Raw genomic sequence first — 238,170 nt, forward strand, 5'->3', positions numbered from 1 at the left:
GGGCAGTCCTGGTGTGCAATCCCCAACCACACAGCCCCATCCCTCTTTATAGACTGCCTTTAAAGAGCTGCAGGCTGCAGCTAACTCTTTTAACACAAGCCATTTCCTTTTAGCTTCTCAGAGCAACAAAAACATGTTTACAGCAAGTCCCAAACATCTCTTCTTCCAGAATCACTTTCATTACCAGGACAGAGGAGGATGGGTAGGAAAACAGAAGTCCATCATTCAGGGAATGTAGAGGTGGGAGAAAATGGAAATTCACTGACACAGGATTATATAAAATAAAAAAAAATTCCAGATTAATGGGACAAATTAAGTGCACCTACTCTTATACTCCCTATCCCGCTTGTTAGTTTAATGTTTGTATCTTTCTGTTGCTATAGAATTAAAACCTGACATGGTTTTAATATCCAGTGCAGGTCAGATGTCAGTAACACACTAGATCCTGTTACTTGTAATGCAAAATCTAGTGTTTTAGAAACAAGTCCTTTCTATGGAAGGACTCCTTTAGAAATTTCACATACTGCAGAGCAGTGAACTTGTCCTTCCTGATCACTGGTCACAGACCTATGGAAAATTATTCCTGGGGGATAACAGGTGCAGGATAAAAATGAGTACTCTAGAGGACTGGGATTAAACAATCTGGGTTAACATGATGGGAGTTAGATATTTGAATGCTTTTGGAATTCTTAGCATCAGCCATCAGCTGGAGTGAGAACATGAACAGAGACAGCTGCTGCAGAGTAGTGAGAGTGGGGTGTTTCCATCCTTGCCTGACTTGTGGCTTTTCTGTGCCTTTGCTCTGTTCATGAAATGGGAATTTATAGAACAGGGTTTTTTTTCATCCTCACTTGCAATGCAAGAATTTCGGCAGCAAGGCTTTTATTCTATTCAAAAAAAAAGGTAGATATTCCTTTTCTTCTAATCTCAGACCCAATTTCTTGCTCCAAAGTACAGTGTAAAATCTATACACCTGCATCCTACAGTAGCTGTATGAACAGTGCCATGACCCGGAGATGTTCTGTCTTTTCAGTGAAAAGCAAAGGCAGGTCGGTAATTCCTCCAGCTGGAGCACTTGGCTTTCCCTTGATGGCTGAATTAGTCCCTTTAGTTAGGTTGGCCAGGTAGAAACACGATGGTTCAGACACTGTAGGTTCAGACATTAGCACATTAAAGACAGAGTTTTGTGGCTTTGTATGGGGCTCACTTTCTATCTAGAATGAATTTCTTCTTGGCAGTTAGCCTGGCTAAGCCAGATAAAAGATACACATTTTCTTGAGCTCTGTCTTGCTTTTTTCATTCCTTAGCCATGCTGTCACATGAGTGAAGTACAACTAACCTGCTATTTAAACCTGCCTTCCTTGGAGATGTAGGCTGTTGGGTAGGTGAGGGGTCCTGCCTGGAGGCCATTTGCAGAACAAGCAGCATCCACAAAGACCCAAAGTCATCAAGACCCAATAACCACATCAGCCATGTCCTTGGGTGGTCATCTTGTGTTATCAGACTGCCAACCTGGCTGGGCTGACAACTTCTTCAGCCTCTCCTCTACCCCTCAGCCACTCTCCTGGCTGACAATAGGGCTCCAGGGCCAAGGATTTGCAGAAGCTGCACAAGAGCCCACTTGCACTCTTTCTTTTTTCTGCATTAACCCCCCAGCAACTATTAACTACTGAGTATTGAGGCAAGTCAGTCAGTTTTACAAGCCCAAGCTTCATCCACTCCTGTGAAGGTAGTGCTCAAAAAGGCTAAACCAGGGCTCCCCTCCCCACTGCCAAATGGAGAGCTTCACTGGGATAAGGACAGTAACTTATCCCCACAAGTTCTCCCTCTATTTCCTTAGAGATCTCCTAGCTGGGCTCTGTGCAGGTATTCAGCACAGATGTTAATCTTCAATTCTGCTAGAGACTTAAATAAATGACAGAAAAAAATCCCATTTTGGGCATGAGCCTTTCAGACTGCTTTGGTTTTAACAGCATAGTTTTATTTCTGGGCTGCTGGTATTGCACTAGGCAGCACTGCAGAGGGTGGACGAGAAATAGAGCAGATTGGTGGCAGATATTGAAGGGAGGTGGCCTTGGGCCAGGAGAGACATAAAGATTAAAATCTCAAGTTTTTGTATTGGTTGTTTTGTCTTTTTTACTTCATAGTCGCATTAAATTGTTGCCATTGTATAGTCTGTGCTGTCCTGGCAAGTGCCCTGTTTTCACTGCTGTCCAGAAGGCTGATTTGAGTCTATGGTTAATTTGGGGATAAGTACTTGTGAAATAAAAAGACAAAACAGAGCATAAAAATATTGAGTCTGTTTGAGAAGAAAAAAGCAACTAAATCCATCCTGTAAAGATAAGGTGCAGGAATACCAGATGGCAGATTTACCCCTGTATGCTGGTGCTGAGTATTGCCTCCAAAAAAGGTCTGGAGTACAGACTCAGAAAAGGTCTGGAGGAGGAGTTGGTGTTTTTACGTTACAGTAGTGAACAGAATGCATCTTGTAATGAAAAAATCCATCAGGAGACACAAAAAGTTCCAATTAAACATTCTCTTTATTGGGGCCTTGCTCCAAAATGGCACAAGTGATAAACGCTTAGAGTGCTCATCAGTGCTGCTAATGAAAAGACCCAGAGTCACACGTTACACTTTTATTTGGATTTAGATCAACACCACAGATAAGATACTTTGGTCAAACACAAGAACAGATTGCTATGCTGCTCCTTCCTGGCTGCAATAAGTACAGTAATGTGTAAAAAAAAAAAATAATGCTGGTTCTCCTGGAACACCAAATGTAAATCTTGGACTGGCACATACATCTAATAAATATGCTGTTTGCACTTAGCACTTTGAAATGTAATTGCACATGCAAGATGTAACCAGGCTACTGATCACCTTCATCATTGTCCCTGTCCTATTTTTACTTTTTAAGTTCTTTGCTTGCCTTTTTCCCAGCAAGAAAAAAGAATATAATTTGCTGCGCTACTCAGTATTTTTCAGCGATTAATCTGCTGATTTTGACGTTTAGCAGAGGTCACATTGAGGCCTTCCTGATAGAATTGATATCTCCTCTACAGCTTGGCTTGAAACACTATGATGCAGGTAGCAATGGAAGTCCACTGAAGTGAGGTGAGGGGTGTGCCCAGAAGCTGAGAGGAGAGGTTAACACAAGCAAAGATACAGTAGAGGGACAGGCGTGAATGCAGTTCTTACAATATCAAGAGTCAATACTACTACCACACAAATAATGACATATCAATAATATATTGTACAAGCTTATACAGCAACACATGTTGATTTGCAACATTGTACAGTTTAAATCTAAAGTGCACAGCCTCAATCTGAGGTGACAAAACAGTACTATCAATATAATAAAGGCAACACAATTACAGACACTATTTATTTCCTCTTACTTCATGTCCTCATATTACATTGAATCAATACTCCATATATCTATTTTAGATTAAATTAAACCCACATTGCACTTCATTTTTGTCTTCAAGTATTTTAGAGACAGCAAAACCATATTGCTTTACAAACACAAGTTGGCCATTCAGGCAAAGTTAAAACCAAAACTTTAGTAGGGTTATAAATAGACAGATCTAAGCTGCAGAACTCTTACCAACACTTCCAGATGTTGCAGGGGAAAAGGATAAATTTAAGTTTCCATGCCAGAGACACTTCTAAAGCTAAGGAATGATACAGCAATTAATTTCTGCAAGAGCTGTGCCCATGTTTCTAAAAAGGTTTTGAGGCTCTATAGGGGTTGTTCTTTGGCAGATGTAGCCATATCTTGACTTCACTGTAGACAAGGATGGAGTCCAGCACTGTGAGAATCCTTTGACAGAACAGTTTGTACTTAGACCCCATCCCTGTCACTCAGATTACAGTCACATTGAATTTAGGTCTTGTCTTGCAGACCTGTACATCTGTAAGAAGTCTTCACCTTCTTAATGTGGCTGTGAGGTTTTCAGTGTAGCTTGGGACTGCTCACAGCAGAAATAGTTTCGAGATAAGAATTTACTCAGACGTGACCTTTTTTAATAGGCTTTTTAAAACACATAAACCATCCAGATACAACCTTATTTCAGTCTTGGTTAGCACTGTATATTGATTGTGCGTCTGCTCAGGCCACGTGGGAAACATAATTAGGAATAATAGCATCCTATTGTTGTACTGTAATTGATTTTATTAAGTGGTTGTAAGAGCTGCAGTCCTCTTGAGGTTTTTCAGTAACCAACCCTGGAGATGTACAATCCATATGACATGGAGAAAGAATGTATTACATGGGCTTGTCTTTTAAAATAAGCAGTAATAAATATTCGAGGCACCTCCATCAAAAAAAAAGAATCCCAGTTAATTTTCAGCTTCTGTACTTGCAGTTTTATAACCCATATAAAATAAAAATATATAGTTTACAAAATAGGATTTTTATATATATATATATATTTCCTTTTGTAAAACTATACTTATTTAAATACATTTGAAATGTTGCTATAGGTAAATTAGAAATTCTGTTCTAACACTACGAAAAAGGCAAAATCCTTTCACTTTTAAACATACAGCATGTATAGTCTGCATCTCACCACCCCCTCCCACTTCCCCCCAATCTGATTTTGTCATAATTTTGGGCAACTTTGGTATCATTCAGTCTGATTGCTGTTAATTTAAAGTAATTACTGTGTTAAAATCTGGGGTAAAATTTTAAGTATCTTCTGGTCTTCCTTATTTGTTTCAATGAAGCTTTTTTGTGCAGCTAATTATTAAGGAGGCATTCTAAAACTCAGGAAAGGACTTTAAAGGAGCCATGTTTCTTGATTTTAAACTGTACTCTACTCCAACGCCACAATATAGAAATAGATTTACTTTGGAACAAACTACAAATACATTCGCACAGTTTGTGACAACTTAATTGTCTATTTAGAGGTCCAGGAACAGACTTGCAAACCCAGTTATTATAAATCTTGTCCCAGGCGTTCTATTTCATCAATCAGGAAATCAATGTCTTGGTGAGTGGCTGCAGGGTTGGAGATGACCATCCGGAAGAAGTTCACTTTGTCTCCCAGGGGCTGATAGCTCACCATGGTAGTGCCATACTCCATCATCCTGGCTTTTATCACTGGTGCCACCTGCAGAGCAACAAAAAGTGGGGGATGATGATGAGGACTATTATTATTGTTATTATTATAATTATTTTCATTATTATCATCACCCTCATTATTATTAAAACAGAATATACTTCCTTTTTTTTTTGTACAGGATGGAGAGCTACAAGCAGCTGAAATGAAATTACATCTAATATTAATAAAAACATTCATCTCCAGTAAGGAATAAGTGTCACATTGAAAAGGCATTCAATTTATCCCTTTTCTTTGTCCTGCTCTTTAAATGACTGGGGAAATTTCCCTCTGCTACTTCCCCAATACTGCTGGCAGGGACCCAGTAACTCTTTTTTGTATTGTTCATAACTTGTCTACAATTGTTCTCCTATGCCAGGGTGCTGTAGTATTGTTGAGCTTTCCTGCCCTTGCTGGGTTTAGTCACTGCAGTTCACAGTAGCCTCAGTACATAAACACAGAGCAAATACTGCTCTGGAGATCAGGCAAAGCCAGGGAATACCACACCTGGCAGCCAGAACAAGGTGCTGCCAGACTGACCGGCAGCAAAAGCACCATGGAGGTGTCATTTGCCAGAAGCTCAGCTTGCCCTGTGCCCTGGGAGATCACTCTGGGGATTGCCTGCCTGCAAGGGTTTCACTGCTCACCTTCATCAGGCGGCTCGTTCTCTCTTCGCCGTCCTCCATTCCACGCAAGCTGGGAGGGATGTACCAGAAGCAGACGTTTGTGTGCTGAGGCTAAGCACAGAATAATAATAGCTTATGTTGTAAGAAATGCTCATAATAGCTCAATTGCAATTAAGTTCATGCCTTCTCTCCCTCTCATACATTATCTTGTGACAGCAGTCAATGGTTTTCATTATTGTGGTCCACGGAGAGTCATCATCGTTATTAATGCAGAAAAGATAATTCTAAGCAATTTATTCCCAGGGTGTCAGAGGCAGAAACACATCATCCAGCTGGGCAAATATATTTATGCCTTTCTGAAAGGCATCTGGATTTTGCAGCTCCTGTCCCCTCCAGGGGCTGAAGGGATCGTGTGGCTAAGGCAAGAGTCTATTAGAGATAATTTAGAGGTGAGGACCGTGTCATTTACTTTTATTACATGACAGAATAAGACAGAATCTGATTCTGTAAACAGGAGCCACAGGTGGTGCATAAGACAGTCTAAGATTTTCTTACATTTAATGAAATTTATTACTTCTCAATTTGATTCAGCTAGCTGCTGGATTAATATGCATGCACCACAGCATCTTAGCTCATTTAACATCTATGGAAGCACTAAGCAGAAAGGCATAAAGTAAGAACTAGTTGGCATTTTGTGCATTTTTCCCGTCTCCCAACAGTTGCCTGCCTTGCTATGTTCCCCTTTGCCGGATGCTAAATGTGTTTTAAAACAACTCCTTCTGCTGCCAGTTCCTTTATTCATCATCAGACCCAGTGGACAAAATCCAGTGATGACGTGAGAGGTGGGGAAAATAATTTCCATAGTGGTGTGTGGATATTAATCTCTGAAGAAACATAGTGATGTTCATCTTCGTTCTCTTTTACAGACAGAACACCAGCTAACTTCGTAACAGAGGTTTCTCCCAGGCCTGTCCCAGCCCTCACAGCTGGAGAGCTTGCCCACACAGCAATGGTGAGCACAGCAGAGGTACAGCCACCCAACCAGGCTGCACTGCCTTGCCCTGGGCACTGTGCTCCAGCCAAGCTCCTGGTATCCAGGGCTCCCATCTCAGCTGGAATTTCTCCACAAAACCTGCCTGGTGATATCTGCACCTCAGACAGTGGTGCTACCTCTGTTCCATGAGCCAGCTGAGCTCCCAGGCAACACTAGCCCCTGCCCTGCTGACTGCACCCCATCACAGCAGGGACCTCAGTGCAGATGATGCACCCCAGTTCCCCTGTGACTGCCCACCAAAGAATGCTGATAAAACTGCTCTGCACTATTGTCCTTTCAGAGCTGTGTGGGGTACTGTAGCCCCACTCCTAACAGGCCCCGCTATTAGGAAACTGCAACTTGTTTTTATAACATAAGAGCTGGTTCTCATTGTGCCTCTGTGTGTTGTGTTAGGCTGAGATACTGGTGTTTTATTTCAGCAGAGTTAAACTGAGCAAACTGAACACTTATGCACAGCTGCCTCATTGCTCTTGTCCCTGCATTCCTTGAGGAAGAGAGGAACTGGCACAACAACAGGTTTTGTTACAAGGGTTCCTGCTTTCTGTCTCATGCTGTTTGATTTGACCTGTTGGTAGAATTCCAATAGGTAATGTAGCAAACACTGTTGACCAACGGAGAAAAATAAGTTGCAGTACATACCTTTCCATCAAACACCATTTCATACCCTTCTCTGTTCTTTATTTTATTGTATAGGTATTCAGCAAGTTCCAAGCACTTATCAATTTGTGCTTCAAATCCTGTGGTTCCCTTTACAGAGAGATGAAGAAAAGATGTTATGTAAATATCTGCTCCATGAATTAAAAGGGCAGAAGGACCATGCAATACTTGCCTACACATCAGCACCAGTCACCTCTCAGAAGTCTCTGAAGGATCTGATTCCATGTGATAAAGGGCACTTTGATAAGCAGAGATAATTTGTCTCTAGCTCATGCCACTGACACCTCTATAGCCAATTCTGCAAAATAAGCATCAGGCACTTGCTTGGTTCTCAGGAATATTCTGCTGAAAACCTGAATAGAACCTCAAAGGGTGACTCTGGTAGATTTTCCAGAGAGGCTGAGGATGGTTTTGGACAGCTTGGACCATCACAGAGGGGGTCTTCAGGAGGTGTTGAGTTGCAGACATGGGGAGTCTTCTGCTGCTTTCAGGATAGGGGATTTTAATTCAGGAATTATATGATGGGGGCTTTCCAAGAATAATTTTTTCCATTTTAGTTAAGCACAGAATGGATAGATACACTTTTAGAGCCCAGTCTGATGCCTGTAAAATGCACACTTTGTTTAGATACTACTCTGCCTCTGTAGTGCTCTTCTCTCTTCTTTTCTAACAGATACTATACTAACTCAGAAGCTGTGTTTTTAAGAGCTGCAGAAAAGTCTGCTTTTTCTTCTCTGGCCGAAGGCATAATCCTCTCTGTGACATCATAATTGTTCCTGCAATCACCAACTGGGATGCCTCAAACAAAGCACACAGCTTCAAGAGGGAGGAAGGGGAATAAACAGCTGGAATAGATAAAACTCTTTAAGAAACACACATCCTATTTTGTAATATTAATATTACAAGCAGAGTGTGAGAAGAGAAAAAGCAGCACAAGGTGTATTGAAAAAATAGGCTTTAGGAGAAATGTCTCTGAGTAATGGATGCAAGTCTCTGCTAAATCTGTTCTGGCAGTGCAGAACTGACTTGAAAGCCCATGTCATTATGCCTCTGTGTACAGAGATTTCAAAACAGAGTAGAGGTAGCCCTGGGAGAAAGGCTTGGAGTAAAAGAGACATGTGGCTAAAATTGCCTGCCACTCTGCAGACCCCAGTTAGCATAAGAGCTATTGCATATTCCTTTGCAGACTCCCACACCTCCTCAGAGGTTTAATGAGAATCTTTAAGGCTTTCTGGAAATGAAAACAGTGATATCATCTCCTCTGAACCAACCGTAGGCAACCTGACATAAATAAATACATGCAATAACTTATTTAGCAATATAAAGAAAGTAATCATTAGAGCTGGTGTTTACAGATTTCCCAGTGAAGAGTTTTTGATGAGTTTTCCTCTACTCCTTCAAAAAATTACTTCATATATACTGCATGAAACTAGGTATTCCAGTCTTGATTTACCATGTATAATTTCTGAATATAATTAAAACATCTTTTTTATTTCTAGAAATCTAACAACATTCCTAGTTATATGATTTATGCTGTCAGACTCCTACAGTACAAAAGGCAAATGCTATGCAAAGCCATACAGTTCAAGTTTCAAAATCATGTGTGCTGCTTTGAAGCTCAGTTGTTAAAAGTATAAAACCCCCAGAAAATAATAATGTTCTTTCTTTCATGTTATATATGTGAAACTCAGGTCAGGTATTTTCTGAAATTATGATTACAGAAAGAAAAACCCCTCAAGTGTATCTGGTGTGCATTATTTTAATACAAACAAATGTGTAGCAGGCAGTCCTACCTTTGCCCTCCACATCAGCCATAGCTTGAAGACATCAACGTGCCGCCCGCACTGCAAAGCCTTGTCTCCCGTGTCGTAGGACAGGTCGTAGTGCTTGTCTTGTTGAAAGAGGTAGGAAGCATGCATTTGATTGCAGCTCTGCATCAATCCCTTATGGACACAAAGACACAAGCACAGGCATGTTGGCACAGATTTGGCTACTGCTTTGAGGGTTGCTTCGGGTGAAAAATTACCAACACCCACATTCGGTCGAATATATGTCCAAGTGCAAAAGGAAGATAGAAAAAAAGCACAAAACCTAGGTTAGCAGTGCCCAAGATGCCTTGGTACTTAATCCAGCTATGTGTAATCCACTCCCAGATCCAAATAAATATTTTAAAAAGCTGGACATTGTGCTTCCCAGCATTCTTATGTTTCACTTCGTTTTTGGATCTTGCCTTTTATTCTTTGTTCTGGTTCCTTTTCCTCCTTTCCTTTGAAGTCTTCTTTTCTTAGTCAGACCAAGACAATTGGTGACTAATCTAAAGAATATCACAGCACTTTTCAGTTGCTTTGATCTCTAAAATTCTGAGTTTTATTGTTTTCTTTCTTTGTAGGAACAGTTCTTTCCTGCAAAGTCCTCAGCTGTAGATTGGATGCTTAAGTAGTATAGAAAGCTTTGAACAGACAGAAGAGCATATGGCCATTAAAAACCCAGCTAGAGCTATTTCTGGGCTGCAATACACCATTCTAAGAGGTAACTTTGTGGGAGGGACAGAAGCCAACAAGGTGAGGAAACCTGGCTCATGGAAGCATGAGGGTTCCTTTTTAGCTTTTTAAGTAAAATGCAGAGAGACACTTTCTGGCTCTAGTTAAGATCTCAGCCAAGTTTATGGTACACCTTAGGGCTATTGCCTAAAATGGCAAATTCCAGTCCAAGAAGAATCATAACATGGCTGTTTATCATCAAGTCTAATCTTTATGTGTAACTTAAAACTGAGATAACAAAATGAGATGGGGGGGAAAAAATTGACTTTCTCCTAATCTGAACCATCTGTTCTCACGAGAAGTCGAGGATGGTACTGACTTCAGCTGGGCAGGCTTTGTCTTGGGGAACTCACCCAGAGGGCAAAGAGAAGCTAGTTCCTCTCTTCCTAAGTGCAATCACTTTGTATACAATCTGTTGTACAGCTGTTAGCAAAACAGCAACCAGCTTTCTGATATCTGGTCTATTAGTGGTGGCTGTACAGCAGCTCCCAGGAACTGATGGTTATATGAAAATGACAGGCTTGAAGGATAATTCAAATCCTAGCACTAAATAAAATGACTACTTTTTATTCCAAGTACACTTACTGTTCCATTTTTACTTCCATGTGCCCCCAAGTGGATATATAGATCAAAGCTGGGTAGGAATATTGTAAAAGTCTAGAAAGTGTAATGATGCCTCAATTCTAGACCAAATGGTGTGCTGCATGCAAACCATGACTTTCGCCCCAAGAGGACCAGAGTTTGCCTGCAGTTACATCTTATGCTACACAGCAACTAGTGGTGTTACACAGTTATGCAGCCACAACCAAACCATGAACGTTTAGAATGGAAAGTCACAAAACTCTGCACACATATCGCCATTGATTGGCTCATTTTTGCTGGGTATCTGCTTTAATTCCTTTTGCAGTCATGGCTGAAGCATGTAAATAGAGGTCCTTTCTCAGTTCCTGTTATAATCCTGCAAATACTAGCTATGGCACCATTATGAAGAAAATATCCAGGATTTTCAGACGTAAAATACCAGAAAGAAGCAGAGAAGCACGTATATTTTGACATACCTCTTCTCTTACTAGCAGGGCTGAACACTGCAGTGGGACACCCATCATCTTGTGAGGGTTCCAGGTTACTGAGTTAGCCCTGGGATAGAAAACCAGATGAAACTCAGATATTGTACATGTGATGAAACCCCAGAGGCATTTAGAAATAATTAGAATAATACCAAACATGTAGCAATACTCACTTTTTTCTTTTTCTGAGCAAGCAAAGCTGAAAATAATCATGGCTGATGTTAGGAAAGCAATGCCTTCACAAGGGACCTAATCCACTCCAGTTGGCTTTTGGATGACAATCCTGGCAATTTACCACAGGATAATTGCTCTATCCACTAAATTTAATCAGTATTAAACTTTCGGGGGAGTCATCTATACTTTACAAACATAGGGCAAACTTCCTAAAAACACACACTTGACTGATGAACTTCCTAAAATTACACAGTCAATTAAAGACAGAGATAGGAAGCTGGCAGCCTAGCAGATTTCCCTCCCTCTGATTCCAATTTCAGCAGGAGTTTAGTAATTAGCTCACACAGGCATTCAAAAAAATTCCTTGAAATACTTCTGGGTATCACTAAGTCTCTGAGTAACCTGGAAAACCTAGCCCAAAGTAATTTTTCTTGTTGCTCTGATGATGGCAAATTTTCATAGCTCCTTAATTTTTGCTTGGCTACAGCAATTCACACAACTACAGTAATAAGCACGGAACTGACCCATCCTGCCTGAAAAGTCTGATCCTGTCGCCCTTCAGGACACATGTGCTGGAAAAACTGCTGTCAGCCTAAGTTTTGGGAACAAACAGAGAGCTGACACAATATAGTCTAGAGAAAGGGCATTTGGGACTGTGGTGAGGGCTGAATGGAAGATTATCCAGTTGTTTATCATTTTAATTTTGTGTTATGCTTGACTGGCTATTTTGTAATTACTATTGTTACATATGATGGATTAGCTGGCAAATGTATATATATATATATATTTGCATCCTATTTGGCAAGCTGTCAAGGACACCTAGTGCATGTGATTTTATCTAGTGCAGTGATTTGTATTTTGATGGTATAAATCAGTCAACTGAGGCACGTGAAAACTTAAAGGACCCAGGACACACTCGCAGGTAACACTGATGGGAACAGAGGTGAACATGTTAGAATCTAGCAGTGTTTTCCTTTGCAGGACTTGGAGACAGTGCTACAGGTTTATGCACCTCCTGCCAAATTCCCTCCACTCCTTCAAAGCAAGCAATTTCAAAATTCACACCGACAGCAGGCAGTACTTCTGTGCTTTATTCTTTGCGACTTAAATGGAACTGTGCAAGTGCCTGATGCAAAATCTGTAGGGAACAGTCTTCTACAGTCAACATCTGGCCACTTGGCTTGGCTTTTTGAGTATTTGGCAGCTCTTAAGCAGCTCAGTCAGTCATCTGATTACAACACCAAAGCTAATGGTTCTGAACATCCACTCAGATCTGTGAATTTCCCTTGACATGATGTTTTTTAATTTTATTTGTGCCTTTGCAAAATCAGACAGAAATTCTTTAAGAGACCTCTAAGTAATGATAGTGGTATGCATTTTCTCAAGCAAAAGGGTTACTTACTGACAACAGCCAGATGTGAATTATCTGTTTAAAGCATTTAATTTACCCTATGGTCACTTATTTACCTAATTACATACCAATTGCACACAGAAAAAGAATTAACTATGTAAAATAAAAATCTACCATTTTTCATTTGTTATCAGTTATTTTTGGGCTTGTGTCATCAGTTTGTGTTTGAAGAAATTGCTGACCAAGACAAACAGTGAAGTAAAAAAAAATCTATAGGAATCCACAGATGTTTTCCAAAAGCATCTCATGTTTGCCCAAGTAACTGAGCACCAAGAACCTATATGATTTTTTGGCCGTGGGTCAAAGATAGAAAAATATAAATGTTTTTCCTTTACAGATTTCAAATGGATGACAGGAGAGATTCATGACTGGCAGAATCTGGTCCTGAGCCATCATTAAATACAGATTGATGCAATCACTGACCAGCCACGGCCCTGGGAAGCCGTGACCCTCTAAGGGAGCACTCACTCACTGCACATGTGCTTTTCTCATGTAGTTTGCCACTCCCTGCCTGAGCCTCTGGACAGGGGACACCAGGCTGGAACTCCTGATGTTGGCCAGACCCATCTGCTCCACACACTGGGGCTCATGCTTCCTTCAGGGCATCTTCCAGCACCTTGAAATCTGCCATGGGGAGACTGGAGGGCATGGTAGGGACAGTCCTGCAACTCCTGTGACAGGAGAATTTCTGCTGGACTGTTAGCAGAAGGATGTGAACGCTCAGAGCACAGTGTGCTGCAGCAAATGTTCCATCTCCTAACAAACATGACTAACAGCTTCAGCTCTCTCCTACTCAGACCTGTGATGACTCCATTATCTACCATGAAAATAAAAAGGTCCATAAAAGGTCTGCTCTAAAGGTTCCCACACGTGAGATCTGGACAAACTGAAATGTGTCCAGCAAGCAGAGGAACAGCATTCAAAATAACAAATTTCCTTAATCAGTGCCAAACATATTGAGATGGTGCTTATCGAAGCACTTAATAAAATCCAGTGGAGTTCTGGATCTAAAGCATATTATGTGGAAAATGCTCCAAAGTAGATTTAACCTGAACTTCTCATTCCAGCACAATTTGGACAGCAATTTGGGAGGCAAACCCTTAGTTCCATACTCTGCCCTCACAGACAACAAGGTGGATTTTTACTTACTAGATATTTGGATATATGTCCTTTTAATGCATGATATATACATCTGGAGTGCTGTAGGCAATCTTAACTAAATGAAACTCATAGAATCATTGGCTGCTTTTCAAATTTTGCATGAGAAAAGAACTGAATCATCAAGGTATCCTCCTAATCTCCAGGATCAGGATGAGGAAGTTGTTTGTAATTTTAATTGGCAAGGAACAGCAATTTGATTTAGTGATAAAGAAGGAGGAAGGGAGTAATAATTTAGTCTAAAACATCATGGGCTTCAGTAAGTACAGAAATACAAGTGACTCCATCTAGCCCAGTATACTGTCTCTAAGTCCCTAAAGTGGACTAAATAGGTGACTGGGAAGAATACAAAACCTATGAATTTTCTCAAAATACTCTCTGAGCTTCCACTCATTTGTGGCTCACAAAAATCCTGAATGGTTTTTGCATTTCCTTGAATGTAGATAAATCTCAACATGCTAGAAAAAGGATTTCCACAGCTTAACTAAATGTTTCTGAGTAAGCAGCTGTTTTTAAGTTTAAGCTCAGCCCTTCCAGCCTGGACTAGCATCATTTATGGTCATCTGCATTATCTGCAATATGTATGAGCTCATGACTACAGCTGTGTATATATCCAGGCACAGATTTACTGAAGACATCAATAACACAGTCTGGAGAGGGCTATTCTCTCCAGAAGTGACAGAGCAGGGGACATCTGCCCTAGCTGCAGGTTTTAAAGTTTTATACTTCAGTATAAAGACCTACAGGATTCACTTCTTAGAGAAATGAAATTCCTAACTCATGTTGGATGTTGAATCAGAGAATTCTGCAGAAACTACTCTGGACGTGTGAATGTGTGTTGGGTGAACAGAGAAACAAGCATGGAATGTCTGCTGTTTATACTTCAAAACAAATTCCCGCACTACTGTGGCACAAAGGCACTCCACATTGCTGCTTATGATTTCTCCCAGATATATCTCAGAGATAACATTGACACTTAATTTTTATAGGCACTGCTATGGTAATCACAAGTATGTTAAAATGCATTTAATAAATGTCTTTTATTGATACTAATAAATCATACCTTTCGATGCCATTTAACTTCCATTTGTGCTTCCTTGACATCAGGAGCCCACCACCCCACGCTCCCTGGAAGGCAAGACACATCATCTTAATGAGAGCCCTGCTTTCCTCCGTGTGACATCTGTGTGCTCCCATCACTTCGGGACCCTTTTTATCTCGCTGATGTGGCACATTCCAAAATGACCAGGCAGATGGGGCCTGAGGCATGAGCTGTGCTAACAATTTTCTTCCAGTAGCTTGGAAGCATCAGTTAATAGCCCCTAATGCAGGCACTCACCCTCATCATCTGCAAACCCTTCCCTCAGCCCCTGTGACACTGGCACATGGGGCTGCCCCATGCTGTAATTAGCGACTTGCAGAGCTGCTTCTGGGTCAGCTGCCTTTCCCCTTATAGCCACTAAGCTACAATAACAAACTAGGCTGGGATCTCAGCTGCTCGGGGGGATTTCCGTCATATTTTGGACTCACTACTGCTTGCCCTCTACTCACTGGCTTTCCTCACAGAGATCTGGGACAAGCAGGCATTTCATGTGACTGAGAAATACTTTAGGTAAATACAAATTCGTCCTTTGAATGGTTTGATTTTGGCTCACACAGTAATACAAAATCAAGACTCCCAAACCTATAGGAAGTCAATTACCAAGCTTTTTTGGAGAAAGGATTTGCAAAAATGACATAGAAGATATTCTAGGGCTGAAAGATGATCCTTCAAAAGATTTCTTGGCAAGAGTCTGGATAAAGGTAAGTAGCCAATCTGATAAATTTCCCTAGCACTTGCATTAACCTGATCAGCAATTTGCAGTACTTTATTCCAGACAAATGTATCCTTTTCCTTATGTATTTATTTTGCAGCTGCTGCAGAAGCTGAGCCAGTGCTCAGTATGCTTCTTACGTGTTTCTTTACTAATGGCATTTAAAGATAAAGCTGAAATCCAAAAGCACTCAAACTAGGTCAGCTTAAGTGTCCCAGTTGCTACAAGCACAACTACAGTCACAGCTCCTAAAATATTCCCCTGACCTGAGCCTTTCAGAGGAGTGGGAAGTCAGTGCTTGGATGTTAGACTTAATTACAGGAACTAAATACAATGGATTTTGTACAAGATGACACTCTCCAAAATGAAAAAATTAATGTTAATACACCTTTTAATCCAGCCCTTCACATACGATGGTACTTACATCCACGTGCATCCAGATTTTGTATTTCTTGCAGATGTCTGCAATAGCTATGAGAGGATCAAATGCCCCATATACTGTTGTCCCAGCTGTGGCACTCACCAGAAAAGGAACAAATCCCTGCAAGAAAGCAGAGGGATGTTATGCATGGTCCGAGTGGTGCAGCCGCCTCATCCCACAGCAGCCCCAGCTCCCCTTGTGCTGCCCCCACAGTGACCCCACAAGTGTGTCCCAGAGGACACCCCTGCTGTGTTGCTCTGGCTTTCTCCACGTTTAGATGCCAGCGGTATTACAGTTTCTACCTTAAGGTGGCAGCAAATTTCCAAACCAGTATCCTCCAGTTATTAGGATGCATGAGACAGGTAAGGGCTCAACAGAACAATTCTGCTTCACACCACCTGCCTGAAACAAAAAAGTCTGCACTGCAGGATGTCACATAAACAAACCTCAAGCGGGCACCACAGTGAGAGAAGCATTGCTGGTGGCCGTGTCCTGGCTGCGCTGCAATCAGCCCAGTGAGGGTCTGGCCATGTGGTGCCCCAGTTTTGTCAGTGGGAACTGTGTCTTAGGGTGTCTCCTGGGGCAGGGGAGGTGTGGGGCTCGCCTCCAGCCCCATCCCCATCCCTCCCAGCTCTTCACAGGTAAAGGCAGCCTCCACAGACGCCAGGGACTATCTCTTGGATTCCCTCTGCTAAATGATGTGCCTCACAGCAGAGCACTCACCAGCCATCACTCTGCACTATGAGATCAAGGGTCTACTCCAATCTATACCAGCGTTTAATTTTAATTTCATTTTTAGTTACGTTGATTTCATAAGGAGTACTTAGAGGTCAAGAATTGGGCTTCAAACCATCAAAAAAGTCCAAACATCCTTCTGCAATAGTCAGTAGGTTTGAGTGGCACTCTACTGTCATCTTGCTTTATTTTTTTATCCACTTTGTTTATTTTCTTGGAAAAAAGTGCTTTTAATGAAGATTTTTGCTATTAATCAGCTTTGGCTGCTGTGTGTCTAGTGAATATAAATGCTGAAAGCACAGGGCTGAGTTCATTGCATACTTCAATCTAATGCTTTAATTCTAGCCTCTCTTAGTGAACAAATACAAAAGTGTGAGTATTTTTAGAGATATGTGGACTTTAGTTTACCTTCCATTGATTTGGTGAATCTATGAAAAATATGTTCAATCCCAATTTTCAATTAAGATAAAACAAATTCCCCAAAATGATTACTCTGGTTTTGACAATATTCAGCTGAGAAGCTGCATCATAGGCTGATAATATAAAAGCGGAGGATGTTATGCAAAACACCATATAAAAAGAAAGCCAAATAGCTCATGGATATTATAAAGTAGCTCTAAACTTATTTTCTCAGCAACTCTTGCCTCATTAATTGGTAGGCTATATTTCTAAGAAATAAAACTTAATGGGCAAGACTTGTTGTTTTATCAAGGAAAGCAAATAACCAGCTTTACCATTCTTCATGGTTTTTTCTTCTTTGGAAGCAGAAAAGCTGCTGAACTTACTTTTTGTTTGGCTTCAACAATTCTTCTTTCAAGGTCTGATGGGATCATTTTCCCTCTGGAGCAAGAGAGAGTTATATCAGTAACTTGATCTTGAAATCAACTTTTGCTGTTACTTCTTCACTAAATAGGAAACCCAAAGAAGGAGCAAAGGCACTTTTTTGCCCAAGAATTATGTTGCATTGAAGAGCACGGAAAGACTGTGTCCATTAGTCTGAGTTTTTACTAAATTAGTTTTTTGACTAATTATTTAGTCAATATATTTGCATCAATATGATGATAGTAACAGAGAAAGTGGCCACTCCATTGAAGACTGATGCTGCTCCTTAGAGCCTCTTGATCCTGTCTGAAGTTACAGTCCTGGGAATAAGCTTCAGCCTCCCAGGGAGAGGCTCAGCCCAGCATCCCAAGAAGTTCATTGGGTGCCAAATCCCTTGGTCCTCTCTCTGCAGGCAGAGAAAATGCCAGCTGAGCTGCAGGGTCTTGAGCAGTGCAGCTCAGCTGTGCTGTCAGCAGTTGTCTCTGTGCTCCCAGGGATGACTTCTCCCCTGTTTAGTGAATTACATGTTTGCATTTGCTGGATGTGAGAAGCTGCCAGTTTAGACTCACTAAATGCACTGCCAGGCTCTTGCAACACCTGCTGCATGAACCATCTACTTCAGGGTCAGACTCAGTCGTGTAAGGCTTGAAGACTAATTCAGGAAATCCTGTAAATTAAACTAGGTACAAGATAAAACAGTGCTGATACTGAATATTAAGGCTATGGTTTTCTTTGCTTTAGACACAAGCAAGTCTATAAAGGAAGAGGCAGTATGAATACCAGCAATACAAACATGATAGATTCCAATGTTGCAGAAATAAAGTCTTCACTGACTTTCAATGTTGTACATTTAGATTGATAAAAATTTTTAAAGACTTTTTCAGATTTCTTCTTTCAGTAGGCCCTCATTTCCCGTTGCTACAAAAAAAGAACCTTAATTAAAGCTCAAAATGAAGTTACATGGAAACTAATAAACCCATTAGTTTGTAGTTTCATTTTGCATGAAAACCTTTGAACTGTTTTCATTGCATTTGGATGTATGTCCTTTTGTAAAAAAATTATTAGTTTATTGTAATAAAATGCTATTGGTTTGTATGTTTTCATCCTTATATAGCTTACAATAAGACAGTATTTATTTCTGTAGAAATGGCTTTGCACTGCTGATTTTTTTTGCAAAATCTCTCCTGCACATTTTAAACACTAAAATACTGAAAGAATAAATAAAAATAAAAAGCTCCAAAAATCCAAATATTAATCCAGATTTTTCTTGCAGAAGGGCAAGGAAGGTCTAAAGAGTATTCAGCTCCTTGTGAGTTCCCTCCAGATATATGCACATGTTCACAGAAAAGTAATAATACTCTTATCCTCAAAAATGTTCCTGGGATCATTAGAGGAATAAAAAAAAATAAAACGAAGTCAAAGAAGGGCAATGAGTTCCTCCTCAAACCATAATTTAGATGTTGATCTTTAATAGTTTCTGATTTAGTGAGCTTGTGCACAGAAACATACACAGAACTGGGCAGATGCTTCCACTGCCCAAAATTTTTTACCAAAGCAAGCGATTATCCAGCCCCATGTCACATCAAGTAGATGCAGGAATTCATGGCCAGGAGAGTGCAATACCCAAGCAATGCCAAGGTTTACCAGCTAAACAAGGCAAACTTGGCAGGTGTGGATCAGAATGGGAAAGAGCCACCAGGATGTTTGGTCATACTGAAAACATCAAAAATATATCAGCGTGCTCCTTCACCCTTCCACAGGCCACATCTTCACAGAGGGTCTTCTCAACCACAGCAGCCCACATCCTGTGCAAACAATCTGCTGTGCCCCTGTGGTGTCTGCTGTGACAATCAGCAATCCTGCTGTTTCCTTCAGCGTGGGCAGGACAACCATTGTGGTCTTCACAGAAAACCATCTCGCTGAATTTGCACAAGAAGAAAAGGAAGACGTGGCTTCATTGATCCACATCCATCTCCAGTGAATAGAAACAACTGGGGATTTATTTTGATGTGTGTTGGTTGTTCTGACGTAATTAAATGCTCTTCAAGGTGTGTTCAGTCTTTTGTTAATAAAGAGATAATAGGACCATAAGTCAATATCCAGGCACTGTGATTAGCACTGTAAATTGCTTACTTGATGCTTGTTTTTTAATGTGGGAGCAGATTATTTTGATAGCAGCAAAGCCTTCCATTTCTGTTAGAGACATAATTAATTCAATACCTTATAACAATGAGGGACTCAAATCGCATTTTCTATTGGAAAGACTCTCAACAGAATCAATAAGAATTGTTCTATTAATTTTTTTGTCTGACATAAAGTGTTTTGCCCAAATCAGAAAAATTTTATCAGAACATGCTGATTTTGTTAATATACTTTTTTTTTCCTCAAAGTGATTTTTCACAGAGAATTGTAACCTTTCAGTAGGGTGAGTTAAGCCAGAAGTTATCTACCACCCTTTTTCAGAGCCTGTGTGAGCTGCAGATTTGTTGCCTCCTGTGCTGTTGGCTTCCAGGGACCACCATCCTCCTCAGCCTATGCTTCCCACAGTGCTGCCAAGATCCTTCTCTTCTCATCCTATCACAACATGTCCCTGTCAAGGGCACTGAGGGAAATGCAATCCAGCTGAGAAAGATGGTGGGGGCATGAAGGAATTGAATTATTATTATTATTATTAGCAAAAGCTCCTAAATAGTTTATTCCTATAAAAGGCCCACTTCAGCCCTTTTTAATGGATCAAAATGTGAGAGTCTGATTTGACCAAAACAAGCTTCCTCCTAGTTTCTTAGCACAAAATGTAAATTATATTCATTTGATATCTTGTTTCACATCACAATGAAAGAAAAAAAAATCAGAAACCTCTGAGGAAAGGAACTTTTAAGATTTTTTCTGAACTCCAAAAATAGACCCATAAAGAAACTACTAACAGAGCCAGTTCCTCAAGTGGGATGAAGCAGTGCAAAGCTGCTGAAGATGACAGTGCTGTGACAAATTATACCAACTGCTGACCACATCCTACATACTGTCTCTGAGATGAGCACCTGATGATCCTGTTATGCACCACAAAAAGAGCCATATTTGACATCTTCACTTACCTTTCATCACATCTAATCAAAATCACACTATCTGTACCAATACCCAAGGCCGCAGCTCCCTTCTTCACAGAAAAGTGACTCTGAAAAAATACATTTATTATTATTTACTGGTTTCATTATTTATTATCTAATTCAATATAAAACACTACTCTCTTGCAAACCCTTCAGCAATAAGTCCCACATTGTCAGTAATTACATTCAGAGCCCTTGTGGAAACTGATCACTGTAATTTGAGGCTTCAAAGCAGGTCACTACCATCAGCTGGAGAAACAGCAATCACTCTAATCTGGGTTTACTCCTGGAATATTACATACACAATTGGTGGATGCTGGACCTTGATGCATGCCTGCAGCTTTTGTTGCTTGTACAGATTCAGCTATGAGCTTGATTTACTGAAAAAAAAATGGTCTTCTCTAGAGAATCCATTTAGTTTGTGATATCCAGAGTCGTGCTACAATGTATCTTCTGCCCAAATAATACACTGCGAGAAATTAATATAGGAAGTGCCTAATTGTGATCTCATGCCAGTGAAAGCCAGTAATAACTCCTACTAATAAACAGAGGTACTGAAGTTTTAAATCAGAATAGGGCTATTATTATTATTGTAAGAAAATTAGTTAATCCGTATGTACAAAATAAAATGTGGAAGTTACATACTGCAGTGCATGTCAGCCTAATTTTCTCTCACTCATAGGACTTAACTCCTGAGTCAGTGTTGGCGTATAAATCTAAATTTAATCCTAGTGATTATGATAATGTAACAGGTTTGTATCAAATTATAGCCCCAAGAATCTGATTTTGTATCAAACCCATCTGTTAACAATATTTCCGAAGTAATTTTAACTACAGATTATTAAACATAAAAAAAAAAAAGGGAATTCATTAGATACTACAGTTTAGTTTAGTTTTAGTTTAGGATGTAACACTGTAAGAAAGATCCAGAAGATAAAAACCTAACAAGGCTTTTTAAGCGTCCAGAGTGTTAGAGAAGAAAGGAAGACCTAGTTTGCAGATGACAAAGGAAAGAGGTAATCACTGCTGCTTTGTCAAGGGAGTATTTGCAAGCAGCAGAGAGCTGCAGGGAAAGAGACTGGCACAATGGCTACATGTGTGGACTTCACTTAAAGGCCATAAGGACACAGATTCACTGCATGCTAAAGGGCTCTAAACATAATGAATACTTTGAAAATTACAGCAATTCTAAACCAACTTAACGAAAGAGGAAGAAGAGTAGAACAACATGCAACACGCACATCCAACTTCAGAAGTAAAAAACCTCTCTGTTTTAAAAATTGCTCAGGGAGCAGTTTTCATTGAGTCTTTACTGCTGTGGTTAAGATTGCTCTGGTTAAGAGTTTACAGCACAAATTCCCTTTTTACATGCTGTATTCTCACCATTTTGGCTGAAATTCTTAACGTTTTTCATGATGTCTCCTGACTTTTTCAATATCCAGAGATTCTGAAGAAATCATGTTATGTTTCACTGATGATATATGGACAACTTGAAAACGCTTCCTCAGGTAAATATTTTTAATATTACATTTATTTCTTAATTGCACTGGGCTGGTACAGCTTTTCCCCATGGGATATGGCTGCAGTGTAAGAACAATGTGTATTAAGCAGCCACTGAACACATTGCCTAGATGTAAAATCAGTTTTTGAAGTCCTAGTACAGCAAACTACCCCAGTCCCTGAACTAAGCACACTCTGAAATGCAAACATGCACACATTGGACTGACTCTCATAAACTGATGATACATGAAACACATACTCATCACTTGGATGAGCCACAGGGGATTTGTGCCTGCAGTGAAGGGTCCTGCTGTCCTAGCAGAACCTGTCAGTTCCTTGCAGGTAGCCTAACCAAGCTGACATCTCCAAGCAGGCTTCCTCTGCATGCTGGGGGAAACAGGCACCTCCAGGCAAAGATTCATCCAGCCTGAGGGTGGCTGGTTTGGAGTGGGTGCAGAATGACATCAGGTGAAGAAGTTTCTACCCCTTCTCTCTGAACAAAGTCCTGTGATATCTGCTGTGAGAATGGGAATTGTACAGCATCTGCAGCCACCAGCACTCCAGACACTGCGTGTGTTTAACACCCAGACATCGACCAGCCTAATAAAGCCACTGGTCACTGGTATGTTCGTCTTAGAGAGGGGGTTTGTTGTTTTTCTAGCTGGGAGTCACAAGGTGCTAGGAAATATTTATACACTGAACATCACAGCTCAGCCATCACACTGACATTTTTCATGGCATGTTATTTACTTCACAAAACTGAGTTTTTGAACAAATGCATTTCCATGAGTTTCATCAGCTTCACTAAATTCAGTGGACTTTTTCCCAGCACAAATGCACTGTAGATTGGCTTGGATGGTGACCTATCCATAAACCTCTAAACATCAAAGATACAAAAGTCTGTTCTTAGCCCTGTGGGCCTCCCTGAGCCCTATGGGGCAGCAGTGCAACTTTGTGAGAGTGGGGAGGAGAAGAGGCCATGAAATGGCTATTGGCAGGAGGAGGCTCATAAAAAATTCCCAAGTTTAGGAAAGTATCTTGGGACTTTGCAAAAATTGAAAACAGAGCAAAAATATTGCCAGCATAATGACAGTTCACTGATATGCTATATGAAGATAGAATTGAATTCATATACTTGAAAAAATTTAATGTTTTTTATTCATATATTACACAAACTGATATGCACATACTGGGTGGTGTGAATATATAAATGCAGGTACAGATTTAGGAGTGAAGAATCAAAGATATATTTCACTGGGGTTTGAGTCGATGACATTACATTCATTAATTTTGCTCCTTGTTCCACACTAGTTAAAAAAAGATTTACTGTTGCAATTTGTTTTTCTACTAGAAAACAGAACTATTCAAAGTGCCTTAAAAAAGAAGAAACAGATTTAAATGGTCTACTACAAGGAAGGAAATTAAGCCCATGTGCTCAAAGGCATCTACTGGAATATGGCCAAGTTCAGCTGCCTTGCTAAGAAGTCTCATGGCACTGCTAAAAGAGCACTGGGGAAAAAAAAATGAATGTAGTGCTGATAGCTCAGTTGCCTGAAGGCTTTTTACAGACTGAAGGGAATTCAGTGGTCAGGAACCAAAACTGGTTTACAGATAAATTGGGAAGAAATACAGAAGTCTGTGCACAGAAGGGCAAATGCTATTACAATTTCTAAGCAAACTCTGAATATGAAATGGCTCAATCTGTGTATACAGTCACAGATATATGACTGCTATTATGTTTTCCTGTTCTAGGGCAACACCACAGGAATTACTCCAAGTGCTTGAGAGGCTCTGAAAGATCAAGGATGAGAGCAAAATAGAAAAAATATAGTTTTAGGAGCAAAGAAAACTTTCACAGTGATTATTAATAAACTTTGGTTTAATATTCCTGTGAGGATGCTGAAAGTTTGGTTGCCTGTGTAATATAATGGTAAACACAAAAAACTATAAAGGTCAAAGAGATGGAAAGGCTTGCAGAAATAGACTTGATCAGACAGAACTGTTCACAGGTGATTTAACTGGGCTAACAAGGAAGGACATTAAATGTGACCCCTTTGCAAATACCAGGGCTACAGACTGAAGGAAGGTTCAGGAAGGGAGCCTGAACACCATCTTTCACAACACAGCTGTGCAAGAGTTACACAGATCTGAAGCCTTATGGTGGGACAACCAGGGAACAAAGGCAGGACAGGTGCCAGTCGTGAAAGAAAAGCCAGGCTTGGAGATGCTGAAAGGTCTGGAGTTTCACCACTGTCCTGGGCTTGCAGACAGAAGAGGACACAGAGGTGGCAATGGGCTGTCACTTTGGCTTCCTGGCTTCCTCCTTCCCTCTCTTCCTGCACTGCAAAGGGTGCATGGAAGACTGCAAATACATCCCCAATAGAGAGGAACCTAATTTCTGTATGGAAAAAATGTGGTAAAATTCAGTGGTGAAGGAGACAGTATGGATATTAGTTACTCAGAGCATACTGATGGTCAGAAAAAAAATTGGTGATCCTGAGCCAGTGGAATTTTCCCTTTATCTAAAATTTCAAATGCTGTTAGGTATAGGTTTGTTCTCCAGATAGCCATTTTTACATGGTTAGCTTTGTAAGGTAGAGACAGTGTAAATGTATTACACATGCAATAACAAATAGGCCCCCTGAAAAACTGAAGAATTAGAATAATTAAAAATGCTATGCTGCTGAAAAGTATGGCATTGTCATCTAAAGTGCTTCAATATGCAGATGCTTCTATTTTTACAGCTCATCACTGGCATGGTTGAAGCTGTCACGAAGAACTGTCCTAATGCCATGAGCCCCACAGGGCATGGCTATTTTTTCAAATTGCTGGTTTTCCTCGCTTACATAAAACCAGAGTGGAATGGGCTTTGTGGAGGTGGCTGGAGGTGGCTAGCAGTAGCCAGTTCTCAAATGCTGAGTAAGTTAAGCCATCCTGCAGCTGGAACTGCCCTGAGGTCAGCCACTGGCAGCCTGGTGCCCAGGCGATCTGAACCCCCAGCCTCACCCCATCATCTGTTCACCAGCAAAGAAGGTGAACACACTTTCCTCTTCACCTCTCCTGGGCTTTAAGCATAGTGCAATTCCTGGATGTGTAGGCTGGGATATTTGTCTCTTAATAATCTAAAAATGTCTGGCTAGTCCAGGGTTGCTGTTTGGGCTCCCACAAAAGTGGAGAAGAAAGGTACCTCCAGAAGGCACTGATCTCTAAGACTTTGGCATCTGTTTTAGACTTAAGATGAGCTGTTTTCTGCAGATCTTACTCTTTTTTATCGGCCATAAAAAGTGTATAGACTAACTCAGATTAAATGTTTACACTTTAGGTGATTAACGTTAAGCAACATGAATCCTATCTTTATCATCTAATTTCAAGCTATAGCTTCTCCTTCAATTACCTACAAAAAGAGCAATACTGTGTCCTATCAAAATTTTAAATACACTGTAATGAGAGATACATTTGCTATGGTTTCATTTACCTACTGCTATTCAGTTTTTAAAGTTACTTATTATACATGGAGAGAAATGAGGATATTAATGTTTCTGAACATTCCAGTATGTACATCTTTGGCATTTTTGCCACAACTTCATACTGCTTTTCTAATCAGAAAGACTAATTCGTTTTTTTTTCTGGTGTAGATAGTTTTGTGCATTGTATGTGATAAGAAATGTTGCACTGAGTTCAGGAGGATACTGTGGCAGTGTAAAAGCCACAAGGTATTGATCAGATGAAGGATTAAACCCAAATTATTATTTTCTTCTTTAGGACAGACTGCACTAGAGCACTACTTTTCTAGAAAATTATTTTACTTTGATTTGAATGGTGCTACCTGAATTAAGTTGTTCTTCAAATAGGACCAAGTTTTCACTGTTTCCCCCTGGCTTCAAATGCCATAAAAAATAATTTTCTAGTTATTATGCAGTAAAGTAATGCAAAGAAAAAAATGTGTGGACCCATCAGTTTGATTTTAAGTTTCCTTAGGTGGAAACAAATCTAATTCCTAATTACTCTGTATGCCCAGAGTGTAATTTACAGCTCTGTAATCTATGCTACCAAACAGAACACCGGACCTCTAAGCTCCTCAAATCCTTCTCTGGAAGCAGCACCTCACACAACACCCCTTGGACTGCTTCTGGCAGGTGGCAGCTCTGCAAAGTGTCTCCTAAGTTGCAGGGACAACACTATGTATCATGGAAGGGGTAAGCTAGAGATCGGATTTTCATTTATTCTACACAGAAACCAACCCAAAATCTTCCATAGCCTGTGTGAAATGGTCTATCAAGCTACAGACACAGAAGTAACTTTTTATGTGCTACTGTATCAGCACCAAGAAGCTTCACAGTAGGCTTCTGAAACCTTCTGAAACTGCTCAGGTAAAAACTTCCCAAAGCCACTCTTATCCCACAGATACTAGAATAGTTTGACACGTTCCCTGCAACTAATGGGGCTTATTCATAAAGAGAAAGCAGCATGCACGAAGCTGAAGAGGTGATTTATTGCTAACTCTGATCTAGCTGCTGTGTGGATGCTGAGTGCACTGTTGCTGGGAGGGGGCTCCCCCACCACCCCAGACCAGTCACCCCTCCCAGTGCTCACCCAGAGGATGGGGCTCCTCCAGGTGTCCCCAGGTGTCCACAGATGCCTGGAGAGCCAACAGACCCCTCTCAGTCAGTACTTGCCAAAGCTGCACTCCTCGTGAGTCTTCAGCAGCAGCCACTTCAACACAAGAGCAGAGCAGATGGAGAGATGCCAGAGGCAAGGACAGCCTCTTCTGTGTCCTCTGTGGTCTTTAACTGGGTGAAGAGGTCCCTTATTGTTAGATCAGACTCAATCACCTGCCAGTTCTTAACTCTGCATTTTGTTTTCTAAAACTGTGATAAGGAATAGTGTTGCTATTCCCTCACTGAGCACCTGACAAGATGTTCCTTCTTAGGGGGCTTCTAGATCAGCGGGAAAGTAAGAAAGCTGTTGTGAACTGCATGAGAACAGTCTTGTTGAACAAAGAAGATGAAAACAATCTGTTTTTCCAATTATGATTTTTTTCATTCTCTGAACTGTGGATTAAGCCCACACAGTCACTAACTAATTAAGTCCACGGAAATTCTTTAAGCTATTTTCCTACTATCAGTAAAAAGGGCCAAAGGCTGTTTTGTGATTTTAACCCACCTAGTCCTCTACAGCTAAACTTTCCCTTTTGTGCACTTTTCCTCCTAAGGGAGCATGACTGTCCTTTTGCCTGCTAGGTGCAATTCCTGCTCCATACTATCTCCAGCTACTATTGGATAATCTAAGACAGTGCTGGTTAGGCAGGTCAAAATCACAATAGGGAATGGGTTAAAATTTAACAGGTCTTGCCTTGTACACAAATGGAACAACTAAAATATTCTGAGAAGGCAGCTAGCCCTTTCAGTTTTGTCCATGCTGAAAAAGGGATGGACTCCTCTGAATAGTTACAGCAGCCTAATGCTGATATGCTGGAACACAGGAGGATGTCTTCACTTTAGATTTTTCATTGTGTTTTAAATGATAGACTGAAATAGCTTTTTACAACTGGTATCCATCACTTTTTCCCCTCTGAGTCAAGGTTTCTTGCATCATGTGTAGTCTAGAACAGCTGCCCTGAAGGACATCACTGCTCCTGCATCAGTGCCAATGAAAGAAGACTGATGATGTCCTGATGAATACAGGAGACTGAATTAAATCCTGAGTGCAAGTGCGTCTCAGTGAAATTAAACCTGAGGAAGACCGATCCAAGTAGTTGCAGGGTATTTCACTATCACTGGTGAAACAGAAACAGACAGAAGCAGAGTGTGCTAAATTGTGGCTTGGGGAAGATTTGCTGTCTGGGAACGTGCACAGTTGGAATAATCACATAACCTATTTTAGGCATCAAATGTAGGTTGCATATATGAGAAGGCTCTTTATGGTCAGTGCACAGAAGTAGGTGAAGCCCTCCCAAAGGTGATTTAGAACATCTAAATTAAAGAATATTTAGGTTCCTAATTTGGATTCTCTGAGTTTCTCTCCAGAGGTGCTTCTCTTCGCTGGTTGTGCAGAGAGTGAGGCTCCTAATTTTGGAACATGATGCACTCCTAAATTAGGGAGGTAATTACTTAAAAGCTGTGAATTACTCCTTCCTACCCTTCTCCCCCACTATCATGGCATCAGACTGAGCCAGATTCTGATTACAGTAGTAGTGGTGGCAACTGTGACACAACTTCATTCATTTATAGTACAGGAAGATCTAGACTGGTAGTAATGAAAATAGAGTCGCATCTGGGATGCTGAAATTCTTTGCTGAGAATTGCTGATACTGAAATTTTTGCATCTGACTGAAAATTTCAAAACCAAAATCTGAGTTTCTAAACCCTTTTACTAAAATACAGCAAATACAGTTACTTTAAGCTTTGTTTAATATCACACCATGCATGCAGAGCATGGGGAAATGGTACTATGGATCTGCTGCTCCAGCTTGATCCCTACAAATCTATTGGGCCTGAATTCTCAAAGAGCTGGCTGAAGTCATCCAAAGCCTCTCACTGTTTTTTGAGTGGTCTTGGGAATCTGGAGAGGTCCCAGCTGTCTGGGAGCTCAGGAACTTCATCCCAATTTCCAAGGAGGGCAAGAAGGAGGGCCCTGGAAACTACAGGCCTGTTAGTTTCACTTCAGTAGCTGGTAAATTCATTGAAAAGATTATTCTGGGAAGCACTGAAACACAGCACCTGGAGGACAATGCAGTCATTGGTCAGAGCCAGCACTGCTTCATGAGGGAAAGCCCTGCTTGTCAAACCCAATTTCCTTCTACTACAGGTTTACCCACCGAGCTGATCTAGGAAAGCCAGCAGCTGTAACCATTTTGAACTTCAGCAAAGCTTTTGATTCTGTCTCCCACAGCATCCTTCTGAACAAAGCATCCAGCTCACAGCTGGATAACCCTGTTACAGGATGGGTGAGCAACTGGATCATGGGTTGGGCACAAAGGGTTACAGTGGATGGGGACCTGTCACCTCTGGGGTTCCACAGGACTCTGTCCTCACCCCTGTGCTCTTTAACACTTTCATTAATGACTTGGACACAGGACTGGAAGGGATACCAGGTATGTTTTCTGATGACACTAAACTAGGGAGAGCTATTGATTCCCTCAAGGGCAGAGAGGGCCCACAGAGAGACCTTGATAAATTAAGAGGATTGAGCAATCACCAACCATATAAAGTTCAACAAGGATAAGTGCCAGATTCTGCACCTGGGATGAGGCAACCCTGGTTGTGTGTAGAGACTGGGCAATGAGAGGCTGGAGAGCAGTGCCACAGAAAGGGACCTGGGGGTGCTGGTCCATGGCAAGTTGGACAGGAGCCAGCAGTGCCCTGGCAGCCAGGAGGACCAACCCTGTCATGGGGGGCATCAGGCACAGCTGGGCAAGGGAGGGGATTGTCCCGCTCTGCACTGCTCTGGGGCAGCCTCCCCTTGGATATTATCTGCAGTTTTGGCTGCCACAATATAAAAAAGACATTGAGCTGTTAGAGGATGTCCAAGGAGAGCCCCTGAGGATGGTGAAGGGTCTGGAGGCAAAGCTGCATGAGGAGTGGCTGAGGTCCCTTGGTCTGTTCAGCCTGGAGGAGACTGAGGGGAGACCTCATTGTGGTGTTCAATATCCTCATCAGGGGAAGCAGAGGGGCAGGTACCAATCTCTTCACTCTTGTGACCAGTGACAGGCCACTAGGGAGGCATGAAGCTGAGTCAAGTGAGGCTCAATATCTGGAAAAGGTTCCTTACCCAGAAAGTGGTTGAGCACTGTTACAGGCTCTCCAGTGAGGTGGTCACCAGTACCAAGCCTGACAGAGTTCAAGAAGCTTTTGGACAATGCTGTCAGGCACATGGTGTGATTCTTGGGGTGTCCTGCACAGAGCCAGCAACTGGACTTGATGATCCTGATGAGTCCCTACCAAATCAGGGTGTTCTATGGTTCTACAGTCTGCTTGTTCCATGGCCATTGTCTTTCAAAAGCATCCAACCATGGCAGAGAGAAACCTCAGTCAGGCCAAGGAGTCTAAAAGTAGATAGATTATCAGCATGATGTGATAAATGAGACAAGTGACATTTGCATATCTTAAGTGTCTGTCCAGGTCCTGCATGACGCTTCCTATCTTAAAAATACTGTACTTCTAGGCCTTTGTAATTTCTGTAACAGCTTCTGTTTTGAGGGTTAAACCAATATCCTTCAGGCAATTAAGGGTTAAAGGGTTCTGTCTTCACATAGTGCTGCAGTTTCTTAACTTCTCTAGAAAATGAGAATATACTTTTTATAAAGCTTGATTGAGGAAGGGACAAAACTGCAATTTCAAGGTATTTTTAAAATGTAATGGATTTTAGATGCTGTCCTATGAGTTCTCTAGTATATTTGACTTTTGAATATTTAATTTGCTAAGGGAGCTGCTTCTTCCCTGGCATGAAAACACAATTATTAAAGCTCATTTCATTATTTTGAGACTCATAGCACAATTTGGGTCATTGTTTAACACTCCATTGCTATTAAAACAATGAAATTCTCTAATGATTAATAGGATTTGTTACTTTAAATAATCATGCTGAACCTTATTTGCACGACTTAGACTTGTTACTTCCATAGGAATAATGTATCTCTAGCTGTACATCCAGCTTTGGAAAGTTGCTACTCATCTGTATGCTGTCCCCTTTAACTGCTGTGGGGACAATAATTTTGCAAAGTGGAGCTCACAGCTGTGTACTCTATCTCATCTCATCCTACTGCTATGAAAGGCATCCTTGGAGAGATTTCCTCCCGCACTTTTGTGATTAATTTTTAGAGTATTTTGTTATTTACACTTGTACAGAATGGAAGCTATGGTAAGTCAAAATAGGCACCTAACATGGACAGTGTCCTGCTGAGCCACAAATGAGTCCTTTCTGGCTGAGCCCACACAATTGGAGAGAAGTTTAGAAGTGGACAAAGAAGCCTGAAAAGAGCTCACAGCCCTTCCTGGGGATAACCCCTCCTCTTTCCTTTCCTCCTGCACTCACATTCTCCACTCTAAGTTGCGAAGAGTTTTAAATGGTCATAAAGCCAAAACCAATCCCCCCAACAGAGGCTTCTGTATGGCTGCACAAAGAGCAAAGAACTCTCTCTCGAGGACTGCTCCTGTTTCTCTTGTGCCCACCTCCCCTCTCCTCTGGCACTGCCAGGTCCCAGTGGTGCCTGTGATGAGCCCCTGTGTGCTGAAGTTTTGCTCACAGGCAGAAATTCACAGCAAAGCCCAACAAAAAGCTGCTGCCCAAAAAATGGTGCAGCTGCTCTTCTGTACACACACACAGCATTGCCATAGGACTGTCTTCATGTATGTTATCACCTTCTCATTAAATAACAGCAGGAGTGGTTTCAGATGGAAAGATCTTGACTCAAAAGGATTTTCTGTTGCCCCAGAGTGACCCGAACAGATGACATTCCTGGCAGAAAGTGCTGAAGCCCAATGATGAGCTCTCCTTGTTTGATGTGGTCCTTACCACTCACATCAACATTTATGTGATTCACACAAGTGAGAGGTTTGTAGAGACTGTTCTGCCTGGATTTCAGTCACAGAGAAGTGCAGAGACCATCCCTCTATAGATCAAAAAGCCAGCCTCTTCCCATGTTTTTATTCCCAGTGAAGGAATAACAGAAATGAAGACAGTTGCCAACAAATTCCTGTTCAGCTATTTTCTTCATCATAAATTCATACAAGCAGATGTAACAGATAGGAAAAAAACCAGAAACACATACATGTTCTGATGTGAAGGCAACCAGTCTGGGAATAGCTGCCATTCCTTTTTCTTTAACTTCTGGGAACATCTTGAAACGTGCAATCAACATAGCATACATGTTAGATATGGCACCACCTGGAGTCCACAGTAACATACTGTTACTTTTTCTATTCATTGTAATATCATTTCAGAACAAACAAGTCTTGCTATAGTTTTTCTAACTGTAATGCTAATGTCTCTGTCTCGTGGCAGAAACACAGATTCTTCTTCCTGATGCTCCTCACAGCTGGGCTGTGTAATAAGAGGATCTACTACCCACAAATAACAACTTATGCAAAAAGTACCACTGCAAAAATTGACTGGCACTTCCTTTCTCCCTCATTCTAATTACCATCTCTCCTTCAGTCCCCAGTCTTAGCTTTCCATCAACACATAATCCCCACACTATTCCATCTCCTAAGCAGATGCCCTCATAAGGCAACTTCCTAAGGGATTTCCAAGTGCCACTTAATCTGTGCTCTCCCCTCCTAAACTAGGGTGGTGTTTCATGCCCCAGCTTTGAGCAAACCCACCCACTGAGACCCAACAGCCACTATCTTCTGGATAACTGGAGTGGGAAGAGGGAAGAGAAAGGAAAAAGGATCATTCTAACGAACATTTTTCATTTTAATTATCCTCTGATGAGAACAAAGGGGAAAAGTTAAATGTCCCTAACACCTGTCTTAAAATCACTGGCATACATTCACTTAAAATAGCCATTTCAAGATGGGTATTTAACCCACTTCAAGATGGGTATCAGATCTACAGCTCTTCAGTAGTCTCTTTTTCCTTTTTGAGATTTTTTTACAAACTGAGTCTCTGTGTCTACAGTGGAGCAATGTTTGGCTTTGCATTAATGCTGCATGAGCACTATGGGAATATAATGCAGTACCTGAGGCAGAAGCTGAGAACTTTTACATTTGTATGCACACAAACAGAAACAGACAGACATATACATGAAATCCATCAGGTTTATCCTGTATATATGTATATATATAATATATATATACACACACAGAGATTGGTTATATATCCATGTTTCTGCACATATGTTTATATAAAGCAAAGGTTTTAAATGAACAAGTTGAAATGCCAGTGAGGTACAGTAGTTGACTATTGCAACATTCATCCATCTAAAAATGGAGTGGAGAGCACAAGATGTGCACCTCCAGAGGATGGTTCAGCTCATCCTATGGCAGCTGTCTGTGGCAGGTGGAACTTGTCCTGCAGACACATTCCCACTTTCCCTCGAATCCATGGGAGCTGCTGTAACTAGCCCAGGGCAGACACCCAGTGCTTGGATAGCCAAAGTGAGATAAGATACAATCCACTCTTTGAGCAGATGAAGGAAGCACTGGTGGGTATCTATGCTGGCAAATTTAACATTGTTTTGACTTTCTTAAGATTTGTTTTAATCTCACTGGAGATATATTCTGTTCCACAGCCCACACAAGCTGTGCCCTTCACTTCTAATCAGTATCCTAGCTCTGCTCTTGCCCTGCTGTGGGCTCTCCCTGACCTCACTGGCCCTCCTGTGAATCCAAGGGAAAATGCCAGAGAAGAATGGCATTGCTGCTGGCATATGGGTCAGTACAGGTCGAGGGTTTTCTTCCCCTTTCAATTATCTTGAGAGATATGAATGTATTTCAACACCCCTCTTCAGATATGGCAAAACAAGAAATGGAGAGATTAAGAGGAAATGCTCAGGTACCTGTACCTAAAAAATGCAGATGTCATGGCAAGAGCTGCTATTGATGATTTAGGTGACTGAACTAAGTTGAAGTAATTTGGCCTATCTTGTCCAAAGTAATTGGCTCAGTGTCAAAAGAATCAAGACTGAAATGTTAAGTTTCTTCAGAACCAGGGTTTCCTATTAGTACTCATTATTCAGTCATTTAACCTTAAGTTTATTCATAAGCCTGCATTCTGCTTTTAATTTTGTTGTTGTGTTCACATCGAACTAACAAAACACACCTACAAAGTTTGGAGAAAATAGTCAGGCTTTTATGCTTCACATGTATTGATACTGTATATTTAATTCCAGAGAATACAGAGAAAGAACCTTTTCTTTGCAACAGTAAGGTCTTCAGCTAAAGCCATGAAGTGAGAAAACAGCACAGAAATTATTTTGATTATTGCCTAAAAAAGCAGAACTTGCACACTGAATATTGCTGCCTTAAGAGAGAAAATTAGAAAGATGCACTTTGCACAAACCAGAAATTGCAGAGAAAGAAAGAATGAGAGGGGGCAGCCCTGCAAATGCCAATGCAGGTACATGCTTGACAGAGAGACTGTCCCCACACAGGTTTCAGCTCCATGAAGTGAGCTCTGACACACCAGCAGGTGTGGGCCAGCAGTTCCTCCTGAGGCACACACCTTTCCTGACTCACACCATCTCTACCTGAGTTTGCCAGACTCGGGCAGGTCTGGCACATCACTTGTGCGTTTTCCCCAGCCTGCTGCCATGCCCAGCTCTGCCCTCCACAGCTGGCTGGGAAGCATTGCTATTGCTCTTCTCTCACCCTGCAGGTCCCTGACCAGCCCAGTGGGAAATGAGGAACTAAGGGCAGCTGTACTGACTCAGGTCAGGGCTGGTAACCAACCACTGCTCAGTTTCCAAAAGCTTTCACTTTGGTCCTGGGCTCCTGATACACACTTAGATGCCCGGTGTGATGGAGGCCAAGGTTTTCAGGGGGATCTGTAAGCACCACAATAAAAGCTGTCAGAGCTTTTGCTCTCAGGCTTTTTAAGTAAGACCTCATGAAAAAGCAATGGCAATTCTTCTCACCTACTCCTCTACATCTGTGGAAAGGGCCAGAATAAAACTCCCACACCACTTCCCACATGTGCATCCAGATGTGAGAAGCTGAAGATGAGTCTTGCCTGACCTTCATGGCCTCGGAGAGCTGAATGCCCCAGGCTGTTATCAGTGAGGCCTTTCCTCTACTCAGGAGTGCACTCTTCCTCTCTCCATTAGGTCAACTAACTTCCCTTCCAGAAAGGCTCCTGCCACAACAGCTAACAGTCTGTTCTCTTTTGACAAGCCAAGCTATAATATCCAGTGTAAATGCTTTGCAATTATGTAAGATAGACAGGCCAAAATTTTTGAGCAATGAAATTACATAGTTGGAGAAGAGGTGACAAAGAGTATAAATCAAAAGACTAAGTGGAATGATTAAAAAAATAAAGAAGTCTTAACAATGTTTGTCAATGATTTCTCTACGCTAACTTTTTTGTCTGATTGACTTGCCCTGAAGGAACCAGGTTTCTAAGCCTTTAAGCACTCATTAACTAGCCACCCAAGTACCCCACTGAGAAAAACAGATCAGCTTCACATGGAAAGCTAACATCATGCTGTAAATGCTGGCAGGGTCTTACTGGCTCTACTAAAACTGCTGGGAGGCATGCTACGTCTTCCCCTGTTTGCTCCAATTTCCCCTGCAGTGATGGAGGGCTTTGTTGTGCTTCTTCCCTCTGTTACTAATACAACAGTCTTTCTATTTCATGGAATCCATAAAAAGTGGGGGCAAAGCAAAACTGCAAGGCAAATGTCTCTTCTCATTATGTTTCCCATGTGCCATTACAGCTGCTCATCATGCAGTGCAATTTGCTCAAACAGACCCTCATAATCACATCCCTGAAATTCATAAACATGCAATATTTTATCTCAAAGAGGCCACTGGTGTTTACTAGCAAGTGTCCTCTCAAACATGCATATTTAATTATGTTTACTCTTTAGCTACAGGGGATGTCATATACCACAGTCTGAAAATACAGAGAAAGCTTGAAATGTCATGTACCAGGTGAAAATATCCCATCGCCACAGCCCCCTGGCCAGCCAACCATCTCTCTCATTTTCCTTAGTGTGACATATTCCAAAAGTACAAACACTGGAGCAATTTCATAGGTGAACCTGAAATGTAGTAATGTCCATATTTAATGCTTTCATCTACAACACTAACACATCTTTTTCCAATATTACATTACATTATAGCCACAATATACTCTATCTTATACTGGGTATAGTTCTATTTCACAGTATTTTCCACAGTCTTCCTTCTGATTTGACATCAAATGTCTAGAAGGAGAAATGCAGGGAGCACCTGAAAATCCATTCCACCCACTTCAGTGAATAAAATCTTGCCCACCTCTTCCAGGTTCAAGGCTTTGCCCTTTATCCAAGAGATGCTGGGCAGAGCCCCTTTGCCTTGCACACACCCGTGTGCGTGTCCAGAGGCACATGTCAGCAGTCCTACTCATAATGGCCAGACAGTGCGTGAAGCTAAGCAAGCACACAAAAACGCTTCCTAATCCCAAAGTGAAAAAACCCCCACACCTTAAATTCTGCATTTCTTTCTTACAGAAAGCAATAGCTTTGCCTGCTCCGGGTATGGATCGTACATAACCCCTCTACATGAATGTAACTGCTCACTCAGCACCCCCTTTATTTTACATATTTATGCATGCAAAATGATAATCTGTATATATTTTTTGTGTGCTATTGGGAGGTAGCACCACTAATATCATATCATGATGATGAAATTTTATAAATGACAGACTACAGGACAACGTTGAAAGTCTTCCTGTAAATAACTGTTGTAACCATTTAAAAAGCAGATAATTTTTTCCCCAGCAATTTTAACATAAAATTAATATTTCACTCAGATACAGCAACTAGTATTTTAGAGTATAACTGTGAAATTATAATAAATATCTATATATTAAATAAAAAATCTTCTACTTACATATTAGTATTTGCTGCTGATGTCAGCCAGTCTGCCGCCAATCCAACCATGTCCAATCCAGTTGAAAGTTGATTAAAATATCTAGGATGCCCTGCATAAGATGGAAAATGTTATCAAAAGGCTGATGACTCTGAATGAAACTATTCAGTGCTGAACAGTATATTTACCTTCATATTTCTATAGGGAAGGAAGCTCTTTCAAGGTATGAAACAAAGCAAATGGCAGTAAATACATTTCTTGAAAAAGGCAGGATAATTTCTCTTCTTTCTCATTCCAAAGTCAGTAAAATCAGAGTAATTACACTCAACGCAAAATAATGAATTCCAACATTCCCTATTATCCTTTCAATATGCCTTGAAAATTAGCACATTGCTGCCTCACAAAAATAGCTGTTTGCTCCCGTTAGTGTGTCACATGTTGTCACTGGATATGGTTTTGCCTGACTAGGTTTGAAAGGCACACACGAGACACCATCTGAAAAGCTTGCCAGGACATATAACATCAGTGATGAATGGCTAATGATTGTAATAGACAGGGCGAAATGAGAAAATGGAGTATTTTGGTGACTGTTTTGCACATGACTCAATGGCTGATGATTGTACAAAGATGGCAGGCAAGGTGGTGGTCCTTGTAATTTCTTCACTGTCAGAGTGCAATTACAGATAGCCTGGCTACTTGCAATTGTGATTTTAATCAAATGCCATGAAAACCAGCACTGCTGCCCCAGCAGAATGACGCACAGGACTACATTCAGTGAGCTGATAGTCTCTTTACTTTGTTAATCTAATAGGCTCCTGTTTTTTTTCTAAAATCCTCCTAGAGATTTTCCTTAAAAATGTGCCTAGAGCCATTAAACACAGGAAGCATTAAAATTCCATTTTCACTAGTTGCTTTCCGCAAGCCCCTGATAAGTGGCATAATTACTGGTAAAAATTATGGATGGTACACAATTACTTAAATGCCATCCAACTCAAAGGAAGGCAGTCTGCTTGGAAAACACCTGTCCTGACCCTTAGACGATGTACTGTTATTGCCATCAGAGAAAACAAAAGATAGAGCAAGATGATTGAGGAAATGCAGACCCAGCACTGAGAGAAAACTTATCTTTGGTCTCCTGTGGCCTCTTATCAGGCATGGACACATGGCTGGCAGAGCAGCACAGGGAATTGCTCCCCAGCTCCCACCCTGCAGCACACAAAGGCAGAGTAATCATGCTGAGCAGGCAGACCAGAGCTGAGGATATGGGGCAGGGGACACACGTGCAAATTCCACTTGCTGTGTCCTTAACCTGAGACCAGCCCTGTGCTATTGCCATCCAGCCTGATTGCATTTTGCACAGAACTCCCTCGTCTCACTGACAAGAACCACCACCTTTTCCTGGTCTGGGCTGCCAAAGACAGGCAGCAAAAGCCCCTGAGCACCAAGGAATGATGCTCAGATCCAGCAGAATGAACTGGATCTTGCCCCCTGCTCTTCACACTCTTGAATGGGGTTGGTGGACCTGAGATACATACACACCCCATCACCATCACCACAGCCTCAGCCATCCTGTTCAAGGGTATCTGCCTTCAGAGAACTGCACCTCCCCTGACAGAGATATTTTGAAGATTTCCATATTGATACCTTAGGTTCCATATCGCAGCTGGATGCCAAATTTCACCTGAAGGCAACAGAAAATTAGCAGCTAAAAGCCTTTAGTGGATCAGGGCTACAAGTTGACTCAAAGGAGGTTACAAAAATTCCTGTTTTGGAAATAAATCCATACTGAAAAGCTGGGCAACAGCAGAATTCGTATCTGCAGCTGCAGTGTCTCAGCAGTTCTCTGTCAGCCCCACACTCAGCCCCAGGCGACAGCCCTGTTGTCACTGCTTGTTTCTCCAAGCAAACCTCCCAGCACACCACCTGCTTTGGGAGCCGCCGTAGGAACAGGGCCGGGCACACGAAGGGGTCTGGCAGCCTGGAGCCAGCGAGGTGGAGGGAGCAGAGCTGCATCGAGAGATGTCAGGACACGGAGAGCAGCGGCTGCTGCTGCTGGGAGAGCCCCCAGCACCCACACCTGAGACACAGCCCCCTCCCTTCCCTTCTGCAGCACGGCTGTAACAGGGAAAAGCAGGGAATGCACCGCCCCGGCCTGACCCCTGCCCCAGCTGCAGGGGTTTGTCTGTCCGTGTGACACCTCAATACGTGAGCGAGCTCTCTTCCCTCGGCTAGATGGCCGTGGAAAACTGAGGCTTTACTTAGAATACAGGCTCCACTGGCCAGGTAAGGAGAGTCTGTGAGACAACGGTCAAAAATCTCTACCAGAGTGCCTCTGCCTGAAATACACACCCTTTGTTGAAGTTGTTCCTTAACAAAGAGGTACCGGAAAAGAGACTGTGACAGGATGAAGAATTGGTCGAGAGGTGAAAATAGGAGATTATTACTTAATGGTTTGTTTAGCAATATACAATGTATTCACAGGTATCCCAGAGTAAATCGGGAGATGATGGCCAAGGACAGGGACACCCGAGACCTGGCTTTCCCATTGAGGGTGTGCCTCTGCCCCACACACCCTATCACACACACTCGCAGTCTGAGGCACGGGCATGCCCAGCGTGAACACTCGGCCTCCACAGCCCCCACACGGACGCGACGAGAAGGGTGGGCACGGGCAGACAGCACGGATAAAGGCTCGGATAAAGGCACGGCTGGCAGCACTGGGTCTGCCTGTGCTTGCAGCCTCACTGCGTGCATGGCCGGCACCGGGACTGCCAGGGAGCAAGGCTGGGCCAGAACCGGCTCCTCGCACCGCTCCTGGAGTTTCCAAGCCATTTTTAAACGCTCATTTTTAAATTCCGCTGTCCCTTTTCAATCGTACTGCGCACAGTACTGAATTTCACACCCATCTTTCCCTGCATGCGCAGTCCCTGCCTTTTACATCCTCACAGCAAGAATTCCGTCTCTGCTGGTAAGGGGGCATGAAGTGTAGCTTCCCCAGTGAGCCGTGGCATGCGGGTAACACCTGGGAGCAACCACACCTGCCCCTCGGCCGAAAAATCAGCCATCTGCCTCGCCGAATCCCCGGACCAGCTGTGAGGCTAATCTATGCAATACAATTTATTTTTCAATCAGCCTGCCGGGCCCCTGCAGCCAAACGCCGCCTGGGAGGGGCCGTGTCCGAGGGGCTTCTGCGGCAGGAGTGGAGGCAGACGCTACCGCCAGAAACCTCACCATACTGTCCTTCCTCTGAGGATAATTCCAGTGTTCTACTCCGAAGCACATGCCGAAGGGCTCCAGGTGTACACCCCGCGCATTTCGTGAACCCCTTGCCAGGCTGGGGCTGTCGCCCCAGGGTGCTGAGGAGCAGCAGCAGCCAAGCGAGGCGGCTCTGCATCTCCTGGGCTGCACCCCGCCATGCCACCACACTTCACAAAACCGCCCAGCACCCGTTTTCACACTTCAGAAGCATTGCTTTCATTGAAACAAATTAGAAAATGCCAAGATGGGAAAGCCTCCGATATTTATAGAGAGGAAGAGAAATGGTAACATTGTTTTCAAGGGTCTTTTTTAGATGCACAAAATTAAATTAGGTCTGTTTCGTGAATACAGACTATAACAAGAAACGATTACTGAAAATCACCTAAGAAAGACTATTTTTTGATTTCCCAGAATCACAGACCTCACCTTCTACATCATTCTGTGCAGACACGTTTCCTATGCCCTATCCAGACACATCACATAGATCACTGCACTGATCGACTTTGTTCCTCTGGATATCATTTACCTAACTATTAAATCCAATATTTTACAAACATCTTGACAACACCCGAACCACTTATCAAAACAGGCGGATGGTCATTCCACCCCTAAATGAGGATTACACAAATCCCTCACAGTCTTTACCAGGATCGGTCTGTTCTGTTCTCTTCTCAAAACCCGAGATTTTTTTTTTGTTTTCCACTCAACCTCTAGTCACAAATCAGCCTTTTGTCTCTTTCAGTAATTGCTTCGCATTTATTTTTAAGCAATTTCTCAGTAATTCAAACTCCCACTAAGAGCTCCCCGGACTCCCTATTATTTCCCAATGACAGCCGTAATTGCGGCTCCGCTTTCTGCCTGCTCCACCGCAGTTTATTTAAGGTGGCCCCGGTGCGGAGTCGGGCGCTTCCCCACGCCCGGGCGAGCCCCAGCCATGCTGCCTTCCCTCCACGAACCCCACAGGGGGGCACGACTAACGGGGGATCCCAGGCAGGCAGGAGCCAATCCATCCCTGCTTTCCCCAGTGAAAAACAACAAATGGCTGCTAAAACAAATCGCACTTTGGTTTTATTGCTTGGGCCTAAATTTGATACAAAATCCTCGATATTTCTGTGTAAGGTTCTGCTAAATTCTCTTTTTTATTTTGTGTCCTGCACGCGAAGTGAGAGACACGGCAAATGGCCGTCAGAGATCGAATTTACAGGCCGTTTACTGCGATTTCGGCTCTAAGATGGGCTGGTCCCTGCTGCCCCCGTACCGGGACTCCCCTCTGCCCCGAGCTCCGCAGGGAGCTAGAGGCCATGGCCGGGCACCACACGTGAAATGGATGGAAAGGAAAGGCAGAAAGGGGTGAAGGTGGCGCAAAGTCTGCTCTGTGGCACACTCGGCAACTCCGACGCAGAGACGCATTAATTTTAAATCGGAGAGGGTGTGCGAGGCTGCACTGACAGCTACAGAGATGGAGCTGCTGGAGTGTTTTATCATTTTGGAAAACGATTTCTGTCTCTGCTAGAAATTGCTTGGAGCTGACAAAATACAGTTGCTGTTTCAATCTCTAACGTTTCAAGCTGAATTGAAATGACACCTATAATCAATGGATGAGACCATACAGGGTAGAAAACGAGCATTGCTATTACCTGTTTTAATTGCATACTTCAGAGTTGTTCTGCAGTTCAATAAAATTTCTTCCAAGGTCTGTGGCTGGTCTGCCAGTTCCCAGTTATATTCTTGGAGCAGCTCATTTGGGTAATGGAAATCAATAACTTTTGTTGATCTATCAAAACTTTTCACCACATACTGAAGTAAAATGTCCACAACATCTTGTAGGAAAGACATAGTAGTTATTTCTCCATTGCATGTCGGCAGAAGATCTGGGAATGGAGAAATTTAAAAGTTCACTTCGTTTTATGACTACATCCATAGATTTTGAACAAAGCCTTCTCCTATTTATGTTTACAAAATCTTTACACAGTAGTCAATAAAAACACGTTTTGTTTTCATTTTAATAAGCAAATTAACAAGGTTGTATTTCAAGGAACCTTCTGAGAGATAAGATTTAATATCTTATCTAAATTGGCCAATTTTGTCCACAGTATATTTCAGACCAATTATTAAGACAGTGAGAGCAAAGAAACAAGAAGAAAGAGAAAACGAATCTCGCAGGAAATAAAGATTGACCAACAAATGCTACACGCAGAACCCTAAAAACTGTCATTTGCCTGCAATAAAATACCTTCGTGGTGACTCTCCTATGTGAGTGACTTGTTGATAATTTAATGCCTTTTTCTGAGGCAATGCTGCACGGACTCTCGGTGTACACAAAGCTTTTGTTTAAGAGCGATGGCTCAGTCAAAGCCAGACTGTAGTGGAAGCCTCTAATTTGGGGTCCCGGGCTGCCGAGCAAACAGGAGAGTTCCTGGCCAGCGAATGTCGGCGGGGATCTGGGACCTACTCACTGGCGGAGACGCTACTTCCAAGGTCAGAAAAAAATGAAGTACAAAAATATCTCGAATTAAAGCAAATGAGTAGGAGAGCGCTCTATCTCCCGCCTCCCCTCCAACCTTCATCACATCGCAGGGTCTTCAATGAGAAGGTCGATACTATCAGTGTTGCTTAGAAAGAAAAAGCCGCGGGCTCCAGTACGCGGGATTTTACTGTTTTGGGTTTTCCTTTCCGGGATTTTTTGTTGTTTGAGTGATTTTTCGCAGATTCGAGAAATGCCCGGCGGGGGCCAGGGCTGAGGGCGCAGAGCTCCGCCACGCACCGCCGGACCCCCCACGCGTCCGCGCAAGGCGAGCGGAGGCAATTTCCCGACCGAACCGCTGTTTTTTTCTTGTTAGTTTTAGAGAAGCAGCGTGCCCCGAGAGCGCCGTTACCTGTTGAGTGCAGAAAGGCGTAATTCACGTCCGCTTTTTGGCAACCGCAGGGTTTTTTGTCGCAGGTGCAGGTCGGCCTCGGCTCCGCTACCCCCGGGGCTGCCGCCCTGGCGCCGGTTTCCACGGGCTTCTCGGCATCTCCGTAGAGCAGGGCTTGACAGCGACACGGACACACGGCCTCATTACCGGGGCATCGACCCTCATCCCCCGCCCCCCCGGCCCGGGGCAGGTCCCGCGGCGCTCCGCGGGCGCGCAGCCGCGCCCCCGCCGCGGGCTACCGGGGCCTCCCTGCCCTTACCGCAGAGTTTGTTTCCGATCCCTCCCGTGAACTTCTGGGCAACCTGGCACCAAGCTCTGGCTGAAAGAGAAAATCGAGCGGAGGGTCCGTGGAGGGGGCGCGGGCTGGGGGCGTCTCGCCGGACCCCCGCCCCGCTCCCCAGGATCCCCCTGCCCCGCAGAGCCCCGCGGCGCTGGCCCGGGTTCGATCGCCGTCGGTCCCCGCCGCTTCGTCCCGCCGGTCGAGCTGTCACAAAGGGGGCTTTGGCCACCGGGCAGCGCGGTCACGGCGGCTCCGTCGGGCCGATCCCGCCCGGCCGCTCGGCGTCCCCCTACCTGTGCCGGGGGTCTCGGCGGCTGCGGAGCCCTCCTCGGCTCCGAAGGGCCAGAAGCCGGAGCCGGGGCTTGCCATGGCGGAGGCGAACCGGCGGGGCGGGCGAGGAGCGGCGATCTGAGCCCAGGCGGCCTGAGCGAGTGTGCGTGAGTGTGAGTGTGCGGGTGTGTAAGTGCGCGGCTGCGCCAGGCGGCGGCAGGCGGAGGGGCGGGAGCGCCCCGGGCACGCGTGGGTGGGAGCGTGTCCCGTGGGCGCCCCCGGGGTGCGCTCGCCGAGCTGCCGCGGCCGCGCCCCGCAGGCGCTGCTGCCCGGGACGGGGCGGGCGGCTCCACGGGAAGAGGCGCCGGCTGTTCTAAGGGGTGTCCGCACCCTGCATCGGCGGAGCGAGGGGCGGCGGGGGGAGGACGATAGCGCTCGGGGCAGACCCGAGGCGTTGGTTGAACTGGGTCTGAGGCTGCCTTGGGGAGCGCAGGCGAGAGAGAGTACGTGCGCTGTCTTCACCGACGGTCCATGCGGGCGGAGAGGGCTGAGCCGCCCGGTGCCGCTGAGAGGAGTGGAATGGTAGTTTTCCAAGTGTTGGCGTAGGCGGCCGCGATGGTCCAGCCTGGTACCTCGAGGGGAAGGTTGGGACTACGGGGAAATGTCCTCAGTCCTTTAAGATGCAGAGCGAAGGGAAATCCCCCCACCACACCTCCCACTTTTGCACCGGGGCATCTCCATAGGCGCAAGCAGGGCACTCCTGGGCGGCAGTGCCGAGGCCGGCGCAGCCCGTGCCCCCGGCGGTCCCGGGATGGGGAAGAGACAGCCCCGAGCCCTCGCTGTCCCATCGGCCGGCCCACAGCCCCGCCGGGCGCCCCGTCGGGCCGGGCCGCCGCGGAGAGGGCGCTGGTGGAGGGGCCCGCTCGGGGCTGGGCTCCCGCTTTCCCTCTTGCTCCCGGGCAGGCAGGAGCGTCCTGGCTCGTAAGGACGGGCTGGGGAAGTCTTGCGCGACGGCGCGGTTGTCCCCGCGTGTCCCTGGAGCCCCGCGGCGCTCCCGGGGGCTTCCCGCAACATTCCGAGTCGGGGACCGTGGTGGAACCGCCATCCTCGCTGCAGCCCCGAGGAGGCAGAGGGCCCAGCAGTCAGACGGGAAGAGCAGGAGAACAACTGTTCCCATTCTTTTCATTACGTCTCTGAAGGAAACCAAACCTCCCTTTTCCACCCAGCCCGGTCCCCGCGGGAGCCTTTCCCTTCCGCGGCTGCTTCTCCTCTGGCACAGGGATTCCAAGCCCTGGCTTTGGAAGGAGACAGGCGGGACCACACCAGGTCAGGATGTGGCTCTGCCGAGACCGCTGGTCACGAAGGGCTCCCACGCTGGTCGCAGCCAGGCCCTGTGTTCAGCCCGGGGCATCTCTGCTTTCTGCAGGCACCCACATGGTTATGGGGAGGAGTGTCCCCCCATGAGACCTCACAGAAATGTCTCAATGCTTTAAAACACTGCTGTGGCGGGAAAGCAGAAGAAAACCAGTCCAGCCATCATTCTGTGTGAAATTACAGTCTGTTCCGGTTGCCGCATCACACTGACTTGCACGTAGACAATAACTCCAGCTTTCCATGGCCAGAGGCTGCTGTGAGCCCTTCCCTGCCTTGCTCACTCATGCCCCAACCCACATTTTTGTTTTGCCGGTTCTGAGTGTAATTCAGACACAACCAACCGTATCACTGCTTCGTACATTTTTATTTACTTCACTGTTTTAATAATACATGACAAAACAACTTTAAAACAGATTTCAAAATTTTAACAATTTATTGCAAATTTTACATTGCATTTACATTTAATCCGGTGCACATCCTTGTAACTAGTCACAGATCAGGAAATCGTGGTTATCTGTGTCTGGGGAAAAGGCCAAATGTGCGTGGGGAACGGACAAAACCCAGCCCCTGTGGCTGACTGCTGCCGCCAATTGTCACATTTAGGAGAGCTGAGGAACCGAGTAGGATCAGGCCTTTATGCTCTCATCATGAAATCTGCCTTCTCTTGCTTTGCAGCTGGGAACGTGCAATTATGAATCCTGAAAGGAAGTGCAGCAATTATCTATGTGGTTTCTGTGAAATAAAGTCTTTTGAATAAGGAATCAGGGGGAAATTTGAACACTGTGGCTATTGCTTTTATTTTCATTTAATTTCTAGTGGAACTGATTAAGAATGATCATTACATTTCAGCAGCAATCAACCAGAGAGTGTATTTCTATTCCGTTCTTGGTACCCCAGAGATTAAGATTCCTAAAAATCTAATGCAAATGAGAACAAAGCAAACATGATTTAAAAGTTCATCACTTAGACACAAAGCTCAGAGGCAGAGGAGAGGGCTGGATATACTTCCCATAAATGGACATCTCCAACATAAAGATTATACACACAATATTGACCTTTAAAACTGGCTACTAGCTTTATAGTAACGTCAATAATGAAATAAACTGCCATAGTATGCTATCCAATTAATGGTATACATTAATTTTCATTAGAGGGACACTTGCCACAAACAGGTCATCCCAAAATTTAGGCAATGTAAACTAAAATAAGCAGAAATTCCTCCGTGGTGCTCTTGTAATTCTTTTTTTCCTGTAAAACAATTTATTAGAAACAATAACTAAGGTTTTCTGAAGGTGCACATGGAAATTTGAAAGCTTAACTAGGGAACTATAAAGTAAATTATTATTTTGATTGGATGAGACTGATGAAATGGAAAAAAAGAAATGTGCACTGAGGAAAGTAAACTAGTTTTAAGCTGTTTAATAATTTTAGGGTGTAGCAATGGCGCACGAAAAAACCCGGATTTTTATATTAGAAAAGAATATGGTATGTGACTGACAGTGTCCCTTTGCAATGGTGTTGGGCTATAAACCACAGTAATTCATATTCACATGAACGCTATAAACTTGAAACATTGAAGATTTAAAAAAAAAAAAAAAAAGGAAACACATGGTATAAAATGATAAAAAAAATTATGCTAATAAAAGCCAAATGGCAGCAGGAACAGCAGCAGCAGCTAGAACTGCTGGATAAGGCGCCGGCGCTGTGAGGTCTTCCGCAGCAGTCGTCTGTAGTCATAGGGATTATCTTCGGCTTTGCTCTCTTCCAGGGGTCTTTCTGCAACCCTCGACCTAGGGATTAAGCACAGAAGTGTTTTAGAAATTAAAGTCAAAACATTTACCTTGGCAAACACTCCTAATCGACTGCTTAACCTCCACCCTTGTGGGGGAAAAACAAAAGGAGAAAGAAAAAAAGCCAGCTGACTTTGCTAGGCCTCTTCCTGTGCTGCACAAAACAGGCACCTCGGAACAAACACATTATATGCTAGAAGCAGATGAACACAGAAGAACAACATGTTCTTCTATGAAGGGGACATAATGAAAGGACATAAAAACCTTGTGAGCATGGGGGAGCTTTGCAGTAGCATTTGCCTGATGGTTACTGCACCAGATTTTCAGTTGGCATAAATTTGTTTGCTCTCTATTTAACCTGCCCGTGGAGTTCACTATAAGTGTCCACCTCATTTTTTTTCAGATGGCAAGATGCATTTTGGATGCCACCTCTGACAGGCTGGAATAATGATGTGGCATCAGCTGTTACCATGGAGCAATATTAAAAATAAAATACAGTTATTTAAAAAGTAAATTACTCTGAAATAATTACAAAAATGTGTAGTGCTTTACACTTAAGGTGCCCCCACCACTGGTCCTATACCAATGTCAAAGGTAAACTGCTAAATAATAAATAAATAAATAAAAATTTCAAAAGTACTCAAGACTTCACTTCTGTAGATTGAAATGACTGTACAGTCTTTATATCCTGTCGACTCTATTCAAGAGATACGGAAGTGCAGAAATATTTATTAATTGCATTCATCTGCCCTCTGAGGTAACTGTAAATTTGGAAGTTATACATATTTTGTTTCACTATGGCTATTTAGGCTGCAATAGAGCAGCAAACAGTAAGGGGTAAGAAATTCCTTTTGGTAAACTCAGTAGCAAAATTTTCGCTCACCTAAACCAGACCCCAGGGTTACAGATTTGGTATAATTAACCACTTTAGAAATGCAACATTTTCTAATGGTTGTAAACTATATGGTAATTCCCTGATATTATTACTTTTAATTACACGGCTTCACTTTCCTGAACCTAATTTAGATCCTACATTAAAAAAAAGGCTGGATATGAATTACATAAGGCACACAAAACATTCTACATACTAAATATTCTAAAAACATTTCCTCTATTACTACAGAAACATTTTCAAATTCACCGCTCATCCCAGCTTAGTGTTTCCCTTAAGATTTTGACTTGGATAGTTTTCCAAATTTTTCTTACATTTAGGAACATGCAAGAAGATACATTTATATTAAGATATATAGATGTGTGTTTGAATGGGCAGTGTGTGTGAGTGCAGTGGAAAGAGTGAGAATATGAATTTCCTTAGCCTGGCAGTGGTCACCCTCTATGAAGTCTATGTGAAAAGAGAATCCTCCCTTTGGGGTTTTTCTCCTGGCTCTCCACCTTGGTGAGGTGCATGCAGGCTACAGATACCTGTGCTGCTACAGGACAACAGGAGAAGGAGGCAGTTAAGCTGGAGTCTTACCTGCAGAAAACATGTAGAAAGTCTGGCATATGTCCACTCTATTTAAAACCTAACTAATGAGAAATATAGTTTTTTGGTTCTGCTTCAGTTTAATTTCATTTTAGATCAGAGATGCAGAATGTCTGTCCATCTGGCCCTTGGGATACCAAAAACTGGCAGGTAGGCTGAACACCAATCACACTGGCATTTATCCCTCTTGCATAGGGAATATTCCCATTTTGAGATGGGAAATGTTAGCTCTATGTTTTGCAAGATAATTGGCAAAATTTCATGTCTAAAACAATAGATTTATGTGTAATTTGAAAACGCATTTATTTTCTTTTGATTAATATTTTGATTATGTCAACAAGGATAATATTTATTTTTTTTCCTATTACTATTTTGTATGAATTACCGCTCAGTAGCTCGTAAAATGGAAGTCCTGCGCTCAATTGGGTACCTCTTCCTTCTTGTGGTAGTACTGCTGTCCTTGGAGCTGGAGTCAGTAGATGAAATTTCTTGGTAGTAGATATCTATATCTAGTACTTTGCTCAGACTGTCAATAAATAAGAACACTAAGTTAACAGTTTAACTTTTCCGTATTATTTTCAACATACAAATCCAAGGCAGCCAAATATCATTACTAGTTCTGTTTATGCGTTGAGGATCTAAGCAGAAATATATATAGGCACAAAAAATCAGTCTCTGAAATATGACTGCTGTAAAATGTAGATACTGAGAATTTTGAAATGCTAAATACTTTTATATATTCATAAAGGAGACACAGATTACTGAAATTGCTTGGGTTTGCCATTAGACGTGGAGAGGCATTTTTATGGTATAATTCATCGGGTTTATTTTAGATATCTCTTTGAGCAAGAGATTAATAATTTTCCTAAAGATGATTATTTTTTTCTCTGAGTACAAGAAGAGAGTCTAAAGCAACTAGTTCAGGTATGAGTATCAATAATGTAGACATCTCTTGTTTTGTTAGGTGAATGCTGTTCAGGGTACTGTACATACAGAAAAAATCAATCCCGACATTCATTTTAGTATGGCTAAGGAAATAAATAATATCCTAAAAAAGAATCTGAATAGAGAAGTTCAGAATTCAATTCTCACATTGTTAGAAACCAGAAGTAATTAATTGATTTCACTTGCTATGTGAGACATACAGAGTCAGCACATGAAAGAAGATGCAGTCAGGAAGCTGGTTAACTTGATTTAAGATGAGTGAAACCTAACTGAGGCCAATGAGGGAAAACACTAGATTTTGGTGTGTTAGTTATTTTTTCCTCCTAGACTGGAGTCAATAGGTGGGAAATTTTTTTTAGGATCCAAATGACATGAGAGAAAAAGCTGAAAGAGACCAAACATGGGGGACATGGACGTTAGGTCAATCCTTTAAGCTGTGGCATAATCAAGTGCAATTTAAATTGTGGTTCAATGAAGCTCAATGCTGCGAGCACATTTTCTATAGATGTAATGTCATGCAACATCCTCTAAGATACATATTTTAGCCACAGAGTTTGTATTCCTCAGCCGAGGACCGTGCAGAGAGCCCATTAATCTGGCAGCTATGAGCAGGCTGCCATCACACACATGATGCCACAGCAGTGCCACTGAGAGGGCAGCAGAAAAGCCTCAGTACAGAAACACAAATAAAATAAAGCTGTGATGTACGTCAGGAGCTGTGAACCAGACCTGCAGTACACATAAGGATCTAAGATACAGAAGGACAGAATACATCTATTGCTTCCTTCTTTTCAGCAGAGATCCATCAAAATAGGTTAGTTACACCGGGAAGAAAACACTTCTGGTTCAAATTTCAAGGGCTACTCTTCTTTAGCTGTTATTCATAGATATTGTTTTAATTTTTTATTATCTATTTCTAGACATTCATATATTTTTAGGAGAAAATTTTGACAGTCTTTGTATTTTTGCCGACAAAAAAGAACTGGTTGCCCATTTGCTTTGACTAGAATTTTAAGTGCCTTCAATTATTTTCTGTGTCAGAACTATCTTTGATGTGGACCTTATCTTATTATAACTGCCTGTGTTACCATGGTAAAGGACTATGTTTTAGGAAAACTGAATGGCTGAATTCTAGAATGGATTTTAGTCAATGAAAATTGCATTTTAACTTTGTATATATGTCCCCCTGTGAATTACCAAATTACCATTATTTTTTTAAATGCTTTATTCTCCTGGTTGAAGTACAGCTAAAGACTATTCTAGAGTACTGGAGTGACAATAGTGAGATAATGAAAAATTACCTTTCTTTTCTTGGTTTCCGTTTTTCATCTTGTATTGATTTCTAGGAAAATAAAAAGTAATTAAAAATGCTAAAAGGAAAGCTTATGCAAACGTAAAATTCATCAGTGTTAGGCAGGAGATATTTTTCAGTAAAAGAAATGATAGAAAATAAGCAAATATCCCAGAAAAAACTCTTTTAAGAACCTTTGAGACTGAGAATGAGATCAGCATTGTTGCTCCCAAATTCCTTGCCATACTTTGAAAAAAAGGCCAAAGTATTGATGATCAGAACATAAAAAGGAGATCTAAAACTTTGAAATAGCTGTAACTGTTTTAATGATGTTGACAACACTATCTCACTGAGGCAAATTTACTGTGATGCCATGAGTATTTCCATGAATAGAAGCAATGCAGTGGGAAGAGGCATAATTCTATTCTCATTAATGCCAGCATAGTCTTCACACAGGTTTAGTAGAATAAAATGGACAAAGGCCCCATTTAAAAACAGTATAATACGTGACAAAAGAACCTTTAGGATATATAAGATTTCTAAAAATGCAGAGCAGAGAAGATTCGTAGGGAATGTGAATAATTTCTTATCTCTAATAGAGTTCCATCCCTACAGCCAAAACAATGCTATGTTTCAGCACCTAACACATCATACTTCAAAGGCAGTATTTTTTAGTGTGGACTGTGGTCGTAATTGTGTTTCTTGCAGATGAGTGAAAATGTATTAGAACTTGGGACTGTAAAGTCACTGAGAATCAGAAATCCTGATGGGCTTCAGTATGCAGGAAAATGAACATGACATATAATTTCAAAATGATAGGCTGATTTAAAAAAAAATATACTCCAAAATAAAATTCTCATGCCTTATATGAACAATGGGCTATTGTCAGCCTTCATTTATACCTGTATACCCCTTCAGGTCATCTGATATGCAAGGAGATGTGTGAGAATGTGAGGTGTCTAATTAATGTCTGTAACATGATGTGAGAGAAATACCTGATTTTGCAAAAGATAGAGAATTTTTTTTTAAAGATGCACTCATATTGTGTTTCTTCACTTTCAGATGATCTGGGATTGATAATAATCTGTGAATGCCTGAAGGTCACAGAGATTTTTAATAAAGTAGAAAATCTGTAATAGCTGGGAAAGCTGACTGCCCTCTAAAGCTGACTACCATCTAAAGTTGGACCTTAATGACTTACCCAAAGTCTCAGAATTTAACAACTAGTAGGTCTCCTTTCTAAGCCTCAGTGTATAGATATTTATGTTGAACCTTTCCCTGACCAGGGAACTTCATGTCAGGAAGACAGGTTTCTCTTTTCCACACCTTCTTGAAAATACAACTCATTGAAGGTAATACTGATTAATATCTTGAAAAGCTGCTGCTAAAAAATTGATTAAAAATCTCCTGGCACTACTGCAGTTTTTGTTTGCATGGATGCTGTGGCTGGTTTTCTGGTATGGAGCTGGCCATGTAACAAATCAGCTCTCAGAAAATACTATGTTCCTGATCCTATAGTCTTAATTTCCTAAATAGGCATTTACTTCAGAATTACCCGTCTCAGAAATTTCTGAATACAGATTCTGTGTCATGCCTTTCATTTCAGTACTTTATCTCACCAATCTTGCTTTCACAAAACGAATTTTATCCTTACAAGAAAATTTATTCTTAAGAATTAAATTTCTTTTCAGAATATCACTGTTCCAAAGCTGTGTTATTTCAAAGCTCCAGAATAAAGCATATCTGTATTTGTCTTTTTTTGGTATGCCAGACACAACCATCCCTACAGGCCCTGGTGACACCTTCTGTTGAAAGGAGAAGCAATTGCTACGGTTAGTTTATTAGCTGGGATCTCACCGGCTGTTAAAATAGGTCACTAAGATACAGGCACCTCGAGCAAATCAGTTTAATTGCTTTTTTTTGTTGGAAGAGCTTTCTGAGCTGCTTTTACATTTTCACTCTCTCTGCTTACTTTCTTGCCTTTTTTCCTATATTTAAGGGCACTGAAGTCAAGAGGGGAAAGCAGCACTCGGTATCTGAACTTGGACCAAAGGCTATATATAGCGACACTCAAATCCATTAGTCTCCTGAGCTGTTGGTATTTGCCAATGCCTTCATAATCACAATCTGACACATTTGTAAAGGAAGTTACAGTGTGCATACTAATACAACTTATTTTAATATTTGCTCTCTCTGCAAGATCAAGCACTAATTTAGATGCTCAAAATAGCTCCAAACAAACCTGTGCCTCCCCTGGTTCTCTCCTGTGACTTACAAAGAAACTATGGAGAGAGGGCACTTGATTTGGGTATTGAAAATAAAAATGTACTTATCCTTATGTACTTAATGAAAATATGTATGCTTAGGTACAGAAGTAAACATGGTCTGACATAACTCCCCAGTCTGGGTAATGCTGTATTTCTATTTCAAGTCTTGTTTGAAATGTGGAGTTTGTGGCCTGCCTCCTTTCAGCAGGACACAGGATTTATGCTGCATTAGAAAAGAATAATGGGAATTGGGCAATTAGAAAGATAGTTTAGGTGAGCATTATCTGACAGTTTTAGCCCAGAAAACTTCTTAAACTCACATGTATTAGAGTGTAGTAGGTGGAGTCTTCTGGATTATTTAATGTCTTGGGCTTCCGTGGCCTTCTGGGGGGTCTCTGCATTGGGCGAGAGTCTTCTACTTTGGCCACAGCTGTAAAAAAGCAGAGGACAGCACTGCTTAATTCTTCACAGAACTGGAGGCCTTTGGAAAAAAACAGGGGAGAATTTTGCTAAAGAGAGAAAAAAATCCACATAGCCACTTTTACTGCTTGCAGTAATTCAAGTAAGCAACTGGTTTGGACATTTTCATCAGCAGAGAATGGGGTTATCCACTTGAGTCCTGACTGCCCATAGGGACAAATGTCACATAATGAATGCCAGGCTGGAACAGCCTGGAGGTCTGCCTGGCACAGGCCTCTCCTTCTAAAGGGGCTGATGTTCCACATTCAGAAAAGGGCTCTGAAGGGTAATGGCTACTGGGAGGCCATTGCCTCATAACAGGGACCTGTGTGACGGGTGATTTTTTTTTCAGACTCAAGTCAATCTTTAAGCTGCTGAATGAGGAAACTAGCATTAGACCTCTGTTTCAGAGGTTGCCCTCTACCTTATCACAGTGAAGATTTTCCTCCAGGTGTCCTGCTGAGGCTTTTCATTTCAAGCCAAATCATGTGCCACTGGGAACACAGCATGACCATGCCCATCACATCCAATGTAGTCTATATTAGAGTACTCAAATTCTGGTCTTTATTTCTACAAAACCTTTCTGCACATGTGTGAAAAATGTCTTCACTCCAATAGAAATGAAGTAAAGATTTTAACACAAAATGGAACTACTGTCCCCTGGCAGTCTCCCAATTCAGAATTAGATTCTGACTTTCAGATTACCTTGGCTGGCACATAGAGAACTAGAAAAATATCTTGGTTATTTGCTTGTTGAAAATCTGTATGCAATTCTGATAGTGCTAAGATACAGGGCTGCTTGGGTTCATAGGTCGTTTGTCACAGAGACAACACTGAGTGTAGGGTTCCTAATGCCTAGGAAGACCACAGAACTGGCCCTGGAGAGACAAGAAATCACAAATGTACAGCCTGGTGAGCCTGGTCTCCTTCCCTTCAGCTATAGGAAAAGTTAACAGTGACAGCAATTCCTTGATGATGAAGGAGAAGGGGGTTGCACAGCAGCAGAGCACCAATGGCAGAGATGGGTTATAGAGACACATACAAGGTGGTGAATGAAGCCACAGCACAGTGATCCGAGTGTCTAAGGTACCTTGCATTATCCAGTGAGGTTTGATCTTGCCCTTGTCTCATCACAGATATACTAAGGACAGTCCATGAGAAAAAAACCAAACATCTCCTTATTCATAAATGAATACACTGTGAGGTTGGAATGGGGATCTAGATCTCAGTGAATTACTAAAGTTTGTTTTGCTGATATAATCCACTTCCACGTGAAGTGACTAACACCATTTTGTTCCCCTATGACCATCAGAAAGCCTTTTAAGTGATAAAAATAAAAACTCTCCTATGTACAGCAGAAATCTTTTTAATTAAGCAGGTAGCACAATAATTTAAAATGAAAAACAATCAGTAATACATCAGTGTTGACTCCTGCAAAATTAGCTGTTTAAGTTTTTTGTTATGTGTGATAAATAAAGGCTTGTAAAGGTCATGGGTATACAGAGGAGGCAGAATGAATAATGTTAATTTAAATTGTATTTGGATAATGATTACATTTACTGTTTTAGTTTCTTATCTGAAATGTAGACTGCTTCTTCTGTAATGAATGAACAAGAATCTTTTTAACATTTTGTACCTAAGAGAACAATGTTTTTTTTCTAAACCAGGTTACAGATAATTCGTGTTAAACAATGAATTTAAGATGCAATAAATTCATTTCAGTAACCTGTATTAAATATAAGTGAGATTCATAGACTTCAGTAGGTACAGCAGGCTTGACTAGGCTCTTAATGTGGACTGTTGCTACCTTGCTGCATTTCAAATGGACCACCTGGAGTTATCTGACTTTCCATTTGTTTGAGAGAAGAGGCATATCTTCCCTATTTTATTTTTAAACACAACAGGAGTCCGAAGTGGAAACACTACCTTAAAATTCAGTACTGTTGAATAGAAATACCTTAAGCCCTGTCTGTAGAACATTCAAAAATTTTGTCAGCATGAAAATCTGAAAAAATAAATGAAGCCAATTTGGCTTCCCCAATTTGGGGGTTCTAGAAAAATTCCAATGAAAAGGCTTTCTTTATGCCTGAAGATTTTTTTACTGTCCCCTAGGAATTCATCACTGTGTATGCTGTTACATTATTTAATTCATCAATGTCAAACAGAAAAAGCATTATTGTATTCTAGATTACAATTATTCCAAATGAAATTACTTGTATACTTCTTGTGTGTGTGCTCTGCAAAGAAGACTGCTTTACACATTCAAGAAATACCATTTTGACAATGATAAAGGTTTCAGTAAAAACAAAATGCGTTCCATCTCAGCTCTTGTGTTGTACACCTGTGTAAACTATGCCAAAGAATTCAGGGGAAAGAAATACCATGTTGGGGCAGGCAGCCTTCTAAGCTTGGACCTCCATAATTCCTTTTTAAAACCGAATATACGGCTGCAAATGCACTTCTGAGTTTTGCCTCCAAATTACACAGTAAGGTATGTGTATCCTGAACACCACCAAAAACTACAGGAACTGAGGAGAGCTGCAATGTGCTTGAAACGTCGAAGGGTGAGCAAGAAATGTTTGAATAAAGATGAGTCAGTATCAACAGCCCTTTAGGTTGAACTGTCTGTACGTTCTGACATACAATGATAAGCTTGGGAGACAGCAATCTCAAGGAATCAACATCCATGGAGGTTAATGTAAATTAACAGATTTTATACTGAACACTGGAGAAATAGTGTGGTTACAGCTGTGATAAATATCTAAGGGACCAAAGGTCTCTATTAAGCCACCTGGAGAAACAGACAAAGCCATTTTCGGGTCTTTTAAGTGAAATATTACATGCTTGATTTAGAGCTGTTCCACATCTTATGGAGACAGAAGTAGAAAGCCAGGCTCAGAATTATGCAGGAAGGAAAACAAGAGGAAAAGCAGTAATTGTATAGGTTTTGTAGAGGGAGTTGAAAGTCAGTAAAAATGGAAATACAGCAACTGGAATTCCAGGACTTGATAATGAGGAGCTAACAGGTATTACTGCTTACAACATTTATGTGCATACCTTTTTACTGTTCTAACTGTACACAGCATGAGGATGTAACTCAAGTTTGGAATTTGCACTGAGAAAAGTACAGCTCTTCAACATCCTGGTCAATAACTTTTAGGTATTTCTAATTCATGTGATGTTTAACACAGCCAGATTTGGAAATTATGGCTGATGGCTGCAAATTCTTAGCAATTTGGAAAAAAACAGAGAGATTACTCTGGCACAGATCCAGAAGTAGAAACTTCAAGAGACCAAGAACTTTCAGATTGTGTACAGTAGAGGCTGACAGTGTTTGATCTCTCACACCTAAGTCTCACAGCCCCAATGAGGGAAGCAGTTTCAATCTCTGGCTGACACTAATACAGAATCACAGATTAATAAACATTGGAAAAGACCATCAGGTCCAGACTTGACCACCTTGCCAGGTAGGCCATGGCATGAAGTGCCATGTCCAGCTGTTTCTTAAACACCTCCAAGGATAGTGACTCCACCACGTGCCTGGGAAATCCATCCCAATGTGTAACTACCCTTTAGGTGAAGAAATTCCCATTGATGTCCAGCCTGAACCTCCCCTGGTGCAGCCTGAGGCCATATCCTCTTGTTCTGTCACTGACTGCCTGGGAGAAGAGGCCAACTCCCACCTGGCTGCACCTCCTGTCAGGCAGTTGTAGAGTGGTAAGGTCTCTCCTGAGCCTTCTTTTCTTCAGACTAAACTCCCCCAGCTCCCTCAGCTGCTCCTCATTGGACTTGTGCTCCAGACCCTTCAGCAGTTTTGTTGCCCTTCCCTGGACTCTGGTGCCCAGCATCTCTCATTTCTGGTGACCTGGGATTACTGCTTTTAAGGAAAATGGCTGTATTCCACTTCCACAACCTCCCAGATCTTATGCTCTGCCACGGATCTGAGCAATTCCCAACATAGATCTACATCCTGGCTGTGGGGTGCCCAAAGGACCGCTCCTGTAGCCAAAAACCACCAGCCAGTAGCACTTGCCTACCTTTTTTTTCTCCAGTCCCACGCTTCAGTGCTCCCTGGCTGACTATTCACTTGCAAAGCAGAAAGTCTGCCTGGTGAATCCTGCTCTGCTCACCCAGTGCTACACAGGCTCCCTTTTCCTTCCAAAGCCTGCCCATTAAATTCCCGTAAACAGTGCTTTGACAGGCTACAGCAGGAGGAATCCTGGATGAAAACCCTGCTTGTCTCATTGCCTCATTTAGTTGAAAATGTCCTCAGCTGCATCGGGGTTCCTTATACTACATAAATTTCATTCTAAATATAGAAAATTGTCTTCCTGGGATTTTGTACTTGAACTGTCATTTAACGAGTAGAGGGATAAGCACTATGAATCATCTAGTAAAAAAATTTTTTAAAAATCCTCCCATAATGATCAAATTCCCCTCACTTCAGGCTTTGATCTCCAAAAACTTGACAGCAGCCATTTGTGCATCTGGTCTCATGCACAGCATCCCAAGGCTCACTAGCAGTCCAAGGGTGCAGTTCTGGGGTGCAGACATTACATTTGGTTGAAAGCATGTAAGAAGCAAATATAACCTACTTAGAGATTCTAGCCACAGGGAACTTTGTTTATTCCAGGAACCTTGTGCAGCTTGCTTTATGCATTTTATAAATATGAAGAAACTCATTTAGGAACAACTTAACCTTGTGGATTTAAGATTAAATTAACCTTTTACTCAAATGTTCTTTGAACTGCAAGCTTTGCATTTTTATTAAAAACAAACAAACAAGAAAAACATTTCAAATATCTGAACATTTGTCACAGTATGCCATCAGCTGTCCCTCAGTTCCTCCCCTTCTGTGGGTAGCAAATGTAATAAAATATTTTATCAGAGGAAGTAGTACATTGTATGATTGAACAATGGCCACCTACCCACAGACAAAAGCAGCCAAACTCTCCTATGTAGCTATAAAACAAAATTCATGTGCTATAGCTGTAAAACAACATATAAAACTAGTGAAGCTGATGAAAAAGTGTAAATAAATGTAAATGACCAATGTAATTACAAATAGGTAAATACCACATGATTTAAAGAATACCTAAAGCTCAACAGTCCCTGCCTTCATAAGAGTAGGATAAGAAAAGCAGCCATAGAGGGAAAGCTGCAGTAAAAGCACTATCCTTCTGTAAATGAGCGTGCATAAATCCTACTATAACACATAATGTAGGCAGGTAGATGGGAAAGTTCCTCCCTGTCAATAAGGCAGTGGATCACCTCATCTACCTGCTTCACTTTAGCATGACCATCTGCAGGACCTTATCTCAAATCTTTGGGGGTTTTGTAGACATTTTACTATATTGTATAGAGGAAGAAAATACAGTATCTAGAATGTTGGTAACTCCTGTGTTTTAGACAGTAGAACTTAAATGAACTGAACACAGGCATATTGTTACTTAAATATTCTCTGCATCTAGTTAGATCATGTTTGCTATAATAAACATCTGCTTAAGCCAATGCAGCTTTGTGATAAAGCCAGTTTCCAAAAAGGCAAACTGTTGAATTACTGCAGTGTATTGTCTTCGCTATTTTGTGCATTGGTCATAGCTGGAAAAGAAACAGTTTTCCTGTCATGTGAATTACGTCCAAATGTAGAAAAAGAAAGTTCACATTCCACACCAAGAAAGGTTTTTCAGTGGACAGGTTAGCACACTTTACCACTGGAAAACTTCTGCACTGTGACACTGCAGGAGTGCAACATTTTCAGAGATAAAGGGAAGTGGCTGACTGGTCACCCCTTTAGGCAGGGTTGGATGCACAGCCGACAAACTCTGGCAAGCTTTTGTCTGCTGTAAAGCTACTTAATAGCAGTGTGAAGGGTAGACTTCACTGCATTTTGCACATGGCAGGAACACACTGGTACATTTTCACCTGGTTCACTCGTGCAAGTGATGAGATCTTTAACTGATAAAATGGGGACTTGTATATTCCCTTTTGCTCTTTCTACCTCTTTTCTCTAACTTCTGTTGGAAAACCAAGAGGTATTTTCCAAAATATAAATTTTTAATTTTTCACGTTTATCTCATAAAAAAATCTGCAGTATTTAGTAGAGAACACAATTTGTGATTTGAACTCAATTTCTCAATTTGACAATCAAAAACCTTGCTCTGTCTTTAATGAAAGGTCATAGCACTTAGTTTCCCATTTCCCATTTCTTTTCTCTTGCAGACTTTGGTTTTGGAAACAGGCTGAACTACATAGATTACCTACCAGCATCCAGTTTACACTTAGAAGTGTAAACACCAAATCCTTGTTTTAGCAGCTTGCCCATTTGAGAGGACTCCAAAGCAGGATTGAAGTACTTTTAAGATCTTTTCAATGTAGTCATGGGAACAGAAAGAAGTTCCATCACACATGACAACTGAATCCACAATGTTATAATGAAAATAGCACAACTAGCTCTGGGCAGTGAGAGACAGTCCTAGATCTTATCCCAGCTCTTCCCCAGAGGCAGTGCAATGAGCTCACACAAGCCCTGCCACATAAATGGAGACACAGCCAGTTATCTGCCACATCTGCCCTCATCTTCCTCCACATCTGCAGCCCAGGACATGAGCTGAGAAAGCTCCCTGTTACCTCTATTCAACCAGAAGATGTCTGAGCAGCTCAATCAGTTCTTTGGGATCTTTTTGGTGGAGCACAGGTCTTAATGATCTGCAGGCTCAGAATCCCATGTCCTCTTTATTGTCCCAGTACTCTTCCCCCCTGCCACCCAAGCTGCTCCAAGCATGTTTGCATTTTGGGAAACTTCACTGCCTATGTTAAATGGAATATAAATAACTCCAGAGTGCATTTCTAGAGATCACACCCTCTTAAGTACATGAATTAAATGGATGCTGAATATCAATAAGACTTTACATGCAATTTTAAGGACATACCTACCAATATGAGTAGGAGTTACAAGTTTTGAATCATTTCAGTTGCATCAGTGGATAGCTAAAAATTTACTTAGAATATATGTCATAAACTTTAGTAAATTGTTTGACGTATTACTTTAAAAAGTTTTGTTTTAAAAGCATAGTCCCTTATTGTACCAATAACACACACAGTTGAGTGACACCCGAGTTAACAAAAGCCAATATAGAATTTTTACCAAATAAAAGTATTCCTAAAGATTGTGTGTCTAGGTCTCACAAAGATTCATTCAGCAATCCTAAGCAGCACTGAAACAAAATACCAAGAAAAATGGTAAATACATAAATCCCAATCATGTTTGGGTGTTTCTTTGGAAACTGTGTTCCAGACATGTACTGATATGGAGCTCAGTACAAAAATATACAGGCAGAGTAACATGAGCAGCTGGAATTAGCTCATCTACTCATTCTCTGACATGACCAGGAGTAGTTTCTTGTCGGTCCTGTTTAAAAATGAAAAATCTGACAACAGTAAAGTTAAACATTACCTGACTGGCAAACATGAGAAGAAAGCCGGCCATTAGCTTGCTTATCTTTGGACATCATCACGGGTCTCAGCTGATGGGACAATATCATTTCATTCAGTTTTTGCTGCAATGCTAAGTAATCTTCAGATAATTTTGATATCTGAAAAACATATTTTTACATTATTATAGAAATAAGTATATACGTTCCAAGGTAATCAAAGGTAAAATAGTGGACTAGAGAATTAATTTAAAAGGTATTGCTTCAGTGATTGCAGTGCACACACCTACCACATTTACCTCCCCATGTCTTGAAAAAAATGAAGATGGGAGAAAAAAAGACACACAGGAAACTCAACACTGCAGTCCAGTCCTACAGCTACTTCTTATTGGTTCACACACATGGGCAGATGGAGCCTTGCTGATGCAAGATTGCTTCTACAGCTGTAGGCATACTTCCCTGCACATGTGCAAGTCTCTGATACTGGCACAGCAACTTTAGTTTCATCTACAGTTCACAAGTGTAATGAATTAGGGGCCTTGATGGGTAAACAAACATTTGAAAGGCAAAGCTTCTGCATTTAACTTAAATCAGATTAACATTATTTTTGCCATTACTCTTTGACTTTTCCTCCTTCCTGAAAAGCCTATTTTCTCTTGCAAATCAAAATACTCATTTTTATAGAACATACATTACAAAATCTTTGTCTTAGAGACAAAGTTAGTTAGCAAAACCCTGGTGCCATAGAAGTCAATAAAATAACTTGGCCATTCTGTCACTGCTCAGGATATTATGCTCCACATACATTTCTGACAAGCTTCTTACCTGTCGTGAAAAGGCTGCCAAATCACAAGCCTCTTTCTCTGAGTCTCCCTTCAGTGTCTTAGAGTCTTCAGCCTCTGTACTGGTGCTTTCCCTACCTTTTGTTGTTTGGGGATTGTTATTTTGAACACGTATTGCTTCTTTTGGCTCCTTTATTGTTTTCTCTTGACTTTTGCACGGTAGTTTCCCTTCTTTTCTGAGTTGTCCCCTCCTTCTGTAACCCCGGTAATTGCTCTGAATTACCACTGCTGCCTTCTCTTTGTCTTCTGAACCTTGTTTTTCTGCCTCAGCTTGCTTCCATGAGCCTCTTCTTATTGACTCTTTTCTTGTGATTCCTTTACTTCCTGTAGGCATCACTGCTTCACGGTTTAAGTGGTTTCTTTCCACATCCCTGTCATTTCTGTGCTGGACCACAGGAGATTCTTGATTTTGCCAGTCTACACTGCCTGTGTCTTGATTATCTTGCTCTTGCTGGGGTCTAGGTTCAGCTGAGGTTCTGACAGAAGATTTGCTGGGTAACTCTTCCAAAGAGTCCTGTTCTTCACCTTCACTAACCTCTTCTACTGCCAGGTTCTGTTTCATAGATGCTGCCTCTCCTTCAGCAGATGTTTGCTGTCGCTTCTCGACATTCCCCATGTCTCTGTACCCAGAGCTGTCTGTGACAGCATCAGCATCATCTTGAGTCTCCTCGCTTGCCACTTCTTCCAGTATATCATTTTGAGCTGGCTGCAGTTGTGCTTCAAGGAATTCCACAGCAGATAATTCCTCCTCTGCTATGGCAGCTGCTGCTTCTTCTTCTGTTCTAGGGAGGGCACTCTCCTCTTCAGGATCTTGAAGTTCTTCATCATTTTCCTTCTTGCTAATGGTCACAGCATTTTCAGTTTCTTGCTTCCTAAGTGATTCCCTGAATGGAACAGAGTTTTGGACAAAAATTACAGCTGAAGGAGATAAAGAATAGAGACAACTTTCCAACTACCTTTGGTGGTCTTTGTGTACTAACTAGCAATTTGATATATTGCAACATGGGAAAGATTTAGTGCATATAGCTGGAATTAAAGATAGCAATTTATGTTGTTGTTGTTATTATTATTATTATTGTTATTATTATTATTATCTCTTAAAGTGAAAAGAGATTATATTATTATCATCAACATAATCATCTCTTAAGTTCAAAGGGACAACCCTGTTAAATTTCACAGAAAACTTCCAGGAAGACAATCTAGGTTGTGTGAGAGCTGATAAAACAGTAAGGAATTAATTTAAATGTTAACAAAAAACATAAGGCATAAACCTTTTAGCGTCTCAAGAATATATAAATACATACAATCCTAAAAGTATTCTGTGTTTCCTCTGTCATCACCTTTGCTTATCTCGAACAGTGACTTACAATGAGAACAGTTCCTTGCAGATATCTATCTCACTTTTATCTGAACATTTTTTATTATGAGCTAATTCCCATTATTATGAGCTATATTCATCTATAGATTACATTAACATTACAGGTAGGTACAGTATTGTTGACCTTTCTCCTAAATATGCTTTTATTCCTTGGGCTTGAAAAGATGAGAAAATTGGCTACTGCCATTAAAAACCTTCACATTACTTCTGCATACATATCTAGAATAATCCTAATTTGCTTCCCTCTTATCTTATAATGTTGTTATTCAGTATTGTAATTACTGGAAAGGGACACATTTGAGTGACATAAGAGAAAGTAACACTACCTCTTGCTTTTGAAGACCTTCCTCTCCTTATATCCCCTGTAGTGAGACTGGATTGTTATTGCTGCTTTGTTTCTTGTTTCAGTTAGTTCTTTTCTCTTCTTCCTGAGTAAGTATCCTCTGGCAACTGATACAAATTATAATGCAAAACAACCTTAGGCAAGAAGCAATGGGTGTCACACACATTTCAGACAGTCAAATTCTAACAGCATTAAACAAAAGCTAATAAGGAAATACAGACCAGGGTGCCTATTAGGATTATGTTTCATCTGAAATGATTCCCATAAAACCTTTTTGAGATTTCACAAAGCTGTATCCATTCTACATGAGGATACAAACAGCTCTTTCTTCATATTTTGTTGGACTAGAGAAAATACAGGAGGAAGCAGAATAAAACAGAAGCACAGAGCTATAGAAGTGCCTCCTGAACACAGTACTCTGAGCTTAATGTACCTGCTTTGTCTGATTCAGGCAACTGATTTGACTCTGTCTTTCATTTCCATAGGAAATGATTATCAGCCTTTAGAGATTACCAGGCTGTCAACTGGCACAGGCTTGGAATTAGCTGAACATTCAATAGATCAGAGAGAAACTGAGAATTTTATAGCTCAGCAGTTACAGAAGACTTAGCTCACGCTCCTTCTGCAAAGACTGATTATTCAAAATTAAAAGGCTCAGCATGAAAGATGTGCTAAGCTCCACAGTAACCAGGTGCACTGTGGCAGAGAAACTCCCCACTTGTAATTTGTGGGAGGAACAAGGTTAATTCTCTGGTCTGAATTAGAAATAAGGACTCAAACATGGGCCTTCCCTGAGCCATGTAGGTGCTGATAGGCCTTGATGCAGTTGCCAGCATGTTGGTATCTGGTGCCATCTGAAGTGCTCCAGGATAGCACGGCATCCACATGGAGCTGGCGGAAAGAGCAGGACAGATGGGACTTTCTGGACAGGAAAAGTTGAGTATACCAGGTGAAAGAAAGCTGGAGGCCAGACAAGATAACCAGGGCACCTCGAATGACACTAGATACCAAGTATGAGGGCAAATGAGCTGAACATTTGCTGATTTTGAATAAAATCATTCAAACCCTAGGCTCTACTGACTATAACAGCAGTTTAGACACCTAGATCACTGTAGATTTAGACATCTACACTGAAGTGTCCTAATCAGAAACTGAATTGCATTCAGAATATTGCTTCAAAATGTTTCGAACTTGCAAATTATTTCCTAATGGGAACTGGCACAGTCTCCACAGTGCTGTGATTGGGACAAATCTGCAGTTCCAGGGATTTAGCACAAATCTGCTAATCCCTGGCAAAATAAAAAGAACACAGTGTTTTGTCAAAATATTTCTGTTGAAATCTAATTCCAAATGCAGAACCAAGAGTATGGGGATAGTAGATTCAGGTGATTTAAATACCCTGTCGACATGGTATATATGGGAATCTTTCTTCAACTTTGCTGAGAGCGTTTTGCATCACAGTGAAAAGGTCAAGCTCACTTGAAAGTAAGAAGGGAGCACTAGCAGGGTGTTCCAACACTTTCATATAACTTAGTGCTAAGTTTTATGTGCTTTAGCATTTCTCACTCATAACTTAGACCAGCTTGGGCTCCACTAGGTGCAGTCAATCAACCTAAGAAGCACCATATAAAATGGGCATAAGTTACACCTGGATAATCATATATAGGATATAGGATAAAGAAACACAAACACGTATTGAAAGTAGCACAATTGGATTTTATATTTCAGTCTGACAGGGTCTTAAAAAATGGAAATTGAAAAGCACTTGGAATACTTCTTGAGCTTCTTGGACTTCTGAGACAATTATCTTTCCATTTTTATATAAAAGCAACTCATCAAGAGTAGTATTGAAACAAATCAAGTTATCAATGGACATGCCAATATGAGCTGCATCTGGTCTTTTTTGACTATTCTGGTTCATGTTTGAGTTTTCTGAGAAGTTTGGTATGAGATAGTTACAGTCTAAGCTTTGTTTTCAAACTGGAAGAGGAGTTTTATATTGCTTTAGAAATTAATGGGGGGAAAAATGGAGAGAGCTAAGTAAAAATGGACTTCATTTTAGTTTTGGCTTCTTGTGCACTGAAAAAGCTGAAATGAAACTGCAGACATGACGGAGAAGGTGGACATAAAGAAACATTCAGGACAACAGAGTTAAGTAAGTTTATACTTTTGCATTTGCTAAATATCCTAATATAATTGACAGTGTTCAGATGTGAAATAATTTTTGGCACATTACTGGATTTTATGCTGGTTTTAGATTGTTTTCTACACTGATGAAGCTATCAACTGCAGTGAAGTGATCTTCAGTACACACTGGCACAGTGCAATTAACAGACATCTGACAATGATTAAAACCAACAATGGTGGTGGTATATACTCATGAAGGCATATCCGAGGTTGTTTAAACCTAGATAGCCTGGGTACTGGCAACACTAGCTTATATTTGGGTTGCCACCTTTGAAATTACTCAAAATGCTGTGCATATTTGTGCCAGCTGTTTTTATAGAATCATAAAATCATAGAATAGTTTGGGTTGGAAGGGATCCTAAAGATCATCTAGTTCCAACCCCACTTCCATGGGCAGGGCCAGCTTCCACTAGACCAGGTTGCTCAGAGCCACATCCAACCTGGCCTTCAGTCCCGTGTCTCTCCAGCTCTGCTGCTCCTGATTTCAGAGCTGCCTAGACTGTGTCTAGCTTGGGGATGTCTCTGCAGGGACAGGGGTGCAGAGAGGAAAAGGGGATGTCCCATAGCAACACCTGGGCCCAGGGTCATTATGGCTGCAAATGAAAAACAAAGCGATGGTGAAAAAGAGACATGAGTGAATTTACAGCCTGAAGTCTTCCCATATGTAACCACTACTGACACATAACAAACCCCACTCCAAACTGAGAAGCACCCACACACTCACACGTGCAGACAGTGTCATGTGGGTTTCAACAACACCCATACCTGGGCAGCAGTAGCACTTCAGTATCTCAGACAAGGTGACAAGGTTTGCTATGGCATTTGAGCATCTCACTTCAAAGCAGTCAAAAATGCCTGAACCACTCTGAGGTACAGGCAACAGAATACACTGACCCATTTCAGCCACTGTATATGGATGTATTAAAGATAAGTCATACCTCAGAACATACAAATGAGCACAGTTAATCAGTGTAATGACAATCTCGGTCAACATATTGTGTGTGTATGAATAGCACATTAAAAGCCAAGAAAGCAAACAATTCTTACTTGCTTGAAATTTGGTAATATATTCTTCCACTTTTTTATTATGTTTTGCATTTTTGTATTCTTTGCGAGCAACAAACCCCCTGTAAGCTGAAAAGAGATGTTAAAAAACAGGTAATCTACTAGGTAAAAGAATAAAAACATTCTGAAATTACAGACCACTATTAAAATATTCATAAATATTTTGTAGGCTTTATCTTTCAAAAAACATGGCAATCAAGCACGAATAGTAAATCTAAATAAAAATACATTTTCTGGTGAATAAAGTTATTATGAAATTAATGAATATAAAACACAAGATAATCAGAATGTAAAATAAGATCATGTTTGAAAGTATTAAGGAAATCAGTTGATGCCTCCATCAACAGGGTAATTGGCCTTATTATCTACGACAGCTAATATATTTTATTTTCATTATTACATTATACGACCTTGTCAGTGCATGCCGGAATATTATTAATAAGAGTATTATCTGTGCAATCACACCCTTTCATTCTTAAAATTGCCTTTTAAATGTAATGTACACTGATAAATGTAATTTCAGTAAAGAGATTGTCATAACTTCGTTAAAAGAAATTTTTCTTCATAAGAACAGATATGACCAAGTATAAGATATTTTATCAAATGTAACAACAGGAAAAGAGCAAAATCCACATCCAGTACACACATTCATCTGTCAACTGTATACATGCACTAGCTTTAAGCAAAATGTTAAATGTTTTAAAACTATTACCTGACTGTATTTTAATAGCACTTTGTTCCCTTTGTTCCTTTATCTTTTTGTATCTCCTCGAACCCAGCCACCCTCTGACATAAGCTTGAATCAAAATAATCATGTCAACTGTCTCCTTCCGCATTAAATTGAGCTGCTCCACATGATAGTATTTGAGGAATACCTTAAAAAGAGAAACAAACAAAAGTTTTAGTTATCTTCCCAGCCCTTTATTCACTCAATCTGTTTAACATCAACAAGAGTTTCAAGCTGGTTTCAAATGATGAACAGACCCTTCAGCTGTAGTACCTAAAGGATCATTTTTAGATGTAGCATTTTCATTGCTTGGGATATTAGTTTACCTTACTCTTCTCTTCAGCATCTTTAGTCAGTTCCTGCGTATTATTTTTTTTTATGGCAAGATTTTTTAAAGTTCCAGTGCAAACCTTCAGTCTGTAACTGTAAATCTGTTTTCAAAACTACAGGACTGACAGTTTTGTTTAGCTCACAAATCTAAAGTACGTTACATAAATGTGATCCAAATCTGGAACCTTCAATTTCTCTGTTTCCTAATTTTAATCCTAAAACACTGTTTATTTACTAAATTGATTTTATCAAGCATGGAACTCACATAGGTCCTGAAAAATGAGTCCAGCACAAGGATTGCCAACACATTCCTGGTGTATAGTAAGACTTTGCTTTTTAAAAAGAGTACAGACCAAGAGCTACTCCAAATGGGTGAGAAAACAAATTGTTTAATGTGTTAACAGTGGCATACTAGAATGATGAAGATATAGTATATTAGAAAATTACTTTAGTTTTTCCAAGAACCCAGTTGTCAAGGTGGGCTTTTTCCAAGATGGCAGCACAGGTCTCCGGGCTGACTGGAGGATCATCATTTGTTTTGTAACAGATGAGGTAATACCTAAAGACAAATGAATGATTCTTTATTTGATTAATGGAGGGTAATACATGCAAATACATTTGAACCATTCTTTTAAGTAATAAAAACAATTGCATGAAAGAAAACGCAGCACTGAAAAAACCAAAACAGCATATGAAAGAAAGTGCAGTTATTTATACACAGTACTAAGAAACTCAATCAAAAGTGGATGAGTGACATATTGCACACTCTGGAGGGTTTTTAAATTCTATACCAGAAGGTTTTTAAAAAGAATTCAACTCAAATAGTGCACCATTTCTTTCCTGCTCACTACATCCTGTGAAAGTGGTTTCAGTGGCAATATAAAAATAAAAATATTTTAAAAGCTTTTCTGCCTAAATTAAATTATTTCATATTTAGAAATGCCACAAAAATTTCCTATCTTAGCTCATGGTGCTAGACCATCTACCTTTGAGATACTTAATATGATCTGAGATGCATCCCAGCCCTTGCTAGCTCCTTGGAATCAGTTTTGCAGATCCTTTAGGAACATGTAAGTGCCATTGTGATACATCATCTGTAAGCATTTAATCTGGCAAACTCATTACTCAGAATTAATTCTGACTAGGAAAAGAGGCCATGATGATCACTTATAAAAATTACCTGTGATACACCAGCTCAGCTGTTGGGTAGAAAATACTGGTTTGTTCCAGGACTTTCCAAAATGCTCTATAACAAAATGAACCATATCTGTCTTGGGTCTTTTGAATTTAAGAAAATTACATGAATTATGTGTGTTTCCTGACAGTACATTCTGCTTTCTTTCTTTCTTGCTATTCAGCCTTTAAAGACAAAGCCTGGGTTTGCCAGCTTTAAATAATGGTAACAGTTTGCTCATGGAATAATAAAAAAAGAGATAATGTTGATTTTTTCATTATCACCTACAGTTCTCTTTTTTTTTCTTTTTGTAAAACACAGTTAATTGGCTTATTTTCATTATAACCAAATAATGGTGCCATTATCTCAGGTCTACCTGTAACTCTGAACTACTAAAAAGATCCAACCCCAAAATAAGACATAAATTTAATAAAAATCTTTTCTCCTTTCAGGGTCACGTCCTCAGTGCCAGAGATCTGCACAGCCTCACTGTAATCAGGGGCATGCTCTCTAGAGAGCTACCCCATTATGTTTACTGCTTTAATTATTTTACCTGAACAGTTAAGTTTGGTTTGTTTTTTTATTTTTTTTCATAAAAGGCTGTCACCAAAAGCTACAGCACATCTTATAGTGATAACTATCTTTTCCTGTGCTGCACTCTTCCAAAAGCTGTTTTCTTCCAAAACAGCAACAGTTTCAGGATTTTTTTTCCAAGAAACAGGGCTATAAAAACATCCCTTTGATGTTCTCCTCTCATTTCATGCACCTGCAGCACTCTGCTGTTAGCTCTCTGTTTCTAGTGCACTATTATTTAAGTGTTTCTGTCTGAATAGGTGGTGCTTGGTTCTTCCCAGTTTTGATCTCCATTTCACACACCTCTGTTCTGATTGAGGCAAATACTCAGGGCCTTTATTTGTCAGAGAGAAGTGGGATGGAGGAGGAAGGTAGTTAAAGGAATAATAAAACCACAATGAGTTCATTACTCTGCTTCTTAACAAGTGACTAATACCTAGGAATTTTGTTTTAAACAACACTATGCACTCAATGAACTTTTCAGCCCTAGACTAGGAATCCCAGATAATCATCTACCCTGCACAAGCAGATGCTACACAGTGCTGAAGGGTGGGAGCTAGAGGAACTGTGGTGTTCCTTGGATGCTGTGGCTGAAAATTCTTGGCTTTAATTTGAAGTAATACATTTCTAAAACTCAAGTCCTTGAAGAAACTTGCAGAGTATAAGCAAGTAAATTTTTGACCAAATGCTCAGAGAGCCTGAAAAATCATTTTGAGATTCATCATCTTTCCCCACCCATTGTAAACAGGTCACTAATTTTGTGCCTGAACTACTCTTGGCCATCTAGTCTATAACCTTTTTTGTCATAAGAAATGTCTTTGTATTTTTTTTCAAAGACTGCTGGTGCTTAACAAGCACTGGATGGCAATTGTAGGAGAGAAAAGAGCTTATTCAGGTCGATGTTACCGTTTTATGAAGTTAGCGAAGAGTATACGATGTGAATAACCCTGTCTCCGAATGCGTGCTGTCTCCAGAATTCCCGTGTAACGCAGCTGAACCAACACTTTTTCTTTGTCAAACTTGTTTGCCTGTCGGTCGTTGTTTGGCTTGATGCACCTGACAAAATGAGGCTGGCCAACGACCATTTTGGATAACAAATCCATCAGAGAATACTGCAAAAAAGTAATGAGATCTGTCACCAGGATACTTATGAAACTTGTATGTAGGTCCACGTGTAGTAAAAATTTTATTTCACGTGATCTGAATCATGTCCAAAACCATTTACATTTCATTAAGCTGGTACTTTAGGAGTAGGTGAAGTAAATGACCCAAAAACAATTCTAGCTTTTCTAAGCTATTAGTGTATACTACTTTGATTCCAAATAAATGTACCAAATTTCATCCAAGACATTCTCACAGATTTCTATAATGTCCAACATATGACAGAATACTTACACTCCTTATATTTACTTACTTATCTTGGAGCTTTGTTAGGTAATTACAGCCATTTTTCTTTTTATTGTTGTCACCTATTTGAAGACCCTTGTTAACCCAGAGAGCAAATCATCCATCTATGCATGGGAAGTGGAACAGCAACAAGCCAGTAAATATTTCAATTCCTTCATTAGACTGGAGGAAACTAAGGCTACCCCAGAAGAAGGGCTGGTTGAACCTCTCTGACCTTGGTGTGTCCTGTTCATTATACAGACTGATGGTGATACCATATCTGCCCTGCCAAGAGGCAGCTTCCAAGGAGGGCAAAGCTAGAAGATCACAATTCCATAGCTGCATTTTTCCCACCTCACCAGAGTACTAGACTAGCAGAGGGGATGCAGCCTGTAGCTCCTCATGCCAGCTGAGGGGAATCTGACTGTAAACAACCTTGATTGGTGTTTTGAAAAATTGCTTCATAGGAGAATCTTATTAAAACACAAATGAAGAGGCTCATTCCTCAAGATTCAACCTGACTCAACAGAAAGAGGCAGCCAGGAGGTAATGCAGCTCAGCAGTAGGTTGGTTCCATGAAACCAGTGTAGGACGTCAAGAGCCATATGTTTCCTATTAAAATGTGCAATTCCATTCTGGACAGAAGCTGCACCATGCAGCAAAGTGCTTAATTAGTTCCATCACCAGTGTGCCAACTGAACATGAACAAGTAGGACACACTAATGGATATCTTTTTTTCCATGCAGTCTGAGGTGGCATATGCTTTTCTCAGTCACCCATGGATTTCTGTGTATGAGTAAACCACTGGGGCTGAAGGTGCATTTTCATTTAAGAGCATTAGCTATCATGATCTGAGCAAGGATTTCCACTACAGAAATAGTATCAGAAAAGTGTAAACATAATTAACTAATTTGCAGCCTCTGATGCTAGAAGTGCTGATAATGCACTGAACTAGAGACATTAATTTGAATGAGATTCAATATTTTTTTCATTTAGAATATTCAAACAGTATATAGCTTTGGACCACCATGATACCTAAACTGAAATTATCCTTCACAGTCCACAAAGCTGTACAACTGTATCTAAAAAAGAGAGATCTGGCTCCTCATTGTTCTGGCAGAGATGTAAATGAACTCTTACAGGTCATAAAATCATAGAATATAGTGACTTGGAAGGAACTCATCAGGATCATGAAGTCCAACTCCCGGCCCTGTGCAGGACACCCCAAGAATCACACCATGTGCCTCAGAGTATTGCCCAAATGCTCCTGGTACTCTGTCAGGCTTAGGGCTGTGACCATTTCCCTGGAGACCCAATTCCAGGGCCCAGCCACCCTCTGGGTGAAGAACCTTTTCCTGATATGCAACATAAACCTCCCCTGACTCAGCTTTGTGCCCTTCCCTTATGTCCTGTCACTGGTCATGAGGGTGAAGAGATCAGTGTCTGCCACTCCTGTTCCTATTGTGAGGTTGTTGAAGGTCACCATGAGGTCTCCCCTCAGTCTCCTCTTCTCCAGGCTGGACAGACCAAGTGACTGCAGCTGCTTCTCACACAGCTCCCCTCCAGACCCTTCACCATCCTCATGACCCTCCTTTGGATGCTCTTCTGCAGTTCAAGGTCTTTCTTACACTGTGGCACCCAGAACTGCCCCCAGCACTGGAGGTGAGGCTGCCCCAGAGCAGAGCAGAGCAGGACAATCCCCTCCCTTGCCCAGCTGTGCCTGATGTCCCCAGGACAGGGTTGACCCTCCTGGCTGCCAGGGCACTGCTGGCTCATGTTCAATTTGGTCATGGACCAGGATCCCCAGGTCCCTTTCTGTAGCACTGCTCTCCAGCCTCTCATTGCCCAGTCTCTACAAACAACCAGGGTTGCCCCATCCCAGGTGCAGAATTTGCCACTTGTCTTTCTGAAATGTCATATGGTTGGTGATTGTCGGCCTTCTGATTTGTTGAGGTCTCTCTGCAGAGCCTCTCTGCTCTCAAGAGAGTTGAAAGCTCCTCCCAATTTAGTGTCATCAGCAAACTTGGTATTCCTTAGAGCTGTGTGCTCAATTCATCATGAACATCCCCTCTGCCACTTTATGGTTTGCTGGGAGAGATGACTAAACAAGAGCTGGAAATTCAGAGCAGAACCAACTCTATGACTCTATGTGCCACTTCAGAGGAAAGGATGCTCTTCACTGCTCTTTGCTATTTTAGGACCAGCAGCACAGCCAATGCTTGCGAAGGTCCAGAGCACTGCTGAAGGAGCCATGAGGATGAATTCTGGGCCTCTGTGAAGTGACCATCAAGAACTTTCTCTGGAGCTCCTGCTTCCAATTAACTTTCCCCTCCTTCTTAAACTCTTAAAGAAATGCTACACCACTAATGTCCAATCTCCCTTTATCTTCTTTGGTGGAAAAACAAGCAAGTGAAAGATTAATATTGATCATCATACATCATCATGACAGCAACGTGGCTGGGTAATCAAGTACAGTTAAAGAAGAAACACAATCACAGTCTCCTTGAGATATTTGTACTGCACAGACTGCTGCACCATATATGCAGTTCACAAGCTCTAAATAGATCACTACTGACTCTAACTCAATAGGTGCATTTCAAAAAGTAAAAGAATACACATTTGTTGTACTCTAGAAATATTAAAAGATCTGATATCTTACTCTAAAATAAGAAGCAACTGTCTGTGTTTTCATGCTGGTTGTCTCTCTTGGATGATGTCCAGTATCTCCTGCTTCATTCTATAAAGATGAATAAAAAAAAATTACACTTTTTATCTCTAGTTAGCCTGTAGTGCCCTTTCCATTGCCCCAAGAAAGCACCCCTCAGAGAACATAAATAATTTTTAAAGTATTCTAAACAGCAAAAGTCACAGCATGATCACTAGCACAAACCAGTTACACCAATACTTTGCTACACAATACACAAATATTCACACAAAGGGCACAAGTTGGTAACAGAGCATCTAGTAACAGCCACAAATAACCAGACAATGTCTGAGGTCCTGTCTGTTATTTCATCATCACTGCTAATTGGATAGTTCTCTAAGGAACATGGCTATATTTCACACCAATATTTTAATTTCTGTTTTTGCTACAATATAGCTGGGAAATAGTATTTTTTCCCCTGAAGTTGTTATAAAACTATAGCCAGAAAGAAGGGAAATGTTAGGTTTTTACCTCACGGAAGGAATATGAATTGCACAACACAAAGATATCCAGCTAAACAGAAAAGAAAATAGGAGAGGGAGAAAAACCAAGGAAGGGGTTACTTGCTTACTTTCAATACCAAAACAACTACTGCCTTTCTAGTTTAAGTTAGGCTTCAACGCAGAATCAAAAAATCAGTTTTCCTACCTTTGTATGACTGATTGATTTTTGGGAGGTCCACATTTGGTAACTGATTGTAGTTTTGCTTTTGGTGTGTGCCAGGTTACCTATGGGAAGATGAAAGAAAGTAACTTACATCTCATCTAAACTAAGAACAATGCTGAACCACCTTATTTATGCCCCCAGTGCAACTACATGATTATAAAGGTCATTGGCTTTTTTAGAGTGTGTCTTCATTTCCCCTTTTAACCCTTGGGAGCTCTGAAGAAGTTGCATGACCACAGAACATGATGATTTTTTTCTCCTTCAGCTCATACATCATCTACTAGAGAAAAAAAATTAACAGACTGCTGTGGAAGGTAAGATAGATACATCTTAGAGCATCCACGTGGTTTTACCCTAAGAATGTTATTGCACTATACTAGTTCTAATGCTACATATTCGTTAAACAGAAATATCCTCTGGCCCTGAGGAAAAGTGACATGGCATGACTCAAGATTATACACCTAAACTCTACTCTTCACTACTCTTTCAATGCCCTGGTAAAAATAAGTTTGTATCTTCCACAGAGCTTGCTGGAAACCATCACTGGCCTGTCCTTTCCCTGAAGTGTGGCTGGGTATTCCTGGGAGGCTACTAGCTGATATGGACCAAAACTGTCCCAGGGAAGCATTCTAACCATTAATCAGAATGAGCAGCCCTGTAGGAATGTTTTAGATACTGTTGACTGGCTCTGTTTGGTTTACTAGCACAGACAACATTTTAAGGCTCTAACTCTGGAATTCTAAGTCAAGAAATACCTTCATTATGATGACTTTGAAGGACTGGGTGCATTGGCATGCTTTACATAGGTCTTTTGAAGGAAAAATGAAAATTCTGCTGAGCTTTCCATCATGTCTCTCTGTGTTGATAAACTCTAACCATTGCTGCGTGCTGTCACTGCTTCTGCTAATTACATAGCACCTCTGGGATCTCCCTGTCCACTGGGAGAGCCTATCTCTCTGTGCTCAGCTACTATCAGGAAGAGGTGGATAAGAGTTGGAATAACAGCTGAAAATACGTATCATGATCATGCAGCTGGTATTATGTGATGATATCAAGGCCTAAACCTCTCTGAGGCTCAGCTGAATATCACAGGGTGGGAAGGAAAAAGAGAAGATTACACACAGCTAACTTTAGCTATCTGAAAGTGAGGTGTCTACAGGATCCCTGCTGTATTCAGTGGAGAGAGACACCTTCAGAGGAGATTTTTCCCATCCCAAGAGAAACACCTGGGACAGGCAAGATGGGTTGGACTTTGAGTAAACCTCTACAATCAGAGTAAACCTCTGATTCTAGATAAATAACACAGATCAGAAACCTAACTTTTAGTTGGCTATAGCTGGATGGTTTGAGTCAGCTTTGAAATGCTGCATGCAGTGCTTCACAATATTTAACACGAAGACTAAAACAGCCTTCAGAGTTATCTTGCAAAACATTAAGACTTAGGATCAGTTCTTGGAACCATTTGGATGCTTACTTGGACTCTATGGAAATTACAGTTTAGTATATTAGCAGATATCATCAAGTCAAAAAGGTCAGGCAAGTGCATTGAGCTCTGTGCTTTCCCAGGAAGACTCACTTAAAATAAAATTCCAAGACCAAATTTTGCATTCTATTAGCAAAGCTCCCTTTGTGAAGAATAAAAGCTTTGCCAAAACCTCAGCTTCTGTAAGTTATGATAACATTTTCATTTCCATTAGGCTCTTCCAATTTAGCTTTTCTGTTCTGTTAGAAATATGTCTCCCACACAGTTGTACGAGAAAGTAATGTTGTAAAGTACTTACTGTATGGTATCAATGCCATCACACAGGGAGTACTACAACACAATAACAAACTGGTTGTAAGGAGACTTACCCATCATCCTGCAGTGGAAGGTAGGACACTTTGCAAGGACATAGTTCAAATAAGGAGCAATTTAGGAGTAATTTCTGCAGAGACAGTTTTATTCTTCTGCCTCTACTTATGAATTTCTTGAGGAAGAGCTTACTACAAGGACTCCATCAGTTATCTATTGTAAAGAACTCTACGATTAAATATCTTTGCAGCAGATGTTAGGAGCCCCAACCTTTGTTCTCTACCACTTAGAGATAAATTGCTTGAGGCAATTTATATATGTCCTGTCTGAAACAGGCCAGTGACTTACCTGATCATTCCTGTTCAGTCCTCAAATGAAGAGATGCACTCCACTCCCTGTCTTGATCCCCTGCCCTGAAGATAGAACCCTGAAAAAAGTCTCTACCACTTCCTTGGCACCTGACCAGACCAATCCTTCCCCTGAAGCTTGATATAGCTGTGGCTCCATTCAGCATAGATTCCATGATTGGAAAGTGAAGCCACAAATTGTATAATGTCATCAATAAGTGGTCATATGAAACCTAGGAGTGGTCATCACAAAGGCTGGAGAAAATTAAGAAGATCCCCACAACAGCAATACCTGTTTTTGTGAGAGGGTGAGTTACCAGCTGTCGTGTCAGGTTGTTTTCAGATGATCGCAGTAGCAGCACAATATCAGCTGGTAGAGTATCTCTATTTTTGGCTAGGAATCCACTTGCATTATATAGTACCTGTTTAAAAAGTGCATTTATGCATCTGCTTGGGTTTTGAAAAGTAATTGTAAATTTAAGCTTTCTGGAAAAGAGCTTTTACTGTATCAAGATACACAAATAGTTTTTCAGCCATCAGGCTCACTCTCACTTCTAGTCTTTTTTTAAAAATCATTGAACATTCCACCTTTTCAATACTGAGATATGATGCAAATCACTAAAAGAAAATATATCATTCCAAAGTAACTTGAGACATTTATTTTTCCCAATACAAGTAGTAGTTTTAACCTGTATGGATCTATGACCAGGACAAGTGCATTGCTGTCCTCCTTTACACCTGTACATGTGCTAATGCACAATTAACAATGCACTTGATTTCAACCACATCACACAGGATTACCCATATAAGTGTACAATCTTTCTCTGCTATTCATATTATGCTGTACTAGACCCAGGATTTACCACTCTTCCTAGGGATCTCTATTTTAATTGTAGAGGAAGTTTGCAGAATCACAAACTGCATATTGGCAACTGAAATCTCTCTAAAAATTCCAAGAATGGTGTACCTAATACAAAATGTAACTTCAGGGTTCTATCTCAATGGTCTAAGAAAACTTGACCTGTCAAAAAGGGTAGAAGATACTGGGACACATAATTTAGAAAAACATATCACAACACAACTCAGCAACAGTCTTAAATGATGAAAAAGACTTGTAAAGAAAGAGGAAATAAATAGTTCTCCAGTTCCACAGTAAACTGGACAAGGGGTAATTAATTTACATGGCAGAATGGAGATATAAGTTAGACAGCAGAATAAACGTCCTAATGAAAGAATTTGTTGAACACTGATGGGGCACTGGTGTAATTTCCCATCTGCAGTGGCTGTTAACAGGAATGATAGACGAAGACCTGGCTTTCCACTCCTTGCAGTGAGTTATGTGATGCTGCTGAAGTGCATCTCAGCTGAAGATGAGGTTCAGAGGAGTAACAAGAGGCTCTTTGTAGCAGGCTGTCTTACATAAGGGGTAAGGTATTTCCCATCAGCTGATGGGCAGTATTTGTCCCTTCACAGGCCAGCTGCTCCAGCACTGCACAGACCCAACATGATTTCCCATGTGAGACATCAGTGCTCACTCTGTACCCTTTAAAAGAGCCCAGAAGGAGGTGGGAGCTCCTGCTTTTCCAAGACAAGGTTCAGCTGACCAGTGTCATCCTGCTGCAGCATAACAGCAGCTCCTCCTGTGTTTGCACAGCACGTGCAGCCAGCCACACTGTATGGAAAGAAAGGATGCTGCTCACTGAAGGAGGAAGCAGGGCCTGCACTCTCTGTCTGGCTGATGACAAAGTACAGAACTAAGAGAGGCTGATGGTGTGTAGGAGGAGAAACAATGGAGCTGTGTCCTGGTTAGAAAAAGTGGGAACAGGCATGGTGCAGGACTTTGAGGAACTGAGGGGAAGAGCACTGAGTTGCATTACATACCAGTTATGTTTTGGGTCTTCTATAATACAGTCAGTTAATTTACCTGGGGACATTTAAGAAAAATACACTCTTGCTATTGTTTTTTTTTTTTTTAATGAGGGATAATAACTTTTCAATTTACTTTTGATGTGTAAGGCACTACCAACACTCCCATGTCTGGTCTGAAGAGATGACTGTTGAGAACCAACCCAGATGACCTTTTCTAGTTCCTTCCAGCCCTACCATTCCACAATCCCCAACTAACATCATCAGGTGTCTTACCTTTCCTGCATAATGGTAAATTCCAAAGGTTAGATCTACTCTTTTGGGTCTCCAAAAATATTTTGATTTCAAATTATCTTCAAATTTTTCTGAAAGGAAACACATAGCTTATCTTACTGGAGTTACTGTATAATCATTCTTTTCTGAAGCTGTATCCCTCCAAGGGTATTTCCTGACTTTTCAGCCAATGTAGAGGCACAAAACAGACACTGATGTTTTCAAGGACAGAGATACCATAATGGTCTTGTTACAAAAGACACTGGATAGAGAATACTGGAGCTCTTGGACAAGTTACTTATTTTGTTCCAATTTTTTAATGTGTGACCTCAGAAAATCATGGAATCATGGAATCATTAAGGTGGGAAAAGATATCTAGGATGATTGAGTCCCCTTAACCCAGCATGACTCTGTTCACCACTAAGCCATGTCCCCAGGTGCCACATCCACATGTATTTTGAACACTTCCAGGACTTGCCTTCCCAAGATTTTGATCTAAAAATATGAAACAATGCAGAAATCTTTCCTGAGGGTTCCTTGAGGAGTTGTGAGGAAACATTTGCTGATTTATTGAATGCTTCCATACTGTAGACTACAAAGCATGAGGATAAAAGGACAACAAGCTCATATAATTGCTTTAACATGGGCATTGTAACTGGATATTATTAGGTTTTCTGATTAGATGTTGGTTAAAACTCTAATCTGACACTTCGCACATACAAAAATGAATAAAACCAGGATTTATCTGCACAGAAATACCACTGAAATAATGAAGTCAATGGTAATTGCAGCTACTCAACAGCACTGAAATATTCAGGATCTGAATTACAATGATGTTAGGTATTTTAATTTGTGAATAGAAAAACACCCAGAAAGCATAATTTGTTAAAAGCACTGAAGCATGTTTGCAGTCATTACTCTTAAAGAGTATTAAACTTCTTGCTCAGATACTGCTCATAAAAAAACTCAGAGCTGAACATGACAAAACTTGGTGAAGTGTTCTTGGTCTATGAACCTAGAGTTTTAACTCAGTTTGATCTTTACTTTTCATGCTCTGCAGCAGAAAATTCCTGAAGGCGGAAGAACTTGAAACTTGGATCAGCAGCTTAGGTTCATTTGTAGTCTTGATGTTTCTCTGGGAACTTCAAAGACACAACCATCCCAGCATGCATGTCTCCCTCAAACACACTGTGACACTGAAATAGAGGCTCACTAAAAGCATAACTAGCATGTAGCCTGAACTTTACATGCCAAACAGAAATGGAACAGAAGACAAGCTGTAAAACTGTGAAATAACCATATACTTACCTACAAGTGTCTGATCTGTTGCTTGTGGAAATCGACTTTCCTCATCCAGGAGAGACAATAAACCCATTGGTTTCTGCAGGAACATATCTAGGAGGGGCCTGTTATCCTCATATTCTATAACTCTTGCATCAACACCTTCGTAAAGGTATTCATTCTGCAGCAAGAAACAGAAGGCATGCGTTGTCTGTGTATACAGAACCACTTCAGGAAATAATTCACAAACTGTCAACTGTAGCAAATTAAAACTACATTGAGAAAATATGCCTCAGGGCTAAAGACATCAAAGTTTGCAGAAACAAATGTCAGCTGGGATTTTGGTTTTGAATATGTAAGTTCAATACTCCTATGGTATATTTGGTAAAGTAAAATACTTTACAGGAATAGCAAGAATTAAAGAAACAGAGTTGAAGAAGATAAAGTATATTGTTTGCAAATAGAGACCTAAGGGTCTATTTATTTCCCTGGTCTGAAATGTAGAAAATTTCTTAACCATTCAGAGATATACTTACATTCCCAATTCATTGCTCAGATCTAAGTTATTGCTAAGATTTACATATGTGACTACAGGTTCCAGTGGCTTTACTTGTTTGATCACCCTCCTCAAACACCTGGAAAAATTCTTATGTGGAGAAGAAAGGTGCACATACTTTCTAAGAATTAAAGCATTGCGTACATACTTCCTAGGAATTAAATAAATTGCCTCAGATTTGTCTCTAACACATTTTCACTCCTTCTAAGGAACTATGGAAAGGTATTTCCCAAGATTTAAAAACATCAGAAAAGCTGTTTGCTTTCAAACAGTTTGCTTTTTTTGTTTGGTTTAGTCTGGCTGGTTTTCTCCTGAAGACTTCAAATATCTCTGGATTCCTCCCAGACTAAGAAAAAACAAATAACAAATGTGTCTACAGTGTGTTGCGATGGTTTTGTCTTGAATATAATTTAAATTATAGCCAGAGAACACAAGAATGACCTTCCTTAATCCTTCAGCAAGGCAGAGAACAGTTGTAGATTTACCAAGAGAAGGTTGCTCTAGGGACTGCCACTCCCCATTATTTTTGCTTGCATTAGGTAAAGCAATAGCAATTATCTCCTACACAATGCTCCTGTTTGTGCCAGGGCTGCCTTCAGTCCTGTGCAGGCTGTACTGTGAAACACAAGAGTTTTTGATCTACTTTAAAAATCAACCCCATGCCAAAGGATAGGACTTTATAAGTGTTGTATTCATGTATGGTCTTAACACCACAGTTTTGTCATCCGAATTCATTGTGAGAAGAGTGTCACAAAAATGAATGATGGCTAACGTTAATGAGTTCACAGACCTCTGACCTTGGAAGACCTCTCCTTATGTGTCATTCACTTGAGTCTGAATGAGTGAAGGCAACACACTGAGCATTTAAAAAAGAAGTTCATTTTCATATACACAGAAAAGCACCTGTTTTATACCTCTTAATCTCAGAGAAACAGCAAAAGGCATAAAATCAATAAGACTGGTAAGGCACAAATAAAAATCTGCTGATCCATTTGAAAGAAGACACGAAATATACACCTAAACCCTTCCAGTATCTAGACTGACGTAATTTCCCAGGACATTCTTCACACTAAGGATAGGTTATAATTCAGTTTATATGCTATACTAGGGTGTAATCAGTAAGAATCTCGCCTACAGCCCCAAGAGGGCTCCTCATTTGAGACAAGTAACATTAACCTCATTCGTGTCTCCCCTGAAGCAGTGGACAGGTGGAGTTTTGCTTTTTATTTTAATCAATGACCTGAGTAGCAGGACAAGACAGGAGAGTAATAAATGTATCACTGATATAGGTGAGAAGTTAATTATATACCTGTAGGAGCTGGTGGCAGAAAGGAAAAAAGCCAGTGTTATCTCCCAGAGATAACATGGGAGTAAGGGCAGTTTAACTGAGGGCTACAGCTGCACTGACACACAGGTGTTCATGGAACCAGCTGTTACTGCTTAGGATTATCTACAGCACTCTTATCAAGGGGGAAAGGGGAAGGAAGGATGGATCTATCAGAGGAGTGTTTCTGTGACACTTGGACATCCTCAAACAAGCCCTCACAACCAACCCGTCTGATCATAAACTTTTTCCAACTTCAAATGCTTGTGACAGAGGCGGGTTTAGAGAGCTGATAGAAGTGCTCTCCTTGAAAAAGAAAGGAACTCTTAGCCGCAGTACAACTATGCTGCAAGAGCAACATCTGCTCCCCTCCCTGCCCAGGCAGCACCCAGGGCCTGACCTCCAAGCTGCCGTGTATGTGACCACTCCGTTTGTGTCCTTTGTGTCTCGACAGCTGAACGAGTGTCAGCCCTGCAGTTTTGGCAATGCTGCCATTCCCCCAGCAGGATATGAAGGAATTCACTCCATCACTTCCCACGGGCTCCTGAAGGACAGCTGATGACCAAGCCAGGCACCAGTGTGACAGATGACTCAGAAATGATACTGTACTACATTTTCTGATGCAGTGCTGGTTTCAATCGCATATTAGGATACAAGCAGCAAGTATAAAAGCTTTAATGATGGACATCATAAAACTGTAATGAAATAGGTCTTATTTGAATTAATAAGATGAATCAGCTACAGGATTTTGTAGTCCCCTGTGATGTTTTATGACAAGAAAGCTCTGCAAAAAAGCTACTTCTTGAAATTCTAAAGCATAATCCATTAGAAAGTATTCCTGTGGATGGGATGTCAAAAGGAATAATTGAGTTACATTATTAACTGGGCTCCCATCTCATTTTAGTATTACGTGCTATCTTGCCTATGATCAAAACTATGTAACATTAGCTTGTACCACCTGGTTTCAGTAGTAACAAAACAATTACTAAATGCATAAGGAAATGGTCTTCACATTTAATAAAGTAATGCCATTTTGCTGAGTACATTTTATGATGACACTTTGGTTTAAATGGGGACACCAGAAACTTATTCAGAAGGAACCAGCTGAAACTAGAAAATTAAATTGTCACGAGAATGTAAAATAAACATTGCATACATTTAATGCAAAAGTATCATCCTCCCAACTGACAGCAAACTTGCTACTTCCCAAAAGCTATCTGCCATTACACCTTTTACTTCTTATGGGGGAATGACAAATGAGAAAGGAATGGGAAGGCTGTCTTGCTGGACAATATGACCTGCGGATCACGGAGCTGACAGAAATTAACTTACCTCAGTATCTAATATGTAAGAGGAAAACCTTGAAGGACAGGACTGAAGGTCCAAAAGTTCTGCTTTGCTTTATATTAACCAAAAAACTCCCTTGTGATAGCAAAAATAAAAGCAGTGACTAAGTTGAGAGGCTACATTGTCTCCCCAGTCAGTAGAGATAGGGATATATCTATTTGTCTCCACTGACTACTGGCAATCTACTATCTTTATCTTAAACTATATACTCACTTCAGTCTTTCTGTTAAATTAGTGAAAGGATATTGCATTCAGGCCTAAAAACATTTATTCTTAAATGCAAACATTAAGTCAACAATAAAGAATAAGTTCTCCTAATTTTGACTGGAGTTCTCCATGTTGGCTCACAGACACTCTACTCTAGCTGGCTCCCTGAGCCTCAGGTTGTGATAATACCACTCTTCCTTTTTTCTACCTGTGTCACTACTGTGGCCTTTATTTTTTTTTTTTTTTTTTTGTAGGCCACACTTCCAAGGAAAGCAAAACTGTGAACACTTTTCAGATTCAGATACAAAAAGGAGACCACTGACAATGATAAAACAATGTCACCTGCAACACTGAAAGTACAATTCAACCTTATGAGCGTATTTACTACTTGGCTTCATTGGTCAAGTTGCCAAAATATGATTCACCTTCTCTGAAGACATAATCACTACATACTAGGTGAACATGGGTTAATGACAAACTAAAGTATTATCAACTGATTTAGGCCTCAACTTCCCACTAGATATGCCAAATTTCATCAAATTGCATGTGATATGTGTACATAAACAGGGATAAAAAGGCAATGTATCTGTACATTTTACATCTCTTGAGGGAAGTGTAAAAGAATTTAAATTCTTCAGTCTTCCTTGGGTAGATCTACAGGGTTCAATGCAGTGTTGTGTTATGGATTTCTGAGGTAGCACAGGGCAATCTGAGATGCCTGTCTGGCACTGCACAGGGCTGTGAAGGGACACCAGCCTGGGTCCCCAGTGACAGGATAGCTCCAGCAGCACAACAGTCAGGGCTAATGGAAACTCAGCACAAAGGTCTTGGTGACTTCTGCCATCAGCCTTCTTGTAAGCATAACTTCTGTCTTTTAGAGCCTAAGACACAAACCCTTGCATATAAAGTCAGTTGTAAACTCAGGCAGCTACACCAGCAAAGGGCAGAAGTCATCCTAATGGGTTTTTTTTACATCAGTGACTCTTTTTATTTTAATTTACAATTAAAGTACATTACTGGTGTCAACACAGGAGAGTCCTTACAGTGAACATAAAAGATTCTGAAGCCACCTGCTTTCTCAAAGGCTGTTTTTGTGATGTAAAACTGTGACAACCACGTAATAAATAAGTGAAAAGTGATGTCTTATAATGACTATGAATCATACCACAAATCATTCTGTGCCATTGGGTTGTAATGCAGAATAACACATTTCTCATTTCCCATCTCTGTAAGGGGGAGATTCACACCCACACTAACAAGAACTTAATCCATATAACTCCTTCTGCACTGCTATAGTAATATCTTTGGAGACTGCTACAAGATAATATAATGAAGTTTGATATAATCTGATGTAGTGGTTTGATGTAAATTAAGGTAGACAGTCACTTGGTTGGTATTTCAGGCTGGATGTGGACACTTGTAACAGAAATATTAGGACTGGTATAAATGAAATGTAAATGGGAATGGGCATATAAGCACCAGAAAAAAATAGTCTTAAAAGAATAGCTGTGTGATAGCCTGTGATTTGAATGAAGAACATTTGCTCATAGCAAAAAAACTGAGGAAGGAGTTTCTTATGTGAGATTATAGAACATCACATACAATTTTCTACGAGCCCACCAAGGAAATGGACTCTAGGAATAAAAAATGTATATATTCTAAACAAGTAAAACCATATAGTGACCTTGCCTAAAGATTACAGATGCTGAAGTAAATAAGGGTTTGAGGCAAAGAACGATTGCTAAAGGCTGTAAAATATATGTCCAAAAGCTGTTTCAGCAAGAAGAACCTAACAGACATGATGAAGACTCGCCAGCTGGTGTCCATTATTCTATAAATCACTCACAAATTTTCTTGGCCAGACCATTTGAACACCCCCTCCCCCCCACACATATGCCATGGTGCATTCTATGTATCTGTGAGTCAATGAAATCTATGAGAGAGAGAATGGAAATTGGTTTAAACTGATGTACCTAGCGATTCTGTAAATAAAGATTACCTTCCCCTTCCATAGAGTCTGTAGTTGTACTAATTTCCTACAGGGAGAAACGAGCAAACTGTATATTGTCAAAATAAGAAGTTACTTTTTCCCCTCATGTGCTCAGTAGCAGAATAATCACCCTCACCATGGTGCAGGAAGGCACAAGTAAAAGAGAGAACTGTTCCTACTACATGGTGACACCACAAACCTCTGCATTAATATAGGTCTGGCCAAAAAGTTCTGTAACAGGATACCTAGAAACAAGCACAGGCAGATTACAATGAACTTGACTCTAATTAAAAAAGAGAAGGAACATTAAGACAATATTTGGGTGTACAGGAACAGGGCTAGGAAAGCCAAGGCTGGTCCCTCAGCAACAAAAGGCAGCTAGGGAGAATGTGATCCTGCTGCTGAACAAGTTTGTGGATGACTTGGAAAAGGCTGAGATATTCAATGCCTTCTTTGCATCGGTCCTGACTGGTAACCCCAGGTCCCTGAGACCAGGGGAAAAGTCTGGAGCATGAAAGACTTAAACTTAGCATGGGAGGATCAAGTCAGTGAACGCTTAAGCAAACATATACAAGCCCACAAGACCTGGTCAGTGCCTGGGTTTGAGAGGAATAAATATTGTTGCTACAGTCTGTGCTATTTCCATCTCCCAACTGTTAGAAAAAGCAATAGCCAAGTGCCATTCTTTTGTGAACTTGTGTACTTTGGAAAGAAGATGCCTAAGTAATTACAGTAGTTCTAGTTAAATTTTGTCTAGCTTTTAGACGATATTAAAACCAAGGAAACACTTGTGTCAATAATCTTGCACATAAATTTATAAAAACAACTACAAGATACAGAACTGCAAGATACAGAACTGCAAGACAACATTTCCTGAAATAACTGGGAAGAGGATAAAACATTGAGCCATTAAAAAAAAAAGTCATATTACACATAAATATATACACCTCTAGACTGACATATGCATGTACATGCATGTACACATCTGCATACATGGACACATTCCAAACTTGTATGTGTCTCACCCTTAAAACAAACAGTGATTAACACTGACAAAATGCTCTGTTTCTATTGACAATTGTAAAAATTACAATTCAGGAGAATTTTTATCCATATATCATAAACAGCAATAATTTCAGCAAAACAGAAAAAGTATAATTTCACCTATGGTTTGAATTCTCACTGGTCTGCCATAGAGAATTCTGATACATTTCAATTTTCAGCAAGACCCTTTTTTTTCTCTGAACGGGTTATTTCTTCAAATAATAATATTGAATAATGATTTCAAGGTGGTTAATTTAATTATCCTGGAATTATTTACAAAGTTGAGATGATTTTTTTGGAGGCTTTTCCCCTCTCTTCAAAATCATAAACTTTTATATTTACAATGCTATTCCTTTTCTCTGCTTTAAAATAAATTATTCAGATTTAATCCATCATTATTTAGCTTAGATGATCTAGTTTCTCAAGAAGAACAAAATAATTGTCAGATTTGCAGTTTTTAATAATGGAATTTCAGTGTTCATTAAGCTTATTAGTAAACTATTATGAACACTTCACTTTCAAAATTTTGTTACCACTCATTTACTTTTTTACTAGAGAACCATACATTACAAAACTCATTATTCCTCAAGAAAACAACATTGCATTTGCATCAATTATCACAGATTATCACAGTGTTATGTTGCTTAGTTACTGTAAATTTCAAGTTTAATGCATTTTATGTTGGCATTTTACTTGCAAATAGCAAGCACTGCTTCATGGAAAACATTCTTAAAAATCTTGTTTATAATCTGCTATTTACAAGCTATTATGGAGAAGGAACAATGCAGTTTCTTGAGACAAAGTTTTATATGTTCAGTAATACTAAATCTTCATCAAAATAACCAACAAATACCTGCTCCCAGGCAAAGACATGTTGATTGAAGTAGAACTGAATTTGTTCATTGGCGATGTTGATACACAGTTGTTCAAAAGAATTTTTTTTGAAATTCTCAAAGCCAAAGATGTCAAGAATTCCAATATTCAAGCCATCATCATTTTCACTGCAAAGATGAAATATACTTTTCATTATTGTATCTTTATTTTACATTAGCTATCTTCATTACTGTTTCACAAAAGGAAATCATGGGCCAAATCTGTACACCAGTTACACAGGATAAGTTTTGCTAAACCAGAGATACCTTAAAATGACAATAATTGTTTGTTTGAAATACATAAATGCAGATCAATTCAAAGATTACTGCAATGCAGACCATATATACTGGATCACACAACAAACAAGTCAACTGATAGGTGAATAGGGGATTTACAATTTTATTCTTACACTCATATTTGTAAGTAATTATTCTAAGAAGCTGACTACAGTACAGAAAGAACAGATTTACTTGTTTCTCTTGTAATAACACAGGCTTTACTCACCAGCATCCTGAAATTAAAGACTGTTGTCATTAAGTATTATTTCTTCATATTATTTACTCATAGCAATTAAAATTGCTTAGTTCAACATTAAAGTAAAAAGAATGACTAGCTAGACCTTTTATGCAGCTGAATAACTACTTTATGCACTGGGATGTGGCATGAATTTTAATTACCAATTAAATTCCAGAGAAGTACTGGAAAAACTTTGGTTTGATATTTTAAGTAGGGCATACTGAAGATATGTGATCACTTCTGCAACTGGAAAAAAACTTGAATATTTATTTGCTGAAGCAAAAAATTAAGAGGATATATTTTTATAACAAACTGAGGCTGACATTAGTGTCTTTTCTAGACAAGTAAAATATAAATCACATTTTTTCTATAAAACCTCTTTGAGGATTTATCTGTAGTCATTTTTAAATAAATATTTAGGAAATCAGAAATTAAGAATCAGCCTCAAGACACTCATGAATAGTACTTAAACCTCTTTGTGAAGTCCATCTCAAAAATGGAAGTGTTTCATTGTGGAGGGATCTGAATTTGGGGACTATTTAATCTGTCTCAAAATTACATTTTTGATGAATAGACTGCTAAAATTTATCTGCCCCATTCCTTTTCAGAGCTAATTACATAAAAATAGAAAACGCAAATTATTGTATTATCACAAAATCAAACAAGAGCTGTTTGGGTTTTTTTTTACAGTGAGCATTTCAGGATGAATTTTCTCCCTTCTCACCAGCATAATAAGTAAGTATTCAGTTTGAAAAGGGCTCTGTAACAGTAAAGTGAGAAAGGCACACAGGCTAGAAATGCTGCCCCATCTATCATGGATTTTGTCCTATCACTTACTGACCAAAGTTCTGTTTATTGTTGCTCTGCTGTAACCAAATACTTAAAAATTTAGACAAATTTTAGGATTGCAACCTTGGCTCTCCTCTGATGTTTAAGAAGAAAAAATCCAGGAAATCCAGATCTGCAAACCAAAGCTTTTTGTTATTGATATGGCATTTTAAATGTCACCTTCTAAGTGTAAAGTAGACAATACCTTGAGTAAATGTGTTTGAAAACTATTCCCACACATTTATGAAATCATGCTTATAACAACAGTGACAAAAGCAACAGCATCAGTGTAAATAAGAGCAGAATTTAACCTATGTAATCAACATGATGAATATCAAATGTTTACTCTGAAAAAAATACAAAAGAAAAAGGGTCAAAAAGGTTGAAAATACAAAAGAAAAAGAAAGGGTTAAAAGAGTAAAGATAAGCAGGAAAAACGGCAGATGCTATTGCCAGCCATATCTACTCTATTTTCACTCTACACTATGAACAGCATAAACCATTTTTGACATGGTGGGATCATAAAGAAAAACGTAGCAGAGAAAAAGAACTTGCCTACACTAAATGCTCTGGTATAAGACAGATATTATTCCCACAGAAAAAAAATATCTCTTTATTTTGCAAAATCTCCTTTTACCTTAAGTGTTTGTCAGGTTTGAGTAAAGTGTTGATGCGATTGACTATCCAGCTGAAGAGGCGCCCGTACAGTGCTTTGGCCATGGCATCTCTGACATCAGTGGCTTTTTCCACAGTGTTGGGACGAATAATTGTTTCTCCTCGAGTCACTACACAGTGAGATGTGAGGGCCTCTTGCAGTTCATCTGCCTGAATACACAGCAGGGATGCACCTGGGAAAGGTCACAGGCATAGCTCAGAGACAGATTTTGGAAGGTGACTATGTAAGAAGTACCCAAGTTGTGAGGTGTGAATACCCCTCTCAGTTATATTCCACTCATTCAAGTCACTGCTGTTCTCCTTTTGCTCCAAAAGAGGGGTGCTTCTTTCTCAGCTCCACAATATTTTTCTATGGCAAGAAAACATGCAAGAAGATAGTGTGAAGACTTCATTATCTTCCCAGGTGTAATTACTGAGAAAGTGTAGCAAATTTCTGGAGAATCTTTGCCCCTTTGCCTCCTCTACCTCTCAGCAGCTTATGATGTAATGCATCCCTTCCAAAGAATTAGTGAGCTGTATTTCCACAGGCACTTGTGGGGAACAAGTAATGAGCAGCTGAGAAAGAAACTGGGAAAAAACTATTCAATGTGTTAATGAGGTTCTCCATCAAATGTTCAAATAACCTTGGAAAAAATCCAAAGATTTTTTCAGGCATCTGCATTATTAGTCATGTTTCCTGTATGCCAGTGAACTGGTTAGTCAAATAAGATGCAGAAGATGGAAATTTTTTTTCTTTTTTGCATTTGAATTCAGGTGGGCTTAGAATTAATCTATCTTCAGTTTTTAATCATTCTTGCAAAATTTCCATGTGAAAACAGTTTTCATTGATACCTCTCTTACAATAAAATAAATTTTCTATGAGAACACCAAAGAAAACCAATGTTAAATCAAGAAAAAAACACTCACAGTTCTCAAGGGCTACTGGATTGGAAATGTTGCTCTTGTCAATCATATGTTCAGATACTACTGCAGAAAATTCAATGTTACCCACATTTAAAATGGCAGCCAGGACACTGTATACACTTCCAAGTTCCTGAAAAGTATATTTAAAAAAACAACAGTACTTAATAGGCAGGTAGTCTGTGGTTTGTGTGATGGGCATGTGTGTTTGTGTTGTTTCCTGCTATCTGCCATGTGCCCACTAATTTTAGGAGTGCTGTTCTCACAGTTATTCCTATTCTGTACTTAGCAAAGTCTTTTAAGAGTAAAACATCCAAAGAGGGCAAGACAAACCATAGCCTAACCTCTCTTTTGTACTTGATGACAGGACAGGATTGACACGAAGCAGGGAAAGCAAAAACAGTGGTGTGCATACCCTTTTACACAGAAAGAATCCAGAGGTTATTTAGATCTACCCTTCACTGTGTCTGCAGGTGCAAACATGTCTAAAGATTTAATACCTAGATCACCAAATATTAAAAAATGATTAATGTTTCTTGCATCATGGAAACAAAGGTACTCTTAATAATATGTCTATATCATCTCCCAGCAATGTCCTCAGAAAAAGGTTCACTGGGAGAAGAGTGAAGCCTCACATCTCTGATTTGGCAAAGCACCTTACTCTTCAAAATGTCAGTTAGGAACTCACCAAAGCATCTATATATGGACTTTGCTTAAAGAAATTTAGATTTCACATTATTTAGGAGGTTCTGACATGGTTTAGTTGATAAAGTGGTGTTAGGGCATAGGTTGGATTTGATGATCTTAAAGGTCTTTTCCAACCTAGTTCATTCTGTGATTCTGTGAAAGGGGCCTCTATCTTGAAAAAGGCTGTCATTACTTTAGACAGTGAAGTGATTTATACAGTAAATTAAGTACCTATACATGAATACATAAATTCCAAATAATATTTGGAATTAGAAAAATAATGCTTTCATTGCAGGTTGGACTTAGATTTTAACTGCAAATTTTCATCTGAATGGTGAATGTTTATCATTAGACCTGATGATCAGAGTGTTTTTTACTCAGGAAATGTTAGGTGTACCTGTAAAGCAGACTAGGAGTCTGTGACATGTATATTTTGAGGCATACAGTAATAGTGTGTTTTATAAATAGAAGGTTGAAAACTTTTCTGGTAGTTTTATAAGAACCAGTTTTGCAAATCTGATTGGTATTTTATAACGATGAACTTTTTATAATTGCACAGCATTTTATCCATATTATTCAATACTTTGCTGGTATCATGTCAGGCATCATTTACTCAGATAAAATGTCTAATTGCTCTAGAATACTTGAGCTTGTTTTCAACACTTTCAGAAGTTAATCTAGCAGTTAATAAACAGTGATTCCAGTGACAGCAAGACAAACTGGATAAGCTCACTCTAAAAAATTATGCTGAGGATAATTGGCACACAGTTTACTTAGGATTAAGCACTCCTTTTCATTTTAAGCTTAGGGACACAGTTGAAGTGCAAAGAAATAGATAGTTTAACTTCGGCCATCATGCTGTACAATAGGTATAGCTGCTGACATTTTTCTGCCCTTTTCCAGTGTTTTTGAAATCTGGCCTGATCTGTCTCATACAGCATAATTACTGTTCCCTTCAGGCAGTCCTTTCTTACTAATTTTGCTGTGCAGCCTGAAATAAAACAGTGTGATTTTAAGACAGGGAGTACTGACAGTTGTTACTTTTAAAATCTGTCAGTCAGTTAAAAGCAAATTTCAAAGAAATAAAGCTTTGTTTAGGTCTCAATTTTAACTGAAGATTTTTTTCTGTCTATGGCTTTCTGCTAATAAAACACTGAATATGCTTATAGAGAAATTCCTCTGTGTACTGGGGTAAATGTCAAAGCTTAAGGCTGCATTACTAAAAAGTGAATTTAGGAAAGGAATTCAATGTCCTGTGGGACAGGACATTGTCTTTGCACATGTATCTGATATCAGAACCTCAGTGGGGGAAGAAGACTCATCCTTCACTCCTGCAAGCACAGCCTCAGACAGGCTAATTGACCCTGAGGAGGATGCAAGGCAGGCTGACGTGGCTGGGGGTCACAAGTAGCCACAAGCAGATTGCCTATGGCACTCAGCCTGCTTCTGAAACTGCGGGGTTCTACAGGTAGGTAATTCTTCACAGATTCAGCTCCCGGTGCCTTGCTGAGTTAATCAAGTGAAGATCCATGCTAGAACTGCACAATGCAGCCAGTGACCTGGTTCTAACTGCATCTTCAATGTGTATGGAAGGCCTCTTTTGGATGGTCAGGATTATTGTTTCCACCCGTCCAAGTGAACAAAAGAACTGGAAACAAAAAAAGACTTGCTGCTTTTCTTGCTTTAAATTAGGACTTATCAAGGTCTCTGGTGCTGTGACAAAACTGCTATAAATGCTGAACCATGAATGTCCTTTCATGCTGCTTCTGGAAAGGTGAAAGCACAAGTGAAAGGATGTGATAGTACAGGTGTGATATTACTAAATGCAGCTGTAAATAACATGTAGAGGAGAAAGAGACTGTGAATGACACTGCCACTACAACCTAATGCAAAGTGACTATGAAGGAACAAAATAGGTGAATAAATCTGTTCTGCTAGCTATTTCAAATATTTACTTAGAGGGAAGCCAGAAATAGTCAACTGAAGTGAGCATTTGTGAAAAGCTCCTTACCTCATACAGTGTCGTCAGAGAAATTAAAACATACATCAATTCTGCAGCACTAGTGCTGTATTTCATGGATACTGTATGGACCATACCTCTTCTATTTATATTGTTTATAAATAAAGACAGATATAAACGACACCTGTGATGCACCACTTCTCCTAAGGTAAAACTAGGTCATAGGATGGGATTTCTTTCCTTAATAAATCCAGTCCTTTTTTATTTTAATTCTACCAAAGACAGACTGAGGAGAGGGGTTTAACAGCTACCTGAGCAATGATATGAGATCATAAAGAAAGAATGGGTTCAGTTAATGTTCAGTGATGAGATTCACCTCCAACGGGATTCAAGAACTTCATTCTACTTTATCCCTGGAGTTGTGAAAATGTATTGAGCTCATCAATACTCAGATCAACCCAATGAATTTTCAGAACTCTCACCATGGACTTCCTCTTAAAACTGAGATGAGGCTCATATTCACAGACCTAGAATTATTGGCTAATAAACAGTTACAACATAATTTTCCATGCATTAAATTTGTTAAAATCTGCCCCCCTGTCCAATGACTCAGCTGTGCTGTGTTCACTGATTTCAAAGTCTAATACCATTTTATTGATTTATCAATGCATTGAAACCTTAAAAATTTAAATGTTACTATACAACCGTAAGTTGACTGTGCAAGATCCTAAAACAAACACAATACTGCTAAAGGAAGAAAATAACAAGAGAGATTGGAATGCTTTATATAAGTTTTTCCTGAGGTAGCTGGTAAAGTTCACAAAGGAAAAGGTTTATCAGCACTCACCTCCAGTGTAAAACCTATGACTTTGAAGCACTGTTCTATTAATTCAAACTGAGACTTATAAAAGCTATTGTTCATGAAATCTTGCACTATTCTGAAATGATCATTTTGCAGATATCTGAAAGAGTTGATGGATACAGAGTTAGAATGTAAATGAGGCTGAGAATTCAACATGGCATTTCTTAGTAATCAATTTATGCAAAAATAAACTGCATTACCTGGGAGGTCTATATTCTGGCAGTTTATAATGTGCCAGCTTTTTCTTTTCAGCGAGACCAGCATAAATATAATAAAAAATATGGAAATTTTTCTCTCCTCTGAAACAACAGAAACAACAAACTGATTTAATAATATAACCATGCTACATTTACTGATGACACACATACTATTACTAAATATTATTTTAATAACAGGCAAGACTCACACAAACTGATAGAGGACTCTGAAAGAAGCTTTATTACAGAACTTCCTGTGAACACCCTTTTCATGCCATTGTGTGTTTGTCCTGACACTGCCAGATTGGCTGCTCAGTGCTAAAGCAGCTCAGTGATGCTCTGCCCTTGATGCAATTGGTAGATGCTGCGTGAGATCTTGCACATTGCTCACCCACCCACACTGAATGAGCTGCTTAATTCCAGTTATTCAAAAAAATCTTCTGACTGTGGGAGAGGTATGCACTCCTGGGTCACTGAATGCAGTATGTCTGCTGTGTCCTTTAGCCCTGAATCAAGAAGCAGACATTCAGCAAAAGGGCCTTATGGCTTGGCATACTTTGCCTAGAAGCTAGATGCCCAAACCTAGGATAGAGGTTTATTACACATTCAAGGTTCCTGTGCCCCTTACGAGAAAGAGCTAGGTGAAAATTTGCTACCATGACTGAACCCTGAGATGCTCAAGTCAGTCACTACTGAATGGCAAAAAGGAATTGTGTTCAAACCCCTACTGTGTGCATGAGCTTAGGTGTATGTCTCAGGGGCACCATTAGAGCATAGAACCATAAAATGTCTTGGGTGGGGAGGATTACCTAGTTTCAACTCCCCTGTCATGGGCAGGAACACCTGTCACTAGACTGGGTTGCTCAGAGCCCCATCCAGCCTGCCTTGAACACTTCCAGATATGGGGAAACCAAAACTTCTCTGGGCAACCTGTGCCAATGCCTCACCACCCTCACACTAAAGAATTTCTTTCTAATATCTAAAGCTACTCTCTCTCATCCTAAATCCCTTGTCCCTTGCTCTGTCACTACATGTTCTTGCAAAAAGTCTCTCTCCATCTTTCTCGTAGGCTCCTTTCAGGTGGAAGGCAACAATTTGGTCACCCCAAAGACTTCTCCAGGCTGAACAACCCCAATTTTCTCAGCTGTTCCTTACAGGAGACGTGCTCCATCCCTCTAATAATCTTGGTGGCCTTCTTTGGAATTTCTCCAGCAGGTCCACATATTTCCTGTAGGGAGGACCCCAGAGCTGGATGCAGCACTGCAGGTGAGGTCCCACCAGGGCAGGGTAGAGAGGCAGATTTCCCCCCTCAGCCTGCTGCCCATGCTGCCTTGGATGCAGCCCAGGAACACGTTTGGCTTTCTGGGTTGTGAGTGCACATGGCTGGGTCACGTCCAGCCCCTCATCCACCCCCAAGTCCTTCTCGGCAGGGATCTTTGACCCATAACTCTCTATAAACAAATCCTACTAGATGTTCCAAAATGGAAAATGAGCAAAAAACCAAAGAAATAAGCCACATTACTACAGGAAATTTAGAGGAAGTAAATCTAAGTTATATACTTAACACAGTACTCCAAAATTCTACAAAGAAATATACCTGAAGTATACCTGAACTATTAGAAAGTTTTTAACTCTTTGCACATTCTTCTTTTATATATATCACATGGGAATTTTTATAGGATTTGTTTAAACAACCCAGAGGATAACGAAAATCTGAAGTAGTTTTCAGGTAGTTTACAGATTTATAAGCTATTCATATACAACTTTTAAGAGAAGAAATTCCAGGTACCTTATTCATTTTTGTGCTTTGAAACAGGGTGATTTCCTGCATCATAGGCCTACTCTGTAACCCCCAAATTAGATCAAACACAATTTTCATACTTACACTGCCTGGTGGACAACTCTGGATTTTTCAAGGAGGTACTCTGAGATCTGAGCTCCTACTACAGTGCCACCACAAGTAAATTTCATTTCCAAATATTTTCCAAATCTGCTTGAGTTATCATTTATGATGGTGCCTGCATTCCCAAATGCTTCTACAAGGTTGTTCACCTGGAGAATCTTCTCCTGCAGAGTCCTGTTATTAGCCTGGATATGAAAAAGATATTGCTTCAAATTATGAGTAATTATTCAAATACTTACATTTTTAGGTGTTTCTTTAATCTTCTCATTGGTATTGTAAAGTGTGACATAATCAGGGCAGCCATTCCCATGGGAACTATATGGAAAGAAAGGCATATATATACATATATATATAAAATGAAATTTCATTATATATATGTATGTGTGCGTGTATATATATATGTAAAAATTAAATCTGTCCGAATACAGCAATCTTCAGATCTAAGACCATCTGGAAGAGATAACACACACAGTGATAACAACACTACCAATGAATTTCTGTGGTTTCTGTGTTTCTGAGATGGTCAATCTGCTTTTAGGATCCTTGTTAGCATCTGGTTACTGCTCCACTGCACCCTACAAATCCATTAGTTTGCTTTCATCTCTCCAGGGACATGCAAAAAAATCATTTTATTTAGACAGTTATAGTGGCCACTTCCCAGAATGACTATGTCCCTCTGACAGCAATTTGGCTGTGGAAGGATGAGAAGCTAGAAGAGGATTTTATTTGGTACTGTTTGGATGATTTGAAGGCACTCAAACAGGGATATAAGTTACAGCCCTCACTGCAGTGGGTACTTTTCCCTGTGGAAACCCTAGCATATTCTCAAGTGACCCTAGTTCAGGATGGAGGAAGGAGCAGATAGACTGGCATCATGTTCCAATGTTCTTTGGAAAATGTGTAACAGCTTCACCCCACAACCAATGCCCCATGCACAGGTTCAGCCCTTCAGGCCCAGGACAGCAAAGCCTTACAGACATCCCCTCTGCCACTTACCTTGCCCAGAACAGTGAGCTGCTGAACCAGCAGATGGGCACTTTGTGTCTTGCCAGCTCCACTTTCTCCAGAAATAACAATACACTGCAGAGAACAGAGCAAGACTGAGCTCATCATGTATCTCTCAGCCTGGCAGAGGATGTAATCAGACACCTCATCTGTACCTGGTCAGAGTTGTATGTCACCATGGACTGATAGCCTATGTCAGCAACAGCAAAAATGTGAGGAGGGTTGGCAGTCCGTTTGGCTCCAATATACAGTTTGGAATGCTAAGTGTAAGAAAAATAAAAACATATCACTCTCCTTTAAAGACTTTTTTTTTTTAATTGAAGTTTGGTTTTATTTTTAGATTAGTGCACAGCATGCTGAGGTTTCCAGCAGTGATGTGATGTTTTCTGAGGGAGCTGTTACTGCACTCACTATACCATGAATCTGTATGTACTTAGGACTATAAGAACAGCTAAAAAATTGAAGTGCAATTTTCTGTAATTTTAGCCCTGATTACATTTTGAAACTCAATTTATTAGGAGAAAATTTACTGTTGTCAGACATCATAATTCCAACCTATTTAAATTTATTTGTGCTTCCCTTCCTATTAGTATCTCTGCATGATATTGATGTTAAAACTTGAGATATTTTTTGTACCTGCAGTATCTGATAATTAATAACCCCAAATTACTGTATGATCCAACTTTCATATCTTTCCCCTTTTTTATAAGAGGGAGAAAAATTCCCTTTTGTACAATGAGGAGATAGATTCGCAGAAGTTAACATTTTACAGGATTGCTTTGTGCATGATCTACACTGTAGGCATAAAGACACTAGAAATTAATTCTTTTGGAGTCTCTCATTTCCGTGCTGAAATTCAGCAAATGTTAAGAATGTGTGTCAATATGCACTTGAAAGAACATCTCTACTGATAATTCTGTTTTTCAGAGTAAGCTAAAATTAATCTGATACTTGACACAAATATTTATATTTTAGTGGAATTTGGTGCTAGTTTAAAATAACGAAACTTAAATTTTCACCTGTGAAGAATAAATATCTATGTTCCGAAATGGATTGACAGCAATGAGAATGTCCCCAACATATGTGTAGATCTGGTCCTTGGCATAACCCTTCTGCAGCTGCTCTGTTACTGTATTCTGATGGGGAAGGAACAGGAACAAAGAATCACATGGGGGAAAAAAAGAATATTAGGAAAATATATAAAATATTTATATGGTTTCAATGAGTGAGGATTCAGAGGGAAGGTCTTTATAGTCAAGACTACAATGGATCATGATTACAGTAAGTAATATTTTCAACCATACTAGCATTTCTATTTTTTTTGTGTGTCCAAACTCACTTTGAACAATATATACTTACAGATCTTCAAGTGGCTGTAGAAAAAGGAGTTAAAAAGTACTGCTTTCATTCAGTTCATCAGAGGTTTCCATGAGACAGTCTTGTCTACATTTCTACTACAAGTTTCATGTAACTTATCAAGCAAGAGCCATTTGATTGAGTCCATAACTGACATTTCAGCTGCTCTAACATTACTCTCAGTTATGATACAACACAGATGTTCAACTGTTTGGTTCCCATTAATGTAAACAATAAGGCATCTTTTCCTATTAACAGGCAGTCTCTGCTGTGATTGTTCTTTGCTGTTGCAGAGCCAGTTCCCCAAAGGAAAAAGAAGGGTCCATTAGTGGAATTCAAATTTCTTGATGTAATTTCTCTCAGCTTCTTCTGCATACACAGCTGAGTATATAAAGTGCCTGGTTAGGTTTCCTATCAAAACAGGCCATAGAGCTGAATGAAGAAATTCAAACCAGCCTTGAGACTAATCTGAGGTACATATGAAAATATTTAGGCCCCATACCCACTGGAAAAGACCAACTGGCAGCAGAGGACTACAGAAGGAATTGCTTTCCTTCTTCATCCATCTATTCACAGTGTTGTACATTGTGTCCTGTTTTATACACTTAAAAGCTGAATTCTCAACAGTTGTAGAGGTTATATTTCCTTCATGAGAAAACATAACAAGAAAATCTTGGTTTTCATTGCTTCGATAAACATTTTGGTTTTGAATGCTCTTTCCTTTTGGCCATAACCACATTCATGTTACAGAATTATTTTAGAGGAACTTTTGCCCTTCTTGAAATAATTTCTTGTACCAATAGGTGTCTTGTCTTGGTCTGATGATGAGGCTATCTAAATTGGAAGAAAAATTTGAGTGGAAGAAAGAATACAGTTCTGAGAAGCTTCCATTCATATGTGAAAGTGGTTTTAAATTGGATTTGATTTAGTAACCCTACACAGTCAAACAATGCATTTACATAGAGGCTTCCTGAGGACTTCCATGAGAATTCTCCACCTCTGAGGAGATGGGATATATTTCAGTTTGTTTGCTTTTTTTGTGCAATAAAATCTCTTTAGCTTGGATTGTTTATATGTATCATGGTAAAAGATAAAAAAAAACCCCAGAACAGTCTTACTCTTCCCAATACTAAAAAAAACTGCTTAAACCTGAATTTGTCCAGTAGATGAAGTTTGGGTTAGCTCAATTACAATTAACTAAACATCAAGCTACTATAACAAAGCTCTTGGCAGGATGGAAAATGTTTTGTGAGCTGTCAGCATTATACACTTTACCAGCCCAAGTGCCACAATGAATATTCTGGACTGACAGAAATACAATATACCAGAGAAGTTTTACAGATAAGAGAATGTGAATTATAGTCTATGCACAGCCCACTAGATGAAGAATGACAGTTTGTTTACAACCACTGATGGCCTCCAAGACCTGCAGATAATGTGCTGCAGCCTGATTCTTCTTTCTGCTTTGGAAGCTTAAAGGATAAACAGAGCAGACTTCCTCCCTCCCTTATGCCATGTTTCCCTGCACCCAGTGGACTAATTTTTGAACTTTGACAAACCAGTGGTATTTCTATCAGTGATTTGGTCAAAGGTTCACCAGCAGGCATTGACAGATGAGAGGCTCAGCTGACATAAATTGACCCTCGTGCATTTCCACACCAAATAAGTCAGCAAGAACCCAGTATGGGAGACAACTCTTGGTGTTCAAGCAACAGGGATGGAAGGTCTTGGATCTAGACCAATTTCAGGTTAACACACCACTGCAAGCTGGATACTCAGCTTTAATAAAATCCAATAATATAAATCCTGTTTAGTCAATGATGTACAGTACTGTTTGCTCTGCAGCTGTAACTCCAGAGATTGCTTTAGCTTTGTATTGGAACCTTGCTGACACAGTAAATCTTGTCCAAAATATATGGCATAAAGTGGTGAAATGTCATTGTACACTTACACAACTGAAGTGTGATAATACAATGAACTTTGAAAATCAACAGCACACCATTGTGATTTAATGTGATTACTCCTCTTCAGAAAAACATAAATAAAGAAGTTCTTACCTCATCCAATACCTCCAAGGTTGCTAAATCATCTACCTCTTCTTGGTTTGAAACTAGTGACTTACTGTAGTTCCCTTTCTTTGTGTGAATACGTTCAAATCTAGAAAAGAAAGAGATACAATCTCTGATGTGAGGAAACACAGAGCAGATCTTGCCTATGCAACCATCTTCAAGGCCAAAACATTCCAGCTTTCCATTGTTCTGAATTTAAACACACAAATGTTTGAATAGCAGGACAAGAGTCAACTTCTTGGTACAACACATCTGTACCTGACAGTTCAAAAGCTATTTGATCCCAGAACTGCTACCATGAACAACTTCGTCACTCTATATTAGATCACATCCCTACATCAGCTGCAGGACTGGAGCTTGGCAATACAAGTAAAAGAAAAGAACATATTTATAAAGCTTATAACAGTGAAACTGGCACCAACATGCAAAAAGATGCTGCTAAGAGTTATGTATAGGACAAAACCAGGGGTGTATGATGAAATAGTACGGCAAAGATGATACAAACAAAGCATTCAGGATGGAAACTTTTCTAGCTTAGTAGTTACAGTGCTCTAAAGTCTGGCTGAGATGACCACACTATAGAGCAAAGTGCTACAGAAGCACAGGCATGAAATACATCTTGACCAAATTTTCTTGGACTCGTTAGGGAAAAAAGTCATACATGAGAAGGAAACACCATTTCAAATATCTTTCTCATCAGGGTTAAACTTGAAGTTTAACATTAAATTTGTCTTAAAGTTAGATTTCTTTTCTCCTTCAATCAAACCATAAACCCAACTTTATACAGTCTTATTTTAATTAGCAAGAAAATTCCCAGAGACTTGGATTGTTCTTTATCCAAGAGTAAAGGCATTGCTAAATAGAGCAAACGCAGGAGAGAATGCAAGGCTTACAATTCAAATCAGTTACACTCATTTTATGAGATGAGGGAAAATAAGGAAAAGGGAAACTGGATAAGTAAGCAGAGCTCACAAGCTAAATCAAGCTTAGATGTGTAACAAGGCACAAACCCAGAAAAATTATTAAGTAAATCTGATCTCCTGATATGACCTCACTCCCTTTGATGCCACTGGTGGGAAGGCACCTCTCAAACACATTTACCTTGGTAAACTGAGACAGCCAGGAAACTATTGTGTGAAGCACTCACCCTTTACCTTGATCCCAGACAAGAATAGGGCAATTATTCATTTAATTTTCATATTTGGATGTATGGCATAGGTAAAAGCAGACAGGTGTCTACACAGGCAAGAATTTTGATATACAGTGAACAGATGATAGAAGAGAGTAGTCACCCCAAGATGGAAAGTTAGAGTGAGTGAACATCACACTCATGGGGAAAGCTGAACACCCACCAACTTACTGCACATTCAATGGGCTGTACCTGTTCCATGACATCACCTAGTTCATGAATGCTGCTTCAGGTCATGCTGGCTGTGCACTGATGAGGAATGTAGGTGCAGAAACTCAAGCAGGCACCAACTTGGTGCAATAACTAACTGCCCAGCACTGAAAAGGAACTGGAAGAAATGGGTAAATTATGCCCTCCCAAACTGTAAGTGCAATCACAGTCAGGTTGATGGAAATCCAGACAGGAGTGCACTTCATCTATCACTTCTTTCAATTTCTCTTGTCTCTAACAATCATTCCCTGAGGATGATGGAATGGCCTGTCCTTATCCTGGTACCACCATCCTGGTGTCAGCCAATTTTGACTAATCCTGCAACTTTAATATCAGGACACAAACATGTAAGACTTCCTTGCAAAAGCTACCATAGTTTCACAGTTTCTGTGCAAAATCACATCACAGTATCCAGTGAAGAGGCTAAGGTATAAGTGAAGTACAATGAAGCAAAGGATTGACAGAATGTACCTTATCCTAGGTTTGACCTATTTTTCCCTTTCCTTTGGAATCCAGTTTACCACAAGAGCTGTCCTGATAGTACTATCCTTGCAATAAGAACATGAGAAAATTTTTGGTAGCATGCACCCCCAGGTCGTATTAAAGATGATGTGATAATATTAAGATTTAAATTAACTCCTCAGTCTTGCATAATCTGCTATTGTTTGATTTGCAGGTAGCAGCTAAATGACATTACTGAATCCAAAAATCAGAGGTGCAGACAATATCCTACCCTCTCAACAGAATCCATCCCCTTTATAATTCACACTCCTATTTATAACCTCTTTTTAAAAGTTTCATTTGAAAAAATTTAAATTTGGACAGCTGAAATGATTTCTCCTTTGTACCTGTATGAAGGTAATTTTGTGTTCAGAGGATGCATCTAATATCAGTGTGACTTTGAGAGAGAGCTATCAATATGTACACAAGGGAAAGATGTGGGAATTTCAGGACTATGTCAAGCTCTTTTTTCCATTGCTGAAGAAAGAATCAAAACAAAGCATCTGCCAAGCTTTGCTTTCCATTTCTGGTGGAACTGTTACACACTGAACACATTTTTAAAAATATGTTAGGTCCTTAAATGCTACTGCATATCAGTGAGAGAGTGGTATTTCCCAGGATTAGTTTCAATTACCATTTTTCATTTATGTAAGAAATAACAATTACCTTGCAGGAAGGGAGGAGAATGCTCCAGTCATGGACACTTCTCTTTTTCTATTTTATTTTTCTTTTAAGGAAACAGATCTCTGTGTATGCCAGAGAAGTTTAATTACATAAAATCGATCCTCCTGTAATCCTCTTCAGCTGACATTATGAGAACACCAGTGCTTGTTGGACCGGATTATATTCTTCATTCTCCAGAGTACATAAGAGTGGCAGATTTGCAGAACACAATATTTTTCCACTTTGCTGTCAAAGGGCACAGACCCCTCAAGGGCAGTTATACTGCTTCACTCCAACCACTTTAAAAAACCCACATCAGTGCTGTTGACATCAGTGCTGTTGACATCAGTGCTGAAGTTTCATTAAGATCATGCACATAGACATTGTGAACTGAAATAACCATGTATCTCTGTTCTGCTCAAAAATACGTTGGAGGCATTGGATTTTACAAGCAATTCAGGAAGCTAAAGGCCAGAAACATCAGAGCAGTAAGGACAAGAAAATGAGTCAAGACAGCATTGTTTCTGTGCATTCTCTTTCACACCAATACTCCCCTCTCCCCACTTACGTTTCAAGATTCAGTTAAATCAAAATGAAGCTACTGCAGCTTTTCTTCTTCAAATTGTCAGAATGTATTTAAAAGATTTCTGATAGTTCCAAAAATACCATGAAAAGGAAAGTGTGACTCATGATGCCCTGCTGAACTCTCTGCCTAAAGTCGTTGGAGAATCATCTACAGACTAAGAAGTGACAGGAAAAGGGCTGGCCTTAGTCTGAGTATAAAGAGACTAAAAATAACAAAGTTTTTGTAAGGTGAAGGTGGAAACAGCTGTACACCTCCCAGCAGTTACAAACAAACAGCAGTAAAATGACAAAGAAGCAACACAGAGAAGTCTCTACAGGATCTGTCATTGCTGGTGATTCTCTTTCTCTGGAGGCTGCACAAAGCAATATTAGTTCACACTTAAAATCAAAATTTTTTCTTCACCAACCTATCTTGTGAAATCTACTTAAATAAAACCACGGTCTGCTATCTATGAAAAATCTGTACCTGACTTTAGAAAGTGTAAGACTTCAGTGATAAGCCTCCAGCTGCATCTGCACAATGCTTTGCAGACAAATCTGTGTTCCCCTCTGTATTTAAATGATTGACAGCACTGAGACTACAGGCTGCAGTTTCAGGGAGCTGTGCTGCAGCTTTTTCAATGTTTATGAGAGCATACTGTTGCCCTGCAGAGCTATGGGGCTTTTGATTCAGAGGTGGCCTGTGCCCAGCTCTGCACAATCTGTTTGACAAAGCTTGTGCTGCTTTTCCATGACCTGTAAACCAAGCAGATTATTATTCCTTCACAACACCCTCAAGAAACAGCTGCATCCCTGACAAATTTCAGGGCGAAGTGTGTGTTCTTAACTGAGCAAATAGGGGATCTCTAAAAGGACTCTTTGGGATTAGTGCCTCATGAGTCAGGCCCAGCACTGTGCTCACGGCCATAGTGAGATGATAAAGCAGAAGCTCCATGGGTACAAATGCCTACTGTAGTGTCCCCACCTTCAGGAAAAATGAGTTGCTGAGCAAGTGGACTGTCACAGAAGTTAAGTTCCACTTGCAGAGTATTTCTTCTGAGAAATTCTGAATGCAGGAGGAACATCTTCCTCCTGTTCTCTTCAGAAGGTAAACTATTCTTCATTCAGGCATTGCTGTTGTGCATTGTGTTATATAGAACATAATTCAGATATAGAGATGTGTATGTGCTATGAGACTGGAGATCTGCTTATTCTAATGCCTTTGTTCCCAGATGTCCCTACTGCTTCTACAGCCTGAGAGAAGTTTGCAGCACAGCCACACAGTAGGAGTGTCCTCAAAGCAGAAGCACACACTTCTTGATATAACAAAACCCACACTGAGTTCCAGGAGAGGAAGAACTGGCCTAAAGGGATCAAAGATTGAACTGGAACTCCAAAACCTCCCATATAAACTACTATTTCATATATACAGATGTCATCTGGAGACCTTAGCCAAGACAGCACTGTACTCTGTGTGTACTATCTTGTGCTGCTCCTCATACTATGTTTTTCCAGCCAGCATGGTGATCTCCCACCCTCTCCCACAGCCTGCCCTGCAGAGATGAGCCTGAAGGGTTGCTGTCAGCTGCTTTCCACTGGCAGGATGAGTCAGAGAGACTGGGACAGAGTGAATACCCAGAAAATGAGTGACACAAGTCTGTGCAATCAGAGAAACTTACAAAAGGAAACTTTATGGTACTCCCTACTTTTAATAGGGGTCAATAAATTGACAACCACCTCTGTGCATGTTGTACATGAACGTCTATGAAATTATCTCCCTGGCCTTTCCAAACAGTTAAATAGAGCAACTGTTTAGTATTCTGTTACTGATTTCAGTGCCAAGTCTATCTCACCAATACAGGAGGACAAACTCCTAAGAAAATAATTTAGCTCACCCAAAACTTTGCATCATTTTGCAGTAGAATAGGTCTCTTTCTCATAATTACTCAGAAAGTGTATAAAGATGACTCTTAATCTGGGGACCAGAGTCTTTTGCTGAAGTCTAGGTGCACTGAATATCCCTCATATGTACAGCTCATTCTGGAATGACTCACGATTCCAAGGAAATACACAATGTACTAATCATTGCATATTTCTATAGAGATTATTGTAAAAGCAGTCAAGAAGAAGACAGCCAAACAATTGAAGATAGAAGTCTTACAAGCCTGACTGTCAGGTGTAGATGCGACAGTTCTGAAGGTTGTTTCAAAGACAGCTATTTTTGTAACAGAGTAAAATTCTTTACAATGCAGGGATTTTTTTCCCCCTCTTTTGGCCTAGCAAGAAGTGTATTTTTAGAACTATTTTGGGGTTTATGCTGCAGTGCTCATATTTAATAACTATTTTCATCACTAATTATAAATTTTAACAGCTATACTGCTATACTGAAAGCTTTTTTCAAGCTTAGGGCCCCTGTCCTGAAAGTGACTTTCCTCACAAAAACCCATCAAAATTAATTGCACTTAGTATACAACTTTGCCTGCTTCACCTCTTCTCTAATGTGAATTTATCCCATATAGCATATCTCATATAGCATATTTGATATATAGCGCATATATCATTCCCAGGAGCAGATTTTAAAGATGTTACAATCAGGACGCTATGGGAAAATATTAATGTATCAAGGGATAATTTCTCCTGCTATTCCCATTTTCATTTCAGTCTGAGTTCTGAGCTAGGAAAGGTGAAGTTGCAAATAGATATTTTTAGCATTAAAAATGATGATTTTAGAGAAAAATGTACTGCATTTACTCACAGTAAAAAAGTGGAATTTTTAATGAAGCTCATTGCTAATATTTATGCTTTTTGGAGTGTTGAGTAGCACAAGATATTCTAGTGCTAGAACACTGCTCAAAGGGTACTGAAAAACCACTATTATATTCTATCATTTTGATTAAATCTGGAGCCAGGCTGTGGCACATTGCCATTTGAAGTTTTATCAGTGTTAATTGAGATTTCAATAGATAGCCAGGTGGCTGGTGGGCTCTCTTCCTCTTGCTGTTTCTCGTTTCCATCTCTTGAGAGGATGCAGTACAATGCAGAACCTTAATCCTGGTTCCTCTTCACTAGAATAACAACACTGGGAAGGTTCTGAGGGCCCTCATGACTCCCCAGCGTTAGAAAATACCTTAGGGACAACGGTGCCAAAGGAGAGACTTCAGGGTGGCTGCACTCTGTGCCTAGAGATTGCACATCCTTCCTGAACACACACTGTGCACAAAGACTGGATCTGAGGGCAAGGCCCTCTGCAAAGAAACCCTGAGAATGTGACATAACATAGGGAGCTTTTGTTTTTGAACTGTATCAAGTGCACATTCAGCAAACAGCAAGGTGAGATCACAAGCACATCAACAGACTGCCACTGCACAAAGCACTCACAACCAAATCACACCTCAGCCCAATGGGCTAAGAAGGTGACTTGATTTTGAGTGAAAACAGAAATAGTGCACACAATAAAACCTCGTGGCTGGACCTCACCTGTTAATTTTTTCTTTTGAAATATAAAATTGCAATTAATGAAGTAATATTTGACGAGGAGAGTAAACACATACAGAGAAAATAACTGATTTCTAACTTTTAGGTTTAACTCAACATTACCAAATTTATATTGACTTTATATTCCAATTCCCATTTATACAACACAACACAGGTAGCAGGATTTCTTCCCTCATTGGAAGGAAAAGATCTTTAATTACTTAAATTACCTGACTCCTACTGTCACTCCCATTGTCAAGGAGGAGAATTATGCCTTCAAATTAGGGACTGAGAGTGTGAGCTCGAGATCAGGAAGAAGTTTTACAAGGAAAGTTGCCAGCAGCTGGTGAAAGTTCAGAAATTTCACAGTAGGACCCTAACACATCAATGTAAAAACAGTGCCAGAATAGCATAAAGAAGAAAAGAGCAGCTCTTCCAGGGGACTCATCACTGTATAGCCTGGTCTTGACTCTAAATCAGATTTACATGGTACTTCTGTACAGACACTGGTTTTAACACAATTTGCTTTGTGCAGATTAAAGGTCAGAAGATACATATGATTAGTAATAAAAGACTATTTAAAAAGCACATCACTACTGAATTTAAAGATCTTTGTATAATCTCTTATCACTCACAGCAGAAAAAAACCCACAAATTCTGTTCTGTAGACCATCTTGCAGTGTATTTCACAAAACTACACAACCACAGAACCATTTAGGTTGGAAATACTACTGCTAGTATTTTAAATTGCTAAACTAAAATATGCACTATGCTCAGTTTAACCATGCCATTTAAATTACACTCTGAATTAAAGAAGTACATTTTTTGCACATATTCAGATAAGAAATAATAATGATAATAATAATAATAATAATAATAATTTGAAAGAGAAAATTCTGTTTTCCTTTGGAAAATTTGATGTAAAAGTTACACTTGATCAACTGTAAAAGCATAGGCAACTGCATCACTTAGTAATATATTTCCTTAAATTCTAGTTCTCATGAAGAAAATTCAGCTTATAAAATACAGTCTAAACAGGACAGAGACAATACCAGTAGATCATCCTGTTCTTGTGCCACTTTACTGCTCCATGCACATGCATACTGGGCCACTTTCTTTGTTTGTATTGTACAGAAAACAAATAAAGTTCATATAGTTTGCTTTATGCAGCATTCACATAAAAGAAATAAAGGATTTGGAAAAAAAAAAGAATATGAAAACAAAAATGAGTTCTCTAAAATGGCGGGGGGGAAGTCACAATAGTCACAATATCTAATTGACTGGAAGCTTCATTCAAATATGTGCTATTTAAAGTCTGGATTATGTTGCTGGTATAGTGCTCAGTGCTGACATCCGATAAGCTTATTTAATTCAAGAATCTTTCTGGATTAAGCAAATGTCAAGTCTGCAATATATAGAGCATATAAATCCAGTGTGAAGCTTAAATTTAAGCCAAATGCATAGTTTTATACTGAGATGTCAGAAAAGAGAAAGCACTACTCCTCCCATATCTAAAGTTGAAAAAACTTCTATGTCATAATTACTTAGAAATGTATTTTTACTATTATCTTCAAAACACTGAGTCAATAGAAAATTCTCCAGAACCAGAACTGAAGACTGCTGTATATATTGTTATTATGAATGTGTGAAAGGAAATGTGGCAGATTTTAACAAGCTTTTTCCACATAGATGATAATTCCAAACTGTCTTTTAAATTTCATGTTCCATTAAAAAAAAGGAAAAAAGTAAAAGCATCATTCTTTTCCTTGAAGCAGGAGCAGTCACACCAGCAGTACTTAAATACTAATCTACAACATTTCACATCTGATACATGAGTGTACTGTATGGAGTTTTTTCAATTGTAAAACTGAGCCAAGACAACTTCATTTATTTTAAATAAAAGATATCAAGTGTTCAGTGATTTTTTCAGAATTGATATCACTTACATACTAGTAGAAGAAAGAAAGTATCCATTCAAGAAGGCATAAGAATTGAAGTTTGTAAAACATATTCCACTAGAACTATCACTTATTTCAGTCAGAAATATCCAATTCCTACAAGAGCATGACTAGTTGTTTTTAGCATACTTGCTCAAACTAAACATTACCTGATCATGCAAATGTAAGAAAATGCCAAACATTAATTTCACCTAATCTTACCTTTCAAAAAGCTGAGGTCTAAGACTGTATCTTGAATCACAAAAGAAAGGGAAGGCACTTCTAAAGATGGTTTCATCCATGTGAATCATGATGCCTCTCTCTTTCCATTGGCAGTACAGTAGACCCCAAATATTAAGTCTTCTATTTTTTTGCCAGCTAAAGTCATAAGGGTTGCATCTTTCTCTGAGTGCTAGTCATTCTGAAACAGTGAAATATCAAAATTGACCAAACTCTTTAACCACTTTTACCTTGCCTTTTCAGTGACTCCCATTTGTTGATGAACATCAATAAATTCCATGAGTTGCCTTTGTAGCACGTTTTCTTTTCCTTCAATTTGCTTAATAAAATCATGCTGCAAAAGAGCAGATACTGTTGGACGCTTCTCATAATCTTTAGTCAAGCACCTGTGCTGGCAGAAAAAAAACATATGATCATTGAGAGTTCGTAGCTAAGTTTTGAAATGCTTGTCTGGAGTTCATTCATGCCTCCTTAATAAATACATCCATCTTAATCAAAACAGCTCTGCACTGAAAATTGATACGACTTCACAGAATTGACAAGTCCAAAAAGTTAAATCATTACATTTTAAAACTAAATATTCATTAACTTAAAAAATATCAAGGGCGTTGAAATGTTATTTCATGTTTTAAACACAGAGCCTCACTTGGAAGTCAAACTAGATTTACAAACTAGCCTTTTAAGGAAAAGTATTAGTTGCAACAGATTTCCACAAAACATATTTTACACATGACATTTACACATGTTCCATATTCAACCAGAGTGGTCTCAGTTGTTACTCACTTGTTAATGAAGTCATTGAATTCAGGTGACCACAATTCAGGCTGCTGTAGGGTTGGAGGAGGATTCCTGCAAAGGTCAGTGTCATGATAAGTTAATAAGCTACTCACTTGACAAAAACAATGTGTGAAGGCAGGCTGAGTAATGAGTTTTAGAAGGCCACCAAAAAAAGATATTGATTTCCACTGGTAAAAGGAGCATAGGTAGATGATGCAACGCCTCACTGGTTCTCCTGCTTTACATAACTAATAAGGAGAAATAGTATCAAGATGATCTACCAAGTGTAGCTAAGAATCACTGTGATTTTTTCAATCAAATCAATAAAAGGAAATTAAACTAACAACCCATTAATCACTATTCACTTGTAATGGCATGTTCCTTTTTTAAGCCTGAAACAATATACTTTCTTAGGAGAAATTTAAAAAAGAAATTCTATTTCAAGTTTTCTCAGAAGGACTGAACTAATCAACTTGTGGAACAAAGTGTCCAAAGGAATTGGCTCTTTATTAATTATTCCTCATTCATCAGAAGATAATCAGAAGTGAAGGTTTAAATACAGATCTATTGTAAATGGATATACTGCTTTCTTTTCTATTCTTAGAGCTGTTTACTCTAGGTGTTAATTTAGTTGGTTTTGACAGTCTTCTTCCATTCAGAGATGCCATTTTCACTGAGTATGGTCGTGAAGACAAAAGGAATGACCAGTCAATAGATGAGGTGACTTGCTGTCCCTTTTCAATCTATCATAACTCCTTTTTTTTAAGTGCTGCTTAAAGTTTACTCTATCACTCTCAGATTTTACTAAACGGAATGAAAGTGTATTTCATTATATTTGCTCCAGGGCAGAAAGGTGCCCACTACTTAGAAGAGTATAAGCCAGAAGCTTTTTGAAGTCCTAGCTGCAGTGACTGACCACAATAGTTTGCAGTTGCTTTTTCCATCGCATGCAAAGGTAGGAAGAGCATTCTTACTCTGCTTCAGTGCTAAGTCAGACAAGATTTCTTAACCTAAGGTAATTTAGACTAATTTGGGTGTCTTTGCTGAAAAGGACTCTAAGCACTTACGTATGCTATGGGAGCTCAGCTGTTGTGGTACTGCTCCAGTTCTAAGGATGAAATCCACAAACTACTACTGTATGATCATTACCAACAGACTTGGAGATTGATGCTTTTTGAAATGCCATAAGTGGCACTTTAGGTACTTACATTTTCAGCTTCAAAGCAAAAAACACAAAAGAAGTTGCTATTTGCACTGTCCAAGGACAGCAACACCGGAACTGCCAGAAGCAGCACAAGCTAATGAAAAGCTGAAGCCTAAATGTATGTGAGTGGAGGAACAACCCTTGCCTCAAAGGATAGAAGATAACTCCTGAAGACAAATATGGGACCTGTTCACCACAGTTACTTATTCACACTCTGTATTTGTCATTTTTTAAACAGAATACATGAGACTCAAGCAAGTTCTGTGTTCATGTGGCAGCTGCTTACTCAGGAGCTGCTCAGTTTTTCTCAAATGTCAGTTCTGAACTTCTCAATGTGCACACATGGTTAAAGCAGAGCCTGCAGAAAATGCAGCTGGGCAAATTATTTTTAACATACCTCCTTGTATAAATATATACCTCTTAGTATAATATATATATATATAGATAGATATAGATAGATATAGATTTAGATATATAAAATTTACAAACTTACATGGTCTCAGTTTGAAGAAAGCAACAGTTAAGGAAAAAGTTCAGTCTAACCTGTCAACAAACAAGCACTTTAAGATATTACCTTGGTATTTTGAAGAGTGCCCTCATGGGGTGCAAATCAGCAAGGGGTGGATCTCCATCTCCCAACTCTATTGCAGTAATACCAAGTGACCATGCATCACATCTAGCATCATAGGAGCTATCTAGCTGCTGCTCACAGGCAATCACCTGTTGGAGTAAAAGTCTGGGATGGTTAAATGTCCATATTTAAGAACACACCCACAGTTGGAGGAATCTCTTATAGAATATTCAGTGAAACAAACAGATATGCACGCATTTATAAAGCTAAAGCATCTCTCCAATTGCTGAAAAAACCCCAATGTTTAAACTAGAGAAAGCAAGTGGACATGAACACCACATTCTCTAGCCAGATGTTCTGATTTGAAGAGTAAAAATCCATGGCTTTTTCAGCTGAAGGTGATAAACTGCATCCCACAACAGAGGAAGTAGAAGCAAACTCAGCAACCCTACAACTCCTTATATGGATTATTCCCACTAAGTAATTACTGTAACTATACTGCTCTCTCTATATACTGAAACAATCAGGAAAGCAGAAGCTGAATTCGCTATCTCTTATTGGGTCTTATTCAACCAAATCAGCCAATTTTCTGATCTGGACAAAGTTCATTAGATCATAGCAAAGTATTTACCTTCATATACATTTCAGCTCATCCATAATGCTGGATGAATCTAGAATTTTTCATGCCATCAGTTGCAGATCTAAACCAACATTTATGCCATTAGTTATATGGCTAGACCTATGTATACAAACAGAGTGTGTTGATAAAAATAAATATGTATAAACAGAGTCATTTCATGTGCTACAAACAGATGTATTTGCATGTGTTTATGTGCACACAAATACTCAAAGTAGATAAGCTTATTTATAAGGAAATATTTTTCCTGTCTCAGCTTAAAATGTATCTTTACATGCTTCAATTTCAGTCTGGAAAAACCTCCACAGAATCGTAATGCATGTTCTTAATTCATAATAACCTTTTCCATTTCTTGCTGCAGCAAGTATGGATATATAGTATTAAAAACTTTCCAAGTGTAGAAGTCAAAAAATAGAAGCTATAATGTGTCACAGTACCAACCTAGGCTCCTTCCATCCATGGGGAGATATCTATAGTTTCAGAGCTTGAAAGGATGGAAAGCATCAATAGTAGTACTCTATATTCTTCAACATTTTAGTAAGCATTTCAGTGTCTTGCTCCCTGTCTCTAATCTTGTAATTTCAAAAATAAACCTTGTTTTAACTTAATTCTTGCAAACATGTAAGACAGAAAGATTTTAAACGCTTTTTTAAAGGACATTTTTGTTTCATTTGGTGAAAGGACCAGGAAGAAAGACAAAGAATAGAAATGCAGAATACAGCAGCTCGAGTACCAGTGACAAAATGTTTTGAAACCTGACCTCTGGAGCCATCCAGAACGGGGTGCCCACGGAGGTGTTCCGCCGGAGACGAGTGCTGGTCAGCTGAGCAGACACACCTGAAAGAACGAGGGGAAGCCAACATCAGAGCAGTGGCTCCTACCATCTAAGACAGCCCTTCTGAAGGGTGACATCCTCATCTTGTCATGCTACAACTTCCTGCACAGGTAAAACTCCAATACATCTTTCCAGCTCTCTGGAAAGAGAGGCCCAGTCCTGAAAGGTTCTCCACATCCTTGTTTCTGGTGGCTTCAGCAGGACCGGGACTTAGTCCCAAATGAGCATTTGATTAGTAATCTGACTCCATATATTTTGACTGGTAAATTAAAGGTTTTCTATATCCTGTTTCAAGAGAGCAGTAAAATACCTAGGGAGGGGGGAAAAGTACTGTACCTTCCACGGCTTCTAATGCTCAGTACTGACACTAACCCTCAGTTCCATTTTATTTTTATATATATATATACACACACCCACATATGTATGTATATACATATATTTCATGTTAACACTATAAAAGACACCTATTCTAGTCTCTCAACTGTTCTGCCATAAAAAAGAAACAACAAAACAGTGAAACTCCAAAAGTTCTTACAAAAGTAGAAGTCTCTCCATGCTCAAAGCACATTCTCAAAGCAACAATCCTCTAAATCAGCTTTGCAATATGAGCTGTAGTTTACGGAATTAACTATTTCAGGCCAAGGGTTGGAAAGTGAACTCTGAAGATTCTTTCAAGATTCCTTAAGATTCCTTGCAGCTTTGAGTTAAAAGACACTGAAATATCAGAAATTCAAGTGGGCCACAGCACAATTCTGAGCAGTATGCCACCAATTTCCTTCCTTAAAAAACAAGGGTGAACTGGTTGGAAATAGCTCTAGTGCCTGCAAAGGAGACAGTACAACACATGGAAAAAAACAGCCCCTCAGCCAGCATGCCCTAAATTATCATGGATTTATGAAATAAATATTTATGAAATAATAACAGTGAAGTCCACACACGGAGAAATACAGCCCTTCAGCTAGCAAGTCCTAAACTATTATAGACTTGAGTAATAGCCAACACTGAGGTCCACCAGAGGCATGTTCTGAAGAGCTGATGCCATGGATGGCCAGAAAGGTCCTGTGCTCTACATATACATGTTCCAGCCTCTGACTGACACTGGAGCTCACTTATTTTGCCTTCATACATAGATCTGCTTTTTCTTTAAAATGTAAAAAGACTCTGTTTCACTCTTTGAGTTCCATTTCATTGCTCTGGAACACATGAAGCTCCAGTGAGCACCACCATCCAGTTTCAACTCTGTATTGTCTGGTTTGAAAATGCTTGACCTTCTCTTCCTGAAAAGCCTGCAGACAGTTCATAACAAGAGCAATTCACATTAACTATCCAATGGGAATATTAACTAAGCCTCTGTCTGGGTAGGGTTTGATTGTTTTGGGTTTTTTTCAGTGTAGGTAAGAAACCATAGAGAGTCTGATCTGTTTTTTCAGTCTAAAGCTACATGTTTAGCTCTGATTCACTAAATATCTGCATTTGGCTCTCACAGAAATGTACACAACATCTGAAAATAAAGGCTGCAAGGGATACCCCACCTGCTCCTTTGAGATAAATGCAATCACTGTGGCTGCCTCCCTCTAAGTCTAAACCAGCCTTGAGAAAGCTCCATCTTTTTCTCTCTTTATGTCTGCAGAAACTCCAATACACAGTGTTATGCATCACGGAAAGCAGGACAATGTGAGTCTTAGCACAAAGTCCATCAACCCTACTTTGACTCAGCTAAGCAGGGGCTTTGCTTTTGCCATCTCAAGTTGTCTGAGGTCCAGCTTCCGGCTCACAGAGTCTGTGGCTGTTCTGGCTCTCAGAAAATCATGTCACACATCACCTCAGCTTTGAAACCACTGCAGGGATGCCAACAGATATTATTATGCGAGATCCTTGATTTTGGAGGGAGCTGAGGCTACTCTCCCTTCCTCCATGTTGTGGGAGTCCCCTGTGCAAAGCTCTTTTTCTGCAGTCTTAGAAGAGGAAATGAGATTCAGATCTGCAGGCAAAGAAAGACACCGACTATATTTTTATGATGCCAGTGTTAGATTTCATACATAATCATAACTTTCTGTAGAGATAAGGAACAAAATATAAAAGGTACATTAATGTGTTCAATCTTCTCTGTCTATGCACTGTTGGGTTTTTCCCTCTTCAAACTGTAATTATTAAATGAACTGAAGATTTTTTCCTCCTCGCCCTTCTTTTATTTCATTAAAAACCTGATTTAATTTGAATTGTTCACCACTTTCTTTAGGCTTGGGGGGCTTTTGTGTGCTTTTTGTTTGGTTGTTTTTTTTAATTATTTTGCTCTCAGCATTGAAGTGGCATTTTAGATCATGGAGTGTAGGTCTTATGACAAATGATATTTCCTTGGGCCTTTTCTGTGTATAGAGGAAAGATGATGTAATTCCACACTTAGTAACATTTCTTCCAGCATTTCAGTAACCAGTCAAGCATACAGCTGGTCACTTATTTTAACCTACATATTTTCAAAGAAAACCATCTTGCTCCTCCCCTTCCCATTTACTACCTCTTTGTTGCAAAATGAGCCAAATATTATCCTAACAAAATCTAAAATGTCATAAAATTGTGTTTTATTACATATTAATTATTTTTTCTTATGAAAGTTAAGAGATGTATAAATATGAGCATTAATAGTACCAAAGCACACCAAAAAGAAAATATTGTGCATATAGCTGCATTTCTTCTTATTTTTTCAGGCACTATTTTACTAATAAAAACTGAAAATCAGGACACGTACACTATGAGTGTTATTCAAGGTTTTCATGGTGAAAACAGGCATATTGAAATAACCTTGCAAGTAAAGCCATTTACTTCTGGCCTTAGCACTCAATAAAAGAAAAATGGGGCAGAAATTAGTTCCCTATTATTAGGAAAGACTTGTCTCACAGTGCCCAATCTGAGCAGACAACATTCTGTTCTAAACTGGGAGGCTGTTCAACATCCCTTTATGATGATGTCCTGTGACAGAAGTGTGCCCATTTCAGTGACTGATGCTAGCGAGGGGATGGCAAGCCCTAGTAAATTGTACTCATCTCACATTTGACACACAGCAGGGAGACTGGATTCATACATAACAACCTTGACCTTACCCCCAAGGGCTTACACTCCTTTAGCTGATCCTTCCTTCTTCATTTGTGCCTTCAGTGTACACTTCACTACCAAAGCATCCTCATTGTGACCTTCTGTACATTAAGAACATGTAACTCCATCATTCCTCAAAGGTGTCTGGACCAAAAATGGTTCACACAGTTAACCCCACAGATCTAAACGGGCCAAAATGCTTTGAATTATTTACCCATCTTTTTTTAATCCTCTAGGGAAACAGATGTGAAACAGCAGTAAGTGTTTCACACTGCATTCCCCTTAAGCTCTCTGGCAGGTATGTTTTGCATTCTTGTTCCATGTTGTAGGATGCAAAAAGCGGCCTCTCCTTCCTCATCTCTTTGCTCAAAGGTGTGAGGCCAGCCTTTTATAAATCACTCAATTCCATGTCTTTTAGTAGACCTGGAGGCACCAGGTCCTAATGGTCCCAGGTTTCCCTTCAGCACCTTAAGCTTCACTTTGAGAAGAAGCCATCTTCCTGTCAGGATGCAGACAGGGAAGTAGCTACTTCCCTCACAGCAGTGGTGGAGTCATAATTCAATTCCTCTGTAACTGATGATACCCTTCACACTGATTTCTTTGTTTGCTTATTTCAGGTTGTATTGGTGTAATGATACATATCCAGACAGAATATTTCAGACAGGTCAGCTAAAATGCATACAAAATGCTAAGAAAAATCTCAATCATGCAATTCCTTCATACTACAGAATGACAAAATACAATAGTGAAAGAACAATATTAAACCAAGGCAATTCTGGTAGTCCAAATGGCAAACATCACAACACACCAGGTATGTAACTACACGCAACCACATAGAGTGGCACCCACTAAGATTGTAGAAGTAGATCAAAGAGCTTCTCCCAGGTTTAATTAATTATCAAGAATAGAAAGCATAAAGACATTTAATAGAAAATGTTACAGACCATACGGACACAAATAGTTGGTTTGATGACAAGAGATGTTTCAGAACCTTTTTGAAACAATGTCAACATTCAAAATTCCTTATGGATTATAAACTGACCCCAAAAGTAAACTTTTAAATGAAAAGAGCACAGAAGCTATACATATGTATTTTCTTGCATGAGCTGTTGTTAGAAAAGCATGCTTGAGAACTTCTGCTCAGTGATAAGGGCTCAGATCAACTAGAACTAAAAATCAGGTCCTGACCTATAACCTGGAAATAAAGAAATAGGAAACAAACCTGAAATTATCAGTCAAAAATATTAGAATTTTCAGCAGGATTTTATGTTGAAACGTGTTATGTTATGAGGAAGTATGACTTACTTTTCATAAATCCATGCTACCTCCTCCCAATCACCTTCTTGTCAGTCATATGTTAAGAAATTATTTCCAGGATTATTGGCTCCATCACCTTCTGTGATGGAGATCATATGTGGGTCTGACTAGACTGTAGTTCTCTGAAATCTTCTTCCTGCCTTTCTTGAAAATTGGAATGAAAATTATTTCCTTCATTGCTTCAGGAATATCCTCCAGTCTCCAAGATGTTTCAAAGATTATTGGTAGTGACCTTGCAATGACATCAGCCAGTTCCCTCAGTACTCTTGGGCACATCCCAACAGGCCCCACGGATTTGTGTGCATCCAATTCTTTTAAACATTCTCTAACCTGATCCCCCTTTACTGAAGGTACATTTGTGTTGCTCCAGACCTCTCCACTGGTCTCAGGGATCCGGGATTACAAATTGAGACAAAGTGGCAAGGAAGAGATTCAGTGGCTCCACCTTTTTCACGTCCTTTGTCCACATTTTCCATCTTTCTGTATTATTTTGATCTGCATAGTGTTTTACTATTGAAAACTAGTGTTTTTCAAACCCTCAGGAAAAGAGACATATCCAGAAGATAACCAAAAGGCCCAGAAAGACCAAAAGCTTAGTATTCAAGAATACCATATATATATAAACTGCCTGGGAGATGAAAAACTCATGGCTTTTACTACAAAACTAAGATACATTGAGTAAAAGTGGATAAAACAGTTAATCTGTACTACTAAATACAGGGTGTAATAAATATAAATGGATGTAAAAGAAATGAAAGATCAGTGGCTTTCATGGTAAACTCACCATGAGACTTCAAGACAAAGAAAAGATATTTTTAAGCATACAAGGAAAAAAATTATAATCCTAAATCTGATACAGAATCATTAAAAGGTACATACTGATAATAAAATGACAAATGCCTTTTAAAAAAGGCAGAATGTTCCCACATTTGAGAGATATATAATCTTTTTTCGAACAAATGCATTTAATACAACTTTTTTCTTATATAAATCCAAGATATTTCATTTTACAGACTGGGCCTACAGTAGAGCAGGTGACCACTGACTTCCCTCCACATGCTCCTGCCAGTTCAGTGCATCACACCACCAGTGATTCTAATCAAATCTCATGCTTCAGAGCTTCAGCTGGTTTCCTGAAAGGGATGCACAGGAACATTTGTTGTCCTGTTGCACAATTGGCCAGATGTACTTGGATAGGAGAACTACTCTTCTCTAGAGCCTCAGGGACTTGTACAGCTACACACAATCTGGTGCAATATAATGGTGAGGAAATTCCTCCTTCTCAGATGCTGCCTTCCTTGTAACTCAGATTTCAAAATGACTGCTGCTTTGACGCCCAAAAAGGGTGATCTTTCCCACTATGACTGGCAAAATTCTGGACATTTTTCCCGTTGTTCTACGACATGGTTTCCCTGGTATTATAATCTGTTATAATAATGCTGGCAACATCTATGCTGATGGAACAGAATATTTAAAATACCTTGGCTGGAATACTCCAGTATAAATAAGTCACTGGGTTCAATTATCAGGTAAAAAAATGAATGGGGTTTAATATACACAGACGAGTGCAGAGAGTTTCTAATAACCTCAAGAGATGACTGCATTGTCACCCATGACTAAACCAAGTAGAAGTCTTCACTGGCCAGGAAGGGCTATTTTCTCACTTCATGTGTCTCTGGCATCTGACACCAGCTTTCAGCATCAAGCTTCTTTAATGCTTAAGCTACCAGTGACATCCTTATGTGAATTAATAGAAGAAAATATTTGAAAGACCAAGTGAACAGCTTATCCTGGATATAGCATTTGGCCACATGATTTCTGGTTTTTGTTACTGAACAGCACAAAGGTTTTCATTCAAACATGGCCCCCCAAAAAAATTTTCAGGACTAAGCCTACAACAAAGAATTAAACATTCAACAATGAAAAAGCTCCACAGCTCAAGTCAATGCAATCCATCTTATCCCTGCTAACCCTGGGTTGAAAAATTTGGAATTATTACTTTGATTGGGTTCAAAGCAGTTTGACAAGCTGCTCACGAAGAAAGCTTTCTTCAAAGTCTTTTACTGTTATTGGCTTCTGCCATGTCTCCTGGTGGATACATTTTAGCAGCAACATGTGAATGTCATGCTATATGGTATGCAGAAATGACAACAAAATAACAGCCTGGTTTTGATCTGAACCAGTGAAGCAGACAGCTTTATTATGGATGCATGCTAGAATGACTAAGACAAATACAAGACTTGCTATGACTCATTGCTTAAAATAAGCTAAGGGCAGAAAGAAAATTATTTTATTTTTGAATACTTTCAAATTAAATTATTTTAATTAATTGTTTCATTTTTGCAGAATGATTCAGACAGCATTTATAGCTAATTCAGGGCAAGCACAAAAGGACACACTAGGATATTCTGACTACTCCAGAATAAGTAATCTACAAAAGTTTGGAACACTACTCAAGGTCATGCTAAGCTCCTCTTCAATGTCAGCAGGACATGCAAAGCTGGGAATGATGATACATATCAAAAGGGACAGAGACTGAAATGCCCCAACATTCAAACCTGGATCACTCACAACTGACTTCTCAACCTATTCTCTGAGCACAAGGTGGCTCTAGACTCCCTCTGTTGCAGCCCAACCTGTGCCACGTGCAATCTGAGAATGCTCCTTGGGAGCCTTCTCAGCCTCTGCAATGCCATATGGCCCAGACACCTGCCAGGCTGAGGTGTGATCAGCCAACAAACTGCATCTAACAAGGCTATTCGTGGTCATTTAGGCTATGTTAGGAATGGCCAAAGCACTGTGTCACAGCGAGACAACACGAGAGCCGCTGAAGTGTCACGGTGAAAGGATGACACCCAGTGCCATGGATCCCTGCCCAACCTCTGACCAGAGATTTCAGATGCCTTTTTCCCCACAAGACCAGCAGAAAGCTCTCTCATGCATCAGAAAACCAGGAGAGGTGGAATTATTAAGTTGTACCATGGACTCATTATTCCATGGAGAAGGTCCCCATTGTTTTGGACATTCTGTACAGAGTAACTGATTTTACTTCTCTTGCTTTGTCATTATAGCAGCTGCTGGCTCAGATACACTCAAAACTCAACCTGTTTATCACATTCACAGAATTTTAAACATTTTGACCTGTATTTCTGTATTAGAATAGGCATAAATATCAGGGAACAATACTTAACAGAAACATCTGTGCATTTTAACTCATGTTGATCAATTGTTATTGACCACTAGTAGTGGTAAAGAACTACTAACAATCCATAATCTGTAAGGAAGAGTAGTATACCACTACTGAGACACAATAAAGTATGTTGGCAGAATTACTCTTTCTAGGGAAAAACCCCAATAGATTTATTTTAACGACTCAATTGAATTATGAAATTAACACTTGCATTTAGTATTGCCTAAATGAAATTATGTATACATTTTAAAATAAACATAGAATGAATTTAAAAATTGAAATCTTTAATAATAATAATAAGGCCATCTAGGAATGCCAGTATTAATATTTCTTCTTAACTTTGAAAGACTTCAAATAGCTTTAGAGGAAGAATGATCATGCTCTCCATGGCAAAATAATAACCCAATTACTTTTCAAACACAAAAGTTGACCTCTGTCCATCTGCAGTTTCCAAACTACATAGAAGCAATCGTTCAAGTATTAAACAAATCAATATCAGTATGTCTAAACAGAGCAATACATATTCCCTTACTCAATTCATTTTTTCCCCAACGAGTTGCACTCAGGTTAGATCTCTAGCTGACCTTGGCTACTGTCCATGATAAAACTGTGCTAGCTATATGCAAAGTGAGCTATCTGAAACTGCATGATGCCAAGACAGTATTCACACACAACTTTTATACCCAACACTGACACAAAAGCAGAAAATGCAAAACTAAGCATGTTTAAAGTACAAAAATCACCCTACTTTCACTATATATTCCATTAATATCACAACACATGCTTTAATTATGAAACCTATTTATCCACACTGCTAAAGGAACACTTGAAGACATTGTTAACTGCAGCAACACAGCTTGTATTTTTCCACCATCTGCCAGCATCAGTGAGATTGCATTACCTCTTTTCCATGTTCTCCACTGGAACCTGCTTTACATACTAAAAAAGATAGATCTTTCCTATGTATTGCTTAGGTACTATCAGCAAAATGCATTAGAAGAAACTGAAAACAGACAGTGCCAACCCTTTTCAATATTCCCTTCCCCACAGTTACATGACTGGGCAAACTATGAGGAATCATGAGACCTCTTGTAGCTAGAAGAAGGCTTGAATTCTAAAGATTTAATGAGCACTCCCTAATTTTATTTTCCTTATGGGTATTGAATATTTCTAATATCCATCTAGATGTCTGACTTTTTTTCCCAATGACCTTTTCCAGTAATAACAGCAAAAGTCTAATTACTAATGTGGTATGAAAGTATGTTTGATGCACAGACAGGCATGGCCTTCAGAAAGAAACACTGCTGCTGGAAAAATATACATTTCTTAAGGGGAGGAGTATAATTTATATTTTTTCTGCACATTTCCAAGGCAACCTTTGCTCATCCTGAAATACTTCTAGTCTGGGAGAGCAGGTTTCAGTAGTCCTGAAGAAGTATGAGCTACCTGTGCTCTTGATAAAGACTATCAGCCTAAAGGTCAACCCTCAAAAAATATAGCTAAATAAAAATTTTCCATCAGCATTACAGTCTCCTTCTCTTAACTAAAAGGATCACTTTGCCATGTGACTGTAGATGTTTCAAAACTTTTAGTGGAAAAATGGTTCTTTCCTCCATGGCTTCTGAGACATCAGCAACTTGTCTAGTTTGCTGATAGGAAGTTGTGTCCTCTAGGATACTTTTTGATTAAAAAAAAAAAAAGGCATGAAAAGCTCTGGCTTTTGAGTTTCAGAAGGACTGAAATGGCAGGGGATATCAGAAATCATCTCAAATCTTTCAAAATGAAATGTCACTCAGACTTTTTCAGAGCAAAGTTAAAGTAATAACAACAACAACAATAATAATATAGCTAAATTTCTTTTCTCCCATTCTGAAACATCACATTATAGAATTATGCCTTAGATTGACATTAATACATGAAAGGCCCTGTGCAGCATTCTGATTTCAAGAAAAGAAATTGAATTGAGAGGGGATATTCAAAGAAGCAAGTATCTGTCAGCAGAAGCAGATATTACACCCTCAGTATCCCATGAAACTGGTTGTACATTATAGGATGCAGATGAATACATGAATCTCTACTACAAATGAGGTGTGCTATGTTTTCAAGTGACTTCAGGCCAGTTTTTTAACTGATGAAAAAAGATCAGACACTGACAGATATTTAGGCAGCAAAGGTTGCAAACAAATTTCTCAAATGACTTTCAAAAAGTATCTGGCATTAAATTAATTTCTTTACATTTCATTACATTGATTTCCTGCACCTTTAGAGGCTAAAATTTCATTTGAAATTTGTCTTTTTAACATCAATCCACTGCATGCAAGCAGAGTTCTGAAACAGATGCAAAAGACTTTCTCCACAGAACAGTAATAAGAAACTGTGAATATAATTAGGAATATTTATCAAAAAGGAATTTAATTCACACCTTACTTGCCTCCAGTTCTTTTTATTACAGATTACATAGCAGTCACTCTTTAAGGTGCTGCAGGGAATTTAATGTAAATGTTTACTTTTCTATCAAATCTCTATCTTATACTGAAAACATAGCAGCTACACTTGAATATAATGCAACTATATGATGTGGTAGAGGATATTCCTTGCCTGGAGCCTAATTGCTGCAATTCTCAGGCAGAACATCCTATCCCAAAGCTTTTCTATCAGAACAGCTTAGCTGCTTATTCCCACAAATATTCAGGTAGTGAAACTGCCTTCAGTCAGCCTTCTTCTCTTACAAAGAATATATGGACTATTAATGTAGTTAGAAGTCTAATGACTGTATAGACTGAAACTGTAATCAGTGGACACTCTCACAGTAGATCCCCTTGGCTGCTACTCATTATCTGTAGAAAATAAAAAATTTTTGTTTATCTCTACTGATCTAAATTATCATACTGGATGGATGCAAGGCCAGAGGATGCATGCCTAGTAAAAGTATTGCAAATGTTTTTTGGCTTGGACAGTTCAGACTAAAACTTGATCTGACAGCTCCTTGATAAGCAATTGACCTCCAGAAGCGTTGTTGTGGGATGTCACAGAGTCACAGAATGGCCTGGGTTGCAGGGGCCTTAAAGATCATCTAGTTCAAACTCACCTACCATGGGTCATTGTTCACAGTTTGCTCAGAGCTCCATCCAACCTGGCCCTGAACACTTCCAGCAAAGCACCATCCACAACTTCTCTGGGCAAACTGCTCTAGTGCCTCACCACCCTCACTGCAAAGATTTTTTTTCCTAATATCTAATCTAAACTTACTTTTTTTCAGTTTGAAGCCATTCCCCCTTGTAAACAGTTTCCCTCCAACTTTCTTCTAGGCCTCCTTTAGGTATTTGATTTGATTTAATTAGTAATCTATATTGGGATTGGGTGTTTCTTAGATACAAGAACATTACTGGGGTGATTAAGCAATATTACAACAGAATTTTAAGGAAAAGCAAAAATGTCACTCTTCAAAGCAATCTGAGTGAGACATGGCTGTGGGGCTGTGGTATTCTTTCATAACTGTCAGTACCTCTAGGAAGGTGAACACTTCAGAGAGTTAGCCTGGATTTTGGAAGCACTTTCCCTACATTTTCTGTGTCACCTCAAGCAAGTCAGTCTCTCAAAGTTTCAGATGCCCAGCTGTTGACTGGGAATTAAAGTGATTTACTTCTCCATAAGGGTGTTGTGAAGGTTATCCATAACAGACTGTGCAGTGTTCAGAAACTATGGTCCCAGCATACATAAATACCTATGACACAATGATCACAAAACAATGTGTATAAATTGTGTCACAAAATCAAGCTTCTGAAAAGCTTGTACCGCTGTACAAGGAAGGACTCACCATGGCAGAACTTCAGACTGAGTTCAAAGAGTACAAAAACAATGAAAAAAAACCCCACATTTTCAAACATGATTTAATTCACTAGAAGTTAACTGTTTATTCACTTCTGACTCTTAAAATGTTCCTAAATGTACTTTAAAAAAAGGAAAAAACCCCACAAGTTAAATGATTGCACAATACATGCAGACTGAGAATAGGCCTTTTTTAGTTTTGTGCTCTGTAAGGCACTTTACAAGCCCCATCTTTCAGACAAAGGGTTTATGTTTAGAAGAAAACCACCATAAATTGTACCAGGAGACGACAGCAAAAGCTTCTTCAGGAACATCTCATCAGCATCCAGCATGCAGGAGGATGGTGCAGATAAAGTTTTTTTGGGAAAGGCTCACTTCCTTGGTCATGTGTGCTCGGTGGTTGAAGGAGTCCTTGGCTCCCTGCCTCTGTCGCCCTCTCCACACAGAGAAGCTGTGTGCATGCTAGAAAGGGTGATTGTGATCATTTGGGTTGGGATTTTTTGTGTTTGTTTGGCCCCATGTAATAATTGGTTAAAACAAAAATTTTGCTTCCTCTGAGTATTTACTGGGTGGAAAGGACACTGTATCTCCACGTCTGTCTCATTCTGTAGCCTGTCAATTTTAGAGGCTTGTATAATAAAAGATGGCTGAGTTTCAGTCCCTGATCCAATAAATGTTTATGTACAATAGTCTGTAGCAATGCCAACATGAGAGATTTTCATCAACTCACATTCCTGACTAAAAAATGATCTTAGAATCTGATTAATGTGGGCTTAAATCCCCTTAAGTAGAAGACTCAAATCCCATAAATCCCAGCTGAATCCCTTAAGCAGCAGCCTGAGTGGTGAATGGTACATCTTCCATGATAATTTTATGAAGTCGATAAATTTATTCCATCTGAAACTACTAATTATTGGCTTCAGGTTGTTTTTCTTCCTGGGGAGGTGGGGTGAAGCCAGGAAAACTATCAATCTACTCCTAAGTTAAAGTGCCATTTTTATTTTTCTTTGAGAGGACGGACTGCAGCTACTGCAGGCTCCTATTGAGCCCACATAAACGTGTGTATATTTGTTTCCTGTGTAGGTTCTAACCTCTATTTTGGCATCACGATTTTCCCACAAGAATTTAAGATTATTTTTCAATTACGGCCTTATCAGTAGATTGCAGTAACTGGAGAATAAAAAATTCAGGTTCTCATCCCTATAGCTTGCAAGTTTTGGTGTCTGCATAAGTGATTTAATTTTCAGAAGCATTGATCCTCTAATTGCCTTCAGCACCTTAAAATTTTTTCCACAATAAATTAAAAGCCTGTTTTAAAAATACTGCTTTTTTGCCTCACAATAAACTTCCAGATTATCAGAAAATATAGATGACTTAGGAAATATGAAGATTTTTCTGAGGAAGATTTTATCTGAGGAATATAAAATACATGGCATTTCAGAAGAATTACTAACCATAACAGTTGTGGGGAATTTGTGTGAGGAGTCATGAGAGTTCCATAAATACAATCTATTGGCTGGAAGATACTATACTAAAGAAAGTTAAAATCCCATGATTAGTTTAAACAGTTGTTATGTATCAATTGAATCAGTACCATTAAAAAAATAGGAGGGCAAAGGAAAAACAAAGATTTTTCCATCTGCTGAATTAAATATTTTTAAGGTTGTCTGCTGTGCTGTGAAATAGTGACCAATAAATTTATTTTTAAGATAAGAAGGCAGTGTTCTACCCAAAGATAATAGTTCATAACAACAAGCACTGCAAATTTTTATACCACTCACATGAAACAAGAGTCAATAACCCTTTAGGCAAATGACTGTGGTATGGCTGATAAATAACAGGTTGCTTCCACCTACCCATGTCTCTCCCCTTTCGGTGACACCAAAGATGGGAATATTCAAGAATCCTTTTAGACCTAACAGGCTTCAACTGACCCTTTTAATGCCAATTCTTCGATTTAGATTTGCCAAAATCTGTCTTCCCAGACTTTAGAAAGCAGGGATCACCTATATAATAATTCCCCTTCTACTGCCTTCAAGTATCTTGTTTTGTTTTAAATCAAATAAAGGAAGTATATGCATCTGAGGTAGAGCTCTCTATTATTATATATTATATATATATCTATATTCTTTACAATATCTAATAAGTTTTAAATGCTCTCATATAAAACATGAAGCTTTTTCCTATCAGCTCCTAATTTCTCTGGACCAGTGCATGGTTCCTGGAGGAACTGAACACCAAGTTTATTTTGAACCCTATTTACCTCCTTTGCCATTTCACTTACTCTGTCCCTCAAAGCATTTGGCACTTACCACCACCACATTATAATTTCTGGTTTTCAGCCATGCTATTGAAACAGCATTACCAAAATTACTAACATTTCTATCAAGTTTTAAAAAGTAACTTTGGTTATCCAAGTGATTTTTAATGAAGAACCCAAAAACTTAACACAGTTAATATTTTCTGGTTTATTTACACTATCTTATTTTCCATACTTCAGGTGTAAAACATTGTATATAAAAGTAAACATAACTTACCAAAATCCACAAGCTTGACTCCTCCTTCAGTGGTCAAAAGGATATTATTTCCCTTAATATCACGGTGGATTGTTTTGTTTTCATGCAAGTGCTGAAGTCCCTGGAAGGCAAGATGTAAACATGAACTTTTAACAACACCTCTGTCCTCTGTATTACATTTGCAGAAATTACAAGGTAGTGGAAAAGTATGAAAAATACTCGAACCTTCTTTTTTTAATCCAAAACCACGGGGCTGTCATTCTTACTGCAAAATCATTTGCCACATGACAAGGAAAAAACAGTCTTTAATTGCCCTACTCTATGACAAATAGAAATTTTAAGACAAAAGTAGAAAAATATTACTATAAATCTACATATAATACCTTTAGAGCATAAACTTAAAGAAAACTAATAAGACCTAAATTCCACTGGAGAAAGTAAAATTTAAGTTATAAAAAAATGCTAAATAAAGACACTTGATTCCAATGATCAAAACCAAATTCTCGTAGCAGGCTTTGAATTTGCTAGATATGTAGATTATTATACTATAAAAATAGTTTAGATCTAGACATAGGAAGCTGAACAGTATTTTGATGATGTTTCTGCTATTTCTTAAAAGAAAAGCAATTTTGATGCTGAACTGTATTTACTAAGAAAATTGATCAGTGGTCAGAAATCAATTTTCATTCTCTTAATAGTGAAACAAACAGATTAACTGCTATTTACCTTGTTTAAAAAGAACCATCCTAATTACACATTGCCTTGATTTCATTAAACACTGCTATAATACAAGATAGTGAGCTGTGTTAGTGGAGACATGATCTTCATTCATTTAAAGAAAAAAGTATGAGCTGAATATTGATTGTCCTTAAAAGCTTATCTTACCATCAGAGCTTCACGTAAAATGTAAGCAATGATAAGTTCATTCATCCTTTCACCTCTCTTCAGAAATCCTTTCACAAGATCAGTCACAGATCCACCATTGCACAGCTATAAAACATAATGGGAATATAAAAAGGAATTAAGGAGTAGCCACCTGGTTTTAATTTTCAGTATTTTTTTTGTATATGTAGCCAAATGAAATTCTACTAAACTGACAAACCAAAAAATTATCCTTAAGTCTACCATTTATACAAACAACATACACAGAAATTTTTGTCAGTCATTTTTCACTACTTTCTGCATTTAATTCCTCTTGTCCAAACACAAGTATAGTGGTGTATCTCTTTGTTTTCCTATATCCATGATTGCTTTTCACTGAAACAGAAGTAGATTACAGTCCAATAAATTAGCTGTGAAGGCATGTTTTGTGGGGCATACTAATTGCTTCTTATACTCATCATGTGGAACTCACCACCAATGCAGATTATTACATCATCAATTCTCAGGTACAAAAGCTATGCACTGTAAAAAATGGATTTAAGGCATCAGAAGACAGGCAACGGAGAAATTTCCCCAACGTGAAATCTACCAATGCTAAAGCTGCCCTTGTAGCCAAGCACCACTTAATTCCTAGCATAGGGAAATGTAATACACAAGGCATGGGCATCATGAAAGTACTGTGGAAAGAAAGGTCTCCCACTGAAACAAGGTGTGCTGTGGGTATAAGACTAATTATAGACTATACATAGGCTATATATAATTATAGCCTTTGTTGCATCAACCCTGTCAGCTCCTGAGCCACAGTCTGCTCTGGATAATCCCCTCCCACTCTCCAGAGGGGAGCCCAGACAGACTCCTGCAAACCCCTTTCCTCTCCCATATATGTGGGAAGAAAAGACCTGGCCTTGCTCTCAAGAAAGGATAGTGAGAACATATTACCAGCAGATTAGACTGCAGTACTTCATATGTTCCTTTTTATAATTTTTCTGCTAGAAGAAGCAACAGTGTAACTTTAGTGAATACCTACTACTATAGGAGTTACACGTCTGCAAAAATGAAATTGGCCCTTAAACTATCCATAATGCACCTCACAGTACTTGTTAATTGAAAAGCCTTTTGCCTCTGTAAAGGACTAGCTGCTTCCAAAAAAACAGTAAAAGAAACTTGAATTCTTATACATCACCCAGTAGATTTTTACATGAAACTAAATATCCATATAAAGTATTTTAACAATGCAGCACTAAACAGTAATTCCTTTGCACTCCATTTCAATTATATTCAAATCAAGGGCATCATTTACCAGTAAAACCTTTCAACTGCAGAATTCTAGACATCAGATTCTTTTGTATATGCGTATTTTTCATCTGTTCTTCTACACTCCTACATATTTTTCTGCGCTATAATTTAAAAAAGACTTGCACCTTACAGCATTTTCTATCCCTTTCTACCCAAACATAACAATAATTCTCTGACTACCATTGAAACTCCTAGGCTGCACTGAACTTGCACCACATGAATGCCTACAGAAATGCCATTCAATACATAACCCTTGTTGCAAGATGTGTCCCCCCTCAGGTCAGCAGGGCTCTGGTCTGACAGGGGCTGAGCTCTTGGAACTCACTTAACCTCACTCTTACCTAAGTGGGACAATGTGCATGCTTAGAGAGGGAAGAACTCATATGCTTAAACGATGGGATTAAATGCTTTGCTGGATAAGGATCAGATTCCCAAGCAGGATTTTATTCACTGTCATTAGCCATGCTGGTCTGCCTTCTACACTGACTTTTTCAAGTTAGTTATTTTTTTACAATGACATTTTCTTTTCAGGGTTTCTATTTTAACTTTGGCACATCACTGACATATTCAATCAAACCAAATGGATTATGACAATTCTGGCCAATTTAATGTTCTTGAATTCAGAGCACTGAAACTGTCTGACAAGTAACAAACCAATTGTGAAATACATTACATGTATGATATTCTTCAAACTATTTGTCTTCTTTATCTCATATTATATTTTGCTTCTTACAAATGGATCTTCTTTCTTTACAGAGCTGTATACCCGTTCAATGTAAAGAAAACTAATGCAAAAAGGAATATATTCTTTTTGTAGGCAGAAGAAGGGAGAGACTGCACTTCAGAAGTCACCCTCTTTAATGTTTAGGCAGTAAAGCCAATATTTTGCCTGGGTCAACAATGTTAATTTTCACTTTCTTTTACATGTTGCTCTAACTAATTTTTTTACTGCTCTCATAAGATATAAATCCTTATTACAAGATAAATATCCGCATTATAAGATAAAACTTACTTAAAATAGCAGGTAATGTAAAATACTAAAACTGTGATTATTTTAGACCAAACAAAAACTGAACCTGGGCATGTAAAAGGTCAGCTAAACAGGTCTTGAAATAAAGAACCCAGAAGTCAGCCCTACCACCAGGGGAAACCTCCACCAACTCCCAGGGCAGGGTGGCTGCTTAGACAGAGGTCAGATGAGGATGCTACAGACACAGGTTCTTGCACACACACAGGACAACTTTTCTTTTGCTACTTCTGTGTCAAAGAGCTGTACTTTTACTTACATCAGACAGTAAATATTTTTTTGAGACCACCAGCATAGGAGGAAGAGGGGGAAAAAGGCTGGGTATTAGAATGCAAGCAACTGTAAGGAAGAAAAGGGATTATTGGAATACCACAATTAGAAAAGGAGATTATGGCAGACACTGCGTGTGTGTGCTCTACATTGTGAGGGTGGGAGGGGGAATGATGACGACAGCGATGACACAGGTTAGTATTAACCTTGTTCTATTTTTACCATCATGGGTAAAATGTTGTATCTGCTCTAATTTCCTATATTTACTGTGCATTTTTTGGAGGTGAAGCTGCCATATTTGTCTAAAACCTGCACATAACTAAAGCTGAAATGGTGAGTCTTTCTCTTGACATAGGTTATCAAGCTGCATGTGTAGTCAATCCAGAGGTATCATAAACACCTCAAAAAATCCCTCTCCTAACAAGTCAGCCTCTTCTCTTCCATCTCAAAACAAGCAGCTATAGAAAGTTAGAATACTCCTGCCAAATACAGTGCTGGACCATGGTTGCTTGGGCTTTGAATAGAAAGGAAATAAATTATCCTTGGGGATGTTGATCAGATCTAATCCACAGAAACTTAATTTAAAAAAACACATAACCTTGATTTATATAATCCTTTAATGAGAGATTATGGGATAAACATTATTTAGCAGTACTGCTAGGCAGAAAATTTCCTGGGGTGTTGTTAAATATTGCAGCTTATACTTATGATATGTGCTGCTTCTTAGTAGCATGCTGTCCACAGTAAAGACACTGTGTAACCTCTTAGCAGAGCTTCTCAGTTCAAGTTAAGCCAACTGAAATGCTTGGATGACAAGAAATCAAGAAAGCAACAGAGATATTTTTTTAAAAAGATCTTTCTAGTTTTCAGTGAAGCATCTCGAGAAAGGAGGTACTGGTAGCTATTATTACTGTGTTGCAAACACTGTGAACTCAGGTGACCAAACAGCTGACCAGTCTGTGTCATTTGCTCTACAGCATTTAGTAAAATCTCCTCAGAGCACCTTGATGGCACTATAAGCAGAGAACAAGAAATGCACAGAGAACTTGGGACAGCCATGCAGCAGGAGCTACATGTCTGTCTGAGCTCTGCCCCAGGGCTGCTCCCTACCCTGAAGGTCAAAGCAATTCACCAAATCAAATGACCTTTCACCTATCATGAGACATGACCTCTTCTGGGAGGACAGGACCATAACTATTTTTCTTTCCCACACCAGAGACCCACACACATTCACACATGTTCTCTTTGCATTTCTTGTGGTTTGCATCAGATGGAAGCCCCCATTCAGCTTTGAATATACTCAGCTTAAAGGGACAGGGTCTTGGAATGTCCAGGCTGTGAGACACAGGAAGGCAAGATATTTGTGATCATCCCACAGGGAAGTAATTTAGAAATGTCAGAACTTTGCACATGGGCAATTTTCATCAAATTAATATTAGTCACTTCTTCTATTGTCCCCTTGTGATTTAGAGGTATTTTCCTTACTGGCAGTTTTTTCAGTGCCTGCATTGATAGAATGCAAATTTTATCTACAAAAACTGAAGCCTTGAGGCTACCTAAAATAGGGTGGAGAAGACGAGAGACAGAATCTTTCTAGTGTCACACAGCAAAGGATGAGAAGCAAACCCCCCCCACTGCAAGACAGGAGATTCCTACTGGACATAAATGAAAAATTTTCCAACTCAATTAAGCACTGAGAGATTACACAGTGATTCTGTGTTACGTCCATCCTTGGAGATATTCAAACTTGAATTGAAAAGATAAATCTGTAACATTTTAGTTAATAGTCTTTAAGCAAGGGGCTGGACCAAATAACTTCCCAAGTTCGCTTCCATACTGTATTTTTATATGATTCAGAATTTTACAATATTCAGTCCTAGTCTGGATTTGCAGACAGCAGAAAGGGAGGGAAAGAACGAAGGAAATCTTGCATATCTCAACCAATGGAAAGAAAAATTTAATAGAAAGCTTGATTCATATAAAAAACTGCCTTAAAGAGCTGTAGCTCTGATGGACATGCATAGTTGTATCAAAAGACGTGCTTAGGAATCTTCTACAGTGGTAGAAAAGGGTTCCTCCCTCATGATTTTCTGGCACTCAAAAAGGCAAAGACTCATACTGGGATGACATGCAGTTCTCCACCTACCCATCTGCCACAACCATGTGCTACTGTAATTGAGCTATTAGTATGCTAAGCTATCTTCAGCAAAATAATATAGAAAAGCATGATCCTAACACATTAAATGTCACTTAAAATTGCCACCACATCACAGTCATGCAGATGTTCTTTTTAGTTCTTAGTCACTCTCCACCTGACCCAGTTAGACATTTCTCCTCTTCAGCTCTTCTTGATGCTGATGCCCATTGAAGATTCAGTATCAGCTCCCCTTTTAAGAAAACTATCAATTGTACTTTTGCTAGGGGAATTAGACTTTAATCAACCAACTGCTCCTGACTTATGCATCTGTACTAAGCTGTCAGGTACTGTTTGCTTACACCCTGCAGTTGTCAAGGTGCTTTCATCTTACTTCAGTAGCTTGGATGCAAACAATGGGACAACTACAATTACTTCCTTCCCTATCTTCACTGGCTGCTCATCACATATACACAATTTATGGCACTCATGAATTATAGTTATGAAAAAGTCCAACCTTACTTTAATGTTACCACACATAGGAATGCTAAAAGCATCACAGGCATTAATCCATACTTTTTTCCCCGTTCTTAAAATAGATCAATAATCTGACCTGCTCTCCTAAGAAGCACTGCCAGTCTCAGAGCTGATTGCACCTTCCTTTCAAGACTGACTGCTGTAAGAACAGAAGATTCTTAGTTGTTGCTGTTTTATAATCATAAAATTACAGAAGCGGAGGAGTAAAAGGGATGTCAAGAAATGACTTAGTCCACTGTATATGCACTGTGTAGAGACCTGATACTTCCAGATATGACAGATACATGTCTAGCTTGTTCCTAAAAATCTCCCATTGAGGAAGATTCCAGTCTTTCTAAGTAGCCTGTTTCTGTGTTTCTCTAGCCTGATAGAGCATTTTTCCTGCCATCCAGGCCTTCCTTCCTCAGCAGTATCTGATAATAAATTATAATTATTTTCTATTTCTATCTCTGTCAGACTACTGTCATGATATGGCATTTTTTTCTTTTTGTTTAGGCTGTACAATGTTAATTGTTGTGACCTTTTGAAATTCTCCACATTGTCTCAACTTGGACTGCCTTGTTTGTCTCACATTTCGCCCCAAACTGCATACAGAATTCCTTTGGAAATCTTGTCTTTGAGAAAAGCTGAACAGAACATGATCATTTCCACTTTACAGAGAATCTCTTTCTGCAGAACCACAGCTTGGTCAGATATGCACCATTTTTCCTTCCTATGGATAGTAGTACTTTCCATGAATCTCTCTTCTGTGATTCAAAAAATTTTCTCTGCTATTCACAATTGTGAATCTGAAGCTATTCCCCAATTTGCCTGTAATTAAACTAGGTATCTACTTCAACTTTTTATGAGGACTTTTTTTCCATCACTCAAGTTTTTACTGAACAGAAACAGAACACAAGCAGATGCCCCCTTGAGATTCGCCCAGCCTAAAAGTGAACTAAGTCCAGTTTTGTGAAAAAAGAGGTAATTTGCTTTATTGTTTTCGTGAAATTTCTGTATTTCCACATTTTCGTCACAAGCATGTCACTTGGGACCATATAAAATCCTTACAAAAGACACATTGTCCTGTTAAACAAATTATCCTGTTAAAGGATGATATTGTATTAATATAATTTTTTCTGGTCCAGTCCAAGCTGACCACTTATAATGTTAGTGGGTTCTGAAAGTTCTACAGTGGTTTCTATGAAATTGTTCTGGGACCGTTGTGGGTATTGAAGTTAGGAAGATTGGTCTGTATTGCCCTAGGACATTATTTTTTCTCACTTTGTAAAGACATATACTAAGTATTCCTGTAGCTCATTTCTCTAGTAACCTTGTCGCTACCACTCTCCACATTACACTCTCTGAATTTGCTTTAGGTGAGCATTTTTGTTTCTCCTATTTGAAGGCATTCTGAAATTGCATTCTTACTAGTCTCTTACTGCGCTTCTCTTTTTCTCTGCACCAGCTAATTCCTTATTGTGTTTTAAATGTGTTTTAAAAACTGCTAGCTACCCTGGTACTTTCCCGTATTTTTACATTATTTTTCCTAAGTACAGGTACCCACCATTTCCTGAAGCCAGCTAAAGCATACTCTCCCTAAGCCCATTATCTTTACCCTGCTGCCATCTTTGCCATCCTTTCTTTCCTTAGGTGAGTGCAAGCAACAATTTTGTGCCCTTTTTCACTCAAATTTCCTTCCATCTCTTTTCGAAAGAGATGTTCTCTATTAGAACAGAACAGAATCTACCTGATACAGCCTTTTCCAGAGTCACTACCTTTTGCCTTTTCTCTCCAAACAAGAACTCCATGGGCTATCCATCTCAGAGTTCAGCTGTGACCAAATAACTCTTATTGTCTGCCTACAGTGTGACATGTTTTCATAATTATTACTGCCAAAGAACACATTCTACTGACAGCACTTAACACCTACCACCCACACTTGAAGGTTCTTGTGAAAACTTACAGAGACCTAAATCAGTTTCTTCAGTGGGCCAAGTGGTTCAGTACACAGCTCCTGTCTGTGAAGCACGATTTTAATTTCATCTCAAATGGAAGAAAGATGTGCACTGTAGCTCCTATTTTTCCTAACAACTGAACGAGACAACCCAGAACAAAAATAAACGATAGCAATGGTTTCTCTATGCTTTTAGATAAAGTCGATTGCTTTCAATTCAGTGTGAACAAAATGTATCACTGAAACAAGCATCTTTCCTGAATTATTTTGCTTCAGTGATCAAAAACCATAGGGTACTTATGATTTTGCTATTTTATATCATCTAGCACCTCCAGGGCTGTGTTAGTCACAGCCTCATGGGTGTTTGTTTGTTGCTGCTGATTTCTTTCCTTTCAGTTTGGTTTTTAACTTCTCATTTTCTTTGCCATGCACATGCATTGACAAGACAGCCAGCCAGAGGAAAAGTTTGCCTTTTCATCTTATGCAATGCTGGCCTTCACAAACTCTTATATTTCTCTGTCAGACCATAGATCTCTTCACATCATGGCCAAAATGGAAAAGCTGCAACTATGCAATTACTGCCTAAATTTCTTCTTTCAAACTCAGCATAATTGAACAAAGTCAAGCAGGCCTTACATAAACAAGAAAAAAAACCCCAGAAAAACTAATCTCCAAAAGGAGGATTTTTCTGTTGTAAAATATTCACAATATTGTGAAAAAAAAGCAGGATGGTGACAGTGTATCAGGAAGGTACAAAGGTTTAATGGGCAGAGCCCTGCTCAATTCCCCTTCTAGCTCATCCCAACGCAAACTTTACATTGCACCATCCCATATTTCACAATCTGTGTTATAACACAGTTACACCCCCATCAAGTTGCTAATGAAGAAATCAATGTATCACCTGTCCACATCTTCTCAAAAGATTATACAGCTGAAATATATTAAGTTATTATTTCAAATAATTCTCTGTAAGACAACTGTGAGCGAAATATACTTCTAATCTAAAGGAGCTTCATGGCCAGGCAACATCACAGCACAGCTGTAATTTTTTAATAATCAAATAAATGGAAGAGTCATTTTGCAAAATAAGAGCTAACCTAACTACAAAACTGAGAGGCATTGGTCAGTAAAGAGCCAGGACTTTCTGAGCAAATACAGGAGGCAGCTTACCAAGAAAGATTTTGATAGCGCAAACTTCGTGTGATTCATCATTTTATCATACACAAGGAGCAGTGGTAAAAATAACATTTAGAGGGCAAAACCATTCCTTTGCCTAAGGAGAAAAAACAGTGACTTGGGATACACAATGACAGAAGTATTTCTACTGACTGCTGCAAACCTTAGCTGAGGCTCTAGAAAACACACAGAAACCCCTAAGCAAATAGGGCAGCCTGTGGTAATAGCAGGCACTTCTCAGCTTTTATTTCCTAGTCAGAACTGAATTACTTTTGTTCACTCTTCACCAGTTAAGAAACATTTCAAAGCACCTTCCATTTCTGTAGCATCATTTCTATATTATTCAGGGTTCAGACAGTAGTTCCAAGTACTGCCTTGTCCACACTACTCATAATTCCATTTTATGTGTGTGTTTCTACACGAGGACAGTAATTTAGTCTAATGCACTGTAATTTAAATTACTGCAATAGAAATCTTCCCTATTGAATTTGAAATCATGGTTGGGGAAGCACAGATCCAAACAATGGGGCTTATCTAAAGGCTGCTTTTACAAAAGGAACAAAGCTGAAACCCACTCATCCCTAAGGCAATTTGTCTCCTCATGGGAGTGTGTGAGACATGAAAGCAGCTACAGAACTCTGCCACAGGACCCTACTAAGCAAGAACATTCTAAAGGACTTTCTTAAAGATAATTTTATAAGAACAAAATTATGCAAAAGTCAAAAACCGTATTTTTCTTCTCTTTTATTCTTATTTTAATGAACTACTGGAATGATTATCTTGTAAATAGTAGATTGAACAGAATTGAAATTAAAGTGTTTTGTAAACCAATCTCTCCCTGCTCACTGTGTGTGTGTGTCAGGCAGTTCCCTGCTTCCAGGGTTTGATTCCAGCGAAGTTAACAGCTTTCTGAATTGCAACAAATGCTGGCATTATTTCTGGAGCACAGGAAACCTTTCACCACCACTGACATCTGTCTTGTTTCTGTACCTCCTGCCTCCTTGTTCCTTGCTAGAGTACTTTGCTCCTTTAGTCAGCAGCTTTCAGCCACCACCTCTGCCCGACAAAGAATGAGGAGACTCCTCTCCCTACCACTGGAGTGCCTTCAGTCACTCCCTTTATAAAGAGACTCAGCATGTAAACTAAAAGCAGCAAAATTGTACTGTCTATCTTGAATTGAAGCACTTAACCCTCAGGTGTCAGAGAGCAAACTCTCCAGCATAGAGCAAAGAAGTCTCGATCCATGCATTCTTTCAATGAATAACGCTATTTCCCATTGCAGCTAAAGGAGATCTGGTTATCTTAGATCTAATAAAAAACGACACAAATATGGTTTTGGTCTTTTGTTTCATTTTGTTTTTAAATTACTTAACATCTTTGGTAAAATTGTGATCAAAAATGAAATGCACGGAAAGCAAGGTGATGTTAAATATTAGAATGTGAGAGGCATATTATTCATATGCTACTGAACTAGTAGTGGTATGTAAAACTATTTTCTGGGCTTCTTCTTTACTGCATGGTGGCAAAACTGTTAGATGTTACTGAAAACCAGGTTTTTGCACGTGAGTATTCTCCAGCAAGATGGGCCATAACCAGTTGTTTAAAAGATGCAAACTGTGCAAACCACAACGTAGTATTAAATATTCATTATGCAGAGAAATTATAAGTATTTATTAAAAGTTTGAAGCATAAAATGATAGTTGTAGCTATACATCTTTGGTCTTGAGAAAATAGGATATGATTCAAGAATGAAAAATTGCTATAATTGGGAAGCAAAGAGGGACACATTAGAAATTGAGAAATCAAGCCCAATTCAGGCATGCAATGGATCAAAACATTCAGTGTTGATCTGAATGGAGCAATTATAACCAAAGACTTTTCTGAAAAATGACCTGTGTTAAGAAATACGAAAAAGCAATTTTCAATTGTTTAATTTTTCTGCTATATATGCCATTTGAAAATAGCTAATAATATTTAAGCAAATGACAGCTTCCTGCCCCTCGCTCAGCCTTTTATGAAACCTAAATGGACTTGTTATTTTCCACTATACTAATTTCCTGAAATATTACTGTTTTACAGCAAATATCACATACCAGAAAAAGCTGTATATCTGCTCTCTTATTGTAACTCTGATTATATATTGCATTAAATAGCACAACTTCCATTCAAAGCTTTCTTTGAACTCCATAAACTTGCCTTTATTCCCGTAGATGGAAATACATCTACATATAGTCACTCCTGTATCTAACAAAAGCATACCGTAAACATGCCAAAGGAAAATCCTACATAAATTATTAAACTGTCCATACCACAGGGTTCTCTATTTCATGCAAAAGAGAAGTAACTGATACAGTGATGTCTCTAGTTTATCTCAGGTAAGCTCATCTTTTTAAAAGCCAAAGTGCGACTGTTGGGTCTTGCTTCAAGGCACTCCCACAAATTCCTGCAGGGCTCATTACTCAGAGAGGCCTCACAAAAAGAATCATGTGACTGAATCTGGATATTCTCACTCTTGCTAAAACTATCACAGCAATAAAAACAATTCCAGTTTCCATACTTCTACCCATTCCTTATAGAATCATAGAATATTCTGAGCTGGAAGGGACCCACAAAGATCACAGAGACCAGCTCCTGGTCCTGCACAGGCCAATCCATAGACCTGCACCGTGTGTCTGAGAGTGTTGCCCAAATCCTTCTTGATTCATTAGAATTGTATGATTTTTCAAAAGACAAACTCTTCATTCAAATGGCATTCAAAAATTGAAGTCCCAACAGCATCAATGACATTAATTTATTTGCTGAACTTCTGCATGATCAGCGACTTCCCAGGCTCTGTGCTTCCCTCACAGGCTGCAGATATTTTCAGCCAAGTCTCTTTGCACATTTAGAACAAGAATTAGTTGCTTTACAACACTGACAGCCATTCCTCTCTTGCATGCACGCAGAGGTGCCATGAAGAGTGACAACACCATTAGCTGAGAAAGGAAAAAGATCAAGGTAATGGAGAGAAAATGTTTTACTGCTGGCCATCAGGACTCTTACACAGCACTAGAAATCTCAGCAAGAGAGAAAGGCAGAACTACTCATCCTGCTCTGAGCTCTGCTTTTTTGTGCCCAGCCTGCTTGGGCATAAACAGCCCCCTGAGGAGGTAGCCTGTGCCTGGAAAAGGAGCAGGGGATGGATATGGTTCTGGCAGGGAGAGTGTGCTGTCACCCCCACATGGCTCACACAACAAGACCCTTCACAAGCCACTATTCCACACATGTTACAGGACTCTGCTCTTTTAGACTGAAAGATGGGAATGGGCTGAAAGCATTGCAAGCTTGGTCAAGTAAGATTATCTAGACAAACAGATTTAAAAAAAAAATATTGATCTATTTACTTAGCACACAGAAGTTATCAGTCTCCCTGTATAGCTTAGAAAATCAAAAATAATGTGTCAAAATTAAATGAGTAAATATATTGCCATCCACTGCAAAAACTGAGATGATTCTAAAAGTCAAAGACTCTGTCATGGTTAGTTTGGGTTTGTTTTGGTTCATGGTTTTTTTTCCGGCAGGGTGAGGAGCAGGGTGGTATTTGGTTTTGTATTTTCTCCCATCCCTTCAGCAACTGGACTTGCTGAGACTCATATTTCTTTACATTAACATACTCCATAGATAGGACATTATATAACAAAGCAGAGGATTTTTGTTGTTTAAATAAGAAGGATGCACTTCTGTGAGTTTCCCCATCTATTAGAATTACACGCAATGTTTAAAAGGCAACATGAACAGAAATGCTTTCATATACATATAGTAGGTCAGTGAAGGATCCAAGACTATTAGCTGCACAAAATTTGGGCATTAATTATACTCATTTTTCTCTAACATACATGTAAATTGTGCTGTCACTGTTCATTTATGAATCTGTGAGGAAAGTTTATAAATATTCCACGAACTCTCTTTGTTACCACAGTAAGATATGCAAACATCTGGAAGCATCTGATTTGCTAAATTTCTCTCTCCAAAGAGCAGATACAACAGCACAACAGCACAGGAGACTCACTCCAGGCCAGATGCAGCAGTGTAAATGTATTGTTCAGCATTCTTAATTTTACATAGGAGTACTTGCAACACCTTCTTCTTCATTTGGCTTTAGTCAGTACTTATCCCTAATCTGCATCTCCAGCCATGCCATTATTCCTTTAAACCCTCACATTGGTTGTCCCTTCTCAATCACATCAAACATGAGCTGGATGCTTTTACTGCCAAAGCCCAAAGCAGTTCTAATAGCATTTCTCATGTAACAAGAGATGTACTTCTATCCTTGATCAGCTCACAGTGCTGGCATCCATACTGGGTATCTGCAGGCATAACATGTTTTCCATTCTGCTGTGAAGGAGCAGCTAAAACAAACCAGAAAACCATAGCACCATCCTCCTTGAAATCCTCCTTAACTCTCCTGTACTACAGTGCTGACAAATGCTTGCTGCTGATTGGGATCCCAACAGACTTCTGTTATCCATCAGTTCTCCTTTTCCAAAGCCATTTGTTCTATTGGCTTAAACCTTCGAAGAAAGCTCACTGCTATGAAGATTCACTCTTCTGGCAGGAAAGGAGTGAATAATTTATGATACTCTACACATTGTGCTGGGTTCTCCATCTCTAGGCAAACTCGAGAATGGTAGTTCTTCTAAAGGATCTCCATAAACCAGAAAGGAATTCTATCAGGGATCTCAGTTTGTTACAATTCTCATTTAATTTAAACACCTCACCAAAGGCAACTGCCCTTGTGATTGGTAACTGGGCAGGAGCTGCACTGGTGGGCTACTCTGCTCCCATAACACAGCAACAGTGTGTTGACCTGTTCTCGCTCAGCTCTTACCCTGTTACAAGCATTTTGGCAAGCCACTGGAAGTAAACTATTAGTAATGGATTAACAATACCCATGGTATAGCAGCTGGCAGTTTGATATAATGGCATTTTATTCCTTTTTTCCATATGGTGCTACCTTTACAATTATTATCTATACTCTGATTAACCATGGCTTTTCACTTTGTTTGCAGAAAAAGAGTGGCAAGTGAACTGATGCACTAGTTTTCTGTATTCTAGTTTAACTCAAACTCCTGAGAGCTTCTACTTACTGGGTTTAAGATTTTTTTTCTTCTTTCTGAAATAAGCCCCATCATAAATAAAAGCATCCCAAGGACTTAAAAAGAGAATTTAGATATTTGTGCATCCCACTTTTTTTTTCTCTTAACGTTAACTTTAAATGATCAAAGGTAAGTGCAAAATCTGAGTCATTTCAGGAAAATTTTAGATCAGCAAACATAGCTGCCAACTAAATCACAATAATGCATCATGACAATATTTTTGTAATTCTTTTGAGTTATCAGTGTCTGGTTAGCAGGTTCAATTAACATCACAGACAAAACATTTAGAAGATGATACTCAAAGTATACCACTTTTCCTGCAAAGATCCAGAATTTCACAAATTATCAGTTTATTTAATGATTTTTCCTGTGTTAAAAGATTGAGGGAAAGGAAAAGGCTAAAATGACACCTCTTCTGAGAAGCAGATTCCAAGCACAAGCCACTCTCCACTCCCACATGATTTTACACTAGATCAAGAAAAGGTTCTACATGAAAATAAAGATGAATCAGGTTCACTCAGTCTGGACTGTGCATAACCAGGATCTGTACAAGTTGCATCAACTAATCTGCAGGTACTTTTTAACAACAGAGCTGAAAATAGAGCCTGAAATCCACTGGAAACTGTAACATTCCTCCTTCTCAAATACGCTGGAGTCTAAATTTCTTCACACTGAAATAGAATTAGATTTAGAAACATTTTCACAGTGTTGAAAACACTATATTCTACTATATATATAGTATTATAGAATATTATACAAATAGAAATCAGCATATAATAATGATGCAAAAATTCAACTTGCATGCTCATAAGGGGAGACTGTAGAGCATGCCTGTATCGTCATCAGGTTTAGTGTGTCCATAAATGGATACTAAATGGAATAGTCTGGGACATTTGTAATCCAGCAATCATGGTTGCTGGAAAATATGAGGGAAATGGACTGCAAAAGTTGGACAACAGATTCTTCCTAAATAGCATCTTCTAGTGCCACCACAGTACATAGAAAGTTGAGCTACATGGACCATTGGCCTAACTCAGCAGGACACTGCAAATGTTCTTGAAATGTTCATGTACACACTTCAGGGGGAAAAAAAGCAAACACCTAAAAAGAATATTTGTCAGTCTTCTTAGCATTCAGCAGAGTGAAAGGGATGTATTTCTGTACCACTTCTTGGCAATTCCCTTTACCTCTCCAGAAATGAGAGGTTTCTACAATATGCTTTGATATTAGAAAACTGTATTTTTGAGTGAAAGGTCATTCCTTTCAAAATTTTTCCTCAATAAGATAAGATTTAACCCATTAAATAAGTTTTTTTACTGTAAAAATAATGCATGTTCCCTCCATTTCCTAAAAAATATATTGATGACTATAAAATACACTCGTGTGCTTACATGACTCACAAACCCAAATTCATCTCAAAAAGGGCATGCATAACTTTGCACCTTTTGAAAAGGGACTGAGATGCTTCTTAAAGTTCTACCTGATCTCTGCAGGAAGTGAACTACAGAAATATGTTGCATTATGGTTTACAGCAGCAAGTAAAAGCTGTGTAATACCTCGCCCCTATCTCGCTGTGCTTTTCAGCATTCACTCTTTCTTGCCTAGGCTGTTCTTTGCACCAGGCACGGCCTGTGCCATTTGTTCTCCCCACCTGTCATGACCTACATGCTCACCTGTAGGGGCCTGATACAATTCCTCTCTGCTCCATCTTCCATCAGATGATTTCCAACTATCTCAGGTAATCTCCCTGCTGAACTAACATCCAGAGCAGAAAGAAATGAGCTACAGGACAGTCTGCCTCAGCTGTGTCATCATGCTGCTGTCTGCTGACATCAAACATTCGTCCCAAGTATGGGATTTCTTTCCAACACAGACTCAGTAGGACAGTTCCTTCTGCCTGCCTCTCTGGACACACAGAGCAAAGCTTAATACAACTGGCAGGAATCCTCCCTCCTGCAACATTCTGTATTATAAACATGATTAGAACATGCAAGCAGGAGCAGATGTTCAGTTTATCTGAGTGCAGCCTACAAAAAGAAAGTCTGAAACTGAGAGTCAAGAGTACAAGCATCTGTACAGAATAACTTCTTGTTTCACTTTCAATTCCATAGGTAATTTTCTTAAAAATACACTGTGTAGGACATCTTAAAAAGCTGAAGATTTTTTCCTCTAGGAAAAAAAATCCAAACCCAAACATCTAAATATGGATTCAAACACTCCAGTGAATAAATTGGTTGGTAACCTGCAGTGGTGATTCTAAAGGCATTACTAAATGCTGAGTTTTACCATGTATCACAACCCATTCCTAGTGGAATTTGAGAAACTTTCTCTCCAAATCATCCTGCCCATGGATCCCTATCAAAGAACACAAAATGGAGACGATGAAAAGATATTAATTCTTATAAAGTGCAGGATACCTTAATAGCTGCTGTGAAAAGCAAACTGCAACAGCCCTGTAAAGCTGCACACAAGCTGATAAAAAGATGCCACTTGAACAGAGAAATCTGTTTTATGACAGTTTTCTTTCACATACACTATTATTAATAGGAAAGCTTCACCAAAGTCAATACTGAAATTTATATTTTCCTACTTATGCATATCTACACACACCAGCTGAAATCCACTGCATTCATAAATCTACACGTGCAGTGACAGAAAACATCCAAGACTGTTCCACACACTCCATATTTGTATATGTACAGCTTGGCATAAAAAGAGTACATATAAAACATACTCCACATGTAGGCTCATGTATTTCACATAAAGAACATCATTCCTTGTGAAATATAAAAGTTAAAATAGAAACACCTTTTTTTTGCTTCCTCCCAGTCTGTTTCAGCCTGGCTGCTTGGCATCCATCCTTTACAGCCAGAAGTTTCACAGATGGGAGTTTCCAATGCCCAGCAGACACAACAGAAGCCGGATTTGCCTAGATTCTCACTGCACAAAGACCTGATACTTTTTGATGTCAGTCTAACCTAATAATTTGTTATGATTTGCCATGCAAACCATTCATAAAAACATCTTCCAATGGGACACATAAGAATTTGGAATCGATTTTTTTTGCTGATAGCTTATTTCTAGAATTTGATATCATTGTATCATTGAGATATTTGGTAGATTTGTATTTACTTAGCTGACAAATCATAAAATACAACCAATTCTTCAATATCAACCTTATCAAACCCTGATCAAATGACAGCCAAAGTCTTGATTCTTAGGAAAAACACACTATTCTTGTTAGAGATGTTCTTCATTTTCCTCTGGATACAAAAGGGAGTTTTTACAGACCAGGCTGAACCTCTAGAAACTGTAATGATCAAGCTCTTTGCTCACAGATTACTCAAAACTAGGGATAAACATACCTTGCTCTGAACTTAATTTGAGGAAATCCTGCTGCTGTCAACAGCATTTGGGCAATAGCTGGTTTTATGGGCTTATTTATCTATTTGTGTATTTACATCCCACAGAAATAAAAATAATCCAGTGAAATAATTTCTATAATTTCATTTGGAAAAAATCGAAAAATGGAAAAAATACTGTGATCTTGAACTGCTATGTCATATGTTAATGATTTTTAAAGAAATGCTACTACAAGAAGATTCCCATGGCAAGCCTTTCACCAAAGAAATATTTTAGGTAGCAAATCCTATGAGTTTATTAGAATTTATATCCTGATTCTGAAGGCACAGGACTATCAGTGTAATATCAAGATAAGAACGCTAAACAATTTAATCAGAACAGTAAAAAGACTAAACAATAGCATTTATCACTTTGCAAGCAACCACTCTTAAAAAAGAATTACACAAATGACTTGCATCTCATTCATTAAGTTCATACTCAACAAGAGAATACCAACTGGAATATAAACCTCCTGGTTTTCTGTTTTATTTACCTCAAGAACTAGCCAAAGCTGGTCTCCATTTTTCACATCTTTCTTATAGTACATGCCGTAGAATTTGACTACATTGGGATGATCAGACAGAGCTTTCAAAATGTTGTACTCAGCTTCAATTTCTTCATCAATATCCTAGTGTCACAAATGAGAAATACATAGCAGTTAACAAAGAAATAATGACAGCCATTAAAAATACATATTTTCTGTAAATTCAAATTTAGTTTGAAGCGATACAAAAAAAAAAGCAAATAGAACATGAATATACCATTTAGAGAACAACAAAGCCTGGATCTGTTTAGTGAATACAAAACAGTTATTTTTTTAAATTTTATTTTGTCTTTATCAATTTCAACAAATGAACACATGGGGCATGACAAAGCAACAGGATGAGAGGCTACTGACAGAAACTGATGCACAGGAAGTTCCACCAGAATATGAGGAAGAAATTCTTCACTGCATGGGTGACAGAAGACTGGAACAAGGTTCCCAGTGAGGTTGTGGAATGTCCCTCTCTGGAGAGATTCAAGAACTCTCTGGATATAACCCTGTGCCATGTGCTCTAGGAAGACCCTGCTTGAGCAGGGAGGTTAGACCATACAACCCCACCACTGGTCCCTTCCAACCTTAACTATTCTGTGAGGTCAAGGCAAAGCCAGTGCAATCCACAGATGCCTTGGAAATTATGTGTTACTGCTTTAGTCTTAATGGTAACCCCAGCTAGAAATGGTGCCGTTGGAACTACCTTTTTATCTCTCTGTGCATGAACAAGTATGACTGCAGCCACATCTTATTCATTTACTATCCCACTTTCTAAAATTATCTGGGGATTCTTCTCATTTTCTACTGTCACAGAAGCTGGTGACACTCATGGTCTCTCTAGGTTCTGTTACTAACTATAACAATTGTGGCTTTTTGTCACACTAATTACAGACCTTGGGTTTCTTAGTGAGGGAAATCCTTTTGGAGGTGAGATATGAGGACCAGTTTTGCCAACAGATGCACTGGGATCTACAAATCCCTTCAGATCAAAAATGGATGCAGGCATTCACAGGCTTTAGCAGGCACTGGATGACTCAGGTAAACCTTTCCCACCTGTGCACTGGAACTGCTCATTGAGGGATGATGATTACACTGCATTTGAGTCATGCTGACAAAATATTCAATCCCTCCTGACAACAGATAAAGGAAAATATCTGCAAATATTTGCATTTTCCCCTCATAGTTTAGATTAAAAAAAAAAAGGTAACATACATGTTTCAGATGTAAAACATTTTAAATACAATTTGTTATTTACAACTAGACAAAAAGAAATGAAAAATCCATTCTAGTAGAAGGCTCCCTTATGAACTGCACTTTCCATATGAATGGATTTCATAGCAGTGAAAAGCATCTACTCTGTGCCAAAAACCTGTCTCAGCAAAGCCAAATAGAAGTGACGGTGGCAGAGACAGGGGATGTTTTGTATTTCCAGTGAATGATGCTCCTTCTCATTCTGCTCAACACACCTGCCCCAAGAGCACTTTGCTCACTTGTTTCTTATCCAGGTCTCTCCCACATCCTTTTCAAGTTCCTCACACGAGCCTTTTGTCTTGAGACCACCTTGGTCTCCAAGAACTTCCTCTGTCACCAGGATCTTCATGAATCAGGCCATTAAATTTTCATATTAAGATTACCAGGATAAATCTTCTCACAAGGAAGGATTTTAGAGATCCTGTTATTGGAACAACTGAAAAAAAACAGGAATTCTCCTCTTTCTAAAAAAAGGAGGAACTCACTTTAAGGTAATTTTCCCGTAAGCAAAACAGATAATACAGAAAAAAAAATACAAGGAAAGAAGAAAGAACCAAAATACTGAAGGTGGCAGAGAAAGGAAAGAGAAAAAGTGAAAGCAGGGATGAAGACAGAAAACGCATTTGGCAAAAAGAAAAGAAAGAAAAAAAATACAGTAAAAAGCCAAGAAATTAAAAACAAAGCATACAATAGTTTTGACTGCCTTGGGGAAATTGGAAGAGAATTAGCCCACTGGCCTACTGTGAATTAATAGAGGTTTCTGTCTCCTGAGGGGTACTCAGATTTTTTAAGATTTTTACAATTATAAGGAGAAATTAATTTAATAAGATATTCATTCTGTGCCTACTAAAAAGAAAAATATTCCTCAGTATTTTATGAAGGAAAAATCTTGAAATATTTGGTTCAATTTAGCATATTTACCTTCATAAAAGAACTGTATTAGAAATGGCAGACTGAAAATTTTCATCCTATATATATCGGATAATTTGGCTAGAAGTTCTGCAGTACAATGGTATTTACTTATAGACCTTAGGACAAGACTAAGTCTTCTCAGTGCCACCTTCATATATTCTCATTTCAACACCTTTGCTTTCCTGTTTCAGTTTCAAAAGCCGAGCTGTTATCCTGCAAAAAGAGTCTGTGCTCTAAAGGACTAAACATTAAATGCTTATTTCAGTCTTGTAACACCCATGATAATGTCAGTTCCCAGTTTAATTCTGAAATATCAGTTAAACCAAAACACATTTCTTCTGCTTTGTTTCCAGTCTACTTCTCAAGAGACACAATTCTGAGACAATCTCCAAAGAAAAAGAACTGTAAAATGCAAAGAAGAAAATACATAAAGTATCTTTTTCTTCATTGCAATGGCTCCCTCTGCAGCCATTAATAATATTTTCAGTTTAAATAAAAATAACTCATTTATTGCTTTCACTTTACTTCCAATATAGGATTGTCATTTTAGCAGTAACATAGGAGGTACAGCAGCTATTCCAGACACCCTGTAAATAGAAGAGTGCAAAGAAGAATAGTATTCTTAGAATAAAAAGGGTAAAACAGTTAAGAATCAAGTCTTGGAAGAGTGATGTTGACTGCACTACTGCCATTTTAAAATTAAAATAAAGTACCTGTTTTTATCAGTTACACATTTGCCCATCTTCAATTTCTTACATTGCATCTTTATCCATTCTATTTCTTATATCTCCTTTACATTCTATTCCTTTTTCCAGCTTAATCTATTCTTCTTTCCTCTAGCATCAGCTTTACTATTTCTTTTTTCTTCCTATCATCATCCTTTAATCTTTTTCTGCAACCTCCAAAGTGTACAGAACATTGAAAGTTTCACTGATTCCTTCAGGAATTCCTCCCATAGCCAACTGCCACTTAAGAATCACTCCTGAAAACTTCTGAAGCATAAGAAAGCAAAAGAATTTCCTGCCAAACAAGCATTTAGATGAACACCAGTGGCAGGAAGTCATGCCTATTTATTGTAAGCACAAGAACCTTATTTACAGAAAGTAATAGAGTCAAAAATAGTTTCCAATACATTTGAACTCATCAAGATGCTTATCACTTGGCAAGTTATGTTTACTTTGGAATAGGTTGTGGTATTGAATCGAGATGAGCACCCTTTTGTTGCTTTGAAAGCATGCTGAAAGAAAAAGCAGATCAGCAAGAAACACAGCAAAGAATGGAAGACACCACGTTTTCACCAACATATTTCACAGACTTTTGTGTCTATGGGATCATAATCTGATACTGTGTGATGTGCAGAGGTAGAAGAGCCCTATGTGGCTGTGCAGCTCCAGACCTGTAGGGTCCACACAGCATGGCATGTTCACCCATTCCTCCCCAGAGGTCATGCCATGGAAGCACACACCTCACAAACCTATACTGGGACTACAGAAGATGAACTTAAAAGGGCCTCCGAAATAGGAACAGCTGCTTTCCCATGTTTTGTTCTCTAGAAAAGTCCCAAGCCATGTGCAGCACCGCTGGTCAGTGGGGTGTGCCTTTACAAACCAGACTAGTGTTCTTCCTTACTCTTTGAGCATTAATCTGCCACCCAACAACTGTCAGTTATTGAGAACAAAACCATGCTCTACAACTTCATATTTCCACCTCCCAGTTGTCTGGTGCTTTGTGTGTAGAGCTAATCTCTTTGCATTTTCCATTTGAAAAGACAGGTTCCTCTGTAAGACCTATATATTTTGGCACATTCTGAAAACACAGAATGAACAATAAAGTATGCTATTTTATATTTGAAGTACAATTCATAGCATGTAACTCAGCTAACAAGAGTGTACTCAGATGCTTGAAGGTACAGCTTAAGTACTTAGAAGTACATAACTTCCTCACTGGCCAGTATGTCAAAAACTTAAAAAAAGGAAAGGAAAGAACAGTAAAAATAGAATAAACTACGGCTCCTAGTACTGAACAGGAAAATAATCAGCTCTGCTTCTGAAAACAAGAGAAAAGGGGTAACAAAAGTAACAAAGTTTAGGTATATTTCTGACTTTTACCATAAACAACCACTTCCATAATAATTTACAATGAGAAAAATGCATTGATAGCTAGCCTGATATGTAGCAGGCTGAAATAGTTTATTTCACTGTCATTTCTAATACAAATCTACAATGATTAAGAGAAAAAATGACTACATAAATTCACAATTCACCAAGTAATTTAAGTAACTTACATGAACAGGATCCAAAATTTTGACTGCTGCTTTGCTGCCATTTTTCTTATTTAACACCTTGAAAACTTTTCCATAAGTTCCTTTGCCAATAGTCTCAATTATTTCCCAGGTATCTGAAGGATCAGGAAAGCTATCAAATATTATTGTTTTCCCAGTCAACGGAAGCATCTCAAATGATGGCTCCTAGGAAAAAGAGATGTTCACTCAGCAAATGGTTAATAGCAATTTGTTTTCTAGAAATGGGAAGAGAAATACACATTCTAGCCTCAAACACTAGAAATGTTTTTGCATATAGTGTGCGTGCACTGACAGCATAATGAACAAGAACTGCTGCACTTGAATTTCCCTTCATTTGATATTGTGCTGACTGCACAACATCAAATGAAGGTATGTGCAGTCAACTCAGTATCAAATGAAGAGAAATTCAAATGATAATTTGAACCAAATTCAAGTTTGAAGTGAAGTGAGTGAAGCCAGTGGAAGCTTTCCCATACACTTCAATGAATATATATTGTCACTCTGGGATCTTTCAAGGGACAAGAGAATGGGAGTGAAGTTCATAAAATCCCAAATAATTTATGTCCATTACTAAGAATTAGGCAAGAAGTGGAAAGAAACCCACACAAAACATCTTAAATAGTAGCCTTAGGATAATTCAAACTCTTACAGCCAACAATTGTTTTTACAAGCCTACTCTTAGGATTTGAAATATGACAGATCTCAAAAGGCCAAGCAGATCACAGTCACAAATTTTTTCACAATGCTATGGTCTTCTGACAGTCAAGTGCTCTCAGTCATGGAAAACATGCTTACCAATGTACATCCTTTAACAATCGGTTTACATACTGTAAAGGAAACCCTTTTACAATGACTGAATTGTATCCATCACTGACCAGGCTACACCAACACCCTGGCCCATGACAGACAGAATTCACCAGGAAACTTGCAGAGTCTGTTGTGTACTTGGTACCACAGCCAGCACTGGCCCAGCTCCTTGATTCCAAATACCGTGGGAATGAAATGACCCAATTTTACCTGATACAATGAAATCTCCCTTTACACTACTGCAGGTTAAGGTGAAAGTAAAGATCAAGATCCAGAGACATACAGCTGTAATAAGTATATCCTCAGCTTTCCATTCCAGATTCAAAATTTGCTTCTTTCTTCTGTCCCACAGGATTCACAATGACTCAGCTCAGTCAGGACACTGACTGTAGTCTCTTCCTAAGGCATCACCTTATTCCTAGTCTTTATCCATATCTTGGGAACTTCACCACATTCAGGCAAAGCCATTTCTTCCCCTCCAAAAAACCAAAAATGAGTCATAATTTTCTTTTTCTTTGCCTTTAGTGTTCAAACACAATCATTCTGTTGGGTTTTTTTAATTACTTCATTTATAAATGCTTTGTAATTAGCTTCTGCACTCTGCTGTAATTAGGGGACTACATGAAACAATAATTAAATTTGAGATGATAAAGGGCTGAGGATTCATAATCTCAAACCCTTGCTTTGAGGGTTTCAATAATGACAGAATTTCAAATTTTCTCTATCTAAGCTTCAGTTTTTTTGAGGCTAACTATTTGTTTAAGATCTTACTGGATACTAAACCTGTAACTAGTGACATTTTTTATAAGAGGAAAGAAGTAAAAAGGTATCCTTGGTTACCTTAAGAACTGAGGCATTCAAACCATTTTGAATGAAGCCTGTCTACATACAGGCTATTTTCTTCGGAATATGAAAATTTCCATCTAAATCTAGAGTCTGCTATGTCCCACTTTACAAGAAAACACAGAAGCTTCTGACCCAGGCAGTAGGAGATATGCAATGCTGAAGAAAAGAAGATTTAATTTCTCCCTTTCAAAGATGAGCACTTCTGACACTGGAACTCAAAGAACAGCTTCACATATTTTGAGTGTGCCAGAGCCGAGCAGGGAACTCTGACACCTTGAATCTCCAAATAAGCAAAGGTCCACCCTGCTGCAGGGATGTTTTAAATGGAGCAGAACACTCTGAGAAGCAACATTCCAACTTGGTGCTTCAGACAGCCTCCCAGGCTTCACTAACTCCCTATACATTGACAGAATGAAGCTGAAATTCACTGACTCCCAGTATCAATTGCTTATTTGTCTGCAGAGACTGGTACAATGAGAACTGTTAAAGGACTAAGGAAACATGATCCTGCAGGTGCTATCTGGCTACCAGAGAAAAAGTACTAGAGAAATTGCCATGTGCTTTTGTTTTCCTTTGAAAAATCACACCAGTTGCACATCATCTAGTCTTAAGAGAAGTCACCACATATTCAAAATATATGCATTTAGTATCTGTCATATTTAGTTCAATAATTTAACAGTGCTATTACAGAAAAAATATTCACCCTAGGTTTTTTTTTATTTACAGCTTCAAAATCATACTTGAATAAATTATAGTGAACACTATGTTTCCTCACTTTCACCAAGTTTAAAAACAAGTCCCTGCAGATAAATGGTTTTGTTTCCACTTCTATTATTAAAAATATATTAAATAGAATGATTTCAAGTGTTCTGTTCTGGATGATGGATAATGCTTTATTACATCTCAGTGAAGTTGTGAAAGCTGATAATGATTTAAATTCATATTTCAGCAATAAATTGGACTGCTCCTGGAATATGTTTGGATGCCCAACCAAATGGATAATTTATCATACCATTCAGCATTAAAAATTTACTTAAAAGCCACCAAAACTTTTAACTAGATCCAAACCTCTAAGCCGAGACCCTTGAACTGCTAGGAAAAAAAGAACTTTTAAAAATACTTCTGGTGTGTTCAGTACTCGGCTTCTGCTCAGATTTTGGCTAACCTGCTGGTGAGGCCTGATGGATGCTGGGCACAGTGCCAGTAAGTCAAAGCAAGGGCACCAAGTAGGCAGACAGGTGGCCTGAAAGAGCTCAAGAGCCATTACAACCATTGTGCACCATTATCACCAGCAAACCTCTGCCTCCTGTCATCTTTCCTGCTGCAGTTTCCCCAGAATCTGCTGACTTATAAAAAATGGTATAGGCCAAACCTCCAAGCTGGAAGGTACAAAATATCAGCTTGCCCAAAAAGCTTTAGAAGTAAATCCAACTGAAGCTGAGGCCTTCCTGCTGCTTGGTGAGATAAAGGGAACACTTGTACTGTGAGAGAGAAGAAGGGATAAGCTGTCTCTTACCCCTAGCAAGGTTTCATTTTTTTAGTTTTGCTTGGGGGCATATAAATTAAGAGTTATAGATTATAATTACGAAACCTTATAGCTTGAATGGTGAATAAATGAATTAATGCGATAGACTGACCTGGACAAAAAGGGGATTGAGCCCCTCTTTGTCGTGTTTGTTATAGATCTTAATGAGCTCATGAAACAAAGTTTAAATCACAGAGTACGCTGTCCTGTAAGTCTGAAAGACCCAAACAGACTGACACAGCAATTAAACTCAGGATATTCAAGGCAAGGAAAAACAGATTTGGAGTTCCAAGAAAAGAAGGTTTGAGGTTTTTTTGGTTGGTGTTTTTTTTTATCTGAGAGGGGGATTTGGTGCCAGTTATAAGAACAAACTGGATGAGAATTCTTATGAGCCATTCCTTATGGGACATTTTGCTTCCCACCAAACATATGCACCCTATAGCTCAGACTTCAGGCCAAATATTAGAGACACCTGAAGATGTCCTGTTGAGCAGCTGTGCTGGCAGACCACTGCATTCTCCATCATTTTCAGTATCTAGTCAGTTTGGAGAGGGCAGGACACAGTATATCTCCTCTGGACTATCTTATTGCTGCCAAGGCAACTCAGTGAAGTACATTTATCACACCCAAAGTTTCAGACACAAACCAGCTGCCCTTTGGAGGGCTTTATAGTCAAGGCCACAGAGCATTAGAGACAACACAGTCACATGGGAATAAGCAATTGGTTTTGCTACTGCCAGCTGGGTTGAAAGCACAATGGAGCCTGGATTTCACATAGAATAGTATATGTTAATCCAGTATTTTCACCAGTGTTTCATACTATTTTATTGTGCAACTTTCTTATAAAACTTCCTCCCCAACAGTTTCTGAATGGACCTTCCTCTCACTTGGATGAAAACATAGCCATTTCTTCCATAAAGAGCTAATAAAATGAGAGCCCCTTGCCTCATATCATTCATCTCCCTCCACACAGGGAGCATACAGGATTAGCAAAGCAGACATCTATTCACATTTAACTACAATGAATGCAGCCTTTAGGTTCCCATCAGCATCTTGTCTCCTGGCTACCACAATTTTCTGGTCTTGAAAACTGGAACCAGAACCTCATTGGTTCAGTTCAAAATACACCTACTGACGTTGTCTTCTGTTTGGTTTGTGTACATCACGCTCTCCTTCACATTGCAAACATGCTCCTGCTCCAGACAGCTCCTGCACACATCCTCCCCTGAAATGTGCCAGACATCTTCCTCTATGTCACGACTGGCAGATGTCAGGTGCCAAAAACACTGGCACACATGGCATATCAGGTCTGTTACCTCTCTGAAGGTGACACAACACATTCCTTCACATTGTGAAACTTAAACCTCTTGCCTAATGGATGCCAGAAAACTTAATCATCCTAACAAAAACAAAACAGACAAAAATAGACAGCTTGTTATACCAAATAAAAAGCTCCATCTCACCTCACTTTTTCAGCCCCTTTATTGCTTTATTCAATATCTAATTTGGAAGTTCTTTGGTCTGGCACTGATCACAAGGCACAGTGGGGCCTTCAAATACTTAATGCAATGGCACAATCAAATCCCAAACTACATTTCTTCTTATTTCATGAGTTATGCCACACTGACAAGTACTTGATAAGAAAGTTAAAGGCTGCCACATGGAATTCTCAAAACAAGCCAAAAAGCAGGAGGTTACAATATGCCCTTCATCATACCAGCATCTAGCAAATTCGGGAAAAATGTCCAAATAATTTGATTATTCAACTATGAGCATGGACTGAAGCTCAGATTCTCAGCTAGAGCTATAATGACTCATTTATGAAGTATATTATCTTAGCCATCATTCAGAAAGTAAGTTTTGCTCTGGAAATTCAAATATCACTGCCATTCATTTCTGGGGGAATATTTGGTCTCTGATTTCGATGGTGATGCAACTTATATCTGAATGAGAACTATACTCAAATCTAAGCTTGGTGTGAACAGATTATCTAGTTTGGCCATTATTTAAAGACAAGTGTTTGGAGGTTTGCAAGCTGTTTTTTTTTTTTTTTTTTTAATTCATTTGTCGAAAGCTGAATGCACTTAGCATTATAATTTCACTCTAAAACAACAGCAAATTTGCATAATTACATAATTTTTGTCCTCTCCATATGTCTAGACAAATTATGCTCTTCAATTGCACATCAGTTTTGTTACTACTTTCTCCTCTATATAATCCCCATTGCTTTCAATTGTCCTTCCCGTCTGCAAGAAGCCTTCCAGAGAGAAAAAAAGATCTCTTTAGTCCCAGCTGTGGTAGATGAAAATAAAAATAACAGCCTTCTCTAACAGTCAGTCCATGTCTTTCACTGTTGTGTACTTACACGAGTGAGAAAGACACATGATATCAATTTAGGTAGGCTTCACCTAAGGGGATGTGTAGAATACACCTATTGGAAACTAAGTTAGATGCTATAATTCCATTTCAGTCAAAGCAATAAAAAATTGATTCACCTCACCTGGTTAGCATATATGTTCGCATAAGACAGCTTAGTCTCCAGACACTGCTAACCAGAAACTGGCTAAGTTTCCATTGTCTACAACAGGAGCCCAGTTACACTGCTTCAGATGCAGACATGCTAAGGTAAATTAATTCTATCTACTTAAATGCTGGAATAAAGAGTTTTAGCTTGACAACTGACAAAATGAGTATCAGCTTCCATACTACAGCCAGGAAAACTGCAAGCTAGCCACATCTCATCACCTGAAAGCTGTCAGGCAACTTGGACGTTGTCTGATGATGCACAAACAAGGCAAACACCATGCAATGATTGCCAAGCAAACTCTGAACCTAGCAACCAAATCCTAAATAAATGTAAATGGAGGAATAAATGGTTATGAAAAGCATTTGGAGGAGTGGTGATCAATCTAGGCAAGTATCAGACAACATATCTCCTGGGCACAATTCAAACTACACACATCATTCTTAGAGCTGTTCACAGAAGAAACTGATCTGGTTTTGAGGCCACCTTTTAATGTTTACTCTCTGAAAGGCTGGCTAAGTGCTTCTTCTTTTTTTAAAAACACATTTTTTGTTTTGTGACTGTTATCCAGTAACAACTTTTCCAACAAAGCAAGACAGCTTTCAGAGACATTTGATGCCTCTGGACTCCTTGACCTTTGTAAAACTTCTACACACAGTAGAGAAGCAGTACTGTGTAGTATCAGTACCTGATCTCCTTCTATTGATAAATGCATATTGGGTGTCCACACTGACATTTCATCTGAGGATTATTATTCAGCTGATCTTGACATTTCAACTTGCTGCAGACTGAACTGGCCAGCCTTGCTCATGGGAGGCTCCAGCTCTTCACTCTCTGAATGTCCTCAGAGGGCACAGATACAAGGGATATACTTCAGTGCTGGGTTCCACCTTGGTTTCCATCAATTCCCTGCCATGCCCCACAACAGCCAAAGTCACACGGCACTCTGAGGTTTACAGTTCTAAGGTAACTCCATCAGAGAGGATTTTTAAAGGTTAAAGCAGCAAGTTAAATAATCAGCAAGGGCTGTAAGCATTCAATCTATTCTCATGCATAGGGTCAACTCACTAGATTGCCATCCTTCCGAGTTTAAGCAAACCAGTACAGAACCCAAACCTTTTTAAAAGCCAATCTTTAGTTAAAGAAAGAGGGTATGAAAGGAACAAGAAAACAAAATGCTTAATTTAATTACTGTCATCAATTTTAAAAGCTCTGATATTTTGAAAACAAATGATAGCTAAAGATTTTTGTGGCAATTGTCGTCCAACAGACAGTATTTTTGCAGGAGCATTACAATCATGAAACAAGATTAATAATGGAAGGGGGAGTGGTTCATTATCAAATTGTATTTGGACTTTGTGCCACAAGAAGTAATGACCTGACATTAGCAATCCATGAACTGAATTATATCCAGCTAATTTTGTGGCTCCCAGAAGAGAGGCACTGCAAGTGATGAGAATAATTTTTCAATGACTAAACACTAGATCAATATATTAGCAAATAACTTGGTTCTCAAAGCTAAAGCATAACTTAACTTCCCTATTTTAACACAGTAGAACTTTATAAAGCCATAAAAACCAATATGGTGTGATCTCACTCACTCTGTATTTCTCAGAACTTCTGAGAACAGAAGAGTGGCAACTCAAAATTAATTTAGCTGTATCAATGATCTTTGCCAGGGCTTGAAATTAAGGCGATACAGTAACTTGATAGCAAGATAAAGAAAGCATTGCAGGCAAGAAGCAAATTTGTTAGCACTCAGCATTAGCCGACAAGAAGTTGCGGGTGTGAGCAATGGCCATGGTCAGGCTGCCCACGCGTGCTGCCGAGGCGCCGGTCACGCCGCAGCCCCGCGTGTGGCTCGGGCGGGCAGCGCCCAGCCCCGCTCCGCTGCGGGAGCGCCCGGCGGGCCAGGCATCTCTGCCGCCTGCTCCGCACGCGTTTCTTATCCAGAAACTCACTCACAAGGGAGAGGGAAAAAAAAGCGGGGGGGAGGGGTAAAGAAAAAGTGGAAACAAGTGGAAATAAGCAGGACTCATCGGAACGAGAGACCGCATGACCCCACGGGCACATGCCAGGACACCGGGAGCTCCCGGCTGCAGTAGCGCCCACCCATTCGCCGCCGCCGCCCTCCCCGTCCCGCCCGCGGCTGCCGCAGGAGGCACCGGCACCGGCCCGGCCCGCACCACCCCCCGGGGGCCGGGCCACCACCCTGCGGGGGCCGCCCCGAAGCCCCCCGGCGAGGCGTGGCTGCCGGGCAGCTCCGCTCCCTGGCGAGCCCCCGCTCCGGGGGGTGCCCTGCCCGCCGCTCCCGGCCGGGATTACCCGCAGCGAAACCTCCGGTCCCCTCAGAGCCAGCCCCGCCGAGGGGGCAGTGGCCGCGCCACCTCCGGCCACCGAGCCTCGGCTTCGCCCTCCTCCTGCTGCGGACGGCCCGGCCCGGCTGCGGGCCCGCCCCGGGGTCAGCGGCGGATGAGCGCTTTGCCCCGCTAATCCCCCGCAGGCGCCGGCAAAGCCGGGCGGGCTCGGCCCGCCCCGGGCAGGGCGCGCCGGGGGCACAGCCGGGGCGGCCCGGGCTCCCTCCCGGCCGGACAGCGGCGGCTGCCGGGCCGGCCACGGCCACTGGGGATCCCGGGCCGGCCGCCCCCAGAGCCGGGTCAGAGCCCCGCACCCTGATCCGCCCCGCGGGGATTACACGGCGCCCGGCGAGGCTGCTGGCCTGGCACGGGAGAGCTGCGGCCCGTGGCCTTGGGGCTGCCCATGGCTGCGCTGCCCTGAGGAAACCTAAGGGACCTACCTGGCCCTCTAAAGATAATGCGCATCTCATGCACGCCCCGAGCTCACCTGTTGCAGAGAGGTGACGGCACTGCAGCAGCACAACAGAAGTGCAATAATGTAACAGCGGACTAAAGTTGCAAGACTAAGTACTCAAAAGTTGGAAATTGATGAATTTTATAAGTACAGCTGCTATATGGTATGTGAAGCAGGCTTTAATTTTGCTGTGGTTAGGTTTTCTTCGCAAGATCTGTGACAAATTCACGGCAAAGAAACAGCCAAACTCCATCAGCACTGGAGACCATGTACCTCCATCAGAGACTTTGTTGTGTTGAGTTTGTCTCCTTTCGTTTTTGCGATAATATTTGAACCTGGGTTTTGTTTTCAGACAGGTCTGACTTGAGGGGAATTGTTTCAGAGCTATCTATGTTCTACATCTTTCTCAAAAGCAGAGTAGATACCAGGTAGTTCATGGATGGCCTTTCCATGTGAATATATCTGTAGCAGGTATGGCTGCCTATCCCATCCCAGCCATCAAAGTAATCACACAGGCAAGAAACCTTATGAAATTCCTCCCTGTGGGAAAATCATCAACAGAAACTTCTGAAACCCCAATGCTAAACAGCCATGAGCCAGACATGTATAAGGACAAGAGGCCTCTTTGATTTCCTTCATCCAAGTACTACTACTTTATTGTATAAAGGTTGTTGACAGTTTTAGACTGTGCACTGCATTATGCATGTAGAAATTCACGAGGGATAGTTTAACATCCCATATAGACCTTATTAACTCCTTTTGTTGCTGGCTGCTCTGTCCCTTCATAACAGTCCCTCTTTCCCTAGTTGAGACCCTATAAAAATACAGAATGAGCTTCCTAGTTCTATGATCCTATTATAGTAATTAGAGTTGGAAGCACTAGCATAATAGGGCCTCAATTGTAAAAATATATCTTTTAGGCTCAAATGACTACAGGAGCAACACTCAGTGAAAGCTTCTCCCTCCTTGAACAAAACTCTCATTGCTTTCAGTTGTGCTTGGGAGTGTCTGGCACCCCACTGCCTTTCAGCTGTGTGTCTAATGGATGGCGAGTCACATGCAGAAACATGACAGTCTAATCCTTTGATCATGCAGAAGCTTGGCCAGAGTTCACCATCAAAAAAAAGGCTAGAAGCCTCTCAGTGGAAATTTGGGTGCAAAAGGAGTGATAGGTACTCATAGCTCTTCTCCCAGGAGGAGCTTGCATGCATCCGACCAGGGAGCTGAGAAGTGTTTAGACACAATCATGGGAAAAGACAGTAACATCAGTAATTGGCTGATATGTCCCTTTCCACTTCTAGCAGTGCTGTCTTAAAACCACTGCTGCCCACCTCCTCTAACTCTCACTGTATACCAACGTTACCATCCCTTAGCTCTGAAGACCTAAAATTCTTTATGAGCACTCCCTCTGTCAAAGGAGCCTCAAAGGCAAAACCCCATGATAAGACTCAGATAAACCACTTGGACTATTGGACACCCTTATGTCCTCTGCAATAATTAATTTTTCATTTCACGTGGTCTCTGAAACGCCAAAAAATTCCTATCTGTTTCATTTAGGTAATCCTGAATGATATATAAGTAATGGCAGCTTGTTGCTGCAGAAAGGGTCTTAGTTTAAACCAGTTAAAGTCATAACCAATGTCCAAGGCCTATAGAGCTAGGCACTGTTCAAACAAACAGGGAATGAGAGTCTGTGTGTCAAATGGACACTGACTGTGCTGGAAAATTTGCACATGAAATGATTACATGACATTCACTGTCATGCAGCCTAGTCACATTCCTCCTTTGACTTCATTTTCACTCTTACGTTCTTTTTCCATCTCAATCTGCTTTGGATGTTGTCCCTCATTTTCCCAAAAAATTACTGCTTTGCTTTTATCTAGAAAGCTTTTCAGATGAGATTTCAAAGTTCTAGAATAAATATGGGTATATGCTTTCTCTTCCCCAAAATAAATTTGAAAAAATTAAGGACAAATATTATGCATTGACAATATCCGGATATATATACTAAAAGTCAAATGAAGTGTGGTCATCTCCAGCTGTACCTGGTATGAGGTCGTTGTGCTTAATGCCACAAGATAGCATCTATACAACATTAGCTTTTTAACAGATTGTGATTAGATTAGTTTCAGACTTTCTCCTTGCTTTCAACACAGTTTTTACCTTCATAGAAGCATTGTGGGTGCAAGTCTGAAAACTATTTTTAAATTACTATGTGACAAATACAAAAGCAGGATGAACAGACAACCTTTCAAAGCATCTTTAACACTAGATTACATTAGGGAGTTGCTTTTAGAATGTCTTACTCTTCATTTTTAAAATGTAATGTACCCAAAACATACATAAATAGAATAGACCTCTTACTCTAGAATTTATACATTCAGACTTCTACATTCTTAGAAGCTTCTAATAACAAAAAGGGATGGGGGCAGTGGGAATTTGGGAAGCATGCTCTTGTGACTAAGGCACCAAATTAAGGCTATAATTTATTAAATATAATATTTTCTATATTGTGAAAGATCATGCTATATCCAAATAAAGTCAGGATGCAGATAGGCAGGACAAAGTGTACCCTCCCTATAAAAGTGGGTCTTTGGCTACTAGGCTCCAAATCCTGGGCAGAGCTCAGCCATAGAAAGTTTGTGGGACCTAAGGCATACATTCCTGCTTTTAATCTATTTTTCTCTTTATAATTGATCTTTTTATAGTATTCTACTCAAAAGGAGTTATTTTGATGGTTAATGAGGTACATATGCAAATAACAAGTGACACACAAAAAGATAAGGAGATATATAAATGATAACTTAAGAAAATAAACAAGCATGCTTAATTAGCAGAAGACCACCACTATAAGAGTCAAAGAACTTACCTCTCTGGGGAAGTGCTTTTTGACCTCTCTGGCTGCTTAACTGAGCACAGGCTGTAGCAAATATAAGGAACTCCTCCCCTTTGGTGTTTATTACAGAGGAGCAGTACTTCCTGCAACACCTGAGTAAATATCCTCTAGGAAAACCACCACTGAGTTTGTCTACATCTAGTTCAGTATTCTTTTGATCATAAATACCATCTACCATAATGAATTATCAAGGATGTCCAAAAGCATAAGTTATTTATTGAATGCATAGTTTTCTCTAAAGCAACTCTGAGCTTTGCCAGATATTTTCTTCAGTTGATCAAAAGAGCTCTGTAACCCCTTTTGAAGGCCTTAGATGTGTGATCCTTGTAATCACATTTAAGGGGCTGGTTAGCTCAGGAGATTGTTAATAGGATACAAAACCTTTAACATCCAACCCAGATCATTGCAGATGAAAAGCTGTGACTATTCAACAGCTTTTTCATGTCCTATGACCTAACTTAGTTCTTAAAGGAGAAATGCTTGTATTCCTTCAAATTTACAGAATGTGCTTTTCAGACCTTTTTTTAACTGCACATGTAATACAGAACATTTGACAAACAGGAGAATAATTTAAAAGCTCAGTGGTAACTAATGAATCCAATTAAATCTGGAATCAAGAGAATTTTGAAATGTTCCACTCCAAAACTGTCTCCACAGTCTTAACAAGCCCATAAGCACAGAAATTGCCAGAAAATAAGAACGGTTTAGGAAACTGACAGTTCTTCACTAAAATGTGCCTCTGTAGGTCCCTGTCATTATACCCAGGAGCTGCACATCTATCACAAAGTATTACCTTTGAATGGTGATAGCCTAACTCATGCTTATTGATTCATATCCAGTAGGGAAAAAGTATTACAAGTAAAATGTGCAAGGCATTGTATTAAAATTTCACAGTTGTTTCTATTTCACTGGCTTTGAGGTAGCAAAGTTTTAGGGTTTTCTTTGTTGTTTTCTATCTAAGAAAGTCCTAAGTTAGACGCAGTTTGAACTCATGTCTCAAATTCAGTTTTTAAAAAGGTGCACTTAATTTTTTCAAACAAAATATTGAGAAAAAGATGCATTGGAAAATTTGGGATATAAAACCTTCCTACAGTTTTTAAAAAGTGCAGTAGAGAAGCTCAGGGACCAAGTGATAACTGCAGAGAACTATGCTGCAAAATGTGTCCTGGCCTGGTGTCAGGACTTGCTTAGAGTACCCTTATCCTTTTCTTGGAACACACTGATCACTAAAATAACATTAAAGGATTTTGCTTACGTGCAGTGATGTCAACCAGTAAGAAGGTGTTGGGACATCTGAGGATTGCTGCTTTCTGCATATCTGGGGTTAATGGAAAGTGCCAGTCTTGGAAATATGCAGGTAAAGATTTGAGGTTGTGGTACTGCCATTTCCAAGTGTGCACAATATGTCAGTTATGAAACTGTCTTAAAAATTGTGGGATTAAAAATCTAAAAAAAGCAATAAACAGCACCAGTCACATGGTAATATTGGTCATGTGGGTCATCTTGTTAGTCATTTTGTTAATACAGCAGTTACCAGACTAACTGCTTAAAGATTTCAGGATTGGTACTTAATAGGTTTTTGCAACATCTTTTTGAATCAGTTGTATGGAGGGTCTCACTTGTATCCAAGTGGCAGTGCCTGTCTTATGAGGTGTATATGTGTTTTTTTACAGTTGTTGCTGTTTGTTGTTTACGTTTGTTGTTTACAGTCATTCTTCCCAGCCCTTGAAGGTTTAGGTGATCAGCAGTCTGACATTAAGTAAAATACCTATTAAACAAATACCACAATTGACACCACTAAACATGAGTGTACTTTGGTATATAAATAGGACTGTGAACTAGTGAAGTATAAGCAGCATTGGGGTGCTGATAACTGAAGCAGTTAAATTGATTTTTGATATGTGCATCTAATTAGCATCTAGCATTCAGTCTCTTAATTTCATTCCAGGTCCTGCTATTTAACCATTTCTTTTAATGGGGCAAATAGAGGTCTTTTCATATCAGGTGATAAGAGAAGACTCAGTGTTGACCAAGTGTACTTTTTCTTCTGCCTCTGAAGGGGTAACAGTGCACAAAAGGAAGTGCAGTGATAGATGTTATTTTGTACAAATGAGATGGAGAGACAGTTTTGCTTGTTGTTTAGCCAGAGCACACACATTTCAGTACAGGCACAAAAGACATTATGGTTTATCTAAGACCAACTTAAAATTGTATTAGTTCCAGTAGTCCTGGCAAGAGTCACAAGGCACCAGATCCTTAATCTGTGGATTAACTGGATGTTGAGGTAACCATTTGTAAAAATTATACTACTAATCCTCATAATATGTAAGGAACTCTAAAATGTAATTTAAGTATTCATCAACAAGATGGAAAAGAATGGTAACCTAAAGCAATTTCATGAGCTTTATTTGGCTATAACTTTTTAAATTTTTTTTTTAAAGCAACTACCTTGATTTTGTATGGAAATTGCTTGTGTGGTTTGCAAATTTGAGGCTCAAAATACTGTTCTTGGACAATTTGAAGTTTGGAATCTCACACAGTGTCCAGAATACTTCCAATGGATAAACAGAATGTGTCTAACATTCTTTGTTTTACACATTTTTCTCCTGTTGCAGACATACCAGGAGCTTGCTGTCAGTGTATTCCTTCCCATGGAGCCAGAGGTAACAATCACATTGCCAGACTTTACACGCTTCACAAATACACACTTCATAAATCCCAAAGAGTTGCAAAAAAATAAATAAAACCTAGAAAATTCTCTTCTTTCAAGCAAAAGAAGAGACAGACACAAAAAGAGAATGACAACATAATCTGAGAATAACCTGGAAAGCTTGTTCTAGAGTTTTTCTCCATTATTCTGCCCATACTATTTTGAATTCCTCAGCCTCCTAAGCCAGAGGCATGCCACAAATTAGTTTTATAAACAGTTTCCTATTCGTGAGCCTGTCATTAATTCCAAAGATAGCCCTTGGAGGATTTGGATTTGTCTTTTTCTATTTAATCCAGTTAGGGAGTATAGCAAACAGTGACACAAACAGGATTACATTTGGAAGAGTTCTGTGCCTGGTTATGTGAGTGGCACACAGACATTCTGAGCTCTGCTGTCCTGCCCTGCAGTTTGCTGTCTTCCCAGCTGCTCCTCCTCTTCTTTTCTCGTTTATTGTAAACACATTTAAAAAATACACATTTATTTGGAAAAAAAAATCAGATTAAAAAAAAAAAAATAAAGGAGAAGGAGGGAAGTTGTGTGCCATCCTGATTTTAAACTTCTTATCTCTCTTTGTTACTACACTTGTGTCCCGGTGCTCTAATGTTAGCTGGATGTGGATTTCCAGCACTCCGTTCCCCTGAATGATGTGACAGCCTTGTAATCTTGTCTGGTAGCAGGAGCAGAACCAAATGTCCTCTGCTCCCACAGAGTACTTCCAACGTTTCTCTGGTGATGGTTTCTTAGAAGTAAATTGTTATTAGGATTTTGTAAGTAATGAGTGCTTTTTGAAATAAAAACATGGATTTTTAAACACTGAGGGTAACTTGAAACACTGAAATGAAATACAGAAAATACCAGTATATTGTCCATTTCAGATTACCTTCAAATCAAGGCAAAGATTTAAAATAATGAAAAGCTGTTAAAGCATCAATAATTCTGTGTTCCTGGAAGTAATAATTGCATATTGATTATGGCAGCTGGTGTGCTAAATGGTCCCAATTGCTCTATCCATGATCATCTCTCTCCATTATTTGTAACTCACTCAATTTCTGCCATTAGCTGCAAACTGTATCAGAAAATAATTTTCTTCCCAGATATTGTCAGGAATAAAGTTCTTTAGAAGAAAGACAGATTGATACAGACTTCCATTAAAAACCTGCCTGGTTTTGAATGATTTTTAATCTCTTTAAGATTTTGAAGCCTACATGTAGCCAGATTCAAGTCTGTCAAATGGTGATGGGCTTTATAGACTCTTAGGACTAATATATCTAGAGTGACTGGCTTTGGTATTTCATGTAAGTTGTTATAGGTAGCAAGGTTCACGTTTAAAAAGATACCTGATAATATATCAAAAACACTCATAAGATAATCAAGATAAACTTAATAACTTCTTATGTTTTTCTGACTAGAGGCCTAGTTTTCAAATGTATCTTATCTGTACTGTGGTATGATTTGCATTGAAATAAAAAAAGTCACAGAATGCGTTTTCTAAGTTTATGTATAATTTGTACATTAGGTAGTATTAATTTTGGTGCTGTGCACTTATACTTCAGATGGTAACTGACATGATTCAATGTGAATCATCAGTCACAACAACATGGCAGTGTAAATCGTTCAGATTACGTCTTAAGGTTTCAATAAATAAGATCTAAACTAATTGAAAAAGCCAACATTCAAAACCTCAGAGCCAATAGTCAGTAAAAGTAAAAAGTTTTCTCCTTCACATTTTGTAGATAGGAAAGAAGACTGTACTCTGTGTGTTTGTTAAGTAATACACCTTTGCAAAGCTGAGGTAAACTTATCTGGCTATTCTTTAAAACATTTAAGTTGCAATTAGTATAATGGTCCATCAGTTTCTGTGTCTAGCTACCTTCTAGTGCCAGAGTTAGATCTTCAGTTTGCCTTTTAAAGTGTCTTTTTTAAAGGGATTGTTAAGGAAACCTGAAAGGAGCTGTAATGGATCTAACCCTGTGGAAGCTTTCACTGAAGGTGAAAATGGTCTTTATGAAAGTGCTATAAGGTACAGGTTGAGTGGCATAAACTCTGTTCCTCAAACTCAGCAGCCTTTGCAGCTGCTAATGCTGAAAAGTCTCAGAGGAATGGATTATGCAAAGTGAACTTCAATTTCAATCCACTCTAAATTAAAAGCCTCATGTAGATGATGGATTTTCCCTTACAGAGCCCTGTGTGAACTGGACTTCAAACTGGTTTTCACAGCAGTACAGTATCTCAAGGGGTGAGAGGGTGGGACTGAAACTGTGTTGCTGGAAGTGGAGATAGGGCTGTTTCACCTCCATTACAAAGGAAGCACTGAGAAGAACAGCTGTTTTTAAGATATTATCTGGCCTCATGCACAGGCAGTCTGAAGCAAAGCCTGTACTTGACTCTGTCACCATAGTAATATTCTCTTCATCTAAGATCTATTTATAAGATAAAAGATAAAAGATAAATAAAATATAAGATATATAATAATTTATAATAATTAATGCCCTTTTCACCTTCTTGACCTATCAGCTGTGAATCCACAACACATTATTTGGAAATACCAGACCATAAATTCTTATTCCAGATGCCAAGGCAGTCCCAAATGAAGAATTAGGATGAGGCATTTCGTATGGGGTTGTCTTATCCCATCTCTGCCTGTTTCAGTACTTCATGCACCTTTCTTTGGTGGTTTCTTTGATGGAGCTGAAATTGCTCACTGCTGGAGGCCCGACCCTAGACTGGATAGCCCACAGGTTTGGTTCACAGCTGTGAAAATTTGGTGTTCCTGCTGCAGCCTCTTGGCCTCAGGGTTAGGGTATTTTCCTACGCTGTTGTTGCCTGACAGTCTCCTGTAGAGAGCATCCTCAGCACAAGCCAAGACTATCTGCTGTATCTCTTTTAGTTAAGCATACTAGTTAGTCATTGTTTTCACACACAATTGAGACAACAATGCGATTTTTTGACTTTTGATAAGCCATGTAGCGGTTAGGGCTGCTGCTGCTATCCTGTGTGCACTGCCGTCCTCAATCAGCCTGTCTAGTGCAGAAAGATGAGTGCAGGAGATGGTTTTGTGTCCTGAGGTTCTGACTTTGATTGTGGCAGCTGCCTTACTTAGCAGGCACGGCAGGACACAGAGAGAAAGCAAATCAGAGCAGTGGGGGAGGCTGGTGCTCGGTGCCGGAGCACAGCGGAGAGCAGGGCCACCCACCGCTCCTCTGCTGCCAGCTGACAATTGAGCTCGGATTTCTACCTTCAGGTCTGCTTGAATCCAAAGAAAGGAGCCATGTGTAGCAGAAAATTGCATCCAAACTTTCCACAAATACTTTTTTTTTTTTTTTTTTTTTTGTTAAAAGCGGACTTCATCTTAGGAGAAATTCCAGATCTCACCTGGGAGAGCTTTGCACGCGTTTCCCATGCAATGCAAACCTCCTGCCTGCTCTGGGAGTACTGCAAGGACAGTGAGCCTGACTCTATGCTCCCTGGGCCTGTCTGACTTGAGAAGAAAGTCTCAAATTTGTTACGTGAAAGTTATGTCCTCTAAGTTTAGTGTTCAGAATGCAACTGCATGCAAGTATCAAATAGTGAATTGCTACGACTGTATGAGGGAGTTCACTATGGCACTGTTTTCTGATCAGGGGAGCACATGTGTGTTTCTGATTATCAGATGCACCTATTAGATTTGCATTCCTCACCCCAGTGTCATTCAAGCTAACAGTAAAACTTGTCTTGGTTTGGAATGGGCTGGGCACTGACCCTTGACAAGCAAGACTTTTAGAAGAAAATTAGTTATTTCCCTTCTTGCCTTTTTAGATATAAGACAACAATAAGGAGCAATACTTTACACTTTATGGCACTGTTTATTCCTAGGATTTATGAATATGCTGCAGTCCACATGCACATCATCAGCTCATTGCCAAAGGTGTTGCAGCAGGCAGTAGAGATCTCCCTGCTCAGAGAGAGCAGGCAAGATTTCGCTTTGAAATCTGATACAGAAGACCCACTGCACTGAAAGCATCAGAGCATCTCAGATGGCTGTCTCAGAAGGAGCAAGGCGCAGGATATGATGTGTTTTGCACCTGTTATGCAACAGAGAACAATTTGCCAATTAATTCAGGTAGAAGAGATAACATGTCTTGGATTTCCTGCTCTTAATTTATTGATCAGCTATGCCCTTGGGACTAATAAAAAGTATTTCATTCGTCTGCAGGAGGTCTACAGTTTCTGATATAATAGAAAAATACCAGCTCTCAGAATTGCAAAATATCATTAACTTATGCAGACTTTGCTTAAAGAGCATTTCTGGTGGACTATTTAAATAAATGTTCTACCTTACCTTACCTTCAAATTGTACTCCCTGATGGGCAAAATGATAACAAGGTACATGGGTGAGCATTTCCTCGTTTTCTTACCACTGTTTCTTGACCAGACGTGAGAAAACAAGGTAGGAAATAGCCTTTCCATCTTCCACTTTTTTCTGGCACGTAGTTGACAGGAGACTTTAATTTCCTGGGCATTTGTTACATAGGATTGCATCCTAGGACCTAGGTGACAAGCTCAAGTGTCTTAGGTACTAAACCATGACTGAGGGAATATGAATATAGAGGACTCTGTGTTTACTTAGGAAAAAACTGAAAATAACTGATAAAAGACTAATTCAGTTACTAGTTTCATCTTCCCTGCGGTTTCATTATACAAATTGGAAGAACAGGTAATACAATAGAAAGTCTTTTGGCTTGACAACAAATTCCCAGAATCTTCTCACTTTCAAACTAATAAATAAATCAAATGTTCCTTATTCATGAAGATGGCAGTACCATCTTACAATGCTTGCTCTGATGCCAAGTGCAGTTTAACTAAAACATAGGGCCTTTTTGTTTTACGCCTGGGGACAGAGGGCTTGTTGAAGTCACCAGCTGCTCTAAAAGTGATAACGTTTTTCTCCAAAAGAGCATTTTAAAAATCAATGTTGAGTTAATATTCTTCAAATAATTGTTGGTTGTTTTTTTTTTTTAACTAGTTCTAGTTTGTACCAAATTTACTGAGCTTCTTCTGGAGGGCCTGTACCAAATCTCAGATGATTATGCATCTCCTGATTTGTGGTCTTCTTGCACAGTTATGATAAGATTTATCAAGGTACCAGTGGAGTTATAATCAGATAGATCAATGAACCACTGTCTTGCTTCTTCTTAGTAAATGCATTATCTCCTTTTCTCTCTTTTCAAAATAGGTATCTCTGTCTTCAGTAGTTTTGAAGACACATCCTCAGTCTGTAAAGTTTGTTTCACAATGTAGTGAGGCTGTTTTATCAGGCTTTTTCAGGCTGAGGCTCATTTTTTTCAGGCTCAGTTTTATCATGAGATTCATGACTGAAAGCTTCAAACCAAACTGCAGTTTTTTAGTTAAAATAGTTGTGCTTTCTTCCACAGAAGGAGGCTTATCTGCTGAGATGTGAGATGTATCACACATGAGATTCATCTTACAGAAAACTGAGAACTAAACAAAACCTGTTTAGTTTGCAAAGTAGCTGAGATCCCAGTCTGTAAAAACCGTCTGCACTGAAGGGCCTGGTGGTGAAGGCCCCCAACACAGAATGAAGTGCTTAAAGTCAAAGACACGGGGGTTTATGTCCAACCTCCAGCTTTCAAAGAGCTTCTGAGAAGCCAAGGTGATTCATGTGGCTTCCAGGCAAACCTCACTGCCAGTGCCTTTCTTATGATTCTGACTGGAAATTTAAAAATTAATTTCAGCTTCTTTCAGGCTTCTTTGAGTCTCCATTATGTTGGTTACCCTAGGGTCAGGTTTGTTGTCATCCAGGTTGGTTTTGGATTTCCTTGCCAGCACCTCAAAGACTGCTCACAGGATATGGGCCTCTGCTTTTGTTCTCTAGATAGCTTTAAATAATTTTTCTCCTCATGTATCATATATTCTGCAGTTTCTAAATCTAACTAGGTAAAGCAGGATGATCAGTCACTTTAATTATTGTTTATAACTTTGCCTCTACAGCTCAACTTGAGCAGATTCCTATTCAAGTAGAGAAACAAGAAAGTTACATTAGATACACAGTAGAAATCTTTGTCCAGTTATACATAACACTGTTTTTTGGGTTTTTTTTCATTTCTGTCTTTTTATGTTTCATGAAATCTTTCTCAAAGAGAAAAGTGATAATGGAATGTTTTTATTTACTGTTTTCTTCATGTTTGCTGTTTTTTCCATGTTTACTATGTACTATTCTCTGTATTTGATCTCTCTCCATATATCTGGGTTGAGGTGTTGTTTGTTTTGTTGCTTTTTAAAGTGACAAAAACAAAAATGTGGAGGACAAAATTCAAGGCTCGTTATTTTAGAGAATGCTCCTCAGTGCCAATCCAGCTTCACTCTAAGTTCTTTGACAAGGTGACTTGCAAAGAATCCAACACAGCACGCTGAGTCTGCAACACTGTTTGTATTCATTTCACACAGATCTGTAGACAGCATCCAGCTTCCTCCAGAGCAGAATTAGGTCTGCATTGCTACTGAATGACCTGGCACAACTTCATCAAAAGATTTTTGCAAGTAGCTCCTATTAATACTATTAGGAATGTGACATATTAATCTCTCATGTGCAGAGGAAAGAACAAATCCATTCAGTTTCAGAATAAAAATACTGTTAGTGTTTGAGGAACTATAGGAACTTGAACCATTTAACAACAGCAACAATCAACAGAACAATACTTTTGGCTAGTTAGTACCATGCAGTACAGTACAAATCAGTACAGGTACAAAGATAATGCAGTGTGTCCCTCCACTCTTCCACCTCTGCTGGGATCTTTTTTTGTTGTTCTGTCATATTGTTAAATTGCAGCAGCATTATTCCAGCTTCTAAAAAACCCTGGGAATTCACAATATAAATATTTAGCCCATTGTAGGGGCAGAACTGGAGAGAAGACAATAAAAAAAACCTAAGGTAAAAAATTAGGTCTTGATTTCCTTTGGTTTAGTAAAACAGATTAATTTTGCATTCACTTGTTTAAGCAGGTATTTCCGTCCTATATTCATTTGTGCTTTTCTGTAGTAATCAGCAAGTTACTCTTCAGCTATTTTCTGTTTTTATAGTGTGATTTCATATCTTTTTCCCAATATAATTTGTTTATGGGAGTTCAACCATAATACAAATAAAGCAAAGATTGTTCTGAAATCCCGCATCTTTACTTTTATCTCAGAACCAGTGTTTCCAGTATATCTTTTAAATTTCTAGCTTCACTGTTTAAAAATGGTAACTCTAAGGGGACTATTGTGAGGAAGATTCAAATCTATCAACTGGTTAATAGAGGACGTGTTGGTATCTAAACCAGAAAAAAATAGAGTAAAATCAAATGTTGGGAGGCATCTGAAGATGCTGCAAGAATAGATGAAATTCTGGGTCATGGATGCTTAAATGTTTTATATATGCCTGTAAGAGACAAACGTTTTTTGTCCTGTTCTGCCACTTGCATATTCATGAATAAACTGCTATATTATGAGACCGTGTCTGGTGCATGTTGTGAGCCAACACAAACCTCTGAGAGGCTCATTGTATGGCTTCAGAATGCCATCCTCTCCTGGATATATCTGCCCAGCAAATATAGAAAGGAGGGATGGATGTCTTGCTAGGAGTGTCCCTAGAAATGCCTTGCTGTTCATGGGTGAGACATGGAGTTGAACAGGCTCACAGGGGAGTCAGACTGCAAGGACCAGCTGCTCTCAGGTTTCTCCTTCCCAGTGTGGTGGGAGCACTTCTAAAACATCCTAGAGGCATCCTATGGACTGAACAGGAAGATTTGGGAAGGTCCCTGTTTCCTCCCAGTGGACATGCAGCCTTGCCTGACTGACTCACTGGCAGCACTTCTTACTGGGAATGGGGAGCCAGCCAGCCCAGCCAGTTGCATACATTTGAATGCCACACAGTGCTGATTGCAACAACATTACTGCTGTAGCCCAATTCAAAGCTAATCAAAAGGACACTGCAAAAGATACCAGGTAAGATAAATCTCCTCTGGTGCACTGAAATAAAAGTCACCCCTATGCAAAGCAGTGGATTCCTTGGGGTCTGCTTTGATGCTGGCTGGTGTTGAGTCAAGAGGCTCATCTGAAGAACTCTGTCCTGCTGTCTGAACTGAGGGCATTGCCAGTGGGGGTGAAGCTCAGAGTGTCTCCTCCATGTTTGAAGACCTACCTTATGCAGCCTGTGGATGCCTTGGAGATTTTCCAAGAAGCTGAGGATCCCAGACAGCAAAAACAAGGCATTTCTTGAGGAAATCAAAGGAGAGAAAACTCATAAGGGAAGACCTGACCAACCACACTTGAAGAAGTGTGTCGTCAGGCACTAAAATGGGGTAACCATCATACATTTCTTGTCACTGCTACAGCTGCATGAAATTTATTTCTGTTTATACATTTTAACATACAAACCTGTGTTTGTGTTGCATAGCATGGTTCTTGGTAAGGGCAGGTGGGAGGGGAGGGAGGGCAGGGCACAGAAGTTGCTTCATTTATCAAAAAATCTAGTCTGGCCCCACTAAAGGAAGTATGAATACTTGTGAACTCTTTCAAAAAATAGTTTCAAAATGACAGTTCATCTTTCACCTACATCAAGTTCATTTACTATAGTTTTCAAACCTTTAAAATACATTTTTCTTGTGATTTATATTGAACTTTTTGTTTGGCTTCCCTAATTTGTCTTCTGGTCTGCAATGCAAGCAGCATCTATCATGCAGTTCTTAGGCTAGACCTGAATCTTTCTGGCAAAGTAGAATCTCAGGACTCTGGGAGTTTTGTGGTTTACCACAACCCTGTGTTCTTGCCCATTCTAGAACCAAGAGCAGGGCAGCTTCTGGGGCTAAATTCACAGACTACCTTCTTGGTTTAAAGCATCCAAAGTGGAATTTCTAGATTTTGGCTACAAAAATTTGTCCATAAGCTCCCATCTGTCCTTCTGGATGTGATCTGATGCCCCACAGACAGTTTTTTTACTATAAAAAAATAAGTGATCATGCATGTGGATTCAATACCACATCTGCAAGTTAGCTGTATCATTCTTGTTAGCATAACTAATTCTCCTTATAAAGGCCTCAGCTAATCTCATGTGTACAGACGAGACAGGCATTTGTAACTAGCTGGAGGCTGCTTTGGTGTGTTTCCTCTGTGGCTTTGATCTCCTTACCAGCATCTCTGACTGCTGGCAGGATCAGGGCCTCTGTTTCAAGAAGGAGGGAGGAGGCTGCTGCAAGATGCTTCATCTGTCCCTCTGGCTGGTAGTTGAGTAATTTATTTTCTTCCCCTTTAATCTATGTCCTATAGAAGGTCTAGAATCTTCACTTTCTTGCTTCTGCCTTGGAGCTGCACTCTGTCACTATGAGCTGCTAAGATAATTTCTTTCAAACTGCAGAAATGGGAAGAGGACTTTGTAATCATCTTAGATCTAGTTTGTCGCATTAGCTATGGGCTTATATTTGCATTCAAGGCCAACCTCCCAATTTTTCCTGCTTCTCCAGTTTTGGCACTCTGTCTTCAGTGTGAAGTGAATGAACCAGGTAAGCCAAGAAACAGCAAAGCATTGGAGGATACACTTAGCTGAAGCTCAGCTCGTTTCTTGACAGGGCCCATGGTCATAACCACCTTCAACAAAGTCCTGTGAGGTTCTCTACTCAACACTGGATTAAAAGAAATAGCAACTTACCCACTTAAGAACACCAAAACAAAATTGATGGAAATGGTGATATTCTAGATGAAAAATGTGCTTGGGAGTCCCAAGACAATGCCATTTAACAGCCAGAGACCTGGCTTAGGGAACGAGTCTGGAACATTCACAGTGTGTGTTTGTCATCAAGTAAGAAATGTCATCAGCTGCCAGAGATTGAGATACCCATGAATAAAATCCAGAGGAAATACAGAGGGAAAAGTGTGTAAGGATTGTCCCAGCATTCCTACATTTCTGTTTGAATGACCAGAAACTTCTCTTGAGTGGAGATTACCTAATCACATGGGTTTAGACAGTCAGACACCACAGACCAGCAGTGCTGTGATGGAGCTTGAGCTGCAGTGTACTCACTCAGCATGACTTTCCAGATCACTGAAAAGCACAGGACAGCCAGGGCCATGGCTGTTACTACAATTTCCTTTGCTGCATCAGCTGACAACATAGATCTACATTTGCTTGTGTGCAGTCACATAGGATGGCAGGAAGTCCAGACCAAAGCAGTAAAGTGCATTTGACAACTAAAGCAGCCCAACAGATATGAGATCCATGTATTGAACAATGTGAGAAATATGCATGGCAACTGATGGAAATCATCAGAGGCAAAGGGCCACACTTTCACATGCTTGTTGGGTGAGAGACAATAGGCCCTGGAGTAGTTAAAAGAGCCATGATATGTCAGGGAACTAAGACAGCAGAAATTTCTGTGAGACTGCCTAACAGACATTCTGCTGCCACCAAGAAGGAAAATTGGGCTGTGGAGAGCAAGATAGAGAACTGCACCAATGCTACAAACAGGAGAGAGTGCTGAGCTTGCAGGAAAAACAGAAAACATCGTTTTGATTTCTATCTGGCAATGCTTTACAGGAGCAGTGCAGGCTCACCCAGCCAGGCTAGGACTGTGAAATAGCCACCAGAGTAACAGGCTCTGTGAGACAGAATGAGCTCTTTGGTCTTTATGTTTTGTAAATAAAAAAAAGCATTTAGAATTGATCATGACACCCAGTGTTATATGTGTATACCCAGTGTAATATGCTCAGTGTTCCCCCTTTTACAGTACCTCTGCACAGTATTCCCCTTTTACTCCATGTTGTTGAATTCTTGGACAATTAAATAATTTATTTCAAGCAAATTACTTTTACCAAATTAAAGAAAAATAAATTTAATTGCTGTGTTAAAGAGTCACAAGTCAATGAGTCGCTGGGCTACTAATGAACCTTCAATGAAAATATAGGGCAATCCCTCATCTGCAAAGGATAAAACTGTTACCTATGGTGTCTGTTCCCACATGCCCACAGTGAACCAGCTGGCAAACAAAACTTAGGGGTTTATCAGCATTACTGTGTAAATTGTGCTATCTCTGCAGGGAGGAGTCAAGTATTATTTATTTCAACATCCCAAGCATAACAAAAGAGGGTTTTTAAACCAAACTTTGTATTTAAATGTACAGATGTGTACATATACTGCAGGTGGATAGGAGCTGATTTGTAACTCAGAATGTCATTAACCAAAGCAGTACCTTATGTCCAGGAAAAACCATACATAGTGAACTGTAAGAAGAAATATTCAAAAGCAAGAGAGTCCCACAGAGTGCTTTGAGCAAGTCTCTCTAGAACACCAAAGGACAGAAAAGCCAAGCATCAGCTTTTCATCAATGAATTAGTATGTTGTCAAAGGTCTGACCACTGCTAACATGTCTTTGTATGGAAGAGAAACCTCAGCAGCTTTTATCTCTCTCCATGAGCACTGACTCATCTTTTCTGCCTACATTAAATATCTACTGAACTAATCTAAACCTTCTGTAAATGTCTCTCTTCCTTAAAAGAAAGGGGTTTTCTGTATTACTTCTGGCTGCATTTTTATGAACCAAGATAAATGAGAGTTGTTAACACACTCTTCAAGCACTTATTCAGGTTTTCAGGCTTGAAAAATCAAGCTAAGTACATCAGTAAGAAGTCTGCATTCAGCACACACAGTACCTCTGTCTCTGGATTGTAATTCCTCCACCCTGGGATTAAATTCCAATGGACCTTGTCCTGCAAGTCTTACAGAAAGTAATTAATGAAGAGAGGCTATATGAAAAGATATAATTTTGTATAAGAATGAAAGATCATATACAGGAGACAAATATGTCTCTTGATTCCTCTCATACTTGGCTTGTAATTACTTGCTGAAGTGTTAGGATATGAAGAAGTCCAGAAGTTCTGCCTTTTCTCTATATGCTCAACTAAACTTTTTCTTCAGTCTGCTCAAACCCCTTTCTAGAATCAAAACTATGACTTTAAGCAACTTTGTAAGGTCATCAAAACTTTAACTACTGCTTGTAAAGAAAATACTAATTTTCTTGTGAGGAAGAGATTTAGTTTTCCAAATTATATCTGCATATGTATATATAGATGTTTTCTGATACTATATTGGATTTGTGTGGCCAGGTTTTGATAGCAGTGGGGGGAGAGGGGGACAGACTACAGGAGTGGCTTCCTTGAGAGTCTGCTAAAATCTTCCTGCATGTCTGACAGAGCCAATCCCAGCTGGCTCAAGGACAGACCCAACGCTGGCCAAGGCTGAGCCCATCAGCCATGGTGAGAGTGCCTCTTCCATAACGTGTTTAAAAAGGAAAAAAAAGTCTTGGCACAGAAGCAATTGTAGCCAGAGAAGACAAAAGTGAGAGTATGGGACACAATTGATTCTGCAGACACCAAGGTCAGTGGAGAAGGAGGGGAAGGGAGCACTTCAGGCATCGGAGCTGAGCTTCCACTATGACATGCTGAGGGACATGGTGAGGCAGCTGTGCCCCTGCAGCCCATGGAGGAGCCTCACGCTGGATCAGGTGGATGCCCAAAGGGCTGTGACCCTGTGGGAAGCCCATACTGGAGCAGGGATGCTGGCAGGAATTGTGGCCCCATGGGGGGCTCATGCTGAAACAGCCTGTTTCTGGAGGAATGCAGCCCATGGAATGGATCCACACTGGATCTCATGTTGGAGAATTTAATGGGGGACTGTCCTGTGGTAAGCACTCCTTTCACCAGATTGGAGAAGGGGAAGAACTGCTCTCCCAGTGAAGGAAGCAGAGACAAAACCAATATGATGAACTGACTGTAAACTCCATTCCTTATCTCCCTGCACTGCTGTGGGGGAGAGGTAGAGTATCAGGAATAAAACTTAAGCCCAGGAAGGAGAAAGGCGAGGGGAGAAGGATCTGTTTTACTTCTCCTTATCACACTATGATTTTGATTAGCAATGAATTCAACTGACTTTCCCAAGTCAAGTCTGTTTTGCCCATGATGGTCACTGGTGGGTGATCTTTTCCTGTTCTTGTCTCAACTTATGAGCCTTTTGTTATATTTTCTCTCCCGCATTCAGTTGTGGAGGGGAGTGATAGAGTGGCTTTGGTGAGGCCCTGGCCTCCAGTCAGGGTCAAAGCACCACAGATGTGTATATATATATATATATATATATATATATATATATATATATATATATATTTAGGCAGTCTGTCCTTCAGATCAGTCAACAGGTTGGTTTATGCATTGATTGACTACTTAGAGTCTTGTGGTTCATGCCTGGGACAGAGTACACACTTGTTCAGTGAGTGATTAATTTTTCCCTATTAAGGTTCACCTTGAAATTTCAGTCAATAATACAGTAAAGCAGAACTGCAAATGCTCTGATCTGCTCTATCAGCAGCAATATTTGCAGAGTATGGTAAGGGACTTAATTGTGTTGTTCTGTGCAGTAAACTGCTCTGGTAAAATGCTCTGCATTAGGGGCAGGTTACAGCTAACACCTGGCAAATGGTGTGAAACAGGCTGGAAACTGTAATGATCATGCAGTAGCATGTGTCTTGTATTTCAAGAAATTACTTCTGTCCACCCACAATATTGTTTTATGTGAAGTACTAAATGAGCCCATAGTTCAATAGGTCAGTGTGAAATATTTTAAGAGTCTAAATGTTCTGGATGAGGCAAGGCTAATGGAAGTTGCAATGTACATGTGTGCGAGAAAAATCACTTTAACCACTTCCGAAATAGAGTTTGCTAGTGTAACTCCTGGAGGCTGATTACAGTTCATACTCAGATACACAGTGGATTACCATGTCCAGGTGAAATTGCAGTGGGCATTTTGCTACAATAGGACACAATCATGCAAATACAAAGAGGGATTTGAACCTAATGATCCTTTCATATGCCGAAGGGATATGTGGTAAGAAATCACAGACAGATAACACCAAATTTCTTCAGTGCCTGAAGGATCTCTCCTTGTTTTGTAAAACTAAAGGGACAGTAACATGATGTTCCTAAACCATTCCAAGGTGCCACATCAGACAGACAAGGAAGAATGCTACCTGCTGCTTTTTTGAAGGATCCAGGCATCCTTCACTCAGTCACTAACCCAGGCTGGCCATATTTATATTAGAACTGATGCAGTCACAACCTATGCAGGCAAGTCTGGAGAACCAGCCAGGGCAGCTGGAGATAATGCCACAGATCACAAATATAAAACTATTATTATATAAATTCTCTTGAGACACCAGAAGCTAAAAAAGTGGCTATGACCATTTAGTGACTACATAGGTGTTGTCATCACCAGGGACATATAATTTTATTTATATGTTTCGTGTTTCCTTTTGTAGCTGTATTATTCTCCAGAACCATGAAGAACTTACTGATCACACTATCATTTCTATAATTTCAAACTCATTTTTTATGCACTGGTCTCAGGTCACTTTTCACTTTTTGTTTCCTGCATGTTATGTCCCTTTATGTCCACCCACAGTGAAAGGAAGGAAGACCTTTATGCATCCAGGACAGGAGTTATCAGCCTGAGCATTTCAGTGCCTAAAATAAAAGTGACAGACAGCATTTGACTTAGTTCTCCCCTCTGGAGGAAATACAAATGGAATCACCATTCCCAGAAGCGTTCAAGAAACAACTGGATGTGGCTCTCGGTGCTTTGGTTTAGTTGACATGTTTATGTTTGGTCAAAGATTGGACTTGATTGGACTTGATCCTGGAGATCTTTTCCAACCTTAATGATTTTATGATTCTCAGGGGACATGGCAGGCTGCAAAGTGCCTGGGCTTTCCCTATCAAACCCTCTGCTTTTTTTCCAGCATGTGGAGAAGGAAGAGTCAAGACCTAAAGAGCCTTTCCTACAATGCAAGTCAGCTCTGCTTTAGAAATCCCTGGTGCCATTAGGAATAGTTTTCAGACAAGGACCATCAAGATGGCAAGGGAAATGATGGCTAGTGGTGAGCAGGGGGCAATGATGTTTCTGGCTCCTTGGTGCCTGCAGCACTCTACAGGGAGCTCGGTTTGCCCTGGTCCAGCAGAGGGCAATCCCAGCAAATAGGAATCAGTGCTGCTGCTGGGGTTCAATTTCCCTATAAAAGTGAAAGGTTGAAAAGAATAATAGAGCCACAGCCACCCAGCTGCTTGTGCTTCCCATGACCCCTGCCACTCAGCCTGTGCATGAGTGTGAGGTAAGAGCTGGGAGCATGCAATGTGAGGTATTGCCCCATTTCTGCCAATTTTGGGTCAGCTTGTGACCTCAGGAACTCTGTCTGCCCCTTTCAAAGATTTGATGGGATCAAGCCCTGCTGGAAAGAATAGTTCTGAAAAGCAGCCAAATTCTGCAGACATAGGTATATGGAAAGATCCAGGAAGAACCATGTTACACCTTATTTATGCCTCTCTTTTTGTACACCTCACTTGTACAACATCAAAACTTTTCTAGGCCTGCCTGGAAGAATATTTGCAAGCAAAAGAAAATCAGAGCAGCTTAGTAATCAGACAGTTTCTGGGTGCTTATTTCCATTAATAAATGAAGTGACTCACTTCTAAGCCTCCAAGTACACTGAGTTATTTGCATCAGCAAACATTTTTACCGTAAAGCATATTAGCTAGTCATAAGCTTTTTTGCCTATAATTTGATGCAATATGTGCAAACCCCTGCTCATCTATATATTTGTTTGTTATTCTAGGCAGCTGATTAGCACTGAAAGCCAGAAATCATGCAATACCAAGAGTCACTGTACCATTTTCTATATAGAAGGGAACATAATTGTTCTTAGCAGTATAAACATACATGAGAGATCACAGAAAAAAACACATACCTATTTGAGGTAATGCTGCAAGAAGGCTTCTGATATTCCCTCCATCAGCAGCACTGCTCAGTGAACAACCTAAAACAGTTGCACTACAGTGGACAAACCTGGCGGAGGCAGGGTCATGGATGAATGCTGTAAGGTCTGCAGTCTCTTGGCCAGCCAAAGGTGATTAACAGCAGCACAGCTCCTTACAAGCTGCTGCAGGAAAGCAGGCTGGACAGGGCAGAGAGAATTCCAGGAAGCACCATTAAGTGGAGATCTGCAACATTTGGAGAGGAGTCTCTTCTAGGGCCACCTCTTGTTCCATGCGAGGAGGAAGAAATTGCCTGGGCTGTCTTGTGATTTTCATACAGGTTGTCATTTATCCCACACTACCAATGGGTTCAGGAGGGAATATTTAATGGCCTTTGAGGTACATCTTCTGATATTTTATCTCTGACTTTTAATCACAAGATAAGATCCACAAAAGCCCTCAACAAATTGCTGAACTCATCTCTTCACCCCATCTTTGGAGAAAATCTACTAAAATCCAAGTCTTCAAGTAATGATTTACCCCAGCCAGCATAAAAATATATATTTATATTATGTATGCATATAGATATATATAGATATAGATATAAACATATATAAATAAATTATACATAATAATATATATCTATATTAAAAAAGTATGTATTCCATACCATTTCCCTAAGCATCCTGATGTACTATGTCTTCTCTGTGCTCAGCAATGTACAGTCAATTCAAATGTTAATGAGATTTAAGAATTGTTTAAAACTTGGCTGGCCCATTCAGTAATACTCCTTCATTTCATAGTCAGCCTAATGTGAATTAGAAAATATCAAATCATCAGGCTCATCTCATAAACCCTATAGAGAAGGAAATAATCACTAGAGAGCCAAATTGATATCAACTGACTGTTGAATTAATTAGTAGAACAAGAAAGATGAGTATAAAATTTCTACTAGAAATAATTTCTACAGAAATCAATATTATCACTAATACATTGATCATAAAAGGAAGCTGGGTTTTGAAAGCTCCTGCACTGCACGTTTTACTGGAAAACTTCTTCAAAATATTTTTTCAAGCAATTAAATATTTTTGCTCCATGTCACAGTGTGTCATTGGGAAACACAAAGAAGAGTCTAATGGTGTCAATGATATAGTGAAATGACTGCATAAATTTATGAATATAATACAAGCATGCCCTTTCAAGCCATTTTAGTTAGGCCTCATGTGTGCCATTTTGCTGAGTGCAGAGATTTTTGTTGAGGACTTGGAACTCACATTTTGGCCACATATATAGGCATGGAAATATGTACTAACATTTTGGTAATTTCTATCATTCTCTGCTGAAAGAACAAGGGAGGCAAATACTGTCATTTTCTCATTTGAAGGAAAGGGATGGAAAGAACAGACCAGAAACAGAATATTGAAAGTGTGATGATAAGAAGGTGCACGGAGAACTGCAGAGATGGATGATTTCTACTGTTGCATTTAAAAATCAGATATTAAAATTATAATTGTGTAAATAAATTGATGTTGTTCTAATACCAGTGCAAAAGTGAAGATATAAATAAAACCTCCACCATTTTGAGTCAATCTGTTGGGGTTGTTTCAAGCTAATGTTTGTTTTTAAAAAAAAATTTTACAAATGTGCTGGGTTGCAGCCAGCCATTATATACTCACACCGTTGACAAAGTGTGTAAGATGTGGCAGATCAAAGAACAAAGTTAATGTATGGACTGTGGTAGTAATCTGTGCTGAGTATATCTGCTTGTGGCATTTGCAATTTAAAGATATCCTGGCTTCTGGGAGCTTTTGTCTTTACACTCTTGAGTGTCCTCTCCTTCCACAAACTTTGGTCATTATCCTCTCTTTTGTCCTCTTCCTCTGACCTGACAAATTGCCTTCAAACAAAGAAACATTAACAAAAGTAGCTCCGAGGGATTCAGCTGAGGAGAATTCAGTCCCTTATGTCCAGGGCAGAACATGTCAGTCCCAGCATTTCCATCCTCCTCTCTGGTCATCCCGTGGTCCATTTGAAAGCTTTGCACCTCTTCATGTAATGTCTGTTGAGGTTCTTACTGGTGCTGAGGATGATAATTAATTTCCAAATATGACCTGCTCTGATAGCTGCACATCTCCTCAAACTCCCAGCAAATCAGGTCCTCCATCCCAGTTCAGCTGGGGACAAATCCATCGGGGAATGTGAACACCTCCTCCCCACAGGCTAGCTCTGCCCTCAGGGCAGTCACCAGATGGCAACAGACTCAGGGCACAGCTCAGGTGCTGTGCTGTACCTGGGAGATACCCAGAGTCAAGAAGGAAAGGTGCAAACCTGAGGAGAATGACTGCTCAGAAAGGACAGTGTGAACATGGGAATGGTGAGTTTGGAGCGTTGTAGGGAGAAAGGAGGGGCAAGGGAGGTGAGTGAAATGGCATGAGTGAAAACACTGGCTTTCCCATGGAGGATGGAAATGTGATGGCTGATCGAGATAATAGTTAGAAATATTAATTTCTAATTAATAGAAGAGTAAGAGGTTCCAATGCTTTGAATTAGGTGATGATGTCACTCTTGTTATGAACATCTGTTTTCATTGGAAGGAAACACTGAGTATTTCATACTGCCACTAAGCTTGAGAACAGCCTGTAGTACACTGGAACAAGCACAGAAACATTTAGGCAGAAACCTCTGTTAGTTTTATACAGTCAAATACTTAAAGTCTCTACTAGAAGCTGGTTGACTCCCTGGTTTTCACACAGGGCTTACCCACAGGCAGTGAATCAGGCTCAGTGTTTTGCTGTTGCATTCTACCTTTGAACTTGGTAATTCTCTCATCTCTTAATCTCCTTTTCTGTAGGAACTGGCAGCCTGCCTGGCTTTAAGCAGAAGCTCAGGCAATGATTTTGCATTTTTTGTATGTGTGGCTTTCCTTTTCTTTTGGTTTGGTTTTGGGTTTTTTTTGGTTTTGTTTTTTTTTGTTTGTTTGTTTTTTGTTTTGTTTTTGTTGTTGTTGTTTTGTTTGGTTAGTTTTGGGGGTTTTTATTTTTGTTTTTTTAAATTTTTAGGGCATTGCTCAATCTTGAATTTTGGTTCTCCCTACTGATACTCAGTTGCAATGACAGATACAGGGAAGACAAGTTGCAGTCAGTCCAGTCTATCTCACAGACAGATGCAGTTATCCTCCAGATTCCTGTGAATCACATGATTTCTTTGATTGGCATGTGGGAAAAACAGCAGTGACAGCTCTATATCCCAGCTATCTATTGTGGCATAATGAGCAGGGAGTTCCAGAGATCACAGCTGATCCCTAGGACGTTGCATACAAGATTCAAGGTATCTGTGCTCTGATTAGGTGTTGTGCTCTGCTTCCTCATACATAGAGGTGGCAGACACAGGTCAGATATATCCATCCCACATTTGGGCTGTCATTCAGGTTCTCACTCCATGTTATAACATAAGTTTTTGGTGGCAGGTTTGTAAGTGTATGTTTGGAGATGTAAGAGAAAATCTGGAACATCTATGAGTTAAATCAGAATTAAGATCTTCCTTACTGAAGCCACCAGTTTTTAAAGAGTAAAGCCATGGGTTTTGTTAAGGAAGTTCATTTTTTTTTTCCTTTAGGCATCTGGGCCCGTAATACTTTCCCCAGACTATTAAAAAAAAAGAGGAAGAAATCTTTTAGCAGTTTTCCAGTGTGGCCTCTGAAGGACTTTGGCACATTGCTGTTGGATAAAATCTGTCTGCTTCCTGAAATACATCCTGACTCTGATGAGGTCCCTGATTCCATCCATCCGGTAAGGTACCTGATCCTCTTCCAGGCAGTGCAGAGGAGAATTTTCAAGGGTATGGAGAACATCTACATCACTCCTGCAGCATCACATGAAGTACATTCTTAACAGAAATACTCTGGATGAAAATAGCATTGACTGTATGATGACAGCAGTGCTTTTGACCTTGGCATTTACTTTCCTAGTCTTTAATGTTCCTGGTCCTTTAAAGTGATGAAACTGTACAAAATCCTTCACTATTTTTTATTTCTCTTTTTTAACAGAATCAGCCACATACCAGTGGTGGGCATAAAAGATATATTAGGCTCACAGGAACTGGAATATCATGGAACATCAGCTTCATAATTTATTTTTTTTTTACCACTAACTCCTAATATGAATTATTAATCAACAACTTGAGACTTGGGGATGTGCAGTGGAGAGCTCAGTAAGAATTAGGTGGAATCCTTGTCCACTTGCAAACCCAGAAGTTTCACTGTGATTGATGAAGATACTGAACAAAACTAGTCCCAGAACTGGTCTACACTTCTCCTCATCTTAAAAAGGAAACACTAGCAGTTACTTCTTGTTCATTATTCAGCTTTCAGTCTGTAAGAGGGCCTTCACTCCAATCCTTTCTTGATATTTTTGGGGAACAAACCCAGGCAATACAAACTGTCCAGATTCTGGAACTGACAGGTGGAAGCCTGTGCCTTGGTTCTTGGCTGGTTCTTCGAAGAAGTTTGTGTCATGTGGTGATAAACATCTTGCCAAGTGCCAGGTAACCCCAGCACAGCAGGCCCAGTAAAAGCTGTTACTGTTGTGAAGATATGAAAGAGGGTCAGTGACAACAGAGGAGAGCAACACTGAGAAGAAAACTTTAGCTGCCATCCAGAAAAGGAGGGAAATGGGCAAAGAAAACTGTGGGGCTGGAAGATGCAGCATTAAAGTGAGTTGGAAAAGCAGCTGCCATCAGTGACCAGTGACTGATGTACGGGTACCAGTCACCCATGAGGTTTGAGATGTTCAGTCAGCCTCTCTGGCACTGTCTGAGGAACTCATAAGGACCAGTAGATCAGCAAGATTTGTGCACTCTGTAATAAAAATAACATTTATTAAGAACATTTTTCCTTTGAAAATTTCAAAACCTTAATGCTGTGTCAGCTGCAATGGGACATCACCTTCAGATTGAGACATATCCTACCAACAAAGCAAATGATCCTCCAAAATCCCTAACTCCAAATATTAGATCTTCGATTTTTTTTGGCTATGCTAATTGCAGCCAACATAAAGCAGGTTATCTGTGAGAGATTCCTGAATACTCCTTCTCTGAAAAGGGTAAGCAGAGATCCAGCCAAATAGAGTGATTTTTTTGAAAGAAGCAGATGTAGAAGGATGCTGACATTGATAAGTCTTTATCACACACATCTGAATAGAATCATAAAATATGAAAAATGGTGAAAAAAGAAGTCAAAGGCAGAAGTCTATGAGATTCATTAATCAATGATAAGGAATGGAAGGATATAAGACAAATGAAAAAGCACAGAATAATGACTTTGACTCTTTATCAAATAAGCCTCGTATATTATTTTCATAATAAGCAAAAGGAAAAAAAAAGAAAAAAAACAAGAAAAAAAACAATAGAAGGTTCATATTAGTACAGTTGACTCTTTCTGTCATAAACTGTGAGGAATGAAATAACTATTCCTGCAACAGAAAGTGAGGCTCTTACTGGTGACTGGGTGGGCAACAGTGGAAAGCTCTCAGCATGTGCAGATTTCATCAGTGATGTAATAGCCAAGAAAGACAGAGATATAGAAACCCATAAGAGTAAGTGTTGTTCTGTAGTTTCCATAGGGTCATTGTTGCCAGCCTGGAGATGAAACTGAAATTATATGTGGCTCAAAAGATAGGTGTTTCAAGAGAAAATATTAGTCAAGGCTTTGAAAAGTTGTGCAAGAGAAATAAAATGAACAAAAGGTGTGTGTTAGAATCCTCCTACACCTGGGAAGAAGTTTCCAATGAATTGGTATTTCTGCCCAAATGGCACATTGCAAATGAAATTATGTGTTTTAAAGGTAGAAAGAGACTACTATGTTCCATTGATTATGACTTCTTGCATAATGTAGCTGCAGACTTTCAATCAAGAGAACTTTTTTAGAAAAACTAGTGGTCTTAAGATTTAAAATAATTGAGAAACCACTACCTTTCTTTTATCTTAACTTGAATTACTAACTGGCACATACCGTGAAGGACACATACAACATAAGAAGGACATGGATCTACTGGAACAAGTCCAGAGAAGGGCCACAAAGGTGATCAGAGGCTGGGAGCACTTCTTCACAAGCTGAGAGAGTTGGGGATGTTGAGCCTGAAGAAGAGAAGGGTGCCAGGATTTCATCTAGCAGCCTGTAAGTACCTAGGGGGCCCATAAGGAAGATGGAGGGGGACTTCTTAGAAGGGCATGCAGTGCCAGGATAACAAGGAATGGCTTTAAACTGAAGGACAGTAGGTTTAGATTAGATATGAGGAAGAAATTCTGTACTGTAATGGTGGTGAAATGCTGGACCAGGCTGTGGATACTGCATCCCTGGAAGTGTTCAAGGCCAGGTTGGATGAGGCTTTGACAACCTGGTCTAGTGGGAACCATCTCTGATCGTTGCTGGGGGGTTGAGTTAGATAATCTATGAGATCTTTTCCAGCACAAATCACTCTATGATACTTATCAAGTTGACATTGTCCAGTTCTAATTTCTCACTAATAGGTTGTATTGAGTGTGTGTAATATGACATTTTGAGTAAATACTTTTATTTCCTGAAAAAAATGAACCTGTGCTCATCCCCTCGAGATGCTTACTGACAGGAGACAAGTCATATTCAGTGGTGTATAAAAGTTAACAAAAACATTTCTAAAATATTACTATTCCACATAGTTGTATTTGATAACTTAGTTGACAGTATTCAGTTCCTGGAGATAAAATAGCTTTTCTCTCTTATTTTTTCTTTTTCTCTTACATAAGTTCTCTCTTGGCCTCCTATCCAGACTTTCCTTATGGAAAAAAGAGAAAATAAAAGAAAAAAAAAGGAAAAGGAAAAGTAGACCAAAAGACCAAAATAGTTTATTAGTGCATCGTCCTGTCAATATATGGTGAAAATTGCCTTTTGTCAACGTGTTTCTGGGTGACATTTCTCTCTCCGTCTGTAACAGTGCACCAGCAAAACCTTCCTACCTAGGAGTGCATGTTATGAGTACACTTTTGATGCAGAGAGGGTAAAGAGACAGATGCCTAAAGTGAAGTAAACTAGGTTTCTAGATCTCTACTACTACTCTTTTTGCTTTTTCTGGAAACATCTTCTCCCCAGCTTGTTGCATCCATTAGAGCTGCAAGCAAACAAGTCAGCAAACCTCTTTGCTCACTGATTATCTTCTCTGACTCTTTAGAAACATCAACCACAGAAATATACTATACTATACCCCTGTACCAACCTTCAGTTAATAATACCTACATAACTAAGTGGATTGAAGTAATCTTATTCCTATTAATTCTGTCTTATTTATATTTGAAAAATACTTAGACCAATCAGTAAGGAAAATCAACCAGTGATATGTGCTATTCCTCTGCATATCGTCAGGGATTTAAAGCAATTCCGTAGAGGGAGAGTACAGAAAAATTCTATCCCTCAAACAGGAATCACCTTGAAGGTCTAAATACTAAACAGATTTATTTAGAAGAAAGTATCAGAATGAGTTCTCAGAATACATAAGGAAGACCTTTCAAACAGTGTATTAGAAGGAAAATATCTGTATTTGGATTACGAGTTAAGAACACAGTTTATTATTCAGTGTAATTTAATTGCTCTGTTACTAGGGGACAGCCAGTCATACAAATGCCCCAGAGCAGCTTTTTACAGGGAGAAGGTATAAATATGATCATGCAGCTAAACTCTTCCATTTGCTGCTGGATACCCAGAAAATAGAAAAGGGAACCACAAACCCTACTTGATACACAAGCCCCTTCTGGTAAAGGAAAGCCCTTGTTTATTTAAATATCCCTTTCTAGTAATTTGGAAGCAGCTGCTAACCACAAGTGTTTTAATTGCCACTGCATTATTTCAATTACTAATTTTTGAATTGTTCCCATCTCTCTATGGACACGTTGCAAATTATTATAATTTGTTATGATGGACAGCATTAGAATGGCATCTATTAGCACTTCTATAGATGAAAGACCCTCATAATGTCTATTAGCAGCCCTTGCAGGTGATGACAATGATGGAGGGGAGGTACACCATCCTACATCTACTGTGAGCAGTAATTCAGCTGCTGAGTTCTGAATAATTACTCTTTTTTTCTCATTTGTCTGTTTTTTTATCTTTTATTTGTCTCTCTTCCAGACATAAATATTGAAATGTGTAAATAAACTCAGTCATCCTAAAATTCCAGTAGAAAGATTCAGCAGTATTTTACTACATTCAAAATTATTTGAAAATCAAGTATTTTGCAGACAATGAGCTCCTCATATACTTAATGCTAATTTTTGACAATTTGTTTTGAACATTGAGAGCAAGTTAGGATTCTAAAAGGTAGCAGGAGGCCTATTACACAGTGGGTGGCAACACAGAGTGGCATAGGAGAGAGACAGCTTCTCTACAACCTTAGTGACCCCTGAAAGCTGTAAAAATCAATAAGAGAATCCAACCAATTAATGGGTACTGAGAAGTTTACAGAGGCTGAAAATGGAACTGAGGGATACAGCCATTGATTTATTGCCATAGCATGTTCCCAAATAATAGACTTATAATTCCATTGTTTGCCACTGGATTCTTTTTCTTCTATAAAGCACTCAAATATGAGGCCCTCTTCTGATGCAGGTGCATTAGGTAATTATCCTTGTGAAAGGTGCTTTTGTCCTCCTTGCTCTTTAAAATACTTGAAGATTCACTTAGACAAAAGGCAAATAACTGAAAATGGCATATGGCTCAGTAGATGAGAGCATCATTCTCACTCCATTTCTGTGTGGGTGGAGGAAATGCAAATGATTTGAAGGAAAAAAACCTGCAAATAGGTTTCCTGCTATCACTCCTTTGCTAATGATGAATACTTTAGAGAGTATTCTCCTGAAAGTTGTTATGGTCTTGGATCCGTGCAGAGAATGGCACCAAACCTTGCTCACTTCCAGGACATTCCATTCTCCTAATGACCCAGCAAGTGTCACACCTCTTCCCTCAGCTGCTCTGTGCTCCTGTTCCCTCACAAAACTCCTTTTTTCTTCTATGTACCAAACCAAAAGATGGTTTCACTCTGAACCAAAGGAAGCATGCTGCAGCAAAGCAGGCATGAGGCTTTCAGGACTCTGATTACAACAGTAATTACCAATGACTTACTGCAGGTGTACTGCTCCAGGGCACTGGCTGGCTGATGTTCAGTTCAGCAGCACGGGTACAGGGCTTCTTCCCCTTCTCTGTGTGTTTGGCTTCACCCTGCAGAAATCTGACTGCTTCAATTTTGATGTTAAATAGATACACACTTGAATGAAGAGGTCCTTCCCTTGGTGCCACAGCTGTGCTGTGCAGGAGTGATAGATAGTTGCAATCAAGGTATCACGGCCAATACACAAGGCAGCTACCTCAGTTTGCTTTGAAATACCACCAGATTCTGGGGAATTATACCAGAATTATCTCATGTTTCAGTCTCTGGCATCTCTCCTGGCTGCCCTGTCTCATTTCTTGAGCAATGGAGTGTTCCAGCCCAGCACAGGTACTTTCCTCAGATGGGAATTTCTTATGGGCAGACTTCCTTGTATCTCCAAACTTGAAGATACTAGGGATAAAGCTGAGTAATTCAGGATCACTTTGGGAAATGAATGGCTCCATCATTTGCAAAAATCTCTTTCTCCATTTTGTATTTAATTAGAAATGTCTAGTTCTACCAAAGAGGTAAGACACAATTGTGTGATCCATGTCTCACTGCCCTCTTTACTCTGGCATATGATCAGGGGGATTCTGAACCTACACCAAAATGGGATTTCTACTCTGAACTTTTTCTGAACTCTGTTCCTTCTGCTGTGCTGCCTGTGTCCTTTTTCTTCACAAACAAGATCTATTTGTGGAATGCAATTTCTCTGTCTTGCTAACATAAGCACAGGGTGCATCTAGAATGAAATATAGCATAGCTGGTGATCTTGGTACAGGCATATTTAATTATTTAATCCTCCTTTAAGGGAGAGAGGCTATGAAGGTATTGGAGAAGCAACAGAATGAGAATAAAGGTAAGGCTGGGTTTGAGAATGAGGAAAGAGGAGCAGCGAAAGGTCCTTGGCACAACTGCTCTGTGAAAGAGGGCAGTAAGTGCTTCTAGGAAAATATGCCACAGATCTTTTGAAAGTAACTGCTTCTCTGCCAGTGTTCACATCTTCCTTCCTCAAAGCCAGCAGTTGCCATGCAGGGCTGTAGGGCTTGGCAGAGCAGGCAGCAGGGCCATGGCAACACAAATTGCTTACCTTGTGTTTGTGGGCCCTGAAAGTTGCTCCTAAGGACACAGAAGGTTCATAAAATCAAACTGGAACTTGTGTGTGGAGATGTCACCCTACTTAATGCAGTTTTCTCTAAAAATCAATCTGAGCTGCTTGCAGACCCTTAAATTTTTCCAAATACATGCAAATTCTGTCTTAACGGTCTAGAAATCATAAATTACTTTGGCTATGCATGGTGGAAAGTGCTGAAGATTACTTAGTTAATCTTTGCAAACACTTCAATGATAAAAAGTGTAAATTAAATGTTATTAGTAGCAATAAATATACCCTTATGGTATTCATTTCAGTAGAGATACCTACACTTCAGGTAAAGCTGAGAAAGTAAAGGGAGGGAACACTGTTGGGCTAATTGCTGCCAATTGCACTCCACTGCTCTGCATTTACAGTCAGCTGAGATTTGTTTATTCATCTGTTTGTGATTTAACTCTGGGACTCCCCCAAACCCAGGCATCATCACAATAAAATTCTGATGCATTTCCCTGACAAACTTATCCTTAAATGGCTTCTTTAGCAAGAGTCAGTTCACTGATCCCAGTGACACTAAGGAGTTTCAGCCTTGCCAGCAGCTAAGTGGCACTAATGTTATACTGAATTTGGGAAGCAACTTATTTGCATGGAAGAGCTCCTTGCTCAGCTACAGTCTGTAGTCTGTGGAAATTCAGCAGCATCTACTTGATGTAGAGGCCCATGAGCTTTGTATTTTTTAAAGTCTTCACAAAAGAGCTAAAGTAGTTGCCATATACCAAGTGGTTTCACAAAGCCTTTTCTAGCGTTGGCATAATCCTGTTTATAAAAATATAAATATATTGGTATTTTGTAACCTACAAATGAACAGAAAAAAGTGAAATATCCCACATTCTCCCAAACACACAAAAAGGATTAAAGCCACCTCTTGAAATATAAATACATTACAAAAATGGGGCTACTTCTTGTTAAAACAGTCCAGAGTTATGACTTATTTCAGTGATATAATACAAAATCAACAGTCATAGCATATTTCTGGTGATGAACTATTCACTTTTTTTTGCTAGATACTTATAGTGGTATGCATTTTTCTAATTTAAATGATAATAGCTGTTAATTTAAAACTGTCTTAAACATGACTGATGCAGTTTCATATTGGCTAATAATATTCCTCCATTTGTTTCTCACCTATTTATATGCTACTGCTTGGTGTTAGTGAAGTGTGACCCTGCCAGCTGTGCCTGCAGAACTGAAGTGAGTGCACAGTAGCAGTGAAAGCCTTGCAAGCCCTTCAGCTAATTGACATTATGGTGTGTACAGGAGGATGCAGGTGGAACAGCAGAACAGCAGTTTGTTTCTTCACCAGACTTCCACTGCAAAGCATAGTCATAGCATCCTGCCAACCTGAAACGCCTTTGCCAGGAGATATTCCCTCTGCTTTAATGTGAACTTTGAAAGATTCAAATTCTTTATTGCCAAGAGGATCTTAATCTTTACCATATTTACATATTTTATTAGAATCCAAGCAATTGTCCTGGGTGGGATTATGCAATTTAACATTATTTGGATACAAGTTTTGAAAGACAAGGCATAAGAGCAACACTTTCCTCCTCCACACACCCCTCATCATTCAAAGGCCACCTTATGGGAGAAAATGTCGAGTAAAACACAATTTTTAAAACCAGTATAACACACAATTGTCTGGCTTATGTTTTGGAGTTTTTTAACCTCTTAGACACAGAGCTGGCCTTTACTTTACATTACAAATACCTGTGGATGCTGATGCTAAAGTCCAGAGGGATTATTCACTTTAGGGAGAAGCTTCTCACAGAGGCAGTCCTCAGTTCCAAGGCTGAGATGGGTCTGAGTCTGTGCCCATGTCTCAGAACTTGGTGGTAGCACCTGGAAAACAAATTTCTTTTCTTCATGCATTGCTTTGCTCAGGGTATCTATACCAACAGTGCCTCAAGGATACCCCACTGGTGAACCAGCTGGGAAATTGTCTAGTCACCTGCAGAGATAACACATTGCCTTTGCTCTTGCTGTGGTGCTCAGGGAAAGGAGCTTAATCCTCAGACTACTTCCTTTCTCCTCAAAAACTTAATGTGTTGCATGTGGCAGGGACAGCAAAGGCCAGGAGTGCAGCAAGAGGCATGTACAAACATGGCTGGGGCCCATGGAGAGGAGTTGGATGAGGCATTGGTTGGTCATGGATGGGGCAGTCTCAACAAGACAGCCCTGCAGGAATCCAGGACTGCTACACAGATGCAAAGGTGAGCAGCTGAAGCTCAGCAAACTGAGCAGTTTTGAAATCAAACCTTTGTGAAGTAGGGAGAGTAATAAGTCATGGAACAAATCTTTACATATAATAAAGTGTCCTTGCTGCCACCACTTCAAAATGTAAAATCTTGCCTTTCTTTTTAAAATATTTGGCCTGCTTCCTCCAGCTTTTGCAGGTATTATGGCTGGGTAGTTGAGATACTAATGATGGGAGGGATCCTTCTCCTTTGCACTATACAATAGCCAACACCACAGTCTCTTTCTGCCCTTACAATAGACTGGTCTGTTAGTCCTGTGACTGCTACCATTTACATCTCAAAGTACCTTCAGTTTCTCATCTAACATCATTTTCCTGACATGAGGAATGAGTAGATAACTTCTCTCTTTGTTGCCAGGAAGAGTGGCACAACTGAAGCAGTGTGCTGAGGGCCAGATTTCCACACTGCCATACTTTCCATACTGCTGGTGGCCACTTTGGGCACTCTCCAAATACCCAGGGCTGATCAAAGCACCTGAGCTGTTCCTGCAGAGCCCACCTTCTTCTCTGTTTCACCCAAAAGGGAGACACTTTGCAGGCTCCAGATTACTCTGCATGATAAGTAGTGATGATTTGCTTAAACTGCAGTCTCATGGTCAAACCACAGTGGTGATACAGACACACAGCCACTAGCATGGCACAGAAATGCCCAAGTCCAGGAGAAACCTTGACTCTGATAACAGTCAACACTGGGTCCTCAAGAAGCAGGAAAAATTGCATCTTGTGATGCCTGTGGCCCATAGAGTGGCACTTTGGTATGGACTTTGACTTAATCAGTTTTGAGATGATAGCAGGATCTGGCTAACCTCTAGGACATATGGTTTAAGTCAGTTATGTAAAAAGAAAATATTTACAACACTAGAAATGCTGAAACATATGGAATATTATTTCTAACAACCTGAAAGAAAATGTTGCTAAATAGCAGTTCTTGTCTTCTCTTTAGCAAGACTATTCTTAGTCTTCATTTGTTTTCCAAATGATATTATTATTCAGTAAATAGAATATGAAGCCAAGGAATTGAAATTGCTCAGTTCCTGGCAAACTTTATTCTCATCTTGCTCAATAATCATGATTATAATGATTTTATTCATAAGTCACATTAAGTTTTTCCCTATGGTAAAATTAAATGCAATGGGAATTGAATTATCTGTTCCCTAAATGCAAAGCTAAAAGCAATACATCTTGCTCCTACATGAAGCAACTATATTTATGCTCTGGATAGTCAATGACTGAATTAGAAATAACTATTCTGATGAGCACTGGCATTCAATTCTTCCTTTTCTTTTTGTTTCATAGCAGAAGAAAATGTCAGTCTGATAAATTAGAGCATTGATATCTCTATCTATGGAGACCCCAGAATGTCAGAAAGATTGATACTAAATTGCTGGATTCAGAGTAATCAATGCCATCTGGGAGATCAGAATCCAGAAGTCAAACATGACACTGAACAGATTGATTTGTTTCACGTTATATTATAAAACATGTGCCATCAGCTCTTTACATTTCCATCAGACTGAAGGGGACCAACTTTAGGACTAAATTTGGCGTGAGTATTTTGTTGAATTGGAGTATCCTATAAAACCAAAGGCTGGACATAATTTGCTGAGATTTTGGGTTAGTAGAAGGTAATCTCTTACAATTGGAGAGAAACTCCGAAAACCATACACCTAAAGAAAGTATCTGGGGTCTGAGGTTAGCATGCAAAATTAAAGAAGTTGCATCCTCTTGGTTGACTATTACCTAGTGAAGGTGTATTGGGATGTGCCAGGACACCTTCTGAAGGAAGCAGGATAACTGCATGAAAGTCAAATAGTCTTTTCCCATTGAAGTGAAGCAGATGATTTTTTCAGAGGAGTAGGGCAAGCAGAGCACACTCACTTGGGGCTTGACACAATCCTAAACCTGGCAAAGGAGACAGAGAACAAGAAGTAAGAAAGGCTGCAATAACTTAAATCAAAAACTTGCAGCCTTGGGAGGTGAGTGACTGATGTGTTTGCAAAAGGCATTGCAATGTTTTTATATTTGCTTGGCATTTATAAAGGGTCAGTCTTCTGGGTTTATATTTGTCACATACAGTAAACTCTGAAGATTTGAGGGAAGAAAACTTAATAATAAATCTGCTAAGGTTCCAGGAGTATAAAAGATTCTGTCATAACAGTGGCAGCATTTACCTGAGATATCAGCATTATTCTGGAGAAATGTTCTCATAAAATTTATGGTGGTGATGTTCAGCAACCCACCAAACTTAAAACTAAGTTTCATAATAGTTGAATATTGTGTATTGCTTTAATTGAGGCTATGGCATGTCCATGACACAAATCTTGGAGAACAAATGTCCCAACCAGTATTTTGGAAGCAAAATTAGTTAAATGCATGGGATCACTGAGCATAAAGAGGTTGTATTGTCCTATCCAGGTGTTGTGGTTTAACCCCAGTCAGCAACCACGCACACACAGCTGCTCATTGTCCCACCAGGGATTGGGAAATAATTGAGAGGGTAAAACCAACAAAACTTGGGGGTTGGCATAAAGACACTTTAGTAGGGAAATCAAAAGACTTGCACACAAACAGAGAAAACAAGGAATTAATCCACTTCTTCCCGTGGGCAGGCAGGTGTTCAGCCATCTCCAGAAGAGCAGGGCGCCGTCATGTGTAATGGTAACTTGGGAAGAAAAATGCCATAATTTCAAATGTACTCCTCTTCCTCCTTCTTCCTGACAGCTTGATATAGTAAGCATGATGTCATATGGTTTGGAATGTCCCTTTGGTCAGTTTGGGTCACTTGTCCTGCCTGTGTCTTCTCCCAACCTTCCATTCACCCCCAACTTCCTTGCCAGAGTGTCCATAGGAAAAGCAGAAAAAGCCTTGGCTCTGTGTAAGCCCTGCTCAGCAATAACAAAAACATCTCTCTATTATCAAATCTGTGTTCAGCACAAATCTAAAACACAGCCCTGCTGTGTGAAGAGTACCAGCTGCTGTGAAGAAAATTAACTCCACCCCATCCCAAACTGGCACACCAGGTTACCATAACACAATAATGAAAGTTTACTGGAGAGCAAAGCAATATAGCTAGACTCACTAAATTGTGTCTGCCTCACAAAGTGTATTTTCTGGTGTATGCTGAATTTTCCTAAAGTTTGCCACAGAGGTCCTTTTTAGGATTATCTTTTGACAGCTTGGAAAAATTGATGGCAATTTCCTTGGATAAATTGAGACAGAGGGACTAATTAAGGCAGCACAGGAGCACACCACCATGTCACCTGACTCTCCTATCAGTGAGCACAGTGACAAAAGCACCTCTGGCAAGGCAGATGTAGGCCAGCCCCATCTGAAATGTGTGGGGCTAGGAGGCCACACTTAATCCCATGGGGCTGAAAAGCCCAGGGTAGGCAAAAGGAATGAGGGACCAAAACCATCAGAACCACACTGGGCACTGAGCAGTCCTTCAAAAACAATAGCTTGGTTTGCTCAGACTCTGTCTTTTGAATATAAACCTAAGCAGATAATGACACCTATTTCCTTATTAATTCTCCCTCTTGTTTAAAGTACACTAGCTATCAAGGGTCCATGTTTCTCTAGTTTATGCTGAACTTATGGCCAAAGGAAGATCTGATCAGTGTTGAAACCATATTCCCCCAAATAACAGAATTAATCCTCTATCTCAACAAGAGCACCATGGAAGCAGCACATTTAAAAGAAAAACAAGGATTTGATTAACTTACTTTCATGTATTTGCATGCATGTATGTACATAGTAAGTGTAAAAGCTTATGTTTGTTTACACCTGGCATGCCTGTGGAGAACCAGATACCCCTTGCAGGAAAGAGTATGTACTCTTTTTTGCCATGAATTTACCTCCTGAACTACTGATGGAAGAACATTAAGATTTACAAAGCTATTACAACTGACATATTAAATTTCATGGGGATATGTATTTTAATTGGTAGCCATAAAAGCAGTGCAATAAAGGTTATCTTGCAACTATATTTGGAAATCACTTTCATAACATCACTTAACTCCTCTAGAAGATATCTTTAATCAAAGAAAATCTCTGCTGATATTATTACATATATTTTATCTGAAAGTGACCCTATTTTGTCTTGTTGTGACCTTATCTTATGCATGACTCAACAAGACTGGGAACTCATTTACTTCCCACAGATCCTTTTCCTTCATACATCCTGCATAGATTTTCTATCCCCAAATAGACTAAAGCAAGAATATAAACACAGGCTGTGATATACCAAAATCCCTGCTCACAAAAGGGCTGGCATGTAATGGTGTCCTCGAGCAGCTGACTACAAAATGTTAGAAAACTGTGACAGAAGGCTGATTTTTTTTCCTCCTGTTTTTGTAAAATAAAGACTTTGTGGGGAAAAATGTGTGTTGACAGAAAACGAAATAATATTGCAGTGTCGTTTGTTGTTTTCACCATTAAAAATAGAAGAAAATAAAGACTGTGCTTTTTAACTTGCAACTCTGTGTCATGTCTCTCCCCATCTGGGAGAGACATTTTGCCATCAGCACAGTCTGTCCCTCTCTGCTCAGGTGTCCACAGTCTGAATAAAGGTTTTGTGATAAATACCAATTTAAAAATCTCCCTAGGCTGTGTAAGAGCATCACCATTTCAGGGAGGCATAACAGCTTGGAGGGTGATTTGACTGGCAGTGGCTGTTCTGTTTCAGTCTGTGTTTTCCCTCCTCCCATATTAAAGCACACTCTCTGCTCAGCTGTGTGTGGCTGTGGAGAGGCTGGGGCACACAGAGCTGCAGGGCTGTCTCTAAGGGTGTCTGCAGGAGTGGCTGTGATGGTGGCTGTGGGGATGTCTACAAACATGACACCGTTTTCCTTTATTCAATGTGACAGTTCTGTATTCATTAAATAACTTATCCAGTTGTCAGCAATAAACAAGTGTGTGTTAGGAACTGTATCCGTATTGTTCATCAAAGCACAAGTGTTAGAAGCACTTTCAAAAGTGAGAAAGGTGTGAAATGAGAGCCCTGGTAATGCTCATGTTGTTTTACCTTCAGTGATCTTGCACAGCATGTGCCCCAACCCTCCTGTGCTCCAGGTCCCGGTTGTGAGACATTGGACTGTCCTAGTGACACTTAGATACAAATACTGGGCAAAAACATAATGAAGGGCTAGTGAGCAAAGTTAGGGAGCAAAAATGGACAAAGCAAACTGCAACAACTTGATAAGATCAGATAATTTCCGACCAGCATCAATAGATGTAGACATCAACACACATGGTGTGTGTATTTAGACACACAAATGCTCCTGGACAACTACTGGACAATGGATTTGTCAAAGTAGTTCAGCTGCAAGGAGGGAAGAAAGATGGCTCTGGCCTGTACATATTCATTGGTTTCAAGGTACAAAAAAGAGAATAACTGACCAGTTTTAACAGTAGAGATGATTTCAAGTGGGATTTGAGTGGTGCAGCCTAATCATAGACAGCCTAGAAATGGAATGAGCAGGGAGGTGATGTGGTCTGCTGATGACACAGAGTTATTCAGATAGAAAAAAAACAACTAGGGCTGGTTGTTAAGAGCAGCAGAAGAACCTGAATGTGATAGGGGACTGGGCAAAAAAAGTAGGAAATTAGGTCGAATTCAGATAAATATAAAGCACAATGCAAACTTGTTTGACCTGACAAGCAAAAACTTGAGCTGTAAGTATCATATTAAAATAGCAAGCTCAAAGTTCAGCAGTCAAAGAAATGCACCAAACATGAGGAATTACAAGAAAGGAACAGAGAACAAACCACTGAACATGGTTGTGCCCTGGTAGCAATGCATGATGTATTTGAATTTCACTTGTTTAGGTAGTTCTGGTCCACAGATTTCTGCCTACAGGGGACATAATGGAACTGAAAGAAATTTAAAGGAAGGGAAATAGAATGATTATGGATATAATGCAATTTCCATTAATTACACTAGAATGCATTTGCTTAACAATAAAGGAAAGATTTACTTTCTAAAAGCACAAGTGTCCTGGACAAGGTGAACATAACAGTGAGGAAAGACTAGATGGACTTCAGATGAAAAATTCATAGGCCCAAAGCAAATCAAATAAGGGCTTTTTTTGCCCCATGATGTAGAGTAAAACTGCTATTCCTTGCTGCAGAATTATGCCTTCTAAGTGTCGTTTCCACAGGACCAATGAGACAAATTCCACGAAGAAAAATCCACTGACAAAAATGAAATGTATATTTATTTCTCTCTCAGAAAGTTTCAGAGGTGTAATTTTTCAGAGGCTGGAATGGTAGAGCTGGAAGGTTTTATTCCAAGCTTGCCCTGTGCTATTACTGCTCTCTAGCTGCTGGGTACTGCTCAGGGCAAGGCCCTGGGCTGCCTGTGGTTGTGATCTGGCCACTACTACCACTCTTGTCAGAAAAGTGTTGAACAATAAATACACTTTCCCACATTTTACAGTAAAATTATTTAAATACAAATATAAGAAAAGAATTGAAAAAGTAGTTAAGTGGCAAATTTCTTACCATGCAGTAGTGGATCCTGTGGTATTGCTGTCCCACTAGGGTCTGTCTGGGACACACATACCTTTATGTTTTGTCCACCTATGGTAGGCTTGAACATTTTAACCAATGATCAGACTGACCAAGCAGGGACTTTCTGTGAAGTTAACCTGCAGTGTTCAGCCTGACAAAGAGGTCAAAACTGGTAATTTTATAACTGACCCAGCTCTGCAGCTCTACCCTGCCAGCACAGAACTGATTAGAACCTGGAGGACCATCATGCTCATATTAATTTACCAGCTAGGATAAATGAGAAATTTTTGCTTATATAAGATAAGCAAATTAATAATTTCTGGCCTTTATGCTACTGTTTGCAGAAAGTGCACTGGGGCTTTTTTATTCTTCTGTTATTTCTTAGGATTAATTCAGATTAATCTGAAAGCTCCTGAAACCTTTACACATTATTACAGAGATCATGCCAGTTCATCAGCAACTTTAGTCACAAGTTTTTTGAGTGCATAACAAGTATATATCCTTCCCCTACCCCCTCTGAGAGCTGTACTTCCAGTGAATTAAACACACAGAGGCTGAAAAAGTCAGAAAGGGAGACATGAGGAAAAGAAAATAAACAAAATTGAACGCCTTCTCAGGGCCAGACAACCTTGGTGAAAACACATCTGACTCAGAAGAGGAACCTGGAAAAATCCATTGTGCAGAAAGATACAAAGCATTGTGACACACCAGTTGGGGGGAAAAGTGTGTGGATTAGATATGGAGAAACAGCCTCTCCTGAGGCTGATGTTTTTACTCATCTTCTGGAACCTCATACTGCGTGGTATATTTAGTATATATGTTTTCTCACAGTTCTCTGTTCAAAAATCCTGTAAAAACACATCCTACTAAATTCTGGTGTTCTTTTCCAGAAAATAATTATATCCACTTACAGTTGTTTTCATGGTGTATGTCTTCTTTAAAGGTTTGCTCTTGACTAAAGCTTCCTTCTTCAAAAAGCAGACATTGAGAAAACAGCACTGCCAGGAAATCCTAATCAAGAGTTAGAACAGCCTGTTGCTATGGAAATAGCCATGGCATCCAATATGACTTCTGCTGTGCTAAAAATAGGTTGAAAATACAGGGAAGTCTGGCCTGAGTAAAATAAAACAACAGAGTAAGCAAATTGAGTGAATTACATCAACGAATACATTAATGGTGGAAATTTAGCCTTTATTAATTATGCTTTCGTTGGCTCATTTTTGCCTGCAGGCAGAGGAACTGCCTCCCACCAGGCAGGGTGAGTGCAACAAAGAAGAATTACTTGCCCCTAAGTACCCCAAATGAGTTCACTATTTTACAGAGTATATGTTTAGTTGGAGTGGCTGTATCTGCTCTCAGTCAGCAGTGCTGACACTAAGGGTTGAGAAATCATTACTTAAGTCTGCAAAAAATAATGTAGTTTTTGGAGAGCAAAGGCTCCCTTCTCTGGGGGACTGTGTGAATGGAGACTGCAGTCAGGGCTACTGATTATTCTCATGGATTGGCAGGGCTCCATAAGGTCTCAGCCCCACAGAAAGCCTGTAGCAGTTTATTCTACATCCCAAATTAAACCAGGTGCACTGTACAGGTATCATTTCTGTCCCATCCAACTCCAAGATATGGTAGTCTGTATCTCCAGCTCACCCATCTGACAACCCTCTTGTGTCAGTTCTGTCCTTTCAGCTCCATCACATCCCATCCACTGACTTAATTTTGACCTTCTAATATTCAACAGCTATGCCACTTAAATTGATGCAAAAGCATCATTGTGCAAAGAAAAAATTGACCACAAGTTCAGGAGTAGCAGGGTCTGATCCTGAGTCTATTACAACATCAGTTCTTGAGACTCTTGAGCCCTTCTTTTGTTTAGTTTGATCCCTGGTTAAAAGATTACTGAAGCTGAAGATACAAATTGTCATTTGTATTTCTCATTGGAGAGTTAATGTCCTTGGAGGTGAACCAGGATGATTTGCGCCTCCTTCTGGTCCTGGCTCTGGATATTTTCTGCTCCAGGTAGATCTCGTCACTTTGACAATGCTCAAGAATGTGGAGTCAACTTAAAGATGAAAATTCGGATTACAGAACAGGAGCTGGGTGGCTTGTGCCAAGCATGATGTACAGCACCTCCATTTGGGGGCTGTTCATGGAGATTGTGGGTGCAATGGTGACTGAATTCTTTACAGCAGTGGCTTTACAGCACTTCCACGTGCTGAGCAGGATTGCCTTGCACATGTATAGTGCAACTGCATGTACAAAGTGCAAATGCTGCTTTTCTGTGTCCTCTGCACCTTAATATCTGATTTTAGACCTGAGCAATCACCTGGCTGCTGCAAAACCTTCCTGCAAAACTGTATGCTTTTGGGGAAGAATGTGATATTTGATATACAACATGGAAAAACACATATTATATGGTGTGCCTAAACTTCGTGTTGGCAGGTGGATCTTGGAAGTCTTTGGACTGTGTATTATGAATCAAAATCTTAATATCCAGCTGATCCGATGCAGCTCCTTCTAAGCCAACTTCTGCCAGTGATGACTACAGTGAAAATACTCTTAAAAACTAGAAAAAAATTGACTAGTTGTTTCAACTGAAATTTTCACCTTTTAATTTAACTTGATATGGCCTCAGGATCAAAAAAAGAAACAGGAAGAGTTAAGTCCGATGTTGGTAGAAGGACATGCTCTAAAAGCCTGATTATCCAGATGGAACAGATAAATCTGTTACTCTTTCTCTAAATATCAACACTGCATAATTAGCAGCTGCTAAAATAATGCAAGCCAATTGAAGAAAAACATGGTATACTCTACATTCATTTATTAAATACCTTATGTTTCCAAACAGAGCTTTTCATATTTGCTGCAAAACTCTGTAGCTTCATGCTTTACACAACTGAGCAAAGATGACAGCACTGAAATGAGCTATTACTATTTCCATCAGGAAGATATGGGGAGCTAGTCTGGGTCTTTGAGGCAAAAATATATATATATTCATCAAATAGAAAAGCTTTAAAAAGCAGCACTATCTAAGATATCAGCATCCCGTCTCCCTTGGAGACAGCTAAACCCCATATTTATCTAAATTATCTTGGTAATATGACAGAGTGATTGCTCACTAATGGTCAGTAACAGTTTTCTTTGTCATTTTCCTAGTCATTACCTCCTCAGAATGAACTCCAGAATAAACTGCTGATGCATCGTGACTAGAATATAAAGCTTATCATCACAACAGAAACCATTTCTATTAAATTCACAAACCTGTACATTGGACTTCTGACATTTTCATTTACAAAAAAATAATACTCCTCTATTGCAAACTCTAGAGTTGAGATCTAGATGAGCTTACAGATAACTTATTCTTAAAGGAGAAGAAAAGTAATATTTATTTTGCACAGCTGTCTTCTATTTTCTTTATTTTCTCCTCACAGCTATTAATGCACAGGAGCCACATTCTCTGCAAAGAGCACAGCTCAAACCAGCCTAGTTTTGTAGGTACTGTATTTCCCAGCCTGTTCAGCTGCATTTTTTAATTTCGATGTTTAAATCTATTTGCCCTTTTTCGGGAGCTGGAAAGAATCACTGATTACACAGTCTGCCTGAATCTCATTTTCCCTGCTGAGTCTGAGAAAAACCCTCACAGAAGGCTTGTGCACGTGGCAGCTGCTTGACTCCTTCCTCTCCTCTCAAAGACTGGAAATTTTCAGTGTTGACATCCATTGTCTTTATTTCAGATTAAATGGAGCTGATTTTTTGAGCTGCCAAGATGGAGGAGACAAAAAACTCAATCAGAAGGAGCCGAAGTGCAGCCATATGAAGCTGCCTGACTTTGACATAGTGCATCAGCCTAGAAAAACAGCACTAGGGTGACCATAAAGGTGACCATCTTCCCCAATGTTAAAACAAATGGATGTGTACTGACCCTTCAGGGAGTCCTAAAGGCCAAAATGCTGGGGAAATGCTGTGGAGCTTCTTTCTGCACTGCACAGTCTGATTTTCTTTTCTACAAGTGGCAATCCTGTCTGTTTGGTGAGCAAATGGTCACTGGTAACGTGGGCAGCCAGAGAATGACAGTGGTACTTCCTCCTATGAGCTGTCAAATACTCTTCTGACATTGCAAAAAATTTTGCACAAATAAGCTATACATATGAAAAGCTATCAGTACTATTTTAAGCTCTGCTGTAATTAGGAGAGAGGAGAGAACACACTCTGACTCCTAAAGAAGTGGGACCCACCTGGAAAATCTGATATTTTTAAATCATTAGAGCACAAGGAATCAAAGAGATCAAATGTTTCTTTCTCTTACAACAGGCTAAGAAGTAAAGAAAATTCCATTTATCTTTACTAACCTAGCTTGACCATGGAGTTCAGGTCAGGACCATGGAGGTCAGCTTGACCATGAGCTCAGGTCAGATCACTGGAGTTCGTGACCATGGAGTTCAGGTCATGTCCTCAGTTTAGCTAATCCACAGGTGCACAGTTTGCAAAAGAACAAGAGAGCACAGAGCTTCCTGAGCTGCCTTTCGTAGCTGACCCCCAAGAATAGGCAGTGGTTACTTTAATGCACCCAAGTTTTTCCAAAAAGTGCCATCTGGTAACATGACGAAAGCTCCTAACCCCTGAGTACTGGAGCAGAGCTCAGGGAGGAGCAGCCCCGAGCTGGGCTTCTCTGCTGAGCCACATCCTGGGGCTGTGCAATGCTCCCCTCGCCAGGGTTTGGGCTTGCTTAAGACAGTGGATGATGCAAAACACTTACTGCCAGCAGCTTCCAGGCACAACTTCCCAGGAAACACAGATGTATTCTTTCTTTTTTTAAGGGAGGGGAAACACATGGATCTGAAGTCTGACCATGATTTTGAAGGGTTTTGCAGTCTGGGTTGCTTCATTCGTATTGCCTGTCCTGGAGCCCAGTGGTGAAGATTTACATATTTCTGTCTATGTGCAAAGAGTAGATCTCCTTGGTAGGCAATGTATTTACCTGAAAGGACAATGAAGGACTGGCACAGAAAGGAAACATTTTTCCCTGCCAAAGTGTTGGTGCATGTCTATTCAACTTCTGCTTTCTTATTTTCTAAAAGCCATCTACCATCTGAGTGTAATCAGTCTCCTTGAGGGCTAAGAAACAAAAGGGTGAATCTGTTTCACGTGCTGAATGGGCCATGAGGATAGGACTAGGAAGTTGTCTTGAGCCTTATGTGTCCTGCCCCCATGGAGTGAGGGTGTTTTGCCTTCAGCATCTACAGGAAGAATTCCCACTACATCCATGGATTAGCATGAACTTACTTGTTATCCATTATTCTGAAACTAGATTAATTTTCTAGATATAGATTGAGAAACAACAGGAACCTGAGGATATAAGACCCAACAGGCTGAGCTGGACAAAGCTCAAGTGAGCTCATTACCATATCTCCAATGCCCAGCACTGTATGAGTATCCACATTTGGTGTTTTGTGGCAGCAACTGATTCCACAGTTTCATTATGGATTCTGTAGCAAATTACTTCATCTTTTGAGACTTGCTGGAAATGTCATTTAACATCCTTTAGTTGCTGCTGGTGAGAAACAGTCACTACCTTTTCACCTTCTCTATATGTCTCTTTCCCAAGTCAGGAGTTTTAATCTGATCTTATATGGAACATATTCCCACAGACAAGATTTGAATGTTAAATTACTAATTTGCAAATCAAGTAACTTAATGAAATATTTTTAAATAAAGCTAATATGCTTCAGAAGAATACCTATTTGAACATGGAGATCAGATCGCACTGAGATAGGTAAGATTATTTTCACTGTTCAATTCTTTGCTCTTGGGACAAATTAAAGTACTCAAATATTTGAAAATATATATTGCAATAAAGAAGCAGTAAAAATATCAGCAGGAACTACCTAAGTATGTGTGGGAGGAAAGGGAGTAGGAGTTTAACCTAGCATAGAAAATTCCCTCCCCAAAATAATTTGAATGCAAGAAGAAATTAATCTATTCTATTTATTTCCCATTATAATGAGTTATTTTTGCTTCAGGCTGCCAATCATTTCTGCTGATGAAGACTCCAAACCTTCAAATATCTTGCATCATGCTATGTTGCATGAGCTGAAATAAAATAGAGGGTTAAGAATAGATACTGAAAATTTTTGCTAAATTTATCAACTAGAAAACCGGCAAGGGCTAATTTATAAGAAAATAATTTTATTCTCCAAGATGATTTAGTCTATTTTTCACAACTGTGTCTAAGTAATTAGCAGGGTATGTAAGCAAAATAGCTCTTTTCAAAATGTGCAGTAGATCTGCAGACAGATGTTTTGGTCCTTAAGGAGAATTTAATCCACGTTTGCACAACCCTGAACCCAAGTTTTCAGGTGGCCTTGCCTGAGGGGAAAAACAAGGTAGAGGAAATAGGAACACATGAAAGAAATGCCACTACCCCAACATGGTGAAAGGAGAAGTCTCATAAGAAACCAGCCCCATGCCTGGCATATGCCCTGCTGGTGACACCAGAGTGCCAAAGGGGATTATAACCCAGGAGTGAAGACTGGGGGCACCTCAGGGCATCCCCTTTGTCAGTGAGAGCACACAGTAATCACTGCTGATCACATGTGGGGTGCTTCCTTTACCAGCAAGGCCTCTGAAGTGGACAAAATATATCCTAACTTTCATTATTATTATTATTATTATTATTATTATTGTTGACTGAATTTTTAGGAAAATAAGAAGTTTTGTTGTTTTGAAAATGCATGGGAGGACTGTTTGACCTTAAATGACGTGCACAATTCCCTAATCTTCTCAGAAGCAGCCTCGTCACGCCACACGAACCATTTAGAGGAACTCCAGGCCACTCTAGAATCAGGGGGCATATGATTAGCATTAAACCAAAAAGCATTTTAATCCTGCTGCAAGATTAAAAGGGTGCTGAAAAACAAAGTGGTGTTCCCGTTTCCCTCTGAACAAAATATTTCATTTTGTAACTGCAGGAAGCTCTAGAGAAGAAACACCTGCACATTGAGGTGGATGAGCATGTGGCTGGAGGGTTTGTCAGCTTTTATCCATCCAGCTATTAACTCCAGGGCAGTTGCTCCAAATCTGCATCAGTATCACTGGAAACAGCCCCTGGTCTCCAGCCATCAGACCTTGCTCAGTTCTCAAATGGCTTATCTGTAGCTCCCTAATAGAGAGGCTTACAAATAAGTGGCTCAGCTTGGTAAAAGCCACTTTATAAGCTGCCTGCTACAATACAAAGCTTCCTTCTTTGATTAAAAGGTCCTAAATTATGGGAAGACAGCAGTGATACACCTTCCTGACACACCTTCCTGACACTTATTGAGAGCAAACAGATTTATGAAAGCAGACAATCTAATAAAAATGTATAAATTGAATCAAAACCTTTTTGGTGGAGCTAAAAAGTATGCTTTTCAATATTTGTAAATGATAAACTGCTTCCTGAACTTAGAGACAGAAATGGAACACTTTAAAAAATCTCTCCCTACTTGAAAACTGTGTACATGGGGCTGACATTATTCTATTCAATTATAACACCTGGCTGACCATCAACATCCTGGGCTATCTCTTAGTGCAATGGGATCAGAAGTGCTCTGAAGGTGACTATTTCTTTACTCAGGACTGAATGATCCACGGTTATCAGGCTTCTATTCTTTACAATGCACAAAAATACCTGAATCTCCTAAATCCAGGCCATAGGCTGAAAATATAAAGAGGCTTTACTGCCATGTTGCCATTCCTTTGTTATATGTTGAATTTGGTCTTGAACCAAGACTGGATAGGGATTTGCCCTTACTATCCATCAGTTTGTTCAGTATCTACAATACATGCCATGATAAGAAACAAAATCCAAAAATGGGTGCTGTGCTAAGATGGAGCACCTGGAGCACCTATATTTATTTTCTTATCCATTTTCCATTGTTTGTAGCAAATTTCCACTCCAGCTAGTGGAAATTACAGTATATTTATGGAAGATGATTAAAAATCTTGAGAGAGAGGAGACAAAAATCAAAGAGAAACTTGCAGATTCAGCATTTTTATTACAATATAATATTATCAGAGTGTATATTTTCTTTTGAAGACATTGCATTAACATGTCACTTGCTTTGGATTCTTGGATTTAAGAAAAAAGGTCTTAACCAGCGCTTGATGGAAAATGTGCTGCAGGAGTGCCTGGTGCTATGGAAACAGAGCTGCATGCCCGTGTGAGCTGCACTGAAGCAGGAACCATCAAACACCAGCTTTGCTCCCATCGAGTTCCACTGGAAGAGCCACCGTCATTTCAAGCATCATGAAATCACACCTTATGTTTCTGTGTCAATGCAGGACAGTCTTTCTCCAGATAATTTCCCTTCAATGTAAGATTTTCAAGGGAGCATGCATCCAAATGATGTCAGTTAAAACTGAAAATTTCTTTGAAAATTACCTCTTTTGCTCAGGGTTGAACACCCAGATACCTACTTCTGCATCTTAGATTTCCTCATGGTTTTATTACCCTATCTTGCAAGTTGTCCATGAAATTCAAGGAACTAAATGTATATGCCAAAGATCTGCAAACAGTAGACCTACTTTGCCCTGTATTTACCAAGGGGCCAGTGGCCTCGCAAGTCTGCATTTTTGAGGTCTGATTTCAAGCACCATAGTAAATGTATGCAGGAAGATGGAAATTCCTTCATATTAAACTTCAATGACCACTAGTCATTTCTGAAAATGAAGCTGCTGACTGTGTGCATACAAGTGCTGGTGGGATCAGGATCCAGTGGTGATTGAAAACAGGTATCTTTTAAACAGCACCCAAATCCCTAAGGAGATTGCCTGACCTGAACTATAAACCTCTGAAGTTATTTCTTAAATTGCACTTCCTTTCAGACTCTTGGATAGTTTCATTGATAACAAACAAACAGACTAAAGTTGCTAATTTTAAATTGGTTGCAAATGCAGCAGTAAAACTAATTATGCCTAATGTCGTAACTTGGTAAATTGGTCACAGCAGAGAAGGGAAGGATATCTGGCAGCTCTGTATTTCTAGGGTATGTGTGAGATACACTTATCTTCACTTCAGGAGTTTAATCTGTCTGCTGTGTCCCCAGAACATTAGGGCGGGGATTGTTGGCTCTCCCAGCTCCTGAATCCCATGGAGAAAGGTGTTGTAGGTAAAGACCTATCCCAGCCCATGTGAGAGCCTCACTCCCTGCACTGACAGCCTGGGGAGGCCTGAGGGACCATGGTGCAGCCCAAAGAAGGCTGCAGAGGAGACAGCTGAGGTCCTGCTCCCAGCCTGGCGTGCTTCTCCTTCATTCACAGGACCACGGAGTCTGGGAAGCTGAGACCAGAGGTCCAGCAGAGGTGAGGAGGGGATAAAACACAGCTATAACACACCTTGTTAAAGAGGAACAGCCTCATGGTTTTAAAATTGTTTTAGAGTAAGCCTGCTTTCATCTTTTACCAGACAAGACAATAGTGCTCATTTTTCCCCTTTTAAAGAAGAAAAATGGAGACTGCAAATAACACTGTGGCCCTTAAAAAAATGGAGGCACAAACACTGAACAGATGTACTGAACAGCACTTCAGTAAAGACCTCCAGGTACATGAATACCAGACCCAGTGTGATGTCTATAAAGAGAGTTAAGAAACAGGATTCATCTCTCTCTGCGAGATTCTTTTTCTGCGAGATTTTTCTCTGCGAGAGTTGCTTCAGAAGGAAATTACTTTCTTTTTGTTTGCAAAATGCTCCTCAGAAAGTTGTGCCCAGAGCTGCATATAGCTCAGGGTGTTATGGCAGCAGTTTCCTCACAAGTGAGGCATCACTTGAGAGCAAGAGTTTACACGTTTAATATGCAATGCAGAGGTGCAGAACAACAATAGGATATTGCTTGTGCAACTTCCTTCAAGTGTTTTTGAATGTTATTAGATCCTGGTGGGACTTGTAATTTGATAAAAGTTAAGCAAGTGCATGGATTATAGCAAGAGGTGGGCCAATGTCATGATAAGAATATTACAGGACATCTTAAAGATATTTATAATGACTTTCACCCTGCCCATGTTTACCACAAGGTGCTACCCTTGCTGTCCTCTTATCTGTCTCTAGTTTCCTCCTGCAGAGCTCAGCAGCCATTGCTCTCCTGCCTCTGAGGAGTGGAAACCCAGAGCAGTCATTGTGGGCAGCAGCACGGAGCCACCTCAAAAAATCACTTAGAGATGGAGCAGCTGCAAGCAAGCTCCCATCAGTCAAATCTGTGTGTGATGTGCAGGTCCGAAAATAACCCTGCACAGTCTGTGAGAGGTGAGAGCCCATTACAGCCTCCACCTTGCCTTTGCTCAGTGTGTCCTCACAAAACAGAGCAGTGCAGCTGAGGGGGATCGCTGGGGCTGAGCAGGGTGAGCCTGCCTCTGCCCCCACGAGGAAAACAAGCAGCCACTGAAAAATGAAGGCAGAGCCGTATGCGTGATGGTGTGGTGGTTCAGTGCAAATAGCTGTCCAGGCAGCAGCCTAAGACAAATCAATACCTGTAATAAGGCTCATCATGCTCCAATAGCCGCTGCAATCTGCCTAGGAAGACTCATGCTGGATGAAGGGGAAATGTGTGTTCCTGAGGGAAAAGGCACTTAAGAGTAAATTCTCATTAAGTGAAAATTATTTGCTGATGAAAGATTTAGCCAGTTGGCAACTGGACAAAAGATGGGTGTACAGCAGGGAAAGAGCACATCATGTTTTCTAATAGATTCAGCTGAGGTTTGTGTTCGTGATGTTCAATGTAAGCGGCACTAAAAACTGCAGCTTTGCTTCCAAGCATAGCTACTTTTTAATTCCTTTTTAAGAATTTCCCTAATATTTCTACGGAAGAAAGCCAAGACAAATCTATTGGAAAATAGCTGGAAAGACTATTTTTATATCTTTAATTACAGATTATAAAGGAATACACTTCTGAGAAAAAAATTGTGCTCATATTATAATTTTTATGGGTTTTTTTTTAATTTATGGGTTTTTTTTCCAAAATGTGTGGTTAGGCTGTTAGAGATAAGAGCATTTATGATTTTCCATATAGATCTGATGAAACAGCTTCTTCATTTACATTTCAAAGAAGGAATTGGATCAGTGAATTGTGCAATAAAAGAAAATAAGACAGAAGAATAAGAAAGAAATTAAAGTGAGAGAAGCATCATACAGCTACAAATACCTCCTGGAGTTCCCCTAGAAAGAAGAGCGTTCACAGCTCACTGTAGCTTCATGCCTGGCAAACAAATTTTGACCATTTTACTCTGGGAACAAGAGCATGCATTATGGTTCAGGGATGAGGGGGAGGATTTCAGATGCTTTTGTTACTGAATATTGGCTTCACACCACTCGTTAATGGCTCTTTAGATGTGCCCCGGCAAATAACTCTTCCTCGACAAACCGAGGAGTGGTACAGCCGTGCAGACAGAGCCTGGCTCCCATCAGTGTCCATGGGAAGCTGGAGCTGATGTCCCTCGGGATGTCTCTGGCACTGTGCTCCTGCACCCGGCACGGAGATGCCGGGGATGCTGGCGCAGGGGAAAGATTTGCACTCCGACCACTCGCTCTGGCCACAAGTAAATAAGTGAATCCCAGGCGGGGGAGGGTGTCTGCCTCCCTCGCCCTGCCTCCTGCCACCTGATCTCCCAGCCATCCACTCCTTCCCTCTGCTTCCCAGCCTGCAGCAGGGAGAGCCAGCCAGCCCCAGCTGGAAAGGGAACAGCGTGGCCGAGACAGAGTGAGTACAGTGATTTAAACGGAGAGAGTTGGACAGTTGTCAATGGAAAGGAAATTAGTTGGAATCTAGATCTAACTAAAAGAAACTACCCAGATTACTGATGCTGTAAATTGGATTAAAATTAAATCCTACGGGAAAATCGATGGAAAGAGATAAGCAGGCAAGTCAAAATGACAGCAGAAAGAGGCAGTCGCTCCCTGAGAGCTTATTCAAGAGAATCAGTCAGAAGTAGAAAAGGAAATTTAATTGAGCCAATCCAAATCTAAATGGTAGAAAAATAAGGGGAATTTGGAAGATATTAGAGAGAAAGCCCAAGGAAAATATTTTTAAGAAGGTTATAAATCAGTACACACAACAGAAAATGATAGGAAAAATAAAGAAAGGAAAATAGCAATTTTAATTATGTCTTAAAGTAAATGAAATTAAGTGCCTGGGAGTAGGTTTTTTATAGGATGCATTTGTTTACATGGAAGTAGACTTTAATTGACATGAAGATGTTGTTTTTCTGAAAACTGTCTGCTTTTTTTTTTCCTGTATGTGCTGTTACAAAGCCTCTGAAATGCATGTGTTCTCACTCCACGTTCTGGAAATCACTGGTTTTTTTCTCTCTTTTCCTTTACAGGTTCATCCCTTACAGAGGAGCTGCCCAAGGCTGTGGGCAGTTGGAGCTGCCTGTGTCCTGCCAGCCTCCCACGAGGGGCAGGGCACAGAGAGCCTGTCCCAGGGTGAAAAGCTTTACCTTTCCTTGGCTATACCTACAGTACCACTGGATGTCACTGTTGTTTCATAAAAGACAACAATCTTACTGTGATCTTTTTGACAGATAATGTTTAGTACATAAATATATACAAGTATTTATACTCTCTTTCACACGATTTTCTGCACAAGGATTGAAATTATAGAAAGTCTGTGCAGCCTCCTGGCTCTCACTCACATTTTTGATGACCATTTTTATAGAGACTGTGTTTATGGGTCCTTTTGTGACACTCCAAGAGGCATCTCTTCCAGAAAGGATTTCTTTCTGCTGTGGTAGATATAGAGTTTGGCAGAGCTGCCACAATAGATTTCAGTTGTTTTGGGGTTTCTTTTCTTCTATTGTTTTACTTCCAGGGAATTACTTCAACTCACCTCAGCTGTACTGATTGCTGCAGTGTTGGGGCAGAGGGGTGAGCTGCCTGTGGAGCGGCAGCATCTGGTGCTGTCAGTGTGGAGCCCAGAGAGCTGGGCACTGCCAGGGCAGTGCTGCCCATAAATCAAGATTACCCTGGAAGTGTCTGCTTCCCTCCACTGTTACAGAGTGACCAGAGACTGACCCTAAATCTCCTGTACCTCCTGTACTGAGAGCCAGTGAGAACTCAGATCCTATTCCTTGCAGAGGAAAAAGCTCTTTTCTCTCCCTCATTGGTTGCCTGGGGTTGTATTTAGCTGGCCAAATGAAGACAAATAACTCTCTTTAACGTCAGTGAAGAGGAACAGGCAATTCCAGGAAAGTGATTCATCCCATCTGAAAGAGCACTTGTAACAGACAGGTGAGGTAGGTGAAGGCTTTTAGGCGTCTATTTCTGCCAAGTAACACTGCAGAAACCTTCAGTGACCAGTCACATAAGAAGATTCCTACCCATTTTTCCTGGTATAGGCATTTCTACAGCATGTTTTTTGTGAACCAGTATGCAGACATTTTCTACATATACTCCACTCCATTATTAATTATCTTTGAGGCAACCTTCTACATATTTCCCTAATCCTGAACATGCCAGAAAAGGCACATGATGCCCAGGGACTCGCCCCAAACTGCCCATCAGGAGCCCTGCTAGCTCCATCCAGGGACTGAGAATGAATCAAGAGAGCCCTCAATAGCCCTGCTGAAACACTCCAGGAGCTGACCCAACAATTTGGCAGCATGAATAGGACACTGCTGTTCCCAGCAAAGCTTCTGGTGCCATTTCATAATCAGTGCTGCAGCTTAGGGGGGGGAAAAAAAATAAAATTCTGTGGATGGCAGCTACATAGACTTCCATTTCAGTCCCCATCTCCCAGAGGTTTATCTGGTACACTGAGGACAACAAAACTGTTGTTACGTATGACAGGACATGAAATGCAATGCTGAGAAAGTGGTCCCCTATTTGCATGAAAATAGTTCAGCTCTGTAAACTGTTCTCCCTCTCACACCCATTCCAAGCAACAGTGTTATCGACTTCTTTAAGACATCATCGACCTTCCCCAGTATGACTGGTCCATGCAATGAGATAGCAGCTGTGGACTTCTGTATAGAAGTGGAGTATGAGAGTCCTGCTCCTCTTAAGGAGCTCTTAAGAGGCAAGTCTGAATAGGGTAAATAAGGAGAATAAGAAATTTCTGAAGTTGCCTGTATCACTTAATGGGAGAAAATGAAAAGAAGATACAAAGATTGAGAATAAATGCCTAATTATTCCAGAGAAGAGTTAACATATTTGGGGCTAAAGGTCATGAATGCAGACTGGCCTCAGAGATTTGCCAATTTTAATTAAAAATTATGCTAAAACAACAAGGAGCACACATTATTATGTGTGCTGTGCAAATTGAACAGGAGACTCTTAAGTCCTGGCAGTTTCTAGCAGCACTCTTTTAATTTCGTATCCATAAATAAAGGAGTGTGGAAAGACTGCTGTCATTTAATATAGTACAGCAAAATGTCTGAATCATGCAAAGCTAGTTTCAGGGAATCGAAATGATAAGACATTTCTAAAAATAAGGCTTTATAGAGTAACTGCTCAGAGTGGGGCTCCCCCGGGGCGTGATAGGCAATTGCTCCATTTCTGCACGGCACAAACCTCCGTCACCACCTGCATCTTTGGCCTGCTGCTACCTACAGGGACAAAGGCAGGAAATTTGTCTCCCCAGTGGGTGCACACGCACGCTAGCTGCGTCTTCTAGGTCTTACCTTGATGGCCACCAGGAGGTTTGTACCTGCCAGGCAGCCTCGGGCTGGCACTCCCGGGAGGTGCGCAGTGCCCCGGGGCTGCAGCCCGTGTTCCCCACAGCCGGGCTTCCAGCGCGCCCTGCTCGCCATCGGGGCTACCGCGGAGCCGAGGCTGCTGCGCTGCCTGCCCGGCCACATCCCGCCTACCCGACAGCAGAGCTGCAATCACATAAGACAATGAATAAGACAATGAAGCATTTATATCAAGTGTATGAAATGAAGCAGCCTGCAGAGTGCCCAGAGAGACGTGCGAGGTGTGGGGCAGGGTGAGATTCCAGCCTGCTGCCTCCTTCAGTGCTGCGGTGGTTGGTGATGTCCCATGGGTGGTGCAGGGAGCTGAGTAACATCCCTCTACCCTCACTTCCTCCCCAGCTCCGGGGCTCTCCAGGACAACACTAAAAATACCGGGTTTTCTATATTTGTCATTGTACGAATTTTCCCCTAATTTGGTGCTATTATTCCCGTCACTCAAAATCTGACTGATGATTTACAGAAGATGGGACAAGCCTGATCCTTCTCTCAGGTGCTTGCTTCCCGAGCTGTTTCATGGTACACGTTCCCGTGGCAGCCGTGCAGATCTAATCTGCTTCCCGCTGGTGGCCGGGCACTTGGAGATGGTCACGGGCTGCGAGCCGCTGTTCGTGCACGCTGCACAGCCCAGGGAGGCTGGGAGCAGACACGGCACCGTGGCTGAGCCCTGCGCGGGGACTCAGCCGAAGCGGGAGCTCCTCCTCGCGGCCCCGAATGGGGAGCCCCATTCCCGCTGGGAGCGCTTCTAGGCGGGGAAGCGGCACCCCGGGAGCGGCAAGCTGACAGCACCGCTGTGCAGCATCCTTTTAGAAAGCTTTTTGCATTTGCTGTTATCTCCACGAGTCATATGTATGCAAATTAAACACGGCTGGTAGCCGCTAAATAGGTATTTCTTGCCAAAGATATCTGCTCTCTGGGGTGTCCACCCTCTCGCGTTCGCAAACTGCATCAAATGCCGCATAAGACATCCTCCAAAATGTGCTGGCACTCATACCAGTATCAGGCAAGAAGTTCCCATCCCTCCCCACTTTTTTTCCCCCGTATGATTTTAGGTTTTTACTTTTACATTTCTAAGCAATTAATTTTTTGGCTCCCATGTAGGATCGACAGGTGTGAAACGACTGATACGCTCCATCTGGTTGCTGCTGATAAGGTAATCCTGGGAGTTGAGGGCAATATCTCCAATAAGCTTAAACCGCAGCAGCCTAATCTATTTGCAAGGGAGAACAAGCCCTGCAGCCAATATTGTTATTTCACGGGAACAACTGGGCACAGACAGCGCTTTCACAGGAGAGGTAGGAGGGTTTTCACCCTCCTGTTTTTCCCCTGGGAGTGATGATTCACTCGGTGCTGTTGTACCCTCTCTTAAGAAAAAGGAAAAGCTTTGCTTTGAAATTCGCCCCCTCCCCAAACCCATGATTTCTGAATCAAATAATCGCTTTGCTTCTTTACATCCCACTCATGGGTCCTTATTTAATCTCCCCCAAGGCAATGGGAAACTGTTGGCTTTGGGTTGATAATAAATACTATTTTCTGTAATTTCCATAAAAACTACAATAGCTGATGAGTTCTGATGTGGGGTGTGATGAGAGCAACGGGCTGTGCTTGGGGTGCCCTCTGCAGATGAAAGGCTCTGTCATCTCCGCTCAGGTTCGGGTTTGTGCTGACAGTCCCTGATTGTCACCACAGGTACACTGAGAACCTCGTCGCCTCCTCTCCGGTGCTGTCCCGCTCCATGGCACGAACCACGCTGTGTCGTGCCGACAGCATCACAAACCTACGTTTGCGCCTTTCCTGGCGCCCATTTCGTGAGATTTCAGCCAACAGCTTTGGGGTTTACTGATCGATGATTTCTGTTCTTAGCTTTCGCTGTGTGCTTACCCTGTTCAAATACCTCCTCTAGTTTTCCCCGAGCCAAACTCGTGCTGCGAGGTTTGCAGCCGAGCCGAACCGAGCCGAGCCACGCCGCCGACAGCAGCCAGACTGCCCTGCTGCAGCTTCCTGGGGAGTCACGGCAATAAACAGCGTGTTCCGTCTCCTCTGGGCTGCAGGAAATGAACAGGGCGTTTTTAAGCCGGTGTTTTCTTAGAGAAGCAAGCGGGCAGTGCTGTGGCAGACCCGTTTCCCGGTGCTCAGAACGGGGTGATCCCGCCCCGTCACCCAAGGACACTGGCGTGACCGAGGCACCTGGAGCGGAGCTGCCACCCCGTGCTGGACTCCACGGTCCAGAAATGAGCACGAGCAGTGTCCCTGCTAACACGGCGGGAGTCACAGCATCATCACACGGCACAATTTTATCTTTGCTTCTGTCAGCCACAGTGACATTACAGCACCTGATTTAGACAGCGGATGCGCTCGCCCGTATCCGAGCGGGCAGCAGCCAGCAGCGAGCGCTCAGACTGCGGGCGGAGGGGAAGCGGGAGCATCCGGGCTCTCCTTCATGAATAGTTAAGCTTTTCCTGTTTTATACCTCGGGCTGCTGCTGGTGTCAGACATTACCCCATCTGCTGGTGAGCAAAGCAAGAAGCTCGCAGCAGCGAGAGGGAGTTTCTGCATCTTGTCGCCCCTACCGTGGACAGGGGTGTCTCGGCCCTTTCTGGTGCCCCAGGCGCCCCAAGGGAACTGGGAGCCCTTCGTTCTGCCAACCCACTGTGGCGAATCCCTCTGCCTCCACCTGCTCTCGAGACTGAACATAGTTTTCCTGTCCCCAGCGTTTATGTCATTCCTGGATTTACCAGATGAAAAGTTAAGATGAAACATATATAGTTGATTCTCCAGAGAGAGCTTCAACTCTGTTAACCTCCCTTCTAAATTCCCAAGGACATCAGGAAACAGAGGCAAGACTTTCAGGACCTAGGTTAGAAATAGGGTTGCCTCTGCCAGCACTTTTAGAACTGACTCTTAGGAGAAGTGGCTCTTTCTCCTCCCTGTTGTCCTCCTGCCCAGCCCCGGGCAGCCCCAGCAAGAGGGGTTTAGCTGCACTCAAATCAGCATCCCAGTTTTTCCATGACCCTGCCGACTCTCTGCCACAAGTGAGCCAGAGTTCCTATCGGGTGCTCAGCTGAGCTGCTCCTGTTTGCAGCAGAGACAGCAAGAGGGGAGAGAGTGAGCTTCAGTAATTACACGGAACAGTTTACATGATGCTCACATACATGCCTTTTGGGACAAGCACAGGACACAGAGGTGATGGGAGGGGTCTGTGTGCTGTCAACCCATCTCAGAATAAATGAATGAATAAAGCCAAAATTCTGATTACTTTTGCACCTGGGTAATTTCACTGGTGTTAATTACATAGTGGAAATGGAAGATCCATGTAAGCAAGATTCAAATCAGTCACTGATATTTAGCTGTGCTTCAGGTCCTCTCTATAGTGTTGCTTCTGTCGAAGTGAAGAATGAAACAAAGAGGGGAAAACCTAAATAGTGATTAATGAAGAACAGTCCTTATTTAACCACAGCTTTCAATTCAGACTTTGTAATTTAAACTTCAGCAATTGTCTTCACAATTTTGGCATCTGCTCATCTCAGCCTACACACTATCTTTGAACTAACAGCACAGCTTATCTTTGCAATTAAGCATTCAATGTAGCAACAAATCTTCAATTTGGTGTGAGTCACTCAGCTGCTAAATCAAACAATGTGTCACTAAACAAACCAGTTTCCTCCTGACCTCACAGGATGATAATAATGACTTGTGAAACCATCTTGAGATTTCCTTGGTATAATTTGCTGGTACTTTCTGACACATTCCTTTTCATAAATATAAATGGGTTCTGCATTAGAAACAAACAATTGAGAGTTGTTAATATCATGGAAATGTAAGACTTACCTCAAAACCAGTTGCTAAAAAAGCAAAATAGTCTTCTATAAGTAAGAGCTGTAAGTACAGAGTGAGCCAAAGTTACAACTGCATTGGCCTCAGTGGGTGGGTGGGGATCTGGACTCCTGTTATGGGGGTGGGCAGTGCTGGCTGGACAGGGTGGACACTCCTGGTGAAAATAGGAGCCCCATGCCTCCATATGCCAGACAGCCCTGCTGCTCTGCTTCACAAGTCTTTATATGTGCAGTCAATTAATAGAAGTAATCCATAATCTTCATCTCAGTGTAGTCAAGATGACATTTGGTGCCACAAAGTACCTAGAAAGTGCATTTCTGCACTCAACCAGAGAAAAGCAGTTCTGGGATTGTTGTGATGTACAGTCCCAGGGCAGGCTGGGCTTCCCAAACTGACACTACTCTTTCATATAGGTGAAATTTCTGAGAATCTGCATTTGGAGTCATGGCGGACACACGTGGTTGCTTACATTGTCAGCACTGCCTCATTGCAGCATGGATGACATTCACTGCAGAAAAGGCAACTACTTAGAGAGACTCTGAAATGATGACGAATCTCATTTTATTTGTTTATGTGCATTCTAAAAGTTTGATTATACAAACCTTCTCTTTCAGTAGTACCACTGACTACTCTGGCTTCACTTCAGCAGCCCAGGCTTTTCTGGAACAGAGTCCCCTCCCAGTCGTTCTGAGCCTGAAAACACTGCAAAGTTTCTGAACCATCTCATTAACAGACAAAAATGGAAATGAACTGACTCCCTTTACAGTGGAAGCATGATGGGTATTTTCAATTTTGTACCTACAGACTGCTCTTGCATTGTGTTTTCATGTCTGACTTTACTGCTGCAGTTATTTTTTAAAAGGTGAAGGCTGAGATATTTTTCTATCCTGCATCTCCAGGAGCTGGTAGAAGCACTCTGTGCGTCATGGTAAAGACAGGTCACACAGCTACAGGACTGCTCCTGCCAGCACACATAGTCCTAAGAATGTGGTACTACATGGATCACACCTCTCCCAAACATTTCTAAGAGATGATTAAAAGGCAGTTCCCTCCAAACTCATGTCAATATTATCAGTAGAAAACAAAGTAATTTCATCCAATCCCCTCCACCCAAAATCAGTTCAACCACTATGCATAGCAGGTTTGGGTTGGGAGGGTGCTCCAAGCTTCACTGTGTACTCACCCAGGCCTCCACACCTGGTGTGGAACAGGGAATCACGAGCAGGTGGGTAGCTGGGCAGTGCACACACTGACACCAAAGTCTCATCCTAGTTCAGGTTTTTTCCATTCCTGCACATGTTTTCTCCACCATCTCCTGAATGCTTCTAGGAATGACCCCTGGTGGAGATCCTTGGGATTTTGGGGATTCATCAGCAGAGCTTCTTCATCAGAGACCACATGAGTGGCTCCCTACTTCTAAAGAGACATAGTTTTGTGAGGACACTGCCTCTGTGTGCCTCACCTCTAATTTCACTTTATAATTTACCTGCTGGGGTAAATAGAGTGGCTGGGAGATTTCCTTGCAGAGCTATGGCTGTAGGCACAGGGCAGGCCCAGTGCAAGTGAGCCTTCAAAGCAGCCCTTTAGTGTTGTCAGAAGAAAAGTGGGTCAGACCCTGCAGCTTAATTCTTCTGGGACTTTGACTTTATTTAGTGTGAGATACCAGCACTCCCCTCACCCAGACGTACAACAGAGGGGATGTGCTGCTATTACTGCTTACAGATCAAACCCCCAGGGTGGGAGCTCCTCTTCCCTGGCTGCCTCAAGGCACACAGAAAATGCTCTTGTGACCTTATGAATTTGTTCAACGGATGCCCAAATGACCTGCCAGGTGGAATGACACAGAAAGGACTTTCCTTTGCACTGCTGGCCAGAAAGAAGCTCCCCAGAGGGAAATGCCACGTTATCCAGGCAGCTTTACCTCCACAAAGTCCTTGGCTTTGGCAGTGCATGATCCTGAGAGGTCCCTGTGGAAGCTACCAGGCCACTGCAGAGCAGGGAAACAAACTGAATCCTCAGTCTCTCCAAGCAGAAACAGATATTTCAGCACAAATATCCATGGCAGCTATGTAATAGATTGACTCTTAACAAGAAAGGTTGTTCAGTGTCTGAGGGCAGTAAAATAGTGACAGGGAGATGTGTGGGATGCTGGAGCTGGTGGCAGGAACTGGGAACTGATGTCACAATGAGTGGTGAGCTAATAGATTACCTCATTTTCACATTTACAGGAGATGGATATGGCAGCCCTAAAGAAAAGAATTTCAACTGCTTTTTGCAATTTATTTTAACTTCTTATTGAGTCAAAACAACATTTTGCTCAGCCTGGCAGAGTTAGCACAATTTTATGTGTCTGTTTATGTAGTGTTCTACCTGTGCCAACTCTCACAAGTTTTTCAGCTTCCCTTTAATATTTTGTGTTCTTCTAAAATCTTAGTTCCTGGAGATAAGGGGCATCCTCAGCACTTCAGTTTCTGCTTTATTTTATAAACTTAAGCCAAAAATAATTTTTAAAATCCTCAACTGCAATATTTGAACTCTATTCTCATAATTTGGAGGATGAGACCATATGTTTCAATACTTAACTTTCAAAATATTTACTGATGCCACAGAAAGGACCGAAATGTGCTCAAATGTTGTGACTTACATGCCAAGTATGAGTTTTATGTTCTGGATGGCATATACAGCCTTGTGAAAGTGTTACTCTATTTCTAACTAATCTGTACTAAGTAACTGCCATACCGCTGGTAACTTTCTCTCCTTTGGAGCTTTTAATTATCCTAAAGTTCTGTTCATTTGGAAAGCATCCATTAAGTCCAGTCAGCATTCAAATGAAGAGGATAAGCCTGACAGTACCCTCAAGTATACCAATAATTAACAATTTTTATTTCTTACTCAGAGTGAAACGAAGTTTTCAGTAAATCATGACCAGCCTGTAGAAGTAACTGAGTGGGAATCCACTACTTATAAAACCTGTATGATTAGGTAACTGTGAGTCAGCCTGTACTGTAAGTGCCCCTGTGCTGGCTGGATGGTCTCATGGCTGCTCAGAGGCGGTGCTGACCTTGCCCCAGGGGACATGTCCATGGCTCATGGGGCAGTGTCACTCTGACAGCTCTGCAGGGCGCTGCAGCAGGTGCAAGTGGTCTTTGAAACCTCTCAATTCACATCTCTTCCCTAGCCAGAGGGGAAGGAGAATCGGCACATTCAACTGCAGTTGGCCCTACTTTCCTCCCTTTGCATCCATGAGCCTGAATCAAAATGTCCTGGATAAGGTGGACAGGTGATGGTGCTTAAATATCAGTGCTTAAAAATGGCAGAAGATGCTGCCAGTGTAAGAAGAAGAAGTTTGTTGAGTTTTGTGTGATTATCACCAGTTTCACCACTCGGGAATCCAAAAGCATGTGTATACTGTGACTGAGCTCTGACAGGTTTGCTGTGGTACACCTCAGCCAAAGAGTAAACGGGTAAATGCTATCAGAAGAGTGACAGCACACCAGCAAGGTCAGTGCTTATACACCTGCTGGTGGGGTACAAGAAGGAAACCAAAATGCATCATAAATCTGTATTGTAGAGTTGCAAGGCACCCATGCTCACAGCTGGCACTGTTCAGGATGTTGAATTGCTCAGATTGCATACCTGTAAGGATAAGCAAATTGGTGATTTCAGCACCTGATTTAGACTGTCACCATGCCACATGTTCCAGAACATTTAGTCACCTACTTTGCATTTGTACAGAGATGCACCAATTTTAGGAACAAACATTTAAGGTGGAGCTTTTTCAATTATTATTTTTAAATGAGGCACAGCACAGCAGAGGCAGCATTTGTGTTTGGGGCTTTGCAACAGCCTGTCAAAAGGAAAAGCTAATGAGGTTGGCTCCATTGTAGTGGTAGCACAAAACATATTTAAGATATGAGATAGAATTTAATATCTTGGGAGGCTACTTTAAAAATATGATCTAGCAGCCAGCTAGTCTATTTTGCAGCTGGGATCACTTACACTCACTTGGCAACAGTGTTATGGCCACACTGGCATCTCCTCAGTGTAGCAGCCTGACTACATTTCATTTTTTTCTGCAGCCTTTTGATGAGGAAACCAATTGCAACTTGGGTTTTGGGTGCAGGAGCATCAAGGAGAAGGTCAGGCAAGGAGAAGGGCTCATTCTGTTGTCTTCTGACAGTCACACACCATCTGGAAGTAGGTTAGTATGCACTTTATGCATGGTATCTCAATGTCAGGTGAAGCAATCATGATCTGACTTATGCTGTGCAAGGGAGAAAACACATGGCATAGTCCTCTAGAATTCCTCAATGCAGAAAGAAACTATGCACATGATTAGCTGAGTAGCTTTAGCATTTAGCAAGGAAAATCTTACGCTAAAAATAACTGGGTAATAGAATGATTTAAACATTAAGGAGAGAAATTGCTGCTTAAGCAAAATTATATAATTTTCATTCTTTCACTGAACTTTGCCATCTATTGTGGTTCTACCAGTAAATTTGCCTACACTCCTGAGGAAGTAATGCTGAGCTGACTGCATGACAAATCTAGATCCATATACTACCTCTTGGTTTGTGACTGTTCAGAGCAGTCAATGTAGGAAGATGTGCTGTTGTTAATTTTTCGGGGGCCATGCTAAGTTTTCAAAGGAAGCAAAATATCTATATGTTGCTGTAATTCACTAAATTCCAATTTTGGATTAGGGGAGCAACCAGTGGAGCAATTTCATTGCTTGTCTATGACAGAATGCCACAGGAGGGCAACCTGCAAATTGTAATTTGTGCTGAGTGATGGTAATAGAAGTGCAAATGATCATCCATAAATAGGGACTGTAGGTATCACAAATGTCCTCTCCGTGTGTAGTGATTTTGGCTGGGATGGAGTTTATTTCCTGTGTAGCAGTCCAGATGGTGCTGTGCTTTGGATTTGTGACCAAAACAATATTGATCATACACCAATGTTTTGGTTGTTTCTTAATAGGGCTTGCAAAAATGCATACCTTCTATACCTGTTCTTTTTGTCATGCTCCTCCCTCAGCAAGTATGCTGGCAGTGGCCAAGATGCTGGACAGGGACAGAGCTGGGACGGCTGACCCTAACTGACCAGAGGGATATCTCATACTGAATTATGTGGTCCTCAGCAATAAAATCTGGAGGTAAAAAAAGAAGAAAGGAGAGATATTTGGTGCTTGCCTTCCCAAATAACTGTCATCTATGATGGAGCCCTGCTTTTCTGGAAATGAGAAATTTTGACTCTATGATTTTTTTAGGGGAATCTAGGTATCAAGTCCAGGAATTGCTGGTCTGATAAAAAAAGATGTGCTCTGTATCTCAGAAGAATGCACTCACAAGAGTTTGTTTCTCCATCCACATCTACACCTTAAAAAGATTAAGTCAGAAAATGCACAGAAACTTGAGCTCTTTAACCCTGCTGACAACAGTGTGGGTGTTGGATGGATTTCTGTACAGGAGTATGAGCAAGCAGCAATGCCATAAGATGTTTGCACAGTGGCTTGTGGACACATTGTGATCTACTTGTTTCTGTGTCTTTCAAAGCAATTTATTTACAATGTCAAAGATTTCTTTCCATTGTCACCAGTTTGTTAGCTCCCGTGAAAAAGCCAGAGAGTTGGATTTGATGTGGATTGCAGAAAACACAGAACTGGCTGTTTTCCTTCCAATCCTTGGCAGGACTGACTCTGTGAGTTGGCAACATGGGAAGCTGTAGCAGGAAGAATGGCCAGAGCCCTGTCCTCTTCAATGGCCACACAGGCTCCTCCACCTTCCCTCCTCACTCTGCCCCTGTCTCTTGGATACAGGATTATTCATGTTTTCTCAAATATTAGGATGGATCTTTCTTTGAGTGGATCAAAACGTGAGTGATTGCACCTTTTTGAGAAAGTCTTGTTTCTGATGGACCTAGTGTTAATCTTCTCAGAAATTAAAAAGATAGAAATAAAATAGAGTCAGTGTCAATAAAGAGTATTCCTGCACTGCTATTGTTACAGGAATATTGTAGCCTGCTTAAGTTATAATAGAGAAATAAATATTCTAGGAAAGATTATAGAGTCTTGAACTTTAAGCTGTTGTCTGCATCTGTCCAGTCATCATTGGTGTTTCTGTTGTGTCCATGTCTGTGCCTGTGCTGTTTTCTGTCCTTGAGATTTATCTTGTCTAATTTAGGAACATTAAAACACAAATATTTTACCTGAAATAATTACCTCAGTGAAAATCAATGGCTCAAGACGGGCCTTAAGATTTCACTCTCACCTGAGGCAGGCATTTGCAGAGGACAGGCAGCTAACCCCTCACCACAGAGGCTTCCTGTTTTGAGGTGCCACTCATTGTCCAGATGAGGTTCCCTCTCTGTTCCATGGTTTTCTCTGCTGACCCACGGACAAGGAAAACGTCCTTCCCCTGCAGAAAAAAAACCCAACCTTCACCTGTGTTTTAGCTCCTAAAGGGTGGCTCTGGAAAGGACAGGAGGGAGGCAGGGTTGCCCAGTGCTCCCTCTTGATTCCTGAGAGCCCCATGGCTGCAATGCCACCTTGGGGTGTGAGTCACAGCATGGCTGGGGACCTGACAGACACTTTGTCATTTTAAACGTTTTGATCACAGCAGCAGGAGGCGAAGTAACATTCCCACAGGGAGGAAGAAGGTGGAAGACGTGCTACCAAATCATGTTGCCATCACCTTATAAGAGTGATGGCCACCTGTGATGACAGGAGTGAATGAGGCAAGTTCATATGTTACTATGACAAAACCATGTCAGATTTGGCCAGACTTTACCTTCTAAACTAGAATTTTTTGCTATTTGAATCCTGTCTTGTCCCCGCTACTGAAATGGGAAGGAGCAGAAGATGGCACATAACTCTGAGTGTCATGATTTTCCCCAGATCCAGAGTAGAGATATTTCACATTTCAAATGTAAACTAAAGGGGTGTCAGGGAGATGCTGCAGCTGCCAAAGCAGAGCCAGCCCTGGCATCCACGTCCCCTCCCCTGGCAGATGCCCTGTGATGCTCTCCCATGTCAGAGCAGAGAGAAAGCCTGCACTGGGCACCTCAGCTGATTTTTGTTACCCAGCTCATGTGTTAGAGCACATTTTTTACTCACTTCTCGCCTCATGGAGTGATGGAGACTGGTTTTAGGGAACACCTCACACCCTCCTGGGCAGTCACATACATCTACAGTGCTTGCCCTGTCACATAACAGCTTGTCTCTTTAGCCGTCATGTTGTGGAGGTTTAGTGGCTTTTTAAAATTGTTATATTCCAAGTATTCTTATTTGGCATCTGAATTGATAAGGGTGAAATATGAAGTTAAGGAATTGGGTTTTGGACTCTCAGTCTGGCCTCTTACTGAACTCTCAGCTGAATGTCTCTTAGTGAAAGCTTTCTCTCAACTCATTGAAAGATGCTGTGATCTGCCTTGGCAACATCTTATTAGAATGCCAAGAACAAGATCAACAGCTGTGCTGTGATTTCCATTACTGTGCTGTAAGTGTATGACATTTGCTCACTCCAGCCCTCCTGCCATCACACATTGGACTTCTGAAGGTCCCTTCCAGCCTAAATGAGGCTCTGATTTTATGGCTGCTCAAGCACAGACTTCCGTACAGAGCTCTGCAGCTTGAACTGAATTACTCGTTATTTGTTAAACATGTCCTTTTAGGGTATGCCAATGCTTTCAGGTTTCTTTCCATAGACCTTTCCTTAAATATAGTATCTCACAGTCTTTATTCTAGTCACATAAAAGATTTATGCACTTCTTTTTCTGAGATGAGCAAAGAGAGGCATTCTTTATGAAAAAGGGGGAGTGATGCTTAATATGTGTTGCATGTTGAAATTAAATCTAGCAAGTATTTTTTATTTATTTTATCACTATATTTCCTTCTAAATGAAATGTGCATAGAAAATTTAGAGACCTTTGCCCTCTCGGTATCTCATTTCTTCCTTCCCAGAAACTAACATATCTTGGTATTTCCATTGCTCTTTCCCCACCACAAGAAAATAACTAACGCAATGGTAAACACAATTTGGTGCTTTTTGTTTCATTATATGGTTTAAAACAACTCAAGGTCAGAGGGCAATTTTTTTGTAGGGAGGTACTTCCACCGAAGGAGGCAGAATTGGCTTAGAACAATTTATTTAGTGACAAAGCAGATTTGGAGTATGACTATGAGGGCAGACTGAAGGAAAATGAACATTCCTCGTAATTTTTCTGTGGAAACCAAACTTCAGAGGTGACTGGATGATCTCGTTCTAAGCCCATTTCTCTCCCTCAAAGCATGACTGAAATGCACATTGTCACATGCTCTTTGCTCAAAGATGAAAACTTGACACTTTAAGAAATACCATCTGATCATCTGGAACCTCACTGAACTCTCTGGCTCCTTTTGCCTTCCTGTAAGGGCCAAAATTCACACTGTCACCTTGCACACCATCCCCACTCACAATGAGTTTTAGTTCCCCCTTGTGCACAGCTCAGCCAACAGCATCCCTGCAGCTCTGTCAGGGCTGCCTCTGCTACCCAAGCTTGCCCACCTCCATTTTATATAGCATTAAAAACATTCTCATTTTGCTAATTTCATAGTAAGTGAATGTTTTGAAACTGAGGCAGAAAGAGGATATAATAGCTATGAGAGAAGCAGCTGCCACTGTGAAAACACTGTGCCAAATCCAAAGGTTGAATTTCAAATATGAAGAAAATGCATGTCATGCTGAAAGTTTTGGCCATGGGAAGGAGCAGTGGCTGCTGCTCCACTCTCCTGTGCTATTGTTCCCATAGTGGGTGAATAAAAAAAATTTTTAAAGCCTTCATTTTGTTTTAAGTCTTTTGTGTACAAATTTTGCAGAGTGACTCCCAGCTGCTGTAGATGGAGCCCTGCTGAATAACTGCTCACCTTGTAAAAGCTGTCACTTCTAAAATGTTCTAGTGATTCTCCCTTTGATCATAATGTTTTCAGTGATACTGTCTTCAAACAGTATCTGCTACATACACTGATCATCTTAAAGAATACCTTTTTAGGCCTATTTTATGCTTTTATAGCATGGGGAAAGAAGGTGGCTCAAATTTTTACAGTGTTTACACTGTGGCATATGGCATTGCCTGTTTTAGTTATTACTCTCACACTGTTAATTACTGAGTATTTTGTTTTCCTCTTTGGCTGCTATCAGGAATAGTGCTAAAGTTTTTTAGAACTCTGACAAGTTTTTCTCACTTATTCAGGGGCCGTTTTCCATTTGCAGCTTGTATTTTGTCTCCTGCTCACCTGCCATTATTGCAGTAAGAGTAAGGCATGGCCACCTGCATGACCTGAGAGAATTATGGGGGCGCCAGCAAAGTCTGGCACCTCAATGCCATCAGCATCCTGACATCAAAACTTCAGCTATTTGTTTAAAATTAAATGCCCCATTTTTCTATCCTAAATTTGTGCTCATTAACTTACAGGCTAAATGCCCTCTTTGAGTAAGAGGATAAGTATGGAAGTAATAAGGAGCTGATGTGTCCCACCTGTTACACCTCCATTGTCTCTGCTCCACTTTTCATTCCTTCACCCTGTGCATTTTGATAAAGACCAGCTTCTGCTTTTATGATGAGAGCCCCCAGAGCTGCACGTAATGCTCAGGTAGATACTGTTCCTTTTCACTCTGCATCCACTCTTGTTTGAAAAGATGATTTTATGGGGATGGAAAGTGTGGTGCTTGCTAACCCATACCTTAGACAGACTTGGTTAAATAGTCCCATCCTCGCACTGCCTACAACCAATGTGACTTTATGTCTGTTTGTGGATACATTATCCTGAATGTAAAACTTTCTTTGCTGTCATTCTTTGCTTGCAGGGTCTCAGAAAGCACATGAGCTATAGATGCTGAGGTTTTGCTTTTTATGATGAAGTTCCTTGAGCCTCACATGCCTTGCACCCAAGCAGAGCCCAAGGAGTCCACGGAACTGCTCACAGGAGAAAAAGAAGAGTATTTTAAGCCCCACCTTTGTTTTTTTGCCCTGTTCTTTACCCTTTGCTGTCCAGTGCTTGCAAACCTAGAAAAATGCTGTGGTGTCTTGCTCTTCCCATCCCATTCCTGCTCAGAGGGGCTGCCCACACAGTTCTCTGCACCAGAGCTGCTCTCAGTGCCTGTGCCCACCCTCTGCAGCCTGGGCTAAGGACAGCCCTTGGGGAGGGTGCTCCACTGGCACTCTCAGCACCTGAAACCGAGGTGTAAAACACCTGGACTAGAAGCACAGGTAGTTCCTTTTATTCTGATTACCAAAATGTCTCCTTGACATGGCTGGGCAATACAGCAAAGAGGAGAGGCATAAATACTACATAGGATCCTTATATATTCACTTACTAATCTTGCATCTCTCTTTTCTATTATTTTGTAACTGTTACAGTTACATACATACAGTTAAATACAGGATTTTTTTCCTTCCTCTGCCATCCATATCTTTTACTTTATGTTGCAATAGACTTGGAAACCACTTGGGGGAACTTCTCCCATTGCAGTTAATTACAGGTAAAAGACTGTATTATCAAAAATACCCACTGATCTGACTCAGCTGCTTTTATGAGCGCTGCATATCACAGAAATCCTGCAGATTTCACTAAGAAACGTCAAATACTTAGGAAATTTGCAGATAAAATATTCTTTAGATTCATTACTCTGATCGTATAGCTTGGGAAAGTTTGAGTTTGAGCGAGTGCCTAATTAAACATTGACGTGGCACTGAAAGACCTCTTTTAAAGTCTCGAACTGTATTTGTGACCTACACAAATGGGGAAATGTTACCTGGTTGCGAAACAGGACTTGGTGCTGTGAACAGTTAAGAGTCATGCCATGATGTAAATTGCTGGGCACAAATGATTGTAAATCTCGTACGGACTTTCCCGCTCGTAACTCCTTTATTTGAAGCAGCGTCCGGGCCCGCCGGGGAGGAGGGAGCGAGCGGGAGGAGCGCGGAGCCGCCGCCAGGGGGCGCCGTGCCCCGCGGCCCGCCCACAGCCGCTCCCACAGAGCGCGGAGCTCCCGCGGCCGCAGCTCCGGGGGCGAGCTCCGAGCTCACTGCTCGCTGATAAATGGCACCGGGGCGCTGCAAGGTGCTGCCGTGCCCGCCCGCGGGCCGGGGGAGTCCGCAGGGAACAGCTCTTTCTCTGCCAGTCACTCCCGCTTTCCGCGCTCCCGGTTTCCAGCCCAGCTGCAGGAGCCCGGCGCTGCCCCCCTGCCTTTTGGCCCATCGTTCCGTTCTGCCCCTCGAATGTTCCCCTCTCCTGCCCGCCCCGCTGCCGTGTGCAGCCTTGCCCAGTCAGGCTGCCCGGAGTCGGGTACCAGGACCTCGGCATCTCTTGGGAACCAGCATCCCAGCATTTCTTGGGAACCAGCATCCCAGCACTTCTCATGCTGTGATTTTTTTCCAACAAACCAACACAGTAATCCAGCACGCTTCCAACAACGGCAGGAATCAAAAATTACTCAGTATGAGGCCCAGTCACATCCCTTTATGCCTCAAACTACATCTAAATCCAGGAAGAACCTTACTTAAAACAAATGGTCAATTAAGGCCTTTATGCATCTTTGCAAATACCTAAATGCCTTTATCTGTGGCAAATCATGGAAATACCTATGTATGTTCCAGTGAAACCAGTGGAGCCAGGTCCAGGCTGAGGTTAAGCATGCAGCTGGTTGCTACTCAGGACTGGGGCCCTGTCCTCTTCCATGCTGTCATGCTCTGAGCAGAATTTTTCTTTGTGAGGATGTAGAATTCTATGGCAAAGGCACCAGTGTCAGTCCTTGGGCCGGTGCCCAATGTGCAAGTGACTGGAAGAAGCCAATGGATATGTGTGAGAAAGAAAAAAGAGAGGAGATGCAAGGTCAGGAGTGGAGAAGAATGGGAAAATACAAAAAGAAAAGGAAAAAAGTCCCTTCCAAGATTTGTGAATATCTTCAAGAACCTTGTCAGAGAATGCCAGAGGGATCACCAAAGTCTGTTGCTCCCTTCTGCACCCCCCAGGGAGAGAACAGTCCTGCAAACAGGTGCAAGGAGTAATAGTCACAGACAATTTTGAGTACCTTTGCTATAAGGGGACTCTCCAGCACTGAAAACAGGAGACTAAATGCAACACATATATGTAAAGATAATTCCAGTATTTAGTTTTCATTTTCCTTTTTAGGTAAAGGAAGTCTGATGTTCACTTGCAGAAGTCATTGCTACCCTGGGAATTGTGTACCTGCAGTGTAGCGAAGACATTTCATGGTCTTGTGTTATTGAACCTGAGGCACCCTGTGGTACTTAAGTGCTGTTGAATAATCTGAGGGTGTCATGTCAGCTCTTTAAAGGCAGAAGAGCATTTCTTTAGGCTGAAAGGATGAAAGGCTTTAAACCACAGTCACTGATGCAAAAGAGACTCACTAGACCTCACTGACAGCCACAAGTGGGGGAAAAGCTCCAGAGGGAGCAGGGAGGAGGCTGGGCATCAGCAAGCACACACATCCTTTTAGAGAAGGGAAGGTTGGAGAGCTGGAAAAAGGACTATCTGTCACTTTGCTGCTATTTTAGCACGCTGCATCCAGCAGCCAAGCTGATCAGAAGCAATCAGGACAGAGGTTTGATGGCCTAAACTGCTGCTTCTTTGGAAAGTGATTTCATTTAGGTCTCCCCACTGCCTGGCTGTGGGAGATTCTCTGAGAGAGGGACATGCACACAATAAGCAGACTGCTGCTTTCCTTGCTGAAGCCATGGCAGCACTGTTCTTTGCACTTCCCACAACAGAGACAGCACTCCCCAGGAACGGGGAGCACCACAAAAAATGCCCTGGCTTCTCAGTATAGCCACCTTTTGAACCATGACCAGTCCTGATGGTCCTTTCCTCTGGCTTCTTCTTCCAAGATACATATATATATATATATAAATGCATACATGAATAGTTATTTTTAAGGTTGGGGTTTTTTTGGTAATAAATATGATTTTGTGGTTTCTGTCAGGTCATTAGATAAACCTCAGGGAGTCAAAGCAAAGCTGGGCTTACATAGCTACCCTTGGTGGAAGGTTATCATTGGGATTTGCAGAAATTTGCACTGTAAAGACTTGGCTTTGACTGGACCATCAGGGGATTTCTGGCCAGGAAAAAACACAGATTGGTACTTGGTACCTCCCTGGTATGACTTTACAAAGGTAACAGGAATCAGAAGAAATTTCCATGCCTGAGCTCAGAGGCCTAGAACTGTCTGACCAGCTCTTGCCAGGATTCCAGTTTGCCCAGCAGCATTGGGAGAACTGTCAAGAAACTCCTCAGCATCTGGCTGGGACATCTTGAGCTTGAGGATTTATATCACCCTTTGAAATGTTTGAGTCACAGCAAACATTATTTCTATTATGACAAATTTTTGAATAGAGATTGAAATGATAATTTTTCTTCTTGCTGTAGGAGTACACGCTTTCCTTTGCCTCCTAGTCTAGAGGCTTAGGGTTGCCTGGTTACTCTGACTCAGAAACTCTGTAAGGTGTCTCTTGGTGAAGGAGCAGATACAATTTGGCAATTAGAGAAGCTTGATTTGTCATCTAAATGCAGAAATCCTTAGGAAAAAATAACTATTTGAAGGGCAGTTGCACAGAATCCACAGTGAGAAAACTCAGAATGTACATTGGTACTGAAGATTGCTGGTTTGCTTATTGTAGAGGCATGAAGGTCATTAATAATATATGCAATAATTAGGAATGTTTTTCAGTGTTCAATTAATAGAATCCTGTTCATAGCACATATGAATTGCAAATGTGATCAGAAAAGCATTTTTGTTGAAGAATTTCCCCATGGACTAGTGCTATAAAAAGACTCCATTCAGTCAGCAATCTGTTCATCTCAGCCTGGAGTTAAAGGTACACGATACATTCAGGTGAGGACCCAGCACAGCCAGCTAAAGTGTGTCTTATCCGCTTGAGTGTTCATGTGGCTGCCTATGTATTTTTGTATAGTACATGTGTGCCTATAAATGTGTGCAGGTGTTCTTACAAGTATACATTTTTGCTGATTTGGAAATGTGTGATTTTGGGAATTGTTTTATTCTCTGAAGTATTTCCTTTAGAACTGAAGCCATGTTGTTTCAACAGCTGCCCTTTAGCTGTTTGCATTTTGATGCATCAGAAAACATTTCAAGAGCAAGGAGGGTTATTTAACAGTCAGGAAGGTGAGGAATGTTTGATGAAAAAGACAGATCTGTGGGCCAACAGTTTTGCTATCCAGGGACCAGGATGGCTCAGCTAGCGTAAACTCTAAAAGGTCAGAATTCGATTTAATGAACTGAACTTTCAAGACAAGCAGTGTTTTTCATACAGGATACCCCCTCAGGCTTTAGTCAGATAGTGAAAATGCAGAACAAACAGACTGACAAAAAAGTCCTGGTTTGTATATCTAACCATGTTTTTAATCAAGTGTCACCACTATACACTTATGGTTAAATTTTGGATACCTCATGCTGTATTTAGTAGGGGTAGGGTATTACCTGTTTCCTTTATAGCCTTAGCTCAGTACTGTGTCCTACATCACCAGGATCTGAATCACTGTCTGCAACTTGTGCACCCTGTCTGCTCACAGTCTCTCTTTGGACACGGCCCAGTTGCAGTGGGCTTAAACACCTCCATGCTGTCAGGATCTCCCACTTCTCAGTTTGCTTTTTTCAGCTCTTAAAATGTAATGGCTGTAATAGGTAAAGAGAAAGCCACAGGTGTCTGTCCTTATCATTAACAAATAGGGATAACTCAGGAAAAACCTACATCACCCAGGGTTATTTTCAGAGATATATAACTCAGTGTAACAATAATTTTAAATGTGAAATGGCAAAACTGTTGCAGAGTCATGATATCAGGAGGTTCTTGCCAGAACTTTAATAAAGAAAAATGGTGACTCTCTTATGTAAGTGTGTTGGGGTTTTGTGGTTTGGGTTTTTTGTTTGTTTTTTTTTACCAGAGTCAATTGCAGTTAATGAAGCAATCAAAATACATATATTTTCAGCCAGGCACAAGGTAAACTTACAATATTCTCTACAGGAATGATATGTAATCTGCTTAAAAACTACTGTGGGAAGAATACAATAAAATGAGATCATTTGCAGATAACACTACCCTCCAAAAATATTTACATTAAAATATAAGAAATGGAGAACAGTTCAGGAAGCTTTACTGCAGCAAAATTGTGTGAGCAATGAGGTGGGACATGCCATGCAGAGAGTGGTGGTTGGCAGGAATTATTGGAGTTTATATTAATCTGAATTAGTTCTGCCAGTTAAAAAAATAGATTTGAACAACTAGTTTGAAAAACTAGGTTTACCTGAACTAGGTAAACACAGTTCAGGTGCTTGAGAGGGAACCATGAGTGGCCTGTGGTAGCTCTTCTCTGCTCCCTGAGGGGCCTCCAGGCTCTACAGCCTCCCAGGACAGGCAGGGGCCCAAGTTTTCCTACTGCTCAGCATGAAGTGGCAGCAGGGAAGGGCACAAGGAAAACTAGATTAGGAAGAATCATAGAATGGAAAAGAAAACGGCATAAGAGATTGCACTGGGAGTTTGTTTTTTGCAGATCACAAATCGTCAATCTGTGACCAGAAAAAGAAATTAAAACCTGGTCACCACAACGAAGCAGGATTTAACAACAGGAGAGTGAATGGCAGGATACAGATATTGTGAGTGGGGACTACCTCCTCAAAGGCTGCTCATTCTATAATGACTTGTGAAAGCCATGACGACCTATTGGTGTTCTCTCTCTAGGATTCTCCACTTGTTTCCCTTCTGAGTCAGGCTGCTGGGTCAGAGGTGTATTTATGTTCCTATATTAAGGTTCATTCACGTTAAGCATTATTATTCCAACCACTATGGTAGTTTTGACTGGTTTTATCTTTATGTTTTATGCTCTGAAGATAATACCCATATTAACTCTTGGAGTCACAAAATAGAAGGAATTTCATCAACCTATTTTGTATGTTTTCATGGACCTCAAGTGTGCAATATAATTTTTCTATACAGATAGTTTATTTAGGAGGACTAAAAAGAGAAAACTGCAGATTAGAAATACATTATATTTTTATTCCTGTTTGTGAAAACTATTTATTTATTAAGAATTACATTTGTCTTGAAGGAGAAAATGGTCTCACATCTTTTGCCAGTAATGTTTTGACTTACAGAATTACCATAGTAAAGACAGACATTGCATTTCCAGGCTGTCTTTCTCCAGTAAATGACCCAAACATGGTATTCATAGGATTTTGGTGCTCCCTATTGAAGGGGAGGAAGGAAGCGATAACACCCAAGTGGAAAGCCCAAGGATAAAGAAAGATCTGTTTGTACTCCAAATTTCTCAGAGAATCAAGTGCTTCTTTGTAATGTGGCAAGTATCATGGTACTCCAGGAAGATTGATTTAACAAAATGATCTGAAATATGTACAAACCCTATACAGATAAAACTTCCAGATTCAAACTTGGATGTAAAAAATTTATGGAGAACTAAAGAAAATGCAGTGGAGAGAAGGCTGACTTCTCAAGCTCTGAGAGACTGACAGTCTCCCATCAGAATTAGATAAATAATTATTTATTTTTAAAATTATAAATTGTTAAAATATACACTTGTCTCTGTGTTGGCCTAAACTGCAGCCCTTGGAACAATCAGGCTGGTGGTAAGCTGCTCTTTTCTTCATTTCTGATTTAATTTTAATACAAGAAAAGGGATTTTATTAGTGCTCTTTCTTGCCTAATGAATAATCAAAGTTTTTCACATCTTTGGATGGAAACATGCTGGGACGAATTTTTTTCCCCTAGTTTATCCCACTATTAATGCATTCACATATGAATGAATTCAGCCTCACAGAGGGGTAACATTAGTTGAGGCTCAGAGAAAGAATAAATAAATTAGTAAGAGACAGTTGAAAATACACATCCACATACATAGCTGTGAGGTTCTGGCCTCATAATTGGAGATCCTTTTTACAGATTTATCCACAGCCTGGTACACTTCTGGCTTCCTACTGTGAATTAGTTTACCCTTTTTTAAAAGTCACTTTGCTACCTATCTGGTGCATAATATTAATGATGTTCTCAGAAAATGAGAAGAATTATAAACACCAGTGATGACGGAGAAATAATCAAGGATCAGGAAGTTTCTAATGGGAAAATGGAGCCTCCCACAGAGAATTCTGCTTAAAATATCATCTTTTACTAATTGATACAGTCACTGGTGTTGGAGATGTTGTTGTTTTGCACCTGATTTAAATAGAGCTCAATGAATACTTTAATCAGACTAGGAATCTGAAGTGTTTATTGTGGTTTTCTTCTGAAAGAATGTTGTAAAAAGAGTATTTTGGAGATGCTGAAAATTCAGCAGCTAACATCAGTGATGCCCCAGCTGTGTGGGAAAGGGCTGGAACAGTGCAATTTCATATTCTTAGGCGGCCTAAATACTCACCCAGGTATATCCACCTCTGCATGAAGGAAAGATTTTGATGATTGCCTGAATTTTCACTTCCCAGAGGCCAGTGCCACTGGAAAAGGAGGAGGAGATGAGAAGAATTAACTCACCTGTGCAGTGAAGGGGTCCTTATGAAACCTGCAGTGGGGTGGGCACGGGTTTGTAAGAAGATTTCTGAAATGTAGCAAAGTCCAGGCTGAGTTTCCCAGGCTCCTGTGAAGGATTAAGTGCACGTTGCAGTGGATTTTCTTGTGCGTTAAGCTGTGAATGCAGAGTGACAATATTCACACAGGACCCCTGGGACCCTGGAATCCATTCCTGACAAAAAGTAGGCTGCATGTATGTGTTGCTGCATGTAGGAGTTAGCTGCTTCTCTGCCATGGAAATATCCTCCTCAAAGTTATTTTTGTATAGCCACTCTTTCTCTCAGTATGTGCAAAGCCTAAAGTTTTAATTGCCTCTGATGTTTGAGCCTTGAGGATTCATGGTTTTATGGTCCTCCTTGCAGCTATTTATTTCATACAAATTCATGTAAACAAAAGCTGATATTTTTCCAATTAATAAAGTCCCTTCATTTAAGTAAGGAAACACATTTCTATCAAAGAACTGTTAATTTCAGAGGTCTTCCTGCATTATTACTTTAAGGGTGTAGGAGGAGGAGGAGAGGGAATGAATGCATTTCTGATTCAACCACAGAGGTGCAAAACCTAAGTTAAGCTGCCCCTCCAGCTCCCTTCCTAGCAAACAATGGTTCTTGGACACAGTTTTAAGATCACTTTTTCATCTTATTGTTGACTTTCTCAGCATTATTGACTTCCTCAGCACTAAGTTTGAAGAAGAGAAGTAATGCCACACAGAGATCTGGCTTAGTGAGAGACGGCAGCAATAGCTACAGGAAGCTTTTTTTATGCCTTTCTGAAAGCAGCATATCAAAGGATAAAACCTAAGCTACAGAGGATGCTTATTGTGCCCAGACAATAGCACAGACACCCTCGCTTGAGATGGTTAAGGTTTATTTTTCATGAAGCCTTTCATACTGCTGCCAGAAAATGCCATCCATTGAATGTTTTGATGACAATGTACTGATGTACCTTTCCTCAGCAGGAGCTTCTTGAATTCATAATGTACACGTGGTCAAACAAGAGACAGCAATGCTCCAGGATGTTGCCATGATTTCCAAGCTGCAGTCACTCTTCCCAGATTTTTAATTAAGCTTGAAAAGGCCCCACATAGGCAATGATGATACTCTCCACAGAACAGGGTGCAGCTCTTCTTAGTCTATTCCTAATGGCAATACACTGTGTGTCCACTCGAAGTACAGATATCTCAGAGAAGCTCTGTCAGGAAGAAGGAAGTTGGATTGGTGTTGCTAGAGGGGCAGAGCTGGGGTTTACAAGGTATTGTAGCTATGCATTGCTTTGCCTTCAAAAATGCTCATATTTTAGATGCTAACAAGAGGCTGAATTTGTAAGTTGCTAGAGGCTTTCTTGTAACTTAAACATTTTAGCTCTCTTTAGGCTGCTGCCCTATATGATGAACCTTAACCATGTTGAGCACAATCCTAAGAACAGTGCATTGCCAGAATCAGTCAAGACTAGAGCTGCAATACCACAGTCATCAATAACACTCATCTACAAATGTACATGCATTTTGTATATTGGTAACCTTTAAATGGGAAAGGTAAAAGCATCAGAACCTTCCTCAGCTCTGGAAAAAAACACTGCCAGATATGACCAAATAAACCGAGACAGAAGCCGACTTGAATTAGCCTCTCATTCCAGAGTACATTGGAGTAGATAGGCTTCTTTTTACATTAAAGGATTTCTTGAGCAAGGCTCATGTTTCAGGGCTTCTTGATTTTTCCGTCTCTTGTCTAAAGGTCTGCCTGCAAAAAGAGGCAGTTCACTCCATAGTGACTCACTTTAGTGGATAGAAGACAGAAAACCTCCCCAACAGAATTTCATTCTGAGTCACACTTTTCCAAAGTAGCATCTATTCAGTGTACATGGACTGTCATCTTATTCGATCAATTAAATTCTGGAGTATTGCATAAACATCACTGAAGAAAGGTGAAGCCTGATGGATTTGCAGCTACAGTGGTGATGGGATACATCTGCATAACAAGAAAGTTACAATGCAGTACCAGCCTCTTGCTTTTAGAGCTTTTGGTTGGATGTTTTTTTAAATAATTGCTGTTATATGTCAGGGTCTTTAGGCAGCACCTAGGAGATAAACCAGGGATAGCTGGATATAGTTGTGTATGATTCTGTGTCTGCCTATGTGTGTATTTAAATGCATATATATGTATATATATACACACATGTATATATATATATATATATATATATATGTATACATATATACATGTATATACATTATATATATAAACACATGCGCAAACTATTTTTCCACATAAATTACTGTGCATTTTGGTTGGCTGTTCATGAAAGTATGGTACAAGAGAGAGCTTGAAGACTCTTGACAGAGAGTTGTGATCCACTGCTGGCCGCCTAGTGTCAATTCTCCCAGATGGACTCTGGCTAAAGACAAAGCAGCCTTCATGGGGCAGGAGAGCACAGTGAAGAGCCTGGGGTGGCTAGGAGGCAGGTGGTGAGGGACTGCAGGCACAGGGACAGCACAAAGAATAAGGACTTCACCCACCTACTGACAGCAAACTAATTGCATTGATGCAAACTTGAGACTCCCACATACTTCTATGAAGTGTTTCAAGCATATTCAAAATAGGATTAAAATGGATAATTACCATTCTGGAATATTGGGGAAAAATTACAGCATACCCACTAAAGTTCAATGAAACTTAGCAATTACAATTTTTGACAAACCTGACACACAAAGCTGTTTTTACTCATAATTAAGTAGTAATTCTGCTTAACAGCATTCTGGGAAGAAAATGTGTTTTCTCAGTAAACACAACAGTGGGATTTTTACCTCAATTAACCTTTACACTTGTACATGGTCAGCATTGTTGCTTGAACTTGAACCTTGACATCCTTCACATGCAAGACAGAGAAATTAATACCATCACAGAATCATTTAGGTTGGAAAAATCTTCAGGATCAAGTCCAGCTGTTTCCCCAGCACTGCTAAGTCCACCAGTAAACCCTGTCCCTAAGCATCACATCTACACATCTTTTAAATAACTCCAGGAATTGTGACTCAACTACTTCCCTGGGCAGTCTGTTCCAATGCTTTGCAAGTGTTTTATTTGATGTCTTATACAGAGAGTTAAAGAGGAGACTAATTGTGTCCCAGACTTGATCTACTTTATTGACTCTATGTCTGTAAGGGGGACCCAGGGAGACTCACAGAAATGCTGGCTCTTACTTAGATGGATACTATTTTGGAGTCTTTGCAAAGTAAGTTGATGATACTTCCCAGGTTTCCGCAGTTCCCTCCCTGATTCCTCCCACACATCTTTCATGGTGCTCTCCATCTTGCTGCTTTTTTCCCCAGCTCTGCAGCACATGAAAATCATGGCTCCTCTTGGTTCCCAGCACAGATTTGACTGGAATGTGGTGTGAAGGGTGGTTCTCTCAGTGACCCGTTGTGATCTGTACAGTAGATTTGACAGAAAGCTCCATTTCACCTGCCCGCACTCGACTCTACTCCTTCACCAGGTCATGATGTCAACCCCCTCAAGTTAGATGTGGTAAAGAGGTGAGAGGAGCCTCTCTGTGCAGTGTGATGACAGAGCACACCCCAAACTGCAGAGTCCTGCTGCCATTCAGAAACATTTGGTGCCATTATTGTATTCCTGAATGAAGACATTGACCTGGGAGAGCTGTCCTTGCACATTTAGCAGGGTTAAACAGAGGGTTTAAGTAAGAAAGTGTTTGGAAGGAGGTCAGGTCTCATCTGTTTTTGGTTCTCGTGTCTGTTTCTTGAGTCAATGAGGCCATTGGGAGAA

The 238,170-nt window shown here is 40.2% G+C and overlaps 2 protein-coding genes and 1 long non-coding RNA gene across 7 annotated transcripts; 1 reads left to right on the forward strand and 2 right to left on the reverse strand.

The window, feature by feature from the left end:
• Positions 1-2,521: 2,521 nt before the first annotated feature.
• GAD2 (glutamate decarboxylase 2) lies at positions 2,522-43,607 on the reverse strand. The gene is made up of 16 exons (XM_014882216.2): positions 43,445-43,607; positions 43,131-43,190; positions 42,833-42,985; positions 41,594-41,827; positions 36,720-36,810; positions 35,775-35,887; positions 31,955-32,070; positions 20,674-20,753; positions 17,545-17,599; positions 16,028-16,144; positions 14,853-14,917; positions 11,038-11,116; positions 9,233-9,382; positions 7,422-7,529; positions 5,750-5,839; positions 2,522-5,114 (listed from the first exon to the last, which is right to left on the reverse strand). Exons 1-16 carry the CDS (start codon positions 43,518-43,520, stop codon positions 4,941-4,943), a joined length of 1,761 nt encoding a protein of 586 aa, XP_014737702.1. The 5' UTR covers positions 43,521-43,607; the 3' UTR covers positions 2,522-4,940.
• Positions 43,608-45,140: 1,533 nt separating this feature from the next.
• Positions 45,141-199,283, reverse strand: MYO3A (myosin IIIA). 5 transcript variants are annotated; one of them, XM_088160348.1, is made up of 37 exons: positions 199,168-199,283; positions 191,200-191,331; positions 149,217-149,399; positions 144,728-144,862; positions 127,325-127,429; positions 126,461-126,560; positions 112,424-112,500; positions 111,030-111,175; positions 109,258-109,323; positions 108,705-108,860; positions 99,685-99,784; positions 97,291-97,407; positions 96,427-96,531; positions 96,263-96,346; positions 95,249-95,451; positions 93,367-93,465; positions 93,152-93,266; positions 89,664-89,790; positions 88,720-88,930; positions 86,719-86,866; positions 79,425-79,578; positions 78,120-78,208; positions 76,270-76,399; positions 73,821-73,900; positions 73,644-73,685; positions 73,128-73,205; positions 69,989-70,194; positions 67,783-67,894; positions 66,991-67,153; positions 66,261-66,347; positions 63,010-63,133; positions 61,289-62,189; positions 60,487-60,625; positions 52,892-53,001; positions 50,315-50,355; positions 48,454-48,594; positions 45,141-46,585 (listed from the first exon to the last, which is right to left on the reverse strand). In XM_088160348.1, exons 3-37 carry the CDS (start codon positions 149,382-149,384, stop codon positions 46,471-46,473), a joined length of 4,974 nt encoding a protein of 1,657 aa, XP_088016474.1. In that variant the 5' UTR covers positions 149,385-149,399; positions 191,200-191,331; positions 199,168-199,283; the 3' UTR covers positions 45,141-46,470. The 5 variants fall into 5 exon arrangements, with proteins under 5 accessions (XP_088016474.1, XP_088016468.1, XP_088016461.1 ...); XM_088160342.1 differs by lacking the exons at positions 191,200-191,331; positions 199,168-199,283 and adding an exon at positions 155,625-156,399 and having other exon boundaries at positions 48,499-48,594; XM_088160335.1 differs by lacking the exons at positions 191,200-191,331; positions 199,168-199,283 and adding an exon at positions 155,625-156,399.
• A 10,117-nt stretch (positions 199,284-209,400) lies between these two features.
• Positions 209,401-210,890, forward strand: LOC148225090 (uncharacterized). The gene is made up of 2 exons (XR_015801818.1): positions 209,401-209,976; positions 210,599-210,890. It is a non-coding gene; the product is annotated as an uncharacterized LOC148225090 (long non-coding RNA).
• The last annotated feature ends 27,280 nt before the right edge of the window (positions 210,891-238,170 follow it).

The sequence above is a fragment of the Sturnus vulgaris genome, chromosome 1 (assembly GCF_052056855.1).
Source record: "Sturnus vulgaris isolate bStuVul1 chromosome 1, bStuVul1.hap1, whole genome shotgun sequence".
Lineage (NCBI taxonomy): Eukaryota > Metazoa > Chordata > Aves > Passeriformes > Sturnidae > Sturnus > Sturnus vulgaris.

Coding starts and splice junctions, on each gene's coding strand:
- GAD2 (XM_014882216.2), bottom strand. CDS start 43,520: ATGGCAAGCCCCGGCTCCGGCTTCTGGCCCTTCGGAGCCGAGGAGGGC. Junction 36,811..41,593: donor GAAGTATGCAATTAAAACAG/GTAATAGCAATG, acceptor CATCTTATGCAG/GGCATCCTAGATATTTTAAT. Junction 5,115..5,749: donor GAACGAGCCGCCTGATGAAG/GTGAGCAGTGAA, acceptor GTTGCTCTGCAG/GTGGCACCAGTGATAAAAGC.
- MYO3A (XM_088160335.1), bottom strand. CDS start 155,672: ATGTCAGTGTGGACACCCAATATGCATTTATCAATAGAAGGAGATCAG. Junction 66,348..66,990: donor TGCTATTAAAATACAGTCAG/GTAATAGTTTTA, acceptor ATCTCTTTTCAG/CTTACAGGGGGTTTGTTGCT. Junction 50,356..52,891: donor CCTACTACACTCTAATACAT/GTGAGTTTAAGA, acceptor TTATTTTCCTAG/AAATCAATACAAGATGAAAA.